At 42.9% G+C, this 288,358-nt stretch overlaps 6 protein-coding genes and 1 non-coding gene across 15 annotated transcripts; 2 read left to right on the forward strand and 5 right to left on the reverse strand.

Moving 5' to 3' along the window:
* Positions 1-731: 731 nt before the first annotated feature.
* On the forward strand, positions 732-17,498 carry LOC106583636 (cilia- and flagella-associated protein 100). The gene is made up of 15 exons (XM_014168042.2): positions 732-836; positions 1,177-1,203; positions 4,939-5,033; positions 5,376-5,562; positions 6,863-6,930; positions 7,700-7,863; positions 8,039-8,119; positions 9,442-9,656; positions 10,328-10,424; positions 13,561-13,603; positions 15,286-15,440; positions 15,753-15,888; positions 16,132-16,334; positions 16,666-16,759; positions 17,025-17,498. Exons 2-15 carry the CDS (start codon positions 1,179-1,181, stop codon positions 17,136-17,138), a joined length of 1,677 nt encoding a protein of 558 aa, XP_014023517.1. The 5' UTR covers positions 732-836; positions 1,177-1,178; the 3' UTR covers positions 17,139-17,498.
* On the forward strand, positions 13,251-13,326 carry trnat-ugu (transfer RNA threonine (anticodon UGU)). The gene has a single exon. It is a non-coding gene; the product is annotated as a tRNA-Thr (tRNA).
* A 1,017-nt stretch (positions 17,499-18,515) lies between the features above and the next one.
* On the reverse strand, positions 18,516-34,423 carry LOC106583635 (zinc finger protein ZXDC-like). Its single transcript, XM_014168041.2, is given in 11 exon segments — positions 18,516-19,249; positions 19,662-19,763; positions 20,014-20,186; positions 20,577-20,658; positions 21,153-21,381; positions 21,383-21,872; positions 21,962-22,129; positions 22,223-22,353; positions 26,181-26,259; positions 27,902-28,054; positions 32,359-34,423. Coding segments are annotated over 11 exon segments (3,726 nt in total). The 5' UTR covers positions 34,391-34,423; the 3' UTR covers positions 18,516-19,162.
* A 9,905-nt stretch (positions 34,424-44,328) lies between these two features.
* Positions 44,329-176,370, reverse strand: LOC106583634 (copine-9). 4 transcript variants are annotated; one of them, XM_014168037.2, is made up of 21 exons: positions 176,109-176,370; positions 175,855-176,031; positions 163,390-163,430; positions 153,260-153,306; positions 133,337-133,440; positions 119,130-119,169; positions 118,826-118,828; positions 112,991-113,067; positions 80,022-80,085; positions 72,196-72,299; positions 71,669-71,773; positions 70,699-70,740; positions 69,316-69,427; positions 68,166-68,219; positions 67,891-67,952; positions 66,109-66,155; positions 62,919-63,100; positions 58,388-58,515; positions 51,924-52,026; positions 51,782-51,839; positions 44,329-44,756 (listed from the first exon to the last, which is right to left on the reverse strand). In XM_014168037.2, exons 2-21 carry the CDS (start codon positions 175,929-175,931, stop codon positions 44,488-44,490), a joined length of 1,719 nt encoding a protein of 572 aa, XP_014023512.2. In that variant the 5' UTR covers positions 175,932-176,031; positions 176,109-176,370; the 3' UTR covers positions 44,329-44,487. The 4 variants fall into 4 exon arrangements, with proteins under 4 accessions (XP_014023512.2, XP_014023513.2, XP_014023511.2 ...); XM_014168038.2 differs by having other exon boundaries at positions 69,316-69,391; positions 175,855-176,370; XM_014168036.2 differs by having other exon boundaries at positions 175,855-176,370.
* Positions 176,371-177,060: 690 nt separating this feature from the next.
* Positions 177,061-212,255, reverse strand: LOC106583633 (myotubularin-related protein 14). 2 transcript variants are annotated; one of them, XM_014168034.2, is made up of 19 exons: positions 211,385-212,255; positions 210,464-210,612; positions 204,502-204,610; positions 202,412-202,487; positions 201,755-201,818; positions 200,847-200,969; positions 197,018-197,091; positions 196,545-196,615; positions 195,987-196,061; positions 195,083-195,149; positions 194,141-194,226; positions 190,832-190,908; positions 189,761-189,797; positions 189,318-189,388; positions 188,789-188,856; positions 186,066-186,201; positions 185,604-185,783; positions 182,594-182,770; positions 177,061-181,294 (listed from the first exon to the last, which is right to left on the reverse strand). In XM_014168034.2, the coding sequence occupies exons 1-19, from the start codon at positions 211,523-211,525 to the stop codon at positions 181,114-181,116; spliced, it is 1,962 nt and encodes a 653-aa protein (XP_014023509.2). In that variant the 5' UTR covers positions 211,526-212,255; the 3' UTR covers positions 177,061-181,113. The 2 variants fall into 2 exon arrangements, with proteins under 2 accessions (XP_014023509.2, XP_014023510.2); XM_014168035.2 differs by lacking the exon at positions 182,594-182,770 and having other exon boundaries at positions 211,385-212,254.
* Positions 212,256-234,747: 22,492 nt separating this feature from the next.
* On the reverse strand, positions 234,748-235,840 carry LOC106583620 (LHFPL tetraspan subfamily member 4 protein-like). The gene has a single exon (XM_045705797.1). It carries the CDS (start codon positions 235,287-235,289, stop codon positions 234,861-234,863), a length of 429 nt encoding a protein of 142 aa, XP_045561753.1. The 5' UTR covers positions 235,290-235,840; the 3' UTR covers positions 234,748-234,860.
* Positions 235,841-260,866: 25,026 nt separating this feature from the next.
* Positions 260,867-283,168, reverse strand: LOC106583631 (histone-lysine N-methyltransferase SETD5). Of its 5 annotated transcripts, none has more exons than XM_014168030.2 (23): positions 283,043-283,168; positions 281,169-281,271; positions 279,829-280,067; positions 279,580-279,638; positions 276,785-276,972; positions 275,957-275,995; positions 272,500-272,924; positions 272,213-272,330; positions 271,718-271,827; positions 271,254-271,557; positions 270,971-271,045; positions 270,698-270,847; positions 270,240-270,590; positions 269,783-270,028; positions 269,420-269,543; positions 268,601-268,872; positions 268,287-268,343; positions 267,652-268,140; positions 266,942-267,034; positions 264,449-264,732; positions 264,071-264,198; positions 263,730-263,818; positions 260,867-263,430 (listed from the first exon to the last, which is right to left on the reverse strand). In XM_014168030.2, exons 1-23 carry the CDS (start codon positions 283,111-283,113, stop codon positions 262,798-262,800), a joined length of 4,647 nt encoding a protein of 1,548 aa, XP_014023505.1. In that variant the 5' UTR covers positions 283,114-283,168; the 3' UTR covers positions 260,867-262,797. The 5 variants fall into 5 exon arrangements, with proteins under 5 accessions (XP_014023505.1, XP_014023507.1, XP_014023504.1 ...); XM_014168032.2 differs by having other exon boundaries at positions 270,734-270,847; positions 279,829-280,097; XM_014168029.2 differs by having other exon boundaries at positions 260,867-263,424; positions 279,829-280,097.
* Positions 283,169-288,358: the final 5,190 nt, after the last annotated feature.

Here is a 288,358-nt window from a genome sequence, read left to right on the forward strand (position 1 = left end):
ACGTCGACCCAGAGCGTCCCAAACATGCTACATTTTGTTAACTTTTTATTTTATTTTTAAATGTAACCTTATTTGTCACTCAATGGGTGACATGTCTGGTGAGTATGCAGGCCATGGAAGAACTGGGACATTTTCATCTTCAAGGAATTGTGTACAGATCCTTGCGACATGGGGCCGTGCATTATCATGCTGAAACATGAGGTGATGGTGGCGGATGAATGGCACAGCAATGGGCCTTAAGATCTCGTTATCGTATCTCTGTGCATTCAAATTGCCTGAATGCCATCGATAAAATGCAATTTTGTTCGTTGTCCGTAGCTTATGCCTGCTTATACCATAACCCCACTGTCACCATGGGGCACTCTGTTCACAACGTTGACATCAGCAAACCACTCGCCCACACAACGCCATACACACTGTCTGCCATCTGCGCAGCTATGCAAAAAAGGGTGCAAATATAGCATTTGGTGGTCTGACTCATATTCAAAATGGTCAGCTGTGCTTTAATAACCTATCAAATAGTTTTCTGTGCCCAAAGTAAACAAATGAGACCTCCAGGCCAATTTGATGCTTAACAATCTAACTCCCAAAATCCCTGACAGTCTTTTTGAATGAAGTCCTATTAAAAACGCGTTTGAGACTGAGGAGAATGTTGGGAAACAGCGTCATCTAGTGGTAAGAAAATAGACCCTTCTGAAGAATGACGTTACCACGGCAACAGAACGCAAACTCGGAACAATCGAGTTCCAATTCCAAAGTACGGCAGAACTCTCTCAAGATGCTAATATGACAAAGTGTCAGCAGAAGACATTGGCAAGTGTTAAATCAAATTGAAGGTAAGGAAAGGTGTTAAAACAAAACCGTATTTTATTTACCCTGACAATAATTCGCTTAAATTGGTTGGGGAAATATTTGGCATGTCACAAGCCAATTTGGCTACGTTGTTGTTCGATTTTTTGAAACATTGTAACATTCTCTAGATAAAGAAAACAACTAGGCATATTCACCATTGGTAACATTCTATGCTACATTGAACACCCTGGGCCTATACAGTGTTGGGATATTTATTAGATTAAGTAATAATTGGCATGCAATGTATGAAGAAAAAAAACGGTCCCTTTTTTACAAGTATTCGCGCCCCTAATTGTGGTAACTTGCATTCACTTTCTACTCTAGGGATGTTGTCACCAGCATCAAGGCACTGTAAGTAGACACGACGGATCTTAATTTGAGACAGTTTGCTACAGCAGGAAAATAATCCTGCAGCAACAGGAAATGTGAATTATGTGGATTATAATTAATGGCCAGTTTTGCATGGGTTGATATGTTTTTCATAAAGGAAAATCAAGTCTGAAATTTCAAAGTGGAAATTAAAAACTTAAGAAGCCTTTTTAAACCTCAAATACACTACACGTTTTACATTTCCTGCATTGCATCAAAGTTCTCCAGCAACAGGGTGATCAAATTAAGATTCAACATCTGAATTGTTTTATAAATCTTAATTTTGACAAACTGATGCTCTACTGATAATGTCTTCATCTTAACACTGATACTGTACTAACAATGTCTTCATCTTAACACTGATGCTGTACTGATGTCTTCATCTTAACACTGATGCTGTACTGACAATGTCTTCATCTTAACACTGATACTGTACTAACAATGTCTTCATCTTAACACTGATGCTGTACGAACAATGTCTTCATCTTAACACTGATACTGTACTAACAATGTCTTCATCTTAACACTGATGCTGTACTAACAATGTCTTCATCTTAACACTGATGCTGTACTAACAATGGCTTCATCTTAACACTGATGCTGTACTAACAATGTCTTCATCTTAACACTGATGCTGTACAAACAATGTCTTCATCTTAACACTGATACTGTACTAGCAATGTCTTCATCTTAACACTGATGCTGTACTAACAATGTCTTCATCTTAACACTGATGCTGTACTAACAATGTCTTCATCTTAACACTGATGCTGTACTAACAATGTCTTCATCTTAACACTGATACTGTACTAACAATGTCTTCATCTTAACACTGATGCTGTACTAACAATGTCTTCATCTTAACACTGATACTGTACTAACAATGTCTTCATCTTAACACTGATACTGTACTAACAATGTCTTCATCTTAACACTGATACTGTACTAACAATGTCTTCATCTTAACACTGATGCTGTACTAACAATGTCTTCATCTTAACACTGATGCTGTACTAACAATGTCTTCATCTTAACACTGATGCTGTACTAACAATGTCTTCATCTTAACACTGATACTGCACTAACAATGTCTTCATCTTAACACTGATACTGTACGAACAATGTCTTCATCTTAACACTGATACTGTACTAACAATGTCTTCATCTTAACACTGATGCTGTACTAACAATGTCTTCATCTTAACACTGATGCTGTACTAACAATGTCTTCATCTTAACACTGATGCTGTACTAACAATGTCTTCATCTTAACACTGATACTGTACTAACAATGTCTTCATCTTAACACTGATACTGTACGAACAATGTCTTCATCTTAACACTGATGCTGTACTAACAATGTCTTCATCTTACCACTGATACTGTACTAACAATGTCTTCATCTTAACACTGATGCTGTACTAACAATGTCTTCATCTTAACACACTGATACTGTACGAACAATGTCTTCATCTTAACACTGATGCTGTACTAACAATGTCTTCATCTTAACACTGATACTGTACTAACAATGTCTTCATCTTAACACTGATACTGTACGAACAATGTCTTCATCTTAACACTGATACTGTACTAACAATGTCTTCATCTTAACACTGATGCTGTACTAACAATGTCTTCATCTTAACACTGATGCTGTACTAACAATGTCTTCATCTTAACACTGATGCTGTGCGAACAATGTCTTCATCTTAACACTGATACTGTACTAACAATGTCTTCATCTTAACACTGATGCTGTACTGATGTCTTCATCTTGACACACTGATACTGTACTAACAATGTCTTCATCTTAACACTGATGCTGTACTAACAATGTCTTCATCTTAACACTGATGCTGTACTTATAATGTCTTCATCTTAACACTGATGCTGTACTAACAATGTCTTCATCTTAACACTGATACTGTACTAACAATGTCTTCATCTTAACACTGATGCTGTACTGATAATGTCTTCATCTTGATGCACTGATGCTGTACGAACAATGTCTTCATCTTAACACTGATACTGTACTAACAATGTCTTCATCTTAACACTGATGCTGTACTGATAATGTCTTCATCTTGATGCACTGATGCTGTACGAACAATGTCTTCATCTTAACACTGATACTGTACTAACAATGTCTTCATCTTAACACTGATACTGTACTAACAATGTCTTCATCTTAACACTGATGCTGTACTAACAATGTCTTCATCTTACCACTGATGCTGTACTGATGTCTTCATCTTAACACTGATACTGTACTAACAATGTCTTCATCTTAACACTGATGCTGTACTGATGTCTTCATCTTAACACTGATGCTGTACTGATGTCTTCATCTTAACACTGATGCTGTACTAACAATGTCTTCATCTTAACACTGATGCTATACTGATAATGTCTTCATCTTGATGCACTGATGCTGTACTAACAATGTCTTCATCTTAACACTGATGCTGTACTAACAATGTCTTCATCTTACCACTGATGCTGTACTAACAATGTCTTCATCTTAACACTGATGCTGTACTGATAATGTCTTCATCTTGATGCACTGATGCTGTACGAACAATGTCTTCATCATAACACTGATACTGTACTAACAATGTCTTCATCTTAACACTGATGCTGTACTAACAATGTCTTCATCTTAACACTGATACTGTACGAACAATGTCTTCATCTTAACACTGATACTGTACTAGCAATGTCTTCATCTTAACACTGATGCTGTGCGAACAATGTCTTCATCTTAACACTGATACTGTACTAACAATGTCTTCATCTTAACACTGATGCTGTACTAACAATGTCTTCATCTTAACACTGATACTGTACTAGCAATGTCTTCATCTTAACACTGATACTGTACTAACAATGTCTTCATCTTAACACTGATACTGTACTAACAATGTCTTCATCTTAACACTGATGCTGTACGAACAATGGCTGTGAATGAGACAGGATTTGGAGGGCTGGCAACGCAAGACTAGGCTACTAAACACATAATAGCCTGGTATTTCTACTGGGGTGAATTCTAGTTTAGATTTTCTATATGATCCTATTTGACAGGTGGACCAACCATGCTGACAGGTCTTCTGATAGTTGCCCAGTCGGCGAGTGCCACCAAGTCATTGACCCCCCAGATTTTGGTTTTTACCGTAACACTACACAGCTGATTCAAATAATCAACTCATCATCAAGCTTTGATTCTTTGAATCAGCTGTGTAGTGCTAGGGGCCCCAGAACTGAGTTTGGGAAACCCTGATCTGACTAACTGGTTAGCATTACTTGTAATATTGATAATGAGTCAGTCTGAGGTAACCCGAGAATGATTCTGTCATAAAAGAGAGTAGGAAGTAGTCGTGGGAACCACCTGATCCAATTCCATTCATTTCCATTCACTGCGTGTTCCATTTGACATCACTCTAGTCCCACTAAATCCCAGTCTAGGGTTAACCCCATTTATAAACTACTGTAGATAAAAACAAATTGTATGGAAAATGTAATCAACAGTTGGGGTTCGGAAATGTATGACACCATCCTAAAAAAGACAGTGACATAGTAGTACCAGTTAATTCTTGGTAGTGTGTTGTTACAACATGCATGCTGTTTTGGAGAGATTATTGTACTGGTACTGGTTTAAATACAAGGGCTACTCTTCTCCGTTGACATTTGTCCCTGTTTTTATTGCAACGTGTGAAGATGTTGGTAAACTGAAGCCTAGGGCAAACCCTTTCGAAGTGCTCAATGACAACATTTTCCCGATCAGGAAGAAGGAAAAGGAGAGCAGGAAACTGGTGTGTATATGCGTTGTTATTATCCATTCAATCCAATTGTTGACAAAGCGGCCTGGGCAGGGTTTCAATCCGATCGCGGGGTATAGGCATTGCGGATGTTAAAGGCAATTTCTGAATGAGAGAACATATACAGCATTTACCAGGAATGGGATCTTCCCGAACTCAGGAGCATTGCCTTTAAAAGCAGCAATGCCTATAGCCCATAATCAGATTGAATCCCGGCCAAAATATATATTTTTCAATGCATTACACACATGGTTACTGTTCAGTTACCTCTGTCCAACTGGTATCTGGCCAACATCAGGTTAAAACATGCACCTATCTTCTTTCCCTGAGCTGCAGAGCCAGTTGGGCTTGCAGGTCCATGAGAAGGTGACGTATGCAGGCCGTATGAAGGCCAAGCAGGCTGACCTCCGCAGGAAGCTGAGAGAGGAGCTGGAGGAAGAGGACACAGCCCAGCAAGGAGGGGAGGAGAGCAGGCTGGCCGAGCTACAAAACACCCCTGCCTGGAGGGCGGCCATGATCAAAGGTGGTGACAGACAGAAAGACAGACACACGTGCACGGACACAAACACACACACACACAAACACCATGTTGCTACACCATAATTGATATACACTGAGTGTACAAAACATTAGGAACACCTGCTCTTTCCATTAAGTAGACTGACCAGGTGAAAACTGTGATCCCTTATTGATGTCACTTGTTAAATTCACTTCATCAGTGTAGATGAAGGGGAGGAAACAGGTTAAAGAAGGATTTTTAAGCCTTGAGACAATTGAGACATGGATTGTGTATGTGTGCGATTCAGAGGGTGAATAGGCAAGACAAAATTTGAAGTGCCTTTGAACGGGTTTGTGTGTGTCAAGAACTGCAGTGCTGCTGGGTTTTTCACGCTCAACAGTTTCAAATCACATTTTATTTGTCACATACACATGGTTAGCAGATGTTAATGCGAGTGTAGCGAAATGCTTGTGCTTCTTGTTCTGACAGTGCAGTGATATCTAACAAGTAATCTAACAATTCCCCAACCACTACCTAATACACACAAATCTAATGTACATGTAAGTATATGAACGAGCGATAGCCGAGCGGCATAGGCAAGGTGCATAGGCAAGGATGGTGCAAAATACAGTATATACATGTGATTTGAGTAATGTAAGATACGTAAACATTATTAAAGTGGCATTATTTAGAATGGAATTGTTCAAAGTGACTAGTGATCCATTTTATTAAAGTGTCCAGTGATTGGGTCTCAATGTGGGCAGCAGCCTCTCTGAGTTAGTGATGGCTGTTTAACAGTCTGATGGCCTTGAGATAGAAGCTGTTCTTCAGTCTCTCGGGTCCCAGCTTTGATGCACCTGTACTGAACTCGCCTTCTGGATGGTAGCGGTGTGAACAATCAGTGGCTCGGGTGGTCTAGAATAGTTCACTCCTCAAAGGACATCCAGCCATCTTGACACAACTGTGGGAAGCACTGGAGTCAACATGAGCCAGCATCCCTGTGGAACACTTTCGACACCTTGTAGAGTCCATGCCCTGACGGTTCTGAAGGCAAAAGGGGATGCAACTCAATATTAGCAAGGTTTTTCTTATGTTTTGTACACTCAGTGTACATGTTAACACACACACTTTAGGTCTACACACACATACAGTGTAGGTCTAAACACAAAGGCCTTAGGCTTGCACTGAAGTCATTGATACGACTGAAATCATTCTTATGGAAAATCAAAAGCCTTTGTCATTGGCTCTTTGCCTCTATACTCAACCTCAGTCCCATCGTTTAACAATGTCATGCTGTGTAACCAACCCTACCGTTTCTCCTCAGATTGTAATATAGACAAAGAGAGCATAAATGACTTTATCAACCAGAAAAAGGAGATGTTTCTGTTGGAGGTAAGAAGGGAACAACAGTCCATATAAACTGACCTGGTAATCATGTTATGATCTTGATCGACGACAACTGGAATGTGTCTGCAGATATTCGGTCTTTACATAATTGATAATGTAATTGTTATGTTTTCATTGGTTTTCACTAGTGAAGGGTAGCCCATGTGTAGGTACAGTCAATACAAGCTTTCTCCACCTCCCACATGTTTCTGGGATTCTCCACCTACTGATATCTATCTATCTATCTATCTATCTATCTATCTATCTATCTATCTATCTATCTATCTATCTATCTATCTATCTATCTATCTATCTATCTATCTATCTATCTATCTATCTATCTATCTATCTATCTATCTATCTATCTATCTATCTATCTATCTATCTATCTATCTATCTATCTATCTATCTATCTATCTATCTATCTATCTATCTATCTATCTATCTATCTATCTATCTATCTATCTATCTATCTATCTATCTATCTATCTATCTATCTATCTATCTATCTATCTATCTATCTATCTATCTGGTTGGTGGCAACTTAATTGGGGAGGACGGGCTCGTGGTAATGGCTGGAGTGGAGTAGGTGGAATGGCATCAAATACATGAAACACATGGTTTGATGCCATTCCATTGGCTCCATTCCAGACTTTATTATGAGCTGTTCTCCCCTCAGCAGCCTCCACTGCTATCCATCCATCCTTCCCGGTATGTTCCTCCTCATCCATATCTCCCCCATCTCTCTCTCTCGCCCCAACACTCCCTCTCTCAGTACTCCCTGGCGGTGAAGCGTGGAGAGATAGAGCAGCTGGAGAAAGTGGCAGCGGCAGAGGAGAGGAAGCTGACGCACGCCGAGCAGTTCCTAGAGGACGACGCCATCATCTTTGACCAATTCCTTAAAGAGAACGACAAGAACTCTGTGGAGGCCATCAAAGTGTAAGTAACCGACAAATAACATTCTCACAACGTAACACTAACCCATACCCCAACACGTAGAGATCTATAGAAAAGTCAGTGGAGGACATCAAAGTGTAACTAACAATGTGTTAGATGTACAGTATGTCCAAAGTATTGTCTTCTTAAAGTCACATGGTGTCTCCATTTTGCACAGTGCTGAGTTGGAGACCAAAGTGAAAATGGAGAAGATGTCTGAGATCAAGAGGATCACAACCAGGATGGTGACCATTAAGAGGTGGGTAACACACAGAGCATTACAGTTAAGATGGTGACCATTAAGAGGTGGGTAACACACAGAGCATTACAGTTAAGATGGTGACCATTAAGAGGTGGGTAACACACAGAGCATTACAGTTAAGATGGTGACCATTAAGAGGTGGGTAACACACAGAGCATTACAGTTAAGATGGTGACCATTAAGAGGTGGGTAAGACACAGAGCATTACAGTTAAGATGGTGACCATTAAGAGGTGGGTAACACACAGAGCATTACAGTTAAGATGGTGACCGTTAAGAGGTGGGTAACACACAGAGCATTACAGTTAAGATGGTGACCATTAAGAGGTGGGTAACACACAGAGCATTACAGTTAAGATGGTGACCATTAAGAGGTGGGTAACACACAGAGCATTACAGTTAAGATGGTGACCATTAAGAGGTGGGTAACACACAGAGCATTACAGTTAAGATGGTGACCATTAAGAGGTGGGTAACACACAGAGCATTACAGTTAAGATGGTGACCATTAAGAGGTGGGTAACACACAGAGCATTACAGTTAAGATGGTGACCATTAAGAGGTGGGTAACACACAGAGCATTACAGTTAAGATGGTGACCATTAAGAGGTGGGTAACACACAGAGCATTACAGTTAAGATGGTGACCATTAAGAGGTGGGTAACACACAGAGCATTACAGTTAAGATGGTGACCATTAAGAGGTGGGTAACACACAGAGCATTACAGTTAAGATGGTGACCATTAAGAGGTGGGTAACACACAGAGCATTACAGTTAAGATGGTGACCATTAAGAGGTGGGTAACACACAGAGCATTACAGTTAAGATGGTGACCATTAAGAGGTGGGTAACACACAGAGCATTACAGTTAAGATGGTGACCATTAAGAGGTGGGTAACACACAGAGCATTACAGTTAAGATGGTGACCATTAAGAGGTGGGTAACACACAGAGCATTACAGTTAAGATGGTGACCATTAAGAGGTGGGTAACACACAGAGCATTACAGTTAAGATGGTGACCATTAAGAGGTGGGTAACACACAGAGCATTACAGTTAAGATGGTGACCATTAAGAGGTGGGTAACACACAGAGCATTACAGTTAAGATGGTGACCATTAAGAGGTGGGTAACACACAGAGCATTACAGTTAAGATGGGCATGGCCTCCTACCTCAGTATAATATTGGAACTGTAGCTGTAAATCAACTATAACATCAATGCATAATGTACGTGTATATCATGTATATCTCAAGGATGTGTGTGTGCACATGTTCATGCCTTCGTTCGTTTGTGTGCGTGTGTGCTCTCCCCCTGCAGTGACATCTCTAAGTTTGAGGACATCATGAAGGAGTTCAAAATGCACAAGGAGTTCCTCTTCAAGCTGTCCCCTCTAGAGTGGCAAGAGGCACATAGGGCGAAGGCCAAGACCCTTAAACTCAAGTCTGCCACCAGGTCTGCCACCAAGTCTGCCACCAAGGACAAGCCCAAAGAGAAAGACAAAGATGAGAGGGCTACTCCGAAAAGACGTACTAGTATGTGTTCTTTCTTAGTGTTTGTTATAAAACATACAGGATGTGATGCTCTATTGTGTTTACACTAAAGTTCCCTTTTTATAAGTCTCTCTCTCTGTCTCTCTCTCCCCCTCTGTATTGCTATCTCTGTCTTGCTATCTCTGTCTTGCTATCTGTCTTGCTTTCTCTGTCTTGCTATCTCTATCTCTCTAACTCTGTCTCTAAGTCTATCTCTCTGTCCATCTCTCTATCTCTCTCTCTCTATCTATCTATCTATCTATCTATCTATCTGTCTATCTGTCTATCTGTCTCTGTCTATCTGTCTGTCTGTCTGTCTGTCTGTCTGTCTGTCTGTCTGTCTGTCTGTCTGTCTGTCTGTCTGTCTGTCTGTCTGTCTGTCTGTCTGTCTGTCTGTCTGTCTCTCTGTCTGTCTGTCTCTCTGTCTCTCTGTCTCTCTGTCTCTTTGTCGATCTCTGTCTCTCTCTTTCTGTATCTTTGTCGATCTCTCTCTCTCTTTCTGTCTCTCTCTGTCTCTCTCTTTCTGTATCTTTGTCGATCTCTCTCTCTCTTTCTGTCTCTCTCTGTCTCTCTCTTTCTGTATCTTTGTCGATCTCTCTCTCTCTTTCTGTCTCTCTCTTTCTTGCTCTCTCTCTCTCGCTCTCTCTCTTACACATATACACACGCACACACAGCTACGGACAGTAAGGAGTCCTTTGCGGGCCGAGAGTTGCCACCTATCCGGGATGCTAGGACCCCCTCTAGACAGTCGACAGGTCGGAGTGACAAATTGTGAGTGTTTGTGTGTGTGTGTGTGTGTGTGTGTGTGTGTGTGTGTGTGTGTGTGTGTGTGTGTGTGTGTGTGTGTGTGTGTAAGTCATTGTAAATAAGTGGAAGACATCGGCGGAAAAGATGGCTGACATTTTATAGGCTCCTAACCGATTGTGTTTTTATGTTTGTAACTTATTTTTTTTTACTTATTTTGTACATAATGTTGCTGCTACCATCTCTTATGACCGAAAATAACTTCTGGACATCAGAACAGTGATTACTCACCACAAACTGGCAGAAGCTTTTTTTTCCTTTAACGAGTCCGACGTGAAGGACATACTGCTTTCCCAGCAACAGGCCCAAATCCCTGTCATTTGCGTGAAGAGACGACGGAGAAAAAGAGGACAAAGGTCGAGCTGCCTTCTGAGAATTCGTAGGCGATCGAATAAACCCCCCCTGCCTTCAGTTCTACTAGCTAACATGCAATCATTGTAAAATAAAATCGACGACCTACGAGGAAGATTAAACGACCAACGGGACATTAAAAACAGTAATATCTCATGCTTCACGGAGTCGTGGCAGAACGGTGACATTATCAACATACAGCTGGCTGGTTATACGCTGTATTTGCAGAATAGAACAGCGGCGTCTGATAAGACGAGGGGTGGCAGACTATGCATATATGTAAACAACAGCTGATGCACGATATCTAAGGAAGTCTCAAGGTTTTGCTCGCCTGAGTTAGAGTATCTCATGATAAGCTGTAGACCACACTATCTACCTAGAGAGTTTTCCTCTGTATTTTTCGTAGCTGTCTACATACCACCACAGACCGATGCTGACACTAAGACTGCACTCAATGAGCTGTATTCCGCCATAAGCAAATAGGAAAACGCTCATCCAGAGGCGACACTCCTGGTGGCCGGGGACGTTAATGCAGGGAAACTTAAATCTGTTTTACCAAATTTCTATCATTATGTTAAATGTGCAACCAGAGGGAAAAAAACTCTAGACAACCTTTACTCCACACACAGAGACGCGTACAAAGCTCTCACTCACCCTCCATTTGTCAAATCTGACCATAATTCTATCCTCCTGATTCCTGTTTTTCGAGCTAAAATTAAAGCAGGAAGCACCAGTTCCTCGGTCAATAAAAAGTGGTCAGATGAAGCAGATGCTAAACTACAGGACTGTTTTGCTAGCACAGACTGGAATATGTTCCGGGATTCTTCCTATGGCATTGAGGAGTACACCACATCAGTCATTGGCTTCATCAATAAGTGCATCGATGATGTCGTCCCCACAGTGACTGTACGTACATACCCCAACCAGAAGCTATGGATTACAGGCAACATCCGCACTGAGCTAAAAGCTAGAGCTGCAGCTTTCAAGGAGCGGGACCCTAACCAGGAAGCTTTTAAGAAATCCCGCTATGCCCTCCAACAAACCATCTAACAGGCAAAGTGTCAATACAGGACTAAGATCGAATTGGACTACACCAGCTAACACTGAAACATGCATGAGAGCACCAGCTGCTCCGGACGACTGTGTGATCACGCTCTCCGCAGCCGATGTGAGTAAGACCTTTGAACAGGTCAACATTCACAAGGCCGCGGATTACCAGGACGTGTACTGCGAACATGCGCTGACCAACTGGCAAGTGTCTTCACTGACATTTTAAACCTCTCCCTGTCCAAGTCTGTAATACCCTCTGTGCCCAAGTACACTAAGGTAACCTGCCTAAATGACTACCGACCCGTAGCACTCACATCTGTAGCCATGAAGTGCTTTGAAAGGCTGGTCATGGCCCACATCAACACCATTATCTCAGAAACCCTAGACCCACTCCAATTTGCATACCGCCCTAACAGATCCACAGATGATGCAATCTCTGTTGCACTCCACACTGCCCTTTCCCACCTGGACAAAAGGGAAACCTATGTGAGAATGCTATTCATTGACTACACCTCAGAGTTAAACACCATAGTGCCCTCAAAGCTCATCAATAAGCTAAGGACCCTGGGACTAAACACCTCCCTCTGCAACTGGATCCTGGACTTCCTGACGGGCTGCCCCCGGGTGGTAAGGGTAGGTAACAACACATCCGCCACGCTGATCCTCAACACAAGGACCCCTCAGGGGTGCGTGCTCCGTCCCCTCCTGTACTCCCTGTTCACTCATGACTGCACGGACTCCAACACCATCATTAAGTTTGCCGATGACACAACAGTGGTAGGCCTGATCACCGACAACGATGAGACAGCCTATAGGGAGGTGGTCAGAGAACTGGCCGTGTGGTGCCAGGACAACAACCTCTCCCGCAACGTGATCAAGACAAAGGAGATGATTGTGGACTATAGGAAAAGGAAGACCAAGCACGCCCTCATTCTCATCAACAGGGCTGTAGTGGAGCAGGTTGAGAGCTTCAAGTTTCTTGGTGTCCACATCACCAACAAACTAACATGGTCCAAGCACACCAAGATGGTCATGAAGAGGGCACGACAAAACCTATTCCCTCTCAGGAGACTGAAAAGATTTGGCATGGGTCCTCAGATCCTCAAAAGGTTCTACAGCTGCACCATCGAGAGCATCCTGACTGGTTGCATCACTGCCTGGTATGGCAACTACTCGGCCTCCGACCGCAAGGTACTACAGAGGGTAGTGCGTACGACCCAGTACATCACTGGGGCCAAGCTCCCTGCCATCCAGGACCTCTATACCAGGAGGTGTCAGAGGAAGCCCCTAAAAATTGTCAAAGACTCCAGCCACCCTGGTCATAGACTGTTCTCTCTGCTACCTCACGGCAAACGGTACCGGAGCGCCAAGTGTAGGTCCAAAAGGCTTCTAGGTCACGTGTGGCTCAGTTGGTAGAGCATGGTGTTTGTAACGCCAGGGTTGTGGGTTCGATTCCCACGGGGGACCAGTACGGAGACAAAAATGTATGAAATGTATGCATTCACTGCTTTAAGTCGCTCTGGATAAGAGCGTCTGCTAAATGACTAAAACGTAAATGTAAAAATGTTCTAAACAGCTTCTACCCCCAAGCCATAAGACTCCTGAACATCTAACCAAATGGCTACCCAGACTATTTGCATTGCGTGATGACCATGTTATATGCTCTAATTGTTGCTATAGTGCTGAATTCCTGTCTTTTCAGGAACCATGTGGCAGAGCTGAAGACTGACAGCTCTGAATATGAGGTTAGTTTCAACTTTAGAAGATCAGAATTACGCTGGAAGACAACTGCTTTCTGGCAAATTTCAGCCATCGATAAGCTGACACCAGAATTTTATGAATGAGACGGTTTGAATAAAATGTGAATTCAGCCTGAATATGACAGAACATGTAATGGTCTGGTTTTCTGGACACAGATTAAGCCCCAGGCCTAAAAAGCAAGCTCAATGGAGAGTTTAAATCTGAGTTTAAATACTATTTAACATATCTCAATTACTTTCACATACATTCAGAGTAAGTATTCAGATATCTTTTATTTGATAAAAGTAGTTGAATATTTTACTGTATTTGGAAATACACTTGGAAAGTATTTGAAAACACTAATACACTGACTCAAATACACTCCCATGCATTTAACCCAGGTATTTGAAAATAGTATTTGAAAACACTCTCAAATATAATTTGGTAGACTATTTGGTTTTTAACACATAACCATTCAAATAATCAAATAAAAGTAGTTTTGGGCTGTGTATTTCAAAATACTAAAATTTAATTATAGATACTCGAATACACATGTATTTGAACCCAGGTCTGCTTAAAATATCTTTACTCCACACTGAAAAAGGTGAAGGTTCTTAAATGGTTCTTCACAGCTCTTAATATTCCATGGAGAACATTTGCCCGATAAAGAACCTTTGAGTTAAGTGTCGGTTTCTTGGCGTGGCATCTACGGTTTTTCAGAATTCTTGAAATGTATGGAAGCCTGCGGATGTCTCCCTTTCCTAGCGCACAGCAAATTGGCCACTGATAACTACTGTTGCTTTTTCAGTGTAATATTTCTAGTGTTGATTCAGGAGTTTAATTAATACTGTAAAGAGTTCAATTGACTCTCAGAGGTGTAAAAGAACCCGTGTTGATGTTAATAACCAGAGTTGGACCAAAACCACGCCCATCATTATCATATTTCCCAGCATGCTTTATTGCAGGTAGATTTTTAGAATTGCTTGTTTCAATATCGTTTTTTGCATGTACATTGATTTATTAATTCATTTTACACTACTCAAATATAAATAACAGATTTTCCTAAACTAATCCAATCTGTTACTTGGATTTATTGCACCCATTACTGAAATGATTGTTCTAGTTTAAATCCTTTAGGTAGTGTTGTATTTTCTCATATTCACTTAGTTAAGACCACAGTAATGAAAATGAATTAATGCAACAACATTGTCTCTGTCTCTAGCAAACACAGTCATGGGTGGTACTTGTAACTCTAAAATTCACTTGAAAGGCACCCTGGGAAATATGCATATAAGGCTCAAGACCCTACAGCAGGACTATTCAATTCCGGTCCTAGAGGGCCGAAACATTTCTGGTTTTTGTTTCTACCCGGAGATTTGTATGGTTCTTCACATAACCATCTAATTTAAGTTTCTTCAGAGAACCTAAAATGGTTCCCCATATGGCATCGCTCTTAGAAACCTTATTTGGTTCCAACTTTAACCTTTATTTTTAAGAGAGCAGGACTAGGATTACCAGCCCCAAATCTGACAATGCCGAACTCAAACCCCACTACTCGCATCTAGGCCAGCTAGCTTCCTGTTAAAGGACATCTTTCCCTTAAATGTTTGATAAACTTTACCCTTAGTTTTCCACTTACCCCAAAAGAAGTCTGTCATCTGTATGTGGTGTTTGTTGCCCCTTGCAGGAGGACCCGGAGCTGTACTTCAGGGACCCCAGGCAGCTGCTGGAGCTGCTGACAGAGCTGGAAGAGCAGAACCTCTCTCTGATCCAGAACTCCAGGGAGACCGAAGATGCCCAGGAGGAGTTCCGACAGGTCATGGACTACAACCGCAAGAAGATGTAAGAAAGGTCTGCAGGGGATAGAGGTCAGAGGTAGATAGAGAGGGAAGTGAGGGCCAAGTTGAAAGTGAATGTAGAATACCATAAAGTTATTGTAGATAGGCTAGAACTCAATGGTATAGCAGAGTTGATCTCTACGTAATGTGGGTGCTCGTACAGTCGGACTTCACTTATAAAAAGGAGGACGAGAAATGATGTTGACTGACATTGACAAGAGCAAGGTTTTAGGTCAACTCTACCCTCTATAGTTCCTTCTCTCTTTCCTCACTTGCATTTGTTTCTATTTGTGTGCACACATCCCCCTCTCTGAAGGGAGGTGGAGACCAACCAGCTGACCCAGCAGATAGACATCATGACCCACACCATCCACAGGGAGAGGGAACGGGCTGCCGAGCTGGAGCTGAGGGCCCGCCTCTTCAACTTTGGGAAGTACAAGTCGGACGACAAGGTAGGAAAAAAAGTTGCTGATCTAAGGTCAGTTTAGAGTACATGGTTGATGTTAGGATTTTGGGAAAGTAAGCCGATCCTAGATCTGTGACTACGGACAACTTTTACCATAGAATAAGACGGACATGCTGAGAATAAGAGGACATGCTAATACCAGTGGTGTGCCAGTCATTGGCCTTAGATCACATAGATATTTCACTCTCTTGTTCTTTCTCCTCCTCCCTCTCCCTCCTCTACTCTGAAGGAGGGTATGTTTGACTCCCTGGGCGCTAAGGTAGAGGAGGTGTACCGGGTCTGCGTGGGCGACAGCGAGGCCAACCTGAGCACGCTGCAAATGCTGAAGGCCATCGAGAGCCGCCTGGACGAGCTGCTGGAGAACGTGGAGATCGTCCCCAAGGAGCGGCTGGTGCTGGCCGAGAGGGCCAAGGAAAAGGAGAGGAGGTTCAGGTACGTAAGAACTGGAACGCAGCCTCGTAGGACCGTGAAATAGGCTAGTCACTTTGGCCCTATTCCATTTAAATCTCTAGGTCCTTAGGCTTTAAGCGTTGCCTAGTTGCCTTTGGTTAGTTCATGAACGTGGTTAGTTGATGCAGAGGAAGAAACTCAGGTCTGTGCAATTGGACTTGGGCCCTATTATATTTCATGTTCCATGTGATAGCTGAGTACCAGAGCAGATGATTGATTTTTTAGTTTGAAACGTATCTAGCTGTTTAGATTAAATGAATCTACCCTTCTCTTTCCCCCCTATAATCACTTCCTAACCCTAACCCTTCCCCAGGCTGCGTGATGAGAAGATGCATCAGGACAAGCAGCACCAGGAAGAGAGGCTGAAGAGGGCCCTGAAGAGAGCCCAGGCTGACGTCAAGAAAACAGTCAGTCACACAATCTGCCTCAATACTACACCATTACAATCCTATAGTCCGAAAATCAGTGTGTAACATTACGTTATCATTAGATGCCTATAGGCTAAAATGAGATATTGCATAACTAAGCCATTGGTTTAATTACCAAGTGGGCTGTTCTAGTACAATACAATTTGATAAATGTCATGAGTTAATTTCATATAATTTTACTAAAGAAACCATACCATTGTGTTCTCTTTATTTGCTGATGCTAACATAACGCCTTTTTCTCCAGACTGGCAAGAAACTGATGGCTAGATCACAGCGCCCTGCCCGCAAGCTGAAGACCAGCCAGGTGTATGACATCTCAGACAAGGAGAAAGAGGAGCAGCTCTACTTCTTCACGTAAAGGGCCAAGTCACAACACAGCCCCATACGCCACAACTGACCGGAACTCCTTTCATCTCTGTTTTGGCCTATTGTGGGGCTGTGACTGAGTCACTGTAAATACTGACTTTTTTAATAATTGGGTATGACGGGTATAAGTATGGCTTTTACAATGACCCTATTGGGCGCTGGTAATGTCACATGATGGGATAGGTCCTACTTCTTTGGGACTGGGTGGAGGTTTTTTTGAGGCGGTGGGGAACACGTGGACTTCGTTTTGGTGGAGAGCTTTATGAGGCAGATGGACAGTGCTCTCCCCACACATTTTATAGAATGATTATTTTATTAACATAGCAGATTTAAATTACAATATTTTGCCATACCATATTATTCTTATGTTTTATTCTTACACATCTTCATCTATTGTGCTTCTTATTTACCTTATATGTGAATAGCAGTTATATGGACTGACTACTCTAGCCTCTTTGGGGAATTCAATTGGAACCTAAAATCTATATAAACAGTGAAAACAGGAGAGCCAGATATAAAATCAAATTTATTTATAAAGCCCTTACATCAGCTGATGTCACAAAGTGCTGTACAGAAACCCAGCCTAAAATCCCAAACAGCAAAAAACTACCGAGAGGAACCAGGCTATGAGGGGTGGCCAGTCCTCTTCTGGCTGTGCCGGGTGGCGATTATAACAGAACATGGCCAAGATGTTCAAATGTTCATAGATGACCAGCAGGGTCAAATAATAATCATCACAGTGGTTATAGAGGGTGCAACAGGTCAGCACCTCAGGAGTAAATGTCAGTTGGCTTTTCATAGTCGATCATTCAGAGTATCTCTACCGCAACTGATGTCTCTAGAAAGTTGAAAACAGCAGGTCTGGGACAAGGTAGCACGTTCGGTGAACAGGTCAGGGTTGCATAGCCGCAGGCAGAACAGTTAAAACTGGAGCAGCAGCACGACCAGGTGGACTGGGGACAGCAAGGAGTCATCAGACCAGGTAGTCCTGAGGCATGGTCCTAGGGCTCAGGTCCTCCAAGAGAAAGAGAATTGCCCACGGACACAAACTATTGCAGCATAAATACCGGAGGCTGAGACAGGAGGGGTTGGGAGACACTGTGGCCCCGTCCGACGATACCCCCGAACAGGGCCAAAGAGGCAGGATATAACCCCACCCACTTTGCCAAAGCACAGCCCCCACACCACCAGAGGGATATCTTCAACCACCAACTTACTATCCTGAGACAAGGCTGAGTATAGCCCACGAAGATCTCCCCCACGGCACGAACCTGTGCTCATGAATCCACGCTCATAAATCTGTATGAAGTCCATGTTTAGCCAAGTCCATAACACAAAACTAGGCTTATTGTACAAAATAAATGTAGAATTGTGCTTCAATCTTTTATTTAATCTCCTGGCGATTGGAGTCAGCCATTTTGTAAAACAAGGCTAATAAATAACTAGATGGAAGTCGTCACATATAGATAAGCATTACAGATATTATAAACAAGTGGACCGGCAACATTTTGAACATGGAACGCATACGTCTCATTCCTACGTAGCTCATATGACACAGCTGTAGAAAAATATATCTGACCCTACCCACCACCAAAAAGTTAAAACGACATAAAAGTCTAACAAACACAAAGCGTCTGCTAAATGGATGAGTATAGTACATCATGTCTGTAAGGCATTATTAGACAGAAGCTCTGACAACAGCACAGTGTATGAGTGTCCAGAACATGGCAATGTAGCTGAGACTGACAAGACGTCACAGTTTGACAAGACACGAGGGAACTACTGGATGTGCAAAACGACAGTCTCTCTTTAAAAAGACAGACAGCGTGTCTTTCTCGCAATCATGATTGTGGTACAAACAAGATTTCAGAAATACAGTAAAAAGTCAGAAGAAAAAAAGTCCCAAAATGTAAATGTTCATTTCATTTATCATTCAATTCTTCCCAAGGTGCATTTGGTTCTGGGTTCCACTTCATCCACACCCGATGTACACAACTTTCTCATACCCCCTCCCTCTCACTCCAGGTCCTGCAGGTTGATGGTGCTTCCTGTAAACTGGGAGTTGTCCGAGCCATTGTCTTCCTCCGTCATAGCAGGAGGTTCCTGAGGAAAGGTAGACAGAAATGACTCATTTAGTTCTACTTCAATTACAGTACAGGCAAATACACCCCAATTATAGTACAGGCAAACACACCTCAATTGCTTACATTCAAATACAGACCTAACTAAAAAGCTTAGCCTAAATCCCCTCCATCTTTATCTTTAAAACATCTCCATTTCAGGATTGCATTGGTTTTCAATTAATTGAACTGGCAGCTCACTACATATCTGACTACCTATGGAGGACACATTGTTTTGTCCAGTTAAAAAGAGACTCTCCACCACTTTAAAACCTCACATTAATGATGTCCAGCACCATACCAGTGTCTAGATAGGTTCAAATGTTGATTTTCTACATCTGTATAACAAACGGTGCTAAGAAATAACCCTTTATGATTTCATGGGGAGTACTCACCTGTAGGATGTTGACTGGCAGGTCCACGGTCAGCTGGGAATGGGAGCTGGAAGGCCGGGAGCTCAGCTGGAAGGCTAGGTCCCCTTCACTGGCCGGGTCATCCTGACACAGACAAATACTTCATATGAATCCATAAATCACATTACATTCAAAAGGTCAGATGCATGGATACTAAAGAACCTTCTCCATATAGCCAGGTGGCCCCTGCCAGCGGACACACACGCACAAACTTATTTTGGCCTGTAATAATGCCTTCACCTTGGCATTCTGCTCTGTGCTTTATAGAAAGAAATGCTGAAAAAGTTGTTTTTTTAACAGCATTCTAAATGTTGTTGTTAGAGAACCTTCTCACCTGCAGGAGATGCATTTGAACATACTGGGCCCCTGTGACAGGGTCACGGATAGTCAGTCCCCCATTGGCTGCTGCAGAACCTTCAACAAAATGGGTGCTTGTGGGAACCATTGGCACTGAGGCGCTGCTGGCCTTCCCGCCTTTACTCGTCCTCTGGCACAATCCTGAGCTTGCTGTGAAGACAATGACAACAAAAAACAGCTTTTGAATGCAGATTCAGTTTCCACAAGCACTGCTACAAAACAAATGCTAGCTTGGATGTTTTTATTAATTTATTTATCTAGGCAAGTCAGTTTAGAACAAATTCTTATTTACAATGACGGCCTACCCCGTCCAAACCCGGACGATGCTGGGCCAATTGTGCGCCGCCCCATGGGACTCCCAATCATGGCCGAATGTGATACAGCCTGGATTCGAACCAGGGACTGTAGTGACGCCGCTTGCGCTGAGATGCAGTACTATAAACCGCTGCACCACTCGGGAGCCCAATATGCAACCAACAAAGACATTGTTCCTGTTCTACACTAGACCCATGACGGAGTTGAGTGTGTGTTATAATGTACCTGAGCAGGTGGGGCCGCTCTGTTTCCTCTTCTTGGCCAGCTGGATGGCTCTGTAGTCGGTCCGCGCTGAACCACTACTCTCCTACAAGACAGACGCATAAAAAAATGCAGTGACTCACAAAACAACAACATCGCGTCTCAAAGGACGTCAGACCTCAAACGGATGTCAAATGGGTTTGGGGTAGGGAGATCTGACCCTAGATCTGTGGTTATAAAGAAAAACTTCAAATAAGGGTACACTACTGAGTCTGCATATTCCAAAAACAGATCACTACAGATGAAATATGATACTGTTTTATTTAATTCTGTGAATAGACCTCTCACCAGAGCGTTCGTTTAGTAAGCCACTCACCAGAGCGTTCGTTTAGTAAGCCACTCACCAGAGCGTTCGTTTAGTAAGCCACTCACCAGAGCGTTCGTTTAGTAAGCCACTCACCAGAGCGTTCGTTTAGTAAGCCACTCACCAGAGCGTTCGTTTAGTAAGCCACTCACCAGAGCGTTCATTTAGTAAGCCACTCACCAGAGCATTCGTTTAATAAGCCACTCACCAGAGCGTTCGTTTAGTAAGCCACTCACCAGGAAGGAGTAGGCTGAGATGTGGCTGAGCACGGAGTCCTTCTGTGGGCTGAACGTGCTGCCGCCGCCATGGCCCTTAAACTGGGTCAGCACCTTGTCCCCCTCGTGCTGTCCCAGCACCTCCACACAGTCCAGCCTCGGCCTGCTGCCACCCTTGCTCCCTCCAGCCTCAGCCACCTTAGAAGGGGACGAGTGGAGCTCGGGCCCGGGGGGCACGGCCAGGGTTGAGGGGGAGGGGGGACAGTGCACTGGAGGAGCTGAGGATGTGGTGGTCCGCGGAGGAGCTAGCAGCCTGCATGGTGAGGACTGTGAGGGAGCCTAGGGCCTCGGGGGTGACCGTCTGCAAGTCGTCCAGGTGGAGGGTGCCCCGAGAAGGGAGGACTCCCCCGACCATGTCTTCCCCGGCCGCAAGGATGAGCGGTTCCAAGGAAGCTTTGGCCACGGTGGCGCAAGGCCCGGACGTGCACAGGGCTGAGCTAACCGAGGCAGGGTCAATGGCGAGGATTCCCGAGCTGACCAGTGACAGGTCCATGGCGAAGGCGCCCACAGGCCCTGTGCTGCCTATAGGCACGGGACCCCTGGGCACAGCAGAGAACAGGGAGCTGAGGTCCAGGTGGGCCAGCTGGTCGCCCCCAGAGCCGGTTCCTGTGGTGGTGGAGTTGCTGACAAGCTCGCTGCTGGGGGTCAGGGTGGGAGTGACCTCCAGCTGGCTCAGCATGTCTGATTGGAGGAGACAGAGTCATTACACAGGAAGTGGGGGTATTTGAGCATGTGTTTCTTGAGGAAGTGTGCACGTGTGTGTTCCGTACCGGGGTTGAGGTGGTGGTGTTTGAGCATGTGGCTCTTCAGGCTACTGCGGGAGAAGTGCTTGCTGCAGTTGGCCACAGGGCAACTGGTCCTCAGGCTGCCCGCATCCTGCCTGTGTTTCTTTGAGTGGATATACAGACTGCTCCGCGCTGAGAACTTGGCACTGCAGCCTACAACACAGTAAAAAGGTCTCCATTAACCCTACATGTGTAAAATGACCAGACACAAAAAAAGTGACAGTGGCACAAAGGAGTGATGCCTACCATCTACATGGCACTCAAAGGGCTTGGTGCCCAGGTGGGTGATGCTGTGGCCCTTGAGGTGCTCTGCCCGGGTGAAGGACTTTCCACAGCCCTCTTCTGGGCAGGTGAAGCGCCTGTCGTCGTCGTGCTTCCTGGAAACAACAGTCGGGGGGGGCAATGTAATTCAAGGTTTAATTTATTTGTAATACATACTGTACCAGACAAAAGTTTAGACACAACTACTCATTCCATATTTTTACTATTTTCTACATTGTAGAATAATAATGAAGACATCAAAACAATGAAATAACACATCATGTAGAGTCATGTAGAATCATGCAACCAAAAAAAGTGTTAATCAAAATATATTTTTTATTTGAGATTCTATAAAGTTTGCCTTGACAGCTTTGCACACTGATGAAATTGCTATACAATATTATCTTGTTTCAATCTAATGCACATTCAAATTTTACAAATCAACACTGTAGAGCTCTCCCTGTCCTCTGCCGTGCCCTGACTGTATTACTGCTGGTTATATCTGGTAATGTGCATGTATACCCTGGCCCATCTACTGTTGCTAGCCCCAACTCTGATTTGTGCTCTGATATCTGCTTCAATGATTTCTGCCCTCGTAAAAGCCTGCGGTTTCTGCACATTAACACTAGAAGCTTATTACCTAAAATGGATCAAATGAAAGTGTGGGTTCACAGCTCCAGCCCAGATGTGTTGGTCATTACTGAGATGTGGTTAAGGAAGAGTGTTTTGAACACTGATGTTAACCTTTCTGGTTATAACCTTTTTCGGCAAGACAGATTTTCCAAAAGGTGGTGGAGTGGCAATCTTTACCATGGATCACCTTCAGTGCTTGGTTGTCTGAACCAAGTCTGTTCCCAAACAATATGACTGGATGGTTTTACGCATTAAAAACTTTCAAATAAGTCTTTGTTGACTGTTGCTGGATGTTATCGGCCACCATCATCACCTCCCTGTACCCCAAATGGCCTAAGCTCTCTCCTGGCCCCTTACACTAAGTCTCAATTTGTCCTACTAGGTGACCTAAAGTGGGACATGCTTAAACCACCTGACCAAGTCCTAAAGCAATGGGACTCCCTAAATCGGTCTCAGATTATTACCAATCCCACAAGGTATGACTCCAAACACCCAGAAAAGGCTACTCTCCTTGATGTCATTGTTACAAATAATCCTGATAGGTATCAGTCTGGTGTTTTCTGTAATGACCTTGGTGATCACCGTTTTCAGCCTGTGTTCGTAATGGCTGCTCAGTGAAACGATCTGTCCTGATTTGTCATAGACGCTTGCTAAAAAACTTTAATGAGCAAGCCATCCTTCCTGACCTGGCCTCTAAATTGGCATAGACTCAGCTTGATCTCCTCTGTCCAAGATGCTTGGATCTTTTTTTTTGATTTTCAGTGGTATCGTTAACAAAGACAATGAGAATTAAACAGGTTCAGCCACTGGTTTGACCGTGATCTGGCAGAGTAACTCCACCTCAAGAATTACATTTGGCAAATCACTCGGCACACGAATACTCAGGCTGACTGGCTCTCGTTCAGGCAAACTAGAAATAAGTGCACTCAGGCTATCCGGAAGGGCAAAGTTACTTTAATAAGCACTTCTCTCTCTGTGGGTCTAACCCCAAGGAGTTCTAGAAAACAGTTAAAGACCTGTAGAATAAACCCTCCTCCTCACAGCTGCCCATGTCCATTAATGTTGATGATGTGGTTGTTATTGATAAGGAGCACATGGCTGACCTCTAATCACCACTTTATTAAGTCAGGATTCTTATTTGACTCAGCCATGCCTCCTTGCCTGTCCAACATTTCCCCATCTCCCACCCCCTTCTAATGCGACTATCCCTAATGCTCCTCCCTCTTTTTCCCCTGCCCCGCTACAACGTTTCTCCCTGCAGGCAGTCATTGAGTCAGAGGTGCTAAAGGATCTCCTAAAACATCTGGTTCAGACCTTTTCTTCTTTAAGGTTGCTGCCTCTTATCGCCATGACCATCTCTGACCTTTTTAACCAGTCTCTCCTCTCTGGGGAGGTTCCCATGGCTTGGAAGGCAGCCACATTTCTATTTTCCCCTGTTTATCAAAAATTTTGGAAAAATTTGTCAATAAATCAACTGACTGGCTTTCTTGATGTCTATAGTATGCAATCTGGTTTCCGCTCAGGTTATGGACGTGTCACTGCAACCTTAAAGGTCATCAATGATGTCACCATTGCCAATCCATGATTCTAAGCAATGTTGTGTTGCTATTTTTAGTGACTTGGCCAAAGCTTTTGATACGGTAGACTATTCCCCTCATGGGCCAGCTAAGGAATATTGGTGTCTCTGAGGGGTCTTTGGCCTGGTTTGCTAACTACCTCTCTCAAAGAGTGCAGTGTATAAAGTCAGAACATCTGCTGTCTCAGCCACTGCCTGTCACCAAGGGAGTACAAAGGCTCGATCCTAGGCCCCACGCACTTCTTTATTTCCTTCAACAACATAGCTTAAGTAGTAGGAGGCTCTCTCATCCATTTATATGCAGATGATACTGCCCCTCCCCGGATTTTGTGTTAAATACTATACAATAAAGCTTTCTTAGTGTCCAGCAAGCTTTCTCTGACCTTAACCTTGTTCTGAACACTCCAAAACAACCCATGCTATATTACGGAGACATCAATTATAGATCGACAGGTAAGGGTGCGATCGAGCGGCTAGATGTCCTTTACCATTCGGCCATAAGATTTGCCACCAATGCTCCTTATAGGACACATCACTGCACTCTATACTACTCCGTTTACCCCTCGCTTATTTCTAAAACTCTCTTAGGCCTCACTCCCCCCTATCTGAGATATCTACTGCAGCCCTCATCCTCCACAAAACAACACAAGTTCTGCCAGTCACATTCTGTTAAAGGTCCCCAAAGCACAAACATCCCTGGGTCCCTCGTCTTTTCAGTTCGCTGCAGCTAGAGACTGGAACAAGCTGCAACAAACACTCAAACTGGAGTATTCATTCAAAGAATCAATCATGGACACTCTTACTGACAGTTGTGGCTGCTTCGTGTGATGTATTGTTGTCTCTACATTCTTGCCGTTTGTGCTGTTGTCTGTGCCCAATAATGTTTGTACCATGTTTTGTGCTGCTGCCATGTTGTGTTGCGCTGCTGCCATGTTGTGTTGCTACCATGCTGTTGTGATCATGATGGGTTGCTACCATGCTGTGTTGTCATCTTAGGCCTCTTTTTATGTAGTGTTGTGTCGCGTTGTGTGTTTTGTCCTATATTTGTATTTTATTTTGTATTTTTAATCCCAGCCCCAATCCCCACAGGAGCCCTCTTGGTAGGCCGTCATTGTAAATAAGAATTTGTTCTTAACTGACTTGCCTAGTTAAATAAAGGTTAAATAAAAAGGTGCACCTTGTACTGGGGACAATAAAAGGCCACTTAAAAATGTGCAATTGTGTCACAACACAATTCCACAGCTGTCTCAAGTTTTGATGGAGTGAGCAATTGGCACACTGACTGCATGAATGTCTACCTGAGCTGTTGCCTGAAAATGTCATGTTCATTTTTCTCCCGTAAAATATTTCTGTCTGTAATAAAGCCCTTTTGTGGGGAAAAACTAATTCTGGTTGGCTGGGCCTGACTCCCCTATGGATGCACCCCTGCCCAGTCATGTGAAATACATAGATTAGTGCCTAATGAATTTATTTCAATTGATTGATTTCCTTATATAAACTGTAACTCAGTAAACTCTGAAACTGTTGCACGTTGCATTTATTTTTGTTCAGTGTATATTATCAATTAGACAAGAGTCTTGACTTAACTATAAATCCAACACTTTCACACAGGATTAATTATTGGGAGGACAGTTGAGAGAGGCCATAAACTAAAAACACAGGACCCACACTGTCACAATACACAATGCCTAAACAGAGGGATGGACAGTTGAGTGAGGGAAAGCTTCAAGTTACCTTTTGTGCCTCAGTAACTTGGACATGCTGGTGAAGGACCAGCCACAGGCCTCTGAGTCGCAGACGAACGGCCTCTCGCCTGAAACCAAAAGCGAGACTTAGCCAAGAGAAACTACTGCTGGTGAAACAAACAAACATAATAATATGAATGTATGTCTCTGTTTTGATCATATCTATCTGTGGCAGTTTTCGTTCAGCTTGTATAGTGTTCAGCCAACAAACAATAAAAAATAAAAGAACGGTCTATTATATATAACATTAAAAAAAAAAAAAACATGGAAATATCACATTTACATAAGTATTAAGACCCTTTACTCAGTACTTTTTTGAAGGGAGTTTCTCCCATTCTTCTCTGCAAATCCTCTCAAGCTCTGTCAGGTTGGATGGGGAGCGTCGCTGCACAGCTATTTTCAGGTCTCTCTAGAGATGTTCCATCGGGTTCAAGTCTGGGCCACTCAAGGACATTCAGAGACTTGTCCCGAAGCCACTCCTGCGTTGTCTTGGCTGTGTGCTTAGGGTCACTGTCCTGTCGGAAGGTGAACCTTCGCCCCAGTCTGATGTTCTGAGCGCTCTGCAGCAGGTTTTCATCAAGGATCTCTGTACTTTGCTCCGCTCATCTTTCCCTCGATCCTGACTAGTCTCCCAGTCCCTGCAGCTGAAAAATATCCCCACAGCATGATGCTGCCACCATATTTCACCGTAGAGACGGTACCAGGTTTCCTCCAGATGAGACACTTGGCATTCAGGCCAAAGAGTTCAATCTTGGTTTCATCAGACCAAACTTGTTTCTCATGGTCAGAGTCCTTTAGGTGCCTTTTGGCAATCTCCAATAGGCCGGTCATGTGCCTTTTACTGAGGAGTGGCTTCTGTCTGGCCACTCCACCCTAAAGGCCTGATTGGTGGAGTGCTGCAGAGATGGTTGACTTTCTGGAAGGTTCTCCTATCTCCACAGAGGAACTCTGTCAGAGTGACCATTGGGTTCTTGGTCACCTCCCTGACCAAGCCCCTTCTTCCCCGATTGCTCAGTTTGGCCGTGCAGCCAGGTCAAGGAAGAGACTTGGTGGTGTCAAACTTCTTCCATTTAATGATGGAGGCTACTGTGTTCTTGGGGACCTTTAATGCTGCAGAAATGTTTTGGTACCCTTCCCCAGAGCTGTGCCTCGCCACAATTCTGTTTCGGAGCTCTACAGACAATTCCTTCGACCTCATGGCTTGGTTTTTGCACTGACATGCACTGTCAACTGTGGGACCTTATATAGACGGGTGCGAGCCTTTCCAAATCATGTCCAATTAATTGAATTTACCACAGGCGGACACCAATCAAGTTGTAGAAACATCAAGGATAATCAACGGAAACAGGATGCACTTCAGCTCAATTGAGTCTTTTAGCAAACGGTCTGAATACTTATGTAAATAAGGTATGTTTTTTATTTGTAATAAATTTGCAAAATAAATGTTTTTGCTTTGTCATAATGGGGTAACGTGTGGAGATTGATGAGGATTTTTTATTTTATTTGATCCATTTTAGAATAAAGCTGTAACTATAACAAAATGTGGAATCAAGGGGTCTGAATACTTTCCGAATGCACTGCATATGTAGTATGGGAACATTTCAGGTGGATGCGACACACAACGCAAGTTCCCTTCTTAACTCCAGACAATGTAAATGGCCCGGAGACCTCTTGAAATTCTAGATGAACAAATCCATCCTTATAAAGTACCTGTGTGGCTGCGCATGTGGATCTTGATGCGACAGGCCTTGTCATAGCGCTTGTCGCAGCCCGGGTAGGAGCAGATGAACTGGCCCGTCTCACGAAAGTGTGTGCGGTTGTGGGAGAACAGGGCACTGTAGGTGAGGAAGTTCTTCTCACAGCCTGAGGTAAGAGACACACACAGGAAAAACACAAATGAACACCAAATCTTTGTGACAATGAAAGGCAATGACAATACGTATAAATAGTGAATACACACATGCATATAAACAGTTAATTCTGAACAACTATTTACTCTGATAGAATTAAGCATGGAAACATGGTCAATGACTTAAAGTAAAAATCCACTAAAAAAAATGTATACAAACAAACACACACAGAGGTCGGAAGTTTACATACACCTTAGCCAAATACATTTAAACTCAGTTTTACACAATTCCTAGTAAAGATTCCCTGTCTTAGGTCAGTTAGGCTCACCACTTTATTTTAAGAATGTGAAATGTCAGAATAATAGTGGAGAGAATGATTTATTTCTTTCATCAGATTCCCAGAAGGTCAGAAGTTTACATACACTCAATTAGCATTTGGTAGCATTGCCTTTAAATTGTTTAACTTGGGTCAAACGTTTCGGGTAGCTTTCCACAAGCTTCCCACAATAAGTTGGGTGAATTTTGGCCCATTCCTCCTGACAGAGCTTGTGTAACTGAGTCAGGTTTGTAGGCCTCCTTGCTCGCACACGCCTTTTCAGTTCTGCCCACACATTTTCTATAGGATTGAGGTCAGGGCTTTGTGATGGCCACTCCAATACCTTGACTTTGTTGCCATTTGGCCACAACTTTGGAAGTATGGTTGGGGTCATTGTCCATTTGGAAGACCCATTTGCGACCAAGCTTTAACTTCATGCCTGATGTCTTGAGATGTTGCTTCATATATATATCTCCATATAAACTTCCTTTCTCACAATGCCAATCTATTTTGTGAAGTGCACCAGTCCCTCCTGCAGCAAATCACGCCCACAACATGATGCTGCCACCCCCGTGCTTCACGGTTGGGATGGTGTTCTTCAGCTTGCAAGGCTCCTCCTTTTTCCTCCAAACATAACAATGGACATTATGGCCAAACAGTTCTATTTTTGTTTTATCAGACCATAGGACATTTCTACAAAAAGTACGACCTTTGTCCCCATGTGCAGTTGCAAACCGTAGTCTGGCTTTTTTATGGCAGTTTTGGAGAAGTGGCTTCTTCCTTGCTGAGCGGCCTTTCAGGTTATGTCAATATAGGACTCGTTTTACTATGGATATAGATACTTTTGTACCTTTTCCTCCAGCATCTTCACAAGGTCCTTTGCTGTTGTTCTGGGATTGATTTGCACTTTTCGCACCAAAGTACGTTCATCTCTAGGAGACAGAACACGTCTCCTTCCTGAGCGGTATGACGCCTACGTGGTCCCATGGTGTTTATACTTGCGTACTATCGTTCGTACAGATGAACGTGGTACTTTCAGGCATTCAGAAATTGCTTCCAAGGAGGAACCAGACTTGTGGAAGTCTACAATAAGTTTTCTGAGGTCTTGGCTGATTTCTTTTGATTTTCCCATGATGTCAAGCAAAGTGGCACTGAGTTTGAAGTTAGGCCTTGAAATACATCCACAGGTACACCTCCAATTGACTCAAATGATGTCAATTAGCCTATCAGAAGCTTCTAAAGCCATGACATAATTTTCTATAATTTTCCAAGATGTTTAAAGGCACAGTCAACTTAGTGTATGTAAACTTCTGACCCACTGGAATTGTGATACAGTGAATTAAAAGTTAAATAATCTGTCTGTAAATAATTGTTGGAAAAATTACTTGTGTCATGCACAAAGTAGTTGTCCTAACTGACTTGCCAAAACCGTAGTTTGTTAACAATAAATCTGTGGAGTGGCTGAAAAACAAGTTAATGACTAATGAAGTGTATGTAAACTTACGACTTCAACTGTACACATACATACATACATACATACATATACACATACATACACACACTTATATTTTTTGCTAAGTCCACTTAATACAGTCCCAAAAGGTTTTACAGTACCAGTCAAAGGTTTGGACACCCCTACTCATTAAAGGCTTTTTCCTTTATTTGTACTACTTTCTACATTATAGAATAATAGTGAAGACATTAAAACAATGAAATAACACACATGGAGCCATCTAGTAACCAAAAATGTTTTCAACAAATCAAAATATATTTTATGTTCTTCAAAGTAGCCACCCTTTGCACACTTTTGGCATTCCCTCAACCAGCTTCACCTGGAATGCTTTTCCCACAGTCTTGAAGGAGTTCCCACATGTGCTGAGCACTTGTTGGCTGCTTTTCCTTCACTCCGCGGTCCAACTCATCCCAAACCATCTCAATTGGGTCGAGGTTGGGTGATTGTGGAGGCCAGGTCACTCTCTCGAACAAATAGCCCCTACACAGCCTGAAGGTGTGTTGGGTCATTGTCCTGTGGAAAAACAAATGAAAGTGGGACTAAGTGCAAACCAGATGGGATGGCGTAACACTGCAGAATGCTGTGGTAGCCATGCTGGTTAAGTGTGCCTTGAATAGCAAATATATTACTGACAGTGTCACCAGCAAGGCACCCCCACAACACCTCCATGATTCACGGTGGGAACCACACATTCTTAGATCATCCGTTCACCAACTCTGCTTCACAAAGACATGACGGATTGAACCAACAAAAATCTCAAATTTTGACTCATCAGACCAAAGGACAGACGTCCAACAGCTTAATGTCCATTGCTTGTGTTTCATGGCCCAAGCAAGCATCTTCTTCTTATTGGTACCCTTTAGTAGTAGTTTCTTTGCAGCAATTCGACCATGAAGGCCTGATTCACAGTCTCCTCTGAACAGTTGATGTTGAGATGTGTCTGTTACTTCAACTTTGTGAAGCATTTATATGGGCTGCAATCTGAGGTAATGTTAATAACTCGAATGAACTAATCCTCTGCAACAAAGGTAACTCTGGCTCTTCCTTTCCTGTGTTGGTCCTAATGAGAGCCAGTTTCATCATAGCACTTGATGTTTTTTGCGACTGCACTTGAAGAAACTTTCAAAGTTCTTGAAATTGTCCACATTGAATGACCTTCATGTCTTAAAGTAAAGTAATGATGGACTGTCGTTTCTCTTTGCTTATTTGACCTGTTCTTGCCGTAATAGGGACTTGGACTTTTACCAAATAGGGCTATCTTTTGTATTCCACCCCTACCTTGTCACACCACAATTGATTGGCTCAAACGCATTGAGGATTTTTTTTTTAACAAGGAGCACCTGTAAATTGAAATGCATTCCTGGTGACTACCTCATGAAGCTGGTTGAGAGAATGCCAAGAGTGTGCAAAGCCGTCAAGGCAAAGGGTGGCAACTTCGAAGAATCTCAAATATAACATTTTCATTTGTTTAACACTTTTGGTTACTACATGATTCCATATGTGTTATTTCATAGTTTTGATGTCTTCACTATTACTCTACAATGTAGAAAATAGTAAAAATAAAGAAAAACCCTTGAATGAGTAGGTGTGTCCAAACTTTTGACTGGTACTGTAAGTAGTTGGGATAATGGATTTTCAAGCAAATAGTGCTTTCAAGACAACTGGGTACTCAGGGGGAGAAAGAAAAAGAGTAAAATCATGACTTCAGTGATCTTCAGGTCAGAGCTCTAGAAAGATGTGTTTCCGACTTGGATGACCGTTCAAAACTATTTTTCCCCCAGTCGGAGCTAGTGTAACAGTGTAGGTTCCGTCCCCCTCTTCGCCCCAACCCGGGCTCGAACCAGGGACCCTTGCACACATCAACAACTGACACCCCACGAAGCATCGTTACCCATCGCGCCACAAAAGCCGCGGCCCTTGCAGTGCAAGGGGAAACCCTACTTCAAGTCTCAGAGCGAGTGACGTCACCGATTGAAATGCTACTAGCGCGCACCACCGCTAACTAACTAGCCATTTCACATTGGTTACACTAGTCGTCGTCCCCCCCCCCCAAGTTCTCATTTGTCTTTAACACACTGAAGTCAAACATTTCCAGGTTGTTTTGAACAGAGCAATAGTGTCACTTAACACATCATGATAATACAAAACACATCATCATGATGATGTGGCAAGTGACACTCTTGGTTTTCTTCTTGAAAGCACCAAGGTAAAATCACAATGTCAGTGATCAGGTCAGAAAGGCGGAGCTCTAGAAAGATGCCCACCTTCCCAACATGGAATTCCGAGTTGGATGACCATTTTTCCCCAGTCTGGGCTCACCCCCCCGATCCTATATCTTGAAAACTTGACCGCTGACATGCAAAACATTTTAGGACTGTATCAACAGTGAGTGGACTAATGAAACAAACACCAAAATAGTTTGAGTGGTATTTTCCTTTAACACAAACATGAGTCAAATTCAACCACACTAAAAAGTAATTTGCCTCACCTGGAAACTCGCACTTGTGCGGCCTCTCAGGTTCAAAATGGGCCCGCTGGTGATTGGTCAGCCGGGTAGCGCTGCGGAAGCGCTCGCTGCAGATCTCGCACACAAAGGCGTTCTCCTGGTCGTGCTGCTTCACGTGCGCCTTCAGGTTGTAGACCGTGGTGAAACAGCGGCCGCATCCCTCCCACTCGCACTTGTGAGGCCGCACCTTGTCGTGGGACTGCAGGTGGCGTTTGAGCTTGTAAGAGGTGGTGAAGGCCCAGCCACAGCCCTCAAAAGTGCACTTAAAGGGCCTCTGGTCCTCAGTGTGGTTAAGAAGGTGCATCTTGAGCTTTTGTCGCGTGTCGAAGGTGCTGGGGCAGCCGCGCTGGGGACAGCAGTACATCGTGACCAAGGCACCTTTCTTGGAGAGTCCCAAAGCGCCGATGATGCCGACAGGCTGGAAGCCGTCATTGTCGTCACAGTCGACCGAAGAACCCTCTGGGTGCTGGGAAACCAAATCACCTTTGCTTATGGCAAACAGATTCCGGCTCTCCTGCTTGATGACTGGGCACGTTTCCAGGGAGACACCCAACTCTGACAGTGAACAGTTGTCAGCCATAGCCAGTTCCGAGCCACTCACAGACAAACCCAGCTGAGACTGTTCGTGGAGACCTGCCCGAATACCCTCCATGTTGCTTATTTTCCCAATGGATTTGGTCCCGCTATCATAGTTGAGAAGAACTATGTCCTCGTGGTCTTTCATTCCAAGGTGTTCCTTCAAGCCAAACATGCCGTCATCTTTGTGGGTGTAACCATCTGGAGGTGCAGCTAGAGTCAGTATCCCGTTTTCTATGGTTACCATGATGCTTTGGTTGTTTATCATGATGGTTCCAGAGAAGGACTCGTTGGCATCTGCATTGGCTGACAGGCTCCTACCAGTGTCGTAAATTAAGTCTATAGCGTCGCTCATTTCCACAATATCGGTGTTTTCTGAAATCACAGCACTGCTATCTTGAGCTTCGATCTGAGATGACAATTGGTCAGACGTGTTGCTGTCAATGTTTTCAATGCAAACTTGGTGGCAACATAGGTTCTCGACATATTCGTTTGTCAAAGCAGTGTTTTCATTTCCCGTTTCATAACACACAGCCGGTTTCTCATTCGTTACAGTTGCCTCACCATTTGAACTTGAATTTAACAAACTACACAAATGAACAGTTCGTTTCAAGGCCTCTGCTGCTAAATTGTTCAAGTTGTCATCGGATTCAATAAGAACACTGGTTTGAAACTCCACCGAATTACAAGGGTTGATCTTGGAATGTTCAAGCTTCATATTACCGTTTATCGTATCCCCATCTTTAGATGGATTTCCCAGTCTGTCTTTATCTGCCCCATTACCATCATCTTGGACAATGTTGAAAACCACGTAATATTCCTCTGTGTTTTTATTAGCGTTAGCGGTGCTCTCGCTCGCCAATGACTGCAACAGGGAAGCGCCGTCTTCATGTTGCTGCCGTAAAACCGGAGGTTGCAGCTGCTGATATTGTTCCTCTTCTCCTGCAAAGAAAGGCAACGCCATTTGCAATAACTTATCCTCACTTTCAATTTCGTATTTGTAACCAGTCCTAAAAAAATCGTGTGGAGGTAGTTTTGCGTTCAGTTCCCACGCTTTCAAATTATTCATGTTACGGAGCAGTTCCCTCGCTTTCAAAGTATTCATGTTACGAAGTCCCACATTCGCTGTTTGGGTTTGAAGTGGGCTATTGTTTTTACCCTTTTGCTTGCAGACGGGCAGGCAAAGAACGCTGCCATTTTCTGCCAGTAGGCGAAATGTAGATGTTCTTGTCCTATTGTTGTTGTCACTTTGAAGTTCATGCGATTCCGAATCCTCCTGTGCTTCATTTTCGCTCGAAATGGAGAGAGAACGTGCCCCTGTGGTTGTCCTAAGGGGAGAAGAACCTGTTCTTTGTGGGGCGCCATGTTGACAGTAAATGTTTTGGGCATGAGAAAGCCCCTGTATTTCCATCTTTGTATCCCTGTAGCAGGACTGCATAAAAGGCCCGCCCTTCACACAAATATGGAAGGAGACCCGGAAACCACTCCACAGTTTATCGTGAACCGTGGCCGAATTTCCCAAGAGGAGTAAACTGTGGAATGGATCCGGCAAAACCATATTCAAAAGCCCCTAAGAGCCTTAATTTATACTCGTTACATTCATGTTATTATCATTGTCATGCGTATTTTCTGAAAGCAAAATTAAGTACAGTATTTTTAAATGTTTTTATTAATTACCGGGGATTGTGTTATTGAGGACCACTAGGTGCCACTATAAGCTCATTTCTGGCCAAATAATTCTACAGAAAGTTGAAAGAAAATTCGAATTTTTAAAAGGAGAAACAAGACATCCAAAGTACTAATCTATTCAAAGCTTTAAAATAAACAAACATTTAGTGGTCTACTATGTTTGAACAGTAACTTATATTACTCAGCCCTTCGCATTCATTACTACGAGGCCAACTGTGCACGCAACTCTTGATAGTCTACCTTTTTTATATATACAAAGAAAGGTAGACTATCAAGAGTTGCGTGCACAGTTGGCCTCGTAGTAATGAATGCGAAGGAAGTTACCATTCAAACACACACATATATATATATATATATATATATATATATATATATATATTATGTATATATATGTATGTGTGTGTGTGTATACATTATATATATATACGTTTGAATATATATATATATATCCCTGAGCTGACAAGGTAAAAATCTGTCGTTCTGCCCCTGAACAAGGCACACTGGGTTCCTAGGCTGCCTTTGTAAATAAGAATTTGTTCTTAACTGACTTGCCTAGTTAAATAAAGGTAAAATAAATAATTAATATATACATTACTGTTCAAAGGTGTGGGGTCACTTAGAAATGTTCTTGTTTTTGAATGAAAAGCAAAATTTTTTGGCCCATTAAAATGGCATTCATATTCCCAGACCTCTTTCCATGGTTAAATGCGATGTCTAAACACCTTCTTTGCCCGCTTTGAGGATAACACAGTGCCACTGTCGCGGCCCTCTCCTTCTCCGTTGTTAACCCTCGCAAGGCTGCTGGCCCAGACGGCATCCCTAGCCGCGTCCTCAGAGTGCGCAGACCAGCTGGCTGGTGTGTTTACGGACATATTCAATCGCTTTTTATCCCAGTCTGTTTCCCCACATGCTTCAAGAGGGCTACCATTATTCCTGAACCCAAGAAGGCAAAGAAAACTGAACTAAATGACTATCGCCCCTTAGCACTCACTTCTGTCATCATGAAGTGCTTTGAGAGACTAGTCAAGGAACATATCACCTCCACCTTACCGGCCACCCTAGACCCACTTCAGTTTGCATACCGCCCCAACAGGTAAGAAGAAGACGCAATCACCATCACACTGCACACTGCCCTATCCCATCTGGACAAAAGGAATACCTATGTAAGAATGCTGTTCATTGACTACAGCTCAGCATTCAACACCATAGTACCCTCCAAGCTCATCAGCAAGCTCTCAACCTTGCCCTGTGCAATTGGGTCCTGGACTTTCTGACGGGCCACCCCAAGGTGGGGAAGGTAGGAAACAACATCTCCACTTCGCTGACCATCAACACTGGGTCCCCACAAGGGCGTGCTCAGCCCTCTACTGTACTCCCTGTTCACCCATGACTGCGTGGCCATGCATGCCTCCAACTCAATCTTCAAGTTTGCAGACGACACAACAGTAGTGGGCTTGATTACTAACAACGACAAGACAGCCTACAGGGAGGAGGTTAGGGCGGTGTCAGGAGGGAGGAGGAGGGAGGAGGTTAGGGCGGTTAGTGTGGTGTCAGGAAAACAACCTCTCACTCAATGTCAACAAAACAAAGGAGATGATCATGGACTTCAGGAAACAGCAGTTGGAGTACCCCCCCATCCACATTGAAGGGACAGCAGTGGAGAAGGTGGAAAGTTTTAAAGTTCCTTGTGTAACAGTGTAGGTTCCGTCCCTCTCTTCGCCCCAACCCGGGCTCAAACCAGGGACCCTTGCACACATCAACAACTGACACCCACCGAAGCATCGTTACCCATCGCGCCACAAAAGCCGCGGCCCTTGCAACGCAAGGGGAAACCCTACTTCAAGTCTCAGAGCGAGTGACGTCACTGATTGAGACGCTGTTAGCGCGCACCACCGCTAACTAACTAGCCATTTCACATCGGTTACATCGTACACATCACAGACAAGAGCGAGTGACGTCACTGATTGAGACGCTATTAGCGCACACCACCGCTAACTAACTAGCCATTTCACATCAGTTACATCGTACACATCACAGACAAACTGAAATGGTCCACCCACACAGACAGTGTGGTGAAAAAGGCAAAACAGTGCCTCTTCAACCGAAGGAGGCTGAAGAAATTTGGCTTGTCAACTAAAACCCTGACAAACTTTTACAGATGCACAATCGAGAGCATCCTGTCAGGCTGTATCACAGCCTGGTACGGCAACTGCACAGCGCTCAACCGCAAGGCTCTCCAGTGAGTGGTGTGGTCTGCACAATGCATCACTGGGGGCAAACTACCTACCCTTCTTGACACCTACAACACCCGATGTCACAGGAAGGCCAAAAAGATCACCAAGGACATCAACCACCCGAGCCACTGCCTGTTCACACCGCTATCATCCAGAAGGCGAGGTCAGTACAGGTGCATCAAAGCTGGGACCGAGAGACTGAAAAACAGCTTCTATTTCAAGGCCATCAGACTGCTAAACAGCAATCAGTTACTCAGAGAGGCTGCTGCCTACATTGAGACCCAATCACTGGAAACTTTAATAAAATTGATCACTAGTCACTTCATACAATGCCACTCTAAATAATGCCACCTTAATAATGTTTACATATCTTACATTACTCATATCACATGTATATACTGTATTTTATACCATCTATTGCACCTTGCCTATGCCACTCGGCCATCGCTCGTCCATATACTTACATGTACATATTCTCATTCACCCTTTTAGATTTTTGTGTATTAGGTTGTTGTTGGGGAATTGTTAGACTACTTGTTAGATATTACTGCACTGTCGGAACTAGAAGCACAAGCATTTCGCTACACTCGCATTAACATCTGCTAACCATGTGCATGTGACAAATAAAATGTGATTTGATTCGATTGTCATGCAAGTCATCCGCCACTATCACCTCATGTTTCAGCATCATAATGCGCGGCCCCATGTCTCAGGATCTGTACACAATTCCTGGAAGCTGAAAATGTACAACAGCATGATCCAGTTTCAGCCAAAATCCAGCAACTTCACACAGCCATTGAAGAGGAGTGGGACAACATTCCACAGGCCACAATCAACAGCCTGATCAAATCTATGCGTAGGACATGTGCCACGCTGCATGAGGCAAATGGTGGTCACACCAGGGACTGACTGGTCAACAGATGCATATCTGTATTCCCAGTCATGTGACATCCATAGATTAGGGCCTAATACATTTATTTCACTTGACAGATTTCCTTATATGAACTGTAACTCAGTCAAATATTTGAAATTGTTGTATGTAGTGTTTATATTTTTGTTCAGTGTATTTAGGTATTTAGACAAATACATTTAAAGTCAGTTTTTCACAATTCCTGACATTTAATCTTAGTAAAGATTCGCTGTCTCAGGTCAGTTAGGATCACCACTTTATTTTAAGAATGTGAAATGTCAGAATAATAGTAGAGAAGGATTCATTTCAGCTTTTATTTCTTTCATCACATTCCCAGAAGGTCAGAAGTTTACATACACTCAATTAGTATTTGGTAGCATAGCCTTTAAATTGTTTAACTTGGGTCAAACGTTTCGGGTAGCTTTCCACAAGCTTCCCACAATAAGTTGGGTGAATTTTGGCCCATTCCTCCTGACAGAGCTTGTGTAACTGAGTCAGGTTTGTAGGCCTCCTTGCTCGCACACGCCTTTTCAGTTCTGCCCACACATTTTCTATAGGATTGAGGTCAGGGCTTTGTGATGGCCACTCCAATACCTTGACTTTGTTGTCCTTAAGCCATTTGGCAACAACTTTGGAAGTATGGTTGGGGTCATTGTCCATTTGGAAGACCCATTTGCGACCAAGCTTTAACTTCATACCTGATGTCTTGAGATGTTTCTTCAATATATCCACATAATTGTCCTGCCTCATGATGCCATCTATTTTGTGAAGTGCACCAGTCCCCCCTGCAGCAAAGCACCACCACAACATGATGCTTCCACCCCCGTGCTTCACGGTTGGGATGGTGTTCTTCGGCTTGCAAGCCTCCCCCTTTTTCCTCCAAACATAACGATGGTCATTATGGCCAAACAGTTCTATTTTTGTTTCATCAGACCAGTGGACATTTCTCCAAAAAGTATGTTCTTTGTCCCCATGTACAGTTGCAAACCGTAGTCTGGCTTTTTTATGGTGGTTTTGGAGCATTGGCTTCTTCTTTGTTGAGCGGCCTTTCAGGTTTTGTCGATACAGGACTCGTTTTACTGTGGATATAGATACTTTTGTACCTGTTTCCTCCAGCATCTTCACAAGGTCCTTTGCTGTTGTCCTGGGATTGATTTTCACTTTTCGCACCAAAGTACGTTCATCTCTAGGAGACAGAACGCGTCTCCTTCCTGAGCGGTATGACGGCTGCGTGGTCCCATGGTGTTTATACTTGCGTACTATTGTGACTCCAACCTAAGTGTATGTAAACTTCTGACTTCAACTGTAGTTATTAGTTTAATCCGTGGGGGGCGACAGTGTCTAGGAGATGGATCCATTTAGCCTCTATTTGTAACAAGAAATGGTCAAAATCACCCCTCTCTCATTCCTTTCCATTTTCTCTATAGCCCAGAACTTTAGTTCATTGACGGTGTGTTGGTGCTGAATAAAGTGGGCTGCTAGAGAGTAGTTCTTGTCCTTGCATCAAATAGAGCTTTTGTGTTCTGTGATGCATGTTCTCAGTGCGTGTGTGGTCATCCCGATGTATAATATGGAGCCCGGGCACTGGATAGCATAGATTACTCTTCAGGGTGATGGGCTATTGGTTTTTGGATGGGGAAATTGATTCAGTTTTTGTGATTGTGTGCATCAGGAACAGTGTGCGCATGGGTAATGGCCTATAGGGAGTGGGAGGCAGTGGCAACCTGTCAAACAGGGCTTGCCTGTTTTACATGTTATTTTGGCATTAATACGTGACGCAAATCTGTTTGCAAACAATGTAAAAAATATATATCATTTAGTTAATAAAGCCACATACAAACATGGTCTCTTTTTTGTTTTCTTGAGTAAGCCAATTCCAAAATGCAGATGTTTCAGCATAGCGCAGTGCTTTCTGTGGTGGTGGGGCAAGCCAGAAGAAAATACAGAGCGTTGCACCGTGATTGTCTCAGTGTTCTGTCACTCATGGGGACAATAGGTAACCGCCAAGTCTAAGGGTAGAGCTATAAAATTCTAGCCCTTTGGGTGCTGCCATAGAGTTACATTAGAAGTGCCCATGTGCAACGTCTGCAATGTGCAACGTCTGCTTCCAACTCACACTCTCAAACACATAGATCCCCTGAACGCAGCTCACTCTCCAGATCCCAATCACCTGAATTCTGATCACCTGTTCACACACCTGTATGTCATTATCACACACTATTTAGTTCAGTTCTTTGCACCCCATCACTGTGAGGTATTGTTTGTTTTGTGACACACGTCTTTCGGAACGCTTGGTTTCCCGTGATTTACTCCTCCCGTGTATGATAGTTTTTGCCTGCCTCACTAATGATGCCTTTTGCCTATTCCCTGCCTGTACTTTAGCCTATCGGATTTCCTGTTATCTACCTATTGCCTGATCTCCCGGACGACGTTACTAGCCTTTTCCCTGCCTGTACTGTTGCCCTTTTGGACCCCCTGTGTATTACCTTCTGCCTGCCCCTGGACCCAGCTACCTGCCTCCTCCTGTGGTCCTTTGCAATAAACACCTGCTGTGCACTGCACTTGAAACCAGCTCTCTGTCTCCCATCGTACTCATTACACAATGCTGCTGGGTTTTTCACGCTCAACAGTTTCCTGTGAGTATCAAGAATGGTCCACCACCCAAAGGACATCCAGCCAACTTAACACAACTGTGGGAAGCATTGGAGTCAACATGAGCCAGCATCCCTGTGGAACAGTTTCGACACCTTGTAGAATCCATGCCCTGACGAATTGAGGCTGTTCTGAGGGCAAAAGGGGGTGCAACTCAATATTAAGGTCTTCCTAATGTTTTGTCCACTCAGTGTACAGTCTATGATCAGCATGCACACTAATATACAAAAAACATTTTAAATGCTTGAAAGTGTTGGTCAACGTATGACCAGTAATGTCATTAATATGTAACGCCTATAAATGTGTTAATGTAACTAGATATGGTGTATTTTCGTCCATATTAAAGTCTCAGTATTACTAATTCACTGAGGCAGAGAGCTTTCTCTAAATTTCACAGATTACCATGTAGGCCAATTGGGCATAGAAGTAATAGTTGCAGACATCCACCCTGCACAATAATAATGAATATGATGATTTCTTTGGGGAAGTGAGATGCACTATCGAGGTCACTGACTTTACTTAAAAAAGGATTTTGTTAATTCATAGAACAAACATAATCTACCAACTTTTATACTGAGATGAGTCTTAATAATATATCTTTATTTGATTTCTAAGCAAAAGATATATAAAACAAATGTACAAACTTACAAATAGGTTTTGACCAACACAAATGGACATGGAATGACATTGATATACATTTAGAGTCATTTAAGAAAGAAAATCCGGAGGAAGACTGATCACATAATATTCTGTACAAGAACTCCGATATATTTACATTAGTTATACTTATAAGCAAAAGCTACACTGAACATAAAGCCAGACAGTCATGCTTTATGATAAAATGTTCAACAGGTGATGTGAATTGAGGTTTACTTTTTGACTTTATAATACTGTTACACACATGCACTAAAAACGTTGTCTATTAGAAATCCATCTATTTCAATGTTCTATTATATTTTGGGGTTATTATATTGGCAGTTCCTGTATACTATACAGTGTACAACAAAGAACATTGACAAAATTCAATACACAATCCAGTCTCGTACAAAACCAACCAAGCACAGAACACTCGCCAAATAGGAATGTTTTAGTCAATTTCAAATGTGAAGAACAGTTATTTTTGACGAGCACAACCATCAGCAGTGTGTCAACTAATCAGGTTAGCATGCAAAATAATGCAATTAGGACTTCATTGAATCATATAAAAATAGAATCCTCCCTACACACACACGTGGGATTATGACAGAATTAAGGCCACATATCCATATCTCTTCCTAAGTCCTAAGACAAGCCTTCATTCTACTGTCCATCTTATTCTATAGCCAGTGCTTGACTTGGACTAAAATAGGTTCCGGGACTGAGCTCCACAATCCTTTTTAGCTAATGTTTTATAAGAGTAACAGGAGCTCAAGCAGTAGAACATTTGAGGTGCCGATACTCAGCTCCAGTGAGCTGCTGTCCAAGTCCAGCACTGGTATTATCTCTAGTTGACTTGCTGTCACAATGCCCCAAATGCTTGATCGTTTCCCTAAAGTTTGGTCTCAAAAGATTCCACAATGGTTTCTCTCTTCCCAGGGTCACCCCACAATCTTTCCAATATATGGTTAGGTCCAAGCACTCTCCTTAAGTGCTATGTGAAAATGGAATGGTGACATTTGGTACCGACATCAACAAACTATTGTTATGCAATTTACTAACAGAGAAATACATTTTTTGGAAGAGAAGCCATGTCCATTGTTGGCACGTTCAAAAATGTTATGGCTATCTTTTTAGTAGTAGTAAACTACCACTATGTAGGAGAGAGTGAATGAATGGAGAGATGGGAAGAAATGTGTGTGTGTGCAGTGTATGAGAGAGAGAGAGAGAGAGAGAGAGAGAGAGAGAGAGAGAGAGAGAGAGAAATCAAACAAATCACAATAGAGGCTTGAATGCAAAACAAAAACTTTGTTTGAATGATCCCTTCTAGCCAGGCATTTCTCAAAGAACGAAGGCATAATAAAAAGACTAGTACAAAAAATAATGCGTTACATGCATTGTAAACAAACTAGTGTAGAGCCTATGAGCCCAGCCAAAACAACAATGAAAATATAGACACATATCTCAGAAACCAGAGCTGTGGCAGAAAGAAATCATGCATACATTTGCTATGTAAAGCAGCCATTTCCAACTCCCTCAAAACAGGCTGTGGCGAGGGACCACACTTTTGAAAAGAACTTATGCTGAGGCCCCTTCTCTTTCTCTCCTCTTTCCAGAAAAAATGGATGGACATGGTGACCGTGAAGCGTTGATGCGTTCTTTGCTACATCTAAGCACTTTTGTTCAGCGAGCGCATGCCGAGTCTTTCTCAATCTTAACAGGAGCCCGCTCCACAGATTTTGAAAGATGGAGCAGGATTTGCCACCACTGACCGACCACTTCATAAATGATTCATTTTTTAATCACCGGGCAAAAGCTAGGAAAAGTTTCAATTTGGAAGGAGGAAATCAAGGACAAGTTTTAAAATAGCTGACTCGGTACTGTACTAATATAATAATAATAATTTGGTGGGTGCTTATTATTGTCCTATTTTATGCATGTGACTTAGACGCATGTGTGAATTGGAAATGTGCTTTTTGCATATCCCAACTCCCCCTGAGACACCCTCAGAGAGTGGGGTCACAGCCAGGTATATTCAGACTGACGTTTGGGCCAGAAATAACCTGTGCAGGGACATCAGACAACCAGTTGTACGGTGGTTGAAAAGAAACGGAGGTGGGAGTATTTCAAGCTATGCTCCATCTCAAGCCAATTTCAATTTACGACCCTTCATTTTGAAGATGAAGGCTTTTCTCTGAACAGAAGTACGCAATTGCCAGCTAGTAGGCCCTTATGGCCAAAGTTATTTCAGTATTTACACATTCTGTCTCTAAATTTATTTTCTGATCTGAAATATAGGGCTTTTCATAGGCCATCCTAATTAACATATACATTTCAACACGTGGAATATATAAGGAATATATTTTTTCAAGAAGTAACATTCAACTACCTATATACATATAGTGTGAACTGGCATAGCACAATATATTCACTATTCAATCAACCCCTGGACAAGACAAACCAGTCCTTGCAAAAAGAATGTTGTAAAGATATACAAACACAATGACTCCAATTGCTGAGGCTGAGACCACAACTGTCCAGATGCCATATTGTTTCTGTCTCCCTCGTTTTGAGAAACTCAACCAAAAGCCTCCAGAAATGCCCTGAGTAGACACCAAACATGAACATACTTTGTGTCTTTCACTTGTTTTGGATATTAATTGACTTTCTGCAATGTTTATAGTGTCATTATACACATGGAAAATATACATTAGCCAGAGAGGGGTCAAAGTAGAATACTACCATGGCAACCCAAGCGGCCAGTTTGTTGCTGTTTCTGTTTCGGACCACAAGAAGACGCAGGGATGAAACACTCATTGCATGCAGAACTAGTGAGGCATAGAAATAAAGGTGAACATCGATCTCTCTTTATGTCCGTCGAAAAGTCCACAAACTCTTGCTTTTTCTGACGTTTAACTGCGACCAATCCCTGAACCCTTAAATAAGAAATAAGCTAAGGGTTAGGTAAGGGGCTGGTGACCGCGGAGGCAGTTCCAACAGTTCTCGCTCCAAAGGTCACGCTGCATTTGACCCCCGTTGAGCTGTAGAGTCGTTACATCACAGCAGGGGGGCTGTGTCCGCCAGGCAGGACATCGCTACGGCAGTGAGATAAAAGAAGAATCAGGAAAATAGCTGACTTCAACATTGAAGGAGCGGTAGTGAAAAAGCTTTCAGTGCTGTTGCAGTCTACCCCTCTGACTAGGACAGCAACTGTGTGTGTGTGTGTGTGTGTGTGTGTGTGTGTGTGTGTGTGTGTGTGTGTGTGTGTGTGTGTGTGTGTGTGTGTGTGTGTTCACGTGCACACCAACTGATTTAGTGTGTCTCTACAGGTATTTGCTGCAACTGGCATGTGGCCCTATGGCCCTAGATCTAAGACCCCCCAACCTCTGGCCCCACCCCACCCAAACCCCGCTTTCAGATGCACAGGTTGTTGAGTCCTAGAGGGGCGGTGGTGGAGGAGGTGGGCAGGGCAGGCTGGGGCTCGATGTCTCTTGTTTTCATGAAACCCAGCAGCTGCTCGGGGATCTCTGCCAACACGTCCTTGGCCAGCCGTGCCATGCTCAGCACCTGGTTGCCCTGGCGGTCGATGTAGTCCCGGAACGGCACAAACTGGACTATATCTCTCTCAGCAATGCGCCCCTTAGAGGACACTCTGACCTCATCACCGTCCAGTTCCTCCATCGCTACAGAGCAGAGAGAGAGACAGAGAGCGTCAGAAACAGAGAGTGTATCAGAGAGAGTCAGTGTCAGACAGAGAGAGAGAGAGAGAGAGAGAGAGAGAGAGAGAGAGATCAGAGAGAAGCAGAGGTAGAGACAGATAGTCAGAGTCAGAGAGAGACAGAAACAGAGCGAGAGAGACAGAGAGGGTGTGAGAGAAAGACAGACAGTCAGAGAGAGGCAGAGGAAAAAAATATATCCTCAAACTTCAAACTAACATTATTTTAAAGCCCCAATGTATACTTTTTAATTACATGTTTTTAAAATCATCACTGCATGTCTAATAAATCACTGTGTGTGTTAATTTAATGAAAATCACTCCAAAATATATTTTGGATAATTTATTTCCCTGAGCCTCCTTTTGCCCTTGAAATGCTCAGTCTGACCGTGTGGGAATTATGAAACAAGTTTGAAGATATACAACCCTGATTGGCTGATAGGATGGTCTAGTGCCCACCCCCTTACCCAGAATAACTGTCATTGGTTTATTACAATCAGATCAGATTGTGACATCATGATCTGGGCAAAAACTCCATCCCACCTGAACAGGCTCCATCCCAATTTCATAGTATTATGGGAATATATGTATATATTTTTTTACAGTGTTATGGAAATATATTTATTTCATACTTTAAACAAGACAATCACGTTTTTAACTGCACTACCCCATTAATAATAATCTACGGCATCTATATTAGGAAGTCTTGTCTGAGAACGTACAACTTCCTAATATGGATGCCGTAAATGTTCTAATAGTCTAAAGCCCTATAACACCACCGCCACCTTACTGGCCACCCTAGACCCACCCCAGTTTGCATACCAACCCAACAGATCCACAGATGACGCTATCGCCATCACATTTTAACATCTTGACCATGTTCTGTTATAATATCCACCCGGCACAGCCAGCTGAGGACTGGCCACCCCTCATAGCCTGGTTCCTCTCTAGGTTTCTTCCTAGGTTTTTGGCCTTTCTAGGGAGTTTTTCCTAGGGAGTTTTTCCTAGCCACCGTGCTTCTTTCACATGCATTGCTTGCTGTTTGGGGTTTTAGGCTGGGTTTCTGTACAGCACTTTGAGATATCAGCGATGTACGAAGGGCTATATAAATAAATTTGATTTGATTTGACTGCACACTGCCCTATCCCATCTGGACAAAAAAATACCTATGAAAGAATCCTGTTCATTAACTACAGCTCAGCATTCAACACCATTGTACCCTCCAAGCTCATCATCAAGCTGGAGGCCCTGGGTCTCAACCCTGCCCTGTGCAACTGGGTCCTGGACTTCCTGACGGGCCGCCCCATGGTGGTGAAGGTAGGAAACAACATCTCCACTTCGCTGACCGTCAACACTGGGTCCCCACAAGGGTGCGTTCTCAGCCCTCTCCTGTACTCCCTGTTCACCTACGACCGCGTGGCCATGCACGCCTCCAACTCAATCATCAAGTTTGCAGACGACACAACAGTAGTGAGCTTGATTACCAACAAGGACAAGACAGCCTACAGGGAGGAGGTGAGGGCCCTCGGAGTGTGGTGTCAGGAAAACAACCTCTCACTCAACGTCAACAAGAAAAAGGAGATGATCGTGGACTTCAGAGGGAGCACCCCCCTATCCACATCGAAGGAACAGCAGTGGAGAAGGTGGAAAGTTTTAAAGTTCCTTGGCGTACACATCACAGACAAACTGAAATGGTCCACCCACACAGACAGTGTGGTGAAGAAGGCGAAACAGCACCTCTTCAACCTAAGGAGGCTGAAGAAATTTGGCTTGTCAACTAAAACCCTGACAAAGTTTTACAGATGCACAATCGAGAGCATCCTGTCGGGCTGCAACACAGCCTGGTACAGCAACTGCACTGCCCCCAACCGCAAGGCTCTCCAGAGGGTGATCATCAAGGACAACAACCACCCGAGCCACTGCCTGTTCACACCGCAATCATCCAGAAGGCGAGGTCAGTACAGGTGCATCAAAGCTGGGACCGAGGGACTGAAAAACAGCTTCTATCTCAAGGCCATCAGACTGTTAAACAGCAATCACTAACTCAGAGAGGCTGCTGCCCACATTGAGACCCAATCACTGGACACTTTAATAAATGGATCACTAGTCACTTTAAATAATGGCACTTTAAAAATGTTTACATATCTTACATTACTCATATCACATGTATATACTGTATTTTACACCATCTACTGCACCTTGCCTATGCCGCTCGGCCATTCATATACTCATATGTACATATTCTCCTTCACCCCTTGTGTGTTTTAGGTAGTTGTTGGGGAATTGTTAGATATTACTACACTGACGGAACTAGAAGCACAAGCATTTCGCTACACTCGCATTAACATCTGCATGTGACCAATAAAATTTGATTTGAACTCAACTCTGGACCTCAAAGCCAATTCCACTGCATTTTTTCATTGTTCCCCTCTAATAAGGGACTGATTTAGACCTGGGACACGAGGTGTGTGCAATTAATTATCAGGTAGAACACAAAATCAGCAGGCTCCGGACCTTGTAGGGTAAGAGTTGAATAACCTTGGACTACACCATGGATACTGAAATCTGTTTTGGTATTGAGGAATGGGAATGGGCTGGAGACCTATCCAGTGCTTTAACCCATCAGTGGTCATGAAGGAAAGGGAGCCAGTTATACCTATTGGGATGAGATCATCCGGCATGTTTGGAGAGGACTGACTGGGGATATTATAAATGGCACTACAGAGATGACAGATGGCTGTAGGCAGGGTATAGCAGTGCAGAGGAAGAGAGAGGGGGTGAAGGGACAGCAGGAGGGCAGGGAAGGGGGCCAGGCGCCTTGGGTAAACCCGGGCATGTGGGGGGCATCCCCTGAGTCACAGGGACTTATACAGAGCCTCCTGCTCCCTTGAATGTCACACACACAGACAGACAGACAGACAGACAGACAGACAGACAGACAGACAGACAGACAGACATGCACTCTCACACACACTCCGCCTTCTGTTCCCTATGAATGTCACACACATGACACACACACAAACACACATGCATGCACACACTCTCACATACTCGGACACACCGTCTGTTTTCCACGAATTTCCTACCCATGCATGTGTGTGTGTATGTACACCTACAGGCACAGGGGTGCTTAGTACACACTGATGATGCACACACGTTCACCGCACGCACATACACACAAACACCCTCAGACACAGACACATACAGACACACACACAAACACCCACAGAAAAACGGCTTCATCAAAACATGTGGGGGATTTGGAGAGAGGAATGGCGTGATGGAAAGATTTACAGAGAAAGAGAGAGTAAGAGAGGGGAGGATGGTAATAGCAGAAGAGAGAGGAGAGAAGATGGTGCTTAAAGGTCCAATGCAGCCGTTTTTATCTCAAAATACAATAATTTCTGTGTAACAATTAATTTCCTTTCTGTTTTCATTTAAAATAGACAAAAATAAATAGCTTTGTAGCAAAGAGCACTTTCTCAAGCAAGAATTTAGCTAGGACTGTCTGGGAATGTTCTGAGTTGGGAGGGGAAAACGGAAAACTTGCTGTTATTGGCAGCTAGGTTTGGAACTCTCTTTCTTATTGGTCAATTAGCTAATTTACCGTCTTGTGATGTCACCAGTCAGGCCAAAACTCCATCTCACCAAAACAGGCTGAAATTTCAGGCAGTCTTTTCAAACAGCTCTTATACTAAAAGGACATTATCATCATATTCACAATTTCACGGTATTATTCCAACGTTATAGGATGTAAATATATATAAAAGACAGGAAATCATGTTTTTGACTGCACTGGGCCTTTAAGGGTCGCATTCAAGTGTGTGTGTGTGTGTGTGTGTGTGTGTGTGTGTGACAGTCTGTTTGCACAGGTTCCCTGTGGAGAGAGAGTTCCCCAGCTTCCTTCTGACTGAGCTAAAGGTGGATATGAAAGCATAGATGAATCAAATACCCCTCTTCCTATAGAACATTTAAAGTTCAAGTTATGAAGATTCTCCAACCACCACACACTCTGAAGCAAGCAGTCAACCCACCACACACTCTGGAGCAAGCAGTCAACCCACCACACACTCTGGAGCAAGCAGTCAACCCACCACACACTCTGGAGCAAGCAGTCAACCCACTACACACTCTGGAGCAAGCAGTCAACCCACCGCACACTCTGGAGCAAGCAGTCAACCCACCGCACACTCTGGAGCAAGCAGTCAACCCACCGCACACTCTGGAGCAGGCAGTCAACCCACCGCACACTCTGAAGCAAGCAGTCAACCCACCGCACACTCTGGAGCAAGCAGTCAACCCACCGCACACTCTGGAGCAAGCAGTCAACCCACCACACACCCTGGAGCAAGCAGTCAACCCACCACACACTCTGGAGCAAGCAGTCAACCCACCACACACTCTGGAGCAAGCAGTCAACCCACCACACACCCTGGAGCAAGCAGTCAACCCACCGCACACTCTGGAGCAAGCAGTCAACCCACCGCACACTCTGGAGCAAGCAGTCAACCCACCGCACACTCTGGAGCAAGCAGTCAACCCACCGCACACTCTGGAGCAAGCAGTCAACCCACCGCACACCCTGGAGCAAGCAGTCAACCCACCGCACACCCTGGAGCAAGCAGTCAAACCACCGCACACCCTGGAGCAAGCAGTCAACCCACCGCACACCCTGGAGCAAGCTGTCAACCCACCGCACACCCTGGAGCAAGCAGTCAACCCACCGCACACCCTGGAGCAAGCAGTCAACCCACCGCACACTCTGGAGCAAGCAGTCAACCCACCGCACACTCTGGAGCAAGCAGTCAACCCACCGCACACTCTGGAGCAAGCAGTCAACCCACCGCACACTCTGGAGCAAGCAGTCAACCCACCGCACACTCTGGAGCAAGCAGTCAACCCACCGCACACTCTGGAGCAAGCAGTCAACCCACCGCACACTCTGGAGCAAGCAGTCAACCCACCGCACACTCTGGAGCAAGCAGTCAACCCACCGCACACTCTGGAGCAAGCAGTCAACCCACCGCACACTCTGGAGCAAGCAGTCAACCCACCGCACACTCTGGAGCAAGCAGTCAACCCACCGCACACTCTGGAGCAAGCAGTCAACCCACCGCACACTCTGGAGCAGGCAGTCAACCCACCGCACACTCTGGAGCAGGCAGTCAACCCACCGCACACTCTGGAGCAGGCAGTCAACCCACCGCACACTCTGGAGCAGGCAGTCAACCCACCGCACACTCTGGAGCAGGCAGTCAACCCACCGCACACTCTGGAGCAGGCAGTCAACCCACCACACACTCTGGAGCAAGCAGTCAACCCACCACACACTCTGGAGCAAGCAGTCAACCCACCACACACTCTGGAGCAAGCAGTCAACCCACCACACACTCTGGAGCAAGCAGTCAACCAACCACACACTCTGGAGCAAGCAGTCAACCAACCACACACTCTGGAGCAAGCAGTCAACCCACCACACACTCTGGAGCAAGCAGTCAACCCACCACACACTCTGGAGCAAGCAGTCAACCCACCGCACACTCTGGAGCAAGCAGTCAACCCACCGCACACTCTGGAGCAAGCAGTCAACCCACCACACATTAAACTCTAGCGGTTTAATTTATATGCTTTTAAATACACATTCCCCAACTCTCTCTCTCTCCCTTCTGTTACACACGCACACATCACTACGGCAGCCACCCTGATCCCTCGTACAGCCCTTTGTAGTGTCTAATAGGTCCCTCAGAGATCTATCTCCCTTGTCGTTAGGCATGACTCATTTCCCCTCTCCTTTTCCCTTTCCCAACTACCGCCAGTAGTTTTTTTTACAATTAAAATCCCTTAGCCAATTAGCTCTTGGAATATTTGGCATATTTACTTTGCGAGAGTCTCCGCTTTGTGTTGCTTCTCTCTCAACACAACTCTTTTTCACTTTGTGAGGAAGACACAGGCTTAATTTCAAATTGCACCCTATTCCCTATTTAGTCCACTACTTTTGACCATAGGCAAAAGGGAGGCATCCACAATCCCGTTCCTTGGAGTGACATTTCAGGATTTCCCTTGGCCAGGCCGTTGTGCACTGCTGCATTGTCATCATTACCCAGGGATATAAATGAACGTGGTAGGTAGAGAAGGATATCACTCCAACAGAATTATCTCCTACTGCATATTACTGTTAGCAAAACAAAATGGTACCACGAGTAAACAATGTGAGTGAATGGATTGTTTACATTGTAATATTATTCTGCTCTGCCATTAGCCTTCTGAGCTAAAGCCAGGTGACCCAGGTAACAGAGCCAAAGTCTGACCCATCGGGCATGTGTTCATTAGGCACCATACGGAAGAAATGGATTGAAACAGGGAGGGACGACATGGACATTTCGTGTTCGATTGCAGGACATTTTAAAACGTTTTCCATGGCCTGCCCTACTGAATACGATCCAGGAGTCACTCACTCTGAGTTCCCCTCCACTGAGAGACATGACCAAGGAGTCACGACCTGTCACCAATGAGGCTAATGCAATGCTAATGATTCTTATGGGGAGAAGGATTGAACACTCCCCTCTTCCTGGACAGCTACTAATAACGTTAGTTTTACTCCGCCCAGTGCACCTTGGGCGTGCAGGCTTTTGTTCCAACCCTACTATAAGACTCATGCTGCTCGTCAGGATCAAATCAGGTGTGTTAGAAGAGTATAACAGGTCCAGAGCAAAAGCCCAGCTCTGCAGGAGGAGGGATGGGCATCCTCGCTGTAGCTCCAAGGCAGGGCGAAAGCGAGGAGGGGATTCACCAGTTCCTAAAACCTTTAGGAAGGAGATTGCAGTAAGTGTTGTTTTGTCACCTACCCTGCTGATCTTTAGTGCACTTCACAGGCTGTGAAGCCTCTGATCAGAGGCTTGAATGGCTTTTTTGACAGTGGAGCTAGCTAGCTACTTTGGGCGTGCGCACACACACATGCCGGATGCACATGCGCACACATACACACACACTTACCGTCAAACTCAGCAGGGCCTACTCCCACTATGATGATAGACATGGGCAGAGCAGCAGCCTGTGAGAAAGGGGATAACACACAAAGGTGATGTGAGAGGTATATGTGCTCCCCCCCCCACACACACACACGATAAGCACTCACATTGACCACAGCCTCCTTGGTCTGCACCATGTCTGAGATGACTCCGTCTGTGATCATCAACAGCACAAAGTACTGGGATCCATCAGTCACATCCTCAGCACACCTGCATAGAGCAACACACCACAATTGAAACCTCAGCTTCTGTGTCTACTGTAGGTGTATGTGAGTAGGTGTAGGTGTATGTGCGTGTGTGTGCGTGCGTGCGTGCGTGTGCGTATGTGTGTGTGTGCGTGCGTATGTATGTATGTATGTATGTATGTATGTATGTATGTGTGTGTGTGTGTGTGTGTGTGTGTGTGTGTGTGTGTGTGTGTGTGTGTGTATGAGTGTGTAAGACAGAGACTTTCTTCTGTCTTCTGGTTTTCTGTAGTAATATAGCATTACATAACTATTTGAGTACCGTTACACTAAACTGAGCTCCATTGTCAGACATTATGTTGTCTAGACCTACCCGTTCTCACATCAGAATTAGATGTTCATCCATGTTTCTAAAAAGTCCGAATTCGAAGTTGTTCCAAACGTCCAATTTCAAAGTGTTTAAGGTTACGTTTAGGCATAAACTCCGAATTTTTAAGGTTGGTTTTAAGTTTAGGCATTAAATCTTGCATTAAATCTGAATTCTGAAGGTAAGGGCATTAACTCTGAATGGTTAAGGTAAGGTAAATTTCAAAAACAACTTTCTAAGTGACATAGAAATGTTGTGTTGTCTAGACTGTTGATATAGAAGTGTTGTGTTTTGTCGAGAATGTTCACATGCTGTCTGTCCCTTTTAATAGCCGGGCATCAGCACAGATTTCAGCAAATAAACTTATATTTCAAATAAACGGCAGGTCGAAATAAATTGTTTAAGAGTGATCAGTGAGCACCATAAAGAAGATAACGAAGAGCAACATCATTATATGAGACAGCAGTCTGGTTTGACATGGTCAAACATTGAATACTGAAGTCTATGTGCTGTGATATCGATGCAACTACAAGGATACAATGCGCAATAGAGTATCACAGTATGATTCATAATACCCATAAAACCAAGCTGTCAAACAGGGAAATGGTTCCAATCGTTTTTCCACCATTCATTTTTCCAGTTGCGGATTTTACACTTTACACTTAAAATAAGGGCTGTGTTTCGTGTAAGCCTACCCTGGCATGACGTTTTGATAACCGTGTAAATCTCTCTAGGACAAGGTGACTTTTATGAATATATTAGCCTGTATTTACCCCCTAAAATGAATTGCTAATTAGCTGCTAATGTGGCTATCATAAAGAACTACAAATGCCATGATGATCTGGATGAGATAAGAAGGTAAGAATCTCTGGATTAACTATCTAATGTTAGCTTAATGTAGTAATGAATAAATTGGCTACAATTCTTTACATTTACAATTGTGTTAACTATCTTGTGCAAGTTTAAAATTGACACCATACCTGTTAGCAAAGGTGTCAGCTAGAAATGAGTTTGCAGGGATTTGTAGTTTTGCATGTCTACTTTGATGCTAAGTAGCATTTTTGAATCAGAGTAAATAGAGACAAATTTATAGACAAAAGTCGCCTTGTCCAGGCCTCCCGAGTGGCGCAGCGGTCTAAGGCACTGCATCGCAGTGTTACTACAGCCTCTTGGCTCATCACGCTCTAGCGACTCCTTGTGGTGGGCCGGGCGCCTGCAGGCTGACCCCGGTCGTCAGTTAAACAGTGTTTCCTCCAACACATTGGTGCGTCTGGCTTCCGGGTTAAGTGAGAGGGTGTTAAGAAGTGCGGTTTGACGGGTCATGTTCCAGAGGACCCATGACTCGACCTTTGCCTCTACCGAGCCCGTTGGTGAGTTGCATTGATGAGACAAGATAGTAATCACAAAATTGGGGAGAAAAGGGGGGTAAAACTGACAAAAAATAAATAAGTCACCTTGTCCGAGAGAGTTGCATGGTTATCAAAATGTCACGCCAGGGTAAGCCCACACAAGACACAGCCCTTAATTTTAAGTGTTTCTAAAATCCCCTATGGAAAAAATAATTAATGGAAAAACGATTGGAACCATTTCCTTGTTTGATCGCTAGATGTTATGGCTATTATGATACCTCCACCATGGGGCTCAATGAGTGGGAGAATGGTGCTGAAGTGCAAAATCAATGGGTGCATGTTCACAAGCCTACTGTAGTCTTTACAAGTCTGATCTGTGATGGATTTGTTATTATGTTTATACTGGTCACAATAAACAGTGTGGTAGTCTTTTCAACAATTGATTAAGCAAAAGCTGTGTGCATTAAGGAAACAGACGCGTGGCTCAAACAGAAGGCTGTCTCTAATAAGCGCTGGTTATGTTCAGTGATTGAAGCAAATAAAGGCCCGGGCTATTAATTGATGTTTTACAGTAGAAGTGTTGCATTGTCCAGACTGTTGTTATAGAAGTGTTGCATTGTCAAGAATGTTGTTATTGAAGTGTTGTCAAGACTGTTATTACAGAAGTGTTGCATTGTCGAGACTGTTCACATAAACTTGTCAGTTTTTGCTGAGAGTTTTTGTGTAGGTGTTTGTCAGGCAGGTAATGGTAAGAGTCAGCGGGGCGGACAAAGACCCACTGGCTGCCTGTCTGATTGGACGAAGACCCCCTGGCTCACTGTCTGATTGGTTCACTCTCACCGTCTGGCCGGAGGGGCGTAGGAAAAGAGTGCAGAGTAAATGGAGTTGAGTACTATCACATCCTCTCTATGTCTCTGTGTCTACTTCTCTCACACTAGTGTGTGAAAGTCTCTCTCCCTCTCCAGGAACCAGTGGATAGGAGAGGTGGGTGGTGTTCGAGAACCAAAATAATTCCCTGCAGCTCTTGTTTTCAACTCCACTTGAGGAGGAATGTGGTAGTAATTACTATAGTCTCTGCTTCTGTGCTGGAATGTGGTAGTGATTACTATAATGTGGTAGTGATTACTATAATGTGGTAGTGATTACTATAATGTGGTAGTGATTACTATAATGTGGTAGTGATTACTATAATGTGGTAGTGATTACTATAATGTGGTAGTTATTACTATAATGTGGTAGTGATTACTATAATGTGGTAGTGATTACTAATATGTGGTAGTGATTACTAATATGTGGTAGTGATTACTATAATGTGGTAGTGATTACTATAATGTGGTAGTGATTACGATAATGTGGTAGTGATTACTATAATGTGGTAGTGATTACTATATTGTGGTAGTGATTAATATAATGTGGTAGTTATTACTATAATGTGGTAGTGATTACTATAATGTGGTAGTGATTACTATAATGTGGTAGTGATTACTATAATGTGGTAGTGATTACTATAATGTGGTAGTTATTACTAATCTGTGGTAGTGATTACTATAATGTGGTAGTGATTACTATAATGTGGTAGTTATTACTATAATGTGGTAGTGATTACTATAATGTGGTAGTGATTACTATAATGTGGTAGTGATTACTAATCTGTGGTAGTGATTACTATAATGTGGTAGTGATTACTATAATGTGGTAGTGATTACTATAATGTGGTAGTGATTACTAATCTGTGGTTGTGATTACTGTAATGTGGTAGCGATTACTATAATGTGGTAGTGATTACTATAATGTGGTAGTGATTACTATAATGTGGTAGTTATTACTATAATGTGGTAGTGATTACCAATCTGTGGTAGTGATTACTAATCTGTGGTAGTGATTACTCATCTGTGGTTGTGATTACTGTAATGTGGTAATGATTACTATAATGTGGTAGTAATTACTAATCTGTGGTAGTTATTACTAATCTGTGGTAGTTATTACTCATCTGTGGTAGTTATTACTATAATGTGGTAGTTATTACTATAATGTGGTAGTTATTATTATAGTATCTGGTGCTGTGCTGGGTTATAGGAGGTGACGGAGCCTAGGAGTGGATTGATTCACCCCCACACCTCACATATTGACAAATCCACATGACTGGATGGCCTCAGCTTTACCGCCCACCTTCCTCCTCATCATCACCATCTCTGTCCCACAAGCACCCACAGTCGCACGAGCCGACTGTCTCAGAGCCGGAACAAGGGAAGAGAAGGAGGAGATGAGGATGACGAAGCATAACAAATGGAATGGAGAAAGATTGAGAGAGAGAGGGAGGTGGAGAGAAGGGCGAGAGAGAAAGAGTGGGAAAGGAGAAGATGAGAGCTAAAGGTAAAACAGGAGAGATAATAGCAGACAATAGAAAAAGGTATGACGAGAAAGACGAGAAAGTAAACATTTGCAAGAAAAAGGAGAGAGAGAGAGACAAAAGAGAGATGAAAAAGATAATATTATTCCTCTCATTCTCCCGTGGTGGTGCTAATCATCAGCTGCATCATCATCATGGTAATATAGCACCTCATTGAATGAGAGCTCATTAAGTCCTTGAGGCCACAGTCGAGCCACAGCATCCCACTCTATTTAGTTATGCAACCGAGCTGCCACATTCGCTGGAAAGGATATTGCCATACTTATATATTATGAGACAGCTAAAAATAAAGAGAAGGTATATTTCATGAAATACATCAAAAAAAGGTTTTGCCTCATAAAATATTTGATTAAGTTTGGGAAAGAGTGTAGTCTTACTTCACAGCTGGGAGACTACCAATAACACAAGATGTTCTATTATTCATATTTGAGGCTCTACTCATTTCTATGGAAAGTATGCCGGGACACAATATAACACCTCTGTGGACCGCCTTAGAATAAAATAAGGAGATGGATAACATTAAAACACATTCAGACGAAAGGACATCTACTATTCCTTTCTTGTGCTACAACAACGAAACAATATAATGAATTATATTTCAAGGAACTAAACGGCCCTCTCTAGAACTACAGTGTCCTATACATTCAGACAACATTCAGCAACACGACTCCTGACAAGCTGTAATGGTCCCAAGGCCCAATCCTATCCCAGCTCATTAAGAATGCATGAGCACACCGAGAGAAGGGGAGACCAGTTAAGCTAGGCTGTCTGTCAGAGAGAGGCGAGAGGAGAGAGAGAGAGAGAGAGAGAGAGAGAGAGAAACGATACATAGAGAGAGAGAGAGAGAGAGAGAGAGAGACAGAGAGAGAGCGCTCAGGGGAGAACATCAAATTAACTCTTGGGGCCTAGGGCAACGTAAGGGTGGAGAATTGCAGGGGAGAGGAGTGTGTGTGTGGTTTTGTGTGTGTGTGTGTTTTGTGGGGGGAGGGTGAGGGAGTTTGTGTGTTTGCATAATGTACAGTGCATTCGGGAAGTATTCAGACTCCTTCAATTTTTTCAAATGTTGTTATGTTACAGCCTTATTCTAAAATTGATAAAACGCTACCTGCCCGAATGCATAGTGCCAACTGTTAAGTTTGGTGGAGGAGGAATAATGGTCTGCGGCTGTTTTTCATGTTTCGGGCAAGGCCCCTTAGTTCTTAACCTGTTGGGGTGTAGGGGGCAGTATTTTCACGGCCGGATAAAAAACGTACCCAAATTAAATTGGTTACTACTCTGGCCCAGAAACTAGAATATGCATATTATTAGTAGATTTGGATAGAAAACACTCTGAAGGTTCTAAAACTGTTTGAATGGTGTCTGTGAGTATAACAGAACTCATATGGCAGGCAAAACCTGAGAAGAATCCAACCAGGAAGTGGAAAGTCTGAGAATTGTAGTTCTTCTTTTGATTCTCTATCGAAACTACAGTTTCTGTGGGGTCACGTTGCACTTCCTAAGGCTTCCATTGGCTGTCAACAGCCTTCAGAAAGTTCTTTCAGCATTCTCCTGTCACTGGGCAGATAATAGGAGCTCAGTCAATCAGTGGACTGCCTGTGGACAAAGGGATTGGATATGCGCAGCCCCGCGAGCGCGCCGTTCCTTCTTTTTCTTCTTGAATGAATATGCTATTGTCCGGTTGGAATATTATCGCAATTTTACATAAAAATACCATAAAAATTGATTTTAAACAGTGTTTGACATGCTGAGATGTTTGACGAGCAGGTGTCCACATACTTGTGGTCAAGTACTGCATCTGCGTGTATGTGACTTGTATTGTGTCAAGCAAGTCAAAGCACGTACTGTATATACAGGTAACCACCCTAATAAGGAAACGCTTTAGTAAATGAAGGATACAAAGTATATTGAAAGAGTGTGGTTCCTGAGTTAATTAAGAAATGAAGATCCCATCATGCTTAGGGTCATGTATAAAAATGCCCAGTTGCCCATTATTTTGGCTACCATGGCTATATGAAGAGATCTCAGTGACTCAGTGAAAGAGAGGTCTCAAAGGAGCATAGGGGGTTTAAAGTGTGTGTGTGTGTGTGTGTGTGTGTGTCAGTTCTCTTTCTGTATGTGTTTGTGGGTGTGTGTGTGTGCGTGCGCGTGTTTATGTGTGTGTGTGTGTTTGCGTGCATGCATATATGTGTACATGCATGTGTGTGTCATGGGTGTGTGAGTTTGTGTGTGTTCGTGTGTTCATTTCCTGTCATTCTCTCACCGTGCCACCTGGTTGATGACAGGAGCGAAGTTGGTGGGTCCGTAGAGCTGAACGGTGCGGAGACTCTGGAAGTACGCCTCCAACACTCCCTCGATCCCCACACAGTTAGGGTTCTCACTGTTGGAGTTCTGTAGGAACCATGGACATTATTTAAGCTAGCCTCTCTACACCAGTTGTTAGAACATGAAATCCCCTTTTTCCTTCGAATCCATGAACAAGAAAAATATTGATGAAGGCTGTAGATTGAAACAATTGATGAGGACTATACATTGAAACATTTGATGAAGCCTATACATTGAAACATTTGATGAGGCCTATACATTGAAACATTTGAGACTTTTGATAATAATAAAGAAGTCTTTATGAAGTCAACGTCCATTGTGACGATGTATGCTTCTGACGATGCACGTTCATTACACAATGATGTTATGTATGAAATATATGAGTGTCTGTGTTCTTTTGCCTCATGTCAGGACTGATCGGTAATGGGAGAACTCATGTCAGTAGGCACACACAAGGCTGATCGGTAATGGGAGAATTTAAGTTGGCTGAATATTTTCTTTAGACAATGTGAAAAAGACAAAACGCCATCGCCTGGGTAAATCAATCAAGACATAAGAACAAAAATCATCCAGCAAACAATATGTCTGTTCCCAAAAATGTATTTATCGTCACATAATACAAACAAGTTAAATAGCCAAAAGTCATTCAGCCAACATAAAAGACAATCTGAGTCTGCTTTAAGCCCTGTCCAGCCAGGAGAAAAGAGTGTTCTTCAGCCTATATCCTTCATTAAAGTTCATCTGTGAAAAACAAGAGAACAGCCATCTGATCTTTCTCATTCTCTTTGAAGAGAAAACTAATTAAAAGGAAGAAATAAACACGTTAAAAGAAATGAAAATGAATGCCTGCAGAAGAAAACACACTTTTTGGTGTCCGCAACTGTAGCTGGTAAAACAGGTTGTATAACTAGCCACGAGGGACACTGGCACATTGTTATGACACGACTATTATTGACCTTATGGGACAGACTCCATAGGACAGAAAGTATTGTAGTAGTATAGTTATGATTCTACATTTTACAGACGTCCAGCTCGAACTTAGTTTATTCAGACCCCTTCCCTTTTTCCACATTTTGTTACATTACAGCCTTATTCTAAAATTGATTAAATAAAAACAATTAATGTTGTGACATGACTATTATTGACCTTATGGGACAGACTCCATGGGACAGAAAGTATTGTAGTAGTATAGTTATGATTCTACATTTTACAGATGTCCAGCTCAAACTTCATTTTTTTGCACAATGAGAATTGGGTGAGACAAACGACTTGTATCACACATCTGCATCAACCATTACTGCAGCAACCATTGCTTGTACAGGCTTCATAACATTGTCATAGCACTTCATTACCCTCTAAACCAGACATACCGCAACATACACAAGTGCTGAACTAAAAGTTATAAGCCTGTCATCAAGATCAAACGGCAAAGTACTTTGAAAACATTGCTACCTATCGAGGGCAATTTAAAAGGAGAAGAAGAAGTACTTTATTGTCCATTTTCCTTACAGTCCACTGTATTATTTTGCTTCGACCTTTGTATAATTTCCTTCACGTTAAGGAGACTTTTTTAAGGCGAATTCCTCCAGCTTTGGGGGAAAACAATTGCTGAAAATAAGACTGCTTTTGTTTTTTTTTTACTCTTCTTTGTTCAACAATTCCTCCGCTTTTTCTTTTTCCTCTGTCCAGGGAGACAATAGACGTCTAGAATCTGAGGAGGAGTCGTTTTTTTGTGCTTAGTGTTTACTCTTTGTTGTTCTTTCTTCATCGGTTCATGATGCTAAGCTAAGCGCTACGTCCTCCAAAGTCTATTCCAGTCTCCACGTCTGTCTGGTCCCTCGTTTGGTTCGCACTTTTCTGCAACAAACAGATGGATTTTCTTTTTTCTTTCCGAGCCACTTTCTGACTCACAGTGTTTTCTTCCTCCACCCTTGTTCAAACACTTCACAGAACTACTTGAAGCCGACGCTAGCGCATGGGCTTACATAACGGTGCGGCAATTTGTATTTTGTGTCGACATATTTAGAGGCTTTCGTGTTCTTCATGACTTTATTACCCCATGTACAGGTAATGTGTTCACGGTGTCATTCATTTGGGCTGTACGGGTGGATAGAGTCAATGTCAGACTTCACAGAAAATCCCAAGAAACCAAGGAAACTCAGTACTGAATCAAGCCAATACTGACCTTTTGCCTTCTGACAATGTATGTTAATTATACAATGATGTTATGTAGTATAGAAGTATGAGTGCCTCATGTCAGTAGGCATAACACAGGTAGGTATTTCACAGGTAACTGTATTTTCATTGCTAAGAAATGTAATAGATTTGGCTTGGAGCTTCAGTTAGCCAGCCTTGATTACAAATTGATATAGAGGATGTACAGAAAGATGGCCTTCACTACTCAAAAATAGGCTATTCAAGGTCTCGCATCTGAGCCCGACAGATGGATACATACAGAGCATTCGGAAAGTATTCAGACCCCATCACTTTTCCCACATTTTATTACGTTACAGGCTTTTTGTCCAATCTACACACCATTTATATTTTATTTTATTTAACCTTTATTTAACTAGGCAAGTCAGTTAAGAACAAATTCTTATTTACAATGACGGCCTACCAAAAGGCAAAAGGCCTCCTGTGGGGACAAGGGCTGGGATTAAAAATACAAATAAATTAAAGAAAAATATAGGACAAAACACAAGAGAGACAACACAACACTACATAAAGTGAGACCTTATTGTTGAAATATCACATTAACATAAGTATTCAGACCTTTTACTCAGTAGTTTGTTAAAGCACCTATGTCAGCGATTACAGCCTCAACTCTTCTTGGGTATGACACTACAAGCTTGGCTCACCTGTATTTGGGAAGTTTCTCCGATTCTTATCTGCAGATCCTCTCAAGCTCTGTCAGGTTGGATGGGGAGCGTTGCTGCACAGCTATTTTCAGTTCTCTCCAGAGATGTTCGATCGGGGTTCAAGACCGGGCTCTGGCTGGGCCACTCAAGGACATTCAGAGACTTATCCCAAAGCCACTCCTGCGTTGTCTTGGCTGTGTGCTTAGGGTCACTGTCCTGTTGGAAGGTGAACCTTTGCCCCCAGTCTGAGGTCCTGAGTGCTTTGGAGCAGGTTTTCATCAAGGATCTCTCTGTACTTTGCTCCATTCATCTTTCCCTCAATCCTGGCTAGTCTCCCAGTCCCTGCCACTGAAAAATGATGCTCCACCACCATGCTTCACCATAGGGATGGTGCCAGGTTTCCTCCTGATGTGACACTTGGCATTCCCAGTCAAAGAGATCAATCTTGGTTTCATCAGACGAGAGAATCTTGTTTTTCATGGTCTGAGAATCCTTTAGGTGCCTTTTGGAAAACTCCAAGCGGGCTGTCATGTGCCTTTGACTGAGGAGTTGATTCCGTTTGGCCACTCTGCCATAGAGGCCTGATTGGCAGAGTGTTGCAGAGATGGTTATCCTTCTGGAAGGTTCTCCCATCTCCACAGAGGAACTCTGGAGCTCTGTCAGAGTGACCATTGGGTTCTTGGTCACCTCCCTGACCAAGGCCCTTCTCTCTCAATTGCTCAGTTTGGCCGGGTGGATAGCTCTAGGAAGAGTCTTGGTGGTTACAAACCTCTTCCATTTAAGAATGATGGAGGCCACTGTGTTCTTGGGTACCTTCAATGCTGCAGACATCTTTGGTACCCTTTCCCATAATTGTGCCTCGACACAATCCTGTCTCTGAGCTCTACGGACAATTCCTTCGTCTTCATGGCTTGGTTTTTGCTCTGACGTGCACTGTCAACTGTGGGACTTTATATAGACAGGTGTGTGCCTTTCCAAATCATGTCCAATCAATTAAATTTACGACAAGTGGACTCCAATCAAGTTGTAGAAACATCTCAAGGATGATCAATGGAAACAGGATGCACCTGAGCTCAATTTCGAGGTCTCATAGCAAAGGGTCTGAAAAGTTATGTAAATATGTTTTTTAATTTGAATACATTTGCAAAAATGTCTAAAAACCTGTATGGGGTATTGTGGGTAGATTGATGAGAATTGTTTTATTTAATCACATTTAGAATAAGGCTGTAATGTAACAAAATGTGGAAAAAGGGAAGGGGTCTGAATACTTTCCGAATGCACTGTATACTGTTCACTATTTTAGTTTCTGGCTCTTGTTTGATATGAACTCTTATTCGTAAATGGAAGTGTATGAATGAAGAAAGCAATGTGGAAGGCAACGTCACATCAGTAATAGATAATAATGGAAAGCGTGAGAGCAAAAAACATATTACAGAAGGGACGTTGTTGTCAAAAAAGATTTATATAGCTCCAAGGACTCTTCTGTGGATCAGTAAACCTGTAGGAAGAACTACCAGCACCTCTTTGCAATAAATGAAACAGTTCCTGATCATTCCCCATCACTGGTAGAGAAGTAGTACCATTCTCTCTCCCCCTCCCTCTTTCTCTCACCAGTGGGAAGGCATGGGAGATCTTGCCGTCCGGTGGCAGCTTGGCTCCAAAGCCATAGGCGGGGAACATCTTGTCACTGTCGTAGTCCTGGATGATCTCCCCCACAGCCTTCAGGGCCATGGCGTAGGCATTCATCTGGTAGGGACTCATGTAATGCAGAGAGGTGGGCTGGGATGGGTTACCTGGAACACAGCAACAGAGCATACATTATTGATTTATTTCATTTAACCTTTATTTAGACAGGAAAATCATATTGAGACCCAGAGTTTTCAAATGAGTCCTACACAACATAAAAAGTACAAAACCCACCTATCAAATACAAGAAAAGCATGGGCCAAATAGGGTCCGTTCCACACTACCATACTACTTGTCTTATGAGGCGTTTTGAATACATTGATCTAGCTAAGTGGTATGCTAGGGTGAATGCTGACCTACAGCCACATGGTTAGAGTTCAAATCCACCTACTTTCGCTGACTAGGAGTGGCAGCATTGCAGTATCTCATGTTCATTTGATAGGAAAATATTGTCAACGACATTTGCCCCTGCTTTAGACCAGTCTTCAACCTTTTCTTGCCCTGGGACCCCAATCATATGTTAGCCAACATTTTGGGGGGCGCATGTCTTGTCTTATCATCAGTTGAATGGCAAGGAGAAGTAAACAACATTTTAAAATTAATAGATTTGGTAGATAGTTTTGAATTATTTTGACCTCCCCACATTATACAGTACCAGTCAAAAGTTTGGACACACCAACTCATTCATGGGTTTTTCTTTATTTTTACTATTTTCTACATTGTAGAATAATAGTGAAGATATCAAAACTATGAAAGAACACATATGGAATCATGTAGTAACCCAAAAAGTGTGAAACAAATCAAAATATTTTTTATATTTGAGATTCTTCAGAGTAGCCACCCTTTGCCTTGATGACAGCTTTGTACACTCTTGGCATTCTCTCAACCAGCTTCACCTGGAATGCTTTTCCAACACTCTTGAAGGAGTTCCCACATATGCTGAGCATTTGTTGGCTGCTCTTCCATCACTCTGCGGTCCAACATCCAAAACCATCTCAATTGGGTTGAGGTCGGGTGATTGTGGATGCCAGGTCATCTGATGCAGCACTCCGTCACTCTCCTTCTTGGTCAAATAGCCTTTACACAGCCTGGAGGTGTGCTGTGGGTCAATGTCCTGTTGAAAAACAAATAGTTGTCCCACTAATGACAAAACAGATGGGACGGCGTATCGCTGCAGAATGCTGTGGTAGCCATGCTGGTTAAGTGTGCCTTAAATTCTAAATAAATCACAGACAGTATCACCAGCAAAGCACCCCCACACCATCACACCTCCTCCTCCATGCTTCATGGTGGGAACCACACATGCAGAGATCATCCGTTCACCTACTCTGTGTCTCACAAAGACATGGCGGTTGGAACCAAAAATCTCACATTTTGACTCATCAGACCAAAGGACAGATTTCCACCAGTCTAATGTCCATTGCTCGTGTTTCTTGGCCCAAGCAAGTCTCTTCTTCTCATTGGTGTCCTTTAGTAGTGGTTTCTTTGCAGCAATTCAACCATGAAGGCCTGATTCACAGTCTCCTCTGAACAGTTTATGTTGAGATGTGTCTGTTACTTGAACTCTGTGAATCATTTATTTTGGCTGCAATCTGAGGTGCAGTTAACTCTAATGAAATTATCCTCTGCAGCAGAGGTAACTCTGGGTCTTCCTTTCCTGTGGCGGTCCTCATGAGAGCCAGTTTCATCATAGCGCTTGATGGTTTTTCCGACTATCCTTGAAGAAACTTTCAAAGTTCTTAACGTTTTCCGGATTGACTGACCTTCATGTCTTAAAGTAATAGACTGTCATTTCTCTTTGCTTATTTGAGCTGTTCTTGCCATAATATCGACTTGGTCTTTTACCAAATAGGGCTATCTTCTGTATACCAGTCCTACCTTGTCACAACACAACTGATTGGCTCAAATGCATTAAGGAAAGAAATTCCACAAAATAACTTCTAACAAGGCACACCTAATAGTTGAAATGCATTCCAGGTGACTACCTCATGAAGCTGGTTGAGAGAATGCTAAGAGTGTGCAATGCTGTCAAGGCAAAGGGTGGCTACTTTGAAGAATCTGAAATATATTTGTAATGAACACTCAGGGAGAAAAAGGTGTCGATTCAGGTGTTTATTTCACCTTCGCAGAAGGCAGGAATCGTGGTCACTGGCAGGCAAGGGTCATACACAGGTAGGCAAACAGGTAGGTGAATCAAAACTAGGACTGAAGGCTATAACTGGTTCTCACAAACAAGCTAGGAAAAGGCATAGTAGAGTCAAAACGAACAATACCTCAAAAAGGCACAAACAGAATGAACTGAGCTAAATAAGGAGCTGATGAGACCAGGTGAGAAACGAACACAGGTGAAATCAATGAACAAAAATTAAAGACAGGGCTACGTTCAAGAACACAAAGAAACAGGGCTACGTTCAAGAACACTGTGAAACAGAACACAAGGTTGACTAATAAATGCGAAACCTTACAATATTATGATTTGTTTTAAAAAAAATTGGTTACTACATGATTCCATATGTGTTATTTCATAGTTTTGATGTCTTTACTATTATTCTACAATGTAGACAATTGTAAAAATAAAGAAAAACCCTTGAATGAGTAGGTGTGTCCAAATTTTTGACTGGTACTGTAATTGGAAAAGGAAGTGTAACTCTAACATAGCCTATTAGCTAGAAAAGTAACTCCAAACCCATTTTCACTAATAGCAGCTGGTTGGCTAATTAGAGAAAGGTTAGCCATGTGTTGGCAAAAATATGTCCAAGACAAGAAAGCTTACCAGCAGCACTGGTACTCATGGGGGCTATGTCAGATACTCCAGGGAGTGTAATTAGCTCAATATTAGGAGTTGAGAAGTAATAATTAATAGAAATAATTATTATTAGAAAGAAAATATTCTCCTCTTATATTGTAGATATGTAATTCAAAATGGGTTTATCCTGTTGTTTCTAGCGATATTCATGAATATACCATGCAGTATACCATGTTAAATAACCTTGCTTTAGACGACAGGTTAGCATAATATTATTTTATACGGATTTTAGGGAAACGTTAGTCCTTCAGTAGCCTGAAAGAGACGCTAATAAACAACAAACTGTATCAGTAATTTAGCTACACTTACCATTAGACGCTGTGAAATCGATGGCCACTGTGAAGTTGAGTTGCGTCCTGGTGAGACAATGATTAATTACGATAAATAACTTAAACTTTACCAAGCAAAAACATAATAAAGTCTGGAAAGGATATTGTCTGTTTAAACCACGCAAAACAATTTCAGACATGCACGCTAGGCTGAGCAAGCCATCAACAGTGGCCTCTAATGTTTATGCAAAGTTATTAAGAGTGGCCTCTAACATTAATGCAAAGTTATTAAGAGTGGCCTCTAACATTAATGCAAAGTTATTAAGAGTGGTCTCTAACATTAATGCAAAGTTATTAAGAGTGGCCTATAACATTAGTGCAAAGTTATTAAGAGTGGTCTCTAACATTAATGCAAAGTTATTAAGAGTGGCCTCTAACATTAATGCAAAGTTATTAAGAGTGGCCTCTAACATTAATGCAAAGTTATTAAGAGTGGCCTCTAACATTAATGCAAAGTTATTAAGAGTGGAGTCTAACATTAATGCAAAGTTATTAAGAGTGGCTTCTAACATTAATGCAAAGTTATTAAGAGTGGAGTCTAACATTAATGCAAAGTTATTAAGAGTGGCCTCTAACATTAATGCAAAGTTATTAAGAGTGGCCTCTAAAATTAATGCAAAGTAATTAAGAGTGAACTCTAGCATTAATGCAAAGTTATTAAGAGTGGCCTCTAACATTCATGCAAAGTTATTAAGAGTGGCCTATAACATTAGTGCAAAGTTATTAAGAGTGGTCTCTAACATTAATGCAAAGTTATTAAGAGTGGCCTCTAACATTCATGCAAAGTTATTAAGAGTGGCCTCTAACATTAATGCAAAGTTATTAAGTGTGGCCTCTAAAATTAATGCAAAGTAATTAAGAGTGAACTCTAGCATTAATGCAAAGTTATTAAGAGTGGCCTCTAACATTCATGCAAAGTTATTAAGAGTGGCCTATAACATTAGTGCAAAGTTATTAAGAGTGGCTTCTAACATTAATGCAAAGTTATTAAGAGTGGTCTCTAACATTAATGCAAAGTTATTAAGAGTGGCCTCTAACATTAATGCAAAGTTATTAAGAGTGGAGTCTAACATTAATGCAAAGTTATTAAGAGTGGCCTCTAACATTCATGCAAAGTTATTAAGAGTGGCCTATAACATTAGTGCAAAGTTATTAAGAGTGGCCTCTAACATTAATGCAAAGTTATTAAGAGTGGAGTCTAACATTAATGCAAAGTTATTAAGAGTGGGTTATAACATTAGTGCAAAGTTATTAAGAGTGGCTTCTAACATTAATGCAAAGTTATTAAGAGTGGCCTCTAACATTAATGCAAAGTTATTAAGAGTGGCCAATAACATTAGTGCAAAGTTATTAAGAGTGGCCTCTAACATTAATGCAAAGTTATTAAGAGTGGAGTCTAACATTAATGCAAAGTTATTAAGAGTGGCCTCTAACATTAATGCAAAGTTATTAAGAGTGGCCTCTAACATTAATGCAAAGTTATTAAGAGTGGCCTATAACATTAATGCAAAGTTATTAAGAGTGGCCTATAACATTAGTGCAAAGTTATTAAGAGTGGCTTCTAACATTAATGCAAAGTTATTAAGAGTGGCCTCTAACATTAATGCAAAGTTATTAAGAGTGGCCTCTAACATTAATGCAAAGTTATTAAGAGTGGCCTCTAAAATTAATGCAAAGTTATTAAGGGTGGGCTATAACATTAATGCAAAGTTATTAAGAGTGGAGTCTAACATTAATGCAAAGTTATTAAGAGTGGGCTCACCCTCCCCGGATGAAGTCCACAAACGTGTATTCCGACTCCACTTTGAAGGACAGCAGTGTCACCTTCAGAGGATAGAGAGATGGGGTGAGGGGAGAGAGAGAGCGAAAGAGAGAGAGGGAGAGAAAGAGAGGGAGGGGGAAGAAAAATAGATGGGCAAAGCAAAACGTTTACTGTGTATGCCATATCACATTGGCAATGAATCCTATCTATAAAACAATGAATCCTATCTATAAAACACCGACAGGTGGAGATGGGAAATCTCAACCGATACTCACTGTCCCTGAATTGACGTATTTCTTCTTCTTGCCTTTCTTTTTATGGTTTAGAACCTGGACAAAAACATGTAGGGTAGGGAAAATTATACAGATTGATACAGATGTCTTACAAAAGAGGACTGGGTTTGATTTCACCATATCGTTCAGAGTATGTAGGTGTGGTATGGAAAGAAATTAGACCGAATCTAACATTTTATATTATAAGAGATGGAAGACGGATGAAAAATAACTATTTTCATAGCGGGGATATGTGAGTATAGTCGTAACATTTGGAAATTGGGAAACTTGAATGGGAAAATCGCAAAAATGCTTCACTGCTCATCTCATTATTAAAGATACAATATGACAAACAGTTGTTTAAGTATTTCAGTTAGAGCTGTAATATAGGAAGCTGAGGATGTGTCCTTAAAGCTGCAATATGTAACTTTTTGGGCGACCCGACCAAATTCACATAGAAATGTGAGTTATAGATGTGAGTTATTGGGGTGGCAGGTAGCCTAGTGGTTAGAGCATTGGACTAGTAATCAAAAGGTTGCAAGATCGAATCCCTGATCTGACAAGATAAAAATCTGTTGTTTGGCCCCTGAACAAGACAGTTAACCCAGTGCTCCTAGGCCGTCATTGAAAATATTTTTTTCCTTATGACTTGCCTAGTTAAAACTAAGGTAGAATAAAAAAATAGATATGTCATTCTCATTGAAAGCAGGTCTAAGAAGCAGTAAAGCTGTACTATGTGCACTATTTCTATGCTTCCCATTCTTAAGTTATGTTTTTGCATATTTTACTTTTGGTTTTATGCACAAGCTTCAAACAGCTGAAAATCTAACATTTTTGGTTATGGAAAATATATTAGATGGTACAATGACTCTCTAAAATATACTTGTTTGTTTTGTCACAAACTGAAATTAGGCAAACTATTATAATTTTTTGCAACCAGGAAATGGCGGAGCAATTTCTGCATAGTGCACCTTTAAACAGTACAGACAGTTGAAAATGTCCTACATAGAGAGACATAATATAAACCTTTTTATAAAGGTTTAAAAAAATATATATATATTTTTCAATTGAAAATATTTTTCAACGTCTTGTGCTCACTAGGATACATGCTTAAGTGTTGCAGGCTGTAAGTGTTCCCTGTTCTTTTTTTTACCTCATAGACGTTGAACTGGCTCTGGCCTCTGGAGAATTCTCTGTAGCTGGTGGTGAACTCGCCAATGAAGTCATGACTGTGGGAATAGTTGCGAGAGTAACACCTGCAGCATCTGAAAGAGTACCATACTGAAGGAAACACCAACCCCAGCCCCTCTTCTTCATCTAAATATCATCACCTAAAGCCAAATACGACATGCCTGCTTTCAATCGACATGTCCTATTTAGAGAGGAAGCCCCATCAGTAGCCACCAACAGTGAAGAAGGAAGGGAAAGAGGACAGAGAGATGGAGGGAGGGGGCAGTCTACACTCCCATTCCCTTAATAAAAAAGAGGACAGAGATGGAGGGAGGGAGGCAGTCTACACTCCCATTCCCTTAATAAAAAAGAGGACAGAGATAGAGGGAGGGAGAGAGGGAGAGAGGGAGGGAGGGAGATATGGAGGGAGATATGGAGGGAGAGAGGGAGGGAGAGAGGAAGGGAGAGAGGAAGGGAGATATGAAGGGAGATATGGAGGGAGATATGGAGGGAGATATGGAGGGAGATATGGAGGGAGAGAGGGAGGGAGATGTGGAGGGAGATGTGGAGGGAGAGAGGAAGGTAGAGAGGAAGGTAGAGAGGAAGGGAGATATGGAGGGAGAGAGGAAGGGAGATATGGAGGGAGAGAGGAAGGGAGAGAGGGATGGAGGGAGAGAGGAAGGGAGAGAGGGATGGAGGGAGAGAGGAAGGGAGATATGGAGTGAGAGAGGAAGGGAGAGAGGGATGGAGGGAGATATGTAGGGAGGGAGGAGGTCAACACTCATATTCCCTTTCATGAAGAAGGGAACAGAGATATGGAGTGAGGGGGAGAGAGGGAGGGAGAGGTGTGGAGGGAGATGAAGGAAGAGATGGATGGAGATAAAGGTAGGGAGAGATGGAGGGAGGTCAACACTCACATTTCCCCCATAAAGAATGAACAGAGAAATGGAGGGAGGGAGGGAGGTCAACACTCATATTCCCTTTCATAAAGAAGGGGACAGAGAGATGGAGGGAGGAGGGAGAGAGGAAAAGAGATGGAGGGAGGGAGAGAGAGTGATATGAACACTCTCCATTCTGATATCACATCTGACTTTTAAAGTTCCAGTCAGTGATTTGTGGTTGTGTGTGCTAACCCTAAACCGGAAACTTATGAGATAGAGTCCCCCTTTTTGAGATTCCCCTCCAGAGAAAGAACGAGGGATGACATTTGAGGGAGATTTGGAGCGTCTGAGGCTCTCTGGAGATGGTAAATGAAATGGATGAAGGATGAAACGAGGGGGGGGTGGAAGAGAGAATAGAGATAGAGAGAGATGTAGGGAGGGAGAGAGATAGAATAGAGAGAGAGAGAGTAGACAGAGAAAATTACCTTCCATTCCGGTCCCAATCATACACATCCACCTTGACCGTCCTGGAGAAAGGGAAGATAAGAGAGAAAGATGAGAATCACAGAGAGGTGTGTGTGTGTGCGTGTGTGTGCATGTGTGTGTGTGTGTGTGTGTGTGTGTGTGTGTGTGTGTGTGTGTGTGTGTGTGTGTGTGTGTGTGTGTGTGTGTGTGTGTGTTCCAAGTCAGTGATATATGAGGCATACAGTAGATCACCCACCAACTATGAAGAATTGTTCAAACATTATTCTCAAATGGTCACACAGATGCATTTTCACTCTCCTTAAAGGATTTACCCAGTCAAACGTATTATGTAAATAGAAAACAATATACTGTTCATTTAATTAATTAACAATATAATATGATTCATTTGTATGAATCACAATTCACAAGGATATCAAAAGCTGTATCCACTAGCAATACATTCCAAAGTAATAGTGTGTGTGTGTGTTTGATAACCCGAGATAAACGAAACATCGTGGAACCTCCATGTTGGTCCCAATAACACCAGTGCTGGCCTCTGAGACAATATGGCCGACTGCTGGCATTATTCTGACCACCACAGAGCACTGTAGTACATCATGCTACAGCAACATTCCATAGTCCTCAGTATTGAGGGCAGACAGGACTTAGTCCCACAGTCTTGCCAATGGCTCAGCTAGCAAGGTGCTGGCAACATCAGAGTTTGATTCTGGCATGGACCATACTGGAGAATATACTGCTGTAGCTTATTCTCATTTTTACATTGCTTGTTTTTTGTATTCTTTACCAGCGCTTTGAGATTCTCTCTGTAATGGAAAGCACAATGAAATAAATAAATATTTATAATTTATTAGGTTGCTTTGGATGAAAGCTTCTGCTGAAATTCCCCAAAATAGCTAATGTGGTCATCTCTTTGCCCTGGGGGCTAAGTGACTTTTGACCTATGCTGTTGGCTGTCTGTGTGTCACTCACCTATCATAGTCTCCATTACAGAGGGCTCGTACGGGGATGGTGAAGGGCTGCCAAACAGGGTTCAGTGTATTCTTTATCACCTCTGTCTTATGGCAGATGGTGAACCTACAGTACACAGCAAACACAAGGAGCTCTGACTACAGACACTTTACAGGGATGGAAAGGTATTAACCAGAAATACCAAAGAATATGGTGAACCAACAGAAATAGAATGACTTATAAGGGTACAGTCGAATGCCCATGGTCTGAGGGGCTTTCCCCCCCTTCTAGTAATTATATTTGTATGGACCCGAAGAAATTCCTGATGCCAGTGATGGCAAACGAGACGCTAATTTTGAACGTCTATGAAGTGGGTACACAGCACACAAAGCATAGAGGTATCAACCACAAACACCAAGAAAATGAAAGCGTTGTTCTCTCCAAAATCAACATTTTGACAGATGTGATACATAACAGACGATGTGGGCAGTTAACTCATCTTGATACACACGCATACCCACCACACACACATAAACACACACACTCACGTTCCGTCTTCATTGCTGCGGTAGAATACCAGGAAGGGGTCTGACTTGCCGAAGAAGTCTTTTTTGTCCAGCTTGTTGGCACACAACTGCATAGTGGCAATGTCCTGAAAGAAAAGACAAGCCTCAGACAAGTCTAAACATTAAACCAAGGTGGTATTAATCGCCGCCAAAGGTGCTTCTACAAAGTTTTAACTCACGGTGTGAATACTTACAGAGCATTCAAAGTATTCAGACCCCTTGATTTTTCCACATTTTGTTACGTTACAGCCTTATTCTAAAAATTGATTATATTTTTACCGGCCTCAATCTACACACAATACCCCATAATGACAAAGCAAAAACGGGTTTCTAGATTTTTTAGCAAATTATTTTTTTATATATAAAATTCTGAAATATTTTTTTTTACATAAGTATTCAGACCCTTTACTCAGTACTTTGTTGAAGAACCTTAGTCAGTAATTACGGCCTCGAGTCTTCTTGGGTATGACGCTTCAAGCGATTCTCCCATTCTTCTCAGTAGATCATCTAAAGCTCTGTCAGGTTGGATGAGGAGCTTCGCTGCACAGCTATTTTCAGGTCTCTCCAGAGATGTTAGATCGGGTTCAAGTCTGGGCTCTGGCTGGGCCACTCAAGGACATTCAGAGACTTGTCCCGAAGCCATTCCTGTGTGGTCTTGGCTGTGTGCTTAGGGTTGTTGTCCTGTTGGAAGGTGAACCTTCGCCCCAGTTTGATGTCCTGAGCGCTCTGGAGCAGGTTTCATCAAGGATCTCTCTGTACTTTGCTCCATTCATCTTTCCCTCAATCCTGGCTAGTCTCCCAGTCCCTGCCGCTGAAAAACATCCCCACAGCATGATACTGCCATCGCCATGCTTCACCGTAGGGATGGTGCCAGGTTTCCTCCTGATGTGACGCTTGAAATTCAGGCCAAAGAGTTCAATCTTGGTTTCATCAACTAGAGAATCTTGTTTCTCATGGTCTGAGAGTCCTTTAGGTGACTTTTGGCAAACTCCAAGCGGGCTGTCACGTGCCTTTAACTGAGGAGTGGATTCCATCTGGCCACTCTACCATAAAGGCCTGATTGGTGGAGTGCTGCAAAGATGGTTATCCTTCTGGAAAGTTCTCCCATCTCCACAGAGGAACTCTGGTGCTCTGTCAGAGTGACCATCGGGTTCTTGGTCACCTCTCTGACCATGGCCCTTCTCCCCCGATTTATCAGTTTGGCCAGGTAGCCAGTTCTAGGAAGTCTTGGTGGTTCCAAACTTCTCCCATTTAAGAATGATGGAGGGCACTGTGTCATCGGGGACCTTCAATGCTGCAGAAATGTTTTGGTACCCTTCCCCAGATCTGTGCCTCGACACAATCCTGTCTCTGACATGCACTGTCAACTGAAGGGAACTCATATAGACAGGTGTGTGCCTTTCCAAATCATATCCAATCAATTGAATTTACCACAAGTGGACTCCAATCAAGTTGTAGAAACATCTCAAGGATGATCAATGGAAACAGGATGCACCTGAGCTCAATTTCGAGTCTCATAGCAAAGGGTCTGAATACTTATAAATAAGGTTTTTCTGTTTTTAATTGTAATAAATTAGCAAAAATTTCCAAAAACCTATTTTAACATATTCAAATATAAAGATTTTGCTTTTAACTATTTTTCTAACCAAGTGTTTATGATAAAGGTTGATTCTTGTTTGGAAATGGTTTAGGGGTTGACAGGTTGGATTCAGCAACAAGTCAACGCACTTCTATCACAGTACTAAAGTAGTAGCCCTTTTCTGCAGTCAAATCACCAAATCGCCCTCTAGTGGCCTCAAGGGTGGAATATTATTCATATTTTTCTTAATTTGATAATAACAAACATTATTTTAAAAAACCTGCAGAAAATCCAGTGTTTCTATGTCAAAGGGTTTTGTTATATTTCAGTCTTCTGTGATGTATATAAAGTGTAATATTGGGATACAAACTCAAATGTAATACATTTCAACTCTATATCTGACATGGTACAGGTGTTCTTTTTTTAAGCCCATTAGTAACCATGTAATAAGATAAAGAGTACCAATAAATGTAATGGTAAAAGTCACTGCAAATTGTAAGCTAAAGCTGCATTAACCTGTTGTGGACAGACGTTCCGCCTGCAGAACCCCTAGCCAACAGCCAATGGAATCGCATGGCGCGAAATACAAAAACAACTAAAATACCACAATTCAATTTTCTCAAACAATAAACTATTTTACACCATTTTAAAGATAAGACTCTCGTTAATCTAACCACATTGTCCGATTTCAAAAAGGCTTTACAGCGAAAGCAAAACATTAGATTATGTTAGGAGAGTACATAGACCCAAATAACCACATAGCCATTTTCCAAGCAAGCATATATGTCAATAAAACCCAAAACACAGCTAAATGAAGCACTAACCTTTGATGATCTTCATCAGATGACACTCCTAGAACATTATGTTATACAATACATGTATGTTTTGTTCAATCAAGTTCATATTTATATCCAAAAACAGCTTTTTACATTGGTGCGTGATGTTCAGAAAATGTATTCCCACCGAAAACTTCCGGTGAATTTACAAAAATACTCATCATAAAAGTTGACAAAATACATAACAATTATTTTAAGAATTATAGATACAGAACTCCTTTATGCAATCGCTGTGTTAGATTTTAAAATAGCTTTGCGGCGAAAGCACATTTTTCAATATTCTGAGTACATAGCTCGCCATCACAGCGAGCTATTCAGTTCGTGGCAACATAAACTCTGAATTAGTATTAGAAATATTGATTTACCTTTGCTGATCTTTGTCAGAATGCACTCCCAGGACTGCTACTTCCACAATAAATGTTTTTGTTCCAAATAATCCATATTTATGTCCAAATACCACCGTTTTGTTCGTGCGTTCAGGTCACTATCCAAAGGGTAACGTGCGAGCGCATTTCGAGACACAAAAAGTCAAAATGTTCCATTACCGTACTTAGAAGCATGTCAAACGCTGTTTAAAATAAATTTTTATGGTATTTTTATCGTAAAATTGCGATAATATTCCAACCGGACAATAGTGTATTCATTCAAGGAGAAAAAGAAAAAACAGCGTGCTCGCGGGAACGCGCATATCCAATCCCTTTGTCCTCAGGCAGACCACTCAGTAACTGAGCTCCTATACTCTGCCCAGAGACAGGAGAAGGCTCAATCCACTTTCTGAAGGCTTTAGACAGCCAATGGAAGCCTTAGAAAGTGCAATGTAACCCCACAGATACTGTAGTTTCGATAGAGAATCAAAAGAAGAACTACAATTCTCAGACTTTCCACTTCCTGCTTGGAATTTTCTCAGGTTTTTGCCTGCCATATGAGTTCTGTTATACTCACAGACACCATTCAAACAGTTTTAGAACCGTCAGAGTGTTTTCTATCCAAATATACTAATAATACGCATATTCTCGTTTCTGGGCAAGAGTAGTAACCAAATCAGCCGTGAAAATACTGCCCCCGATCCTAAACAGGTTTTAAGTAACCTTTTGGGCGACCCGACCAAAGCATATAGAAGTGTGAGTTATAAATCTGTCATTCTCATTGAAAGCAAGTCTAAGTAGCGGAAGATATGTTCTATGTGCTATTTCTATGCTTTTCACTCTTACGTTTTGTTTTTGCATCTTTTACTTTCAGTTTTGTACACCGGTGTTCAATTAAGCTGAAAATTATATCGTTTTGGTTATTGAAAAGATATTTCACAACGGTTTAGACGGTACAATAAATTCTCTACACTGCTTGTTTTGTCACTAACTGAAATTAGGCAAACTATTAGAATTTTAGCAATCAGGAAATGTCAGAGCGATTTCTGCATATTGCACCTTTAACAAGTATGCTGTTAACATACATATCATATTTCACAGGGAAACCTCTGAGAAAGCCAAAACAAAAGACTCTACCGAGGAGGAGCAGCTCAACCATATAAATAGAATAGATAGAACATCACAGAACATTGACTTGAATGGGTATTACCATTTTAGTAACAACATTTTTATGAGCCTGACATCCTGTGGAAATCACACCTTTCAGAGATCTGGGTGAGGTAGCAGAGTAAACACAACATTTCATCTAGCACGCAGCATGCCCATTCCTTTCTCTCCGAAATGAACAATACACTTTACTATATTCTCTATGTTTGATGATACAGAACTTAACTATGCATTCACAAGTTTTCAGAGCCCAATCTCAATACCCCCAATAGAGATGGAATGAGAATAATACTTCATCTCAATGGGTATTCATCTGTTTTCTCCTCATTCATTAGACAAATCATTCCCAGGAAGTCAATCTCTCTGTGTGTGTGTCTGTGTGTGTCTGTGTGTGTGTGTGTCTCTGTGTGTGTGTGTGTGTGTGTGTGTGTGTGTGTGAGTGAGTGAGTGAGTGAGTGAGTGAGTGAGTGAGTGAGTGAGTGAGTGAGTGAGTGAGTGAGTGAGTGAGTGAGTGAGTGAGTGAGTGAGTCATAATAACGGAACATGACCTGTCTCTAATTATTCACCCACCAAGAAAAAGAGGAAAACATTTGAGATAGAGAGATAAATAATTCAGAAATGAGTGGAATCGTCACTGTTGTTGTTCACTGTCTGGATGTATATTTATTCCAATATTGTCTGCATTACCTGATAATCTTTCACTGTTTGTGTCCCAAATGGCACCCTATTCCTTACATAGTGGGGCCCAAAGGGTTCTGGTCACAAGTAGTTTGCTATGTAGTTAATTCGATCCTTTTGGGACATTACCACGATTTTATATTCTGTCATGATGCTGAATGCATCTAGCCTAAAGTACAGATATGACCTAGTATAGATATGAACTAGTAGAGATATGTCCTAGTATAGATATGACCTAGTATAGATATGATCTAGTAGAGATATGACCTAGTATAGATATGAACTAGTAGAGATATGAACTAGTAGAGATATGACCTTGTAGAGATATGACCTTGTAGAGATATGATCTAGTAGAGATATGATCTAGTAGAGATATGATCTAGTAGAGATATGATCTAGTAGAGATATGATCTAGTAGAGATATGATCAAGTAGAGATATGACCTCATATAGATATGATCTAGTATAGATATGATCAGGCAGAGACATGACCTAGCATAGATATGATCTAGTAGAGATATGACCTAGTAGAGATATGATCTAGTAGAGATATGAACTAGTAGAGATATGATCTAGTAGAGATATGATCTAGTAGAGATATGATCTAGTAGAGATATGTCTTAGTATAGATATGATGTAGTAGAGATAAGTCTTAGTATAGATATGATCGAGTAAAGATATGACCTAGTATAGATATGACCTAGTATAGATATGACCTAGTATAGATATGACCTAGTATAGATATGATCTAGTAGAGATATGATCTAGTAGAGATATGACCTAGTATAGATATGATCAAGTAGAGATATGCCCTAGTATAGATATGATCTAGTATATATATATGACCTAGTATAGATATGATCTAGTATATATATGATCTAGTAGAGATATGATCTAGTAGAGATATGATCTAGTAGAGATATGATCTAGTAGAGATATGATCTAGTACAGATATGTCTTAGTATAGATATGACCCAGGTGAGATATGATCTAGTAGAGATATGACCTAGCCTAAAGTACAGATATGATATAGTAGAGATATGACCGAGTAGAGATATGAGCTAGCCTAACCTGTTAGGGTTAGGGGGCAGTATTGACATGGCTGGATAAAAAACGTACCCGATTTAATCTGGTTACTACTCCTGCCCAGTAACTAGAATATGCATATAATTATTGGCTTTGGATAGAAAACACCCTAAAGTTTCTAAAACTGTTTGAATGGTGTCTGTGAGTATAACAGAACTCATATGGCAGGCAAAAACCTGAGAAGATTTCATGCAGGAAGTGGCCTGTCTGACAAGGTGTCGTTCTTCTTGTCTCTGTTTATTGAAGAGTGAGGATCTTAGCTGTCCCGTGACACTTCCTACGGCTGCCATAGGTTCTCAGAAGGCGGCAAAACGCTGAATCGTGGGTTTGCAGGCTCTGGCTGAAACAAAGTAGCGCGTTTGGGTAGTGGCTGGTTACAGTACTGTGAGACTCAGGCTCGTGCCCGCGTCAACCGAAAACTTTATTTTCTTTCCTCTGTTTAGCTAAATGGACATTCCCGGTCGGAATATTATCGCTTTTTTATGAGAAAAATGGCATAAAAATGGATTTTAAACAGCGGTTGACATGCTTCGAAGTACGGTAATGGAATATTTAGATTTTTTTTGTCACGAATTGCGCCATGCGCCAGACCCTGATTTACCATTTCGGATAGTGTCTGGGACGCACGAACAAAACGCCGCTATTCAGATATAACGATGGATTATTTTGGACCAAACCAACATTTGTTATTGAGGTAGCAGTCCTGGGAGTGCATTCTGACGAAGACAACAAAAGGTAATCAAACTTTTATAATAGTAAATCTGATATTGGTGAGTGCTAAACTTGCCGGGTGTCTAAATAGCTAGCCCGTGATTTTACATTTACATTTTAGTCATTTAGCAGACGCTCTTATCCAGAGCGACTTACAGTAGTGAATGCATACATTTCATAGAATTTCATACATTTTTTTTTCTGTGCTGGCCCCCCGTGGGAATCGAACCCACAACCCTGGTGTTGCAAACACCATGCTCTACCAACTGAGCTACAGGGAAGGCTATGGCTGGGCTATGTACTTAGAATATTGCAAAATGTGCTTTCACCGAAAAAGTTATTTTAAAATCGGACATATCGAGTGCATAGAGGAGTTCTGTATCTATAATTCTTAAAATAATTGTTATGCTTTTTGTGAACGTTTATCGTGAGTAATTTAGTAAATTGTTAGTGAATTCACCGGAAGTTTGCGGGGGTATGCTAGTTCTGAACGTCACATGCTAATGTAAAAAGCTGGTTTTTGATATAAATATGAACTTGATTGAACAAAACATGCATGTATTGTATAACATAATGTCCTAGGTGTGTCATCTGATGAAGATCATCAAAGGTTAGTGCTGCATTTAGCTGTCTTCTGGGTTTTTGTGACATTATATGCTAGCTTAAAAAATGGGTGTCTGATTATTTCTGGCTGGGTACTCTGCTGACATAATCTAATGTTTTGCTTTCGTTGTAAAGCCTTTTTGAAATCGGACAGTGTGGTTAGATTAACGAGAGTCTTGTCTTTAAAATGGTGTAAAATAGTCATATGTTTGAGAAATTGAAGTAATAGCATTTCTAAGGTATTTGAATAACGTGCCACGGGATTCCACTGGCTGTTACGTAGGTGGGACGAAATCGTCCCACTGGCCCTAGAGAAGTTAAGTATCAAAAGTAAAAGTACAATTATAAATCGTTTCATATTCCTTACATTAAGCAACTCCAACACTCAGACATCACTTACAAACAAAGCATGTGTGTTTAGTGAGTGTGCCAGATCAGAGGCAGTAGGATGACCAGGGATGTTCTCTTGATAAGTGAGTGAGAATTGGACCATTTTCCTGTCCTGCTAAGCATTCAAAATGTAACGATTTCTTTTGGATGTCAAGGAAAATGTATGGAGTAAAAAGTACATTATTTTCTTTAGGAATGTAGTGAAGTAAAAGTAAAAGTATCAAAAATATAAATGGTAAAGTAAAATACAGATACCCTAAAAAACGACTTAAGTAGTATTTTAAAGTATTTTTACTTAAGTACTTCTTAAGTACTTTACACCACTGAGAACAAAATGTGTGTGTGTGTGTATGTGATAACCAGAGATAAACTAAACAACGTGTGTTTTACTGACCCTGCAGTTACTCAGTTCCTCAGCGGTGAATATGATGTTCCCACACTTCTTTCCTGGGATCCCACTGGAGAGACAGACAGTTCAGGGAGAGGAAAGAAAGAAATACAAAAAATGATAAGTACTGGTTTCGGGTCCTGTGTGGGTGATTTGTGTACATAATTAGCTATTGTAATGCATGTGGAATGGATCTATTAGTGTGCCTCTCTGTACGCAATCATGTGTACATGGTATGGAAGGTCGAGACCATAGCTCACCTCATGTTAACAGTTGTGGTCTAAATAGTCAATCCTGATAACTTTACTACCACACCTTCAGACTCCAAATCAACAGGTCAGAAAACAGCCCATCACTCCACATTAGCACACCACATAATACACCCGGTGGAATAGGCCTGACCTCAGATCAGATTTTGGGATGATTCAATTATCTTTCATATAAACAGACGGGGGCAGTCCAGGGAGATTCTTCTCCTCCTCCACACATGTTCTGAATCCCAAATGGCACCTTATTCCCTATATAGTGCACTACTTTTTACCAGAGCCCATAGAGCCCATAAATAGGGAATATGGTGCAATATGGGACATTACCATTCAATCCAAGCAGACCAATTATATTTAGGGCCTATTGGAGTTTCTATCAAATGATGTATGAGGTGATCAGGGTAATTATAATGACATTAGATTGAAAAATAGAGGCTGGATGGGCTAGTGTTAACCTCTTGACGGTCGCCTAGGATAGGGGGAGCCACAGCGCATTTTGAAAAAAAATTGTGCCCATTTTAAATGGCCTACTACTCAAACTCAGAAGCTAGGATATGCATATAATTAATACTTGTGGATAGAAAACACCCTAAAGTTTCTAAAACTGTTTGAATGGTGTCTGTGAGTATAACAGGACTCATATGGCAGTCAAAACCCCGAGACAGATCGAAACAGGAAGTGGAATTCTGAATTGCGAACTCAACTTCATCACGTTGCCTATTAATCACACCGTGAGCTATGGTTCATTGAGCACTTCCTATTGCTTCCACTAGATGTCCCCAGTCTTTACAAAGTGATTTGAGTCTCCTACTGTGAAAACTGACAAAATTACACGCTGTGGAACGTGATCACACGGAGAGGGTCATCACCATTATGACGCCGGCGCCCCTGGTTACCCTCCCGTTTCGAAACGTTTTGAAACACAATGCAATCGTCCCCCTCGAATCATATTGGAGCTCTCGTTGAAAAAGGCCCTACAGATTTATGTTATACAACGTTTGACATGTTTGAAAGAACCTAAATAAGAAAAAAATGCATTTTGTTGAAAGAGTAGCCCTGCGCACGTCGGAACTTTTGGTGAAGCCTTCAGAACGCGCTAACAAGAACAAGCTATTGGGACGTAAAGGATTAACTTTTTCGAACAAAAATACATTTGTTGTGGACCTGGGATTCCTGGAAGTGCCTAAGGATGAAGATAATCAAAGGTAAGGGATTATTGACAGTAGTATACAAGACTAGATGTGATATGTGATTGTTCCAAGATGGCTAGCCTATTGCTATTGCTAGCCTATTGTTCTGAGTATCGCATCCCCTTTTATATCAAAGTGTGATTACCCAGTAAAGTTATTTTTAAATCTGGCATTACAGGTGCTTTCAAGAGATATTCATCTATAAATCTTAGAATGACAATATTACATTTTAAAAATGTTTTCGAATAGTAATTTAGTAAATTGTACCACTGTTTCACCGGATGCATTTGAGGGAAAATAGTTAGTCAACGTTACGCGCCGATGTAAAATTCTGTTTTTATATATAAATATGAACTTTATCGAACAAAAGAACGCATGTATTGTGTAACATGATGTCCTAGGAGTGTCATCTGATTAAGTTTGTAAAAGGTTAGTGCTGCATTTAGCTGTTTTTTGGTTATTTGTGATGCATGTGGTTGGTCGGAAAATGGCTATGTGGCTACTTTTACGATATACTCCTCTAACATAATCTAATGTTTTGCTTTTGCTGTAAAACCTTTTTGAAATCGGACAACGTGGTTCGATTCAGGAGAGGTGTATCTATAAAACGATATAATTTGAAAAAAAAAAATGAAAAAAAAAATTATTACATTTTGTTATGCTAATGGTGATATGATTTTTCGCTGGATGTAGGCCGCACAGGGATTGAGGGGAATCCCTATTTAACAAGGGGACAGCTTTTACATTTCTGGTACCGCTATTGATCAATTTGTTGTGAGCCATGGTTTGGGAACAGTTTCATTAGACGTGTGTCAACGACAGAGAGAGGATAGAAGCATCAGGTTTCTCTTCCCAAGAAGATCATTTATATAGAAAAACAATTCACAATGCTTGACCTTTTAATGGCATCAGACCAAGGCTCTGCAAGATTTCAGTTCGTTTCTGTGGATGGTTTGTCCTCTGACAAATCAATTGTACGTTTCGGTGTTCCTCAAGGTTCTGTTTTAGGACCATTGTTGTTTTCACTATATATTCTACCTCTTGGTGATGTCATCCGGAAACACAATGTCAACTTTCACTGCTATGCGGACGGCACACAGCTGTACATTTCGATGAAACATGGTGAAGCCCCAAAATTGCCTACCCTGGAAGCCTGTGTTTCAGACATAAGGAAGTGGATGGCGGCAAATGTTTAACTTTTAAACTCAGACAGACAGATGCTAGTTCTAAGTCCCAAGAAACAAAGAGATCTGCTGTTGGATATGATAATTAATCCTGAAGGTTGTTCAGTCGTCTCAAATAAAACTGTGAAGAACCTCTGCTTTACTCTGGACCCTGATCTCTCTTTTGACGAATATATCAAGAATATTTCAAGTATTGCAAATATCAGAAACATTTTGTCTAAAAACGATGCAAGAAAAACTAATTCATACTTTTGTCACTCCTAGATTAGACTACTGCAATGCTCTACTCTCCGGCTACCCGGATAAAGCACTAAATACACTTCAGTTAGTGCTAAACACGGCTGCTAGAATCTTGACTTGAACCAAACAATTTTATCATATTACTCCAGTGCTAGCCTCTGGCTTCCTGTTAAGGCTAGGGCTGATTTTAAGGTTTTACCGCTAACCTACAAAGCATTACATGGGCTTGCTCCTACCTATCGCTCTGATTTGATCCTGCCGTACATACCTACACGTACAGTACGGTCACAAGACGCAGCCCTCCTTATAGTCCCTAGAATTTCAAAGCAAACTGAAGGCTCATCTCTTCAGTAGGTCCTATGACTGAGTGTAGTCGGGCCCAGGTGAATGGCAAGGCACTGGAGCGACGAACCGCCCTTGCTGTCTCTGCCTGGCCAGCTCCCCTCTCTCCATTGGGATTCTCTGCCTCTGACAGTATTGCGGGGGCTGAGTCACTGGCTTACTAGTGCTCTTCCATGCCGTCCCTAGGAGGTGTGTCACTTGAGTGTGTTGAGTCACTGACGTGATCTTCCTGTCCGGTTCTGCGCCCCCTCCGGCTCGTGCGGTGGAGGAGATCTTTGTGGGCTATACTCAGCCTTGTCTTAGGGTAGTAAGTTGGTTGATATCCCTCGTCGGACGGGGCCACAGTGTCCCCTGACCCCCCCGTCTCAGCCTCCAGTATCTATGCAGCAATAGTCTATGTGTCGGGGGTCAGTCTGTTATATCTCGTGTAATTCTCCTGTCTTATCTGGTGTCGTGAGTGAATTTAAATATGATCCCTCTAATTCTCTCTCTCTCCCTCCCCTCCCAGAGGACCTGAGCCCTAGGTCCATGTCTCAGGACTACCTGACCTGATGACTGACGACCTGATGGCTGTCCCCAGTCCACCTGGTCGTGCTGCTGCTCCAGTCTTCTGCCTGTGGCTATGGAATCCTGACCTGCTTACCGGACGTACTACCTTGTCCCGGACCTGCTGTTTTCAATTCTCTCTCTCTCTACCGCACCTGCTGTCTCGACCCTTGAATGCTTGGCTATGAAAAGCCAACTGAGATTTACTCCTGAGGTACTGACCTGTGGCACACTCTACAACACTGTGATTATTATTTGACCCTGCTGGTCATCTATGAACGTTTGAACATCTTGAAGAACAATCTGGCCTTAATGGCCATGTACTCTTATAATCTCCACTCGGCACAGCCACCCCTCAGAACCTGGTTCCTCTGTAGGTTTCTTTCTAGGTTCCCGCCTTTCTAGGGAGTTTTTCCTAGCCACCGTGCTTCTACATCTGCATTGCTTGCTGTTTGGGGTTTTAGACTGGGTTTCTGTATAGCACTTTGTGACATCAGCTGATGTAAAAAAGGCTTTATAAATATATTTGATTGATTGATATTTATTTTGGCATGAATCTGCTTCCATGAGATTGTTGAGTAACAATGGTTGACACAACATTCAGAATCAGAACAAGTTGACAGACGGTCAAATCCATCATGTAATCAAATGATTTTCTCCATCCACTTGGCATTCCATTATACATATTCTAAGAGGGGCTATAGGATGATTAACACGCTTGCTGTGAGATCTAAGGGTGTTGTCGTAAATACCTTTGCCACACACACACCTGTCGGGTTGACAGCCTCTTTACAAGGCTGTCCACAATGCTTACAAAGCCCTCACAACTTCTCTACCCAGGATTCCAGGTCTTCTGTATTCTCTGCTAAGCCACTGTGACAGCCTGATTACTTCACAAGGGCACACTCAGATTTGGTTGCTGTCAGAAAATACACCTTAACACCCTTGGTTCTGTTAAACACACATATAAGTACAAACCCGCACATACACACACACGCGCACACACACAAACAAACACACACACACACACCCTCTACCTCCTCCACCTCTTTGTAAGTACAGTCACGCCGGCATTGTGATGAGAGGCAGGTAAAAACTCAGACAGCAGCCATCCAAACCATAATTCATTCACGTGATATTATTTCTTTTAAATCATATTATTTCTTTTAAATCATTTTTGCCTCCTTCCACCCTTCCTCGTTAACAAGAAGCCCTAATGTTGATGATATATGAGCTGCCTCGCGTCTCGACTTCTAATGACTTCCACATGTAGCATGTTAACATGAGACCTTCATTTGACATTCAACACGTCCCAATTCTCCACCCCTCTCCCGAAGCGTGCACTTGAATATTCACTCCCTGTCATGGATTTAAGTATTGGCTAGTGGGATTTTTCCACCATTGCAAGTGCACACTTCTGGAAAAATGAGGAGAATCAAGACATAGCCAGTCTCTCGCCACCAGGCCCAATTCAAACACTACCTGGAAGGCTGGATGTCTCTATTGATGCCTTGTGAAAATGGTTTCATCCAGGGGTGCAACTTTGGATAAAAAAAAGTGGTGGACATAACTTTTAAACTTTTTTTAATTTTAAATCCAGTCGGATAAACACTCCAAACAGCCTACCTCACCGCTCAGAGGCATCCGCATGGTCCTAAATCACAGAGTTGCCTTGTTTTGTATCACATTCCAATGATAAAACTGGGGGGGACAAAAATTGCGCCCCTGGTTTCATCTCAGGGATATATTGTAGAACTGCAGCACAGCAGGTAATAGAGATGGTCAATATGACTGAAGTCAATACGTCAATGTCATTTTAGCAAGCCATGTCACCAACCATCTCAGATTGTTCTGAAATCATATCTGTAGATAGAAACTGATAAGATTAGCATTCTTGAAACATAATTTTGTTGAGATATAATTTGATTGCACCCAAATTGGCCATTTTGATAGGATTCATATTATCTTCCATAAATACATTACCAAACATCCAATTCGGACTATAATTCTTCCTAATAATGAGTAAGACATGAGGAATCCCCCCCCAAAATATCAGTTCTGTATGTCTGATAAGTAGTATGGAGCTGCAGCTTGGAGTATTGTTTCTTCAACCTTTGTAATGTATTCCCTGGGAATCTGGTGATAGTTTCCTTCTAACTTTTATTTGCAACTTTGGGTAGAAAACCAATTGCTTTTGCTAATGATTAAAATAAATTGTGTGATCATTCTCACAATTAAAGCCCTCCATGAAAGCAATTCAGTTTGTCCACCTCTTAGACAAACCATTAGGCTACAGCAGTTCTAATGGTTTCAATGTTATGGTCTCTAATGGTCTTTAACGGTAAAAGTCCCACCATTTTTTGACTATTCAAGGAATTGAAGCATTAGGTTGCTAGGAGAAGGACAAACTGAATTGCTTTCATGGAGGACTGGCTTGACTACACAATTGACCACACTATTTATTTTCATCATGAGGAAAAGCTATTTGTTTTCTACCCAAAGTTGTAAAGAAAACGTTGTGTTCCATTTAATTAACACAAGAGACCAGCAAAATGGATAAAGGGTGTGGTGGCAGTAGCAGGAACAGCGGCATCTAGTGGTTAAAACCTGGTACTTTCACACCTATTTATGGTCAAGAATGCAAGGGACTTTAACCTGTTGGGGCTAGGGGGCAGTATTCTCATGGCCGGATAAAAAACGTACCCGATTTAACCCTTTAACGCGTGAGTTCCAAATATCTCTAACGGTCGCCCCAGCGTGAGTTTTTTTATGCACGTGATGTTCCAACGTTCTCTCCATTCCAGGATGTGATTGTTACATAAACAACAACACTGAATGGCTCAGAGTGGGAGTGAGAGGTTACCGTGATTGACTACCTAAACGTGCAACTTGTATCAATAAATCACTATCAGAAAATGTTTTGTGTGGTATTATTGATATATTTACTATTTTATTTACGTTTTTCAATTACCCGTGATAAATCATGCGTTCCGATTTTTGCATAAATTGTAAAGGGCGCATAGTATGTGTGTAAAATAATGTTTTGAAGGTTGTACTGATTATGATGAGCTAAGCTAATTCCAGCTTTGTGTATGGAGCCATGTTTGTTGACATACAATACATTCTGGGTTTCACTTGATCGTCTGTCACACCAAAGATGCTATAACAAAATGAGGTGAGTAAGGGTTCACTCATTTTTTGAGAACTTCAGGAAGTGAATGTGGGATGTGAATGATGGTAGACCACACCCCTTCAACAATTCATCTCGTCTTCTCTTATTATCTTCGGTTTCTGTGAGGTAAAAAAGCATGGCTGCGCGCTGAAACTAATCGTCGGATTTCTTTCGATTTCTAGAAAGTGTTTTACTCAATTATTTTGATCAACGGTGAGCTCACCCGTGATGTGATTAATTGTACATAGTAATTGCTATTAGCTAATTCATAGTGTAGTTTATGTCAGCCGAGAGTTAGAAAATATGACCGCTTGTGCTGCGTCAATCTTTCCTCAGCGCTAGGACAAATGTAGCCTACATTCTTCCGGTTAGGATGATTGTGTTATGCTATAGATACTTCTGTGAATATCTGAACATTGCATCCAAAAATAAACTGCTCACATTCTGGACATAACTTTGTAAGGACTGTGTTTGTGTAAATAGTTTCTGAAAAAAGTGTGGCCAGCTCAAATGTTGATTGTTGCGTCATTCGAAACTGGCCGTTCTAAATGAGCGTTCTAAATGAGTGTTCTAATCACACGGGGTGTGATCGTACACTTCAGGGACCACTGTAGAACGATCACACCCCGTGTGATGGTACGTGTGAAAGGGTTAAACTGGTTACTACTCTTGCCCAGAAACGAGAATATGCATATAATTAGTAGATTTGGATAGAAAACACTCTGACGGTTCTAAAACTGTTTGAATGGTGTCTGTGAGTATAACAGAACTCATATGGCAGGCCAAAACCTGAGAAGATTCCATACAGGAAGTGCCCTGTCTGACAATTTGTTGTCCTTCTGTTGCATCTCTATCGAAAATACAGCATATGTGCTGTAACGTGACACTTTCTAAAGCTCCCATTGGCTCTCTAAAGCCGCCAGAAAGTGGAATGGGGTGTCTGTTGTCTCTGGGCAAAGAACAGCAACAGAGTTTGTAAGTGGTCATCCTGGGGACAGTGAGACTGAGATGCGCGTTCACGAGACTTCTCAATTTTTTTTCTTTCAGCCTTTGAATGAATACAACGTTGCCCGGTTGGAATATTATCGCTATTTTATGAGAAAAATAGCATATAAATTGATTTTAAACAGCGTTTGACATGCTTCTAAGTACGGTAGTGGAATATTTCGCATTTTTTTGTCACGAAATGCGCTCGCGCGTTACCCTTCGGATAGTGACCTGAACGCACAAACAAAACGGAGCTATTTGAATATAACTATGGATTATTTGGAACCAAAACAACATTTGTTGTTGAAGTAGAAGTCCTGGGAGTGCATTCTGATGAAGAACAGCAAAGGTAATCCAATTTTTCTAATAGTAATTCTGAGTTTAGTGAGCCCCAAACTTGGTGGGTGTCAAAATAGCTAGCCGTGATGGCCGAGCTATGTACTCAGAATATTGCAAAATGTGCTTTCGCCGAAAAGCTATTTTAAAATCTGACACCGCGATTGCTTAAAGGAGTTCTGTATCTATAATTCTTAAAATAATTGTTATGTATTTTGTGAACGTTTATCATGAGTAATTTAGTAAATTCACCGGAAGTTTTCGGTGGGTATGCTAGTTCTGAACATCACATGCTAATGTAAAAAGCTGATTTTTGATATAAATATGAACTTGATTGAACAAAACATGCATGTACTGTATAACATAATGTCCTAGGAGTGTCATCTGATGAAGATCATCAAAGGTTAGTGCTGCATTTAGCTGTGGTTTTGGTTTTTGTGACACATATGCTTGCTTTGAAAATGGCTGTGTGATTATTTTTTGCATAATCTAATGTTTTGCTTTCGCTGTAAAGCCTTTTTGAAATCGGACAATGTGGTTAGATTAACGAGAGTCTTGTCTTTAAAATGGTGTAAAATAGTCATATGTTTGAGAAATTGAAGTTAAAGCATTTTTTAGGTATTTGTATTTCGGCCACGCGATTCCATTGGCTGTTGACTAGGGTGGGACGCAAACGTCCCACCTAGCCCATAGAAGTTAATGGCTTATTTCTCTGAACAGGGGAAGAAAACCATCACCAGATTCCCAGGGAATACATTACAAACGATGAAGAAACAATACTCCAAGCAGCAGCTCCATACTACTTGTCAGACATACATAACTGATACTGTATACTGGTTGTTCTTTTAAAATAATTTTGTATAATTTTATTGGATCATCATGTCTTACTCATTGTTAGGAAGAACTATGATCCAAATCGGATGTTATGTACTATATTTATTGAAGATTATATGAATCATATTAACTAAAATGGCCAGTTTGGCAGCAATCAATTAGCTTAATTTCTCAGAGATCAAAATAATATTTCAACAAAATAATGTTTCAGGAATTCTAATCTCACCTGTTTCTAACTACAGAAATGATTTCCAAACAATCTGAGATGGTGAGTGTCTTGTACCTTTTCAGGTGGAATGACTCAGGAATGTCATAGTGTGTGAAGTGCATTTCTAGTTGCCAGTGTGTGTGTGTGAAAGTGTGTGTTTCCAGCAGTCTCCACGCACACACACCGTTGTCCTCCCACTGCCTGCTGAGGTTCCCCTCTCTCTCACACACACACACACACACACACACACACACACACACACACACACACACACACACACACACACACACACACACACACACACACACACACACACACAGGCTCCATACTGAGTCACATTGCTAAAACTGCTGTGTAGATGAATGTTATGTATTTTATTCATCCTCCACAGCTTTACAGTGGGGTTCCCCCACCCTGTCAGCAGGTACTTAGTTAAAATAGCTGGGCTACAGCACGTTGGCGGGACCCCTGACTGTCACTGTTGTATAATACCAGTTAATTTACCCTATTCCCTGTCCTTACATGACAGAACTATTGCAACCATTATAATCCAGAACTTGATTGTAGACTAGATCTCCAACACAATCAATACAGGCCCATTAACTAATACACGAAACAGATTGTAAGGTTTGATTCTTGTCTGACCATCCATCAATCATCTAAACAGGGGGAGAATACAAAGTTAGAGGCTATACATAACCTTTGCCTCTGGGGCTTCTGTTGAGCCAAAAGGGGTGCCTATCTGTACATGGACAGAATATTGTCCAGAAATGTGTATGAACCATACAGGCATCACTCAAGCCGACGTTTGAGGTCAACAATTAGCAACTCAACTTTTGTAACAAAACAAAACTTATTTCAGAAGTGAGAATCCAAAGACGATATATGTCTTTGTCTGGGTTTTGCTTTTGATTCTCAGTTTATGGGGGCATGTCCCTCCTTCCTCTATGAAAAGACTAGAGTCAGTGGGAGTTGAAGAAGAGAAATCCTTCATTACAAATAGGCATCCAATATTCATGACCATTGACTAAACACATTTGAAATAGTTACCAATAGAATATCTCAATTTTAAAGTAGCTAACAGGATTCATCAAAAATAATTTACAAAACTAGACTTTGATCTGATACATACTATACAGTGCCTTCAGAAATTATTCACACCCCTTGACTTATTACACGTTTTGTTGTGTTACAAGATGGGATTAAAATGGATTTAATTGCCATTTTTTGTCAATGATCTACACAAAATACTCTGTCATGTCAAAGGGACGAATAATTCTAACATTATTTTTTTATCATAAAAAATGTTACTTTATTATACCTTGCTTCCATGAGTATTCAACCATTTGAGTAAATACATGTTTAAAATCACCTTTAGCAGCGATTACAGCTGTGAGTCTTTCTGGGTAAGTCTCTAAGAGCTTTGTACACCTGGATTGTACAATATTTGCAAATTATTCTTTAAAAAATTCTTCAGGCTATGTCAAGTTGGTTGTTAATCATTGCTAGACAGACATTTTCAACTCTTGCCATAGATTAAGTAAAAACTGTAACTAGGCTATTCAGGAACATTTAATGTCATCTTGGAAAGTAAATCCAGTGTATATTTGACCTATTTGGCTGAAAGGTGAATTTGTCTCTCAGTGTCTATTGGAAAGCTGACAACCAGGTTTTCATCTTGGATTTCGCTTGTGCTTAGCTCAATTCTATTTATTTTATCCTAAAAAACTCCCTAGTCCTTGCCGATGACAAGCAGCCACCACCATGCTTGAAAATATGAAGAGTGGTACTCAGTGATGTGTTGCGTTGGATTTGCCCCAAACATAACACTTTGTATTCAGGACATGAAGTTGATTTCTTTGCCAGATTATTTGCACTTTTACTTTAGTGCCTTTTTGCAAACAGGATGCATGTTTTGGAATATTTGTATTCTGTACAGGCTTCCTTCTTTTCACTCTGTCATCTAGGTTAGTATTGTGGAGTAGCTACAATGTTGTTGATCCATCCTCAGTTTTCTCCTATCACAGCCATTAAACTCTGTAACTGTTTTAAAGTCACCATTGGCCTCATGGTGAAATCCCTGAGCGGTTTCCTTCCTCTCCGGCAACTGGGTTAGTAAGGACGCCTGTATCTACCAATACTGTAGGTGGCCTTCTTTGCGAGACATCGGTAAACCTCCCTGGTCTTTGTAGTTGAATCTGTGTTTGAAATTCACTGCTCGACTGAGGGACCTTAAAGATAATTGTATGTGTGAGGTACAGAGACGAGGTTGTCATTCCAAAATAATGTTAAACACTATTATTGCACACAGAGTGAGTCCATACAAATTATTATGTGACTTGTTAATAAGCACATTTTAAGTCCTGAACTTATTTAGGCTTGCCATAACAAAGTGGTTGAATACTTATTGACTCAAGACATTTCAGCTTTTCATTTTTAATTCATTTGTAAACATTTCTAAAAACATAATTCCACTTTGACATTATGGGGTATTGTGTGTAGATCAGTGACACAAAATCTCAATTGAATCCATTTTAAATTCAGGCTGTAGCACAACAAAGTTTGGAAAAAGGCAATAGTTTCTAAAGGCACTGTACATCTCAGGAGAGTAAAACAGTTATTGAAAGCACTTTCTTTATTGTGTAATGATATTTTTCAATATTTTATTTGCCTTTTTGAAAATACAGTGCATACTCTTCATTTCATCAATATATCTTCATCTATTTAAATTAGTTTCCCCAGATAAAAGTCATTATTTGGGGGAACGTTGGGGTTTTGTTAGCAAACTTGTCATGGTTTTTCACACCGAGACTGATGTGAACAGGTCTGAATACAACAAGTAAAGCATTTTAATTTTGGTTTGAGTGTGTTTAGTTTGACCTGTAGATTAAAAACCACCTATGCACTAAAGCAATAATATTCAAGACCGGACACTCAGAAGATCAATGCCAGCATATTGTGATCTGGCCTGGTTTTCAAAGACACGGCAGGTTACTAGCTACACTGTCTATGATATATACAACATTTGATCTATTCAGGCCAGTCCTCCCTCTTCACATCCCAAGAGTAGCGGGCCTTTCCTGGGTAGTGCCTAGTGACAGGTAGTCTGAGGAAGTGTTGCCACGTCCATGACCCCTCACTCCTGTGGATAAGTTGTTGCCATGGCGACATGTCATTGGTAATAATAGCCAGATCCGGAAAGGACCATCGAGACCAAGCTTCCTTCAGGTTTGTGCTTGGGATATACTGTTTATAGAATGGCTATAATGTGAGCTCATCACAACTCACATGCATCACCTCACCTCTAGGAGTCTGGGTTACTGTTAAGGTATGGCTAGTCAAGATGAGTGTAGGGCTTGGTTTAGGGTGTATTAAGGTAGGGGATAGACGTTTCAATTGTAAGCTGCTATTTGCTTTTATTGCGTAATTAATCACTGTGTGAGTTAGCTGCATGTCTATGTCAAGAACACATTTATCAAAAACGTCAGCTATACATCACTCGAAGGTGTCACAATATAGGTCTCTTTTGACAAAATCTTTTAATAAAATAATGAGGTGCACACTACATACACACTAATGTCACATGAACATGACTGACAACTGAAGGAGTTCCTTATATGGATTCTGTAGCCAGTATCTTTTTCAAACTACTGTCGGGCACTATCTTTGTCAACCTGCCGTGTAATGAATAAACAGTTACATACTTCTGCACTGTAGAACTTTCTGTACAATAACCTTCAGTACGTCACCCACAGCACTGAGTAAAAGCGATAAAGGCATTCATTTCTTTGATCTCGATAACTCAGACACTGCTTCCCCAATCACCTGACCTTGTCTAGAAAAGGGCTCCACTCAAAGTAGTCCCGGAACGTTGGAAATCAGACGAATTAAAAAAAAAAAATACATAATTTGTGGTCTTTCTCAGGGACATAGGTATAACACAGGAGAGGAGCTCTTTGCAATTTAACTGTGCCACAGGTCTACTCAGCTGCCTACTCTCCACAACAGAGAGATCGGTCATGGGCATGATGGAAAGAGAAGGTGGGGAGCGAAGTGGAGGAATGGAAGGGATGGAGGAGCGAGAAAGGCGATAGCCCCGAAATAGGGTCTCCCATGGGGCCACTGCACAGGGAGGCGAATGTTCATTTTGATTACAGGGAGGGGGATGCTGGTGGTGTGACAAGCTTGGCCCCTGCTCTACACCCCAGCCCCTCACCACACCACCCCCGTCCCTCGCCCACCCGTCACCCGCTGATGGGAATGACAGGGCGACAGGGTGAGTGACAGCAGGAGCAGCTCATTCAATTACCCGGCCTTCTGATGAAAAACATGTTCACCAGAGAGAGGGAGGGGGGATAGATGGGGGGGAGAGAGATAGAAAGAGGAGAAAGAGGGAGGAATACAGAGAGGAGAGATAGAACAGGGAAGAGTGAGACAGAGAGGGGAGGGAGATAGATAGAAAGAGGAAGAGTGAGAGAGAGGGGAGGGAGATAGAAAGAGGAAGAGTGAGAGAGAGAGAGAGAGAGAGAGAGGGGAGGGAGATAGAAAGAGGAAGAGTGAGAGAGAGAGAGGGGAGGGAGATAGAAAGAGGAAGAGTGAGACAGAGAGGGGAGGGAGATGGATAAAAGAGGAAGAGTGAGACAAAGAGGGGAGGGAGATAGAAAGAGGAAGAGTGAGAGAGAGGGGAGGGAGATAGAAAGAGGAAGAGTGAGAGCGAGAGAGGAATACAGAGAGGAGAGATAGAACAGGGAAGAGTGAGACAGAGAGGGGAGGGAAATAGATAGAAAGAGGAAGAGTGAGAGAGAGGGGAGGGAGATAGAAAGAGGAAGAGTGAGAGAGAGAAAAAAAGGAGGGAGATAGAAAGAGGAAGAGTGAGAGAGAGAGAGGGGAGGGAGATAGAAAGAGGAAGAGTGAGACAGAGAGGGGAGGGAGATGGATAAAAGAGGAAGAGTGAGACAAAGAGGGGAGGGAGATAGAAAGAGGAAGAGTGAGAGAGAGGGGAGGGAGATAGAAAGAGGAAGAGTGAGAGCGAGAGAGGGGAGGGAGATAGAAAGGGGAAGTGAGACAAAGAGGGGAGGGAGATAGAAAGAGGAAGAGTGAGAGAGAGGGGAGGGAGATAGAAAGAGGAAGAGAGAGAGAGAGGGGAGGGAGATGGATAAAAGAGGAAGAGTGAGACAAAGAGGGGAGGGAGATACTTGTGGCGCTGACAAAGATGGCTGCTTCGCTTCGCGTTCCTAGGAAACTATGCAGTATTTTGCTTTTTTATGTGTTATTTCTTACATTGTTACCCCAGGTAATCTTAGGTTTTACTACATACAGTCGGGAGGAACTATTGGATATAAGAGCAACGTCAACTCACCAACATTACGACCAGGAATACGACTTTCCCGAAGCGGATCCTCTGTTTGGCCCATCACCCAGGACAATGGATCGGATCCCAGCAGGCGACCAAAAACAACGACGCCGTAGAAGAAGGGGCAGATGGAGCGGTCTTCTGGTCAGGCTCCGTAGACGGGCACATCGTGCACCGCTCCCGAGCATACTACTCGCCAATGTCAAGTCTCTTAACAACAAGGTAGACGAAATCTGAGCAAGAGTAGCATTCCAGAGAGACATCTGAGACTGTAACGTTCTTTGTTTCACGGAAACATGGCTCACTTGAGACACGCTATCTGAGTCGGTACAGCCACCTGGTTTCTTCACGCATCGCGCCGACAGAAACAAGCATCTCTCTGGTAAGAAGAAGGGCGGGGGTGTATGCCTTATGATTAACGAGACGTGGTGTGATCAGAACAACATACAGGAACTCAAGTCATTTTGTTCACCTGACTTAGAATTCCTCACAATCAAATGCCAACCGCATTATCTACCAAGAGAATTCTCTTCAATTATAATCACAGTCATGTATAACGCCCCTTTTGGTGACTTTAATATTCACATGGAAAAGTCCACAGATCCACTCCAAAAGGCTTTCGGAGCCATCATCGACTCAGTGGGTTTTGTCCAACATGTCTCTGGACCTCCTCACTGCCACAGTCATACTCTGGACCTAGTTCTGTCCCGTGGAATAAATGTTGTGGATCTTAACAAGTTGGGGCTAGGGTGCAGTATTTGCACGGCCGGATAAAAAACGTACCCGATTTAAACTGGTTACTACTCTTGCCCAGAAATGAGAATATGCATATAATTAGTAGATTTGGATAGAAAACACTCTAAAGTTTCTAAAACTGTTTGAATGGTGTCTGTGAGTATAACAGAACTCATATGGCAGGCCAAAACCGGAGAAGATTCCATACAGGAAGTGCCCTGTCTGACAATTTGTTGTCCTTCTGTTGCATCTCTATCGAAAATACAGCATGTGTGCTGTAACGTGACACTTTCTAAGGCTCCCATTGGCTCTCAAGCCACCAGAAAGTGGAATGGGATGTCTGCTGTCTCTGGGCAAAGAACAGCAGCAGAGTTTGTAAGTGGTCAGCCTGGGGACAGTGAGACTGAGATGCACGTTCACGAGACTACTCCATTTTTTTCTTTCAGCCTTTGAATGAATACAACGTTGCCCGGTTGGAATATTATCGCTATCGCGTTTGACATGCTTCTAAGTACGGTAATGGAATATTTTCAATTTTTTTGTCACGAAATGCGCTCGCGCATCACCCTTCGGGTAGTGACCTGAACACACGAACAAAACGGAGCTATTTGAATATAACTATGGATTATTTGGAACCAAAACAACATTTGTTGTTGAAGTAGATGACCTGGGAGTGCATTCTGACGAAGAACAGCAAAGGTAATCCAATTTTTCTAATAGTAATTCTGAGTTTAGTGAGCCCCAAACTTGGTGGGTGTCAAAATAGCTAGCCGTGATGGCCGAGCTATGTACTCAGAATATTGCAAAATGTGCTTTCGCCGAAAAGCTATTTTAAAATCTGACACCGCGATTGCATAAAGGAGTTCTGTATCTATAATTCTTAAAATAATTGTTATGTATTTTGTGAACGTTTATCATGAGTAATTTAGTAAATTCACCGGAAGTTTTCGGTGGGTATGCTAGTTCTGAACATCACATGCTAATGTAAAAAGCTGGTTTTTGATATAAATATGAACTTGATTGAACAAAACATGCATGTATTGTATAACATAATGTCCTAGGAGTGTCATCTGATGAAGATCATCAAAGGTTAGTGCTGCATTTAGCTGTGGTTTTGGTTTTTGTGACCTATATGCTTGCTTTGAAAATGGCTGTGTGATTATTTTTGGCAGGGTACTCTCCTGACATAATCTAATGTTTTGCTTTCGCTGTAAAGCCTTTTTGAAATCGGACAATGTGGTTAGATTAACGAGAGTCTTGTCTTTAAAATGGTGTAAAATAGTCATATGTTTGAGAAATTGAAGTTATAGCATTTTTGAGGTATTTGTATTTCGCGCCACACGATTCCACTGGCTGTTGACTAGGGTGGGATGCTTGCTGAACTATCGGACCACCATTTTATTTCGTTTGCAATCGCAACAAATAATCTGCTCAGACCCCAACCAAGGAGCATTAAAAGTCGTGCTATTAATTCTCAGACAACCCAAAGATTCCTTGATGCCCTTCCAGAATCCCTCTGCCTACCCAAGGACATCAAAGGACAAAAATCAGTTAACCACCTAACTGAGGAACTCAATGTAACTTTGCGCAATACCCTAGATGCAGTTGCACCCCTAAAAACATTTGTCATAAGAAACTAGCTCCCTGGTATACAGAAAAAAACACGAGCTCTGAAGCAAGCTTCCAGAAAATTGGAACGGAAATGGCGCCACACCAAATTGGAAGTCTTCCGACTAGCTTGGAAAGACAGTACCGTGCAGTATCGAAGAGCCCTCACTGCTGCTCGATCAACCTATATTTCCAACTTAATTGAGGAAAATAAGAACAATCCGAAATTTATTTTTGATACTGTCGCAAAGCTAACTAAAAAGCAGCATTCCCCAAGAGAGGATGGCTTTCACTTCAGCAGTAATAAATTCATGAACTTCTTTGAGGAAATGATCATGATCATTAGAAAGCAAATTACGGACTCCTCTTTAAATCTGCGTATTCCTCCAAAGCTCCGTTGTCCTGAGTCTGCACAATTCTGCCAGGACCTAGGATCAAGGGAGATACTAAAGTGTTTTAGTACTATATCTCTTGACACAATGATGAAAATAATCATGGCCTCTAAACCCTCAAGCTGCATACTAGACCCTTTTCCAACTAAACTACTGAAAGAGCTGCCTTCTGTGCTTGGCCCTCATATGTTGAACATAATAAACGGCTCTCTATCCACCGGATGTGTACCAAACTCACTAAAAGTGTTAGTAATAAAGCCTCTCTTCAAAAAGCCAAATCTTGACCCAGAAAATATAAAAAACTATCGGCCTATATCGAATCTTCCATTCCTCTCAAACATTTTAGAAAAAGCTGTTGCGCAGCAACTCACTGCCTTCCTGAAGACAAACAATGTATACGAAACGCTTCAGTCTGGTTTTAAACCCCATCATAGCACTGAGACTGCACTTGTGAAGGTGACCTTTTAATGATGTCAGACCGAGGCTCTGCATCTGTCCTCGTGCTCCTAGATCTTAGTGCTGCTTTTGATATCATCGATCACCACATTCTTTCTGAGAGATTGGAAACCCAAATTGGTCTACACTGGACAAGTTCTGGCCTGGTTTAGATCTTATCTGTCGGAAAGATATCAGTGCTAGCCTCCCTACACTGGCTTCCTGTTAAGGCAAGGGCTCATTTCAAGGTTTTACTGCTAACCTACAAAGCATTACATGGGCTTGCTCCTACCTATCTTTCCGATTTGGTCCTGCCGTACATACCTACACGTATGCTACCGTCACAAGACGCAGGCCTCCTAATTGTCCCTAGAATTTCGAAGCAAACAGCTGGAGGCAGGGCTTTCTCCTATAGAGCTCCAATTTTATGGAATGGTCTGCCTACCCATGTGAGAGACGCAGACTCGGTCTCAACCTTCAAGTCTTTATTGAAGACTCATCTCTTCAGTAGGTCCTATGATTGAGTGTAGTCTGGCCCAGGAGTGTGAAGGTGAACGGAAAGGCTCTGGAGCAACGAACCGTCCTTGCCGTCTCTGCCTGGCCGGTTCCCCTCTCTCCACTGGGATTCTCTGCCTCTAACCCTATTACAGGGGCTGAGTCACTGGCTTATTGGTGTTCTTCCATGCCGTCCCTAGGAGGGGTGCGTCACTTGACTGGGTTGAGTCACTGACGTGGTCTTCCTGTCTGGGTTGGCGCCCCCCGTTGGGTTGTGCCGTGGCGGAGATCTTTGTGGGCTATACTCGGCCTTGTCTCAGGATGGTAAGTTGGTGGGTGAAGATATCCCTCTAGTGGTGTGGGGGCTGTGCTTTGGCAAAGTGGGTGGGGTTATATCCTTCCTGTTTGGCCCTGTCCGGGGGTATCATCGGATGGGGCCACAGTGTCTCCTGACCCCTCCTGTCTCAGCCTCCAGTATTTATGCTGCAGTAGTTTATGTGTCGGGGGGCTAGGGTCAGTCTGTCATATCTGGAGTATTTCTCCTGTCTTATCCGGTGTCCTGTGTGAATTTAAGTATGCTCTCTCTAATTCTCTCTTTCTCTCTTTCTTTTTCTTTCTTTCTTTCTTTCTTTCTTTCTTTCTTTCTTTCTTTCTTTCTTTCTCTCTTTCTTTCTTTCTCTCTCGGAGGACCTGAGCCCTAGGACCATGCCTCAGGACTACCTAACATGATGACTCCTTGCTGTCCCCAGTCCACCTGGCCGTGCTGCTGCTCCAGTTTCAATTGTTCTGCCTGCGGCTATGGAACCCTGACCTGTTCACCGGACGTGCTACCTGTCCCAGACCTGCTGTTTTCAACTCTCTAGAGACAGCAGGAGCGGTAGAGATACTCTCAATGATCGGCTATGAAAAGCCAACTGACATTTACTCTTGAGGTGCTGACTTGTTGCACCCTCGACAACTGTGATTATTATTATTTGACCATGCTGGTCATTTATGAACATTTGAACATCTTGGCCATGTTCTGTTATAATCTCCACCCGGCACAGCCAGAAGAGGACTGCCCACCCCTCATAGCCTGGTTCCTCTCTAGGTTTCTTCCTAGGTTTTGGCCTTTCTAGGGAGTTTTTCCTAGCCACCGTGCTTCTACACCTGCATTACTTGCTGTTTGGGGTTTTAGGCTGGGTTTCTGTACAGCACTTTGAGATATCAGCTGATGTAAGAAGGGCTATATAAATACATTTGATTTGATTTGATGGCAGCATTCGCGCAAAACTGAACTGGCGAACCACTGCTTTTAATCAGGGCAAAGTGACTGGAAACATGACTGAATACAAACAGTGTAGATATTCCCTCCGCAAGGCAATCAAACAAGCTAAGCGTCAGTACAGAGACAAAGTGGAGTCGCAATTCAACGGCTCAGACACGAGAGGTATGTGGCAGGGTCTACAGTCAATCACGGACTATGAAAGAAAAACCAACCCCATCGCGGACCAGGATGTCTTGCTCCCAGACAGACTAAACAACTTTTTTACACGCTTTGAGGATAATACAGTGCCACTAACACGGCCCGCTACCAAAACCTGCGGGCTCTCCTTCACTGCAGCCAACGTGAGTAAAACATTTAAACGTGTTAACTCTCGCAAGGCTGCAGGCCCAGACGGCATCCCCGGCCACGTCCTCAGAGCATGCGCAGACCAGCTGGCTGGTGTGTTTACAGACATATTCAATCAATCCTTATCCCAGTCTGTTGTCCCCACATGCTTCAAGAGGGCCACCATTCCATTGTTCCTGTTCCCAAGAAAGCTAAGGCAACTGAGCTAAATGACTACCGCCCTGTAGCACTCACTTCCGTCACCATGAAGTTCTGTGAGAGACTAGTCAAGGATCATATCTCCTCCACCCTACCTGACACCCTAGACCCACTCCAATTTGCTTACCGACCCAATAGGTCCACAGACGACGCAATCGCCATCACACTGCACACTGCCCTAACCCATCTGCACAAGAGGAATAACTATGTAAGAATGCTGTTCATCGATTACAGCTCAGTATTTAACACCATAGTACCCTCCAAACTCGTCATTAAGCTCGAGACCCTGGGTCTCGACCCCGCCCTGTGCAACTGGGTATGGACTTCCTGACGGGCCGCCCCCAAGTGGTGAGGGTAGGTAACAACATCTCCACCCCGCTGATCCTCAACACTGGGTCCCCACAAGGGTGCGTTCTCAGCCCTCTCCTGTACTCCCTGTTCACCCACGACTGCGTGGCCATGCACGCATCCAACTCAATCATCAAGTTTGCAGACGACACTACAGTGGTAGGCTTGATTACCAACAACGACGAGACGGCCTACAGGGAGGAGGTGAGGGCCCTCGGAGTGTGGTGTCAGGAAAATAACCTCGCACTCAATGTCAACAAAACAAAAGAGATGATCGTGGACTTCAGGAAACAGCAGAGGGAGCAGCCCCCTATCTACATTGACTGGACAGTAGTGGAGAGGGTGGAGAGTTTTAAGTTCCTCGACGTACACATCACGGACAAACTGAAATGGTCCACCCACGCAAACAGCGTTGTGAAGAAGGCGCAGCAGCGCCTCTTCAACCTCAGGAGGCTGAAGAAATTCGGCTTGTCACCAAAACATTCACAAACTTTTACAGATGCGCAATCGAGAGCATCCTGTCAGGCTCTATCACCGCCCGGTACGGCAGCTGCTCCGCCCATAACCGGAAGGCTCTCCAGAGGGTAGTGAGGTCTGCACAACGCATCACCGGGGGCAAACTACCTGCTCTCCAGGACGCCTACACCACCCGATGTCACAGGAAGGCCAAAAAGATCATCAAGGACAGCAACCACCCGAACCACTGCCTGTTCACCCCACTATCATCCAGAAGGCGAGGTCAGTACAGGTGCATCAAAGCTGGAACCGAGAGACTGAAAAACAGCTTCTATCTCAAGGCCATCAGACTGTTAAACAGCCATCACTAACTTTGAGTGGCTGCTGCCAACATACTGACTCAACTCAAGCCACTTTAATAATGGGAAAATTGATGGAATCAATTTATCACTTGCCACTTTATATTATTTATATTAGATAATGTTTACATAACCTACATTATTCATCTCATATGTATATACTGTACACTTTACCATCTACTGCATCTTGATGTATTAGATGTATCACTAGCCACTTTATATAATGTTTTCATAACCTACATTACTCATCTCATATGTATATACTGCACTCCATACCATCTATTACATCTTGCCTATGCCGTTCGGCCATCACTCATTTATATATTTTTATGTACATATTCGTATTCATTCCTTTACACTTGTGTGTACAAGGTAGTTGTTGTGGAATTGGTAGATCACTTGTTAGATATTACTGCATGGTCGGAACTAGAAGCACAAGCATTTTGCTACACTTGCATTAACACCTGCTAACCATGTGTATGTGACGAATAAATTTGATTTGATAGAAAGAGGAAGAGTGAGAGACAGAGAGGGAAGGGAGATAGAAAGAGGACGAGTGAGACAGAGAGGGGAGGGAGATAGGAAGAGTGAGAGACAGAGAGGGGAGGGAGATAGAAAGAGGAAGTGAGACAGAGAGGGGAGGGAGATAGAAAGAGGAAGAGTGAGACAGAGAGGGGAGGGAGATAGAAAGAGGAAGTGAGACAGAGAGGGAGGGAGATAGAAAGAGGAAGAGTGAGACAGAAAGGGGAGAGGGAGATAGAAAGAGGAAGAGTGAGAGAGAGAGGGGAGAGGGATAGAAAGAGGAAGAGTGAGAGACAAAGAGGGGAGAGAGATCATAAAGGGGGTGAAGGGGAAGATCAATTACAGAACAGGAGGGCGAGAGAAAAATGGAAGACACGAAAGACAATTACCTAGAAAAAATATGAAATAAAAAGTATTGTCTGTGCCTCCTCTGTGTTTTGTCCCTTAATTCACTCCAATTACCTGGAATAAACATCTCTCCTCTTTTCTCCCCTCTTTCTCTCCCCCAACAGCAATCTGGTAAAGAGCAGCCCACCACTGTGAAACTCTCCCAGATACAATGGGGGCGATTATTATTGGCAACCTTGATAAAGATGAGAAGAGAAGACTTTATAAAATAAATAATACAAATACTGGGCTATATTGTATGCAAAAAATAAAGTGGGAAATGACATGACTTTATACTAACACATTTGCTCAGCGACAGATATTTGCCAAAGCTCCTGCCAAAATATAAAGCTACAGTGAAACAGCATCATATGTCTGCGCTATCTGTGGAACTGCACACTGTAATCAACAGCTTCCACTTGGCAACATGTCTACTTTGTCTTTCTACTTGGCAACATGTGTACTTTGTCTTTCTACTTGGCAACATGTGTACTTTGTCTTTCTACTTGGCAACATGTCTACTTTGTCTTTCCACTTGGCAACATGTGTACTTTGTCTTTCCACTTGGCAACATGTGTACTTTGTCTTTCTACTTGGCAACATGTGTACTTTGTCTTTCCACTTGGCAACATGTGTACTTTGTCTTTCCACTTGGCAACATGTGTACTTTGTCTTTCCACTTGGCAACATGTGTACTTTGTCTTTCTACTTGGCAACATGTGTACTTTGTCTTTCCACTTGGCAACATGTGTACTTTGTCTTTCTACTTGGCAACATGTGTACTTTGTCTTTCCACTTGGCAACATGTGTACTTTGTCTTTCTACTTGGCAACATGTGTACTTTGTCTTTCCACTTGGCAACATGTGTACTTTGTCTTTCCACTTGGCAACATGTGTACTTTGTCTTTCTACTTGGCAACATGTGTACTTTGTCTTTCCACTTGGCAACATGTCTACTTTGTCTTGAGGTGGGGGAGAATGAGAGCCTGAGGGTACGAGAGGGAGAAATGCGATAAAAGAGGCAAGTCACTTAGCATAAAAAGGCTCAAAACTCCAACAGCATTTTTATTTTTCAGTTTAGTCTTTTCCGTCTGACCTTTTTCTAGTCCCTCCTCGCTCTCTTTTTCGCTCTCTCTCTCTTTTTCTGTCCTCTTTTTCTCTGATTATACCTCACTCACCTTGTCTTTGAGACAGGCCCCCACTTGGGATGTGCTCTTGTCAGAATATACACTCAGAGCCCTCATTCCACCGGAACGACTGAAATAAAAGACTCCCCCCTCCCCCCATTTCTTATCTTCCCCATCCTGAGCACTAGGAATGGTCAGGCGGGGAGTCTCCTAGCATCCCACCACCCACATAGCAGTTATAGCGTTGGGCTAGTAATTGAAAGGTCGCTGGTTCGAATACCCAAGACGACAAGGTGAAAAATCAGTCGATGTGCCCTTGAGCAAGGCGCTTAACCCTACATTGCTCCAGAGGCGCCGTACTACTGTGGCTGACCCTGTAAAACAACACCTTTCACTGCACCTACTGTATTTGGTGTATGTGACACATAAAACATCTTTATATGTCTTTTCTTTAGCAACACAAACACAGACGTGTAAAAAGCCATAGTGAATCTTTGGGTCAAGGGAAGAGAAGTCGTTTTCCATAATGACAAAACAATGCTCAAATGACATCCGAACTACCAGAAAGTGGTTAAACTATGTTATGATGTCAATTTGACATAATTTCAAACATTTTTTATCTCCTGGGTAAAATGTTTCATTCTTAGCTTATGCATGCTCTACTAAATTCAAGTCTGTCTAAATTCAAGTCTGTCTAAATTCAAAATACTCAGTGTGTCTCTGTCTTTCCCTTGAATCCAACACAAACAGCGACGTGCTGCTCTAAAGCATCCTAGCAGGTATACAGTGGTGCGCACTACAGCTTGTATCGTTGCCACTAACATTTGAAGCACTACTTTTGCACCCCATTTGCATGATAAGCCACTTGTAGATGGAGTATTTGGAGCTGTAACATCTACCTCAGCTGCATTATCCACCGTACAGACATTCTCATGGCATTATCATATCTAAAAAGCCATAGTGAATCTTTGAGTCAAGGGAAGAGAAGCACCATACATTGTCTGTCTTGGGAAGACAACAGCAATAACATCAAATTGAGCAGGGGTACTCAAGTACTATTTGAAAAGGTCCGGTCACACAAATTTCCTATATGGAAAAGGTCCTAATGGATATTGTCATTTATCGGAGCAGTCACAAACCCCACCTCGCAACCCATGTGACCCCAAGCTGTTCAACCTGTTCACATCCCTCTTGTAGGCCGAGAGAACATTTTGCTGTTTAAAACTCATTTCCTGCAATTCTAGCCATTTTGCCATGGGCGAAGAGAAAATTTTGCAGTTTTAATATTTTTTTTAAATATTTAATATTATGTGTTCAGATCATACCAAGGGTCATAGCGTGACTGAGTTCCTAAATTGTTTGTATTTGTTTTGTCGGGACCAACTATTGGCCCCGTTCTGGGTCCGGACCGCAGTCCACCTGTTGAGTATGGCTGACAGAGAGTCTAGACAAAGTATCTCCACCCTGCCGTCTTAGTCCCAGCCAGTCAGACAATAAATAAATTATGCTGATATCCTGAGGGTGGATATGGGGCTATAAATAGCTTATAGCCGATAACATGCTCACAAAACTAACCCCAGGACCTCTCGTCACTGATGCCAGTACACAGGGAGCGTGCCTGGCAGAATTGGTTTCCACGTTTCTCAGCGTCTCCTCTTGGTAAGAGGGTGACAAGGAGACTGTGGGTGGCATGCTAAAGGCGTTTCAAGCTAATTATCTATTTGGACAAAGATCAAACACCCCACAGTGGAAATTATGTTCAATGTTTATGCAGAGCCCGGGCCTCTGAAATGCTACAAAGTCTCCTTGCAGGGGGCATGAGAGGAAATAAAAGTGAAAAAAATACAGAATTGAAAAAATATAAAAAGGTGGTTGAAGGGTTTTGTGTCCTGAGATTGTTGCTTGAGGGTTTAGACATCATTTAAAAACATATTTACTTCCTGGGTTACATTTTCCTTTCTTAACTTATGCATGTTCTACTAAATTCTAAATATTCAGTGTGTCTGTCTTTCCCTTGAATCCATTGGGCATTCTTTCAGCTGCATCAATTTCAACAAATTTCATCTAGAAAACTGCCTGGTTTCTTCTTCCGAGAGAGAAAACAACAAATTCATCTATGTACAGTACAGTGGTTACTGTGTCTGTTGTGGCCTGGTATGAGTGGCAGCCTTGAGAGTTGGATTGAAAGAGGTAATATTAAACCAGTGAAAAAATATTTTTAGATATGGAGATACGCCTGAGAGAATGAGATTGAGGGCGGGAAGTGGGAGGACATAGAAGCAGCCCGATGTTTTTCATCTGAATCTTAATCTTATCAGGGCAAGAGGTGCTGGAGGAGCAGAACGTAATTACAGGGTAATTTTAGAGCGGTGTGTGTGTGTGTAAGTGTGTGCCGCAAATTTACAGGGATGAAGGAAGGGTTGAGGGGACAAGGACAGAGTAACATCCATCGAGTGTAGCTGACAAATGAGAAATATGCCAATTATCACTGTATAATATTACATTTTTGAGATCTTTTATGCCACGTCGGTATACCAAGTGCTTATAAGCGATGTTCATTTCATCTGTGTTTTTGTTTAGGTGAAGGGCAGACAACTGAGAGACACGCAGTTTAACATTCAATCCAGAAATCTTTATGTCAAGTTGTTACAAGTGCGGTTAACTTGACCAGTGTTTTCAACCTAGGGGAGCTGGGGGGGGGGGTCCAGACACTTGGGACACGATGGATCATGTGGAAGGAATGAATATGGTTGGCAAATTAATCGCTGTCACGTTTCTCTTAATTTAACTAGCTGCCCACAGCTCATACATCTCAATAAACAATGTTGGTAAGTTGTTCCTCTTTTAAATTGGCATTTGCTACGATTTAATTTATTTGGGGAAAAGGAAACAATCCTCTTGGCCATGGGATATTTCATTACATGGAGAATAATAAATAGTGGGAAGGGAGGCACGGTGCCATCCTGACCTGTGCATAGACTCCCATTAAAATAAATAAATGGGAAAATAAGTGTGTGTGTGTGCGTGTGTGTGTGTGTGTGTGTGTGTGTGTGTGTGTGTGTAAGTGAGAACGAGAGAGAGTGAGACAAGAGATGGAAGGGTTTGGTCTATTATTTGGTCTTCTAAAATGTCATTAAGTACTGTTATGGTATAAATATGTAATAATTGTGGCAAACAATACCTACCACCTCCCATATCTCTAAACTGCCAACGAACAGAATAGTAGTACAGTTTCCCAGCTATCTCAGCAGATGTATAGAAGGTTTGCATTTCAAGGTTTAAAAAGACAGTTCATATTCCTACTAAAAGCATACGCAACTAAATGGAGGAAGACATGAGAGGGAAAAAAACTGGATAGAATTTTTCAAGGGAGAGAAAGGCATCAAGCAGATGAGGAGGTAGACCTCTGCATAAAAAGGTCATCATGAGGTTCAAGTGTCAGGTCAAGAACTTTAAAAGTGCAGTCTCAAAAACCATCAAGTGCTGTGATGAAACTGGCTCTCATGAGGACCGCCACAGGAAACGAAGACTCAGAGTTACCTCTGCTGCAGAGGATAAGTTCATTAGACTTACCAGCCTCAGAAATTACATCCCAAATAAATGCTTCACAGAGTTACAGTAACAGATACATCTCAACATCAACTGTTCAGAGGAGACTGTGTGAGTCAGGCCTTTATGGTCAAATTGCTGCAAAGAAACCACTACTAAAGGACACCAATAAGAAGAGGAGACTTGCTTGGGCCGAGAAACACGAGCAATGGACATTAGACCGGTGGAAATCTGTCCTTTGGGCTGATGAGTCCAAATGTGAGATTTTTGGTTCCAACCGCCATGTCTTTGTGAGACGCAGAGAAGGTGAACGGATGATCTCTGCATGTGTGGTTCCCACCGTGAAGCATGGAGGAGGAGGTGTGATGGCGCTTTGCTGGTGACACTGTCTGTGATATATTTAGAATTCAAGCCACACTTATCCAGCATGGCTAACACAGCATTCTGCAGCGATACGCCATCCCATCTGGTTTGCGCTTAGTGGGACTACCATTTGTTTTTCAACAGGACAATGACCCAAAGCACACCTTCAGGCTGTGTAAGGGCTATTTGACCAAGAAGGAGAGTGATTGAGTACTGCTTCAGATGACCTGGCCTCCACAATCACCCAATCTCAACCCAATTGAGATGGTTTGGGATGAGTTTGACCGCAGAGTGAAGGAAAAGCAGCCAACAAGTGCTCAACATAAGTGGGAACTCCTTCAAGACTGTTGGAAAAGTATTCCAGGTAAAGCTTGTTGAGAGAATGCCAAGAGTGTTCAAAGCTGTCATCAAGGCAAACGGTGGTTACTTTGAAGAATATAAAATATAAAATATATTTTGATTTGTTTAACACTTTTTGGGTTACTACATGATTCCATATGTGTTCTTTCATAGTTTTGATGTCTTCACTATTATTCTACAATGTAGAAAATAGTAAAAATAAAGAAAAACCCTTGAATGAGTAGGTGTGTCCAAACTTTTGACTGGTGCTGCATTATTTGAAATCTTTGAAAATATTTTAGTAGTTCTTGATTGAGCTTGACAGGCACAATGCAACCATTGGAATAGTCAGAAAACTTGTCAACCCTGCCTATCTGGCACCACGAGCAGACTTGTGCTGATGCTGAAAGATCTTTGAAAGATGTCAGGTACTATTTGAACCCAGGTCTGCCTGCCACACACAGCAAACAGCCCACAGGTTTTAAAGCAGCACCAGCTCCAACTCATGTACTTCACCACCCAAAGTCTCCCACACAGGAACAAAAGTCTCCTCTCCATGGCAACCCACCAGCGCAGTGTATGCACCGTTCCAGCAGAAATACACTGGGGGAAAAAACAGACCTGGGTTCAAATACAATTTGAAATAATTTTCAAATACTTTAGCTGGGCTTGATTGAGTGTGAGCCACACCCACCTGGCACTCCAGGCACGCTAAAGCAAGCACTCAAAGTATTTGAGAAATTTCAAATAGTATTTGAACCCAGGTCTGGAGATAAATACAAACTCAGAGTATCAGCATATAGCCTACAGACAGACGTTGCAGAGACGCTGCCTGTCAGATCAAAACCCCCCAACCTGTCGCAATGCCAAAAAACTCACCCGATACATCAAAGGCTCACATTTCATGCTTTGAAATTTCATTTTTTTTGTATTTAGATTAGAATCAAGACTCACACAAACTGAAATTAGTTTATCAGAATCCCGTTGAAACAAAGAGTTGATGTTGAACGTGGGGAGGGTGGGCCATCATAAGCCATAGACTTACAATAAGGGGCCATGGAGCGAGCGAGCAGAGAGAGAGAGACCAAACGTGGGGTCTGTTAACTGGTGGGTTGGTGAGTATTGGATTGATCAAAGCTCTGAGACCATGCCAGTTTTCTGTACTGTACTGAGTGGAACGAAAGCTGGGTGGGAGTCCACAGAGGGACATTGAGCGGCGCTCTGCATATGGCTTTTAAATATTTCATCAGATGGACTGCCAATAGAAGAGATGTACATCTGAGGCAAGGCCCTTTATTGCTAATTAAGCACAAAGTTAATAAAGGGTGTGTGTGTGTGTGTGTGTATATATATATATATATATATATATATATATATATATATATATATATATATATATAATATATAATAAATACAGCAAGAGTCGCAGCACAGAATGAAGAAATAAAACAGCACTAAAATGTGTATTGGTTATATATATATATATATATAAATAAAAGAGAGAGAGAGAGAGAGGGAGGGGGAGAGAGAGAGAGAGAGAGAGAGAGAGAGAGAGAGAGAGAGAGAGAGAGAGAGAGAGAGAGAGAGAGAGAGAGAGAGAGAGAGAGAGAGAGAGAGAGAGAGAGAGAGAGAGTGTGTGTGTGTGTGTTTGGGATATTTCTTCAAATTAACTTTCATTTTAAATGAAGTTCAGATGCGACTGTGAAGGTTTTGATAATGGACTTTGGTGCCGGGGGGAGCTGGCAAGGCCCTGGCATAAGCTTGTGTTTGACAGTCGTGGTTTTATGGAGCGTGCAGCCTTGCCTTTTGTTGTCAGTTAATAGAACACCCCAATGTTACCCCAGATTCCCAATGGGAAGTAAATGACTGTACAGTGGAGGGGCTTGAAAATTCCTTCTTCCCTGAGTCTTTACATCAAATCTGGGAGAGGAGGAGGCAACTTCAGACGGACTCCAGTGTACAGAGCAACTACAAATACAACCTTGATGCCTTTTATAATATTCAAACCTATTTAAATGTCTAATGTGGAAGGCAGAGTGGGAAGATGTAGCGAGAGGTAAGCCTTTCTTCTATAGGCTGTCATTAAAAACCAGAATAGGTGGAAATAGATTAAGGATGGAAAAAAATTTGATTCAATTTCCAGCCATCTGCTTTTATGTAGGTCAGAGGCAGCTATCTGCTAAATAATGAAAATGGACACCGGAAGATGGTTTGCTTGTGTGTGTGTGTGTGTGTGTGTGTGTGTGTGTGTTTACTATCCTTGTGAGAATGTGAAACAAGGAAAATTCAGACAAGTGGGGACATTTCGCTAGTCCTCACAAGGAAAAAAGCTATTTTAGGCTTTGGGGTTAGGTTTAGGGTTAGAACTAGGGTTATGGGTTAAGTTTAGGGTTAAGGGTTAAGGTTAAGGTTAAGGTTAAGGGTTAGGGAAAACGGGATTTTGAATGGGAATGAATTGTTTGGTCCTCACAAGGACAGTAAAACAAACGTGTGTGTGTGTCTGTGTGCATACAAGGCAGAGTAGGGAGGTGTAGCGAGAGGGAAGCCTCTCTTCAATAGGGTGTCATGTCATTAAAAACCAGAATGAGTTGAAATAAATTGATTCCATTTCCAGCCGTCTGCTTTTATGTAGGTCAGAGGCCTGTTAAATAATTTAAATAGAGACTGGAAGATGGTGTGTGTGTGTGTTTACTATCCTTGTGGAGACCAGAAGTCCGCACAAGGATAGTAAAACAAGGACAATTCTGACAAGTGGGGAGATTTCTCAGGTCCCCACAAGGAAAAAGGCTATTTTAGGCTTAGGGGTTAGGTTTAAGGTTATGGTTGGAATGAGGGTTAGAATTAGGATTAGGGGTTAGTGGTTAGGTTTAGTAGCTAGGGTTAGGGGTTTGAGTTTAAGGTTAGGGAAAATAGGATTACAGGCTACAGCTATAAACAACACGTTTCAAATGTTCTGCCTGCGGCTATGGAACCCTGACCTGTTCACCGGACGTGCTACCTGTCCCAGACCTGCTGGAACCCTGACCTGTTCACCGGACGTGCTACCTGTCCCAGACCTGCTGGAACCCTGACCTGTTTACCGGACGTGCTACCTGTCCCAGACCTGCTTGGACGGCAGGAGCGGTAGAGATACTCTGAATGATCGGCTATGAAAAGCCAACTGACATTTACTCCTGAGGTGCTGACCTGTTGCACCCTCTACAACCACTGTGATTTGTATTATTTGACCCTGCTGGTCATCTATGAACATTTGAACATCTTGGCCATGTTCTGTTATACTCTCCACCCAGCACAGCCAGAAGAGTACTGGCCACCCCTCATAGCCTGGTTCCTCTCTAGGTTTCTTTCTAGGTTCTGGACTTTCTAGGGAGTTTTTCCTAGCCACCGTGCTTCAACACCTGCATTACTTGCTGTTTGGGGTTTTAGGCTGGGTTTCTGTACAGCACTTTATAAATACATTTGATTGATTGATTGATTGATAGCCCAAGAGACTTGCAGCTGTAATTGCTGCAGCTGTAATTTTCCATCTTCAAAGTGGTAGGCATGTTGTGTAAATCAAATGATACAAACCCCACAAAAAGTACTTTTAATTCCAGGTTGTAAGGCAACAAAATAGGAAAAATGCCAAGGGGGGTGAATACTTTCGCAAACCACTGTATATGGCAGTGGTGGTGGGATCCCCTATAGTCCCCAGCCTTTGAATGCCACTGGGCTCTTTTTGTCCCTTTACCTGAGATCTGAAAGCAGATCATCTCTAATGTCATTTTAGAGAACAGAATGTAGAAGATGAAACAGTTCATCCCCATTGAAATTTTGGTGATAGAAACAGACAGAGAAATTGTGCTCTCTCAGTTGCCATAGAAACATGCCCATCAAGTCACACAACACACACACACAACACTCACACAAAGCACTCTTTCAGTCAGCACCGTGCAGTCAAAAGGGTATTTACATTTACGTAGTTTAGCAGAAGCTCTAATCCAGAGCGACATCAACAGATTTTTCACATGGTTGGCTCGGGGATTCAAAGTAGCGACCACTCGGTTACTGGCCAACGCTCTTAACCGCTAGGCTACCTGCCTATTTACTATTTCCCTCTAAACATGGTGACATAGAACACTGTCATCCAAGAGCAGCGAAGCCTTATTGACAAGTATCCTGCATTGGGAAATTCCCCACCAGGCTCACATGAAGATAAATGACATGGCCAAGATAGAAGAGCCAAGTGGGACAGACAGTGATAGGATAGAAATATGATTTATCTAGGTCTGATAATGAACTACATGGTTCACAACACTGTTAGGAGAGTTTCCCTTCTCTCAGAGTGTGTGCTTTATGGCATTGTTGTGTTGTCTGTTACTCACACCAACCAAGAGAGACAGAGAGAGAGAGAGAGAGAGAGAGAGAGAGAGAAAGAGAGAGACAGAGGAAGAGCGAGAGAGAGCGAAAGTGAGAGCGCGAGAGAGAGCGAGAGAGAGAGCGAGAGAGAGAGAACGAAAGAGAACAAAAGAGAGAACGAGAGAGATGAAGAGAGAACGAAAGAGAGAACAAAAGAGAGTAAGAGAGAGAAAGAGAGGAAGAGAGGAAGAGAGGAAGAGAGAAAGAGAGAATAAGAGGAAGAGAGAATGAGAGGAAGAGCGAATGAGAGGAAGAGAGAATGAGAGGAAGAGAGAGAGCAGGAGAGAGCGAAAGTGAGAGCGCGAGAGAGAGAGGGAGAAAGAGAGGAAGAGAGAAAGAGAGAGAGCGTGAGAGAGCGAAAGTGAGAGCGCGAGAGAGAGAGAGAGGGAGGGACAAAGTTCTCAGTGTGTTGGTTATCAACTTTAATTGAAAAGGGCCCAATTCCATGCTGAGTCATCCACAGGGCCAGTGTCGTGTCACTGACCTGGGTTCAAATACCATTGTAAATCATTTGAAATACCCCCGCTATGCCTGTTGCAAGGCACCAATAAAAAAGTGCCACAGTGCAAACCCATCCCAACTGACACTCCCGACTGACACTCCCGACAGTCTTAAGAAAGCGCTCAAAGCATTTGAAAATTTTTAATTAGTATTTGAACCCAGGTCTGGTTGTTTGGCTTTCACAAGGGATGCCTAACTATGTCTATAGCATGTGTTACTGCCTCACGCTCTCGTAGAATACAATCCTTCTCAGTCCAAGTTTGACGCTAGATTCATCTCTAGTTACATGCTTGCCGTACAGTGGGAGCCTCTGGGCTCAGACACACCAATAATTGTCTTCTTGTTTTTCCCAATCTAAGAGGCAATGAGAATATTGTGAGATTGTGGAGGCCTGTCAAATGCAGAGGCGTACAGTGACAGATCGTGTTGTGATGCATGCTTGTACACAGCAGATACACAGTAGATACTTGATAGAAGTCATTGGTAGACTTACGACAGGGTTCTCTCCAGCCGACTGCCTGTGGACCCAATGATCTCCCCCAGAGTGCAGAACATCTGGCCCAGGAAGTCCTGTAACGGGAGGAGAACAACTAGCTCATATTATCCATGGAGTACCAGTTTTTAACACCAAGCTCATATTATCCATGGAGTACCAGTTTTTAGCACCAAGCTCATATTACCCATGGAGTACCAGTTTTAACACCTAGCTCATATTACCCATGGAGTACCAGTTTTTAGCACCAAGCTCATATTATCCATGGAGTACCAGATTTAACACCTAGCTCATATTACCCATGGAGTACCAGTTTTTAACACCAAGCTCATATTATCCATGGAGTACCAGATTTAACACCTAGCTCATATTATCCATGGAGTACCAGTTTTTAACACCAAGCTCATATTACCCATGGAGTACCAGATTTAAATCCTTGCTCATATTACCCATGGAGTACCAGATTTAACACCTAGCTCATATTACCCATGGAGTACCAGATTTAAATCCTTGCTCATATTACCCATGGAGTAGCAGTTTTAACACCTAGCTCATATTATCCATGGGGTACCAGATTTAACACCTAGCTCATATTACCCATGGAGTAACAGTTTTTAACACCAAGCTCATATTATCCATGGAGTACCAGTTTTTAATACCAAGCTCATATTATCCATGGAGTACCAGATTTAACACCTAGCTCATATTACCCATGGAGTACCAGTTTTTAATACCAAGCTCATATTACCCATGAAGTACCAGTTTTTAACACCTAGCTCATATTACCCATGGAGTACCAGATTTAACACCTAGCTCATATTATCCATGGAGTACTAGATTTAACACCTAGCTCATATTATCCATGGAGTACCAGATTTAACACCAAGCTCATATTACCCATGAAGTACCAGTTTTAACACCTAGCTCATATTACCCATGGAGTACCAGATTTAACACTAAGCTCATATTATCCATGGAGTACTAGATTTAACACCTAGCTCATATTATCAATGGAGTACCAGATTTAACACCAAGCTCATATTACCCATGAAGTACCAGATTTAACACCAAGCTCATATTATCCATGGAGTACGAGATTTAACACCTAGCTCATATTATCCATGGAGTACCAGATTTAACACCTAGCTCATATTATCCATGGAGTACCAGATTTAACACATAGCTCATATTACCCATGGAGTACCAGATTTAACACCTAGCTCATATTATCCATGGAGTACCAGATTTAACACCTAGCTCATATTACCCATGGAGTACCAGTTTTTAACACCAAGCTCATATTACCCATGGAGTACCAGATTTAACACCTAGCTCATATTATCCATGGAGTACCAGTTTTAACACCTAGCTCATATTACCCATGGAGTACCAGTTTTAACAGCTAGCTCATATTACCCATGGAGTACCAGATTTAACACCTAGCTCATATTACCCATGGAGTACCAGATTTAACACCTAGCTCATATTACCCATGGAGTACCAGATTTAACACCTAGCTCATATTACCCATGGAGTACCAGATTTAACACCTAGCTCATATTATCCATGGAGTACCAGATTTAACACCAAGCTCATATTACCCATGGAGTACCAGATTTAAATCCTTGCTCATATTACCCATGGAGTACCAGTTTTTAACACCAAGCTCATATTACCCATGGAGTACCAGTTTTAAATACCTTGCTCATATTACCCATGGAGTACCAGTTTTTAATACCAAGCTCATATTACCCATGGAGTACCAGTTTTTAATACCAAGCTCATATTACCCATGGACTTAATACCAAGCTCATATTACCCATGGAGTACCAGTTTTTAATACCTAGCTCATATTACCCATGGAGTACCAGATTTAAATCCTTGCTCATATTACCCATGGAGTACCAGTTTTTAACACCAAGCTCATATTACCCATGGAGTACCAGTTTTTAATACCAAGCTCATATTACCCATGGAGTACCAGTTTTTAATACCAAGCTCATATTACCCATGGAGTACCAGATTTAACACCCAGCTCATATTACCCATGGAGTACCAGATTTAACACATAGCTCATATTATCCATGGAGTACCAGATTTAACACATAGCTCATATTATCCATGGAGTACCAGATTTAACACATAGCTCATATTATCCATGGAGTACTAGATTTAACACATAGCTCATATTACCCATGGAGTACCAGATTTAACACCTAGCTCATATTACCCATGGAGTACCAGATTTAACACCTAGCTCATATTATCCATGGAGTACCAGATTTAACACCAAGCTCATATTACCCATGGAGTACCAGATTTAACACCAAGCTCATATTACCCATGGAGTACCAGATTTAAATCCTTGCTCATATTACCCATGGAGTACCAGTTTTTAACACCAAGCTCATATTACCCATGGAGTACCAGTTTTTAACACCAAGCTCATATTACCCATGGAGTACCAGTTTTTAATACCAAGCTCATATTACCCATGGAGTACCAGTTTTTAATACCTAGCTCATATTACCCATGGAGTACCAGTTTTTAATACCAAGCTCCAATTACCCATGGAGTACCAGTTTTTAATACCTAGCTCATGTTACCCATGGAGTACCAGTTTTTAATACCAAGCTCATATTACCCATGGAGTACCAGTTTTTAATACCAAGCTCATATTACCCATGGAGTACCAGTTTTTAACACCAAGCTCATATTACCCATGGAGTACCAGTTTTTAATACCAAGCTCATATTACCCATGGACTACCAGTTTTTATACCAAGCTCATATTACCCATGGAGTACCAGATTTAACACATAGCTCATATTATCCATGGAGTACCAGATTTAACACATAGCTCATATTATCCATGGAGTACTAGATTTAACACATAGCTCATATTATCCATGGAGTACTAGATTTAACACATAGCTCATATTACCCATGGAGTACCAGATTTAACACCTAGCTCATATTACCCATGGAGTACCAGATTTAACACCTAGCTCATATTACCCATGGAGTACCAGATTTACACAACACCTGCGCTGAGAGCGAATGCACTGTAAATGTAGTTATAATCTACATCGTGGCTTATCTTTTAACTTTTCTTTAGGAACTTTAATTTAACCTGAAATATAGTTAAGGCCCGATATTCACACGCCAAACGTAATGCAATCGCCATGTGCAGTATTGGTGATCTCTGGTCCTATTGTTACGTTTTTACAGATATATAGTGCCTTCAGAAAGTATTCACACCCCCTGACTTTTTCCTCATTTTGTTGTGTTACAGCCTGAATTTAAAATTGATCAATTTTGGTCACTGGCCTACACGCAATACCTAGCGGTTAAGAGTGTTGGGCCAGTAGCCAAAAGGTTGCAGGTTTGAATTCCCGAGCTGACTAGGTGAACAATCTGCCGATGTCCCTTTGAGCAAGGCACTTAACCCTAATAGTAAATATAATGTATTGCTGCATTTTTTGAGAAAAAAAATCTGAAAGGTCTTGAGTCAATAAGTATTCAACCCCTTTGTTATGACAAGCCTAAATAAGTTCAGGAGTAAAAATGTGTTTAACAAGTCACATAATAAGTTGCATGGACTCACTCTGTGTGCAATAATAGTGTTAAACATGATTTTTGAATGACTACCTCATCTCTGTACCCCACACATACAATTATCTGTAAGGTCCCTCAGTTGAGCAGAGAATTTCAAACACAGATTCAACCACAAAAACCAGGGAGGTTTACCGATGCCTCGCAAAGAAGGGCACCTATTCGTAGATGGGGAAAAAAGAATTAAAAAAATACATTGAATATCCCTTTAAGCATGGTGAAGTCATTAATTACACTTTGGATGGTGTATCAATACACCCAGTCACTACAAAGACACAGACCTCTTAACTCAGTTGCTGGAGAGGAAGGAAACCACTCAGGTATTTCACCATGAGGCCAATGGTGACTTTAAAACAGTTACAGAATTTAATTGCTGTGATAGAAAACTGAGGATGGATCAACAACATTGCAGTTACTCCATAATACTAACCTAATTGACAAAGTGAAAAGATGAAAATCCAACGCAACACATCACAGAGTAGCATTTTCAAGCATGGTGGTGGCTTCATCATGTTATGGGTATGCTGGTCATCGGCATGGACTAGCGAGTTTTTTATGATAAAAATAAATGGAATAGAGGTAAGCACAGGCAAAATCCAAGAGGAATACCTGGTTCAGTCTGCTTTCCAACTGACACTGGGAGACAAATTCACCTTTCAGCAGACAAAAACACAAGGACGAATATACACCGGAGTTACTTACCAAGACGACATTGAACATTCCTGAATGGCATAGTTACAGTTTTGACTTAAATCGGCTTGAAAATCTATGGCAAGACTAGAAAACGGCTGTCTAATAATGATCAACAACTAACTTGACAGAGCTTGAAGAATTATTTAAGAATAATGTGAAAATATTGTACAATACAGGTGTGCAAAGCTCTTAGAGACGCACCCAGAGAAAAAAATCACAGCTTTTAACCGCTGCTAAAGGTGATTCTAACATGTATTGACTCAGGGAATTGAATACATATCTAATCAAATATATATTTTTGGACAAATGTTAGCATTTTCTTACACTTTGACATTAGAGTATTTTGTGTGGATCATTGACAAAAAAATACATTTCAATCCCACTTTGTAACAACAAAATATGAAGAATTTAAAAGGGGTGTGAATACTTTATGAAGGCACTGCAATTCCAATGCAAGAACCCAAATGACGCCCCCGGGTATAGCTACATATCGTTATGCTTCAAAGAAATAGATACATTATGTTCTGGTTTTGCTGGTAGCCTATTTGTTTTCCTGGTTGTGAATGGAACTGTATGTATTGGAAAGTGTATTTTGTCATATCACAACATGTTGCTGAACTCATGAGCAGCATGATTTTCCATGAATGAAGCGGGCCTATAGGCCTATTCATATGGCAAGATAGCATGGCTGCATCTCACTGTAGTAGGCTGTAGGCTAAGTTTTGGATCTTCATTTACCTTTTGTTTATTGCATTTGTTTACTGTTAATGTAACTAGCCTAAGTATAGATTGTGTCATGACTATCATCTTTAGATTTTGTTTACTTTGTATCGCTGTTTTGTTCTGTTTGCATTCATTCGTTCGTATTGGCAGTTGTGTCAGTATTCTAAGCCAAACTGCTATTCAGTACCAAAACGGCTAGCAAAGAACATTACAAATCATGTTAAACACTATTAGTGCACACAGAGTGAGTCCATGCAACTTATTGTGACTTGTTAAGCACATTTTTACTCCTGAACTTATTTAGGCTCGTCATAACAAAGGGGTTAAATACTTATTGACTCAAGACATTTTAGCTTAGAATTCTTTATTAATTTGGAAACATTTCTAAAACTATCATTCCACTTTGACATTATGGGGTATTGTGTGTAGTTGGCCAGTGACCAAAAAAATCTAAATGTAATCCATTTTAAATTCAGGCTGTAACAACAAAATGTGGAATAAGTCAAGAATACTTTCTGAAGGCACTGCATATTGAATTCTGCTTATATCACGCTATCCCAAAAGAAACATAAAAGTTCAAATTCAAGAAGTGACAGGTTGGCAAAAAATCTCTGCTGCTCTCTATCAGCACCACGGACAGCACCCTACAACCTAAAGCAAGATTTTCATAAAAACCAACCAGCTAGATTGTTTCTTACCTTTTCAGAAGATCCACATTTGTGTCCTTAAAAGCCTATAACTAATTACAAAAACACTATTCCTTGTGATTCGACAAACCGTGTTTACAGAAACGTTGTTGACTAACCTTCTACTCATCCACAATTGTTTGCAATAGAGAGAGAAAAACAGATCTGTTAGTTGGAAATCTGCAGAGACAAAAAAACAAACAGAATTCTTTTTAAAATAAAAATAATTGAAATTCATTATTCCGACATTCCCTCCTTGAAGAAAAATACTACTTAGTAATCAAATCAAAGTAACCAAATGTAACAGCTTTAGTAGGGAAGTATTTTCCCTTGACAGTTCATTAAGCAAACATAACTAAGTGACATGAAAATATGCAAGATATTCGGCTTATATTAATAGCATGATATCACCAGTGTACTTACATGTTTTGAAATGTTTGAACTTCTGGTGTCCACATTGTACCTGTCAGAAAAAGGAACAATACATCAGCACCTGGTGATGGGTTGAATCTACAAAAAAAAATCCAAGTTACTTTAAAAAGGGTCAATCTGCAGTTTCTACAGCAATGTTATGACTTAAATGAATAGTATGTAAGCATTTATTCTTGAAGAATATAACTTAGAAATGCCTCAGTTCTTATTTATAGTTAGCTCAACTGTTGTACCCCATCAGAACACAAAATATAAGGTTGTTTTACTCCAATGTTTGTAATAAAAATGTATACACTCAAACACTCTATTGCCTCAAAACTATTATTTTGATATCATGGATGGTCAGTCCTTGCATCCATATCTCTGTCTATGAATTTGAGAGTGATTCCATTTCTCCAGCCCCATTTTACCAAAATAGTTGTGGGGAAAATGCTTTATTGTTCCAACTGCTGATTGCCCCTTTAAAGCTCTTGCCTATCTGAACAAGTGTTGTTTCTGTGGGTTTTTTTTAAAGATCCTATTTTGGATTTCTATTTCATACATTTGATATTGAACTCTGCATTGTTGAGGAAGAGCTTGAATGTAAGCATTTAGCAGGATGGTTATACCTTTTGTATTCTGTGCATGTGACAAATAACATTTGATTTGAGATCATTTGATATGTTCCTTAGGGAACGCATGTGCCATGATACGGTGTCTATATTAGGACAGTGATAAACTACCCTGAAACAAAGACTACATTCACTGTCTCTCTGAATCCATCTGTTGTCTCTCTCCCTTCTTTCAAAGTCCCAAGGATTTGGCGTCACTGTCCCTCAGCCTTATCAGGAGCTAATGTCAGTGTCAATAAGAGTTACTTTCAGTCTCATCAGGAATTATGTTTTGTCTAAGTGACACTGACACCAACTCCTTCTGACTCTGAGACTGTCCTTATATGGACACTGTAATAGTAGCCTAAATTGTTATTCATTTCATTTAAATAAATCAGAAACAAACACCCTTGCTTTTCATGAACTAACCCTCACACGTGTCTTTTCTTACTAGCATTGACCTTGCTGATTGTTTCTCATTAAAGTAGCTATATACTGACTTTGACCGTGTGGTTGTCTCACCTATTGTTGCCATCTTAAAATGAATGAACTAACTGTAAGTCATTTTGTATTAGAGTGTGTGCAAATGACAAAAATCTAAATGTAAAGTTTAACACAAATGGCATTCACCTGGTTTTTACTAGAAAACAACGTGCTATCAGTTGTTAGGTTGACACAAAAATTATTATCGTCACGACAATAGCTACCGTAATTTCCGGACTATTAAGCGCACCTGAATATAAGCCGCACCCACTGAATCTTTTATTTTTTTATTGTTTTGAACATAAATAAGCTGCACATGTCTATAAGCCGCAGGTGCCTACCGGTACATTGAAACAAATGAACTTTACACAGGCTTTAACGAAACACGACTTGTGACAAAAATAAATAGGCTTTAACGAAACACGGCTTGTAACAAAAATAAATAGGCTTTAACGAAACACGGCTTGTAACAAAAAATAAATAGGCTTTAACGAAACACGGCTTGTAACAAAAATAAATAGGCTGTAACGAAACACGGCTTGTAACAAAAATAAATAGGCTTTAACGAAACACGGCTTCTAACAAAAATAAAAAATTAGCAGTAAGCTTTAGTTGTCTTTTTGCACTGAGTCAATTCCTCACGCTGCTGTTTCCAACGTCTTATCATCGACTCATTAAGACCAAGCTCCCATACAGCAGCTCTATTTCCTTTTCCAACAGCCAGATCAATCGCCTTCAACTTGAAAGCTGCATCATATGCATTTCTCCGTGTCTTTGCCATGATGAGGTTGACAAAATGACTACCGTAATCAGAATGATGGGAAGTTTGAGAGCGCTCGATTTAATCTAAACAGTAAACAAAAAAGTTGTTTGACCTTAACCCGTTCGGCAATTTCATTGGTCTAATGAAAGCTTCATGCTGCCAAAATACTGAGCACGTCACAGAATGTGTTTTTTTGGAGAAAAAGCGGGAAAAATCCATATATTAGCCGCGTCATTGTTTAAGCCACGGGGTTCAAAGCGTGGGAAAAAAGTTGCGGCTTATAGTCCGGAATTTATGGTACTTGTTTCAGTACATCTGGAATTAACCCAAAACTATTTATCAAGCATTGATAAAGTAATAACTAGTTACCATATATAATATGTACCTTTATAACTTTATGCCCCTCTCCCCACAGGTGTGATTACTACCTCTGAGGGTTTAGAGCTTGAGGTAGTCACCTCTGCAGGCTAAAGTTAAATCTAGACTTGGTTTCCTCTATCGTAATTGCTCCTCTTTCAACCCACCTGATTCAGATGACCATCCTACCTATGCTAGATTACGGAGACGTAATTTATAGAACGGCAGGTAAGGGTGCTCTCGAGCTGCTAGATGTTCTTTACCATTCGGCCATCAGATTTGCCACCAATGCTCCTTATAGGACACATCACTGCACTCTATACTCCTCTGTAAACTGGTCATCTCTGTATACCCGTCACAAGACCCACTGGTTAATGCTTATTTATAAAACCCTCTTAGGCCTCACTCCCCCCATCTGAGATATCTACTGCAGCCCTCAACCTCCACATACAACACCCGTTCTGCCAGTCACATTCTGTTAAAGGTCCCCAAAGCACACACATCCCTGGGTCGCTCCTCTTTTCAGTTCGCTGCAGCTAGAGACTGGAACGAGCTGCAACAAACACTCAAATTGGACAGTTTTATCTCAATCTCTTCATTCAAAGACTCAATCATGGACACTCTTACTGACAGTTGTGGCTGGTTTGCATGATGTATTGTCGTCTCTACCTTCTTGCCCTTTGTGCTGTTGTCTATGCCCAATAATGTTCGTACCATATTGTGTTGCTACCATCTTGTGCTGCTGCCATGTTGTGTTGTGGTGTCTCTTGTCGTGATGTGTGTTTTGTCCTATATTTTGTATTTTATTTTGTATTTTTAATCCCAGTCCCCACAGGAGGCCTTTTGTATTTTTGGTAGGCCGTCATTGTAAATAAGAATTTGTTCTTAACTGACCTGCCTAGTTAAATAAAGGTTAAATAAAAATACATCTAAAATTAAAGTAAACACCTGGTAAAATCATGACTGTACGTTAAACCATAAACATACATTCATGTACTTCCTCATATAGTACAGGCAGCCTAAACTCAATTGTAATCAAATCCTGACTTTACAGCTGTGCGTGAAGATGAAACAATACATTACCCACAGAGGACAGGTAAACATCATGTTTAATAAATAAATAAGTAGCGTGTAGGTAGATACGAAGGAAGAGTCAAGAATGACAAAGACAAATGGATGTCGGATCGAATGGTAATGAATTCCAAAATAGGACCGACTGTATGAATTGAAGACCCTATCACCCCCCTCCCACCCACCAGGGGGGAAAAACGTGGCACTTTTTTCCTCAAGGCTACCTCGTCATCCTCACGGTGCTCTCTTAAGTGCCAACATAATGAGTTTTTATAAAAAGCCTTTTGTTTGACAAAGGAAATCCACTTGCTGCTAAAGTGATTTACACAAATTACTGCACATTACACAAGAATATAATGCCTTTGTCTTCTCTGTCTGGAATCTCTCTTCCTCTCTCTCTCCCTTTGCACCCACTCGTTTCTGTCAGTGTTTCTGAAGTCAAACAGTGGAGGACGATGCACTGCCTCGTGCTAAAGAGAAACAGCAACCTTGCCATCATCTGGGTCCTTTGAATAGATTATGAAGGAGATTTTCAACAGGGCCGAGGGGTGAAATGGTTGACTTGACTAATTAACAAGATGAGCTCCTCCAGGACTCCACGGTATAGTCAAAAGAAAATACTATAGACATTTTAAAGATAGTTAAGTTGGATAGTTGACAGGCAGTTGGATAGTTGACTTTATTGAAGATGTACACAGCGTTGGTAAGTAGCCCGTTACCTGCACGTTCCAAGACATACATCCGTATTGAATTTGTTTCCCAGGAGAAATACAGTTGCAAGAAAAAGTATGTGAACCCTTTTTAAATTACCTGGATTTCTGCATACATTTTTATCTGATCTTCGTCTAAGTCACAATAATAGATAAATACAGTGTGTTTAAACTAATAACACACAAATTATTGTTTTTTTCTTGTCTATATTGAATACATCATTTAAACATTCACAGTGTAGGTTGGAAAAAGTATGTGAACCCCTAGGCTAATGACTTCACTAAAAAGCTAATTGGAGTCAGTGAGGTTAAGAAGAATCCTAGAGTGTCAGCTAAAGACTTACAGAAATCTCTGGAAGATGCTAACATCTCTGTTGACGAGTCTACAATACGTAAAGCCACTGCTGTCCAAAAAAACCATTGCTGCACATCTAAATTTTGCAAAAGAGCACCTGGATGTTCCACAGCGCTACTGGCAAAATATTCTGTGGACAGATGAAACTAAAGTTGTGTTGTTTGGAAGGAACACACAACACTATGTGTGGAGAAAAAAAAGGCACAGCACACCAACATCAGAACCTCATCCCAACTGTAAAGTATGGTGGAGGGAGCGTCATGGTTAGGGGCTGCTTGTTACATCTGCTCCTGCCACACCCTCTACCATGCCTCAGGACTACCTGGTATGATGACTCCTTGCTGTCCCCAGTCCACCTGGTCGTGCTGCTGCTCCAGTTTCAACTGTTCTGCCTGCGGCTATGGAACCCTGACCTGTTCACCGGACGTGCTTGTTGCACCCTCGACAACTACTATGATTATTATTATTTGACCATGCTGGTCATTTATGAACATTTTAACATTTTAACATCTTGACTATGTTCTGTTATAATATCCACCCTGCACAGCCAGAAGAGGACTGGCCACCCCTCATAGCCTGGTTCCTCTCTAGGTTTCTTCCTAGGTTTTTGGCCTTTCTAGGGAGTTTTTCCTAGGGAGTTTTTCCTAGCCACCGTGCTTCTTTCACATGCTTTGCTTGCTGTTTGGGGTTTTAGGCTGGGTTTCTGTACAGCACTTTGAGAATATCAGCTGATGTACGAAGGGCTATATAAAAATAAATTTGATTTGATTTGATTTGATTTTGATTTACTTCTCATCCTGTGTCTCCCTAACCTGCCGCCACTCCCCCAATGCTCGCTCCCTCTTCCTCTCTCTCTGTGTGTGTGTGTGTGTGTGTGTGTGTGTGTGTGTGTGTGTGTGTGTGTGTGTGTGTGTGTGTGTGGAGACAGGTGTGCTGGAGGCAGAGCAGATCTCCACCAGCTGCAACCTGTTCCATAATCAAGACCTCGACAAATACTCAGCCCTGCCACTTCCACGCTGCCAGATCGTAACCTCTGCTCAGTCAGTCTGCGTTTTTTTGCCGTTTGTTCCTGCTTAGATCCTGTTTTCGTGTTATGCCTGTTTTCTCTTGCCTGACGCCGTTTTCCTCTCCGCTACGGTTCTGCCCACTCTGAATCTGGTCCCTGTCTCCAGTCCCATGTCTCGTCATCCTGCTACTCTGTCCTGGACCCCCCACTCCACTGCATCTTTGGAATCCTCTCCGGTCCTGCTTACCCTGTCCCAACTCCCCTCGCTCCAGTCTCAGCCTCCACACCTAGCTTCCTGCAACCCGCCCGAGCTTCCCCTGGCCTGCACCCCATCTTCCCCCTGTGTTTCAATAAACACCTTGGTTACCTCATCCCAGTCTCCTCGTCTGAGTCTACTCTTGGGTTCACCTGTTCCGCTCCATGTGACATTGCTTTGCTGCCTCAGGGCCTGGATAGCTTGCTGTCATCGACGGAAACATGAATTCCCAAGTTTATCAAGACATTTTGCAGGAGAATGTAAGGCTATCTGTCCGCCAATTGAAGCTCAACAGAAGTTAGGGGATTCAACAGGACAACAACCCAAAAGACAGAAGTAAATCAATAACAGAATGGCTTCAACAGAAGAAAATAGGCCTTCTGGAGTGGTCCAGTCAGTCCTAACCTCAACCCAATTGAGATGCTGTGGCATGACCTCGAGAGTGGTTCACACCAGATATCCCAAGAATATTGTGGAACTGAAACAGTTTTGTAAAGAGGAATGGTCCAAAATTCCTCTTGACCGTTGTGTAGGTCTGATCCGCAACTACAGAAAACATTTGGTTGAGGTTATTGCTGCCAAAGGAGGGTCAATCTGTTATGAAATCCAAGGGTTCACATACTTTTCCAACCTGCACTATGAATGTTTACACGGTGTGTTCAATAGATATGAAAAATGATAATTGTTTAATTGTTGGTGTATTATTAGTTTAAGCAGACTGTGTTTGTCTATTGTTGTGACTTAGATGAAGATCAGATAAAATGTTATGACCAATTTATGCAGAAATCCAGGTAATTCTAAAGGGTTCACATACTTTTTCTTCCCACTGTAGCTGCTGTGTAGAACCTGAGTGACTGACAAGGCCCTTGCATGGGATTCAGGTACAGAGAGCCAATTGTAGTGCTAGTACGGTATTGCAAAGCCATACGGACTCGCTAGATCCAGGGAGAATATCAGAACTTCGCTACACATGCAATAACATCTGCTAAACACGTGTATGTGACAAATACAATTAGATTTTGATTTGATATAGGTAATGTAAGATGGTGAGAAAGATTGAGCTGTCAAAATGAGTCTTTCGAAATGACATTGTCAAATGCAAACTGAGAAAGATGTATTAAGGCTACAATGAATGCCTTCACTCTTAAAAAAAAATATAAGGGTTCTTCTGCTGTCCCTGTAGGAGAAACCTTTTGGTTCTAGGTAGTTTTAAGAGTCTGGCTTGGCCCTACGAGAATGTAAGATATCTTCTAAAAGTAATTTATCACACTTTATGAACCTTCCATTTATAACATCTTCAAAGAAAAATGTTCCAAGTTCTTCTTACCTAATGTTTGTATTTTGAATATATTGAAACTATTCCTCCAACTCTTGTCTTTTCCTCTCTTTTCTTTCTACTTATCCTCTGTTATTATTTCTCCTCTCCTTTCCAGCTCTGTGATGGACAGGTGAGGGTTCTGCATGGCCAGGAGAGAGGCCGCAGCACTAGAGCACCATGACAGAACTGACAAAGGTGTGACAGACAGACAGACAGCCTATCTCACTGCTCCAGCATCTGGAAAACTCTGATTTGGAAATCTAGGACAAAACTAAGAAATGCAATAAACACTTAGGAAAGAGCTTTAAAAAAAGCTGCTCAGTTGTTCAAGCTTCACATGCAGACCAGTTCATTTGTAAATGAGGATCGAACATAGGCACAGGCCTTCATTTCCACCAATTCATCACAAATGAAGTGGTCTTTTCAGAAGAAGCTGTGCCTTCAGTTCTTTCATTAACAGCCTCTCTTTGTTTTGGCATAAATCTGCTTCCATATGTTGTCACCGTGTTTCAGAGCAGCAGAGGAAAATAAGAGTTTTTAGTGATAAAACTGAAAGCTAGGGGCTAATGTGTATCGTGATGAAAAGTAGAGAGGCTCTCCTGAAGCCTGAGAAAGCTATAGCAACCACGTTATCAGAATCTAGCGAAGTGGCAGAAAGCAGAACTCCCCGCTCTCAAACACTAAGCCTCCTAAAGTATCTCTAAACTCCAGAACCTTTCTTACTTCTATTAGGCTACCTGCCTCCCTACTCTCCCTCTACAATGAGTCTTCCATCTCTGTTTTTCCTCAATCCCTCACTTTCAATTGGAATTCCCCCTCACTCACTCAGTACAAATCCCATCTCTGGCGATGTAAAATTGAGTGCTGAGCCAGGCCTGGGTGGTATCAAATGAAATTACAGCACAGTAGGATAAGCCTGGAAGCGCTGAGCGAAATTAGATTTAGCAGTGCGAGGAGTGATAAACCCGCCCCAAAAATCGGATAGCCTCATTTACATGGCAGGCGACAGAGGACCTCAGGGCAGCTCTTTGTAATCGAGACAAAGGACCGGCATTAAACACATTGTGATATCCTGGAAGGTGGGGCGTGAATTAACACAAATTACCACGTTGATACAAATCGAATCCTAACGAGAAGGAAACATTATTGTAGAATTTCGAAAAACCTTAATTACAGTCAAGGATCAACACACAGGCTTACCTGGGCTGATAGGGAATCCATAAATAATTGATAGTGGCCAGGGGCCCGTGGTAGGGTTTGCTCCGTGCCTGCTTAATTACATTACAGGTAGCCTAGCGGTTAGGGAGGCGAGCCGGAGGGTTACCAGTTCCAATCCCGGGTCTGATGGGAAAAATCTGTGGGGAAGTGAGCTGGCGAACCAGAGATGCTATTGCCTGCCGTTGTGCCCCATTAGCAAGGCACTTAACCCCCCACAACAACGGCTCCATGGGAGCCCAGTGTGGCAGGCCCCCATCTCCAACCTGTATGTGTGTCTTTCAGAGGGGTTGGGATATAGCGGAAGACACATTTCGGTTTGGCCTTTATAAGCTACTGTATCTACTATAACAGCACAAAAACTACAGGTTCAAAAACAAACTATAACACCCTTCCAAGGACAGTGTTACTTCCAACTCTCTCTCAGCAAGGTGTAAAAAAATCACACCAACATCACTCTGACTTGACCTTCTTAAAAACTCCAGCAGAACCCAAGTTCTTTAGTGTTCTGTCTTGTTTTCCATCCTCTGCTGCTTGTTCTTCAGACAGTCATGTTAGCCTATTCCTTATTATCTAAATGGAAGAAAATGTGAACTCTCCTTCACATTTGACAATTCATTAGATCTAGGAGAAACGAATGACGTGCATTTACTTCTTTGTGCTCACGACTTGACGAGTAGTCAAGTTCTCTTTTTAAAAGAACTCAGCTACTTCTCAGAAGGCAAGCTATTTGACCTGAGGGTAGGATCCTCATAATTGAGGAAAAGTATGGCAAATAAAGACCATTACCCAATGCCTACCTTTAAATATCTACAGGATACAACTGAGCATCATGCACAGTGTTTTATATCTCTTGTATATCTATCCCCTCTCTATCCCTATATTTAAGCCCTATCTCCATCCCTATCTCTAAGCCCTATCTTTAAGCCCCATCCCTATCCTCATCTTTCAGCCCTATCTTTATCCCCAATCTCCATCCCCATCTTTAAGCCCCATCTCTATCCCCATCCCTATCGTGAAGCCCCATCTCTATGCCTATCGTGAAGCCCCATCTCTATGCCTATCGTGAAGCCCCATCTCTATGCCTATCGTGAAGCCCCATCTCTATGCCTATCGTGAAGCCCCATCTCTATGCCTATCGTGAAGCCCCATCTCTATGCCTATCGTGAAGCCCCATCTCTATGCCTATCGTGAAGCCCCATCTCTATGCCTATCGTGCCCTATCTCTATGCCTATCTCTATCCCCATATTTAAACCCCATCTCTATCCCTATCTCTATCCCTATCTTTAAGCCCTATCTCTAAGCACTATTTCTATCTCCAAGCCCTATCTCTAGCCCTATCTCTAAGCCCTATCCTTCGACACTATCTTTATCCCTATCCCTTCCTCTATCCCTATTTCTAAGACCTTACAGTGCCTCCATGGCACTTCCTACCTTCCCTATCTATTGTGATTCAGGATGCTAAAAATAATCTCTAGAGGGAAGGGGGTGGTTAAATTATTCATCCAGTCATAACAGGGGCTCTCCCTTTTATTGGAGCCACCTCTCGGGACCTCAAATCAGGGAGACGACAGCGGCAGCACTCCCCTGGGGCCTTGAAGATCCATATCTGGACAATCCTGGAAATGCAATAGGCACCCAGTTTATTTCCATATACCTCCTATGACCTCACTTACTTATGTCACAAGGATGACAGGTGTGATTCCGACAAACAAAAAGTGGATATCGATCAACGTTTCGTTACACAGGGTTGAGAATGGCTGTCAATAGCCTGTATAGCCTGTATAATCTGTATAATATGTATAGCCTGCATAATCTGTATAATCTGTATAGCCTGTTTAATCTGTATAGTCTGTATAGCCTTTATAATCTGTATAGTCTGTATAGCATGTATAATCTGTATAGTCTGTATAGCCTGTATAACCTGTATAGCCTGTATAGTCTGTTTTAATCTGTATAGCCTGTATAGTCTGTTTTAATCTGTATAGCCTGTATAGTCTGTTTTAATCTGTATAGTCTGTATAGCCTGTATAACCTGTTTAATCTGTATAACCTGTTTAATCTGTATAATATGTTTAATCTGTATAGTCTGTATAGCCTGTATAACCTGTATAGCCTGTATAAGCCTGTATAACCTGTATAATCTGTATAGTCTGTTTTAATCTGTATAACCTGTATAACCTGTATAGCCTGTTTAGTCTATAGCCTGTATAACCTGTTTTAATCTGTATAGTCTGTATAGCCTGTATAGCCTGTATAACCTGTATAATCTGTATAGCCTGTATAACCTGTATAGTCTGTATAGCCTGTTTAATCTGTATAGTCTGTATAGCCTGTTTAATCTGTATAGTCTGTATAGCCTGTATAACCTGTATAGTCTGTATAGCCTGTATAACCTGTATAGTCTGTTTTAATCTGTAAAGTCTGTTTTAATCTGTATAGCCTGTATAACCTGTATAGTCTGTATAGCCTGTATAACCTGTATAGTCTGTTTTAATCTGTATAGTCTGTTTTAATCTGTATAGTCTGTTTTAATCTGTATAGTCTGTTTTAATCTGTATAGTCTGTTTAATCTGTATAGCCTGTTTTAATCTGTATAGTCTGTTTTAATCTGTATAGCCTGTATAACCTGTTTTAATCTGTATAGTCTGTTTTAATCTGTATAGTCTGTTTTAATCTGTATAGCCTGTATAACCTGTTTTAATCTGTATAGTCTGTTTTAATCTGTACACAGTCCAGGGTCTGCAATTATTAATCTTGCAGCATTTTGGGTCAAGTACCTTGCTCAAGGGCACCATGACAGATTTTTCACCTTGTCGGCTCAGGATTCGAAAGAACGACCTTTTGGTTACTGGCCCAATGCTGTAACAGCTATCATCATGCTATTCATCATCATGCTATTGATTGAGGAGCGCCATAAGGTCACGAACTGCGGCGCGATAATTGAGATTCTCCGCCGTGTCACCGAACATGCCGAGTCATTAGTCTCTGAGGTGCCATTTCCGCACGTCGATGACATTCCTCTACTGCATTGCCATAAACATCGTTATAAATGCCGAATTTCCACCTAAGACTTACCCCACACCAGTGTATTGCCATGTTTCAAGTATGTATGGGATACACATGGTATACACCGTCCAATGAAATGCTTACTTGCAGGTTCCTTCTGGATAACGCAACAACAATAAGAAATAATACAAGATAATGGCTCAGTAGAATAGAATAAACATTTAACCATCAGTATAATACAGGAAGGAACAACGTTTATGTTAATGTTGGCACCAAGTCAGAGCCAGTCCGTCGAGGCCATGGCCCAGTGAGACACCGTCGCCGGTCCATGGAGTTGGAAACAAGTAAAGTCTGAGCCATTTGGGTAAAACACCACCGTAAGCCTTAGGTGGAAACTCAGCATAACATTTTCTCTGGTGGTTAACTACCGTAATGAACCGATTCCCGCTTCACCGGGCAGTGAATGTGCACAGTAGAAGTAATGTGGTGACACATTTTCATAGCTTATGTAAGGCATTTAGCAGGCATTTATGTACTAGCCGTTAATGAGCCATCAATCCATCACATATTAGCAGACCACGTTAGTATACATTAGCTGATTAGGGGGGCACACTTAATGTGAGTAACAAGAATTTAAGCTTTCTGCCCATATAAGGCATGTCTATGTCCTGGAAAGTTGACTGTTACTTACGTCATTCTAGTCACATTAGCAACAACCGTCCCGGGTGAAACATCACTCCTGTTCTTACAGAAGAACAACAACAACCGTACCGGGTGAAACATCACTCCTGTTCTTACAGAAGAACAACAACAACCGTCCCGGGTTTAAACATCACTCCTGTTCTTACAGAAGAACAACAACAACCGTCCCGGGTGAAACATCACTCCTGTTCTTACAGAAGAACAACAACAACCGTCCCGGGTGAAACATCACTCCTGTTCTTACAGAAGAACAACAACAACCGTCCCGGGTGAAACATCACTCCTGTTCTTACAGAAGAACAACAACAACCGTCCCGGGTGAAACATCACTCCTGTTCTTACAGAAGAACAACAACAACCGTCCCGGGTGAAACATCACTCCTGTTCTTACAGAAGAACAACAACAACCGTCCCGGGTGAAACATCACTCCTGTTCTTACAGAAGCTACAATAACACTTTCAGTGTCACTTTTGAGAATTTCAGCTGACAAAAATTAAATGGCACTTTAAAGTGGGATGTATTAAGTGTAGAAGTTTGTAGATGTATTAAGTGTCGCAGTTTGTAGATGTATTAAAAGTTTGTAGATGTATTAAAAGTTTGTAGATGTATTAAGCGTAGAAGTTTAAAGACGTTTTAAGTGTGTAGAGTGAGGATCTTTTAAGTGTGAAGGACATCAGAGATGATCCAAGACGCAGTCAATAAAGAAAACGTGACAGCCAACAGTGTGTGTGTGCACACGATTGTGGACTGTTACTGAATAATTCCCCTCTAATGATTCAGCATGGCTGTCCCAGGGGAGGGGTATGGTGTGTGTGTTTGTGTGTGTGTACCTGTCTGTGCGTGTGCATTTTTTTACACAATTCACAGTTTCCCTTGCATATTACTTTCTCACTGTTCCCACCCTGTTAGGTAACAAACCAAATTCTCCCAATCCCCGACCAAAGATTAGCAACACTGCACACATGGATTTACACAACCCATAGGGAGTCATTTGCTAGAGATTATGACTAACAAATCATGTGGCGAGCCCAATTGGACAGGAAATCCTAAAACTATGCGCATAATATAGAGTTTGTCATGTGTAATAATATATTATTATAACTGTATGTGGTGTATATAGCATAGTGATGTGTGTGTATATATGAGTGTTTGCGTCAATCTATTCCTGCACAGCTGGCTATACCGGTAGGGTTTAAATCAGAACAGGAACACAGGGTGTACGACTTGTTGCCATTCAGATTCATGTTCTGTCATTTATTTTTAGCTGTTTTTCTGGGTTGACAGTTTCCAACTCTATTTAAAAGTTTGATCCCGTTCTGTTACGACTGTCTCCAACTAGTATCTGCCAAGATTTTACAAACATCTCTCCAACGCTATTCCTAAAAGCACATATTTTGTCAGCTCCTCATCTTACAACAAAGAGAGTTTTTGCTTAAAATCATGTTTGACTTTCCTCCTCCTTCTTGACAAGAAGAATGAAATACAACAACAACCGTTGACAAACGCCTTCCGACTACACTAGTATCCACCTACTGTTACATCTTTGCTTCTGCTTGTTTGACTAATGCTTCCTGTCTGCGTGGCAGATCTGGCTGTGGCGGTCGGTTGGTGTTTTGGCGGTGGTATTGATCGTGGTGTGTATGTGTGTAGCCTAATCAATGTGACAGATCTGAGGGGGTGGTTCGGCCCGAGCTACCGCCACCTGCCACATGCTGGGGCCTCTGCTCTTCCTCTCCTCCTCTGGCCCCCTGCTGGGGCCTCTGCTCTTGCTCTCCTCTCCTCCTCTGGCCCCCTGCAGAGGGCATCGATCCCCCCTTCTCTGGGGGAGGAGGGAAGTTGGAACAGTAACATCCCCCCAACAGCCTGCAACTCCCTCCACCCCTGGTTTCGACTGAGCTGCCATCGCAGCGGAAAGGAAGCTGGCTGTGGATTTGAAGCAAAGGGGAGTTCTAATGTTGTTGGGCTTAAGTGTTTTTTGACTATCGGTCAAAGTAGTTTTTTTTTAAGTCAAAAATGTAATTATCCTGCAAAATGTTGTTAATCTAAATGTTTGTGATGCTTATGATAATATAAAATGATGTTTACGATCATGTAAAATTATGTTTATGATCATGTAAAATTATGTTTGTGATAAATGATGTAAATGACTATTCAAATAAAGTGTGTTTTGCTACGGTGTGCCCAACTGAACATGACCCTGGTTTGATTGAATTGGGCCCTTAGTATTAATAAGTCAAGTGATTATTAAGTGAACCTTGCTAATGAAACCTGTTGAATCATTCTCTGGTGGACAGGAGGACAAAAGAGAAGAAGGGAGGATAGTACAACAGACGGGAAGAGAGAGACAAGGTCTCCACTTACACATCAAAGCGAAGATTCTGCTTCTCCTCGAAGAAGAAATCCAGGACAAACTTCCGAACAAAGTCCGGGTTCAGGGTGTTATTGATCACTTCTGTTCGGCCAAACTGCTCCGGAACGGGCCAAGGAGGAAGGAGAAGGAGAAGGAGTGAGAAGGAGAGAGAAAGTGAGAAATTAGTCAATATTACAGGAGATGATATCATCAGTCACTTGATGACTTGAAAACTGTTTTGATCTTCAAAATGACTACATAATAGTGCCTGAGGCTGGTCTAGCGGGTAAAGCCACCGCCTGCAGCACATATGCAACACCCTCAGCAGTGTTATTAATAGGGAGTGTATTCCACTCCCGTTTTAAATGACTGAATAGTTCTAGGCAGCCTTTACTCTGTTTTCTTGCGACTACCGACCTGCTCAAACCATAGCAATCAATCATTGCTTTGTCCCAATGTCCCATCGTGCTCTCTGTCAGCGGTGATGCGCTATTGATCCGTGTTCTGCCACAACACCTGTCAAACAACCCCGACCAACCTGTCCCCCCAACACTCACAGTCGCAAATGTTCAAAGTCAATAGCAGTCCATAGAATGCACTTATATCTGATGGACTGAAGAGCACCAGATTCTATCAAACATGAATCTTTTGTGTGTGGTTTCAGTCTTGCTTTGCGTGAGCCCATGGTTTCTCCTATAAGCTGTGGTAACAGTGTGATGGAGGAGGGAGATATTAGGGAAGGTACTTTGGAGATGTTTGAGGTTTGTGGTCGCAATTGCCAATAAATGTCATATCCTATTGTCATCGAGAACAGTCTGACAGCATTGTACATTGTCAGTGTTTACGTAGGACGAGGGTCTTGAACTTGCAGATCTCGAGCCACATATGGCCCTTTAACCAAAAATTCCCATATCTTCCAGAAATGGCGGTTGACGCAGCAGTTGTAGAGTAGAATGTACAGTGGAGAAACAGAAGTGGTAAACAACATCCTGTGGCTGTATCTGGTATAATATATGATTTATACATTTGGCCAGTGGTGACCCGTCACCATCATGCAGAGCCCCACCTCTTTTGAGCCCCACTTGTTTAGCTTAAAAAAATATATATATAAAAAAATATATATATAATTGGCCTGTTTTGCATGTTATTTTGCCATTAATTCGTGTTACATTTTGCAAGCAATGTAAAAAAAATAATCCTTGAGTTAATAAAGCCGCATATAAACATGGTCTCTTTCTTGAGTAAGGCAGCTCCAAAATGCAGGTGTGTTACGAACCCCTTTGGCCCTGCAGTCTAGGGGGGATGGAAACGAGACCCGTAACATATCTCATGCAAATCATAATAGTGAAAAGTAACAGTGAGAACTAAAAGAAATCCACAGACAACTTAAACCTACCGTCAAACACTTCTGGTTTATTTTAAACACACGGTAATGGGGTGTGGGAAAAAGGGGCTGAGCTGGACCCAAGGAAAGAAATAATAAATATCCAAACAAACCCCTAAGCTAGTCTAGCCTGCTTTAAGAACAGCTAGCTAACTAACCAAAAATACAGTGGGTGGTCCACCCAGTTCTAACTAGGGTATTTAGACACTGTTTTCATGCGGGTAATGTAGGCCCATGGGCGACTTGGCTGGTTATCCCCTTTTCCCACCAAGGGAAAAGGAGCAGGTGTGTCTTCTGATTAGCGACTGATTGGCGACTGATTAGGGAATGATAATTGCCACCTGTGAGTAGGGGAGAAGGAGTGAAAAGAAATACACACAGGATACCTGTATCCGTAACAAGGTGATTCAGCTTAGCTCAGTGATTTCTGTGATGGAGGGGCAGCCAGCGAAAATACAGAGCTTAGGCGTTAGTAATCTTCTCTAGTTGCTCTGTGATTGGCTCAGTGTTCTGTCACTCATGGGGACACTACGTCACCTCAGAATCTACAAGGAAAGCTAGGCAGTTCAAGCCCCTTGGGTGCTGCCGTAGATTTACATTAGAAGTGCTCGTCGAAGAAGGCATTGGCCACAGATAAAATTACGTCAAATCACGTTATATCTACCATAGCTTTGATTGGACTGATCGTGTCAACATCATACTTTCACAATCTTAGCTAGAAAGCTAGCTAGCTAGACAAGCAGTCATCATGAATAATGGCAAATAATTTTCAATGCTTGTCAAATGAAGAGAAATTGTAAATAAAACGTATCGGTGCTCATCGGCCATCGAACATTACATAAAAACTTGGAAATCACAAATTCACTATTTTGCTTCCCCTGTCTGTAATTCGGTGGAGAGGGTGTGTGGTCTAAGTCTGGGTTTAAGGATTTAAAATATCTGTCTGAAAAGGTCTCTTTTCCAAGCTTAAAAAGATAAACATTCACATGCAACACAATGGTTGAATACATGGCCATGCTGTCAATCCAGCATGACTTCTGCCGTGTTCAAAACAACTGGTAACTCGGAATTGGGAAATTTCGGACTTCCGACTTTAGTGCGTTCAAGACAACTGGGAACTCAGAGGAAAAACGAGCTCCGACTGGGAAAATCAGCTTTGAACGCTCATCCAACTCGGAAATCCAAGTCGGGAATTCAGGCCTCTTTCTAGACCTTCGACTTTCCGACCTGAAGATCACTGACATCATGATTTAACCTCGCTTTTTCCAGAGTTCCCAGTTGTCTTGAAAGCACCATAAATCCAGAGAATGCCGGACTTTGATGAAAGTTTGATGACAAAGTTTGCCCATAAGGACTGCCGTGCCACCTTCCTGTTCAAGTGAGCACAGCAAAACAACAGTGAGTCCAAAAATATGTCTTGTACGCTGCTGCATAAATAATATGCCAAGGATATGTGTACTATAGCTAAGAAAGTAATACTAAGTGTCTGTTATGTTGTAAGCTGTTAGTAGCCCATGTGTCTCACCCTAAGAATTTGGTCCCTCTCCACCTCAGAACTTAGCCTAAAGTGCAGAACAAATATCAAATACATATTTTTTAGCTCGCTCATTAATTTCTTAATCGAAATTACGGTTTGCCTCTTATCCTCTCATCGTTCCCTTAGGCCATAGTTTGTAGCCTACATCTCAATTGTTATATTGCTTATATAGGTCTATCTCATTAGTATCTTATTAATAATTTTAGGCAATGTTGGAATGATGCAATTCATTGTTTTTCTTTGTGTATTATAATTAGTGCATATGCTTTTCTCCACTATGAGGGGATATTACAGTATGTAATGTTTTTGGGTCTGTAACCACGTTTGCCAGTGACAGTCTCTTCCCATTCAAATGTTTTTTCAACAAAAAGTTTAGTAATAGAACCATGTAATTCCAGTTGATGTTGCAAGGGTTGTTTTGTTTGGGCAATACGCTGTCTGAGCTTCGTTATATTGTCTATAAAAGTGGATCCTCGTGATTGTATTTTCCTTCCTTTTTAGACCACAAAGGCCTAATAAAATACTTCAAAATGGTAGGCTAACAGTGTCTCGCTCTCTCTCCATGTGATGACTTAAAGAGTAAAGTTAAATTCAGCAATATGTTGAGTTATCTGAACTAACATCTATCTGAATTTCTGTCGTGTCCATTTTGAAAGTGCTGAATGAAGGCCTACCTCATCACAGCTCGTTTGCTTGCACTTGCTTATACTTACATGCTGACCACAAAGCTAGCGAGCGTTGCTAAATAAATGTACACATACGTTATTCAATCATTGCATCCAAACTGCTCGCAAGCGTCTGCATAGCCAGGCGCTAAAATATAACTTGTTTCTATTTGTGACGCTTGGTGCACTGCACATCCCGCCTCTCCCATCTCCTGATTGGTTTTTAGGAGCATATACCCACGTGGGTGATTGAAAGATGAACTGAGGTCACACTCCAGTCCAGTTGGTGGTGGTAGTGCACCTTAAGATTGGTTGCCAAATGCCATATAAAATCCAAAGATGAAGAAGCCTGAAGAAGGAGATATTACTAGAAACTAACTCGGTTTACCCTTTTATCTGTGGATTAATTGTCGGAGTAGGAGATCTTGTGCATTTCAGGTAAAAGAACAACCCAATATTTACATCCCAGGACAAATTAACTAGCATCAGCAAGCTAGATAGATAAATTGCCATGAATGTTTCATGCTTTTCGACCTGTCCCCAAATGAATGTAGTTGGTTCAGAGTTTGTTTTGATATTTCAATCTGCGTGTCTTTATCGTGTCTGGTGTGGGGGTACAAAATCAGCATGCACGCGATGGCACACAAGGACATGTGTGCATGATATAAGAACAAACATTATGAATTTACTGAACATGAAAGTAATAATGTTTGTGTATGGTTCAAAGGTCAAAACTCATGTCGGCATTCGTTATTATTGAAAGAGAATGCAGTTCATATCGAGTTGAAACCATATTTATTTAAGCATGTCCGCCATGCCAGCTATGGTTTTTAAAAAGGCAGTAAATGAGGCTAAATGAACTGTTTCGCTGCCAGAGTAGGCACCGCTGATAGCCAGGTGTAGTGGTGGTAAGGATTCACACACGGTGCTGAAAGGAAAGCGCCGCTGTCGGGGACAGCTTTATGTAGGCCCAAACAGTTTGTGGGGACCATTTGTCATCGTTATAGTGCAATTAATGTATTGTTTAGTGTTGTGTTGTAGCTTTGCTGGCATGCATTTTTAAAAAGTGTTCTTTGTACCACCAAGATTTACAAGCTAAAAATCGCCATTGCATTTAGCTAGCCTCATTTTCCCTTCTCTCTCCAAATAATGACTCCCAAGTCTCCCAACAGATGTTTGGGACCGCTGGCTATCCCATTCTGAAACAACACAGCTGCTTTAAGAAGTGCAGCAGCAGGTATCTGGCATTGATGGAAACTTGGAAGATTCAAGCCTTGGAGCGCTCAAACTATGATGACAGGTGTCAAAATACAATGTACTCAAAAGTGTCATCCATAAAAGACAGATCTACAGATTCATTCATTTCATATCTTGGAGGAATGAAAGAACAGCAAAGTCCATAGATGTATTAGACGACTCTTCCTGTCACCCTGTTCTGTGCTTGTGTGTGTGTGTCGAGCGTAGTGGATGACTTGACAGGTGCTGAGGGATGGGTTGGCGGGATGAGCGTCGGGAGGTGTCGAGGGGGTTGGGGACGGAGGGTGGTGGTGGTGAAGAGGAGGCAGGGGAGGCAGATGTGTCAGAGAGGGGGGCTCTTGACTTGCAGTTGCATCACTCTCGTTTGATCCCTCGCTGCTTATTAAGGCAGCTGATACTCATAAGGCCCTGCAGTGTGTGTGTGTGTGTGTGTGTGTGTGTGTGTGTGTGTGTGTGTGTGTTATAAATTAACAACTGCCTGGGTCCTTTGGTTCGAGCTTAGAGAAGGGTTTCTATGTCTCCATGCAGACAGATAGCAGAGATAACATGGAGTCAGATCAGCCTAAGGCAGGCCTGGGAAACTCCAGTCCTCAGGGGCCTGAATGGTGTCCCACTTTTGCCCCAGCTAACACACCTGACTCCAATAATCAACTAATCATGATCGTCAGTTAAAAATGCAATTAGTTTAAATCACGAGTGTTTGCTAGGGATGGGGGAAACGTGTGATAGGACTCTAATTGCTTAGGCCTGGCCTAAGGACTAGTAGTGTTCTTTAAGGCAGGGGTTCCCAAACTCCTGCCCTGCATGCCACCTCTATTTCTATGGATACAAGCATATTCATGACACACACTGTTCATACCCCTCTGGTTGGTGGAGACAACATTTTGCATGTTTAAAGCGTATTTGCTGTAATTCTACACATTTTGTCATGGGGTGCAGAGAAAATGTTGCTGTTTTAATGCTAATTTAATTGCAATTATATACATTTTCCCATGTCTGTGTATTCATGTGATATTTGAGTGACTCAAGCTTCCTGTGTGTCAAACTCAAAGCTAGGCTAAAAACCTAGCTAAAAATCATTAGCTGACATGGGCTAGTTGATCTGGACATTTCATACAAGTTATAAATGACTTTTTAAGGTCTGCAATGACTGACATGACAAAAGGAAAACTGATGATGCACTACCCAATTTCAAAATTGCACCTTCTGTATTCTACTATGACAACTTTCAAGAGTAAGTTGAAAGCCAGACTAAGTTCTTTATTACAAATAAAAAAAATAAAAAGTTCTAAAATAGAGAAAGAGAGGGAGAAAGAGAAGCTCATCCAGACAGCGAATCCCTCAAGGATCCAAAATGTATTCCAAAATAAGACATGTGGCCGCCGAATGTCGCGCCGTGAGTCGGGAATCGAGAGCCATCATTGTTATTCTGTAAGAACTCGGTAGAAAGTAGGTTAGCATCGTTAGCGTCACTGTGACTTCCCACAGAGTGTGGCTCTGCATGCAGTCAGGTGCTTTGGAGTCAGCCTAATGAATCCTCTTTAGCTTTAGCTCAAAGAGAGACGAGAGAGAGGAGGAAAGGCAGCCTGCCGCACACACACTTCAATGAGGAATAAGTAGCAATGTCGTTCTGGTCCAAAAACTTGTTCCTGCGTTTTTTTTGATTGTTTTGGACTGTTTCATTATTTGAGAACTGAATCCGTTATAAAATGTATGCACGCATGACTATGTCGCTTTGGATAAAATCATCTGCTAAAAGGCATATTATTATTATATCATTAAAGAAAACTTCATTTTGTCTCGGTTTCTCACTTGCTTTGGATTCTAGTCAACTTGGCTCTGCAGAGCTGCTGGTGAAACTAATACTAATCATCTTGTTTCATATCGTTAGACAAACAAAACATCTCTGCTACTAACCTAACTGCATCAAAACAAGCTCTGAGCCAAGTTCCACAATTCTATCTATACTACCGTACCAGGGTTGTGTTCATTTGGCATTAAACAGAAGAAAACAGACTAAAACAAGGAAGGACTAACCTAGACTTGTCCAATAAGAAATGCTCATCTTAGTTTTGTGTTGCATAGTGCTGAGCAATTAGTGCTTTTTGAGGTAGGTTTGATTTTGGTTTAGATGGGGGTTTTTTACATTAAATGCACTATTACAACATTTTGCCCCAATGTGGCACTAATGCAAAACAAACAACGTGCGTAGCAACAGATTGACAAAAAATATAATAGCACATTATTGGATGTCTCATGGAAGCCTTTAGCCTAGCATATTTTCTTCACACAAAGTCACCATAAATTCAAAGCACACGCATAATTGATCCTGCCAGACTGCACATGAGACCCGAATGCAGTTTAGAGTTCTCATCAGAACTGAAAATTTGATCCCGGTCCGACCCAAACCCGGTGACCTGAAGACTGAGCCCAGACCTGGTCCGACATCACAGAAATGAAATGAGCCCGAACCGGAAAAAAAGCCAGATTTCAAGAAAACAGTTAGCTATATTGATTTAATCTAGTGAGGAGAACAACAAGGTGGAGGCGAGCAGCAGCGGGGTAAGGAGACGAGGAAACAGCCATTGGTCCTAGAAAAAGCGCAGGGTAAACTCACCTTAGTTATGAGCAACTGAATGATGAAAATATTGAAATAAAGTAGGCTAAGGCAATTGAAGGCATGTATCAAATTCTTGCTTATACTGAAAATCCCAAAGTCATGTCCAACCGTAATACTAATTTTGGGCTCCCGAGTGGCGCAGTGGTCTAAGGCACTGCTTCTCAGTGCTAGAGGCGTCACTACAGAACCTGGTTCGATTCCAGGCTGTATCACAACCGGCCATGATTGAGAGTCCCATAGGGTGGCGCACAATTGTCCCAGCGTTGTCCGAGTTGGCCGGGGTAGACCGTCATTGTAAATAAGAATTTGTTCTTAGTAAAATAAATAAATAGCACCTTTTTGATTGGGAGAGTGGCATCACGCTGCTTTGAGAAGCGTGGGGGATTTGTCTAGATAAATCAATCAATGTCAGGTTTTTGTGTTCATTGACTCTCCTTTTGGATATTTGGTAACAATTAGGCTGGGGGAAATGTTAGCTAAGATGAGGTGAGTGCCAATGATCACCTTTATTCATATATTAGCTGATCAGAACATTTGCTAGCATGTTATACAATGCCTGTCCTACTCCTGCCCAAAATGCTGTGGATTATCTAATAATCAATCAATGTGATTTTGTTTCACTGAATCTGTCTGTACATTTAGTTAGTTGATCTCTGGCTGGACAACAGGAAGTTGTAGCTCACCTATCACTGATCAGAAACATAAATCAAGTGGATTATTTATCTATTGACTCACAAAGTAGTCTTATATAGAGCCGAGGCTATTTTCCTATCGTTCCAATCTCTCCGAAACCAAATTCGAGCTCCTCACATGAAAATTCCTAACTTTATTCTGTAACCCACAGGTTGCATTATCAAAGGATGTCTCGCTTATGCATGTCAAAATACCGCTATAACATGTCCCCCGCTTCGATTGAGAGCTTCGGTAGAGAATGTGTGATAAATAAACAGCATGAGAGTATATGTTTTTTTTTTAAACAGTTGGTCCCTGTTAAGATGACTTGATATTTAATAACATTTCTCTCTTCATGTCTCCGTTATTCATGAGCTGATCTGTTATAATCATCCATTTGATTTAGCCAAATAGGAGATATTCTGTCATTCTTTGGAGTTTATCTAGCAAGGTTAGCAACTTTGGTAATTTGACTCTTGGAATTAGTGGAATTCAAATAATTTTGTGGAATTAAAATAATTTAACCGACATCCAGTCAATTAGGCGTTTAAAAAAAGAAAAATAACCGGCATTAGGGTTAATCCTCAGTACTAGTGTTGCAAAACTTTTTTTTAAAGTTGCCTGCTCATGAGCACGACCCAGGGTGGTGAGCCCTATATTTCTTACTGGTGAGAGAGCCTGCCAAACAGCATCCGTAGCGGAGGCCAAAGAATGCATCTTTTACACAGTGATTAAACTGCACCGCAGCCCGGCCTGAGGGAGGTTGGGCAGCAGACTGGGAAATGGAAGCATATGGGCAAGTCCAGGCTCGGCTCCAACCTGGCAACGGAAGCAGAAACGAGCTGCTCTTCTCTTCATCCAGATTTATTATAAAAGAGTGCCGGAAAATAGACTGAGAGCAAAACTGAGGAGCTCATCGTGGCAGAGCGCGACTTTCATGGGAAATGAAAGGGGGGAAACTCGTTGAGAAGTTCACAGAGATGTAACTTTTTTTGCTGGCCGTTTATTATATAAAGTGAAGAGAAAATATGGTTCTGAAGAGTAAATACCAAACTTTTATTGTTCAGACAGTGATGGCTGGTGACTTAAAAAGCTGAGGAGGATAATGGATGTAATATATTTTTGGAGAAAAAAGCTAATGGGCTGACCATTTTTCATGTTCTAAGTTACCCTTTACAAAATATTCTGAACACCAGCACAAGTCGTTTAATTAGCCTATGGCAAAACATTGTAAGTACTTGAATCCATGCACAACATACAAAATAGCCTACAATGTTGAGAGTCTGAAACTAAGCGCAGACCAGTCTATGCTGCATTTATTGAAAAAAAGGGAAGAAACTAAAAAGTTCACAGGGTAACTTTATTAAGATGGCACTGGATTTACCAAAGTGTAAAGGAAAAAAAGTTCAGAAAAGTAAATACCAAACGTTTATCACTTTTATCTTTCAAAAGATTTGAAGGGAGCATTAAATGATAGTCAGGAAAGATTGGTATGAAACGTCCTGGCTTAGTTTGTAAGCAAGGGAGTTTCTCCCAACAAGATTGCTGTATTCTCCATTTGATACATCGCACAGCAATCTAGCATTTTCTTAAACTATCACTGTAAAGGTATCCTGAACAGCACATCCATTCAGTTGACTGGTGTTTTACCTTTATTTAACTAGGCAATTCAGTTAAGAACAAATTCTTATTTTCAATGATGGCCAAGGAACAGTGGCCTTGTTCAGGGGCAGAACGACAGATTTTTACCTTGTCAGCTCGGGGATTCGATCTTGCAACCTTTTGGTTACTAGTCCAATGCTCTAACCACTGGGCTACCTGCCGCCCCATTGGCTCCTCACTAAAGCAACTATAGGTCAATGTTCCCCCAGTTTTTGGTGAAAAAAAACATTTACTATATGGCTATTGAGGCATACGCCTTTATCCAAAGTGACTTACTCGTATTACAGACAGTGTGTGTGTCTGTGGATGTAGGTATTTCACTACCCAAGATACTGATTAAGGCTTGCTGGGCAGTGTCTACCTGTGTGGTTTCCTGTGGAAGGTAACCGCTGAGCACCTTTGATATTGCAACACAGAACTTAGACCAAGTTTCAAGTTTTGTCACGTGCACAAGTACAGTGAAATTCCTTTCCCAACAATGCAGTAATCAATATCAGTAGTACCAAACAATTAAGTAAAATAGAACCAAAACGCACAAAAAAGAAGAACAAGAAGAACAGGAGAAAGTAAGTAAGCTATATACAGGGTCAGTTCCAGGGTCAGTGCCAATACTATTTCCAATATACAGGGATACTGGAGTGGTAGGGTTAGCAATGTATAGGGGTAAGGCGACTAGGCAACAGTGGTGGAAAAAGTACCCAATTGTCATACTTGAGTAAAAGTAAAGATACCTTCATAGAAAATGACTCAAGTAAAAGTGAAAAAGTCACCCAGTAAAATACTACTTGAGTAAAAGTCTAAAAGTATTGGTCTTAAATATACTTAAGTAAATATATATGCTACAATATACTTAAGTATCAAAAGTAAAAGCATAAATTATTTCAAATGACTTATATTAAGCTAACTTATCTAGATGGGTGAGGGCAGTGTAAAGTAGAATTGAGATTGTGTTGTCTATGGATCTGTTGGATTGGTATGCAAATTAGAGTGGGTCTAGGGTATCTGGGATGATGGAGTTAATGTGTGCCATAACCAGCCTCTCAAAGCACTTCAGGATTACGGATGTGAGTGCTACAGGGCGGTAGTCATTGTGGCAGGTAGCCTTAGAGTCCTCGGGAACAGGAATGATTGTGGTCAGCTTGAGACATGTGAGGATTAGTGTTGTCATGATACAAGAATTTTGACTTTGATACCGATACCCGGTTTAGTATCACTATACTCGATACCATCACGATACTCGATACCAAAACAAAACTACAACAAAATTGGCATATTAGCCAAAGTCACAGAATGACACTTGATCCAGACAGATAAACTCAGCTACCGCTCTGTTCAATCCTTGGGCCTCTTGAGTTCAATTTCATTTGAACATTTTAATGTAAACATGTTTTAGACAACAATGTAGGCTATGCATTAATGAATAAATTATACAATCAATTTGACTTTGTTTTTACCAATCTAACTAAAAAACAATATAATGGTGAATCTCTATTGATAAACTGGGTAAATCAAGATGTAGCCTAGGTCTATTCACAACACAGGTGAATGGATATTATTCAGTAGGAGTGTGTGCATGCACTTGGTTATTGAGCTTGATTTAGCTGATATCATGGAGCTACAGATGATAAACAATTACTTCCATTAAGGACTTATTTTTATCGGCAACTGCTATGAGAACAGATTATTTTATTATACTGATTAACAACATTTGCATAGAAGAAGTGATCTCTTCTTTCATAAAAGTGTGCTCCATTTCTTTAAAAAATGACGTCATTCGCCGAGGCAGAACGTGACTGTGGAATCTGACTTTGTGACTATGGAACCAGACAGAAGGCGAGGGAGGCAAAAAAGTGAATGAGTTTTTGGTGGCAAGGGAGACGAAGTGAATTCATTAATTTGATTGGGGAAGCAGCGAACCTTCACTGTGGGGACAAACTTCGGTGATGCATTTTCTAATGAAGCCAGTGATAGAGGTGGTTAGCTCGTTGATGCTATTGACAGAGTCCCGGAACATATTCCAGTCAGCGCGAACAAAGCAGTCTTGTAGCATAGCCTCCGATTCGGAGTACCAGTTCTCTATGGAGCGCATCATGGATACTTCCTCTTTGAGCTTCTGCATGTAGACAGGAAGCAGGAGTATAGAATCATGATCTGATTTGCTGAAGGGGAACAAGGGAGGGACTTGTATGCTTCCTTGTTCTCACGCCTGCTCCCGCTCTCCCTCTCTGGCGCTCGAGGGCACCAGGCTGCCCTTTATTACACACACCTGTCACCATCATTACACACAGCTGCGCAATATGACTTCCCTATTTCTGTCTGCTCCTCACTTTGTTCCCTGTGTCAGCTTTCATGTCGTTATTTTTCCCCTGCCCAGACGCTGTTCCTGTTCTGTTTCATGTCCGTTGTTCATTAAATGTTCTCCCTGTACCTGCTTCCCATCTACCAGCGTCGATCCTACAGAATGCTGACACCGCTAAAAGAAGCATCAGGGAGTTTTGTTTTTTGATTTGGTTGGGGACGTCGGGTCCGGGTGCTGTCGCCGAGGGAACCGGGGGTGCTCAGTTAGCTCGTCGGGCTTCCACTCCTTATCTGGCTCAAGAAGTCTTCTTGCCTCGTCCGGATCGCCGGGCTCCCACGCCTCGGCCGGATCGCAGGACTATGAACCTTCAGCCGGTTCGTCGGTCTCCAACGCCCCAGCCGGCTTGTCTGGCGCCCATGCCTCGGCCGGCCCGTCAAGCTCGCCCAGGTGGGACGCCGGGTGGCACCCCTAGAGGGGGCGGTACTGTCACACCTGTTCCCTCTCTCCCTCTCTGGCGCTCGAGGGCGCCAGGCTGCCCTTTAACACGCACACCTGTTACCATCATTACGCGCAGCTGCGCAATATGGGACTCACCTGGACTCCTTGACTTTGTTGATTGACTTCCCTATTTCTGTCTGCTCCTGACTTTGTCAGCATTGATGTCGTTATTTTTCTCCTGTTCTGTTTCATGTCTGTTGTTCATTAAATGTTCTCCCTGTACCTGCTTCTCGTCTACCAGCGTTGATCCAAAAGCTTTAATTTGGAAATTCTAAATTCCAACAAAACAAAGTGTATAAATCAATATCAAATATTTCAATGCCCTTGGACACGGGAAAAATGGGTCACCTTTTTCTAACACAAATGCTACCTGATTCAAAGTATGGAATGACCCTGTGTATTGGTTGTTTAAGAGACGATAATAATACATTTAGCTAAAATGTGTGTAGAATAGCAGTGGTCTAGGACTTTATTGCCCCTAGTGGTGAAGGAGACGTGTTGATGGAAGTTGGGCATCACGTGTCTTAATGACCAGTAGTTCATTTAAGCCGGATCCTGCCGGAACAGGATCTAGCACCTCTCCATTTTGGACTGTTTCCTTCCTGAACCGATTTGGCCCGATTCGGTAACTCTTACTATATGAAACATAATTTTCACTGTTTGCAATGTAAAAATGTGCATTAAAGTGAAAGTTCAATGCCTCGTCTTAATTCTCCTGCCCACTAAAAAAACGCAACATGAAAAAGTCAATTTTCAGCCCGGGCCTGATATTCTAAGAGTTGATTCGGGTTGGGCCGGCCCGAGCTTATGGTTTGCACAACATTGTAACCTATGTTTGAAACCAACGCGCAGCCGTGGCTGTGTGAGAATGGTGTCTGTATCTCTCACAGAACTAGAATGAGATTCACTTTCTATTATCGCTCTGCTCTGATTGACATGAGCCTGCAACTCTCATCTCTCCAGTGCTGCGCTTCATCATTTATTTCCTTATAAAATCATGGCCGCACGAAGGGTTCTGGAGGAGCTGTAGCACACCTGATGAATTGAAATACATTTGCCAAAGTTACAGAATTACTGCTGCCTGTTCAGAAAGAAATGGAATAATTCAGAATAGCCTACTATACCATGAGAAGGCCTATAATTTAGCCACAGAGGATCAATAATAATAAATATATATATAGGGTGGGGGAAAAAAGTATTTGATCCCCTGCTGATTTTGTACGTTTGACCACTGACAAAGAAAGGATCAGTCTATAATTTTAATGGTAGGTTTATTTGAACAGTGAGAGACAGAATAACAACAAAAATATCCAGAAAAACGCATGTCAGAAATGTTATAAATTGATTTGCATTTTAATGAGGGAAATAAGTATTTGACCCCCTCTCAATCAGAAAGACTTCTGGCTCCCAGGTGTCTTTTATACAGGTAACGAGCTCTGAGATTAGGAGCACACTCATAAAGGGAGTGCACCTAATCTCGGCTTGTTACCTGTATAAAAGACACCTGTCCACAGAAGCAATCAATCAATCAGATTCCAAACTCTCCACCATGGCCAAGACCAAAGAGCTCTCCAAGGATGTCAGGGACAAGATTGTAGACCTACACAAGGCTGGAATGGGCTACAAGACCATCGCCAAGCAGCTTGGTGAGAAGGTGACAACAGTTGGTGCGATTGTTCGCAAATGGAAGAAACACAAAAGAACTGTCAATATCCCTCGGCCTGGGGCTCCATGCAAGATCTCACCTCGTGGAGTTGCAATGATCATGAGAACGGTGAGGAATCAACCCAGAACTACACGGGAGGATCTTGTCAATGATCTCAAGGCAGTTGGGACCATAGTCACCAAGAAAACAAATTGGTAACACACTACGCCGTGAAGGACTGAAATCCTGCAGCGCACGCAAGGTCCCCCTGCTCAAGAATACATATACATGCCCGTCTAAAGTTCGCCAATGAACATCTGAATGACTCAGGTGACAACTGGTGAAAGTGTTGTGGTCAGATGAGACCAAAATGGAGCTCTTTGACATCAACTCAACTCGCCGTGTTTGGAGGAGGAGGAATGCTGCCTATGACCCCAAGAACACCATCTCCACCGTCAAACATGGAGGTGGAAACATTATGCTTTGGGGGTGTTTTTCTGCTAAGGGGACAGGACAACTTCACTGCATCAAAAGGACGATGGACGGGGCCATGTACCGTCAAATCTTGGGTGAGAACCTCCTTCCCTCAGCCAGGGCATTGAAAATGGGTCGTGGATGGGTATTCCAGCATGACAATGACCCAAAACACACAGACAAGGCAACAAAGGAGTGGCTCAAGAAGAAGCACATTAAGGTCCTGGAGTGGCCTAGCCAGTCTCCAAACCTTAATCCCATAGAAAATCTGTGGAGGGAGCTGAAGGTTCGAGTTGCCAAACGTCAGCCTCGAAACCTTAATGACGTGGAGAAGATCTGCAAAGAGGAGTGGGACAAAATCCCCCCTGAGATGTGCGCAAACCTGGTGGCCAACTACAAGAAACGTCTGACCTCTGTGATTGCCAACAAGGGTTTTGCCACCAAGTACTAAGTCATGTTTTGCAGAGGGGTCAAATACTTATTTCCCTCATTAAAATGCAAATCATTTTATAACATTTTTGACATGCGTTTTTCTGGATTTTCTTTGTTGTTATTCTGTCTCTTACTGTTCAAATAAACCTACCATTAAAATTATAGACTGATCATTTCTTTGTAAGTGGGCAAACGTACAAAATCAGCAGGGGATCAAATACTTTTTTCCCCCACTGTGTGTGTGTGTGTGTATGTGTATGTGTATGTGTATGTATGTATGTATGTATGTATGTATATATATATATATATATTAGCCTAGCGCCAATAACAAGGCATAGCCTACAGTCGGGAATGTGTGGCAAATCTGTTAGTGAACAGTATGCAGAAAAACAGGCCTTTCACAATATACAATCGCGGGAAAAACACTGACTGGTTGGAAATCAAATGCTTCCTACTGAAAAGAGTAGACTGTAATCTGTCTGCTGTAGACTACAAAAATATCTGATCAACTTCAAAATATTGTTTCACAAATTAAAACAAGAGAGATAGGCTTTTGGCACGAGCGCATCGGCCATCACCAGCTGCGCATCATTGGGTGAGTCAGTGAAACTGGAAAGCATTTTTAGGACAATCATATCCTTCAATGTGTGTTACCACACAACTAGGCCTAAGCGATTGATCGATTCAAGACAAGATCGTTTTTATTGATCTCAAATTCTCAGTTTGTCAGTGTCAAAGTAACCTGTCATTTCGATAATATGTGCGGTATTAAAAAAGATTCTGCCAAAGTCTCCAGTCATGTGAAATGACATAGAATTGCATGAAATGCAAGTAGACCCTAAGCTACTCAAAATGTTCCCCATGTGTGCAACTTCTGTAAGCGCCTCTAGTCTACTGCTCTATGCTACTACGCAAATGCTATGATAGGCATGCAATACTTTATTATAAATGTGTTTTTTTTCCTGCTATCCGGTACCTCAGAGCTCCCCAGGTCAACCCCATTTCATGCTCACTTTTTGTTCCGGCACCTAATTGATTTACGAACTGTTAATGAAGCAGAATTAAAATCACTGGCAGCCAGAAAAGCAGCCTCCAGGTGCTTGGTTTCCTGCTTGTTTATAGTGTTGTACAATTCATTAAGTGCCAGTTTGTTGTTTATCTTGTCCTGAGGTGGAATATATACAGCAGTCACGATAACAGCTGAAAACTCTCTTGGGGAGGTAGAAGGGTCGGCATTTGACCATTAGTTATTCCAAGACGGGTGAACAATGGATCGAAACTTCCACTGCGCTAGAGTCAGTACACCAATTGTTGTTGATGCATACCCCTCCTCCCTCAGAGAGTGTGAGAGAGAGTGCGCATCACAATACTCCTCATTCACATATCCAAGGCTTTTGCCCCTTTGGGTTCCAATAGCTTCTCAATTCATTTTTTGGGTGACCAAATGTTTTGATTACTCATTCCAAAAAACAATTCTTATCTTGAATGACTTTTGCCAATTAAAGTATACTTCTCTATTAAAGGCTTTTTCCCCAATGTGACTTTCAGAGATTATTTTACCTTTTGGGGCTAGGGGGCAGTATTTGCACGGCCGGATAAAAAAATGTACCCGATTTAATCTGGTTACTACTCCTGCCCAGTAACTAGAATATGCATATAATTATTGGCTTTGGATAGAAAACACCCTAAAGTTTCTAAAACTGTTTGAATGGTGTCTGTGAGTATAACAGAACTCATATGGCAGGCAAAAACCTGAGAAGATTCCTTACAGGAAGTGGCCTGTCTGACAAGTTCTTGTTCTTCTTGGCTCTGTTTATTGAAGACTGAGGATCTTTGCTGTAACGTGACACTTCCTACGGCTCCCATAGGCTCTCAGAACCCGGGAAAAAGCTGAATGATATCGAGGCAGCCCCTGGCTGAAAAACATTCGCGCGTTTGGATAGTGGCCGGTCAGAGGACCATCAGACTGGGGCTCGTGCACGAGGGCACGAGATGTTTTTATTTTCTCTCCCTTTGAACGTAAACACGCTTTCCCGGTCGGAATATTTTTTTACGAGAAAAATGGCATAAAAATGGATTTTAAACAGCGGTTGTTGACATGCTTCGAAGTATATTTAGAATTTTTTGTCACGAAACGCTTCGGGTGCGTGACCCTTATTTACCCTTCAGATAGTGTCTTGAACGCACGAACAAAACGCCGCTATTTGGATATAACTATGGATTATTTGGGACCAAACCAACATTTGTTATTGAAGTAGAAGTCCTGGGAGTGCATTCTGACGAAGAACACCAAAGGTAATCAAACTTTTCTAATAGTAAATCGGAGTTTGGTGAGTGCCAAACTTGGTTGGTGTCAAAATAGCTAGCCTGTGATGGCTGGGCTATCTACTTAGAATATTGCAAAATGTGCTTTCACCGAAAAGCTATTTTAAAATCGGACATAGCGAGTGCATAGAGGAGTTCTGTATCTATAATTCTTAAAATAATTGTTATGTTTTTTTGTGAACGTTTATCGTGAGTAATTTAGTAAATTCACCGGAAGTGTTCGGTGGGAATGCTAGTCACATGCTAGTCACATTCTAATGTAAAAAGCTGGTTTTTGATATAAATATGAACTTGATTGAACAAAACATGCATGTATTGTTTAACATAATGTCCTAGGGGTGTCATCTGATGAAGATCATCAAAGGTTAGTGCTGCATTTAGCTGTGGTTTGCGTTTATGTGACATTATATGCTAGCTTGAAAAATGGGTGTCTGATTATTTCTGGCTGGGTACTCTGCTGACATAATCTAATGTTTTGCTTTCGTTGTAAAGCCTTTTTGAAATCGGACAGTGTGGTTAGATTAACGAGAGTCTTGTCTTTAAAATGGTGTAAAATAGTCATATGTTTGAGAAATTGAAGTAATAGCATTTCTAAGGTATTTGAATATCGCGCCACGGGATTACACTGGCTGTTGAGTAGGTGGGACGCAAGCATCCGACCTAGCCCATAGAGGTTAACCCACACATTAATGGGTAAGCCTTCCCTCTGGCTGACAAGAAATGTGATTTATTTTGTTGTCTCAAGACCAGAGGTTGTGAGAGAATCCGAATTGGAACTGGTAAGAACCTGTTCAGACCATTTAGGCCCAGTTAGGGTCGGTTCCACCCTTTTAGGCCCTATTAGGCGTTGATTCTGCCCTAGTATTAGCAACGATTTCAATTGGAAATGTAACTGTTCCTTAAAGAGAGGAATGCTCTTCCTCATTGTTCCAACATCCCTGGTTCACCATCAATTCTTACGTTCCTGTAATTATTATACATTCGATCACTGATGAAGTTCGCAACCGATTCCCACTAAGACACAAAAGGTAGACCACTTCTGCTAGGATGAGCCAAACCATGCATCTTTGTCTTCCATTCTATGAAATCCCTGAGATACTGTAATATTCAGTTGAAGTCAGAAGTTTACATACACTTAGGTTGGAGTCATTAAAACTCGTTTTTCAACTACTCCACAAATTTCTTGTTAACAAACTATAGTTTTGGCAAGTCGGTTAGGACATCTACTTTGTGCATGACAAGAAATGTTTCCAACAATTGTTCACAGACAGATTATTTCACTTATAATTCACTGTATCACAATTCCAGTGGGTCAGAAGTGTACATACACTAAGTTGACTGTGCCTTTAAACAGCTTGGAAAATTCCAGAAAATTATGTCATTGCTTTCGAAGCTTCTGATAGGCTAACTGACACTATTTAAGTCAATTGGCGGTGTACCTGTGGATGTACATCACAGCCTACATTCAACCTCAGTGTCTCTGCTTGACATCATGGGGAAATCAAAAGAAATCAGTCAAGACCTCAGAAAAAAAGTTGTAGACCTCCACAAGTCTGATTCATCCTTGGGAGCAATTTCCAAATGCCTGAAGGTACCAACATTCATCTGTACAAACAATAGTATGCAAGTATAAACACCATGGGACCACGCAGCCGTCATACCGCTCAGGAAGGAGACGTGTTCTGTCTCCTAGAGATGAACATACTTTGGTGCGAAAAGTGCAAATCAATCCCAGAACAGCAAAGGACCTTGTGAAAATGCTGGAGGAAACAGGTACAAAAGTATGTGTATCCACAGTAAAACAAGCAACATCTCAAGACATCAGTCAGGAAATTAAAGCTTGGTCGCAAATGGGTCTTCCAAATGGACAATGACCCCAAGCATACTTCCAAAGTTGTGGCCAAATGGCTTAAGGACAACAAAGTCAAGGTATTGGAGTGACCATCACAAAGCCCTGACCTCAATCCTATAGAACATTTGTGGGCAGAACTGAAAAAGCGTGTGCGAGCAAAGAAGCCTACAAACCTGACTCAGTTACACCAGCTCTGTCAGGAGGAATGGGTCAAAATTCACCCAAATTATTGTGGGAAGCTTGTGGAAGGCTACCCGAAATGTTTGACCCAAGTTAAACAATTTAAAGGCAATGCTACCAAATACTAATTGAGTGTATGTAAACTTCTGACCCTCTGGGAATCTGATGAAAGATATAAAAGCTTAAATAAATCACTCGTTCTGCTATTATTCTGACATTTTACATTCTTAAAATAAAGTGGTGATCCTAACTGACCTAAGACAGGGCATTTTTACAAGGATTAAATGTCAGGAATTGTGAAAAACTGAGTTTAAATGTATTTGGCTAAGGTGTATGTAAACGTCCAACTTCAGCTGTATAATAGCAAAGAATGGCTTATCCTTCCAAGGCCATATACATAAGATCTGTAATAAAAAAAGTAATTTCACTCACCTCTCTCCACTCCTTTGTCCCGATGCCTTGAATGTACAAAACCACAACTGCGAAGAGAAAAAGAGAGCGAGTGAGAGGGAGGAAATGAGGTAAAATTTAAATTAATGAAGCCTTATTATTAATAATGAATACCAAGTAACAGAATACTTAATTCAAATTCCTGCACTAGATGTCTTAGCAAATTCACCTGTTATATATTCATTTATTTGAATAGAGACAGATATAATTAAAACGTTGATGCATTGAATTGCTTTGCACCATAAGCTTGTGAGAATTTCCAGCATCATATTATGCTCAGGTCCTGTAGAGAGCTAAGAGGCCATATTTTCATGGCCATGCTTCAATACCCACTCAAGGTATGCATAGCTTTCAGACTGTCAGACACATTCATACTTATGCTATTAGTACAGATGTAGTATCTTAATTTGATCACCCTGTTGCAGGATAACTTTCCTGCAATGAAGGAAATTTAAAACTTGTAATATATGAGGTTTAAAAAGGCTTCTGAAGTTTGTAATTTCCACCTTGAGATTTCAGACTTGATTTTCCCTTACGAGAAAAGTATCAACCTTAACAAAAATGGCCATTAATTATAAATCAAATAATAATTCACATTTCCTCTTGCTACAGGATTCATTTCCTGCTGTAGCAAACTGGCTCAAATTACAATCCTATATCTGTACACACAGCATTGACTACAAGCATAGGTTACTGTCAAAGTGTGACATACGGCATGTTCCTTATTTAACAGTGGCGAGTATTTATGAGAAAGCATCCGAGTGAGCGAAACAGTGCCCCTCTGTCTCTGTATGTGTAGCCCATCTATCTGATTCTGTCTGGTCAAAAAGAGTATGACATTGTTGCCGCCCGTAGCATTGAATGCAAGGGAATCCAGCGAGCATTTGGCCTCCCTTGATATAAAAAGTTGAAAATAATAGCCAATCAGTGTTGAGCTAAACTGAGTGAGCTCAACTGTGACTGGACCTGGCACACCCAAAAAAAAAAGTGTCAAGGCAAACCAGTTTGGATTTGACTACTCACCAATCACGTCACATCAAAAGCTAAACATCATTGACAGAAAAAACTTGAATTGTTGCTTCTCTTTATGTCGTTGTCCTCCGGTGGCTAGTTAGCTACAATTGGCCTTTCCTGAATTAGCAATGAATGGAGATAGGGATTTGGACTTGTGGTTTGACTTAATTCTCCATACTAGCCAATGACTATAATGGCGATTCTGAACCAACCATAAATTCTTACATTGTGGCCCTGGCCTGAGAGGATGGAAGTAGCTAGATGTACACAGAAAAAATATATAAAACGCAAGATTTGGCACCCCAATGGTGGAACAAGCTCCCTCACGACGCCAGGACAGCGGAGTCAATCACCACCTTCCGGAGACACCTAGGATAGACACTTCACATCCTCTAGAGCCGGGTTCCCCTAGGATAGACACTTCACATCCCCTAGAGCCGGGTTCCCCTAGGATACACACTTCACATCCTCTATAGCCGGGTTCCCCTAGAATAGACACTACACATCCCCTATAGCCGGGTTCCCCTAGGATAGACACTACACATCCCCTAGAGCCGGGTTCCCCTAGGATAGACACTTCACATCCTCTATAGCCGGGTTCCCCTAGGATAACTACATCCTCTGAGGGGTTCCCCTAGGATAGACACTACACATCCCCTAGAGCCGGGTTCCCCTAGGATAGACACTTCACATCCTCTATAGCCGGGTTCCCCTAGGATAGACACTACACATCCCCTAGAGCCGGGTTCCCCTAGGATAGACACTACACATCCTCTAGAGCCGGGTTCCCCTAGGATAGACACTACACATCCCCTAGAGCCGGGTTCCCCTACGATAGACACTACACATCCTCTATAGCCGGGTTCCCCTACGATAGACACTACACATCCCCTAGAGCCGGGTTCCCCTACGATAGACACTACACATCCCCTAGAGCCAGGTTCCCCTGTCTAATCCCCTAGAGCCGGGTTCCCCTACGATAGACACTACACATCCCCTAGAGCCAGGTTCCCCTAGGATTTACACTTCACATCCCCTATAGCAAGGTTCCCCTAGGAAAGACCCTTTTATCCCCTTCACTATAGGGGGCAGTATTTTCACGTCCGGATGAAAAACGTACCCAAATGAAACGGCCTACTACTCGGGCCCAGGAACTAGAATATGCATATTATTAGTAGATTTGGATAGAAAACACTGAAGTTTCTAAAACTGTTTGAATGATGTCTGTGAGTATAACCGAACTCATATGGCAGGCAAAAACCTGAGAAAATTCCGAACAGGAAGTTTGACCTCAGATGGCTGTAGTCATTTCAAATGAAGTTCTATCTAAACTACAGTGTCTGTGATGTCATATTGCACTTCCTAAGGCTTCCACTAGATGTCAACAGTCATTAGAATATTACATTACATTTACATTTAAGTCATTTAGCAGACGCTCTTATCCAGAGCGACTTACAAAATGGTGCATTCACCTTATGATATCCAGTGGAACAACCACTTTACAATAGTGCATCTAAATCTTTTAAGGGGGGGGTTAGAAGGATTACTTTATCCTATCCTAGGTATTCCTTAAAGAGGTGGGGTTTCAGGTGTCTCCGGAAGGTGGTGATTGACTCCGCTGTCCTGGCGTCGTGAGGGAGCTTGTTCCACCATTGGGGTGCCAGAGCAGCAAACAGTTTTGACTGGGCTGAGCGGGAACTGTGCTTCCTCAGAGGTAGGGGGCCAGCAGGCCAGTGGTGGATGAACACAGTGCCCTTGTTTGGGTGTAGGGCCTGATCAGAGCCTGAAGGTATGGAGGTGCCGTTCCCTTCACAGCTCCGTAGGCAATCACCATGGTCTTGTAGCGGATGCGAGCTTCAACTGGAAGCCAGTGGAGAGAGCGGAGGAGCGGGGTGACGTGAGAGAACTTGGGAAGGTTGAACACCAGACGGGCTGCGGCGTTCTGGATGAGTTGTAGGGGTTTAATGGCACAGGCAGGGAGCCCAGCCAACAGCGAGTTGCAGTAATCCAGACGGGAGATGACAAGTGCCTGGATTAGGACCTGCGCCGCTTCCTGTGTGAGGCAGGGTCGTACTCTGCGAATGTTGTAGAGCATGAACCTACAGGATCGGGTCACCGCCTTGATGTTAGTGGAGAACGACAGGGTGTTGTCCAGGATCACGCCAAGGTTCTTAGCACTCTGGGAGGAGGACACAAGGGAGTTGTCAACCGTGATGGCGAGATCATGGAAGGGGCAGTCCTTCCCCGGGAGGAAGAGCAGCTCCGTCTTGCCGAGGTTCAGCTTGAGCTGGTGATCCGTCATCCACACTGATATGTCTGACAGAACCTCGTCTGAGGCTTCTAGAATACAATTTGATTGAATAATACCCGGAACAGTATGTGGTCGGGCTGGGGTCATTGCCTTACCTCGCCCGCGCTCACGAAGGATTAGCCATTTTTCTTTTTCTTTTGTAATGAATCTATTGTCCGGTTGGAATATTATCGCAATTCTACGATTATAACACCCTAAAGATTGATTGTGAACATGGTTTGACATGTTACTACAAACGCTGAGGGAACTTTATAACTTTTCGTCGACGGTGGAAAGATGCATTTTGGAATGGGGATCTGGACACGCCATCAAAACGGATTTATTTCGACATAAATGATGGACTTTATCGAACAAATGAACATTTCTTGTGGAAGTGGGAGACCTTCCGAGTGCATTCAGCCGAAGATCATCAAAGGTAAGATAATATTTTTAACATATTTCAGCGTTTTGGGGATGCCGTGGCTGGACGGCTAACTGAATAGCATGGTGCTCAGTACTCAGAATATTGAACAATGTGCTTTCTACGTAAAGTTATTTTGAAATCTGACACAGCGGGTGCATAAAAGAGTACTGTATCTATAATTCTTAAAATAATTGTTATGTATTTTGTCAACGTTTATGATGAGTATTTTTGTAAATTCACCGGAAATTTTGGGGTGAATAAATTTTCTGAACGTCACGCGCCAATGTAAAATGGGTTTTTTGGATATAAATATGAACTTGATGGAACAAAAAATGCATGTATTGTCTAACATAATGTCCTAGGAGTGTCATCTGATGAAGATTGTCAAAGGTTAGTGCATAATTTTAACTGGTTTTGTGCTTTTGGACAGCTAACCTTGCTTTGAAAATGGCTGTCCTTGCTAAGAAAATGGCTGTGTTGTTTTTTGCTGTGGTTGTATCCTAACATAATCTAATGTTTAGCTTTCGCTGTAAAGCTTTTTTGAAATCGGACAACGTGGTTGGATTCAGGAGAGGTTTATCTTTCAAATGGTGTAAAATAGTCGTATGTTTGAGAAAATTGAATTGTGGTATTTTAGTTGTTTTTGTATTTCGCGCCATGCGATCCCATTGGCTGTTGGTTAGGGGTTCCGCTGGCGGAACGCCTATATTTTAAGGGAAGGAGGGAATCAAGACCCTAATATAAGCACTTCTGAGGGGATGAAGGAACACTCAACCATCAAGACATCCCTTAAGTACTCATGAGGAGATGAGGGAACACTCAACCATCAAGACATCCCTTAAGTACTCATGAGGGGATGAGGGAACACTCAACCATCAAGACATCCCTTAAGTACTCATGAGGGGATGAGGGAACACTCAACCATCAAGACATCCCTTAAGTACTCATGAGGGGATGAGGGAACACTCAACCATCAAGACATCCCTTAAGTACTCATGAGGAGATGAGGGCGTTGACGACCATTTTGATGGAGCGATGAGTGGTGAAAGAAATAATGGGTTGAACTCTCAAAGACTGATCCTCAAATCCCTGAATGAAAACACAGATCTGCCGTAAAGTTACACGACTTGATCTCACAAGAAACAGAAAGTATTCACACCCCTTGACCTTTTCCACATTATATTGTTGTGTTACAGCCGGAATTCAAAATGGATTTTTTTTTTAAATGAATAAAAAAATCTCACCCATCTACACACACAACCCAATAATGACAAAGTGAAAAGATGTTTTTTGAAATTTGAGTATTTAAAAAAAATATATACAGTACCAGTCAAAAGTTTGGACACCTACTCATTCAAGGGTTTTTCTTTACTTTGACTATTTTATACATTGTACAATAATAGTGAAGACATCAAAACTATGAAATGATTCCATATGTGTCATGTAGTAACCAAAAAAGAACTGTTAAACATACTGTAAACATACTGTTAAACATACTGTTAAACTGTTAAACACACTGTTAACCAAGCGTCCCACCTAGCCCATAGAGGTTAAACACACTGTTAAACTGTTAAACACACTGTTAAACTGTTAAACACACTGTTAAACTGTTAAACACACTGTTAAACCCACTGTTAAACATCCTGTTAAACTGTTAAACTGTTAAACACACTGTTAAACATCCTGTTAAACTGTTAAACACACTGTTAAACTGTTAAACACACTGTTAAACACACTGTTAAACTGTTAAACACACTGTTAAACAGTTAAACATACTGTTAAACACACTGTTAAACTGTTAAACACACTGTTAAACACACTGTTAAACTTGTTAAACACACTGTTAAACTGTTAAACACACTGTTAAACACACTGTTAAACACACTGTTAAACACACTGTTAAACTGTTAAACACACTGTTAAACTGTTAAACATACTGTTAAACATACTGTTAAACACACTGTTAAACACACTGTTAAACTGTTAAACACACTGTTATACATACTGTTAAACACACTGTTAAACACACTGTTAAACACACTGTTAAACACACTGTTAAACACACTGTTAAACACACTGTTAAACATATTTGATATTCTTCAAAGTAGCCACCCCTTGCCTTGATGACAGATCTGTCTGTTACAAGACTGTGCAAAGCTGTAATCAAGGCAAAGGGTGACTACTTTGAAGAATCTAAAATCTAGAATATATTTTGATTTGTTTAGCAGTTTGGTTACTACATGATTCCATATGTGTTATTTCATAGTTTTGATGTCTTCAGTATTATTCTACAAAGTAGAAAATAATAAAAGTAAAGAAAAACCGTTGAATGAGTAGATGTGTCCAAACTTTTGACTGGTACTGTATACATATATACCTCATTTATATAAGTATCCACACCCCTGAGTCAAAACATGTTAGAATCACATTTAGCTGCGATTAGAGCTGTGATTATTTATGGGTAAGTCTCTAAGAGCTGTGCACACCTGGATTGTACATTATTTGCACATTATTTTATTTTTTTCATTCTTCAAGCTCTGTAAAGTTGGTCGTCGATTATTGCTAGACAGCCATTTTCAAGTCTTGCCATAGATTTGCAAGCCGATTTAAGTAAAAACTGTAACTAGGCACTCAGGAACATTCAATGTTGTCTTGGTAAGCCACTCCAGTGTAGATTTGGCCTTGTGTTTCAGGTTATTGTCCTGCTGAAAGGTGAATGTCTCCCAGTGTCTGGTGGAAAGCAGACTGAACCAGGTTTCCCTCTAGGATTTTGCCTGTGCTTAGCTCAATTCCATTTCTTTCTATCATAAAAAAAAACTCTATACTTCTTGCCGATGATTTGCCCCAAACATAAACCTTCGTATTCAGGACATAAACAACATTTCTTTGCCACATTTTTTGCAGTTTTTCTTACTTTAGTGCCTTATTGCAATCAGGATGCATGTTTTAGAATATTTGTATTTTGTACAGGCTTCCTTGTTTCCACTCTGTCATTTAGGATAATATTGTGGAGTAACTACAATGTTGATCCATCCTCAGTTTTCTCCCATTAAACTCTAACTGTTTTAAAGTCACCATTGGCCTCATGGTGAAATCCTTGAGCGGTTTCCTTCCTCTCCGGCATCTGAGTTAAGAAGGAAGCCTGTATCTTCGTAGTGACTGGGTGTATTGATACACCATCAAAAGTTTAAATAACTGCATGGTATGTGGGGTTTTTCCCGCCCATCTACCAATAGGTGCCCTTTTTCATTGGAAAACCTCCCTGGTCTTTGTGGTTGAATCTGTGTTTCAAATTCACTGCTCAACTGAGGGACCTTACAGATAAATGTATGTATGTGTGGGGTACAGCAATTAGGTAGTCACTCAAAGATCATGTTAAACACTATTATTGCACACAGAGTGAGTCCATGCAACTTATTATGTGACTTATTAATAAGCACATTTTTACTCCTTAGCTCTTTTTTTGTTATTTATTTAACTAGACAAGTCAGTTAAGAACAAATTCTTATTTACAACCCGGACGACGCTGGGCCAATTGTGCACCGCCCAATGGGACTCCCAATCACGGCCAGTTGTGATACAGCCTGGATTCGAACCAGGGTCAGTAGTGATGCCTCAAGCACAGAGAAACAGTGCCTTAGACCCGAGTGGCGCATAACAAAGGCTTGCCATAACAAAGTGGTTGAATAGTTATTGACTCAAGACATTTCAGCTTTTCATTTGTTTATTAATTTGTAAAAAATTCTAAAAACATAACTCCACTTTGATATTATGGGATATTGTGTGTAGATCAGCGACACAACATCAAATGGAATCCATTTTAAATTCAAGCTGTAACAAAACGTGGAAAAAATGTGAATACTTTCTGAAGGCACTTGTATATACTGAGTAGTAAGCTTCAACGTAACAAAAACATAGGGCCAATCCGAGTCAGCTAGTGTTGAAAGAGTACAAGGCTGGCGCTACACTTCCCTTTAGGGTGTGTCTCACAGTGCTACGTGATAGCCATCGACTGCACTCTGGCCTCAATTGAACTATGGTTCAATGGTCACACTGAAGGTTCCAAAGGGGACATGAAAGGCCCGGCTAATCCAGGACCACTGAGCTTCCACCTTTACAGTGTCCCGGCCTGGGTTTGAAGTCCAGGACCCCTCCGTATCTCATCATTATATCTTCTCTCCAACACACGCACACACACCATCAATAAAGTGTGTGTGTGTGTGTGTGTGTGTGTGTGTGTGTGTGTGTGTGTGTGTGTGTGTGTGTGTGTGTGTGTGTGTGTGTAACCATGACAAGAGAGATATAGTTTCAGGATGAAATTAACTGATGGAAGCCTATTAATGACGTAACATTAATTGAGAATAAATCTAAAATATATGTAGAAGGATTGATTCAGAATACATTACCATTCCAGACATACAACCCAACATAAATGACTTGCTGTGACAGTATATTGAATAAAGAATATACATCAAATCCGTTTAGACATTGGTTGCCCCAAATAGCATCCTATTCTCTATAGTGCAAAGTAGTGCACTACATAGGGAATAGTGTGCCATTTGGGATGCAACCATTTCCTTTGGAATCAGATATACAGTACATGTATCCGGGATTCAGTTTTGAGTTGTGCAGACAGGTGACCTTTTCACAATCACTATTGAAATGTAACACATAACTCAAGTACCTGTCTGTGATGAAAAGGCACTTCACAGAGTCAAAATTAAACAAAGAAATCAATCGAGGGCTTTGTTTACTAAGCTCCCTATATCAGGAACACAGTCTCTATTGAAGATTTAATTAGTCCTTTACCATTGGTGAGAATGAGTTGAGGGACACACACACACACACACACACACGTCTGTGTGTAGTGGATAGCGAAGTGCATCACTACTGCATCGCTACTGTACACAGAAGTACCATTGGCTCTTCTGTGTCAGTGGTATTCACAGCGTTTCTTGAGTACGGTGTGTTGAAATGCAGAGGGTTGTGAGTTAGGGGTTGTGAATTTCCACTTCATGTTCAATTGAGTGTGGATTTCTCTCCCCTGAAAATACAGAGATATCCTGAGCGATGCAGTCTTTAATGGACAGACACGCGTATCATAGATGGTAGCAGCGTCTGTCCACACACCAACAATACACTTTGTTCCGGAACTCAGACGTTTCATCACGATTTCGCATCTTTGGAATTTCGGAAGGGGAGGAAGCATTCGGCCCATATACTTGCCCAAAACTTGTTTGTATATTTTCCAACAGTTCACCCCACAGAACTTAAATCGAGCATCTGACGCAATTACGCAATATTTTAGTTCTGGGTGTCCAAGATTATGATAGATGCATTGATGACAAATGCTCAGATTTTCCTAAACAATATCTGTTTTGGAAGGCAGATGGGATCTGAACAGGAACTCCTCCAAGTGGAGGGCTGTGTGGTCCAGTGGTCAGTGTAGCTGAATCTGGAACATGCATGGACCAAAGTCAGCATGGGTTTGAATCCAGCCCACTGAAACTTCACCTTCCAACTTTCCTCTATTGTGCCATCTGTTCAATAAAACAAGCAAAAATACTAATCCAATGCACACATTGCCAAATTAAATTTGTGCTGCTGCAACATGTAAAGGGAAATTTTAAAAATGTTCAACTTCATATTGATCATCTCGAGCAACATGTTTGTATTTCTATGTTTTGTAGTAAAAAAGATAGAGGAAGATAAGTGTTTTCAACAACATCGGTGATTGGAAACAATTATCTTACTCAAAACAATAGAACATTGAATTTTCACATATGTTGATATTGAGGTGGTGCTGGAAATGATGAAAATGAAGTTGAACAGCGGAATGTCCATTTAAAATATATAAGGCTCCTCAATTGCTTGGAGGAGCATATACGCTGAAACCTGTACACCTAACACTACTACTCCACATGCCTCAGTCGTGTGAGTGTGTGTGTGTGTGTGTGTGTGTGAGTGAGAGAGAGTGAGAGCATGTGCGTGCGTCATTTGGAGTGGAGAGCAAAGGAGTTGTCAAGTCAATCAGTCAAAGTCATGTAATTAAGAGATGAGTTGAGTTGGGAGTTGAACCTTAAGCCTTAAGGCAACACTTGCCATATCACGCTGTGTACTTGACTACCCTGGTGGCTAGACTGACAGTAATTACCCAGAGGGTCTTGGTCACTGAAGATAAGATACATTGTGTGTAGTTCCATGGTGGTATCTGGAACCCCTTCAACAGTTCTATTTTAAGAACACTTGGAACAGTAGAATGTCATGTGTATGTTATACAGGTCATGCAGATGATGTCATTACATCATGTTATAAGCTTTTCATATTAACTTTTAAGTGCTTAGAAGAAAGGCTTTGCAACCCTTGTAAAGAAGCATCACATACCAGGGTCTGATTTGGAGAAGGTGTCCATATCCAGCAGGTTCCTGTTTGAATGAAAGAGAGATAAACAAGATTAAAAAAACTGAGAATAACACTAGCCTGAGTGCCAGATCTGTTCGTGCTGTCTTGCCAGCTCCATTGCTGTGTGATAATGACAGTATGGAGTGGGCAACTCCAACTCAGGCTATCACCATACATGGACAACGCAATGAATATCAGAAGTATAAGTTACTTCAACTAAGTTATTTGTTAAATTTAAAAAACACAATTGAATCTGCCACTCCTGTTTGAGACGTGTAACAGCCGGTACAGAGAGTGCTGCCATATTAAAGGGAAGACCAGGATAAGAGGGAAGGAAATGGGGGATATAAAACCTCTCTAGGGGTGGGATCCTCTTGTGGCTTTACACTGAGATGTAGGTGTGTGTGTCAGGCTGGTAAGGTGTAGCTTGTAGCTGCTGGCAGATGAAGAAACAGGTCTTGGGGTATTTGCTCACATGCTTCGTTTCAGACACCAGATTAGCTGGTCATGGGGTACTGGCTGGACACACCAGTCTAGCTGGACACGGGGTACTGGCTGGACACGGGGTACTGGCTGGACACACCAGTCTAGCTGGACACGGGGTACTGGCTGGACACACCAGACTGGCTGGACACGGGGTACTGGCTGGACACACCAGTCTAGCTGGACACGGGGTACTGGCTGGACACACCAGACTGGCTGGACACGGGGTACTGGCTGGACACACCAGTCTAGCTGGACACGGGGTACTGGCTGGACACACCAGTCTGGCTGGACACGGGGTACTGGCTGGACACACCAGTCTAGCTGGACACGGGGTACTGGCTGGACACACCAGTCTAGCTGGACACGGGGTACTGGCTGGACACACCAGACTAGCTGGTCAAGGGGTACTGGCTGGACACACCAGACAAGCTGGTCAAGGGGTACTGGCTGGACACAGGGTACTGGCTGGACACAGCAGACTAGCTGGTCAAGGGGTACTGGCTGGACACAGGGTACTGGCTGGACACACCAGTCTAGCTGGACACGGGGTACTGGCTGGACACACCAGACTAGCTGGTCAAGGGGTACAGGCTAGACACACCAGACTAGCTGGTCAAGGGGTACTGGCTGGACACACCAGACTAGCTGGTCAAGGGGTACTGGCTGGACACACCAGACTAGCTGGACACGGGGTACTGGCTGGGCACACCAGACTAGCTGGACACGGGGTACTGGCTGGGCACACCAGACTGGCTGGACACGGGGTACTGGCTAGACACACCAGACTAGCTGGTCAAGGGGTACTGGCTGGACACAGGGTACTGGCTGGACACAGCAGACTAGCTGGTCAAGGGGTACTGGCTGGACACACCAGACTGGCTGGTCAAGGGGTACTGGCTGGACACACCAGACTAGCTGGTCAAGGGGTACTGGCTGGACACGGGGTACTGGCTGGACACACCAGACTAGCTGGTCAAGGGGTACAGGCTAGACACACCAGACTAGCTGGTCAAGGGGTACTGGCTAGACACACCAGACTAGCTGGTCAAGGGGTACTGGCTAGACACACCAGACTAGCTGGTCAAGGGGTACTGGCTAGACAGTGGACTTGCAAGTCCTTTCCTTTCCTGACTTCAGTTTGGTATAGCCTCTGGTCATCTGGTTTCAGTTTTTCTCCATGTAATGGGGTCAAAACTGAGAAGAGAAACGCTACATGTTATGGCCGTGATTGATGTTTTGTTGTGTGCATGACATCAATAGTACAAGACTAGAACATAATAATAGGATTTCACCTAATATAAAACATCATTTATTTTACATAGTACCTAATCCTTGTTCGATATAAAAATATGGCATACAGGCATTCAGTTACTGTTCCATTGAATGTTAGGTCACTTGTTTTAAACATTCTAAGCAAGTGTGGTATGATCGTCAGTGCCAGGCAAGCAGGTTCCAGTATCTCAGAAACGGCCGGCCTCCTGGGCTTTTCACACACAACAGTGTCTAGAGTTTACAGAGAAAGGTGCGACAAACAAAAACATCCAGTCAGTGGCAGTCCTGTGGGCAAAGGAGAATGGCAAGAATCGTGCAAACTAACAGGCGGGCTACAATCGGCGCTGTACAACAGTGGTGTGCAGAACGGCATCTCAGAACGCATAACTCGTCTGTCCTTGTCAGGGATGGGCTATTGCAGCAGACGACCACACCGGGTTCCACTCCAATCAGCTGAAAACAAGAAGAAGCGGCTCCAATGGGCACGCGGTCACCAACACTGGACAATTGAGGACTCCGACGAATCCCGGTTCCTGTGGCGTCATGCTTATGGCAGAGTCAGGATTTGGAGTAAGAAGCATGAGTCCATGGCTCCATCCTACCTGGTGTCAACGATACAAGCTGGTGGCAGTGGTATGGGGAATGTTTTCCTGGCACAGGTTTTGTCCCTTGATACCAATTGAGGAACGTTTCCATGCCCGGAAGAATTCAGTCTGTTCTGGAGGCAAAGAAGGGGTTAAACCCATAACTAGATGGGTGTACCTAATAAACTGGCAACGGAGTGCGTGTATGTATCTCATATCTGTTGCTTTGGGGTAATGATGTTAGGGACAGTATAGGATGAATCAATAATTGTTTTCTTACCAAGGAGTAAAATGTAATCTTTGTATGCATTCTTTATATGTAACAATCCCTTGTTGGAAGTGCCTACATTATTATTTTTATTATTTGTTAATTGAATAAATTATGCAAGAATTTAAAAAAATCTATATAGTACCAGTCAAAAGTTTGTACACACCCATTCATTCAAATGGTTTTTCTTTACTTTTACTATTTTCTACATTGTAGAATAATAGTGAAGACATCCAAGTCATGTAATAACATATGGAATCATGTAGTAATCAAAAAAGTGTTGAAAAACCAAAAAATAGCCACCCTTTGCCTTGATGACAGTTTTGCACACTCTGGGCATTCTCTCAACCAGCTTCATGAAGTAGTCACCTGGAATGCATTTCAATTAGCAGGTGTGTCATTTTTTTCCTTCTTAATGCATTTGAGCCAATTAGTTGTGTTGTGACAAAGTAGGGCTGGTATACAAAAGATAGCCCTATTTGGTAAAAGACCAAGTCCATATTATTGCAAGAACAGCTCAAATAAGCAAAGAGAAACGACAGTCCATTATTATTTAAGACATGAAGGTCAGTCAACACGGAAAATTTCAAGAACTTTGAACATTTCTTAAAAAGTGCATTCGCAAAAACCATCAAGCGCTGTGATGAAACTGGCTCTCATGAGGACCGCCACAGGAAAGGAAGACCCAGAGTTACCTCTGCTGCAGAGGATAAGTTCGTTAGAGTTACCAGCCTCAGATTGCAACCCAAGTAAATGCTACACAGAGTTCAAGTAACAGACAAAGCTCAACATCAACTGTTCAGAGGAGACTGCGTGAATCAGGCCTTCATGTTCTAATTGCTGCAAAGAAACCACTACTAAAGGACACCAACAGGTGGAAATCTGTCCATTGGTCTGATGAGTCCAAATTTGAGATTTTTGGTTCCAACAGCCGTGTCTTTGTGAGACGCAGAGTAGGTGAACGGATGGTCTCCGCATGTGTGGTTCCCACCGTGAAGCATAGAGGAGGTGTGATGGTGTGGGGGTGCTTTGCTGGTGACACTGTCAGTGATTTATTTAGAATTCAAGGCACACTTAACCAGCATGGCTACCACAGCATTCTGCAGCAATACGCCATCCCATCTGGTTTGAGCTTAGTGGGACTATCATTTGTTTTTTAACAGGACAATGACCCAACACACCTCCAAGCTGTGTAAGGGCTATTTGATCAAGAATGAGAGTGATGGAGTGCTGCATCAAATGACCTGGCCTCCACAATCACCCGACCTCACCCCAATTGAGATGGGGAGGCAGCGGGGCGGCAGCATAGGCCAGTGGTTAGAGCATTGGACTAGTAACCGAAAGGTTGCAAATATGCAAATATACTTCTCCCATGGGCAAAGAAAGTCAAAAGGGGTGATGATATTAAAGGTAGATGGATTATTTTAAATATTTTATTGGACCATAAACAGATTTGGTTCCTTAATCTGTAAAGTCCAAATAATGATAATCCACGCTTCTTTGAAAATATCTAATAATCATTTATCAAGCCTACAGGCAATTCAAGACTCTATTATTAGGGTGTGAGATTATAATACGTTTTTATATACCTCAATGGACAATAAAGGAAATAACCCTACAAACTATCCCCCTTGTACACTTAAGGAAAACACGAATATCATGGATATATTAGAACTAGTGGATATATGGAGGCTTAAATATCCTGACCAAGTGAGATAAACATGGCAGAGGCTCAATTAAGCTAACCATCTTGACTACTTTCTTAGGTCATTCTCTCTGGCACCAAAAGTGTTGATAGGGAACAGAATACGGTCAGATCGTTAAATAATTGGCATATACATTACTCTTACAGAATTTCCACGTGGGCGAGGTTTTTGGAAATGTAATCAATGCCTATTGGATGGCAAGAAGGGGTCTCCCAACCCCTCCTGTCTCAGCCTCCAGTATTTATGCTGCAATAGTTTGTGTTGGGGGACTAGGGTCAGTCTGTTATATCTGGAGTATTTCTCCTGTCTTATCTGTGTCTTGTGTGAATTTAAGTATGCTGTCTCTAATTCTCTTTCTCTCAGAGGACCTGAGCCCTAGGACCATGCCTCAGGACTACCTGGCCTGATGACTCCTTGCTGTCCCCAGTCCACCTGGTCATGCTGCTGCTCCAGTTTCAACTGTCCTGCCTGCGGCTATGGAACCCTGACCTGTTCACCGGACGTGCTACCTTGTCCCAGACCTGCTGTTTTCAACTCTCTAGAGACAGCAGGAGCGGTAGGGATACTCTGAACTGACATTTACTCCTGAGGTGCTGACCTGTTGCACCCTCTACAACCACTGTGATTATTATTATTATTTGACTCTGCTGGTCATCTATGAACATTTGAACATCTTGGCCATGTTCTGTTATAATCTCCACCCGGCACAGTCACATTAGGACTGGCCATCTCTCATAGCCTGGTTCCTCTCGGTTTCTTCCAAGGTTCTGGCCTTTCTAGGGAGATTTTCCTAGCCACCGTGCTTCTACACCTGCCTTGCTTGCTGTTTAGGGTTTTAGGCTGGGTTTCTGTACAGCACGTTGTGACATCAGCTGATGTAAGAAGAGCTTTTTAAATACATTTGATTGATTGATGATTGATTTTAACCAAGACAGAAGAATTTATAAACAGACTTATTCCGATATAAGCACAGCAGATTCCCTTATTGTATGGGACACTTTTAAAATGTCCCTTTAGAGGCCATGCAATTCAATACTCTTCTTTAAAACCGAAGTACTTTAGGTCAAAATACTTCCTATTAACAAAGGGAAATAGAGGGACTAACAGTATAGATAGAAAGCAAAAAAAACTATACCAGAAAGGCACCAAATAAGTTAGAAAAAAAATAACTTCATTTAAGAAAGATCAAGTGTAATATGTTATTAAAAATAAAGCAAACTGGATGGAATATGAAAATGCACCAAATTATATATTTTAATCTTCAACATAGAAATGCTACCAAAAATAATTTACTGAAACTTGTTACAAATGGAGTCATCCATGATTCACCAAACAATATTTTGAAAGAGGAAACAAAGTACTTTAAGCATATGTTTTAGTTTCAGTCTCCATCTCCACTAACCGAAGTTAATTGTATGGATTTTATTCCTATTAATAATGTCAAATTAACAGCTGTACAGAAAGACTCATGTGGAGGACAAATTACAGAGGAGGAATTTATTGATGCAATTAAAGCCTTTAAGTCCAGGAAAACTTCAGGGCTGGATGGCATACCAGTTGAGGTATATCAAATATTTGTTAATGTACGCAGAGGACCGTTATTAGCATGTTTTAACCAGTCCTAAACAATTGCAGACTATCTAATACTCGATTTCACTATTACTGAAACAGGAACCAAGTGGTCAATTTAAAATATCTAGTCCATTTTAAAAATTGGGGGCCCCTTTCAGTGTTGTGCATATAATTAAAAAAGGTATTGTTGGATATTAGTAATTAGACAGGTTTTTTATATGGGCGATACATTAAAGATAATATAAGACAAGTACTGGAAGAAAATGGAACACTATGAAAATATGGGAAACCAGGCCTGGTATTCAGAGCTGACTTTGAAAAGACTTTTGATACAACTGGAAGTTATACATAAATGCCTGGAATATTTCCATTTTGGAGAATCTCTTATATAATGGCTTACAGTTATGTATAGTAACCCTAGGTGTATAGTAAATAATGGCCACTTCTCAGAAAGTATTAAACTGTCAAGAGGAGTAAAACAAGGTTGTCCACTATCGGCATATCTATTCATTATGTCCATTGAAATGTTAGCTGTTAAAATCAGATCCAACAATAATATCAAGCGGCTAGAAATCCAGGGCTTAAAAACAAAGGTGTCATTGTACGCTGATGATTCATGCTTTCTTTTTAATCCATAATTTGGATCCCTCCATAGCCTCATAGAGGATCTAGAAAATGTTCCTAACCTCTCTGGATTACAACCGAAATATGATAAGTGTATTATATTATGTAGGTATTGGATCACAAACAAATACAACTTTTACATTACTCTGTAGTTTACCAATAAAATGGTCCGACAGTGAAGTAGACATACTAGGTATTCATATCCCGAAAGAAAGAAATTCTCTCTACAATACATTTTTATAGAAAGTTAGCAAAAATAGATAAGATCTTGCTACCATGGATAGGAAAAGACCTGTCTATTTGTGGAAAAATCACCTAATTAACTCTATAGTCATATCCCAGTTGACCCATTTGCTTATGGCCCTGCCTATTTATACAATGAATATGAATTTGGAGGGCAGAATTTATTAAATATTACAGCATTGGACCTCTCACTAACGGCTGCATTCATACAAAAGCTATACTTAAATCCAAACTGGTGTTCTAGAAGATTAGTAAGAATGTGTCACCCCGTGTTCAAAAATAGTCTTTTTTCCTTTATTCAGATTACAACCTCTTACTTTTGGTTATTTGAACATTTTATAATCTCCAAAATATAGCCATTTTTAAAACAAGCCATAGAAAGTTGGTTGAAATTTCAGTTTAATCCACCAGAAAAGACAGAAAAAAATATTACAACAAATATGGTTCAACTCAAATACTAAATTGTTAAAAAATATATATATTTTGGGAAACAATTATTTAAAAACGGTATAATCTTGGTAAATTATATCATAAAAATGACTGGTGAAGTTGTCACACATGGAAATGTTTGCTCTATCCAAAATTACAACCAACTAATTGCAGCATTTCTGCTAAAAGGGAAGACTGGAAGGGGGCGAAGAGAAGGGAACTGGTCTGTTGCCCCGCATTAAAGACAGAAACTGGCTAAAGAAAATTGTGATACATAAAAAAAAGTATACCACTTTCATTTAAGGACCAAAAAAGTGACAGCTGTGCCATAAAGGTTGCAAAATAGTTGGGAATAGATTTTTTATGTACCTATTCCATGGCACATGGTTTATGAACTGTTACACAAAATGACGCTGAATTCAAAACTTAAGAGTTTTTCAATTTAAATGATTATACAAAATGCTTGCAACCCTTCAAATTATTGGATTCGGTTATTTCAGCCACACCCATGTATTAAATTGAGCACACAACCATGCAATCTTTCAATGTGGCACTGTCATAGGATGCCACCTTTCCAACAAGTCAGTTCATCAAATTTCTGCCCTGCTAGAGCCGGCCCAGTCAACTGTAAGTGCTGTCATTGTGAAGTGGAAACGTCTAGGAGCAACAACGGTTCAGTCGCGAAGTGGTAGGCCACACAAGCTCACAGAACGGTACCGCCGAGTGCTGAAGCGCGTAAAAATAGTTGGTCCTCAATTGCAACAATCACTACCGAGTTCCAAACTGCCTGTGGAAGCAACGTCAGCACAATAACTGTTCATCAGGAGCTTCATGACATGGCTGAGCAGCCGCACACAAGCCTAAGAACATCATGTGCAATGCCTAGCGTCACCTGGAGTGGTGTAAATCTCGCCGCCACTCTGGAGCAGTGGAAACGTGTTCTCTGGAGTGATGAATCATGCTTCACCATCTGGCAGTCCGACAGACTAATCTGGGTTTGGCGGAATCCAGGAGAATGCTACCTGCCCCAATGCATAGTGGCAACTGTAAAGTTTGGTGGAATAATTGTCTGGAGCTGTTTTTCATGTTTTGGGCTAGACCACTTCCAGTGAAGGGAAATCTTAATGCTACAGCATTCTAGATGATTCTGTGCATCCAACTTTGTGGCAAAAGTTTGGGGAAGGCCCTTTCCTGTTTCAGCATGACAATGCCCCCGTGAACAAAGCGAGGTCCATACAGAAACGGTTTGTCGAGATCGGTGTAGAAAAACTTGACTGGCCTGCACAGAGCCCTGACCTCAACCCCATCCAACACCTTTGAGTTGAATTGGAACTGCGAGCCAGGCCTAATCGCCATCAGTGCCCGACCTCACTAATGCTCGTTGCTGACTGGAAGCAAGTCCCCACAGCAATGTTCATACATCTAGTGGAAAGCCTTCCAAGAAGAGTGGAGGCTGCTATAGCAGCAAAAGGGGGGACAAACTCAACCTTAATGCCCATGATTTTGGAATGAGGTTTTCAATGAGCAGGTGTCCACATACTTTTGTTCATGTAGTGTATATGGGGGATACAACCATCCTAGCTCTGCAGATTTTGCTACGAAGAGACGGAATAATTAAATCACTTGTTTTGATACTGCTCATATGTAGCTTGTTTTTGGTTGCAGGTTCAGGAATGGCTGAATAATTACAACATTTACCTGGAGGTAACTATGCAAAATTTGAAAAAATAAATAAAAGATAACTAATGTAAAATATACTGTGTCTGTAAAATGTTTATAGTATGTATAAACTGGAAGTAGAAGCGTAAGTATTGTAGTCAATTCGTTTACTCCAATTAGGGGAGGGATGGTAGGGTTAGGGGGGAAAAATAAAGAAGGAAAATATATACACACAAAATATATATTTACCCCAAAAATATATGGGGGATTGGAAATGATGCGGATAATTAAATGGATAGAACCCACAATCTATCTGCAATATTAAAGCTGATCTACCCCCTAAAAAATATTGAATTAACTGGCCAGACTATGGCCTGTTTCTTTTGATTATTCATATATTTTTCTGAGTTTGGCTGTCAAGACCCTGTGGTTCACTATGCGCCAAGTACTCTCTCATATTCACAGCTGATGCCCAGTTGCCATGGAGTGTGTTTCAGGGGGGAATTCACCCAACCCCATTCTGTCAGTGTCAGGCAGCAAAGACAATCCCCCCTTGCCACCCCCCATCACCCTCTAGAGCAGCTATGTCTGTTTCATGGGCTGAGGTAGGCTGAAAATGCTAAACTCGACAAGTTATTTACATTTGTCACCCAAACAAGTTTGTTTAAAGGATGTTACTTTTGTAGGCTATTTCATTTCAATCTACACTTGCTGCCAAATATGTAGCCTACTCTAATCTACATTTAAAAAAAAAAAACTGTTTTCAACTGGGGGTGGCAGGTAGCCTGGCGGGTAGGAGCATTGGGCCAGTAACCGAAAGGTTGCTGGATCCAATCCCCGAGCTGACAAGGTAAAAATCTGTCATCTGCCGCTCTGTTCCCCGGGCGTCGATTACGTGGATGTCAATTAAGACAGCCTCCCGCACCTCTCTGAATCAGAGAGGTTGGGTTAAATGTTGGAGACAGATTTCAATTGAATGCATTCAGCTGTACAACTGACTAGGTACAATTGAAGTTGGAAGTTTACATACACCTTAGCCAAATACATTTAAACTCAGTTTTTCACAATTCCTGACATTTCCCACATCCTAGTAAAAATGCCCCGTCTTAGGCCAGTTAGGATCACCACCTTAAGAATGTGAAATGTCAGAATAATAGTAGAGAGAATGATTTATTTCAACTTTTATTTCTTTCATCACATTCCCAGTGGGTCAGACATTTACATACACTCAATTAGTATTTGGTATCATTGCCTTTAAATTGTTTAACTTGGGTCAAACGTTTTGGGTAGCCTTCCACAAGCTTCCCACAATAAGTTGGGTGAATTTTGGCCCATTCCTGCTGACAGAGCTGGTGTAACTGAGTCAGGTTTGTAGGCCTCCTTGCTCGCACACGCTTTTTCAGTTCTGCCAACTATTTTTCTATAGGATTGAGATCAGGGCTTTGTGAAGGCCTCTCCAATACCTTGACTTTTAAGCCATTTTGCCACAACTTTGGAAGTATGCTTGGGGTCATTGTCCATTTGGAAGACCCATTTGCGACCAAGATTTAACTTCCTGACTAATGTATTGAGATGTTGCTTCAATATATCCACATAATGTTCCTACTCATGATGCCATCTATTTTGTGAAGCGCACCAGTCCCTCCTGCAGCAAAGCACCCCCACAACATGATGCTGCCACCCCCGTGCTTCACGGTTGAGATGGTGTTCTTCGGCTTGCAAGCCTCCCCCTTTTTCCTCCAAACATAACAATGGTCATTATGGCCAAACAGTTGTTTTTTTGTTTCATCAGACCAGAGGACATTTCTCCAAAAGTTACGATCTTTGTCCCCATGTGCAGTTGCAAACCGTAGTCTGGCTTTTTTTATGGCGGTTTTGGAGTATTGGCTTCTTCCTTGCTGAGCGGCCTTTCAGGTTATGTCAATATAGGACTCGTTTTACAGTGGATATAGATACTTTTGTACCCGTTTCCTCCAGCATCTTCACAAGGTCCTTTGCTGTTGTTCTGGGATTGATTTGCACTTTTCGCACCAAAGTACGTTCATCTCTAGGAGACAGAACACGTCTCCTTCCTGAGCGGTATGACGGCTGCGTGATCCCATGGTTTTTATACTTGCGTGCTATTGTTTGTACAGATGAACGTGGTACCTTCAGGCGTTTGGAAATTGCTCCCAAGGATGAACCAGACTTGTGGAGGTCTACATTTTTTTCTGAGGTCTTGGCTGATTTCTTTTGATTTCCCCATGATGTCAAGCAAAGAGGCACTGAGTTTGAAGGTAGGCCTTGAAATACATCCACAGGTACACCTCCAATTGACTCAAATTATGTCAATTAGCCTATCAGAAGCTTCTAAGACATAACATCATTTTCTGGAATTTTCCAAGCTGTTTAAAAGGCACAGTCAACTTAGTGTATGTAAACTTCTGACCCACTGGAATTGTGATACAGTGAATTATAAGTGAAATAATCTGTCTGTAAACAATTGTTGGAAAAATGACTTGTGTCATGCACAAAGTAGATGTCCTAACCGACTTGCCAAAACTATAGTTTGTTAACAAGAAATTTGTGGAGTGGTTGAAAAACTATTTTTAATGACTCTAACCTAAGTGTATGTAAACTTCCGACTTCAACTGTATTTCCCTTTCAGTGTTTGAAGAGACGTCATGAATTAATGGGATTGTATTGAAAATCAACGTTTAGCCTGTGATTTAAAATCTAACTGGAAAAATATAGCTGTAAATAATGGAAGCAATGCTATATATATATATATATTAGTTATCATTATTTACTGCTCTATTTTTCCAGTTAGACGTTGGTTAAATCACAATCATAGGCTAAACATTCATTTTAAATACAATCCCATTTGTCTTGTTTATTTTTTATAAGTAGGCCTAAGTAACAACTAAATAAGGACTAAGGTGCACCAAGCTCAGTGCTCCAACAGGCTTTAAGACAACTAGGCTGTATAGGGCCTACTTGTGTTTACCAGGTCAAACACTATGAATCAAGGCATTGGTTAGGACTCAATCTCGATTCCGGTGGTCTTCTTGGACATGCAAAGTTTCACTGTGAAAATAAGTGAAGAAGTGCGCACGGCACTCCTGACCTGAATAAAATGTGACCACCCACTCCTTCCTCTCACACACCCCGTCTAACGGATTTGAATGTGACAGGAACATGGACGGTGGCGTATTAATATCCATAACCTATCCATGTGATATGTGAGTTCGCCCGTTGGAGCTCTCTCGAAGCCACTCGGAATAAATCCCGTTATGCTGTTCTACCCCCACGCAGCTCTACACCCACTGTTAATGCAAATTCCTTGCAAGCGTCCGAGTTTTGCACAGAGATACAAAGACACTTATAGAGCTAAAATGTTTTGAAATTACGACTATTAGCCAACAGATGTTTGAGAATAGTTGAAGTACTAATTACCTGCAAAAGATAGATTCACAAACATCTCCATGCCAAATAAGATATAGGCTGCAGCACTGCACTCATTCCCATCGATAGTCTATCATCCTTCAACATTATCAACAGCGTATATATAATAGGTTTTATTCAATAATGACTATTGGATACGTTGTGATTATACTGGTCTTACCTGCACGAGACTGTAATTTCGATTTTCGTCGCAGGTACTGTGGAGTTGAGCGGGTCGAAATCCCCAATTGTGGCCATGGTCAGGCTTTAGATCAGTTCCTCTTCAATGTGAACTTCTCAGCGATGTTCAGCCACTACTCTTGGCCGATATTTTTGTTTGAAAAGATCTTCCCTTCACCTGGAAAAAAGAGACAAAGCCACCAAATAGCTGCGTTTGTTGACAAACGTCTTCAGAGTTGAGCGCGAGGTGCATACCTGTAGGTGAGGCAGGTTGGGCAGCGCTCGAGACATTCCATGCATGGTGTGGTGGTGGAGGAGCGCCACAGAACGGAGTGCGCGTCACAGGAAAGCGCTCGGGACATTCCATGCATGGTGTGGTGGTGGAGGAGCGCCACAGAACGGAGTGCGCGTCACAGGAAAGCGCTCGGGACATTCCATGCATGGTGTGGTGGTGGAGGAGCGCCACAGAACGGAGTGCGCGTCACAGGAAAGCGCTCGGGACATTCCATGCATGGTGTGGTGGTGGAGACCAAAAGGGACGTCAGAAAGCGCTCGGGACATTCCATGCATGGTGTGGTGGTGGAGGAGCGCCACAGAACGGAGTGCGCGTCACTGGAAAGCGCTGACGGGTCCTTCGCTCCATATTTCTGTTTATCCATCGGCAGGTGGAGGCAGAGACTTTCAGAAGTTGTTGGCAGCAGAATGTTGGATTTCAAGTTAATGCGGCATTAAAGTGTGTGCTCTATGAAGCTCAACTGTGCATTTGTTTTCTTTTTAAAGAAGATAGTAAATAGGGGTGTGTGTGGATAGGAAGTGATAAGTAAATGTATTTTACTTCACTATAGGTCACCAGTGGAGCTTCCCAGTTCAGAACAGTTAGGACAGAAATGGAGGGGGGGGAGTGGACCACCATAGAAAATGTTTAAATAATAAAACATTGAAAAAGTGTTGGCTTGCCACAGGCTGATGTCACCAAATGATCAGAACCATATAATTAGATATAATTCATTATATCATTCCTTATAGACTAATCATAATGAATTATATGATCTCTGTGATTAAAACACTGAGTTTGCAGAGAATGTGAAAATCAGAACAGGCAGCAGAGCCAATCTATAGCCAGTGGCCTGTTTCTCTGCACATCTTTTAAAGTCTAAAACATAGGACCAATGATTCAGGGTAGAAATGATTGTACATACAAACAAACCTTTGTTTCTTCTTTATTCATAATTACCACCTGCAGATCAATTCACCTTTCTCAATGTAGCCTCACTGGCGACAATTAAAGAGCAATTTAAAAACTAACAAACATGATAAAAGAAAAACATGTCAATCTATTGAAAAAGACATAACTCAAATGAGTGTGCAATGAAGCATTTCAGTAAAATCAAGAGGGGTACAAAAAAATAAATCATACTAAAAGTACTATATTCAACTAGTTTTAATTAGTTGGGGAAATGACATGCAAAAACATGGATGAGTTGAACAATGCTTGAGGTGCTTGTGTAATTCTAAAAGTGCCCAGTGTGAAGTGAGTGGTATGTATCAACTGTAAATGATCTAGGGGCTCTAGGGCTGGCGGGCTGCCTATAACCACCAACAGGGACCTATAGGAATAGAACCAAGTGCCACCAATGTATCCTACCATGGACATACTCAATATCTCTGGTATGATAAATCATATCAGAGTTGAGGATGTGATGGTAGTAAAATAATTAAATTCATAAAAAATAAACAGTAAACATCTCTCAAATTCAGGTGGGAGGAAGGACCAATGGCACAATGGTTTCCTTTGATTTTAAAGGATTGGACAAGTGAAAGCAACCAGGTAAGCTTCCAATGAAGTCCGGGTTTGGACGGTGTAGGCCGTCAATGTAAATACGAATTTGTTCTTAACTGACTTTCCTAGTTAAATAAAGGTTCAATAAAAAATTTAAAAAAACTACTGTTGGAAGATTGAATGAGACAGAGAATGGACAATTGAAGTATACCCAGAAGTACAATATTGCATCAGTCCGCACACTGGTTGACAAGTGAGAGTACTCTAGAAAAGGTAACATCTGCACCAATATCCTGAAATCTTAACACTACCCCCTTAACAGCTCTATGTCATACCGATTGACAGAAAGATCTCATCCCAACAGACTTTACAGAATACTCTTCATTATGATAAATTGCCATTGACAAATGTGATTGAACAAAGACTGAACAAATATTAATCATTTTGCATTCAAGTGATTGATAGAGGGGAAAAGCCACTAGATTGCAGTTTGCGGTTCCACTGACCGAAACTACTTATGCGCTTTAAATCATAGTAGCTAGCGGGTATTTGTTTCGTTGTGGATTCTGAAAAAGTATTTTTTTAAACAACTCAAGCCGTATAAGAATCTCTTCCAGTGCTCCAGGTGAAAAGGCACAACAAAAGGTCCTGAGGTACAGTACTGTACAGCAGCCGTCAAAACCATTTGGCATCGCAATCAAGCTAAACAAATCCCAGTAAATGCTGCCTAATGCCGCACTCACGTCTTGTCGGAAACTCGGTACCTTCGAGTAAAAATGACTGTAAATAATTTGCGTAGAGCTTCATACTGGTTAATTCTGATACTTCAAGTGGAAAACCCAAGTATCATCTTTCTACAACGAATCAGCAAGTTGTACATTTCAGAGTCTACGACATGACGTGAACGAGGCATTAAACTATTCTATCTGAACGCAATGACGCCACAACACTGCCATTGGACCACATAATCGCTACCGGCCTAATGGTCGCTTTCCAGGCCGAATACATTGCAGTAATGCTGCAACTCATAGTTGCGTGCCACGTCATCGATTTAGCAGTCGGGCATCAGATTTTCTTAATCATATGACGTGGTTAGATATATTAAACACATATCCAGTCGTGATGTGAACTGGCAGGCAACAGCAACGTAGTCGGCCTGTAACGGGCCAAAGTCTCATCTTCCTGATCTGAAAGGCGTGTTTCGGGTCTCAAAGAGGAACTGAGAACATGGAGAGGATAGACAGGGAGAGATCACTGTTCAGTGGCAGCGAACTGATCCAGTCCACTGGCTCATGCAGCAATAAGAGAGCTTTTACTAAGCCATTAATAAAGCGTTCAAGTGCTATAAGTTATCGGAATCTTCTAGTTCCGAGTTGGACATTTCAATTGAAAGACCCTCCAAGTCGCAATTACAAGTGGGAAACTGAGTTGAGACGTTTCACCACGGACTAAGCTTTTACCTTTTCAACCAAAAGATAGCAACAAATCAATTTTTTGACTATTACAACCTTGTCAATATGGTTAATGTAGCTAGTCTGACAATATTGTCAATGTTAAGCAAGCTAGCTGACTTTATTATTAACAATGTTAGGGCCTCTTTATACTACACTACTTTGAGGACAAACTAGGTCCAGAAGAGATACTTGTGTAGTGTAACGAGACAGATCTAGATTCAAAACTTTTAAAGAGATGTCTCCCACACTACCTCCGGGGGCTTAAGTCACAGAGAGGTCATGTTCCAGGCTGACTACATTGCAGTCATGCTGCTCGCATTGACCAGTGGTTCTGTGCCATGTCTTCGACTGCACAGTCAGGTTTCAGATCGCTAGATCTGATGCAGTAAGTTGATATGTTTAACACCTATCCAGGTTTTGCGAGCCGACTGCAATGTAGTCGGTCTGGAACGCAGCCACAAAGTACATAAAACGATAAAGGCTGATAGCAGGGTGGCTCGGAGCCATCATGTCGCACAACTGTGAGAAATAAAGTTGAGAGATGAAGTGACTGAGCATAGGAATAGCTGTCAGAAGTGGCCTCAAATCTAAACCTTGTGAAGGACTTTTAAAGAACTTTCAACGCAGCCAACTAATAGGTCTGGCTTCTGGTATGTGGTCTGAAGCCCAGGTAATGATGGTGTAACCTGGATCTGTCCATGCCACAAGCGTAGGAGTCAGCATGACAGCACAAACAGGTCTGGGACCAGTCTAATGATGGTGTGTATGTGCACATAGACATACTGAAGACCGTGTGAAAATGTTTTGTATGGCGACAACGCAACATTTCTTTGTTTAAATGTCTGCACATAAGTGACTTAACAGACCTAAAAAGTCAAATGATTAAAAACGAGTAACCAATTCAAAAATAGGCTGATAGGATTCAACATATTAAATTCTACAGAATTAAGCTACATCCAGCTTGATATGACTTTTCTATGCCAAATTTGGTTCTAAAAAGAAACAGCATGTTTCTATTGCCCTGACACACTTAGCTAGTGCTGTTTGTATGACAACCACAGTACTCACTACAATTATATATTTAACGCTTCCTTCTGATTCAACACTGAATAGCAGCTTCTGATTCAACACTGAATAGCAGATTTTTTGAGTGTTCGGCCACTAAAGAGAAGTCTGGCGTCCTCGATTTAGGACGGATCGGCACGTTAAATCCAAAATAATTACTTTAAAATCATAAAAGATAACTCCACATAATATGCTTTGAATCCTCTGCATGTAACAAGTCAATGTTACTCTGACCACACTCATAGCACCGAATCCCTAAGAAAAATGCTCCATATGTTAAAGTACAATTGTCATCTCTCTTATTGATAGTGTGACTGACATTGTCATCCCCCGAGACACTCCCTGAATCGACAAAAAATGTGTGGCAAACAAAAAAGGAATAACTCCAGAGAGAAAGTTGGAAATGCATGAATAAAAAAAAATATATTTTTAAAAGAGAAATTAAAGAACAAAATAAACCCAGGGTATGTAACGTTCGATATGTGTATATATATAAAAAAAATGAACTAAAAACATGTTTAATCCAACAAATATAAAAGGACGCTTCAACCCCTGAATAGAGTAGAGAAGTTTGGCACTTTTTATTTTTATTACAGTCCATACGAGATGTATCTTCCCCCGATGGAGATGAATGCGGATTGTGGACCGCAATTCAATAGGACGGGATTTAGTGGGAGGGGGGGGGGGTCAGGGCCCATATTCACAAAGAGCCTCACGGTAGGAGCACCGGAAAACAAATTAAAATGTATGCATTCACTACTGTAAGTTGCTCTGGATAAGAGCGTCTGCTAAATGACTCAATGTAAATGTAGGAGTGCTGATCTAGAGTCAGGCCTTCCTGTCCATATGATCTAACAGGAAAAACTGATCCTAGTTCAGCATTCCTACTCTGAGACACTTTATGAATACAATGATTATGGGCGCAGAGTTCACATTTGGGGTGGGGAGACCTGACCCTAGATCAGACGATGCTGTTGGTGCCCCGGAGGCCCACGCCACGGGCAAACTGCTCCAGGAGGCCTGAGATGGCGCCGGAGGGGCTGGGCACGCTGGACTTGAGGCCCACGGTGGAGCTGTAGGCAGCCAGGAACACCTCCCTCACCGTCTCCAGACGAGCCTGACGCTCCGAGGGCGACGGGCAACTGGGAGAGCGAGACAGGGAGGATAGAGAGGGAGAGAAGAGAGGGGCAGGGGGGTAGAGAGAGAAGGGACAGGCGTGAGAGAGAAGGGGGAGAGAGGGAGAGAGAAGGGGGGGTGGAGAGGAGAGTGAATTTAAGGAAGAGGAGATGAGGAGAGAGAAAAATAGCAGGAAATGGGCGAGAGAGGGGCACAAGAAGACAGGAATAAGAAGAGAAGCGAGAACCCATCTTTTAGTTCTGAAAGAGGGACACAGTGTACATGGAAATTCACAATCAGAGAGCGCATGCTGTCTGGCTGGCTGTCTCTCCTCGTCCCTCTCTCTCTCCCCTCGTTCTCCCTTCAAATCAAGATGGATAGATGTTATTTGTCTATGCCGCCTGCGAGCGTTGTTCGGGACACTCAATTTATCAGCCAGATCAAGTTGAAATGGAAATGTGTCCCCCCTTTGGAAAGAGAAGGAGTCTGGAAAACGAAGAGACAGACGGAAAATAAACTCCCTCCCTCTTCCCTTCCAGTTGTACTTATTCCTCCGGGACGAAGAATGATGAGGAAAAAAACGTTCAGTTCCCTTGTCTGAAAAGTACACGAGCACACTGCTCAGACTATCAGTGTGCACAGTGTTTATGGAGACTGTCTAAACAGTCTGCTGAACACTGTTGTGCATGTGTACACACACACACTCTCTGCCCAACACGCTCTTTTTGTGCTTTGTCACTTAAACACACACCAACACACCCTATCCAACCCTGCAGGTGTGTGCCACAGACACAAACACCCCTCACTGAGCCCTGTACCTCTGCCTCCTCTCTCACATAGGAACGGAACAGGTACAGGAGGAGGTGAATAAATAAGGAAGAAAGGGAGGGACGAGAAGAGGTAGAGAGAGAGAGAGAGAGAGAGAGAGAGAGAGAGAGAGAGAGAGAGAAGAGTGCTATTCAGGAGAGTTCGAGGTGTGCATGGCTGCATTCCAATTCTCTAGCATTCTGCTGAAGTGTACACTCCCCCTCGTGGATTTAAAAGGAATGGACTGGTGTGAGGAATATGGTGGAAACTCCCTTCAGCTATGCACCAATCCAATGCTTTTAAACATACCGGGGGAAGTGAGCGACTGCACACACTGTCGGGAGAAGGGGTGAGAATCGGAACGTGATCTGAGGGTGCGTCCCAAAGGGCACCCTATTCCCTATAAAGTGCACTACTTTAGACCCTATTCCCTATATAGTGCACTACTTTAGACCTGAGCCCTAACCCTGGCAATATAGGGGATCGGTGCCATTTGGGGACGCAGCCCGTAGACTCACATGCGTCCACTGGGCCCCTCGTCCTGGAAGATAAAGGGGAGGGGAAAGTCGTTGGTGGCGGTGGGGATTGGCAGGAACTGTCCGCGGTCGTGGATGGAGCCGCAGCCCGACACAATCTGCCAGCTGCCGTAGTCCGCGGAGAGGGAGGAGCCTGAGCGGGCGTACTCTGCCGCCAGCCTGGCCACAGTAGAAAGAGGAGAGGTGGGGAGAGAAGGGAGAAGGAGGGAGGGGAGAGAGAGGGGGGGGAGAGTAGAGAGTGGGGGGGCATGAGGAGAGAGTAGAGACAGGAGGATGGGGAGAGAGGGAGTGGTGAGAGGGAGAAGAAGAAGGAGGGGGAGGAGAAACAAAGAGAGTGGAAGTAAAAGGCAACGTGAAAGAGAGAGGGAGGGAAAAATAAGGAAATGAAATGGGAAGAGAGGAGAGAGTGTCCAGGGGTCATGGGCAAGTTGCGAGGGTCTCAGTTAAAGGGCAATGAGCTGTGGAGGTCAGTGGTGGGTGTCATGGCTCAGGGTTGTGACCTCCGTGGCAAAGGTTAATGGTCAAATGCAACTCTAGCTTTGCTTTAAAGAACAACACTCAATTAAATTCAACCCAATAGAATGTTATTTATCCCCTCAAGGATTAACAAGGCAAGTCAACATGCATAGAAAAACGTCGCATGGACATTACACATACTGAATACACTAATGTTAGTGGAATAATTGGAGATTGAGTCAAATACCAAAACACACACCTTCCATTTTCATGCAAATTGAACATGACCAAGGAGCTTGAGTAAGAGGAGCTGCACTAATACACCGGTGAGACACACGTAAGTATCCAGATCTCCTCTTTACAAAGCAGGGTATTATTCAGCAGCACTGAGAGATCAACTGCCACACATGCACTACTGAAGAGCTAGAATACAGGTCTGCTCTGTCTCTCCATTAGAAAACACTGCCTCACCACAATGTCTCATGGACATGTGTGCCTCGACCCTGAGCGTCTGGCCTGGGACAACCCCCCTTTTCCCTCTGCAGATCGTCATACACTTGACTTAGATTTTAAAATGTAACATGCAGTTATTCATTCACATTTCATGCAGTTGCAGTCAATCCATTTACAAAGACAGGCAGACAGCCAGCCAGACAGGTAGCTAAAACATGGCATCCCTCTCATCATTGTGGTTGGAGCCCATAAACTGACGGACTGTGCTTGGTCTAGCAATTAACGCTGTCTGAAGCACATACAGTTGAAGTCGGAAGTTTACATACACTTAGGTTGGAGTCATTAAAAATAGTTTTTCAACCACTCCACAAATTTCTTGTTAACAAACTAGAGTTTTGGCAAGTCGGTTAGGACATCTACTTTGTGCATGACAAGTAATTTTTCCAACAATTGTTTACAGACAGATTATTTAACTTTTAATTCACTGTATCACAATTCCAGTGGGTCAGAAGTTTACATACACTAAGTTGACTGTGCCTTTAAACAGCTTGGAAAATTCCAGAAAATGATGTCATGGCTTTAGAAGCTTCTGATAAGCTAATTGACCTCAATTGCGTCAATTGGAGGTGTACCTGTGGATGTATTTCAAGGCCTACCTTCAAACTCAGTGCCTCTTTGCTTGACATCATGGGAAAATCAATAGAAATCAGCCAAGACCTCAGAAAAAATATTGTAGACCTCCACAAGTCTGGTTCATCCTTGGGAGCAATTTCCAAACGCCTGAAGGTACCATGTTCATCTGTACAAACAATAGTATGCAAGTATAAACACCATGGGACCACGCAGCCGTCATACCACTCAGGAAGGAGATGCGTTCTGTCTCCTAGAGATGAACGTACTTTGGTGAGAAGAGTGCAAATCAATCCCAGAACATCAGCAAAGGACCTTGTGAAGAGGCTGGAGGAAGCAGGTACAAAAGTATCTACATCCACAGTAAAACGAGTCCTATATCGACACAACCTGAAAGGCCGCCCAGCAAGGAAGAAGCCACTGCTCCAAAACCGCCATAAAAAAAAGCTAGACTACGATTTGCAACTGCACATGGGGACAAAGATCGTACCTTTTGGAGAAATGTCCTCTGGTCTGATGAAACAGAAATAGAACTGTTTGGTCATAATGACCATCGTTATGTTTGGAGGAAAAAGGGGGAGGCTTGCAAGCCGAAGAACACCATCCCAACCGTGAAGCACGGGTGTGGCAGCATCATGTCGTGGGGGTGCTTTGGTTCAGGAGGGACTGGTGCAATTCACAAAATAGATGGCATCATGAGGAAAGAAAATTAAGTGGACATATTTAAGCAACATCTCAAGACATCAGTCAGGAAGTTAAAGCCTGGTCGCAAATGGGTTTTCCAAATGGACAATGACCCCAACCATACTTCCAAAGTTGTGGCAAAATGGCTTAAGGGCAACAAAGTCAAGGTATTGGAGTGGCCATCACAAAGCCCTGACCTTAATCCCATAGAACTTAAAAAGTGTGCGCGAGCAAGGAGGCCTACAAACCTGACTCAGTTACACCAGCTCTGTCAGGAGGAATGGGCCAAAACTCACCCAACTTATTGTGGGAAGCTTGTGGAAAGCTACCCAAAACGTTTGACCCAAGTTAAACAATTTAAATGCAATGCTACCAAATACACTCAAATAGTATGCAAACGTCTGACCCACTGGGAATGTGATGAAAGAAATAAAAGCGGAAATAAATCACTTCTATTATTCTGACATTTCACATTCTTAAAATAAAGTGGTGATCCTAACTGACATAAGACAGGGAATTTTTACTAGGATTAAAATGTCAGGAATTGTGAAAAACTGAGTTTAAATGTATTTGGCTAAGGTGTATGTAAACTTCAGACTCCAACTGTATAAAACAGAATCCCGGCCCCATGCTGCACCTCTATTTCTGTTTCCACACTCATTTCATACCATCACCTTCTGAATAGACTGAAAATAAATCTTAAAAAAAAAAAAATAATAATAATAATAATAATAATAATAATACGACTGACTTCTAAGTGAAGGCTTACCTTCTCCCGGGCACAGACATAGGACTGCTGCCGGCGCGCGTGAAACCCGGCTCTGATTGGTTGGAGGAGGAAGAGCTGGAGGACTTGGCTTCTTGACTGAGGGGGTGGGCCAGCCGCTCCTGCAGGGGGTTGGGCCGGTTCCACAGCACCGTCTGTGGGGACGAGTTCTGTCCCTTCCTCCTGGGAGGCCATAAAAAAGGAGCGTTAGGTTTGACGTTATCTTACCCTTCATTTGGTATTACTTTTAGGCAAGTTGGCTGAGAACACATTCTCTCCATAGAAGTTACAACCATACTGGACTTGGATGAATTCGATGGAAGGAAGACTTGTCAACATGACACGTCATGTTGGAAGGCAGACACAAAGCGTCTGCTAACTAAATGATTTTATTAAGATAATTATTTTTATACTAACGTTTCGGGTCACACCAATAGACAGACGGAGAGGGGGAGGAGAACTCACCAGCTGGAGGCTGCCAGGGGCTGGCCGGAAAACAGGTCCACGGCATCGTTGGTGAGGTAGGTGGCTCCGCCTACGTCCTCCGTGATCAGTGAGAAGTCACTGCTCAGACTGGTCACGCTGCCCCGGTCCCTGGACTCTGCACCAATCACACGGGAGACACGGGTTTAGCGGATAGGCCATCAGACCAATCACAGAGGAGAGACTAGTTGTTGGGGAGGTACTAATTAAAAACACACTGGAAGTTGCCAATTGTGCCATTTTGGCAGGAATGTTGTCTGTATGTTGGTTCATGTATACGTTTGATATTGAATAATTTTGTGTCTCATGAAACCACAAGAATTCTTAGTCAAACAATACATGCCTTTTGCCAGAGATATGGACAATAGTTCTGTCGTTTTAGGGGATCCAATTTGGCTCAGGGAATCACAACATGACATCTAATGGTCAGAGACGTCATAGTAGGTGACAGCTTGTAGTCAAACCCAGCCTCAATAGTTTACATGGAGGCAAACAGGTCTGTGAACGCAAGAGTCGATATCAACAAACATAATCATTATGAAATGAGGTGGGTGGAAGCTGCGTTCACAAACTGGACATCTGGTGAATTGTTGCCAGTAGCTGTAAATGCAGCTCCGTTCAAAACTCTGTGTATCATCTCGAGGGGACAAGACATAAAAGCTCATCATGTTAAATCAGAACTGTAGCACAGTGGGAATTCATACCATGGCTTTTCTAAAGTTTCTTCACAATAGCACCACTGTACAAACCTCTATCCTCATGTAACATATAATAATGAACTATCTAAAGTTCTCATTATTATGGCATACCATCCTCATTAGCAGCGATACTAATTATCCTACCACACGTCTTGTGCTCCTTATAGGACACATCACTGCACTCTATACTGCTCTGTAAACTGGTAATCTCTGTATACCCGTCGCAAGACCCATTGGTTGAAGCTTATTTATTCCCTACATTTTTAGGCCTCACTTCCCCCTATCTGAGATATCTACTGCAGCCCTCATCCTCCACATACAACACCCGTTCTGCCAGTCACATTCTGTTAAAGGTCCGCAAAGCACACACATCCCTGGGTCGCTCCTCTTTTCAGTTCGCTGCAGCTAGAGACTGGAACGAGCTGCAACACTCAAACTGGACAGTTTGGCTGCTTTGCGTGATGTATTGTTGTCTCTACCTTCTTTCCCTTTGCGCCATGTTTTATGCTGCAACCATGTTGTGTTGCTGCCACGCTGTGGTGTCATGTGTTGCTGCCTTGCTATGTTGTTGTCTTAGGTCTCTTTTTATGTAGTGTTCTCTCTTGTTGTGGTGTGTTTTGTCCTATATATTTTATTTTTTAAATCCCAGCCACTGTCCCCGCAGGAGGCCTTTTGCCTTTTGGTAGGCCATCATTGTAAATAAGAATTTGCCTAGTTAAATAAAATAAAAAGTAAAAAAGAAAACATGTTTAATGAGCCACAGACTACCAAGTACATGTAGGTACTGTGATGTCATAAAATATTCTGTAAGGGATAATCAACGAGGGGCTATAAGTTCTATGGAACATAATGCCTGACGTGGAAGGAGTGTGCTACGACGCAATAGCGGAGAGCGTGAATTATCTCCCTATAATGCACAGCAATATTCAATGGCTATGAATATCATTTTTACATGTTCTATATTTGAGCTGCTTTTGAAAGCAAAAGATGATTTTAAAATATTATTGCCATTGTTTAATTAGATTTTCATCGCATGCTAAGAGGACTGATGGTTTGGATAGCTAAGCTAGGAAGTCAGTCAGTTTGGTTACCAAGGCAACTACTGTAGCTATCTAGTAAACTTGCTAGCTACTTCAGTGCATTTCTAGTGACAAATGTGTTTAAATTAGAGTCATTGCATAAGCGGGATAATCAACTTGGGGCTCTATGTGTTCTCTGGAAAATACTGCAACTCTGTGGAAGGTTAGTCGTGGCACACACCTTTCACATCATGTATTATTTTCCATAGAATACATAGGTCCTTGTTGATTATCCCTTTCATATAACAGGGATTTTCTGCCATTGAAATCCTTGCGCGGGTCGCCTAACCGTTTTTTCAGGTCTCCTAAGTCCAAACTGTAAAACTAAATTATAATATGGTATGGAAAAATGTTTTCGGTGTCAAATGTAATGATTAAAACCAGATATAAAATACATAGAAAAGATAATGGACCTATATATTTATAGTATATTTTTTATAGTATAATCTTTGAGAACTAACAATCACCAAAATAAAAGTTAGACACTCAGGGAGAATTGAAAATTCCCCAAAACAATTAATTTAGCAGTATATATTTTGTTATTATGTTTGAGCAAAATAACACAGGATTAGCCATGGCAAATGCATAAAATTGCATGAAATAAGCTTTAAAAATGCTAAACAATGGGCCCAACACCTAAGCCCCCTTTTGATCCAGAAAATAAACTGTTGCAAATCGAGAGCTTGGGACTACAAGGTTCAATCTGCAAAAATATGATTGAGATAACTGGCTTTTAAGTTCCGAACCCTCATTGGTTTGAATGGTGTCAGCAATTTTTTTTCTAACAACATAAATTGTGGTATTTAGAGTACTACATGGCTAGAGAACATTGAACAGAACAAGGCTATGTCAATAACTAAATTTTGGCAAAAACGCTGATAGAACCTTAGTCCAAAGCTCTCGAAATGTCTCCAGGGAAACAACTTACTCAACTGGCAGAGGTCGTCCACTGTGAAATCAGTGTCTTTGAAATGAGAGTTTTTCCTTCTGTGGAAACTGGAGAGAAAAAGGCATGCTGAAACAATACACACACACAGAGACAGAGAGAGAGGAGAGAAAAAGTGAAAGAGAGAGCGAGCGAGCGATCAAAGAACACAGAGAGGAGGGGGAAAAAAACTAAAACAAAAAATCTGTTTTGTCACAGTGGGAATCCGACCATGAAATAATAGCATTATTGCCCTGAGTGGCTGTACACTTACAACTCTCCTGCTGAAACATTTAAAAGAGTGGCTTCAGGCATTGTACACTGAGTGTACAGACTGAATGACAATGTATGCGTCCCCGAAATGGCACCCTATTCCCTATATAGTGCACCACTTTTGACCAGGGCCAATAGTGCTTTGGTAATGGTAGTGCACTATATAATGACTAGGGTTTCCATTTCAGGGACGGACAATGTTTTATAAAAGTGCATTTACATTTCAAACATCTCTGTTGTTCCGTGACATTTCACTCACCTCGGTTTCTTCATGGCAGAGAACTTCTCTGAGACAATGTGCTTCAAAAAATTGAAGCAAAAAAAGAAAATCTGCCAGGAGGAATAGAAGGAGTTTAGTGTTGGAGATTAATTAAATACGTGACAAAATACTGCCCCCTAGTTTTGAAAAACATCCCCAAACACATCACTTTAGTTGAAAATTGGAACATACTTAGTGAATAGTTACAGTCGTCTGGTATATCAGTTTCATAAAATGTATCAGACAAAGCTGTACTCTTATCTTTACCAGCCATTCAATCTACTTTGGTGCACTAAATTCCTAAAAACTAACTCAAGAGGTTGGCAACAGTGTTTGAACTTGGGGGCAAGAACCATATTAACTAAATAGAAAAATGTATAATCAATGTTTTAATATTCCACACACACGCCATTGCATTGATATTGTGTTAGAGTATCACTGACCTCCTCTCCTTTGCTGAGGCGATCAGGTAGCATATGACTGTAGGAAACACAGACCAGCTCGGTGACAATGATCGCCGAATCCATCAAAATAATCGAGCTAAGAACCCTTTACTACATATGATTATGAGCCACCATCCCCAACCAACCTATTTAACTCCTTCATACTTTTTCAATTCCTTTTCCTTTCTATTCAGTGTACAGTTTTCTCCATGCTCCTGGTAACAATGTAGGTGTGCCAGTTATACTTTTACAATTGATATACTTATTTGATCAAACAGTATAAATCTTAAGATCAAAGTGAAAATGGAGACTGCAAAGCAAAAAGAAGAGGATACAGTTTAGAACTCATTGTTTACAAAAGTATACCAATAACCAATTGACCCATCATCCCTCCGATCATCTCTGATCTCCGGCTTTGAACCCGAGTCAGTCAAGTTACCTTTCACATTTAAAGGTGAAACGAACCAACTCTCAACGGGAGTTTAAAGTTAGACTCAGCGAGATGACGTTGCCACAAGCATCACGGCAGATATTGCGATGGGTAGTATGCAAGACTTCGCTCTCACACAGTCACACTAAGTCTTGCGCATGTGCACGGGTTCGCTTCACGCTGCAGAAAGGTTTAGCCTTGCGCTTCAACACTCTTAGTTGTTGCGGAAAATGACCCACTATGCCGTTTACTTCTTGCATCTAAATCATATCGCTGAGTCTACCTTTAAGTGATGGAGAGATTACACAAATCAATACAGATCACCACATCATAAACCCGACAGTAGAAAAAAATGCCCAATGATGATGGATCGTAGGAAGGAAGAATGGAAGATGTGAGTGTGTACTATTCTTGGTCAGTCCCATCCCTCCTCCTTGAAAGCAGTCCCAGGAGTTTGGACAAGAATAATTACTCTATTGGGCTAACTGGAGGGCGGCCGTTTTGTTTTTGACTCCATTTGATGAGTTAAACATTGGAGAGATGCACAGCGGTAATTATGAAGGAAAGCCTCGAGGGAGGGAGGGAGAGGCAGGGAAAGAGAGAGACGAGCGGTCCATTGTGAGCTCAATGTGAATCCTTACCCAAAGAGGAACCAGTCGTAGGCGATGGTCAGATAGAGGATTTCAGCCGGCTCCAGACTGGCGTGGACGGCACCGTCCTAGAAAAAAATACATTCAAGAATGCAAATTAGCCTCAACGGGCACCACATGGTGGCATTGGCATGGTCGTTGGATTACGAGCTAGCCGCTATCCTGTCTATTTTTAATTCCGTTTGTAAGATATACCATGCATGACAGATGTAGTGAAAAGTGTCAGGTACAAATTCCTGGGTTCAAATACAATTTTGAAATCATTTCAAATACTTTAAGAGGCAATCAGCAATTGCTACATTGATTTTTGGGACATCCATTAAATGATATGTACCCATTGAAGAATATAACTTATAAATGCCTCATGAGCTTAGTTTAACTGTCGTACCCCATCAGAGGCCAAAATATAAGCTGGTTTTACTCCAATATTTCTAAACAAAGTAAAATGTATACAAAACAATGCATAGCCTGAAAACAAGGTGAAAACAACAATAATGATATCATGGATGGTCAGTCCTTACATCAGTCCTGTCATTGAATTTGAGAGTGATTACATTTCTCTAGCCCTATCCTTCAGCTTTTTACAGAGACAGTGGCAGAGAAAAGCTTTGTTATTGTTTCAACCACTGATTGGCCCTTTAAGCTGGGCTTGATTGAGGTTCCCTGGTTTAATGGAACAGCTCCCAATCTGCCCCGCCCACCTGACACTTTGGGCAAGCTAAAGCAAACGCAAATAGTATTTGAAATATGATGCATATTTATTTATATGGCTGTAATGGAAATTATATGATTAAAGGTTTGACTAAATGATTTCACTTAGAAACCCTATAACCTGTTGAAATGTATTCGAAATAAGGCTATAATAATGGGTTAAAAACTTTTTTCCAATACTGTGTGTGAGTAAGACACTGTAACCACTTCAAAAAATGAGCAGGGCAGAGTTGATAAGACGACCTTGGGAAAGGAACAGGAGAAGAGGTCTCCTTAAGTTAGGGAGAGAAACAACGGCCTGGGAACAGCTAGGCTGGCAAAAGATAAGGAGACAGGTGGTCTGGGTACTGTGGAAAAATACAGCCGCCTAAAGCTGGGTGGAGTTCTCTACTGGTGTGTGTGTGTAATATAAAAGTCTTTGTACATTGTAAGGATTTGAGCTCTCATAAATAAATGTTTTGACCATTGTGGGCTGGTTCTCCGTCTGCGTCATTCAACCAGAATCTTACACACTCTGGGGGGGCAGACTGAGTAGTTTAATTGAAGTTCGGTTTAAGAACATTGATAACTTAATTCACGTAACAATGGCCAAACCTAATATTACATTTGAAATAAATGCAGACACTGTATATTAAATCTGGTGATTAAGCGCTGAGTCTTGAATCTGAATTCCATTTGCGTGTAAATATAGAAAATTGGAGGGGCATGGGGGTCAAAGCTGATGAATTCATTGTGGGATTACAGAACATTCATTTTGAAGAAGTGCCTTTGGAATTGAATTACAAAATGGATACCTGGTTGGCGGAGGTAGAGAGGTAGAGAGAGAGAGATGTATATCGTATTTACCGTATACCGGGTTATTTGGAAATAGCCACGGGATGGTTTTTCAATACCGTTGAAACTATTTATTGTACGTTTTTTTAATACATTTGGATATTTTTTGCTACTTTTTATGCAAATACCTGCCGTCAACTTGTGCAATATGTTAGGAGATAAAGCAGATCACGTTCTTCATTTCACCTGTCATGTTATTTTACATTATGAAGAGTACAGGTAGTAACCAGTGACCTGGTGTTAGTTTACAAGCACACACACAATGTGCTAAATGCTCTGCAGTTGTGCATTTGGTTAGCTAATTTAGTAGCAAAAGTATGTGAACATTTTATTCCAAAATCAGGGGCATTAATATGGAGTTGGTCCCTGCTTTGCTGCTATAACAGCCTCCACTCTTCTGGGAAGGCTTTCCACTAGATGTTGGAACATTGCTGTGTGGACTTCCATTCAGCCACAAGAGCATTAGGCCTGGCTCGCAGTCGGTGTTCCAATTCATACCAAAGGTGTTCAATGGGGTTGAGGTCAGGGCTCTGTGCAGGCCAGTCAAGTTGTTCCCCACTGATATCGACAAAGCATTGTTGAAGGACCTCGCTTTGTGCACGGGGGCATTGTCATGCTGAAACAGAAAAGGGCCTTCCACAAACTGTTGCCACATAGTTAGAAGCACAGAATCATCTACAATGTCATTGGACGCTGTAGTGTTAAGATTTACACAAGCATTTTGCGACACTCGCAATAACATCTGCTAACCATGTGTATGTGACCAAAATGTGATTTCCCTTCACTGGAACTTAGGGGCCAAGCCCGAACCATAAAAAACTGCCACAGACCATTATTCCTCCTCCACCAAACTTTACAGTTGGCACTATGCATTGGGGCAGGCAGCGTACTCCTGGCATCTGCCAAACCTAGATTTGTTGGCATTGCACATGGTAATCTTAGGCTTGTGTGCGGCTGCTCTGCCATGGAAACCATTTCATGAAGCTCTCGATGAACAGTTCTTGTGCTGACATTGCTTCCAGAGGCAGTTTGGAACTTGGCTTGAGTGTTGCAGCCGAGGACAGATGATTTTTACGCGCTTCAGCAGTCGGCAGTGCCGTTCTGTGAGCTTGTGGCCGAGCCGTTGTTGCTCCAGCACTTACAGGTGACTTGTTGGAAAGGTGGCATCCTACGACAGTCCCACGTTGAAAGTCACTGAGCTCTTCAGTAAGGCCATTCTACTGCCAATGTTTGTCTATGGAGATTGATTGGCTGTGTGTTCGATTTTATACACCTGTCAGCAACGGGTGTGGCTGAAATAGCGGAATCCAAGTGGTTAGCTTCTTTCAAAATCAAGCTTTGCATGCCGGAAAGCAGAGAATCTCCTCCTGGATCATGAGCCTTACTGTGTAATATTTGTTTTGAGGGTACAGAAAACTGTGAGTAGCATTTTGTTGGTTACTTGTATACTTTTATGAGCTGGGATGACTGTCCTGAAAATAGTTTAAGTCAGAGACTATAAAATGTTCACACTGCGATCGTTAGCATTTAATTAGCATTCCCTATGGGATTGTACATGTACTTGTTAGCATTGCTAACCTTCGGATTACACAGGCTCAGTGGGTTTTGAAACTAGCGCCCCTTGTGATCAATGCCGGTATTACCAAATACCCTGGCACAAGGTCGGTATGAAGGCCGCCCAAGCCTAGGAGAGAAAAATAGAGAGAGAAACAGATGGACAGGAATAAAAGAGAGAGATATGAGGAGAACACTTACTGCCCACAGCGAGAGACGCAGGAGGGACACAAAGAGAGGTGTCCGGTCCCAACCAGATATGCAGTGCACGAGGAGACCGCTCTCGTCTACAGGAAGCAAACCCAATCACAACCAAATCAGAACCACTTAAGAAATTAAGGATTGACACAAGGTTTTATAAAGATTAGGAAGTGATGAGGAATAAAGCCCATGAACAAGACAAGTAGTTCAACATCTCAGAGACCCTCACTGGACCCTTTGAGATATGAGATGGGACTTGACCAGTCTTTTCTAGGTCAATTTACTCCCTGAAAGAAATAAATTGGTTACAGCCCCCAAGGAGCCAGACACCCCCCCCACACCAGACCCAAAGAGCTGTAACCAACACACGCACGCAAGACACACCCACACACGCCAGACACACACACGACCGCCCCCCCCCACATACACCAGACCCCATCACACACCAGACCCACCAGACCCAGCCCCACAACAGACCCCCCCCCACACCCACCAGACCCCCCCAACACACACACCAGACCCCCCCCCCCACACGCACATCAGACCCCCCCACACACACCAGACCCCCAAACACACAAACACCAGACACTCAAAGACCCCCCTAACCCACACATACACCAGACCCACAACACACACAACTATACCCACCCACACACAAACACCAGACACTCAAATAAGACCCCCCTAACCCACCAGACCCACACATACACCAGACCCACAACACACACAACCATACCCACCCACACACACACCAGACCCCCACCCACACACACCAGAAACCGCACACAGCCACCAGACCCACCCCCACACCAGACCCCCACACAGCAGAACCACCAGACCCCCCCCCCACACACCCACCAGACCCCCCCACACACCCACCAGACCCACTCACACACCCACCAGACCCACTCACACACCCACCAGACCCACTCACACACTGACCATCGCTGTTGATGATGTGAAGCAACAGCTTCAGGTAGTTCTGGGTCTGCTGGACCAGGTCCCAAGACTGAAACAGAAGAACAAAGAGTTTCAACATGTTCTCACCTGGGGTGCACTAACGTTCAGGCAGACATGTGGTATAAGGAATCACGTCAGCGCTATTCATGACATGTCTATCTGCAACGTTCCACAACATTTGCCTAGTGAAGGTGGCCCTGGTGTGGGGACTACATCGCTTAGAACCTAAACATATGCATTTAAACTAGGGCTGTCAAATGATTAAAAAAAATATACTTATTTCAGAATTGCTCTAATTGAGCTGTAATTTAAGATTTGTTTTTATACAAAAATCATTACAAGAATATTAATGTCTTGATTTTGTCCAAAGTAACAGCTAGCCAAATCAGGTATACTGATAAAGCACAGTTTCTGTAACCTGTGTCAACTTGTTTTAACATCACATTGTTGTTCTTAGCTGTATAGATGATGTATAAATGCTGTATTTGGGATGTTTTCAGACAACGCTTTCAATGTAATTAACCACAGTAATACATTTTTTTAAAGTATGATAAAATTACAAAACGTTGACTTGAGTTACCAGATTAGGTCTAACAGACCGAATTTAAACCGTTTTTAGATTATATTTCACTTTCCTAAAAAAATAAAAATCTACTAATCAGCAAAATCTGAAAACAATGGAACAATGGACATATACAAAACAACATGAGAAATGATTAGCCAGAAAACAGATGCAGCTTCATAACAAACCTACAGAGGTCACTGTGAGACCTCTAATATCAGGAAAGACTCAATCACAATTCGCTAAAGTATTGAATACAGTACAATTATGGTCATATAGGGAAAATAGTAGATGCACCTGATATTCAGGTATTAGTAGACATACCTGATATCTACTCCAGTCTATATTCAAGTTCTTGGTAAAGCACACAGGGATTGTCAAAGGAGCATCCACAAAATCCTGTTGATGAAGGTTAACAATAAAACAGTATGTTTTGAGATCTGAGCTCGTATTCAAAAAGCGTGAAAGACTGCTGATCTAGGATCAGTTTTGTCTTTCAGATCACAATGAATAAGATAAATGGACAGGGGGGCCCGGATCCTACATCAGTAGTCCTACAGTGAGGGAAAAAAGTATTTGATCCCCTGCTGATTTTGTACGTTTGCCCACTGACAAAGAAATGATCAGTCTATAATTTTAATGGTAGGTTTATTTGAACAGTGAGAGACAGAATAACAACAAAGAAAATCCAGAAAAACGCATGACAAAAATGTTATAAATTGATTTGCATTTTAATGAGGGAAATAAGTATTTGACCCCCCTGCAAAACAAGACGCATTCTCACTTCAAGACGCATTGTCAATACAAGCCCTGAGAATAGGTCATCTGGATGGATAGATATGATGAATCTCAGAGATTGTGTGTGTGCGTCAAACACAATACCTGATTCCAGTTGAATACTAGTCCCTCAGCGGTGTAGTCTCTATCTTTGTAGTCCTTAAAGAACTCACACCCTGGAGACACAGAGAGGGGTCGTGTTCATTAGACAGCGAACAGAACAGACAAACAGGGAGGATCCAATAAGAAGCGCTTGTTTCCGGTTTCAGTTGAAAACCGTGTACGCTAACGAATACAGCCCTGGTAAAAAAATGGTATGCATAGAGAAGAGTACAGCTATCTCTCTGGGGAAGAGTGTAGCTATAACAATAAGGATGTTGAAATGCATTGTAAGGCTTACCAACTGCCTTGCTGTTGTCTATGTAACTACTGTACATAAACTGTGTGGAAACCTGCTTTTCCTAATAAAACCGACATTATAAAAAGTAGATAAAAAGTTAATAAATAAATGTATTTTAAAATGTAGGTTGGGTTTTAGAGATATTTGGGTTTTACCTGGGTACGGGTTAGGGTTTTACCTGGGTAAGGCACAGAGAGCAGGGTGAAGTCTGCATATCGTTGGGCCTTATCCACCTTCTCAGACGAGGTGACACTGTACGACAGATGAAATAAAAGAGTAAAGAGAGAAAATATTCCCACGGTGATGAAGCAGATACAACATACCTGAAGCACTAAGCCCATACTGTACATTCTTCTCTAACGGTGATGATTCCTGAATTAACTGTCACACATAGCATGCAGATACGTCAACATTACATAATCATTTGGGGGGTGCTTATATTTGTCCTGTTACACACTTGTACAAGTGTGAACTGGAAATGTGTTTCTTGCATATTCCAACTCCCCCGAGACACCAGGAGGGAGTGGGTCACGGCCAGGGTCACCATTGTCCAGCGCCCCTGGAGAAATTGGGTTTAAGTGCTTTGCTCAGGGCACAGCGACAGATTTTTTCCCCCCACCTAATCGGCTCCGGGATTTGAACCAGCGACCTTTCAGTTACTGGCCCAACGCTCTAACCTTGAGGCTACCTGCCGCACACAATTACATCAAACAAGTACACAGGCACCTAGGTAAATACACACACACACACACACACACACACACACACACACACACACAACCTCTTGACAAAAACACCACCACACATGTAAAGGTCAACATCCAAACAAGGGTAGACTTTAGGAGTCAGGTTTATTACATAACATAATGCTACCAAAAGACCAACCTGTGAGTGGGTGGGTGTGTTGAATACATTAAGAATCCTGGCTGGCTGGCTGGGTGTGTGTTGAATACATTAAGAATCCTGGCTGGCTGGCTGGGTGTGTGTTGAATACATTAAGAATCCTGGCTGGCTGGCTGGGTGTGTGTGTTGAATACATTAAGAATCCTGGCTGGCTGGCTGGGTGTGTGTGTTGAATACATTAAGAATCCTGGCTGGCTGGCTGGGTGTGTGTGTTGAATACATTAAGAATCCTGGCTGGCTGGCTGGGTGTGTGTTGAATACATTAAGAATCCTGGCTGGCTGGCTGGGTGTGTGTTGAATACATTAAGAATCCTGGCTGGCTGGCTGGGTGTGTGTTGAATACATTAAGAATCCTGGCTGGCTGGCTGGGTGTGTGTTGAATACATTAAGAATCCTGGCTGGCTGGCTGGGTGTGTGTTGAATACATTAAGAATCCTGGCTGGCTGGCTGGGTGTGTGTTGAATACATTAAGAATCCTGGCTGGCTGGCTGGGTGTGTGTTGAATACATTAAGAATCCTGGCTGGCTGGGTGTGTGTGTTGAATACATTAAGAATCCTGGCTGGCTGGCTGGGTGGGTGTGTTGAATACATTAAGAATCCTGGCTGGCTGGGTGGGTGTGTGTTGAATACATTAAGAATCCTGGCTGGCTGGCTGGGTGTGTGTTGAATACATTAAGAATCCTGGCTGGCTGGCTGGGTGTGTGTTGAATACATTAAGAATCCTGGCTGGCTGGCTGGGTGTGTGTGTTGAATACATTAAGAATCCTGGCTGGCTGGCTGGGTGTGTGTGTTGAATACATTAAGAATCCTGGCTGGCTGGCTGGCTGGGTGTGTTGAATACATTAAGAATCCTGGCTGGCTGGCTGGCTGGGTGTGTTGAATACATTAAGAATCCTGGCTGGCTGGCTGGCTGTGTGTTGAATACATTAAGAATCCTGGCTGGCTGGCTGGGTGTGTGTTGAATACATTAAGAATCCTGGCTGGCTGGCTGGGTGTGTGTTGAATACATTAAGAATCCTGGCTGGCTGGCTGGGTGTGTGTTGAATACATTAAGAATCCTGGCTGGCTGGCTGGGTGTGTGTGTTGAATACATTAAGAATCCTGGCTGGCTGGCTGGGTGTGTGTGTTGAATACATTAAGAATCCTGGCTGGCTGGGTGTGTGTGTGTGTGTGTGTGTGTGTGTGTGTGTGTGTGTGTGTGTGTGTGTGTTGAATACATTAAGAATCCTGGCTGGCTGTGTGTGTGTGTGTGTGTGTGTGTGTGTGTGTGTGTGTGTGTGTGTGTGTGTGTGTTTGAATACATTAAGAATCCTGGCTGGCTGGCTGGGTGTGTGTGTTGAATACATTAAGAATCCTGGCTGGCTGGCTGGGTGTGTGTGTTGAATACATTAAGAATCCTGGCTGGCTGGGTGTGTGTGTGTGTTGAATACATTAAGAATCCTGGCTGGCTGGGTGTGTGTGTGTGTGTGTGTTGAATACATTAAGAATCCTGGCTGGCTGTGTGTGTGTGTGTGTGTGTGTGTGTGTGTGTGTGTGTGTGTGTGTGTGTGTGTGTGTGTGTGTGTGTGTGTGTTGAATACATTAAGAATCCTGGCTGGCTGGCTGGGTGTGTGTGTGTGTTGAACACATGAATAATCCTGGCTGGATGTGTGTGTGTGTTGAACACATGAAGAATCCTGGCTGGGTGAGGGTGTGTTGAATACATGAAGAATCCTGGCTGGGTGAGGGTGTGTTGAATACATTAAGAATCCTGGCTGGCTGGGTGTGTGCATTGAATACATTAAGAATCCTGGCTGGCTGGCTGGGTGTGTGTGTGTGTGTGTGTCTTGAATACATTAAGAATCCTGGCTGGCTGGCTGGCTGGGTGTGTGTGTGTGTGTGTGTGTGTGTGTGTGTGTGTGTGTGTGTGTGTGTGTGTGTGTGTGTGTGTGTAACACATGAAGAACCCTGGCTGGGTGAGGGTGTGTTGAATACATTAAGAATCCTGGCTGGCTGGGTGTGTGTGTGTTGAATACATTAAGAATCCTGGCTGGCTGGGTGTGTGTGTGTGTGTTGAATACATTAAGAATCCTGGCTGGCTGGCTGGCTGGCTGGGTGTGTGTGTGTGTGTGTGTGTGTTGAATACATTAAGAATCCTGGCTGGCTGGCTGGGTGTGTGTGTGTGTTGAACACATGAATAATCCTGGCTGGGTGTGTGTGTGTGTTGAACACATGAATAATCCTGGCTGGGTGAGGGTGTGTTGAATACATTAAGAATCCTGGCTGGCTGGGTGTGTGCATTGAATACATTAAGAATCCTGGCTGGCTGGGTGTGTGTGTGTGTGTGTGTGTGTGTGTGTGTGTGTGTGTCTTGAATACATTAAGAATCCTGGCTGGCTGGCTGGGTGTGTGTGTGTGTGTGTGTGTGTGTGTGTGTGTGTGTGTGTGTGTGTGTGTGTGTGTGTGTGTGACACATGAAGAACCCTGGCTGGGTGAGGGTGTGTTGAATACATTAAGAATCCTGGCTGGCTGGGTGAGGGTGTGTTGAATACATTAAGAATCCTGGCTGGCTGGGTGAGGGTGTGTTGAATACATTAAGAATCCTGGCTGGCTGGGTGAGGGTGTGTTGAATACATTAAGAATCCTGGCTGGCTGGGTGAGGGTTGTGTTGAATACATTAAGAATCCTGGCTGGCTGGGTGAGGGTGTGTTGAATACATTAAGAATCCTGGCTGGGTGAGGTTGTGTTGAATACATTAAGAATCCTGGCTGGGTGAGGTTGTGTTGAATGCATTAAGAATCCTGGCTGGGTGAGGTTGTGTTGAATACATTAAGAATCCTGGCTGGGTGAGGTTGTGTTGAATACATTAAGAATCCTGGCTGGGTGAGGGTGTGTTGAATACATTAAGAATCCTGGCTGGGTGAGGGTGTGTTGAATGCATTAAGAATCCTGGCTGGGTGAGGGTGTGTTGAATGCATTAAGAATCCTGGCTGGGTGAGGTTGTGTTGAATGCATTAAGAATCCTGGCTGGGTGAGGTTGTGTTGAATGCATTAAGAATCCTGGCTGGGTGAGGTTGTGTTGAATGCATTAAGAATCCTGGCTGGGTGAGGGTGTGTTGACTTACTTTAGGCCAAACTTGACCTTCTTGTTCTCCACCATGAGGTCACAGATGTAGCGCACAGAGAGGTAGCGCAGCAGCTTGATGTCCAGACCCCGCACCTTGTCAAAGAGCTGAGAGTCCCCGTTGCTGAAGAGAGACAGAGAAAGTGAGACAGAGAGAAAGAACGAGACAGAGTGAGAGAGAGATGATTGAGCAGAGAAGTACACAGAACCACTAACATGTATTTAGTATTTTGAGCATTCAATCAAGCAAGGAAAAGAAAGTGATAGGAGGGAGAGAAAGACATTGAGAAGGGGTACACAGAGAGAGTGATAGGAGGGAGAGAAAGACATTGAGAAGGGGTACACAGAGAGAGTGATATGAGGGAGAGAAAGACATTGAGAAGGGGTACACAGAGAGAGCGATAGGAGGGAGAGAAAGACATTGAGAAGGGGTACACAGAGAGAGTGATAGGAGGGAGAGAAAGACATTGAGAAGGGGTACACAGAGAGAGCGATAGGAGGGAGAGAAAGACATTGAGAAGGGGTACACAGAGAGAGTGATAGGAGGGAGAGAAAGACATTGAGAAGGGGTACACAGAGAGAGTGATAGGAGGGAGAGAAAGACATTGAGAAGGGGTACACAGAGAGAGTGATAGGAGGGAGAGAAAGACATTGAGAAGGGGTACACAGAGAGAGTGATAGGAGGGAGAGAAAGACATTGAGAAGGGGTACACAGAGAGAGTGATAGGAGGGAGAGAAAGACATTGAGAAGGGGTACACAGAGAGAGTGATAGGAAGGAGAGAAATAGTACAAAGAAATGACCACAAGGTTTTAGACGTCATCACATAACCACTCAAATGTCTGTGGCATTTTGAGCATTGAATCAAGCAAAGAAACCAAACCAATCCCTCATGTGAAAAGACACCAACCTGGCACTGTCGTCCTCTGGAACCTCTGGCTCAGACTCTGCCCCCCATGTGTCATCAATCCCCCCTAGGGAGAGGAAGACAGAGACACAGCTGCATCACAACAACATTCTAAACTGGATACATTTATCCGCAATAAAGGGACATTATCTAATACAGACACTTTCTTCAGAAAGGGATACATATTCAAAAACTAGCTTGGGGAATGGACTACAGCCAAACAAGTGGAAATACAGCAGCAACATTTGATCTTATTAAAAATACATTAAAAAAATAAATTTAAAAAAGTTACAAATAATTGAAGAGCAGCAGTAAAAAGTGTGAGACGCTTGGTGATAAAGCAGTCGCTCTGACAAAGGTGAGTAGATCCAAATGTTAGCATTTTAGACACAAAAGTGAAACTGGGTGGAAGCAGTGCATGAAAAGTTATCCTTTTGTAAATTGGTCCAGATTAAAGTAGATCTGGGCCTGTATTCATAAAGCTTCTCAGAGTAGGAGTGCTGATCTAGGATCCAGTTCCCCTTGTCCATGTAATATTATTAACTATGATCAAAAGGGGAAAACTGATCCTAGACCAACCCTGAGACGCTTTGTGAATAAGGCCCTGAACTACATTAAGAGTTTTCCTTGCTGACAAAACGTATGTTGTTTCAGTCTCACCTGAGAAGATGTAGTTGTAGCCTGTGCGCCCATATAGCTCCCCCCAGCCTGCCAGAGTGGATGATCGACAGATATGCTGCAATGGAAGACAACAAAGGATTAGCACACACGCTGGTTAGCATACAACTCATCTCAATAGTCTAGAAACCTGTCAATCAAGCCTCCCTCTCATTGTTGTTTTTGACACAATCACTTCCTTGTTCAAAGGTGAGGAGTAAAATAAAAGCAACATATCCATAAAAAAAAATTATGTTAACACATTTACATACACAGTACGCGTCAAAAGTTTGGACACACCTACTCATTCAAGTTTTTTACTATTTTCTACATTGTAGATTAATAGTGAAGACATCAAAATCATGCAATAACACATTTGGAATCAAAAGAGTGTTCAAAAAAATCAAAATATTTTATATTTGAGATTATTTAAAGTAACCACCCTTTGCCTTGACAGCTTTGCACACTTTTGACATTTTCTCAACCAGCTTCATGAGGAATGCTTTTCTAACAGTCTTGAAGGAGTTCCCACATATGCTGAGCACTTGTTGGCTGCTTCTCCGTCACTCTGTGGTCCAACTCATCCCAAACCATCTCAATTGGGTTGAGGTTGGGTGATTGTGGAGGCCAGGTCATCTGATGCAGCACTCCATCACTCTCCTTCTTGGTCAAATAGCCATTACACAGCCTGAAGGTGTGTTTTGGGTCATTGTCCTGTTGAAAAACAGTCCCACTAAGCGCAAACCAGATGGGATGGCATATTGCTACAGAATGCTGTGGAAGCCATGCTGGTTAAGTGTGCCTTGAATTCTAAATAAATCACTGACAGTGTCACCAGCAAAGCACCATCACACCTCCTCCTCCAGCTTCATGTTGGGAACCACACACGCGGAGATCATCTATCTGTTCACCTACTCTGTGTCTCACAAAGACACGGCGGTCAGAACTAAAAAACTCAAATTTGTACTCATCAGACCAAAGGACAGATTTCCACCGGTCTAATTGCTCGTGTTTCTTGGACCAAGCAAGTATCTTCTTCTTATTGGTGCCCTTTAGTAGTAGTTTCTTTGCAGCAATTCGACCATGAAGGCCTGATTCACAGTCTCCTCTGAACAGTTGATGTTGAGATGTGTCTGTTACTTCAACTCTGTGAAGCATTTATATGGGCTGCAATCTGAGGTGCAGTTAACTCTAATTAACTTACCTTCTGCAGCATTGGTAACTCTGGGTCTTCCTTTCCTGTGTTGGTCCTAATGAGAGCCAGTTTCATCATAGCGCTTGATAGTTTTTGAGACTGCACTTGAAGAAACTTTCAAAGTTCTTGACATTTTCCGGACTGACTGACCTTCATGTCTTAAAGTAATGATGGACTGTCATTTATCTTTGCTTATTTGAGCTGTTCTTGCCATAATATCGACTTGGTCTTTTACCAAATAGGGCAATCTTCTGTATACCACCTCTACCTTGTCACAACAACTAATTGGCTCAAACTCATTAAGGAAAGAAATTAAAAAGGCACACCTTTTAAATGAAATGCATTCCAGGTGACTACCTTATGGAGCAGGAGTGGCACAAGGCATTGTATCTCAGTTCTAGAAGCGTCACTACAGACCCTGGTTCGATCCCAGGCTGTATCATAACCGGCCGTGATCGGGAGTCCCATAAGGCAGCGCACAATTGGCCCAGCGTCAGGGGTTTGGCCTGGGTAGGCAGTCATTGTAAAATAAGAATCTGTTCTTAACTGGCTTGCAGAGTTAAATAAAAGTTAAATAAATAAATAAAAAGCTGGTTGAGAGAATGCCAAGAGTGCGCAAGGCAAAGGCTGGCTACTGTGAGGAATCTCAAATATGTTTACCCTTTTTTGGTTACTACATGATTGCATATGAGTTATTTCATAGTTTTTAATGTCTTCACTATTATTCTACAATGAAGAAAATAGTAAAAATAAAGAAAAACCCTAGAATGAGTAGGTGTGTCAAAACTTTTTAATGGTACTGTATATACATAATATATTTACATATACATATGTAAATAGATTTTTAAAAAGCTATCTCTCTCTCTCTATAATATATATATATATATACAAATCATACTTTGCCGTTGTAGAGGATGACGGGGCAGACAAACCTCCCTCTGCAGCGGGCCATCTTACTGCGGTTCACCAGATCCTGCAGCTTGGTGATCTGGACTGTGCTCTCAAACCTAAGGAGACAGCAGCAATATATCAAGCAACATACTCCTTACTATAGCAATAGATTTTCATTGATCTATTCTAACAAAGCAATATATGGATCCTCAATATATGTTCATTACAATGGAGAAATAAATGATAAAAATCAGCAATACATGGATCATCAATACACCAAATGGCAATATATCTTCATTGATATGTTAAAACAAAGCAATACCTACAGGAATCATAGTCCTCAATATAGCAATATTATATAATGTATAGAGGTCGACCGATTATGATTTTTCAACGCCGATACCGATTATTGGAGGCCCAGAAAAACCCGGTGCCGATTAAATCGGCCGATTTTTTAAAATTGATTTGTAATAATGACAATTACAACAATACTGAATGAACACTTATTTTAACTTAATATAATACATCAATAAAATCAATTTAGCCTCAAATAAATAATGAAACATGTTCAATTTGGTTTAAATAATGCAAAAACAAAGTGTTGGAGAAGAAAGTAAAAGTGCATTTATGTGCCATGTAAGAAAGCTAACGTTTAAGTTCCTTGCTCAGAACATGAGAACATATGAAAGCTGGTGGTTCCTTTTAACATGAGTCTTCAATATTCCCAGGTAAGAAGTTTTAGGTTGTAGTTATTATAGGAATTATAGGACTATTTCTCTCTATAAGATTTGTATTTCATATACCTTTGACTATTGGATGTTCTTATAGGCACTTTAGTATTGCCAGTGTAACAGTATAGCTTCCGTCCCTCTCCTCCCTCCTACCTGGGCTCAAACCAGGGACACATCGACAACAGCCACCCTCGAAGCAGCGTTACCCATGCAGAGCAAGGGAAACAACTACTCCAAGTCTCAGAGCGAGTGACGTTTGAAAGGCTATTAGCGCGCACCCGCTAACTAGCTAGCCATTTCACATCAGTTACACCAGCCTAATCTTGGGAGTTGACAGGCTTGAAGTCAAACAGCGCAATGCATTGCGAAGAGCTGCTGGCAAAACGCATGAAAGTGCTGTTTTGAATGAATGCTTACGAGCCTGCTGGTGCCTACCATCGCTCAGTCAGACTGCTTTATCAAATCATAGACTTAATTACAACATAATAACACACAGAAACACGAGCCTTAGGTCATTAATATGGTCGAATCCGGAAACTATCACGTTTATTCTTTCAGTGAAATACGGAACCGTTCTGTATTTTATCTAACGGGTGGCATCCATAAGTCTAAATATTCCTGTAACATTGCACAACCTTCAATGTTATGTCATAATTACGTTAAATTCTGGCAAATTAGTTCGCAATGAGCCAGGCGGCCCAAACTGTTGCATATACCCTGACTGCGTGCAATGAACGCAAAATGACTCACTTTCACCTGGTTAATTTTGCCTGCTAACCTGGATTTCTTTTAGCTAAATATGCAGGTTTAAAAATATATACTTCTGTGTATTAATTTTAAGAAAGGCATTGATGTTTATGGTTAGGTACAGTTGTGCAACGATTGTGCTTTTTTCGCAAATGCGCTTTTGTTAAATCATCCCCCGATTGGCGAAGTTGGCTGTCTTTGTTAGGAAGAAATAGTCTTCACACAGTTCGCAACGAGCCAGGTGGCCCAAACTGCTGCATATACCCTGACTCTGTTGCAGAGGTGACACATTTTCCCTAGTTAAAAGAAATTCATGTTAGCAGGCAATATTAAAACCTCTTACAGCTCCTTAAGGATAGGGGGCAGTATTGACAATTTCGGGAAAAATATGTGCCCATACTAAACTGCCTCCTACTCAAACTCAGAAGCTAGGATATGCATATTATTAGAAGATTTGGATAGAAAACACTCTGAAGTTTCTAAAACCGTTTGAATGGTGCCTGAGAGTATAACATAACTCATATGGCAAGCAAAAACCTGAGAGAAATCCTACCAGGAAGTGGAAATCTGGATGCATGGGCTCTCTTCAAGTCGTTTCCACTAGATGTCAACAGTCTTTACAAAGTTGTTTGAAGCGTCTACGATGAACAGAGACCGAATGAGAAGGAGGGGAAGTTGTTGAGGCAGGGGGTGACATCAATTCTTGGCGCGCGTTCATAAGGATGGATCCTCCAGTTCCAAAACCTTTTTCCAAGACACAGGAACCGTCCGGTTGAAATATTACTGAATCTTCACGTTCTGAAGGCCCTAAAGATTGATGTTTTACAACATTTGACATGTTTGAACGAACATAAATAAACTTTTTTTAACTTTTTGTCGCGACATCGTCCGCGCACTTTCTACACTTGGAGTAGCTTACTGGACGCACGAACAACAAGGAGTTATTTGGACATAAATTATGGACTTTATCGGAGAAAACAACATTTGTTGTGGACCTGGGATTCCTGGAAGTGCCTTCTGATGAAGATCAAAGGTAAGGGAATATTTCTAATGCAATGTATGATTTTAGATGGCTATACAGATAGCCACCATCTTGGAGTCTAGTGTATTTTTCTGAGCTCAGTACTCAGATTATTGCAAAGAGTGCTTTCCTCGTGAAGCTTTTTTGAAATCTTTCATAGCGTTTGCATAAAGGAGATGTTCATCTATAATTCTTTGAATGACAGTTTAATTTTGTATCAATGTTTATGACAAGTATTTTTGTAAATTGTGGCGCTGATCCACCGGCAGTATTTGAGGGAAAATATTTTCTTTACGTCACGCGCCGATGTAAAATGCTGTTTTTATATATAAATATGAACTTTATCGAACAGAAAATGCATGTATTTTGTAACATGATGTCCTAGGAGTGTCATCTGATGAAGATCGTCAAAGTTTAGTGCTGCATTTAGCTGTGTTTTGGGTATTTGTGATGCATGCTAGTTGCTTGGAAAATGGCTGTGTGGTTGTTTTTGTCGATGAACTCTAACATAATCTAATGTTTTGCTTTTGCTGTAAAGCCTTTTTGAAATCGGACAACGTGGTTCGATTCAGGAGAAGCGCATCTATAAAATGGTGTAGAATAGTCCTATGTTTGAGAAATAGAAATTATTAGATTTGGTTTTGAATATGGCGCTCTGATTTTTTCACTGGCTGTTGATCCCGCTAACGGGATGCGAGCGGCAAGAGGATAAATTATTAACTAAATATGCAGGTTTAAAAATATATACTTGTGTATTGATTTTAAGAAAGAGATTGATGTTTATGGTTAGGTACAAGTTGGAGCAACGACAGTCCTTTTTCGCGAATGCGCACCGCATCAATTATATGCAACGCAGGAGGCTAGATAAACTAGTAATATCATCAACCATGTGTAGTTAACTAGTGATTATGATTGATTGTTTTTATAAGATAAGTTTAACGCTAGCTAGCAACTTACCTTGGCTTCTTACTGCATTCGCGTAACAGGCAGGCTCCTCGTGGAGTGCAATGTAAAGCAGGTGGTTAGAGCGTTGGACTAGTTAATCGTAAGGTTGCAAGATTGAATCACCGAGCTGACAAGGTAAAAATCTGTCCTTCTGCCCCTGAACAAGGCAGTTAACCCAACTGACTTGCCTAGTTGTGTGTGTGTGTGTGTGTGTGTGTGTGTGTGTGTGTGTGTGTGTTATTAAAAATACTAAAAAAAAAATACTAAAAATTAAAATACTAAAATATAAAAAATGTAGGCAAATCGGTGGCCAAAAATACTGATTACCGATTGTTAGGAAAACTTGAAATCGGCCCTAATTAATCAGCCATTCCGATTAATCGGTCGACCTCTAATAATGTAGCAAGTGAAAATTTAAATCAAATTTTATTTGTCACATACACATGGTTAGCAGATGTTAATGCAAGTGTAGCGAAATAACACATCCAAACTGCCCCAATAGCCAGAGACGATGGCTCACATACAGTCCAGTAAGATTGGCTAGACGCCAGAGGTACAGGTTCAACCACAGTACAGCCAAAGCCCCTGGAGCAGTTTAGGGGTGAATGGAGGAGGAGGATGTCCCAAATGGCCTCCTATTCCATATTTAGTACGCTACTTTTGACCAGGGACCATAGGGCTGCACCAGAAGTCCACTATAAAAAGGAAATAGGATGCCGTTTGGGACACAGTCATAGTCTACACTATACACAAATCACTACACCGCATCCGCCACGTAAACGCGCAACACCACATCAGCCACGTAAACGCCCAACACCACATCATCCTCGTAAACGCCCAACATGATAGCCTAACATGCTGACCACACCAAACGCATGCGTGAGCATTACAACAACAACAAAAATTACACACACGTTATTCAATCATTGAACGCAACAGCGAGCTTCTGCGTGGCCAGGCGCTAAAATAGAACTTGGTTCTATTTGTGACGATCAATGCGCTGCAAGTCTTGCATCTCAAATCTCTTCATTGTTTTTTAGGAGCATATACCCACGTGGGTTATTGAAAGATGAACTAACGTCCACACTCCAGTCAGTTGTAGTAATGCACTGTAAAGTTGGTTGCCAACCGCCATTTAAAGTCCAAAGAAGAAAAAGAAGCATGAGGAAGGAGGAGAGATGACGAGAAACTAATATGGTTTACCATTTTATCTGTGGATTAACTGTCGGCGTAGAGGACCTTGTGCCTTTCAGGTAAAATAACAACCCAGTGTTTATATGCCAGGACAAATTAGATAGCAAAAGCAAGCTAGCTATCTAATTTTCAATAAATGTTTAATGCTTTTCGACCTGTCCCTAAATTAATTTAATTGGTTCAGAGTTTGTTTTGATATTTCAACCTGCGTGTCCTGATCATGTCTGGTGTGGGGGTACAAAATCAACATGCACGCGAGCGGTTTGGTCAGCATGTAACTCTACCCCATTTAGTATTCAGCGTTTTCATTTTAACATCCAAACTAATGTGTATTCTTGAGTGAGCTCATAGCCTAAAGCCCCTATTCAGTGTCAATCAACAACACAAACAATGACACATAAAATCCATCTCACTCGTGTGTTTGTTAGCTCTCGATAACCTGGATGGGCGAAAATGTTATGGGTGTTTACATGAATTATTGAGTGGCTGTTTCCCCCGACTTATGAATTCACGTAGAGGGCAACTATGGGGCAGGTCACAGACATACAGAAACATAACGCATGAAGGGAGGACATTCTCCCCATGAACATGTAATCCAGTCTGACAAGAGCACTTTTTGAAACCTCGAGACATCGTCCTCACTGTGTGGATCTTAGAAGCGTTGCGCTCCTCTACTCATAGGTCAAAAAGTACATATTCTATTTCCGAACACATTCCAAAATAGAACGCTCCCATAACGTTTCCCATTTATTCACACATATAATTTGTGAACCTCAGACATTTCCAACCCCCTCAGTGTCATGAATCATGACTCATGAAGATATGGCCCGGACTATATTTAACCCCGTTTTGTTCTGTCCAATAACAGGTCACGGCCTGTTTTCTTAATCCAGCTCAGATTAGAAAAGCTGGTCTCGGATCAGTTTTGCTTTTTAGATCATAATGAATAAGACTATAGGGACCAGGTGACCTGAGCCTAGATCAGCACTCCTACTCCAAGTTCACATTCATATCTGAATATGGGCTGTGGACTATGGTACACACAAATAAACAACAGTGTAATTGGTGACTAAGTGGACTGGACTTTGTTTCCGGCTGTGACTGAAAATGTTACTGGCTGTCAAATCCTTGCTTGTTTCTTCAACTCCTCTCAAAGCACATTGGTGGAGAGGATCCAAGGTCCCTCCCTTGGTCCTCCTCCTCCAATGTGCTTTGAGAGGAGTTGAGGAAACAAGGACTGGGGAAACAAGGACTGGACATCTAGTAGGTCTAATATTTGCAGACACAGCCTCAGTGATGACGTGTTAAGGTAACGTAGGTAGGTACGGTACCCGTCTTTACGGAGCTCTGCACATTCATACTCCAGGAAGACCATCTGTCGGGGGTAGTGGCCACACACCTCCCCGTTGGCGTTGTGGATGACACTGTACTTGTAGTCTCGGCCAAAGAGCTCCAAGCAACGCTTCTCTATCGTCTCGACCTGTAAGAGACAAGTATACCAAAGTGGTGATTGATAAGACTTTCGTGAAACGCATAGTCCCCTCCACACAAAGAAGAAAAAACAGGATGTGTAGCTACGTTAAGTTGCCACACCCTGGGAAGAGCCAATGGTACAGTTGTCCCATGTCCCAAAATGTAGGCCTATTTTCAACCACCGTGGTTTCTGTCAACATTGAGGTGATGCTCATGAGAAACTGCAGACATACACATTAAAAGGTGCCTTGTGAAAGATTTCCTGCTACGTGTTTGGTCACTTCTAAATCACATATGAAATATAACCACTAGATTTTTGAAGAATATGAACCGATATGCTTACCATCTCATCATTACCCCCAAAATAAGGACACCTTCCTTCATTGTATAGCCTTTGACCATGTCATTCTTTGACCACTATCATAAATGACTTAGCTAAGTGCTACTCACATGGCATGCGTCTTACTGAGAATATCGTTCCATGCATGTTTGTTTTTGTTGGCGGGTTTGAAGTCGTATGAAAAAGGTTTGACTAAGTCTGAGTATCTGGACAGTTAAAGAAATAGACTACTTCCGAAGGAAGGAGATTCTAACGTCTGGAGCGGGTCAGCAGTCTGATTGCTGGCACTAGGCACTGCAGGCTGTTGTTTATTTGAAGCGCGCTTAAAGGTAAGGGACGTTTGGCGTACCATCTCGGAGTAAACACATAGCAACAACTGGCTATAATGACATGAAGAAATCACAGTTACAAACATGTATGCTGAGGACCTCGAACTTACCCGTGGCGTGACTTCTTTCGCTCTGTACTGTGTCTTCGAAAACAAATCTATCAAATCCGCTATTTCCTCAGTCTTTCTGCCTGATATCATTAGCCCGGAGGCCGTGAGACTCCCAGACACGGAAGGGAACGCAGCCATCATCGTGCCGCGACCGACCGTGGGTTCTATCCGAACTCTTCCGCCCTCAAACACCGCAGCACCTTGGGAACGGGAAGACCCACCAGGCCATCCCTTCCCAGCCAGTTTCTTCCTGACTGCCCGCTTCAAAGGGCCGGAACCGGGTATTCTCCCCGAATTCAGGGCACCGCTATGTTGGTACCCTCTAGAAACAAGGATGTATTAACCAGCCAGCAGGCTAGCTAACCCTTCCGAGTAAAACTTGCCAGGCAAGCAGAATGTATAGTAATTTGTTTACGTGGCTAAGCTAGTGGTGGTGGATTTGGTTGGCTAGTTAAAGTAGCTATCGTTAGTTAAATAATGTTAGGAAGTATCCACACTTAAAGTTAAATCCAACACATTACTAAACGTTTTGCCTAGAAAAATGAATGCTGACTGGTTTTTAGTCCTTGCCCTCATCACTCGTATCTTTGGTATTGAGCCGTTTGTTGACAGAGGAATACTCCGGGCGCCTGACTCAGGAAATCACGAGGACTCCTGGCCTAGTCACGTTTCCTCTGTAATTTATTCATTTCCTCTCCTCTTCCCCAGTAATGACCAAAAAATATTAACCGTTCCAAAACGATTAAATCCGTAGCAGCAGCGATTTAAAAGCGTATGTATTAGTCTTGATCAAAAATCACACGAGTGTCGCAATCCGTGAACTGTCTCAAGGAACAAGTGGTAAACAGGAAGTTGAAACCAGCACGTGACCAACATCGCCCCTGAACTATATACTGCTCAAAAAAATAAAGGGAACACTTAAACAACACATCCTAGATCTGAATGAAATAAATAATCTTATTAAATACTTTTTTCTTTACATAGTTGAATGTGCTGACAACAAAATCACACAAAAATAATCAATGGAAATCCAATTTATCAACCCATGGAAGTCTGGATTTGGAGTCACACTCAAAATTAAAGTGGAAAACCACACTACAGGCTGATCCAACTTTGATGTAATGTCCTTAAAACAAGTCAAAATGAGTCTCAGTAGTGTGTGTGGCCTCCACGTGCCTGTATGAACTCCCTACAACACCTGGGCATGCTCCTGATGAGGTGGCGGATGGTCTCCTGAGGGATCTCCTCCCAGACCTGGACTAAAGCATCCGCCAACTCCTGGACAGTCTGTGGTGCAACGTGGCATTGGTGGATGGAGCGAGACATGATGTCCCAGATGTGCTCAATTGGATTCAGGTCTGGGGAACGGGCGGGCCAGTCTATAGCATCAATGCCTTCCTCTTGCAGGAACTGCTGACACACTCCAACCACATGAGGTCTAAGATTGTCTTGCATTAGGAGGAACCCAGGGCCAACCGCACCAGCATATGGTCTCACAAGGGGTCTGAGGATCTCATCTCGGTACCTAATGGCAGTCAGGCTACCTCTGGCGAGCACATGGAGGGCTGTGCTGCCCCCCAAAGAAATGCCACAACACATCATGACTGACCCACCGCCAAACCGGTCATGCTGGAGGATGTTGAAGGCAGCAGAACGTTCTCCACGGTGTCTCCAGACTCTGTCACGTCTGTCACGTGCTCAGTGTGAACCTGCTTTCATCTGTGAAGAGCACAGGGCGCCAGTGGCAAATTTACAAATCTTGGTGTTCTCTGGCAAATGCCAAACGTCCTGCACGGTGTTGGGCTGTAAGCACAACCCCCACCTGTGGACGTCGGGCCCTCATACCACCCTCATGGTGTCTGTTTCTGACCGTTTGAGCAGACACATGCACATTTGTGGCCTGCTGGAGGTCATTTTGCAGGGCTCTGGCAGTGCTTCTCCTGCTCCTCCTTGCACAAAGGCGGAGGTAGCGGTCCTGCTGCTGGGTTGTTGCCCTCCTACGGCCTCCTCCACGTCTCCTGATGTACTGGCCTGTCTCCTGGTAGCGCCTCCATGCTCTGGACACTACGCTGACAGACACAGTAAACCTTTTTGCCACAGCTCGCATTGATGTGCCATCCTGGATGAGCTGCACTACCTGAGCCACTTGTGTGGGTTGTAGACTCCGTCTCATGCTACCACTAGAGTGAAAGCACCGCCAGCATTCAAAAGTGACCAAAACATCAGCCAGGAAGCATAGGAACTGAGAAGTGATCTGTGGTCCCCACCTGCAGAACCACTCCTTTATTGGGGGTGTCTTGCTAATTGCCTATAATTTCCACCTGTTGTCTATTCCATTTGCACAACAGCATGTGACATTTATTGTCAATCAGTGTTGCTTCCTAAGTGGACAGTTTGATTTCACAGAAGTGTGATTGACTTGGAGTTACATTGTGTTGTTTAAGTGTTCCCTTTATTTTTTTGAGCAGTGTATATATATATATATATATATATATATATTTCAACAAATCAATACAAAAAGTACATGGGGAACACAAGTGTATGTATAAAGAATATACAAAGTACATTTGGGCTAGGGGATACAATATCACATTACCTTAAGGGACATACACACATTTATAATTCTAACAGCTTTTTTGTTGGCAGAGTAAAATATACTTCAATTTATTTTTGTGAGGTAATAAAATGTGGTGTTTTGTTTGTAAATTTACATTTGTGAATATGAGATGTGACTACAAGAATAATGAAATGAATTACATCAAATTGTTTCAACTTATTTCTATCATAAGTAAAGAATCCAAGCAGCACCTCTCTCCATAATAGTGTAAAATCTTCATAAATATGTTCAATTATAAATCTACTGATGTCTTGCCACAGTTTTCTTACATGAATACAATGACAAAAAAAGATGCAACACTGTTTCTGGGTGGTCATTACAAAAGGTACAATCAGATATTTTTAATTTTTTAGTTCTTCATATAGTGGTTGGCAGGATAATATTTATGAATAATTTCAAAACAAACTTCCTTCATTTTGTTAATAAGTAGGTATGCGTGTGGCAACATCCAAACTTTTTTCCAACAGACATTATCAATAAAACCATTCCAATAATGCATGACATAAGGTATAGATACAACATCCCTTTGAAACAAGGCTCGTATAGACCTATTGTTGTTGAATGGACTAAAAGAAAAACAGATCTTTCCTACTGATGAGTCAACAGGGTCAATGGAAGGTAGGCTCTGAGGGTCAGGTCTTGACATGTTCCTGAATAATAAAGCAACACCTGAGGGAATGGCATCTAAAACAATTGCAAAATCTTTAGGTGTTACAGGGATCTTGTAAAGTGATAAGAATTCCTTATAATGAAGTAAAAGACCCTCTGCATTTACAAGTTGGCTCACCAATAGGATATTATTTTGGAACCAATATTCTAAAAACAAAGAAGTATTTTTATACAATATGTCTTGATTATTCCATATATAATATCTGTGTGGAGAATAATTATATTTATAAATTAAGGATGACAAGAATACCTGGCGATGAAAAGCATAGAGTTTCATTGGAACATTGTCAATATTATAATTGCAAACCAACATGAAGTTAAGGCCACCAAAAGTAGAGAAGACATGATGAGGAATACAATTCCACATAGAAGTGGGTCTTCTTAGGAGTTGATCTTAAAAGTATATCCAATTGATCTTTATCCAATTGATCTTAAAAGTATTATTTAAGGTAGAAAAGTCCAGAAAATTCAGCCCACCATACTCATAAGTGTTCATTACAACAGTTTTCCTAATGTAATGGGTACAGTTTCTCCACAGGAAGTTGAAAAGCATCTGGTCTAACTCTTTGCTTATTTTACCATCAAGATATAAAGATAGAGCGGCATATGTTAGTCTAGAGATACCTTCAGCCTTGGTTATTGGGACTCTTCCTTTTAAAGATTAGTCCCTCTGTAACCATTGATTTAGCTTCTTCTGGGTTTTTGTAATATGAGGGTTAAAATTTAGTAAGCCTCTAGACTTCTGATCCTTTGTAATGGTTATGCCTAAATATGTAAGTTCTTCTTTCACTGGAATACCATAATATGAAGGTGTCACAATCTTTGACAGCCATGAGTTCACATTTATTAATGTTAAGATGTAGACCAGATGCTTTGGAAAAGGATTCTATCACATTGATCGATATGGGACTTTGACTGGCGTCTTTCAGAAAAAGTGTAGTATCGTCAGCCAGCTGGCTTATAATAATTTATTTTACCATCTATGGAAATACCTTGTACAGGACTATTATTTAAAGAATTTGTAAGAAGTTTGGTGATTAATAAAAATAGATATGGTGAGATAGGACAACCTTGCCTAATTCCTCTCTTTAATAACCTCTATGGGATCGATGTCCCCCCCGCGGGACAGTTGAGCTAATGTAGGCTAATGTGATTAGCATGAGGTTGTAAGTAACAAAAACAAATCCCAGGACATAGACATATCTGATATGGGCAGAAAGCTTAAATTCTTGTTAATCTAACTGCACTGTCCAATTTACAGTAGCTATTACAGTGAAATAATACCATGCTATTGTTTGAGGAGAGTGCACAATTATGATCTTGAAAATGTATTAATAAACCAATTAGGCACATTTGGGCAGTCTTGATCCAACATTTTGAACAGATATGCAATGGTTCATTCGATCAGTCTAAAACTTTGCACATACACTGCTGCCATCTAGTGGCCAAAATATAAATTGTGCCTGAGCTGGAATAATACGTTATGGTCTTTCTCTTGCATTTCAAAGATAATGGTATACATTTTTTTTAAACGCATGTTTTTTTCTTTGTATTATCTTTTACTACATCTAATGTGTTATATTCTCCTACATTAATTTCACATTTCCACAAACTTCAAAGTGTTTCCTTTCAAATGGTATCAAGAATATGCATATCCTTGCTTCAGGTCCTGAGCTACAGGCAGTTAGATTTGAGTATGCCATTTTAGGTGAGAATTTAAGAAAAAGGGTTAGATCCTTATTACCTCAAATCTAGGTGAGGTGACATGTTTCAGTTTGATAGAGCTGTTACCATTCGTATAGAGAGTCTTAATAGCCTTACAGAAACAATCCCCAAAGCCAAATTTCTCAAGGGAGTGAAAGAGGAACTGATGCTTTATAAAAATAAAAAAAAGAATATTAAGCTATCCTCGGTTATTAGGTCTGAGTAGTCAAGTATGTCTAATACTAGTCTGATATTGTTAGAAATATATCTGTTCCACATAAAGGCAGACTGTGTTTCATCAATGATTGCATCCAGGACTTCTTTAATTCTTTTTCAAGTAGTAAGGCTAATAATTGGACACCACTTATCGATGAGCAGCACTTTTTTTTAGGCTTAGCTGTCAGTGTTATTAACCCCTGAGTCATTGTAAGAGGGAGAATATTGTTTTTAAAGTCTTTTTAGAGACTCCATTCCATTAATGCCTGGGGATTTATTGTTCTTTAGATGTTTGATAGGCTCAATAATCTCTTCAACTATGATGGGTTCATCACACTGTTTAGATTCTATATCACTGATAGAGTGAACATTATTCTGTGAGTGTAAAAACATATCTATGGATCCCTGACAGTACGTACACTGCTGCCAATTAGCTGTAAAAATTAGTTAGACATTAATTTTTGGTCATCTGTAATAACACCATCTATGTTTAAATTATGGATAGTGTTATTTGTAGAGTGACATTTCTCAAGTCTAAAGAAATAGGATGAATTCTGTTCTCCCTCCTCAATCCATTTTTTCCTAGATCTAATAAAGGCTCCTTCTGCTTTTAATCTCTATATATTATCCAGTTGATTTAATCTATATATGTTATCCAGTTGATTTAATCTATATATATTATCCAGTTGATTTAATCTATATACAGTGCCTTGCGAAAGTATTCGGCCCCCTTGAACTTTTCGACCTTTTGCCACATTTCAGGCTTCAAACATAAAGATATAAAACTGTATTTTTTTGTGAAGAATCAACAACAAGTGGGACACAATCATGAAGTGGAACGAAATTTATTGGATATTTCAAACTTTTTTAACAAATAAAAAACTGAAAAATTGGGCGTGCAAAATTTTTCAGCCCCCTTAAGTTAATACTTTGTAGCGCCACCTTTTGCTGCGATTACAGCTGTAAGTCGCTTGGGGTATGTCTCTATCAGTTTTGCACATCGAGAGACTGAAATTTTTGCCCATTCCTCCTTGCAAAACAGCTCGAGCTCAGTGAGGTTGGATGGAGAGCGTTTGTGAACAGCAGTTTTCAGTTCTTTCCACAGATTCTCGATTGGATTCAGGTCTGGACTTTGACTTGGCCATTCTAACACCTGGATATGTTTATTTGTGAACCATTCCATTGTAGATTTTGCTTTATGTTTTGGATCATTGTCTTGTTGGAAGACAAATCTCCATCCCAGTCTCAGGACTTTTGCAGACTCCATCAGGTTTTCTTCCAGAATGGTCCTGTATTTGGCTCCATCCATCTTCCCATCAATTTTAACCATCTTCCCTGCCCCTGCTGAAGAAAAGCAGGCCCAAACCATGATGCTGCCACCACCATGTTTGACAGTGGGGATGGTGTGTTCAGGGTGATGAGCTGTGTTGCTTTTACGCCAAACATAACGTTTTGCATTGTTGCCAAAAAGTTCGATTTTGGTTTCGTCTGACCAGAGCACCTTCTTCCACATGTTTGGTGTGTCTCCCAGGTGGCTAGTGGCAAACTTTAAATGACACTTTTTATGGATATCTTTAAGAAATGGCTTTCTTCTTGCCACTCTTCCATAAAGGCCAGATTTGTGCAGTATACGACTGATTGTTGTCCTATGGACAGAGTCTCCCACCTCAGCTGTAGATCTCTGCAGTTCATCCAGAGTGATCATGGGCCTCTTGGCTCCATCTCTGATCAGTCTTCTCCTTGTATGAGCTGAAAGTTTAGAGGGACGGCCGGGTCTTCGTAGATTTGCAGTGGTCTGATACTCCTTCCATTTCTATATTATCGCTTGCACAGTGCTCCTTGGGATGTTTAAAGCTTGGGAAATCTTTTTGTATCCAAATCCGGCTTTAAACTTCTCCACAACAGTATCTCGGACCTGCCTGGTGTGTTCCTTGTTCTTCATGATGCTCTCTGCGCTTTAAACGGACCTCTGAGACTATCACAGAGCAGGTGCATTTATACAGAGACTTGATTACACACAGGTGGATTCTATTTATCATCATTAGTCATTTAGGTCAACATTGGATCATTCAGAGATCCTCACTGAACTTCTGGAGAGAGTTTGCTGCACTGAAAGTAAAGGGGCTGAATAATTTTGCACGCCCAATTTTTCAGTTTTTTATTTGTTAAAAAAGTTTGAAATATCCAATAAATTTCGTTCCACTTCATAATTGTGTCCCACTTGTTGTTGATTCTTCACAAAAAATTACAGTTTTATATCTTTATGTTTGAAGCCTGAAATGTGGCAAAAGGTCGAAAAGTTCAAGGGGGCCCGAATACTTTCGCAAGGCACTGTAGCTGTCATAATGCCTGCCCCCAGGGGGGCTTGCTTGTCCCAGCACCACCCGCCCGTCAGCCCCTATCCTCCAGAGGGGACTCCACCACAGACCGTTAGCTAGCTGTCATAATGCCTGCCCCCAGGGGGGCTTGCTTGTTCCAGCACCAATGACCCCTGTAAAAGATTGTGGAAGGAAATGTGAAGGCAAGGTTGGGTCAGTTGTTATATCATAATGAATTAGACTATAATAACTTTGGTGCTAGAGTCTGGTCCAGTGGTAGGACTGCTGAGTGTGGACTTAACATTGCCCTCCGGGTAGAGCTGTTGAGGAGATGTTTCATCACCACACCAGCAGTCATGAGTCATGACCGCAGTAAAATTCCACGTGACTGTTGAGTCATGGTAATCTCCCCTTATGCACTTTGGACATGCATTGGTAGTACCCAACTTGCTAACGACCATCAGGTCCTAATGGCCTGGTACTCAGGGCTCTATTGTCCCTCCATCAGGTCCTAATGGCCTGGTACTCAGGGCTCTATTGTCCCTCCATCAGGTCCTAATGGTCTGGTACTCAGGGCTCTATTGTCCCTCCATCAGGTCCTAATGGCCTGGTACTCAGGGCTCTATTGTCCCTCCATCAGGTCCTAATGGCCTGGTACTCAGGGCTCTATTGTCCCTCCATCAGGTCCTAATGGCCTGGTACTCAGGGCTCTATTGTCCCTCCATCAGGTCCTAATGGCCTGGTACTCAGGGCTCTATTGTCCCTCCATCAGGTCCTAATGGCCTTGTACTCAGGACTCTATTGTCCCTTCATCAGGTCCTAATGGCCTGGTACTCAGGGCTCTATTGTCCCTCCATCAGGTCCTAATGGCCTGGTACTCAGGGCTCTATTGTCCCTCTAACCATTAGAACCTTAAATGCAATAGAAAATCACATCAAACACTTATCATCAAAACAGTATTGTGCTTTTAAAACTCACCTCACTGTGATTGATCAATTTGAAGAAAAGGTTCAACAACAGGTTCACACGGAGTGTAAAACATGGTTGTTGTGGATGTTGTTTCAAAGCCAAACACAATGAAATGGACAGCGCTTTCTAAGGTGATGATTAATTCAAAACACCAATATGCATATTAGAGCTCATGCATATGCCTATATAAGAGCCCAAGGCCAAAGAAATCCCTGAATTAAAATAATGATTTAGTCATCATACAATACATAGCCTACCACATATTACGCATTGCAGAGAAACATTTACTTTTTTTTATTTAGGATGTCTTTGGTACATAATTGGTCTAGCCTATAATCCAAAATTAAACATATTTGAGTAATTGCCTTTGAGTGTGGACTGTATTATTATGCATACTGGATGGACTGGTTACCTTATGCTACGCTCCAAACTTTCTATCCTTGAGCTCTCAGTATACTGATGCAGGTCTTTAGATGTTGTACACATGAAATTGTCATTCCGAACGTTATCCACAACGTTATATTCCCTTTTGTGCGACTAGAGCCGTTTCCCCTATCCAGCTGTTCCATTCTCTGTAGCCTCTGCAGAGTCCCTAACAACCAGATGTTCCAGTTTTCAGGGGAAATGGAAAGAGACTGTGACATGACTTCCGCTTTTGGACGAAAGAAAGGTCATGGCTAGAAGGGTCCAGCTTTTGTCAAATTATCGTCAGATTTTAGTTTTTGTAGCAGGTTAGGAGAATTTACGCAGCAGGTTAGAATAATTCACTTAGCAGGTTAGGATAATTAGGTTAAGGTTAGGAAAAGGGTTAGGGTTAGCTAAAATGACAAAAAAAATCAGCTTTTGACATTAATTTGCCACAAGCTGTCTTCCTTTTTTATTTATTATTATTATTATTTTTTTATTGGAGAAAAATCTGTATACATACAAGAAGTATACAAACAGACAATGATAACATATGCTAGTGGGTACAACAAATTACACATTATACAAAGACCTTAAAAGATGCACACATATTGATTGTTTTAACAGCTTTCTTATTAGAAGAATGTAGAATGGTCTTAATGTACTGCTCGAATTCCTTCTAGAAAACACAGAAGAGTGTTTTTTTATTAGTGAATTTACATTTATGAATATGACATTTTGCCATTAGCACAATTACATTTATAAAGTAAAATTGTTTATCTTTATTATGGTTAAGGAAACCGAGCAGCACATTCTCCCATAAAAAACAAAAGTCATCAAGAATATTAACAATGATAAAACTGTGAATATCTTTCCATAAATATTTTATATGTAGACAATGCCAAAATAAATGCTAAACTGTTTCTGGATGTTCAACACAAAAAGTACAATCAATGTTAATGTCTTTTTCAGCTGTCTTCCTTCCAGCCATGACCTGTTATCACGGTGACACACCAAGAAACTCCTCCTCCACATTTACTGGATTGGTCGAACAATACAGAAGAGAACCTACCCCAACAGTTTTTTAAAATTCTCTTCAAGACCGGTATGTAGGCACAGATTATCCATTATATTGACCAGATACTCCATTGGCCGCTCTAACAATGAAAATAAATGTCTTCAAAAATGGAAGGCAGTCAGGAGGAGGCGAGTTCAGGTGGGACCATTCTAGCCAATGAGAGGGCAGATAGGAGTGTGATAACAGGCACAACTCCAATATAACGTTTTTTCTTTTTTTCTCTCCAAATGAAATAAAATCTAATTTATTTATATAGCCCTTCTTACGTCAGCTGATATCACAAAGTGCTGTACAGAAACCCAGCCTAAAACCCCAAACATCAAGTAATGCAGGTGTAGAAGCACGGTGGCTAGGAAAAACTCCCTAGAAAGGCCAAAACCTAGGAAGAAACCTAGAGAGGAACCAGGCTATGAGGGGTGGCCAGTCCACTTCTGGCTCTGCCGGGTGGAGATTATAACAGAACATGGCCAAGATGTTCAAATGTTCATAATTGACCAGCATGGTCAAATAATAATAATCACAGTAGTTGTCGAGGGTGCAACAAGTCAGCACCTCAAGAGTAAATGTCAGTTGGCTTTTCATTGTCGATCATTGAGAGTATCTCTACCGCTCCTGCTGTCTCTAGAGAGTTGAAAACAGCAAGTCTGGGACAGGTAGCACGTCCAGTGAACAGGTTGAAACTTGAGTCGCAGGCAGAACAGTTGAAACTTGAGCAGCAGCATGGCCAGGTGGACTGGTGACAGTAAGGAGTCATCATGTCAGGTAGTCCTGAGGCATGGTCCTAGGGCTCAGTCCTCCGAGAGAGAGAAAGAAAGAAAGAGAGAAAGAAAGAGAGAATTAGAGAGAGCATACTTAAATTCACACAGGACACCGGATAAGACAGAAGAAATACTCCAGATATAACAGACTGACCCTAGCCCCCCGACACATAAACTACTGCAGCATAAATACTGGAGGCTGAGACAGGAGGGGTCAGGAGACACTGTAGCCCCATCCAATGAAACCCCCGGACAGGGCCAAACAGGTAGGATATAACCCCACCCACTTTGCCAAAGCACAGCCCCCACACCACTGGAGGGATATCTCCAACTACCAACTTACTATCCTGAGACAAGGCCGAGTATAGCCCACAAAGATCTCCGCTACGGCACAACCAAAGGGGGGGGGGGGCGCCAACCCAGACAGGAAGACCACGTCAGTGACTCAACCCACTCAAGTGACGCACCCCTCCCAGGGATGGCATGGAAGAACACCAGTAAGCCAGTGACTCAGCCCCTGTAATAGGGGTAGAGGCAGAGAATCCCAGTGGAGAGAGGGGAAACCGGCCTGGCAGAGACAGCAAGGGCAGTTCGTTGCTCCAGTGCCTTTCTGTTCACCTTCACACCCCTGGGCCAGACTACACTTAATCATAGGACCTACTGAAGAGATATGTCTTCAGTAAAGACTTAAAGGTTGAGACTGAGTCTGCGTCTCTCACATGGGTAGTGTCACGGCTCCTCCTCTGGTTCCCCCTGCAGACAGAGGAGGGTCGTTAGTGATTGCCGCTGGTGTGATTGGAGCCACCTGGGCTCAGGGTATTTAACAAACTGCTCCACTAACCTCTCTGTCTTCTCGCTTGGCTCGCTCTCTCTCTCTCTCTCTCTCTCTCTCTCTCTCTCTCTCTCTCTCTCTCTCTCTCTCTCTCCCTCTCTCTCTCCCTCTCTCTCTCCCTCTCTCTCTCCCTCTCTCTCTCCCTCTCTCCTCCTCCAGGTATGATCCGGTTTTGTTTGTTCCTTTGTTGGTTTATTTAGTTTCCACTCAGTCATGTTCACACACACATATTCACGCATACATGCACCTTACATACACCTTACTTTATGACAATTCGAAACCTCATTCCTTTTTTCTTTGTTTAGAATTTATAGTTTTGTTTGATAATAAATAACTTTTTGAATTGGCCTATACCGGTTGTTGATGTCCTCTCATTTTTGCCACAGGCTATGAGCCGGCCTGTGACAGTAGGCAGACTATTCCATAAAAATGGAGCTCTATAGGAGAAAGCCCTGCCTCCAGCTGTTTGCTTAGAAATTCTAGGAACAATTAGGAGGCCCGCGTCTTATGACCGTAGCGTACGTGTAGGTATGTACGGCAGGACCAAATCGGAAAGATAGGTAGGAGCAAGCCCATGTAATGCTTTGTAGGTTAGCAGTAAAACCTTGAAATCAGCCCTTGCCTTAACAGGAAGCCAGTGTAGGGAGGCTAGCACTGGAGTAATATGATCAAATGTTTTGGTTCTAGTCAGGATTCTAGCAGCCGTATTTAGCACTAACTGAAGTTTATTTAGTGCTTTATCCGTGTAGCCGGAAAGTAGAGCATTGCAGTAGTCCAACCTAGAAGTAACAAAGGCATGGATTAATTTTTCTGCGTCATTTTTGGACAGAAAGTTTCTGATTTTTGCAATGTTACGTAGATGGGGAAAAAAGCTGTCCTTGAAACAGTCTTGATATGTTCTTTAAAAGAGAGATCAGGGCCCAGAGTAACGCCGAGGTCCTTCACAGTTTTATTTGAGGCAACTGTACAACCATCCAGATTAATTGTCAGATTCAACAGAAGATCTCTTAGTTTCTTGGGACCTAGAACAAGCATCTCTGTTTTTTCCGAGTTTAAAAGTAGAAAGTTTGCAGCCATCCACTTCCTTATGTCTGAAACAGGCTTCTAGCGAGGGCAATTTTGGGGCTTCACCATGTTTCATTGAAATGTACAGCTGTGTGTCATCCGCATAGCAGTGAAATTTAACATTATGTTTTCGAATGACATCCCCAAGAGGTAAACTATATAGTGAAAACAATAGTGGTCCTAAAACGGAACCTTGAGGAACACCGAAATTTACAGTTGATTTGTCAGAGGACAAACCATTCACAGAGAAAAACTGATATCTTTCCGACAGATAAGATCTAAACCAGGCCAGAACTTGTCCATGTAGACCAATTTGGGTTTCCAATCTCTCCAAAAGAATGTGGTGATCGATGGTATCAAAAGCAGCACTAAGATCTAGGAGCACGAGGACAGATGCAGAGCCTCGGTCTGACGTCATTAAAAGGTCATTTACCACCTTCACAAGTGCAGTCTCAGTGCTATGATGGGGTCTAAAACCAGACTGAAGCGTTTCGTATACATTGTTTGTCTTCAGGAAGGCAGTGAGTTGCTGCGCAACAGCTTTTTAAATTTTTTTGGAGAGGAATGGAAGATTCGATATAGTCTGATATTTTTTTTAATAATTTCTGGGTCAAGATTTGGCTTTTTCAAGAGGGGCTTTATTACTGCCACTTTTAGTGAGTTTGGTACACATCCGGTGGATATAGAGCCGTTTATTATGTTCAACATAGGAGGGCCAAGCACAGAAGGCAGCTCTTTCAGTAGTTTAGTTGGAATAGGGTCCAGTATGCCGCTTGAAGGTTTAGAGGCCATGATTATTTTCATCATTGTGTCAAGAGATATAGTACTAAAACACTTTAGTGTCTCCCTTGATCCTAGGTCCTGGCAGAGTTGTGCAGACTCAGGACAACAGAGATTTGGAGGAATACGCAGATTTAAAGAGGAGTCCGTAATTTGCTTTCTAATGATCATGATCTTTTCCTCAAAGAAGTTCATGAATTTATCACTGCTGAAGTGAAAGCCATCCTCTCGTGGGGAATGCTGCTTTTTAGTTAGCTTTGCGACAGTATCAAAAAGAAATTTCGGATTGTTCTTATTTTCCTCAATTAAGTTGGAAAAATAGGATGATCGATACTGCATGGTACTGTCTTTCCAAGCTAGTCGGAAGACTTCCAGTTTGGTGTGGCGCCATTTCTGTTCCAATTTTCTGGAAGCTTGCTTCAGAGCTCGTGTATTTTCTGTATACCAGGGAGCTAGTTTCTTATGACAAATGTTTTTAGTTTTTAGGGGTGCAACTGCATCTAGGGTATTGCGCAAGGTTAAATTGAGTTCCTCAGTTAGGTGGTTAACTGATTTTTGTCCTCTGACGTCCTTGGGCAGGCAGAGGGAGTCTGGAAGGACATCAAGGAATCTTTGGGTTGTCTGAGAATTTATAGCACAACTTTTAATGCTCCTTGGTTGGGGTCTGAGCAGATTATTTGTTGCGATTGCAAACGTAATAAAATGGTGGTCCGATAGTCCAGGATTATGAGGAAAAACATTAAGATCCACAACATTTATTCCATGGGACAAAACTAGGTCCAGAGTATGACTGTGGCAGTGAGGAGGTCCAGAGACATGTTGGACAAAACCCACTGAGTCGATGATGGCTCCGAAAGCCTTTTGGAGTGGGTCTGTGGACTTTTCCGTGTGAATATTAAAGTCACCAAAAATTTGAATATTATCTGCGATGACTACAAGGTCCGATAGGAATTCAGGGAACTCAGTGAGGAACGCTGCATATGGCCCAGGAGGCCTGTAAACAGTAGCTATAAAAAGTGATTGAGTAGGCTGCATAGATTTCATGACAAGTATCTAAATATACGAAAACGTCTTTTTTTTTGTAAATTGAAATTTGCTATCGTAAATGTTAGCAACATCTCCACCTTTGCGGGATGCACAGGGGATATGGTCACTAGTGTAACCAGGGGGTGAGGCCTCATTTAACACAGTAAATTCATTAGGCTTAAGCCATGTTTCAGTCAGGCCAATCACATCAAGATTATGATCAGTGATTAGTTCATTGACTATAATTGCCTTTGAAGTGAGGGATCTAACATTAAGTAGTCCTATTTTGAGATGTGAGGTATCACAATCTCTTTCAATAATGGCAGGGATGGAGGAGGTCTTTATACTAGTGAGATTGCTAAGGCGAACACCGCCATCTTTAATTTTGCCCAACCTAGGTCGAGGCACAGACACGGTCTCAATGGGGATAGCTGAGCTGACTACACAGACTGTGCTAGTGGCAGACTCCACTAAGCTGGCAGGCTGGTGGACTGCATTTTTCCATTGCCAAGATAATCCATCCCCCTGACAGGTGTGGCATATCAAGAAGCTGATTAAACATCATGATCATTACACAGGTGCATCTTGTGCTGGGGACAATTAAAGGCCACTAACATGTGTAGTTTTGTCACACAACACAATGCCACAAATGTCTAAAGTTTTGAGGGAGTTCCTGACTGCTGGAATGTCCACCAGAGCTGTTGCCAGAGAATTTAATGTTAATTTCTCTACCATAAGCCGCCTCCAACATCGTTTTAGGGAATTTGGCAATACGTCCAACCGGCCTCACAACCGGAGCCCACACCTAACCGCGCCAGCCCAGGACCTCCACATTCGGCTTCTTCACCTGCTAGATCGTCTGAGGGGGAGGGATCGGGGCGCTGAGGAGTATTTTGGGCTGTAATAAAGCCCTTTTGTGGGGAAAAACTAATTCTGATTGGCTAGGCCTGGCTCCCCAGTGGGTGGGCCTATGCCCTCCCAGGCTCAACAATGGCTGTGCCCCTACCCAGTCATATGAAATCCATAGGTTAGGGCCTAATGAATTTATTTAAATTGACTGATTTCCTTATATGAACTGTAACTCTTTAACATTTTTGAAATTGTTGCATGTTGCATTTATATGCAGTCAATGACCAAATCGCTCTCTAATGTCCTCATGGATGGAATGTTATCAACATTTTTCATAATTTCATAATTAATAAATAATATTTGAAAAAAACTGTTGAAAATCTGGTGTTTCTATGTAAAACGGTTTTGTTATAGTCTTCTGGGATGTATATGCAAACTGAAAATGTAATACATTTCAACTCTATCTGACATGGTACATGTGTCTTCTTTTTTTAAAGTCAATAATCATGTGTGTGAGGTTGTAACGGTCGTCATTTGTAGTTGAAGAAGAAGTGGACCAAAACGCAGCGTGGTAAGTGTTCATAATATTTATTACCAAGAAACACTCAAACAAGAAATAACAAAAAAACAACAAAACGAAAACGAACAGTTCCGTCAGGCACAGAATGCTAAACAGAAAATAACTACCCACAAAACACAGGTGGGAAAAGGCTGCCTAAGTATGATTCCCAGTAAGAGACAACGATAGACAGCTGCCTCTGATTGGGAACCCTACTCGGTCACAACAAAGAAATATACAACATAGAATGCCCACCCCATATCACACCCTGACCTAACAAATAGAGGAATAAAACGTCTCTCTAAGGTCAGGGCGTGACAGAGGTGTATAATTTTGTTTCAAAGTAGATTTGTTTGACTACCATGAAACACTGTGTGACCCTGATTTAGCCCACTGCTTCAAACCAGAATAAAAAGCGAGTGTCTCCAGACAGAAGTTCTGTTCATCCGTAGTATACAACAGGAGGGGACAGAAAAGTAAACGCAAACGATTGTTTTCTGTCAGTGTCAAAACCCAACGAGCGCCGATCTACGAGCGCCAATCTACGAGCGTCTATCTACGAGCGCCTATCTACGAGCGCCTATCTACGAGCGCCTATCTACGAGCGCCTATCTACGAGCGCCTATCTACGAGCGCCTATCTACGAGCGCCTATCCACGAGCGTCTATCCACGAGCGTCTATCCACGAGCGTCTATCCACGAGCGCCTATCCACGAGCGCCTATCTACGAGCGCCTATCTACGAGCGCCTATCTACGAGCGCCTATCTACCAGCGCCTATCTACCAGCGCCTATCTACCCTGTGTAGGTAGAAGGTCCTTTGATCCACTGCTGTCACACACACGCACACATACACACACACACCGACCGAGGAGGAGAAGAGGCAGAGCGCTTTTTTCATTATTGATAATGAAGAAGAGGGAGAGAAAAAGAGGGTGGGAGGGATGGAGGGAGGAAGGGAAGGTGGGAGTGATGGAGGGAGGGTAGGTGGGAGGGATGGAGAGAGAGAAGGTGGGAGGGAGGGAGGGAAGGTGGGGGAATGGAGGGAGGGAAAGAAGGAGGGAGGGAGGGAGGGAAAGTGGAGGAATAGAGGGATGATGGGAGGGCGGGATGGAGGGAGAATGCCAGAGTGAAAGAAAGCCTCAAAGGAGTAGGAAAGAAAGGGAGGATGAAAAAATTATTGTCATAGAAAGGAGACAGTCAGAAAGGAGAGAGAAAATGTGGAGAAGCACCCCAAAAAAGAGAGGGGAATGAGATGGAACAATTGTGAGAAAAACAAGATAGAAGGACATTTAGGGAGTCTGATATGAAGGACGTGATAATGATTCAGATTCATCGTTACTATGACCCCCCCCTCCTTCCCTCTCTCCACAACCTCATATACCTCCCTGAAATTGATTCATAACACTGTGTCCTAAGGGCATCTGTCCTCTTTGTCTGGAGCAGGATTTACAACTGTTCTTCCGTCACATAACAAGGACAACTGGCCCTCGTCCACCGCTGCTTTCATTTAGCCACACACACAGATATGCATGCACGCACGCACGCACACACACAAACATGCACAACAGACACATGCAAACATAAGTGTACTGTAGAAACACATACACACAAAATCTAAGAATTTAACACTAGATACAGAAAAGCAAACACCTTTATTTTTTCTGGTCTGATTAGCATTTTAATGACTGAGTTTCAATTAAAACCACCGTCGTAACGGGTTGCTTTCTCACGCACTATTCATCATGCCCTGGGGAGCCACTTCATCTCTCTCTCTCTCTCTCTCTCTCTCTCTCTCTCTCTCGCTCTCTCTCTCTCTCTCTCTCTCTCTCAATCACAATGTATTCCACTTTGGTGAACACAAATGAAAGGTTATTTCAGTGTCGACTAATAGTAAACTAATAACAGATAATATCCTCTAGATTCAGGCATAACCTTTTAGAAGTTATATTACTTCATTAGATCACGCTGGAATGGAGTACTATTAACGTTATATTACTTCATTAGATCACGCTGGAATGGAGTACTATTAACGTTATATTACTTCATTAGATCACGCTGGAATGGAGTACTATTAACGTTATATTACTTCATTAGATCACGCTGGAATGGAGTACTATTAACGTTATATTACTTCATTAGATCACGCTGGAATGGAGTACTATTAACGTTATATTACTTCATTAGATCACGCTGGAATGGAGTACTATTAACGTTATATTACTTCATTAGATCACGCTGGAATGGAGTACTATTAACATTATATATTACTACATTAGATCACGCTGGAATTAAGTACTATTAACGTTATATTACTTCATTAGATTGCGCTGGAAGGTTGCCAACACAGACCATGGAGAAAAGATTTACACATATTATACCTACAGTAACCACAACCAAAACATATTCCATATTCCATACTTATACAAACCCTAATGCTCGCAATGTAGCAATTTTATTGTCTAAACGATGCTGCTCTCTCCTTGCCCTACATGTACAACCTTTGCGTGTGTGTGAGTGTGTGTGTGAAGCGGGCAGCTTGGGAGTTCTCCCTCTCGGCCTGAACAGTCCCTGTGTGGCCTACAGCAGTGTTTCCCAACTTCGGTCCTCAAGTATCCCCAACAGTACATCTTTTTGTTGTGGCCCCGGACAAGCACACCTGATTCTACTTGTCAACTAATCACGAGGCCCTTGACATGTTGAATCAGGTGTGTTTGTCTTGGGCTACAACAAAAATGTGTCCTGTTGGGGGTAGTGGAGGGCCGGAGTTGGGAAACACTGGTTTACAGGCCAGATGCGAACCAAGACCTCACACTACAGATGGGTCCCCAAAACGTGTTATTTTATTGGGCCGTTCCTCCTGATTAACTCCCTCCTTCTGATTGAATCTGACGGAAGGCGAACCCTTTGCATGATGGAATTCTGGGCCCGTACTCATAAAGCGTCTCAGGGTAGGAGTGCTTATCTAGGATCAGGTCTTCCCTGTCCATACACGTTAATCAAATCAAATCAAAGTTTATTTGTCATGTGTGCCAAATACAACAGGTGTAGACCTTACAGTGAAATGCTTACTTACAAGCCCTAACCAACAGTGCAATTTTTAAGTAAAAAATAGGTATTAGGTACACAATAGATAAGTAAAGAAATACAAAATAATAAGAAAAGAGTAAAATGACAGTGAAAATAACAGTAGCGAGGCTATATACTGGTGGTACCGGTACAGAGTCAGTGTGCGGGGGCACCGGTTAGTCGAGCTAATTGAGGTAATATGTACACGTAGGTATAGTTAAAGTGACTATGCATAGATGATAAACAGAGTAGCAGCAGCGTAAAAGAGGGGGTTGGCGGGTGGGGGAGGGGTTGGGGTGGAGTGGCGGGACACAATGTATAGTCCGGGTAGCCATTTGATTACCTGTTCAGGAGTCTTATGGCTTGGGGGTAAAACTGTTGAGAAGCCTTTTTGTCCTAGACTTGGTGCTCCGGTACCGCATGCCATGTGGTAGCAGAGAGAGCAGTCTATGACTGGGGTGGCAGGGTTCTTGGACTATTTTTAGGGCCTTCCTCTGACACCGCCTGGTATAGAGGTCCTGGATGGCAGGCAGCTTAGCCCCAGTGATGTACTGGGCCGTGCGCACTACCGTCTGTAGTGTCTTGCGGTCGTAGGCCGAGCAGTTGCCATACCAGGTAGTGATGCAACCAGTCAGGATGCTCTCGATGTTGTAGCTGTAGATCCTTTTGAGGGTCTTAAGACCTATGTCAAATCTTTTCAGTCTCTTGACTGTCTTGGTGTGTTTGGACCATTCTAGTTTGTTGTTAATGTGGACACCAAGGAACTTGAAACTCTCAACCTGCTCCAATATAACCCCGTCGATGAGAATGGGGGCGTGCTCGGTCCTCCTTTTCCTGTAGTCCACCATCATCTCCTATGTCTTGATAACGTTGAGGGATAGGTTGTTATTCTGACACCACCCAGCCAGGTCTCTGAGGGGGCACAAGGGCTGTTTGGTGGGGCGAGAAGGGAGCCCCAGGCCAGCTCCCCGTACCCTGTTTAGGCTGAAACAGACTGGACAGGTCCCGTGCTTTGGGGTTGGGGCTGTGGTGAGGCCTGGGATTTTCAGGCCGGTAGGCACATTACCAGCGCCCCGCATGTGCCAGGGCGAAGTAAGCATCGAGCCTGAAGGGGTGATGCCAACCCTGCGCTCAAGACCGCCAGTACGCCTCTACGGTCCGGTGTTTCCCGCTATACGCACTAGCATGGAGGTGCGTGTCTCCAGGCTGGCACGTCCAGTACATCATCAGGCGTATAGTGCGTCAGCCCAGCCTCGCCAGTCAAAAGTCGCCAGAGCCGCCCGCCAGTCATGAGTCGCCAGAGCCACCCGCCAGTCATGAGTCACCAGAGCCGCCCGCCAGTCATGAGTCGCCAGAGCCGCCCGCCAGTCATGAGTCGCCAGAGCCGCCCGCCAGTCAGGAGCCGCCGGAGCGGCCCGACTGCCCGGAGCCGCCGGGGCGGCCCGACTGCCCGGAGCCGCCGGAGCGGCCCGACTGCCCGGAGCCGCCGGAGCGGCCCGACTGCCCGGAGCCGCCGGAGCGGCCCGACTGCCCGGAGCCGCCGGAGCGGCCCGACTGCCCGGAGCCGCCGGAGCGGCCCGACTGCCCTCCGGTCCAGCCCGAGCCGGAGCCAGAGCCGCCCGCCAGTCAGGAGTCGCCAGAGCCGCCCGCCAGTCAGGAGCCGCCAGAGCCGCCCGCCAGTCAGGAGCCGCCGGAGCCGCCCGCCAGTCAGGAGCCGCCGGAGCGGCCCACCAGTCAGGAGCCGCCGGAGCGGCCCGACTGCCCGGAGCCGCCGGAGCGGCCCGACTGCCCGGAGCCACCGGAGCGGCCCGACTGCCCTCCGGTCCAGCCCGAGCCGGAGCCAGAGCCGCCCGCCAGTCAGGAGTCGCCAGAGCCGCCCGCCAGTCAGGAGCCGCCAGAGCCGCCCGCCAGTCAGGAGCCGCCGGAGCGGCCCGCCAGTCAGGAGCCGCCGGAGCGGCCCGACTGCCCGGAGCCGCCAGAGCGGCCCGACTGCCCGGATCTGCCAGAGCGGCCCGCCTGCCCTCCGGCCCAGCCCGAGTGGCCCGCCTGCCCTCCGGCCCAGCCCGAGTGGCCCGCCTGTCCTCCGGCCCAGCCCGAGTGGCCCGCCTGCCCTCCGGCCCAGCCCGAGTGGCCCGCCTGCCCTCCGGCCCAGCCCGAGTGGCCCGCCTGTCCTCCGGCCCAGACCGAGTGGCCCGCCTGTCCTCCGGCCCAGCCCGAGCCGGAGCCCGAGCCGCCCGCCAGTCAGGAGTCTCCAGAGCCGCCCGCCAGTCAGGAGTCGCCAGAGCCGCCCGCCAGTCAGGAGCCGCCGGAGCCGCCCGCCAGTCAGGAGCCGCCGGAGCGGCCCGCCAGTCAGGAGCCGCCGGAGCGGCCCGACTGCCCGGAGCCGCCGGAGCGGCCCGACTGCCCGGGAGCCGCCGGAGCGGCCCGACTGCCCGGAGCCGCCAGAGCGGTCCGACTGCCCGGAGCCGCCAGAGCGGCCGACTGCCCTCCGGCCCAGCCCGAGTGGCCCGCCTGCCCTCCGGCCCAGCCCGAGTGGCCCGCCTGCCCTCCGGCCCAGCCCGAGTGGCCCGCCTGCCCTCCGGCCCAGCCCGAGTGGCCCGCCTGCCCTCCGGCCCAGCCCGAGTGGCCCGCCTGCCCTCCGGCCCAGCCCGAGTGGCCCGCCTGCCCTCCGGCCCAGCCCGAGTGGCCCGCCTGTCCTCCGGCCCAGCCCGAGTGGCCCGCCTGCCGTCCGGCCCAGCCCGAGTGGCCCGCCTGCCCTCCGGCCCAGCCCGAGTGGCCCGCCTGTCCTCCGGCCCAGACCGAGTGGCCCGCCTGTCCTCCGGCCCAGCCCGAGTGGCCCGCCTGTCCTCCGGCCCAGCCCGAGTGGCCCGCCTGTCCTCCGGCCCAGCCCGAGTGGCCCGCCTGTCCTCCGGCCCAGCCCGAGTGGCCCGTCTGCCAGGGTCAGCTCGAGTGGCCCGTCTGCCTGGCGCAGCTATCGGCGCCACCGAAGTGGGCGACGCCGAAGGTGGAGCGAGGTCCACGTCCCGCACCTGAGCCACCTCCAGGATAGGTGGGTTGGGGAGGGAGGGTGTAGCACAGTGCCGTCGTTGACGGCAGCCACCCTCCCTTCCCTCCCTTATTGTTTAGGGGTTATTGTTTATTGGTTTTGTTGGGGTATTGGGGATTTTTTTGTGTTTTCTTTTTTAAGGTGCATTCCGGAGTCTGCACCTTGAGGGGGGGTACTGTCACGTCCTGACCAGCAGAGGGAGCAATTGTATTAGTTTTGGTCAGGACGTGGCAGGTGTGTGTTAAGTGTTGTGTTGGTGATTGGACTCCCAATTGAAGGCAGGTGTGTTGAGTTGCCTTTGATTGGGAGTCCTATATAGTAGTGTGTGTTTTTCTTTGGGGTTGTGGGTAGTTGTTTTTGCACTGCGTTTGTTAGCCTACAAAACTGTTCCTAGATGTATATAATTACCCAGAAATGGCGGCATTCAGCCTTTAAATACAACCCTATAAACCAAGGCCAGAGATCCCAAACAAACAAAACTGCTGTAACTGTAATTCCTGTTTTTGGCAGAATTCTCTCAGTAAAAGAAACAACAACAAATAGAGCTATAAGGGCACAAGGCAAGACCCAATGCAGACACAGGAGGCAGATGGTTGAGCTCCGATATTTTTTATAATAAAAGGGGTAGGCAAAAGACAGTTCGGGGCCAGGCGAGAGTTCATAAACCAGGTCAGAGTCCAAACAGTACCAGGGGATAGGCAGGCTCGAGGACAGGCAGCGTGGTCAGGCAGGCAGAGTCGGCATCAGGACAGGCAAGGGTCAAAACCAGGAGGGCTAGGAAAAGACTAGGAGCTAGGCAAACCGCTGGTTGACTTAGCAAAACAAGACAAACTGGCACAGAGAGACAGGAAACACAGGGATAAATACACTGGGGACTAATGGGGAAAATAGGAGGCACTTGGAGGTGGGTGGAGACAATCACAAAGACAGGTGAAACAGATCAGGGCGTGACATGAGCTCATACGGCATCATTGATGCCAGGCAAATCACTGTTTTATTTTTCACGTCCTTCACTGGGTTCCATTCAAAACTAGTCAAAAAATAAAATAATATTTTCTCTTTCAATTGTCTGATTCATTGTCACCATATAGGCCTACACTAGTGTCATTGGCATTACACACGTAATTATAAAATGATAAGAACCAAATGAATTTGAACAATATAATGTGAAAAATATCAGGTATTAAATCATGCATGATGTAGGATATGGCTAAATGGACACTTGCCACATAAATACAAACTGTGATTGCAGATGTTATACTAGCATATTTTCACAATTAGCATCATTTCATACATCTATACTATAACAATGTGTTCCATCCCGGATGTGACATGCCCCCCCCTCTCTCTCTCTCTCTCGCTTTCACACACACACACACACACACACACACACACACACACACACACAGTGTAGGCTACAACAGCACACTCACGCGCCAACGAACAGAGTGGAAAGTAATGGACCCCTCAATGTTCGTGAGCAGAATGCATGAATTTGCGCCCATCCGTGGAGGTGGCTACCCAAACGCCAATCTCTTACCGCATAGCAGCTGCATCCAGGCGCACGTCTTGTAGACAGTGGCAGTGTTGCAGAATAAGAAAAGGATGAAGCAGGCAATACAACCCAAGATGAGCACCATGGACAGCAACACGAAGAAGGAGGCTGCTTTGAACGCGCTCGAGGGAATGCCGCTGAATTCGGTGAAGGTTCCTTGGCAAGTGAGCTCCCGGTTGGAGTTCCCAGTGCCCACGCAGTAGTGGAACAAGCCGAAATAGCCTGCGTGTGGGGTGTTCACACTGTCCCCAATCCAGTAGGGCAGAATGAACACCACTACGTTAATAATGGCCAAACACATGGTGAATATAGCCCACAGAACCCCAATCGCCCGCGAGTTCCGCATGTAGTTGTCATGGTAAATCTTGGAAGCTTCTTGCGAAGGCAGCATGTTCCCCCACCACTGCCGTTATCTCGTATTCCCCTCGTCTCTATCTCCCCCTATCTTCTTCAATGATTCCTCAGCAACTATTTTGATAAGAACACTCCGTGGTCTCTGAAAGATGGAGACCAAATGAAAATCGGACACGAAAGAGTCTACACAAAGGTCAGCATTGTCTCCCCTGCTAGTCAATCAAAAGGTCCAGGTTTCTGGATGTTATATAGTCCAAATGGATTCCAAATGAATCAATTCAAGACCGAAGCGTGACTAAACAGCGATGGGGAAAATCACAGCAGACTCGAACAAGCTCACATTGCAAAAATCAATCAATGGTCAAGAAAAAAAGGGATCAGATGCGTTATTCGCAATTCACCACCACCGTCGAAGTGTGAAGAATGAAGCTATATCGACTCCCATTAGACCCAATGCTTCAAATGAGAGACAAGCACCGCTGTCGAGCCCCACTGATGAATCTTCAGCGAACTATTTAAGTTAGGTCAACTGGAGCATTCTTTACATCCGGAATAAGAGACCGATGCGTGACATTTGAAGAATGAAGACGAGAAGAGATGGGCATTGGTCGTATCACTGTAAATACCAAGACCCCATGCTGGTGGTTTTTTTATGCTGTTTTCTGACTCTCGCGCTCCCTTTTCCCCCACGTCTCTCCTCCGCGCGCACCAAACAAACTGCTATAGCCTGCACAGAAAACAGTTGGAAAAACCTGGGTTAGGTGCATGGAAGCAGTGGTGTAAAGTACTTAAGTAAAAATACTTTAAAGTACTACTTAAGTTGTTTTTTTTTTTGGGGGGGGGGTATTTGTACCCTACTTTAATTTACTATTTATATTTTTGACTACTTTTACTTTTACTTCACTACATTCCTTAAGAAAATATTGCACTTTTTACTCCATACATTTTCCTTGACGCCCAAAAGTACTCGTTGCATTTTGACTGCTTAGCAGGACAGGAAAATAGTCAAATTCACGCATTTATCAACCGAACAGCCCTGGTCATTCCTACTCCCTCGTATCTGGCGACTCACTAAACACACATGCTTCGTTTGTAAATGATGTCTGAATGTTGGAGTGTGCCCCTGGCTTTCCATAAATTAAAAAAACAAGAATAAGGTGCCATCTGGTTTGCTTGGTATAAGGAATTTGAAATTATTTATACTTTTACTTTTGATACTTAAGTATATTTTAAACCAAATACTTGTATACTTTTACTCAAGTAGAATTTTACTGGTTGACTTTTACTTTTAGTTGAGTTTTCCTGTCCTGTTAAGCATTAAAAATGTAACGAGTACTTTTGAGTTTCAGGGAAAATGTGTGGAGTAAAAAGTACATTATTTTCTTTAGGAATGTAGTGAAGTAAAAGTAAAAGTTGTCAAAATATAAATATTAAAGTAAAGTACAGATACCCTGAAAAACTACTTAAGTAGTGCTTTAAAGTATTTTTACCCAAGTACTTTTCACCACTGTTGAAAGGCAACCTCATGTTGATCAATTTCCTAATCACATTGCATCTTGAAACTTATAGCCTACAACTCATTCATTTTGTGTAACAAGAGTCTTCACACCAACTCTTGGTTTTCGCAGTATTGCAATAGACAATACCATTTGGATTTAAAACGATCTACCAACATGAAAAGAATTGCCCCCTAATTTAAGAATTTGCTAAACAGGAGTTGTTTTCTAGATAATCATTTATTGCAAGTGCAATATTTTTTCTTTTTCAATATGAGTAGAATTAGTACTGCATGAATTAAATCAAGGTGATGGAATTTTATGTTGCAAATCATGACACATCTCAAGCAAAATATGTGAGTGTGTTTCTTAGGCTAGGTTATAGCCTATATACACGCATCTACAGTACCTGCCAATTCATATATTATTCAGGAGTTGTACTACTGAATGGGTGCATACAATTTCACAAAGCACAAATGGTGGATACTGTGCTGTAGTATGGTTTGCCTATAAATTACCCCGCTGGCGGTGAAAACATAAGAGCACCATTTGAATAGAACAAGCAATATAAATCTAATTGAAACAATATCAGAATCAGAATCACCTTTATTCTCCAAGTACATTTACATTTACCAGGAATTTGACCTGGTGGAATGGCGCTGACGACAATAAACAAAATATATAGACAGAATATAGACAAAGGAACTTACACATAATGGTCATACAGTATATACAATGAGTTTTGTGTAGGCTCAATAAGCAATGACAGTAGCTCCAACATAGGCCTACACCAATGTAGCTTAATGTCTTAGCCTATTGCCCTACTCTGATAAAAAACAAAACATAACAAAAAAACTAACTGCCTTTTAACATTACAATTATAAAGTATTGTACATTTTTGACACAGTTTGTTAACCATTAAATGAAGTAAATACATGTATACAGGCTGTTGTTCATGAGTTATTACATCCTAAATTAAACGGTTCATACACGCCCACTTGTGTTTTATAATGTTGATAAACAAGAAAGAAAGATGACATCCTTTACAAACAGTTTATTAATGGTTAACAAACCATTTATTAGGCCAAATGGAAAAATGACAACTAGCCTAAAACTATTTTCCATTATAGTCTATGTGAAATGTGGCTATGAGGGGAACTATAGGACCATAGGGCTATTTACATTGATGTAAACATATTTACCCATGATATTAACCTTGGTAGAGCATCCTAATGTAAGCTAAATAGCTTCTTATTAAATAATGATATAGTTAAGTTTGAGGTTAAAGGTCTGCTCTCACACTTTTGGGAAACTGTCAGGCCCGCTCCCGTTCTCTGGCTCTTGAGGGCGCCAGCAGGCCCATCATTACGTACACCTGTCACCATCGTTACGCACATCAGCGCTTCATGGGACTCACCTGGACTCTTTTAACTTATTGATTGCCTCCCCTATATCTGTCACTTCCTCGGTTTCTTCCCCGTTTGCATTAATGTTGCTTTGTTCCCCCTGTCCAGACGCTGTCCTTGTTTAGTTTCATGTCCGTCATTTATTAAATATTCACTCCCTGTAATTGCTTCTCGTCTCCCAGGGTCTGTCCACCACAGAATGCAGACACCAATATTGGAAGCATCAGGGAGTTTTTAGTTTATTGTAGGGGTTGGTGACGTTGGGTGCGGGTGCCGCTGCCGAAGGAACCAGGGGTGCCTGAGCTGGCTCGTCGGGCTTCCATGCCTTAGCTGGCTCGAGAGGTTTTCTTGCCTCAATTGGCTCGGCAGGCTCCCATCCCACATCATGCCTCAGTCGGCTCGTCGGGCTCCCGCTCCTAGGCCGGCCCGTCAGGCTTGCCGGTGCTGTCACGCCTGCTCCCGCTCCACCTCTCTGGTGCTCAAGGGCGCCAGGCGGCCCATCATTACGCACACTTGTCATCAACGTTACACACATCAGCACTTCGTGGGACTCACCTTGCAAAAGTATTCATCCCCCTTGGTGTTTTTCCAAATTTGTTGCATTACAACCTGTAATTTACATTTATTTTTATTTGGATTTCATGTAATGGACATACACAAAGTGAAGTGAAATAAAAAAATACTTGTTTCAAAAAATAAAAAATACGGAAAAGTGGTGCGTGCATATGTATTCACCCCCTTTGCTATGAAGCCCCTAAATAAGATCTGGTGCAACAAATTACCTTCAGAAGTCACATAATTAGTTAAATAAAGTCCACCTGTGTGCAATATAAGTGCCACATGATCCGTCACATGATCTCAGTATATATACACCTGCATTATATACACCTCAGTAGTATATATACACCTGTGTCTGCGTTAATGTCGTTTTGTTCCCCCTGTCCAGACGCTGTCCTTGCTTTTGTTTCATGTCCGTCATTTATTAAATATTCACTCCATGTACTTGCTTCTCGTTTCCCAGCGTCCATCCTCACAAGAAACAGCTTGTGAAGAAAAATGTTATTTCAAGAACTGGGAGCTCTTTAAATTTGAAGTGGCCAAATACCTTCGACAATCTGGTAGTAATCTGGCTAAAACCAGAAGAGCTGAGGAGGGAAAGGTGATGGTTAGGATAACTTCCCTTTCTCGGAGGTACCCAGCCAGCCTCTTGGGGGAAGAGAACATGGAACTGATTGAGTTACAAAATAAACTGGATAATATATATAGATGAAATAAACTGGATGATATATATTGATGAAATAAACTGGATAATATATATAGATGAAATAAACTGGATAATATATATTGATGAAATCAACTGGATAATATATATAGATTAAATAAACTGGATAATATCTATAGATTAAATCAACTGGATAATATCTATAGATTAAATAAACTAGATAATATATATAGATTAAATAAACTAGATAATATATATAGATTAAATCAACTGGATAATATATATAGATTAAATCAACTGGATAACATATATAGATTAAATCAACTGGATAATATATATAGATTAAATCAACTGAATAATATTTATAGATTAAATAAACTGGATAATATATATAGATTAAATAAACTGGATAATATATATAGATTAAATAAACTAGATAATATATATAGATTAAAGCAACTGGATAATATATATAGATTCAATCAACTGGATAACATATATAGATTAAATCAACTGGATAATATATATAGATTAAATCAACTGGATAATATATATAGATTAAATCAACTGGATAATATATATAGATTAAATCAACTGGATAATATCTATAGATTAAATCAACTGGATAACATATATAGATTAAATCAACTGGATAACATATATAGATTAAATCAACTGGATAATATATATAGATTAAAGCAACTGGATAATATATATAGATTAAATCAACTGGATAATATATATAGATTAAATCAACTGGATAATATCTATAGATTAAATCAACTGGATAATATCTATAGATTAAATCAACTGGATTATATATATAGATTAAATCAACTGGATAATATATATAGATTCAATCAACTGGATAATATATATAGATTAAATCAACTGGATAATATTTATAGATTAAATAAACTGGATAATATATATAGATTAAATAAACTGGATAATATATATAGATTAAATCAACTGGATAATATACACTGCTCAAAAAAATAAAGGGAACACTTAAACAACACAATGTAACTCCAAGTCAATCACACTTCTGTGAAATCAAACTGTCCACTTAGGAAGCAACACTGATTGACAATAAATTTCACATGCTGTTGAGCAAATGGAATAGACAACAGGTGGAAATTATAGGCAACTAGCAAGACACCCCAAATAAAGGATTGGTTCTGCAGGTGGGGACCACAGACCACATCTCAGTTCCTATGCTTCCTGGCTGATGTTTTGGTCACTTTTGAATGCTGGCAGTGCTTTCACTCTAGTGGTAGCATGAGACGGAGTCTACAACCCACACAAGTGGCTCAGGTAGTGCAGCTCAACCAGGATGGCACATCAATGCGAGCTGTGGTAAGAAGGTTTGCTGTGTCTGTCAGCGTAGTGTCCAGAGCATGGAGGCGCTACCAGTAGACAGGCCAGTACATCAGGAGACGTGGAGGAGGCCGTAGGAGGGCAACAACCCAGCAGCAGGACTGCTACCTCCGCCTTTGCGCAAGGAGGAGCAGGAGAAGCACTGCCAGAGCCCTGCAAAATGACCTCCAGCAGGCCACAAATGTGCATGTGTCTGCTCAAACGGTCAGAAACAGACTCCATGAGGGTGGTATGAGGGCCCGACGTCCACAGGTGGGGGTTGTGCTTACAGCCCAACACCGTGCAGGACGTTTGGCATTTGCCAGAGAACACCAAGATTGGCAAATTCGCCACTGGCGCCCTGTGCTCTTCACAGATGAAAGCAGGTTCACACTGAGCACGTGACAGACGTGACAGAGTCTGGAGACGCCGTGGAGAACGTTCTGCTGCTTGCAACATCCTCCAGAATGACCGGTTTGGCGGTGGGTCAGTCATGGTGTGGGGTGGCATTTCTTTGGGGGGCCGCACAGCCCTCCATGTGCTCGCCAGAGGTAGCCTGACTGCCATTAGGTACCGAGATGAGATCCTCAGACCCTTGTGAGACCATATGCTGGTGCGGTTGGCCCTGGGTTCCTCCTAATGCAAGACAATGCTAGACCTCATGTGGCTGGAGTGTGTCAGCAGTTCCTGCAAGAGGAAGGCATTGATGCTATGGACTGGCCCGCCCGTTCCCCAGACCTGAATCCAATTGAGCACATCTGGGACATCATGTCTCGCTCCATCCACCAACGCCACGTTGCACCACAGACTGTCCAGGAGTTGGCGGATGCTTTAGTCCAGGTCTGGGAGGAGATCCCTCAGGAGACCATCCGCCACCTCATCAGGAGCATGCCCAGGCATTGTAGGGATGTCATACAGGCACGTGGAGGCCACACACACTACTGAGCCTCATTTTGACTTACATCAAAGTTGGATCAGCCTGTAGTGTGGTTTTCCACTTTAATTTTGAGTGCGACGCCAAATCCAGACCTCCATGGGTTGATAAATTGGATTTCCATTGATTATTTTTATGTGATTTTGTTGTCAACACATTCAACTATGTAAAGAAAAAAGTATTTAATAAGATTATTTATTTCATTCAGATCTAGGATGTGTTGTTTAAGTGTTCCCTTTATTTTTTTGAGCAGTATATATAGATTAAATCAACTGGATAATATATACAGATTAAATCAACTGGATAATATATATAGATTAAATCAACTGGATAACATATATAGATTAAATCAACTGGATAACATATATAGATTAAATCAACTGGATAATATACAGTGCCTTGCGAAAGTATTCGGCCCCCTTGAACTTTTCGATCTTTTGCCACATTTCAGGCTTCAAACATAAAGATATAAAACTGTAATTTTTTGTGAAGAATCAACAACAAGTGGGACACAATAATGAGGTGGAACGAAATTTATTGGATATTTCAAACTTTTTTAACAAATAAAAAACTGAAAAATTGGCCGTGCAAAATTATTCAGCCCCTTTACTTTCAGTGCAGCAAACTCTCTCCAGAAGTTCAGTGAGGATCTCTGAATGATCCAATGTTGACCTAAATGACTAATGATGATAAATAGAATCCACCTGTGTGTAATAAATTCTCCGTATAAATGCACCTGCTCTGTGATAGTCTCAGAGGTCCGTTTAAAGCGCAGAGAGCATCATGGAGAACAAGGAACACACCAGGCAGGTCCGAGATACTGTTGTGGAGAAGTTTAAAGCCGGATTTGGATACAAAAAGATTTCCCAAGCTTTAAACATCCCAAGGAGCACTGTGCAAGCGATAATATTGAAATGGAAGGAGTATCAGACCACTGCAAATCTACGAAGACCTGTCCGTCCCTCTAAACTTTCAGCTCATACAAGGAGAAGACTGATCAGAGATGGAGCCAAGAGGCCCATGATCACTCTGGATGAACTGCAGAGATCTACAGCTGAGGTGGGAGACTCTGTCCATAGGACAACAATCAGTCGTATACTGCACAAATCTGGCCTTATGGAAGAGTGGCAAGAAGAAAGCCATTTCTTAAAGATATCCATAAAAAGTGTCGTTTAAAGTTTGCCACTAGCCACTTGGGAGACACACCAAACATGTGGAAGAAGGTGCTCTGGTCAGATGAAACCAAAATCGAACTTTTTGGCAACAATGCAAAACGTTATGTTTGGCGTAAAAGCAACACAGCTCATCACCCTGAACACACCATCCCCACTGTCAAACATGGTGGTGGCAGCATCATGGTTTGGGCCTGCTTTTCTTCAGCAGGGGCAGGGAAGATGGTTAAAATTGATGGGAAGATGGATGGAGCCAAATACAGGACCATTCTGGAAGAAAACCTGATGGAGTCTGCAAAAGTCCTGAGACTGGGACGGAGATTTGTCTTCCAACAAGACAATGATCCAAAACATAAAGCAAAATCTACAATGGAATGGTTCACAAATAAACATATCCAGGTGTTAGAATGGCCAAGTCAAAGTCCAGACCTGAATCCAATCGAGAATCTGTGGAAAGAACTGAAAACTGCTGTTCACAAACGCTCTCCATCCAACCTCACTGAGCTCGAGCTGTTTTGCAAGGAGGAATGGGCAAAAATGTCAGTCTCTCGATGTGCAAAACTGATAGAGACATACCCCAAGCGACTTACAGCTGTAATCGCAGCAAAAGGTGGCACTACAAAGTATTAACTTAAGGGGGCAGAAAAATTTTGCACGCCCAATTTTTCCGTTTTTTATTTGTTAAAAAAGTTTGAAATATCCAATAAATTTCGTTCCACTTCATGATTGTGTCCCACTTGTTGTTGATTCTTCACAAAAAATTACAGTTTTATATCTTTATGTTTGAAGCCTGAAATGTGGCAAAAGGTCGAAAAGTTCAAGGGGGCCGAATACTTTCGCAAGGCACAGTATCTAACGGTCTGTGGTGGAGTCCCCTCTGGAGGATAGGGGCTGACGGGCGGGTGGTGCTGGGCCCCGAGTGCCATCCTCTGGTCTCATCTGAAGCGGCGGGGTTTGACAGAGTGCCAGTGGACTGTAACTGATCAACAATATCAGTTATGACCAAGCTGTGTCCCCAGGGCTCCCTGCATTACTGCGGGGGAGGGGGGCTCATATAGCTAGGACCCTGTTAACCCTGCTGGGAGGATAATACCACAGAGGTTTGACTATTGTGCATTTGAAGTCATTGTTCCCGCTAGGACACTTGCACTGAGTGAGGTAGGCGACTGAGGGGTAAAATAGTTGAACAATGAATATCACTGGCTGCTGATCTGTCTTTTCAGGACTTCTCTTCCCAACAGCTAAAGGTCCCAAAGCTTCTGCACATGTGCAGGATTCTCTAATTTACGCACCTTCATAGAGAACCTCCCGTCAAATTTCTCACTGTCAATCGTCAAATTTCTCACTGTCAATCGTGAATGACAATTCTTCAACTTTTACCAGTGAAACGTCCATGAGGCATCTAAACTCAGCAAAAAAAGAAACGTCCTCTCCCTGTCAACTGCGTTTATTTTCAGCAAACTTAACATGTGTAAATATTTTTATGAACATAACAAGATTCAACAACTGAGACATACCGTAATTTCCGGACTATTAAGCGCACCCGAATATAACCCGCACCCACTGAATTTAAAAAATATATATATTTTGAACATAAATAAGCCGTACATGTCTACCGGTACATTGAAACAAATGAACTTTACACAGGCTTTAACGAAACACGGCTTGTAACAAAAATAAATAGGCTTTAACGAAACACAGCTTGTAACAAAACATAACAAATTTGCAGTAAACAGTACCCTACCAAGAAAGTCATTGGTCACTATCTTCCTCCTCCTGTGCACTGAAACCACTGAAGTCATCTCCTTTCAAAAAAAATTGAAAGCGGGAAAAATCCATATATTAGCTGCGTCATTGTTTAAGCCTCGACGTTCAAAGCGTGGGAAAAAAAGTTGCGGCTTATAGTCCGGAAATTACGGTAAACTGAACAAGTCCCACAGACATGTGACTAACAGAAATGGAATAATGTGTCCCTGAACTAACAGAAATGTAATAATGTGTCCCTGAACAAAGGGGGGTCAAAATCAAAAGTAACAGTCAGTATCTGGTGGGGCCACTAGCTGCATTAACTTCTAGTGGGCTAGATGTCCTGCTGGGGGGACAAATTCCAGTGAAACTGGAGGGCGCGCAATTCAAATAAATAATCATACAAATTATGGATATTTAACAGTTAGGTACATAAAAGTGTCTTACATCGGTTGAAAGCTTACATTTTTGTTAATCTAACTGCACTGTCCGATTTACAGAAGCTATTACAGCGAAAGCATGCCATGCGATTGTTTGATATCTTTGAAAGACAGGGTCCTGAAAAAGGGACATTTCTTTTTTTGCTGAGTTTACATACCAACCATTTGTTCTCAATCAGCTTCATGGGGATAAGCATTTAGATCTTATTGAGTTATACAGTGTTGTTTAGAAGTAGCCTACAGTGTTGTTTTGAATGATGTACAGTGAGCAGATTAGAGCAGATGGTGTTAACAAACTGTAGCAAAGCTTACCAGTGTTTAGTTTCAATCAAAGCACATATTTTAGGGAGAGTTGGGAGGTGCAAAAAACACATTTCCAATTCACACATGCATATTAATACAGTTGTACATCTGTGAAATAGGACAAATATAAGCGCCCACCAAATGATTATTAGAAAGAAGAGAGAGGGCCTCCCTAGTGGTGCAGCGGTCTAAGGCACTGCATTGCAGTGCTAGAGGCATCACTACAGTTCCTGGTTTGATCCCGGTCTGTGTCGCAGCCAGCCGCGACTGGGACCCATGAGACGGCGCACAATTGGCCCAGCGTCGTCCAGGTTAGGGGAGGGTTTGGCCAGCTGGGATGTTTTTGTCCCATCAAGCTCTAGTGACTCCTTGTGGCGGCCGGGCGCATGCACGCTGTCTTCGGTTGCCAGCTGTACGGCGTTTCCTCCGACACATTGGTGCGGCTGGCTTCCGGGTTAAGCGAGCAGTGTGTCAAGAAGCAGTGGGGCTTGGCAGGGTCGTGTTTCGGAGGACGCATGGCTCTCGACCTTCGCCTCTCCCGAGGCCGTATGGGAGTTGCAGTGATGAGACAAGACTATAACTACCAATTGGATACCACAAAATTGGGCAGAAAAAGGGGTAAAATAAATTAGACAAAAATAAAGAGGAGAGAGACAACTTTAGAGGGAATGAGAGAGATTCAGTTGAATTTGACATAGTAACGTGCAAAATGTTGTCCTATTTTGGAAGCATCGACAGTACCTGTCAAGAGTGTTCTAAATGCTATTTTGTTTTACAGCGACCAAAAACATGTTTACAGTGCATACATACTGCAATGCTGCATTGATTGAATTGTGCCCTCAGTCTTTGTAGAGGTTGTACTATACTGTATGATCTGACTGAAACAGAACTAAGTCTTAACCTATAGGTCAGAGGTCACATATACTCTCAAAGCTAAAGCTCACAGCAAAGAACATGAGGCACAAGATGCCATGCGACTCTCATGCACATGAGACAAACAATCTCCATTTCAGAGGCGAATGCTTTTGTCGGAACAGTATGTTTTCCACCCAGGGAGGGAGTGGATACAGAATCAACCAGCAAAGAGAGGAGTAGGTCTGTACTCTGGACATTCTGCAAAACGCATGAACATTAAAACCCAACCTTGTGGAAACATCTCCTGGTACACCACACAAATCACTCCACCCCACTGAATCGGTTAGGGAGCGCTAGCCCCAGCTATTTTTAGACCTTGGCAGAGCGTCTAAAAGATGGCTGGGGGGAGTGTGCAGCACGTTATGTCAGATGAGATTGGTGTTTTTTTTGTACAGCAGGGCTGCCCAGACTGTCAGGATGATAACACTGGTATCCTCTCTCTCTCTCTCTCGCTCTCTCTGTATTCTTGGATTTAAGTGCTACATTCGACACTGTTGACCAGGATGTCCTTCTAGACAGACTGGAGAGGTAGGTTGGGCCTCTCCGGTCCAGTTCTAAATTGGTTTAGCCGGTCAAGAGTTTTTTGTCACCCTTGGTGAATATAACTCAGAGAATATACATATCACCTGTGGTGTTCCACATGGTTCCATTTTGGGTCCATATGTTACCTCTTGGCAGCATGATCAGAAAGCACGGCATTGATTTTCACTGCTACGCAGATGATACATAACTTTACATTTCTGTGTCACCAGAGGATTTTAGCTTTTAGATTTAAAAACTTGTATGGCTCACAATTTCCTCCAGCTAAATCAAGACAAGACTGAGGTACTTATTGTTGATAGAGACAGAGATAGACATTTTAATTCACGGGCAATAAAGATAAAACACCAGGTAAAAAACCTAGTTGTTATTTTAGATTCTGAACTCAATTTCGAATCACACATTAGGAATGTGACCAAAATAGCTTTTTACCACCTGAGGAACATTGCCAAGGTGCGGACGTTTTTCTCTCAGGCTGATAGAGACTCATCCATGCTTTTATTACAAGCAGGCTTGACTACTGTAATGCTCTCCTGTCTGGTCTACCCAAGAAAGCCATTGGTCAACTGCAAAACATACAGAATGCTGCAGCACGGGTACTGACCAAGACCAGATGGAGAGCTCACATTACACCGGTTTTAAGGTCTCTGTACTGGCTGCCTGTGAGTTTTAGAATTCATTTTCAGATTCTTCTATTGGTTTTTAAATCAGTCCATGATTGTGCACCCCAATACATGTCAGACATGCTTTTAAGTTATGTACCCAGTAGGTCCCTCAGGTCCTCTGGCACTGGCCTTTTAACTATCCCAAAGCCTAGGACAAGAGGCATGGAGAGGCAACCGTTAGTTATTATGCCCTCAGCCTCTGGAATAGCCTGTCAGAGAACCTGAGGTTGGCCGAAACTGTGGACATAGTTAAAAGAGATCTTAAAACTAATATTTTTTATCTTTGCTTTTCCATTGGGTGCTTTTTATCCGTTCAGTTGTCATTCTTTCGTTTTTTATCTTATGTTTGTTGTGTAATAAATATTTCAGCTTTTCTATTTGTTTTCTATTTGTTTTTTCTGTATAGCACATTGCGTTGCGTTCCGTGTCTGAAATGTGCTGTATGAATAAAGCTTGATTTGAATTGACCCACAGAGTCGCCTCTCCCTATGGGGTGTGTGCCCAAAGTGTTCAGGGGGTCAACTGGGTTGAGGACAGGGATGATGACACTACATGAGGTCAGGAGCGGTAGAAAAAAGGGACAACAAAAAAAAGGACGACTGAAGCTGGAGGTGTAACCCTGGGTCTTTCACTTCCTGTCTGACAGACCAAACTTCCTGTCTTCATGTCCGTACTGCCAAATGTCATTTATCTGTACACACATGTATCTGTTTACAGTAGAAGACCCAGTTAGTGACTCAGGTTATCGTTATCATTTTAAACATAAAAGGTGACTGATGCCCTCAAACTAATACAACAGACTCAAGACCCTGTATGATCACAACAATGGACACCGCAGTGAACTATCAATTAAAAAGATCTCCACACAACTGTTTACTCTATGACTGAAGTTCGAAAATGCTGGAATGACACAGTTAAACATCACATGATAGAGCTATGGCTAGAAAGAGGCATGAAGATAAATAGAAAGATACAGAGAGAAAGGGAGAAAGAGCGCAGAAAATGAATGCAAAACTGGGCAAATTGAAAAAAAAGAAAGATGGGAAGAGAGAGAGAGAAAAAGAGAGGAGAAGACCCAGATGGTCAGCCTGGCACTTGGCTGCAGCGGGCCGTCTTCTGTATGCGGGCTGGGCTAATGGGACGGCAGGATTGAGGGGGCTCCCCACAAGCTAGGCCAATGAGATGGCAAGATGGAGGGGGCACAGGCCTGGGCAGTGCCAACAGGCTGTGAGAGGGGCCAACAGGCTGTGAGAGGAGCCAGCTGCCACAGAGAACCCCTGTGGAGGGCCCTTTCACTTTGATTACGGGGCACTGCCAGAGGATGGCACTGCCAGCACCAGCGCTAGCGCCAGCAGAACCAGCGCCAAGGTGTCCTGCTACACCCAGTATCATTCCCCACTTGCTGCGTGGTGGACAGGGCCTTTTGGCTAGTCAAGAGATTGAGCTGTTCGAATCCCACCAAGGCAAAGTTTTTGAATACTCTTTCAAATGCGTCCTCCCTTTCAAATCAAATGTTATTTGTCACATGTGCAGACCTTACCGTGAAATGTTTACTTAACCATTTTTTTCTTTCAATTTAAGAACAAATTCTTACAAATTCTTTACAATGACAGCCTACCAGGGAACAGTTGGTTAACTGCCTTGTTCGGGGGCAGAACGACAGATTTTTACCTTGTCAGCTCGAGGATTCAATCCAGCAACCTTTTGGTTACTGGCCCAACGCTCTAACCACTAGGCTACCTGCCGCCCCTGACAACCAACAATGCAGTTTTAAGAAAACATTTAATAAATAAACTAAAAGTAAAGTAAGAAATTAACAATAACGAGGCTATATACAGGGGGTACCGGTACCGAGTCAATGTGCAGGGGTACAAGTTAGTCAAGGTATTTGAGGTAATATGTAATATGTACTTGGAGCTCCGGTACCGCTTGCCGTAGCAGAGAGAACAGTCTATGACTAGGGTGGCTGGAGTCTTTGACAATTTTCAGGGCCTTCCTCTGACACCGCCTGGTATAGAATCCTGGATGGCAGGAAGCTTGGCCCCAGTGATGTACTGGGCCGTACGCACTGCCCTCTGTAGCGCCTTACAGTTGGATACCGAGCAGTTGCCACACCAGGCGGTGATGCAACCAGTCAGGATGCTCTCGATGGTGCAGCTGTAGAACTTTTTGAGGATCTGGGGACCCATGGCAAATATTTTAAGTCTCCTGAAGGGGAATAGGCGTTGTCGTGCCCTCATCACAACTGTCTTGGTGTGTTTGGACCATGATAGTTTGTTGGTGATGTGGATACCAAGGAACTTGAAGCTCTTGACCCGCTCCACTGAAGCCCAGTTGATGTGAATGGGGGCATGCTCTGCCCTTTTTTTCCTGTATTCCATGATCAGATTCGTTGTCTTGCTCACTTTGAGGGAGAGGTTGTTGTCCTGGCACCACATAATGATGGTGTTGTAGTTGTGCTTGGCCACGCAATCGTGGGTGAACAGAGAGTACAGGAGGGGACTAAGCATGCACCTCTGAGGGGTCCATGTTGAGGATCAGCATGGCAGATGTGTTGTTGCCTACCCTTACCACTTGGGGGCAACCCGTCAGGAAGTCCAGGACCTAGTTGCAGAGGGAGGTGTTTAGTCCCAGGGTCCTTAGCTTAGTGATGAGCTTCACTGGACTTTATGCAAACTGGAAACCATAAATTCTGTGGCTGCCTTTATTGTAGCTGGGGATTTTAACAAAGCTAATTTGAGAACAAGGCTACCTAAAGTCTATCAGCATATCGATTGCTGTACACGAGCGAGTAACACGCTCGACCATTGCTATTATAACTTCCGCAATGCATACAAGGCCCTCCCCTGCCCTCCTTTTGGCAAATCTGACCACGACTCCATCTTGTTGCTCCCCTCCTATAGGCAGAAACTAAAACAGGAAGCTCCCATGCTTAGGTCTATCCAACGCTGGTCTGACCAATGGATCCACGCTTCAAGATTGCTTCGATCACGTGGACTGGGAAATGTTCCGGGTTGCCTCAGATAATAACATTGACGTATACGCTGACTCGGTGGGTGAGTTTATAAGGAAGTGTATGGGAGATGTTGTACCCAGTGTGACTATTTAAACCATCCCTAACCAGAAACCGTGGATTGATGGCAGCATTCGCACAAAGCTGAAAGCACGTACCACTGCATTTAATCATGGCAAGGCGACTGGAAATATGACCAAATACTAACAGTGAAGTTATTCCCTCCGTAAGGCAATCAATCAAGCAAAGTGTCAGTATAAAGACAAAGTGGAGTCGCAATTCAACGGCTCAAACTCGAGACGTACGTTGCACGGTCTACAGACAATCACAAATTACAAAAAGAAAACCAGCCCCGTCGCGGACATCGACGTCTTCCTTCCAGACAAATTAAAAAACGTCTTTGCACGCTTTGAGGACAATACAGTGCCATCGACGCGGCCCTTTACCAAAGACTGTGTGCTCTCCTTCTCCGTGGCTGACCTGAGTAAAACATTTAAACGTGTTAACCCTCACAAGGCTGCCAGCCCAGACAGCATCCCTAGCCGCGTAATCAGAGCATGCGCATACTAGCTGGTTGTTGTGTTTATGGACATATTCAATCCATCCCTATCCCAGTCTGCCGTCCCCACATGCTTCAAGATGGCCACCATTGTTCCTGTTCCCAAGAAAGCTAAGGTAACTGAACTAAATGACTATCGCCCCGTAGCATCTGCCATCATGAAGTGCTTTGAGAGGTTACTCAAGGATCATATCACCTCCACCCTACCTGTCACCCTAGACCCACTTCAATTTGCTTACTGCCCCAATAGGTCCACAGACGATGCAATCACCATCAAACTGCACACTGCCCTATCCCATCTGGTCAAGAGGAATACCTATGTAAGAATGCTGTTCATTGACTACAGCTCAGCATTCAACATCATAGTCCCTCCAAACTCATCATTAAGCTTGAGACCCTGGGTCTCGACCTTGCCCTGTGCAACTGGGTCCTGGAATTTCTGACGGGCCTCCCCCAGATGGTGAAGGTAGGAAACAACATCTCCACTCCGCTGATCCTCAACACTGGGGCCCCACAAGGGTGCGTTTTCAGCCCCCTCCTATACTCCCTGTTCACCCACGACTGCGTGGCCGTGCACGCCTCAAACTCAATCGTCAAATTTGCAGACAACACAACAGTGATAGGCTTGATTACCAACAACAACGAGACAGCCTACAGGGAGGAGGTGAGGGCCCTCGGTGAGTGGTGTCAGGAAAATAACCTCTCATTCAATGTCAGCAAAACAAAAGAGATGACCGTGGACTTCAGCAAACAGCAAAGGGAGTACCCCCCTATCCACATCGACGGGACAGCAGTGGAGAAGGTGGAAAGTATTAAGTTCCTCGGTGTTCATATCACTGACAAACTGAAATGATCCACGCACACAGACAGTGTGGTGAAGAAGGCAAACTACCTGCCCTCCAGGACACCTACAGCACCCGATGTCACAGGAAGGCCAAAAAGATCATCAAGGACAATAACCACTCGAGCCACTGCCTGTTCACCCCCCTTCCATCCAGAAGGCGAGGTCAGTACAGATGCATCAAAGCTGGGACCGAGAGACTGAAAAACAGCTTCTATCTCAAGGCCATCAGACTGTTAAACAGCCACCACTAGCACAGAGAGGCTGCTGCCTACATACAGACTTAAAATCATTGGCCACTTTAATAAATGGAACACTAATGTCTTTAATAATGCCACTTTAAGAATGTTTACATATTTCGCATTACTCATCTCATATGTATATAATGTATACTGTATCCTTCACTATGTATTCTTTACTATCTATTTCATCTTCGCCGCTCTGTTACTGCTCATCCATATAGTTTATACTTATATATTCTTATCCTATTCCTTTACTAGATTGTATATATTAGGTTGTTGTGCAATTGTTAGATATTACCTGTTAGATACTGCTACACTGTCAGATCTAGAAGCAGAAGCATTTCGCTACACTCGCAATAACATCTGTTAACCATGTGTATGTGACCAATAACATTTTATTTGATTTGAGCTTTGAGGGCACTATGGTGTCGAAAGCTGAGCTGTAGTCAATGAACAGTATTCTCACACGTTCCTTTTGTCCAGGTGGGAAAGGGCAGTGTGGAGTGCAATTGGGATTGCGTCATCTGTGGATCTGTTGGGGCGGCATGTGAATTGGAGTGGGTCTAGTGTTTCCGGGATGATGGTGCTGATTTAAGCCATAACCAGCCTTTCAAAGCACTTCATGGCTACAGACGTGAGTGCTACGGGGCAGTAGTCATTTAAGCAGGTTACCTTGGTGTCTTGGGTGCAGGGACTATGGTGGTCTGCTTGAAACATTCCAGTTTGGGAATAGCCAATCTAGAGGCACATTTTTTTCATTTGTATTTTTTGCAAATATTTTCTTTCTTAAAAAACAACTACGTTGTTGGTTAAGGGCTTGTCAGTAAGCATTTCACAGTTAGGTCTACTACACCTGTTGTATTCGGTGCATGTGATTTGATTTATATGCATCTACTGGTTCTCCTTCTGGAGACTGGTTGGATGACACAACAAGATAAAATGAGACAGCGGGTTTCATCAGCTGGTATAATTAACCAGGTATGTAAAGGGTCTGCTGACACAGTGACTGCATGGAGGAGGTTCTCCTCGTTTAAAACTGACACATCTAACATCATCACTGGCGATGCACATACAGTACATAGCCAAGTACCCTCCTGGCTTGGATCATTTCCAAAGATCTTGAGGTCGGGCCAGAAGGTAGGATTGCTGCTAATTATTGGTTAGGATGTTGGGTGGGAAATGGGAATAAACACTACTTAATGTGGCCAAAAAAACAGGTCAGGAGTCACCCATGTCCCAGACTTGAATGGAGGGATTGAAAAAGCGGTTGAGTCATGGTGACTGGGTTAGTTTACGGAGGGGCTGTTGTTCCCGTTCCGTCTGTTAGCTCTCCAGAGTTTCCCGTCTGAGTGATTGTTATTCAGAGAGTGGCAGTGACGACAGATAGAGGTACAAGACAGCCTGTTCCCACGTAAGACCCCAGCTGTGGTTGGCTGAGTGTGTGTGTGTGTGTGTTTCCGTGTTTTTCATGTGAAGAAGGCACCCAGCGTGTTACAGTACTATACACTCCACCGGCACAGACACCCAGAGGAAATTCCTGAAACTAAGCGGTCCATATTCCACACTTAGCGTTACGATTCCAGAAGCTGTGCTTTGCTCATATAAACCCAATGAGTCAGAAGAAATATCAAAATATTTAGTGGAACTTTTCCCTTTGCCCAGAGCAAGAGCAAGATGGAGCAAGATGGAGCAAGATGGACCAATACCCCAGTCGACCCGGAGCCAGAGTGCTCCAGAATGGAGATGAGCGAGCCAGACAATGAGGGATGGGGGCATAGTAGCCGGAAGTAGGGGTGCAGAGGGTGCTGCAGCACCCCCTGATTAAAAAATAAATGTGTGCACTAGGCCTTTATTACTCCTGTTTGAGTGGAGAAAAATACTCCTCAGCACCCCCACAACATCTTCGGGGGTGTGGTGTGCTCCCTGGCACAGACAGGAGTGGAATGGAACAGACAGGAGTGGAATGGAACAGACAGGAGTGGAATGGAACAGACAGGAGTGGAATGGAACAGACAGGAGTGGAATGGAACAGACAGGAGTGGAATGGCAGACAGGAGTGGAATGGAACAGACAGGAGTGGAATGGCAGACAGGAGTGGAATGGAACGGACAGGAGTGGAATGGAACAGACAGGAGTGGAATAGAACAGACAGGAGTGGAATGGAACACACAGGAGTGGAATGGAACAGACAGGAGTGGAATGGCAGACAGGAGTGGAATGGAACAGACAGGAGTGGAATGGAACAGACAGGAGTGGAATGGCAGACAGGAGTGGAATGGAACAGACAGGAGGGGAATGGAACAGACAGGAGTGGAATGGAACAGACAGGAGTGGAATGGAACAGACAGGAGTGGAATGGCAGACAGGAGTGGAATGGAACAGACAGGAGTGGAATGGAACAGACAGGAGTGGAATGGCAGACAGGAGTGGAATGGAACAGACAGGAGTGGAGTGGAATGGCAGACAGGAGTGGAATGGAACAGACAGGAGTGGAATGGAACAGACAGGAGTGGAATGGAACAGACAGGAGTGGAATGGCAGACAGGAGTGGAATGGAACAGACAGGACTGGAATGGAACAGACAGGAGTGGAATGGAACAGACAGGAGTGGAATGGCAGACAGGAGTGGAATGGAACAGACAGGAGTGGAATGGAACAGACAGGAGTGGAATGGAACAGACAGGAGTGGAATGGAACAGACAGGAGTGGAATGGAACAGACAGGAGTGGAATGGAGCGGAATGGAACAGACAGGAGTGGAAAATGAGAGAGGGAGGAAAGAAACAAGCACTGAAATGTCTGTTTAGTCCCGCCCTCTCCCCCGTTCTCGCTCTCCCTCTCATTTTTCGCTGTGCGGTACCTTGGCTGTCAGAGCAGGTGTTGGACAGGGTATAAAGGCCATCTGGAGTGAGGGATCGCTGAGCAGTGAGAATTAAGACCTCCACACTCAGACGAACCATCTGGTCCCCTCCTCGCTTCCTCTTGAGGATACCCTAGGATAGGGGGCGCCACAGCGCATTTTGAAAAAAAATCGTTCCCATTTTCAACGGCCTACTAATCAAACTCAGAAGCTAGGGCATGCATATACTTATTATATATGGATAGAAAACACCCTAAAGTTTCTAAAACTGTTTGAATGGTGTCTGTGAGTATAACAGAACTCAAATGGCAGTCAAAACCCCGAGACCGATTGAAACAGGAAGTGGAATTCAGAATTGTGGACTCGACTTCTCATCTTTCCCTATAAATCACACCGTTAACCATGGTTCAGTGAGCACTTCCTATTGTTTCCACTAGATGTCGCCAGTCTTTTCACAGTGGTTTGAGCCTTATACAGTCGAAACTCAGTGAATGAGACGCGTTGGAAATTGGTCACAGGGGATGGGCCATCACCATTATGACGCCGGCGGCCATGTCTACCCCCACCTTTGGAAACGGTTTTAAAGGCAATGAAATCATCCCCCTCGAATCTTATTGGCTCTCTTGGTGTTACAGGCCCTGAAGATTAATGTTTTACAACGTTTGACATGTTTGAACGAACCTACAGGCGGGAGAATCTCATTTTATCCGGAACTTCAACCCTGCGCTTGGAGAGAGCCCTAGGACGCGCTACCAACAGCAGGCTAATGGAACGTGAAGTATGGACTTTTTCGACCGAAAATACATCTGTTGTGGACCTGGGATGCTTTCTGATGAAGACAACTAAAAGGTAGGCGATTATTGACAATATTATACAAGATGAGATGTGACATGCTATTGTTTCCAAGATGGCGCCGAGCTCTGTATATTAGCTCCTTTTCTGAGTATCGCATTTCCTTTTATCGCAAAGTGTGATTACCCAGTAAAGTTAATTTAAAATCTGGTATGACAGGTGTTCTCAAGCGATATTCATCTATAAATGTTAGATTGACAATATAAATTTAAAAAATCGTTATCGGATAGTAATTTAGGGAATTGTAGCATTGTTTACCGGGACTCATTTGAGGGGAAATTATTTAGTCAACGTCAGACGCCGATGTAAAATGCTGTTTTTATATATAAATATGACCTTTATTGAACAAAAGAATGCATGCATTGTATAACATGATGTCCTAGGGGTGCCATCTGATGAAGTTTGTAAAAGGTTAGTGCTGCATTTAGCTGTTTTTTGATTATATGTGATGCAAGTGGTTGGTCGGAAAATGGCTATGAAGCTGCTTTTTACGATGGACTCATCTAACATAATCTAATGATTTGCTTTTCCTGTAAAACCTTTTTGAAATCGGACGACGTGGGTCGATTCAGGAGAGGTGTATCTATAAAAAAATATATATATATATAAAAAAATATAAAAAATAATTATGATTTTTTTTTTAATGCTAATTGGCGATATGATTTTTCGCTGGATTTTGATCCCGCTGACGGGATGAGACGCTGGAGAGGTTAAAAAACCTGTTCCCAGCTTCTTCACACACCGACCTCCGGTGCTCATGCTCTCTCACTAAAACATACATGTTCACTCACCCCCCTCGATTAGCATCTGCTGTCGGGAGGTTAGTGGAGTGTAAAGACCTGCTTCTTCCTCAGAGAGATTTCTTTGTTCCTTTTTCTTGTGACTTTTTGGAGTGGAGTCGGGCCGGCATGGCGTGGATGAGACGTGCATTTGGACCCAGCATGTCAGTCTGTCTCATCTGGACTTATCAAGTGACCCAGGCAGCCATCTACACACTCGCAGGTGAAGTACAACCTTGATTAAATACTCTCTTAGAAAAAAGGGTTAATGGAAGGTTCTTCAGGTGTCGCTGCGGGAGAACCCTTTTTGGTTCCAACTAGAAACATTTTACCCAACAAACAACCCTTTTTAAGAATCCTTTCATAAAAACGTTCTACTTGGAACTAAAAAAAAGGGTTCTGAATCTGTTATGGTTCTAGGTAGCATATTGGTTTGCTACCAGAGAAGGCTAACATGCTTCTGGTAACTTACCATTCATCCTTTGGTGCACAGCTAAGAGTTGTCTGTTTTTAAGAATCTGAGCAATTGGATGATGCAGTCCGAGATATTAAGCACAACAAATTCGTAACATATTGTACAAATTAGATTCGTAACATATAAAAATGTGCAGGACGTAACATAAACTAAATGGATGACGATGTACACAATTTAATGACGTAGTAGACAAAAAACAGGGACCCGATTTGGCTCATGAGTACCACTTTCAAAACTACTGGTTGAAATTATACAAAAGTTCTGAAGAGTCACTTTAACACAGTAAGATGTTTAGTAATTTCTCCCCCGAAGACAATAAATTCCTTATTTTAAGTGGCTTCCGTTCTATGTTCTGTTCTACCTTGGTGTGAAAGAAAGTAGAAAACCCTATAAATTTAACCTGTCTTGGGTCAAACATTATAACCCTATAAATAATCTCATTTGGCTTTTGTCAATAGAAACATTCTAACCCTATTTTCTACATTGTAGAATAATAGTGAAGACATCAACACTATGAAATAACACATATGGAATCATGTAATAAGCAAAAAAAGTGTTAAACAAATCTAAATATATTTTATATTTGAGATTCTTCAAAGTAGCCACAATCACCCGACCTCAACCCAATTGAGATGTTTTGATGACAATGCCAAGAGTGTGCAAAGCTCTCTCAACCAGCTTCACTTGGAATGCTTTTCCAACAGTCTTGAAGGAGTTCTCACATTCTGAGCACTTGTTGGCTGCTTTTCCTTCACTCTGCGGTCCAACTACTCCCAAACCATCTCAATTGGGTTGAGGTCGGGTGATTGTGGAGGCCAGGTCATCTGATGCAGCACTCCATCACTCTCCTTCTTGGTCAAATAGCTCTTACACAGACTGGAGGTGTGTTGGGTCATTGTCCTGTTGAAAAACAGATGATAGTCCCACTAAGCGCAAACCAGATGGGATGGCGTACCGCTGCAGAATGCTTCACGGTTGGAACCACACATGTGGAGATCATTCGTTCACCTACTCTGCGCCTCACAAAGACACGGCGGTTGGAACCAAAAATCGCAAATTTGGACTCATCAGATCAAAGGACAGATGTCCACCATTCTAATGTCCATTGCTCATGTTTCTTGGCCCAAGCAAGTCTCTTCTTATTATTGGTGTCCTTTAGTAGTGGTTTCTTTGCAGTAATTCGACCATGAAGGCCTGATTCACGCAGCCTCCTCTGAACAGTTGATGTTGAGATGTGTCTGTTACTTGAACTCTGTGAAGCATTTATTTGGACTGCAACTTCTGAGGCTGGTAACTCAAATTAACTTACCTTCTGCAGCAGAGGTAACTCTGGGTCTTCCTTTCCTGTGGCGGTCCTCATGAGAGCCAGTTTCATCATAGCGCTTGATGGTTTTTACGACTGCACTTGAAACTTTAAAGGTTCTTGAAATGTTCTGGATTGACTGACCTTCATGTCTTAAAGTAATGACGGACTCTAATTTCTCTTTGCTTATTTGAGCTGTTTTTGCCATAATATGGACTTGGTCTTTTACCAAATAGGGCTATTTTCTGTATACCACCCTACCTTGTCACAACACAACCGATTGTCTCAAATGCATTAAATTCCACAAATTCACTTTTAGCAAGGCACACCTGTTAATTGAAATGCATTCCAGCTGACTACTTCATGAAGTAGGTTGAGAGAATGCCAAGAGTGTGCAAAGCTGTCATCAAGGCAAAGGGTGGCTACTTTGAAGAATCTCAAATATATTTTAACACTTATTTGGTTACTACATGATTCCATGTGTTATTTCATAGTTTTCAGTGTTATTCTAAAATGTAGAAAATAGTCAAAAGACAGAAAATCATTGAATGAGTAGGTGTGTCAACTTTTGACTGGTACTGTATATTGAATGAATCTATTTCTCAAGTTTGGGTCACTTCTTTGGTGTGGAAGGCTTTACCGTTCAGCAGTTCAGTATAACATCTCCCTCTACTGGCCAGCTGAAGTAATGCTGGCCAGTATAGTTTGGGATCACGCAGATCTCTCGTGAGTGTATTTGCAAATCCTTGCATTTATGCATGCCATAGCCAGATTACAGTTGAAAGTACAATGTAACAACCTGTACCGTTATCAATTGTTCTCTGAATTCATTGACTGCAGGTCCGTGTATCTACAAAGAGGTTTCGTTTGAGCCTGGACAGACCTTCTACAGGGGTTGTAACAAGTGCTACTGCCACGAAAATGGCTACTTCTGTCTCTCGTGAGTAAACAGACCAAATTAGTGACAGTAAGTCAAATATATAAACCAAACATGAATTCCGTTTTAACCAATATCACGTCTTTTTTCGTTCATATCCCCAGACTGATGAAACGTGGTGTGAAGCCTACAGCTGGATCTGGTGAAGGCAGACACACACACCTATGCCCCCCTACAGTCAAAATACACAATTGCAAGACTCTGGCTGTGGACAACCTCTTGAATAAAGTAGTTACCATGCAGAGAACAGACCACATCCAACCTTCAATTTGTCAACTTGTTCAATCAAAGAAGGAACCAATTCCCAAATTGAACGACCCAACTCCAAAAGTTTCATCCTTCGTTTCAATAAATGTGTGTAGGAGGTCAGTGTGTGTGTTAATGTTATTAAAAAGTGGGACCGAAGGATTCCAAATGGGCATAGATTCCAATTCTAATAGATTCTGAAACACAAGTACCATACAAAGTAGCAACATACTGACTGTACAGTAGTATCCCATCATCCCAATATGATTGCTCAGCTTCCTGCCCTCCTCCCCTTACTTTAGTGACCACTGATCTTGATCACACCGACAGCGTCATTGTTTTTTGGTACACAAAAAGTACATTCATTTCCAATGGAAATCTGTGATTGCCCTGCAGCATTGCAGAGGCAGTTGCAGTGCTTTCTGTATAAATTTGATTTGTCGAACGTATCCACCAAATCGTATGCGTAGACGGCTTTGACGCATACGTTCAATTAATTTAATTAATGCATCACACAACACACTAACTGCCTCTGCAAAGCAAACTCAGCGTTCCATTGAACATTAATGTACTTCTGGTGTACAAAAATGCAATGACCATCGGTGTGATCGAGGTGTATGCGACAAACTGAGTAGTTTGATGAGGACTCGGACCATGTCAATATTGTATCACCTGTTGTTTACGAAGCATGTGACAAATAAGTTTGATTTGACCTCGTGATAAGCCACAAGACAAACGGCGTGGTGCTAGATGTTGACGCTATTACCCGGCACTGCCCGAGGGTGTCCCTCAAATCTCCACCAGATACCCTTCATTACCATGCAGTGTTACAAAGGTCTATAGTTATATCACTGATATTTTCCTATCGGTTCCTTTGTAGGTGTTCAGTCTTCTGTATGTCATAGACCGCTATGTTTTCAATGTGAGGAAGCGAGAGCGCCATCGGTCAACTTCACAAACCTAGGCTGGGCTTACACTCTACTATGCACGCTCCACACAGGCTCCGCAAACGCTTCACCCGCACTGAGATTTGAGCTGTGCATGTCAGTGATGAATTGCTCAGCAGAAAGCTTGACTGTGGAGTTTACTCAGCCTTACAGGGTGACTCCCTAGCCTCATCCGTTGACTGTTTGTCAGGCTAAGGAGATATTTCACTGTGTGTACAGTATATGTATATAATCAATCATTTCAAATAAAACATGGCAGTGTTATATATTGTGTAAAGAAATGTTCACTATTTCTTCAACAGGTTTTTGGGAACGGGTACCATACCATAGTGCATTAAATATCAACATGGCAATTTTTCTAAATACATTATCATCAGTATTTTATTATGAAAATGCATTACATCTCTTCTGCTTTTTTATCTTTTGGATGGGGGAGTCCACATAGTCACCACTATGTTGTGTAAAAAATAAAACAAAAACGAGTTAAACGTCATTCCCCCCAAAGAATGCAGTGTCCAATTTCTCTGGGAGTCAAAAGTGAAGAGCAAAAACAAAGACTTCGTCAACAGACGTAATCATCCCAATCTGACCATCTGTCAGTCCCAGAAAAGAAATATCATGCGTCAAATTTAGTGTACTATATTTCTCTTTTTACAGTTTAACACATTTTATACAAGTACACATGATCATACATTGTCGTTTTTGTTTCATTTTAGGGGTTATTTCTTAACTTAAGGTGCTGGTAATTTTGGGTGACATTTCTCGGAAGTCTTCTGTTAAACATTCATGTAACAAGTGAGTACCTTACGTCTGTGGATGAAGCAATAAGAAGAAAGGTCAAGTGTCCGGTCAAGCTGGCCAGTCCCTCTGTCCGAAGCCCCAAGTGTGGTTCCTGGGGCCCCAAAGACATTTACTCTCAACCAAATTAGAACGTCCAGTCTGAACGATTTCCATCTTCCTATCACTAGGGTACTACAACTCCCAGCGTGCATCAGCAATGTCATTTAACGTTGATTAAAAGTCCCAATGCAGTGGTCATGGCACATGACTAATTTTGCGTTGTGATTTTCATCTTTTTGTTTAGTATTCAGTTGGTGAGGACCCTAATAAAATGGGGTACAGCATTCTGTGGAAAGTGAGACTTTTTGAAGCAGCAACAAATAAGGAGAACACAGCAGCTTTTTTTTATACCGTTCAAACCATCCTTTTTTCTTAGGTGGCATACGGAATGCAAGGAATGGTCAGAAGGAGAGAAAAAATATATTCTCAATACGTTTTGATAAAAATAATCCGACAGGATTCAAAAGAGACGACAAACCCAACAACGGAGTAAAAAAAAAAATATATATATATATATTCTTACTTCTCACTCTGTCCCTGCATTCCAGCACAAAAAGGTTTTAACGATTACTAGGATGCATTTCTGGCAAAAGTTTGATTCCAAATTACAGATGGCGAGTTGAATCAACCGATTTGTGGGAAACATAACTGGATTTAACTGTAAATAACTTAAAACAACTGCAGCACCATGAATTACAAGATCTGTTTGACTCAAGTACAATATAGCAAATCTACTGTGAAGTAGCAATAAAGCAAATCAAAACAGTCAAGTGTGGAAGGAAAACAAAGAGCAGAAGAAAATCAAAGAACAGTGAAATACAGATCAAGAGTTTTCAGAAAAACATTTTACACAAAAAGTTGGAAATCATATGGAATGATTTTTAGGGCGCTCATGACTGCCACCCTCTCTGCATCTTTATAACGGATGATACACACACGCTCTTGCTGGTATGGTTTACCCTTTCCAAACAAAACACATGTATACTGCAGGACTGACCCTGCTGCTGGCCAAATAACAAAAAGTTACCTCAACAAAATCTCTGCTGCCATCTCAGCATTATCAAACCAAGTACCAAAACAACAGGTACATTTCTTCAAAAACACTTTGTCCAGATACTCATGGTTGAGTTTCACCATCTCCTCTGCCTGTTTTACAGTCTGTTCATGTCAGGGTCATTTCAAATGATTTCTCTTTTTTGTTGAACATGTATTTTCTTCCTCTTTTTCCATTGATTCCTTGAGGATGTTGAAGTTCCTCGATTAGCTAGACGCAGAACACAGTCAATTGTTTTCCACAAAAAGAAAGACAGAAAATAAGGAGAAATACAAGAAGCAGAGTCGTGGCTCCTCTGAGGTCTGTACATTTCCCCAAGCCTAGTTTCTCCAGAGGGTTTAGGAGAGGAGGTACGCCATTTCACTCACTCTCACGCAAAAACACACACAAACACAACATCCTAAAAGCTTCCTGACTGTGTCCTTACACCCGGCCCCTGTATGGGGGGGTGCTGGAACGGACTGAGTGGTGCCCCGCGTTGCGGGTAGTGTTGGCCGGCGGTGGCCACCAGGAGCCTGGAGCCGGCCTGCAGCACCGCCTGCCCGGGGCTGCCTGGTTTCAGGCTCCGGGACGCCAGCTGCTGGCTCAGTCTGGAGGTGTGGTTCCCCGCCACACTGGCGCCCAAGTCTGTTTTAGGGTTGCCGTGAGCCCTGGAGCCAGGGGTAGGAGACCCTGACAACCCGCTGTTCAAGAGGCTGGCTTTTAGCTGGCTCCCGGCGCTGTACGCGTGGGACCCGTCCATACTGCTGCTGCCGCTCGACTGGTGCAGAGCGCCTCCTGGTGGTCTGGAAGCCCCACATAGGGCTGAGTCTGCAGAGGAGGTGGTCTGGTTGGGGAAGGAGGACGGGGAGTTGAGGGGCTGTTGTGGATGATGCTGCGAGTGGTCTTGAGACAGGCGAGGGTAGAAGCCCTGAACTGAGGGAAGGGGGGCCGAGGGGCTGTAGGAGCCATGTAATGGAGAGGACGCCCTCTGCTGAAGGAAGGCCGGACTGTCCACTGTCTGCTGGTGGCTCTCCGATAAGGGGGGCTGCACCTTACAATGACAACACATATAAATGACTTAGAATTAACCTGACACCCAGTACACACCTCAAACAAATTAACACCCCCCCCCCCAAAAAAAAACCCCAGGTGTAATCAAAACAATTTATTTTTTGAATTCTAGCGTTTCTATTGGACAGATTCAGGTAGGTCTCTCCCGGTTTGCTGAGCCTGTCCAACAGAAAGGCTAGTTTTCGTTGCAAAACTTTTAAGAAATGATTACACCGCCAGACAAAACAAGAACCAGCCCAGACAAAACACTAAATTCTCACAAATGACGTAGGACAATACCTGGTAAGTGTAGACAGACGGGCTGTATCTCTGTGGGCTCTTCATAGGAGAGGCCAGGGGAACTGTCTGGATCTCATACCGGTCTGTATCTGGGATAACACACAACAGGACACAAGCTTAACAGGAGAACAGATGGTACATGCATGAACATTCCCTGAAACCTCAACCTCTGAATTCAGCAACTGTCTGTGTTTCAAACTAGGCTAGATATCTACATTTCAGACAAGACAAACCTGGACTTTAGCCTAAACACACCGAGAAGTCTATATTTCAGACAATAACGTGGACATCTGGTCTGAATTTTCTACTACGCCACATTCATGTGAAAACGAGTACAGTACCAGGGTCCTTGTCAGCAGCCGAGCCATCCGTCCTCTTCAGCACGCGGTCCATCTTGAGGGAGCCCCTCAGTACCCGCTCTAAGACGCCCTGGCCCTCCCTCAGCCGCTCTACCGTCGTGGGCACCATCCTGGATCAAAGCACAACACCAACACCGTCATGTACAGTACGTTCAATCACACTAGGGGTTTATGTTCAGATGAGCTGGCTATGTCTGGAGACACCGCACGGGGCTCAGGCTGCTAATGGTCCCACCTTACCAAGCAAATAGTCTCAAACACCAGTCAACCTCACAACATAAAAAAGGTTGTACAGCAAAGGTGGATATGTCTGAAAACAGTGACAGGGAACAAAGTACTGTGAGAGATATCTAGTCTTACCAGTGGCTGGTGCCCTCCTGATCCCTGGGCTGCTGTTGCTGTGGTGGTCCCAGGGCGTGGGAGGTGGTGCTGTGGTTATCTGGGGGGCTCACCTCCTCCATCTGGGGGGGGGAGGAGAAGGAGCTGTGGGGGGAGGACGAGGGCTGCAAGTGGAGGGAATGGGGGCCTCTGGGGGACTCGGCGCTGGGACAGACGGAGCCGAGGCGGGTGCCCAGGGAGCTGCCACCGTTGTCGGGGTCCCTGCTGCTCCCCTGCTTCCTCTTACGGTACTCCAGCAGAGACACCTGAGGAGTTGAGGGAAAAGAACCACTCAGCCATATGTACAGGCTTAGTGCCATGAGGTTACACACGTCATGGTGTCAAACAATACCACTGGTTGCATTGTGACACCGTTATCAATCACCAGAGCAGTATGGACAGACAACGTCATGCATCATATCAACTATTAAGATGACTCTATCTTGAATGTACATTCGCTTACATGTTACCAACTGATTGTCCAAAAGACCAAACATCCTAAATGTTCCCAAACCCTAAAGGTTTCTCCACAGTGATGTCAGAGCTACCGCGCTCCATCTGAGTGGCGTTCCGAAAATTCAGCAGCACAAAAGTACGTAGAACTACGTAACGTAGAGCAACGCAAACTAATCTCTGTCGGATCCATTGCGAAGACTGTGTAGAGTCTGGTCAACGATTTAATACTTCTACCATCCTGGAAGTTCTATTTTGTTCTATGACTGGTCAACCTCATCCTCTGTTGGCGTGGTTATCTGAAGTTGATAGGTGCAACAAGAAAACAACCTATACCTTGGGAGGGATGACCATTGGAACGAGTCATATGACAAAAGACAAAGAAACTATCCAGTATAGCTTCAGCACTCTGACCTTACAGTGCTGGGACAACCCACCTGCTGAACGGTAAACAAAATACATGTTTGTACCAGAGTATTGGTATCAGTTCCATTACCAGGATCGGGAAGCAATCGTGTTCACGTACCAACCTTCTGTTTGCTTTTGAAGCCTTTCTGTGCTTTATGGACAGTTAGTAACGGTCAAAACCTAACATCAGCACAGGCAACTGGTCGTTGTCATCATTATCATTATCATCGTCACATGAAACATCACACAAAGCAACTACTGTGAGGTCAGACACGAAACAACTACGGTACCCATACCCACACCCACTACGGTACCCGTACCCACACCCACTACGGTACCCGTACCCACACTCACTACGGTACCCGTACCCACACCCACTACGGTACACACACCCACTACGGTACACACACCCACACCCACTACGGTACACACACCCACTACGGTACCCGTACCCACACTCACTACGGTACCCGTACCCACTACGGTACACACACCCACTACGGTACACACACCCACACCCACTACGGTACACATACCCACTACGGTACCCATACCCACACCCACTACGGTACCCATACCCACACCCACTACGGTACCCATACCCACTACGGTACCCACACCCACTACGGTACCCATACCCACTACGGTACCCATACCCACACCCACTACGGTACACCCACCCACTACGGTACCCATACCCACACCCACTACGGTACCCACACCCACTACAGTACACATACACATACCCACAACGGTACCCACACCCACTACGGTACACACACCCACTACGGTACACACACCCACTACGGTACACACACCCACAATGAGAGAGAGAACAGTCCTGTACATTCAGCCACACTCAGAGACAATGAGCGAGAACAGTCCGGCGGAATGTTGTCATGGCAAAGGCAGGGTCCGGGGGATGGGGGGTGAGAGATATGGAGCAGGCTGGCTGAATAGACAGTCCGATATCAGGGCTATCGGGGTGCGATGAGCTGAACCAAAAGAGGGCTGAGAGAAGGGTAGGGAGAGGCACTCAGGGGGCCCCACCTAGACCCTTAGGGTTGCCATCAGGGCCTTAGGACTTGAAGAATGGCCACGCACTAGGATCTGAGGACCACTGTATTTGTTAGGGCCTTTTGATCCCAATTGGGCCCTTAGAACAGCTTCAGGCTCCAAAGGCTTATTTTATGGGCCTTCTGATTGTCCTTGGACCCTTAGGTATGCTTCTTAGATGGGAATTGGCCATACTGCTGGTATGATCTGACTTGGGCGTGGTCAAGGCTGGTGAAAGAGGATGCAGGTAGAGGAGGACAGAACTATGGATGAGGTGGACCGTAGACGAACGGCCAGTGAAGCCAGCAAGGCCTGGCCCAACCTCGACAGGCTGATGATGATATCATGAACCATCAGCCTCGTATGGCACTCCGAGCCGATGGGGTGACCATGTTTCAGATATAGAGATGTTTAGATAAATGGATGTTTAGATAAATGGATGATACTCATGGTACGTTTTTGGAGAGGGGGGGGGTTGGCGGACGGGGGTGGGGTTTGTATGCAAATGCAAACAATATTTACATGCACACTTCTAAATGGTCGTATGGAAATATTCACCATATTTTGTACTGTCTTGTATTCACGTCTTACTGCTATAGCCTGGTAACCTGGCTGTCCTGTCAGCAGACTAACGGATTGCAGGATGGCCCTCTGCCTTGGAAAAAACAGTGGAAGAAAGACTTGGCAAAGGTTTCAGGAGGAGCATAGGGGGAGTGACAGGGTGGACAACACAACCTGTTGGGCTAGCTGCAGTAGGAGACAGTAAACATACAGAATGAGAAATGTGGAAATCATTCTAGAAGTCCCGTATTATTCCTTTCTAAAGACAGCTGAAAGTCCATGCAGCCAACTGACAGACAATAGAAAAGATAAATGTAACAATTTGTCAAAATAAAACAAACCGATGTAGGTTTTTTGGAAAATAATTACCCCAGGTCTATTTTGATTTAATTATGTTGATGTGGAGTCACTGAGACCAATTCATCTATTTGACACATAGTGAATAGAAAACACAAAGCAAGTAAAGACGACACAATGAATGAGTATCCTTTCAATTTTCATACCACAGTCTCAATATCACTCTCCACTCAAATTCAGACTTTATACCAATAAGCATGTAGGCACTACTTCCACACTACAGACATGACCTACCTATCGTACCCCCATTTGGAAATGTATTTCGAACAGAAATATCTTCATTAACAGTTACATTTCTGAGGGGGAAAAAAACTAAAGCAGGAAGAAGTTGAGCGAGTTGGAGGACTTGCCTTCTTCTTCTGTGGTGGGTTGCTGGTGTGGTGGGGTGGCGTGCCGCCATCCGGGTAGCTGCCGCCATAGTGCGGCTCGCCGTAGGGCGACAGCGAGTCAGACCCCGCCTCTGCCAGGATCCCCTGGCCACTCACGGTGCTGTAGAATGACTCGGCCGGGGAATAGCTGCCCTCTGATTGGCTGATGCGCCTGTTGGTGGGGGCAGCGGGGGCGGGGTTTCCCAGGTTGGCGTTGAGCGGGGAGCAGGTGTAGATGAGGTTGAACTCCGTCCTGAAGCTCTGCTCTCTGGCCTGCTGGGGCGACTCGGACGGGGTACCCGGTGCCAAGGGGGTGAGCGGTCCCTGTGTGTCGGGAGGAGGCCCCGTTGCCGAGAGGAGAGTGAAGTCATCCGACATGGCGGGCACGGGGCTCTCCAGGCCCGAGGACAGGGAGAGGTCTGGAAACTGCAGGGCGCAGCACTGGGCGTCAAAGTCTGGCCGCAGGCACGGCTATAGGTGGAGCAGAGGAGGACAGAGTTACAAGATGAACACTGGCCTCATCGGCCCGTGTTCCCTGTCCCGTGAGACTAAAGTGAATGTCATGTAGCCCTGGCTTCAGTGCTCTGACAGCTGCTCTGGCTCTGTGGGGTACCTACCTCTGGAGAGATGGACTCCGGCCTGTGCACAGGAGAGGCCTCTGGAGACGATATGTTCTGGATGGGTAGGAAAGAAGGAGACACATTAAATACCACTACAAACAGATAGGTAGCACAGTGAAAACAACCATGTATATGCACTGTAGTTCAATGCTGAATTTTCCTGTTCGGGTGGCCCATCGTTTTGTATGTGTGTGTATTTCAGTATGTCATATGTGTGTGTATTTCAGTATGTCATATGTGTGTGTATTTCAATATGTCGTGTGTGTGTGTGTGTGTGTGTGTTCTAGGGGCGTTCTCTGTGTCCCCAGTACCTCAAACTGCAGTGGCGTGTTGCAGCGGCTGGTGGGCAGCGAGGGCAGCGGTGAGTAGCCATTGGACAGCCGGTGCTCCTCGTCGCCGTAACGACCCAGCAGGGCGGGGGCGGTGTAGGAGGCGGGGCTGAGTAGGGGGTGGTCTGAGGGCAACGGGGGCGTGATGGGTGACAAGGGCCTCAGTAGCAGACTGTGTTCTTCTGAGCCGGGAAGTGGTGGAGCCGCCTCCGCCTCGTAAATGGACCGCCGCTTCTTGGGGGGCGCCGCCAGTTCTTTTTAGCGGCGAGCGGAAAGAAAGCAATAGCCTCAGATTATCTCTGTGACAGGTGTCAGCGTATGCCGATGATTAAAAGGATCTTCATTTGGTGTTAAGTTAATTTCAAATTAAATGACGTGCATGGTTGACTAATTAGGACAAAGTAGCTAAAACAATTGGTTATTAATCTATGTTGAATCAACATTTATTTTGAGATCAATTTCACATAACCTCCAACTGCAAGAACACTACACCAGACGTGGCTTCAAAAAACGATTAAAAATCCTTTCAAATATTCTATCTGTGCTTCATTGAGTTTGCCTGTTGCAGTGGAACCAATAGAAAAGTAGAAAAGTTCAAACCCAACCTAAAACGAATTGTCAACGTATTTTAAATCAGATCTGTCCTAGATTAAATCAGATCTGTCCTAGATTAAATCAGATCTGTCCTAGATTAAATCAGATCTGTCCTAGATTAAATCAGATCTGTCCTAGATTAAATCAGATCTGTCCTAGATTACAAACCCTGCTAGACTTGTTAGGAGACCAAAAAGCGGCAGATACCTGCTTTGAAAGGGTTAGGGGTGGAGCTGCTGCTGTTACTTTGGTGAGAGGAGGTGGACTCGGTGCCGTCCTCCAGGCCTCCAGAACACGGCCCACTCTCGCACTGGGCCTGTTGGATCCATCTCTGAACACAGATACAAATAGATATCAGCCTGAGACAATATACTGAAACTCTTTCACATTTATGAAGGGAAGTGAACAAGTGCACACTTTAGGGGAAAGGAGAGATTATTGGGATGCATCCACTTCCAACAGCCCCCTCCTTCTGGAGCACCTGCTACACTACATTTCCCCATCTACCCTATTCTCCATTCAACCCATAACCGACTTTATGACAACTCCCACAACTGTCTCCCCGGGTACCTTCTTGAAGGATCCGTAGGCTGCGTCCACGCTGACGGGCCGGCGCCGGCGCTCGGGGTTGAAGGGCGAGCCGAAGCGCACGTAGTGCTTGGGCGCTGTGCAGATGAGCGGCGAGGCCGTCAGGCCCGGCAGCATGTTGAGGGTGGTGGCCAGCACCGTGGGGTCGGTGGTAATGCGCAGCTGCCGCTCCACCGTGGGCACCTCCTGCTGGGCTACCTTGTCGTTCAGCCACTCTGTCACCAGATACTGGAGGGTGGGGGGAGACTTTTTAGGGACAAATTGTCAAGTTTGTGTGTGATATTTGTATTGTGTTGATATTAGCCTATAAATCTGTAATTCAGCAAGGAAAAATAGGTTCTTAACCTCAAAAGAGTTCTCCTGGTTTAATAAAGGGTCAATTAATAATAATGATTAAATCCCCAAAAAGGTGGTTGGAAGCCAGGCCCATCCCTCTCACCTTCTTGGTCTTGGGCAGGTTGCCCTTGTTCAGAGCACTCAGGCCTTCTCCGTCTAAGACCTGCCCGACTCCCAGTGCTCCGTCCACCAGGCCCAGCTCTGAACCAGGGGCCCCCAGGGGGCTCTCCTGCATCTCAGCCGCCGCCCCCTGCTCCAGGGCCGCCTGCTGCTGGGCCAGGGCCTGCCGCTGGCGCCGGGCGCGCTGCGACGAGCTGGAGCGGTAGCGCGAGATACGGCTCTTAGGCCGGGGTTTGGAGGAGCGGGCCGGGGGAGGCTTGGGGGGAGCAAGGGGGGCCGGGAGGGGAGCGGCAGATGTCTGGGTCTTGTCTGCGTCGGCTGCTAAGGAGGGTTCCTGGAGACCGAGAGGGAGATTCTGTTAAGGGATAAATTAAATTGGATAATTGGACACAAAGTTCAAAAAGAGAATGTGGCGCTAAGGGGGAGGGAAGTCCGACTCACAGTGGCGTAAGTTGCACGACGGGTGCTTATCCCCACCCCTGCTTGGTGGGGTGTGGGGTTACTCCCCGTGGGGTTCCCTCTGCTCCACTCCTCGCACTCCAGGCCCTCCTGTTTGGGCTCATCTATGCCCCCTGTGGTAGACGTCTTCTTCTACAGAGAGAGAGAGAGGGTAGATTACGAACTGAAGACTAATACTACGATTCCATATTATGACAGTGGGTTGGTCAGTGTAACAGGAATTGATGTCAAAGCGGTGATGTAGGCAGCATATACCTGTCTACTGGAGATGAGGACTCCGTTCTGGTCCAGCTCGCCCTCCTCTCCTTCCTCCTGCTTGAGGAGGCCCTCCTGTAACACACATACACATTACATTGTGAATGATAAATGTGGGACATTTTCACTGCACAGTGGATACACCCCAATGTGTCTTAGTGGGACAGCACCACATTCCATTACAAACTGCCACACCACACACCTCACCATTAACTGCCTGTATGCGCACACACACACACACACACACACACACACACACCGTTGCACCAAGATTCACACATACCTCAACATCGCTGTTGCCCAGGCTGCCGTTGCCCTGCAGCGTCTCCCGGACCTCACCACTCTCCTCGGGCGGCTGGTTACTGTCATCCGACATCCCGCCCGGTCCTGGGCCGCCGCCTGACCCTTCTATCTCTCTCCGCCGGGCCTTCCGCCGCCGCGTCTCTGCCCCCGTGTGCCCTGGGAGCTGGGAGGGTAGTGACCCCGTGCCGGGGCAGCCTAGGGACTCGCGCGGGTTCTGGTTATGCTTCTGCACAGGGCAGTTCTGCTGGTTGTCCTTGTGGCAGGCACAGTCCACCTTATAGTTACTGTAATAATGATAATACATAGGATTTTGATCACACTTTTCTGAACCCCAAAGATACTGGACACTTTGGAGTCAAGAGACAGACAAGAGAAACAGTCTTTTGTGTGATTTGTGACAACTGCTGATGTAAAACGGCTTTCATAGATATAATTGACACTGACCAGCTATTGAAGTCATAGTCAAAGCCGATGGTGACCTCTGCGTCTCTGGGGATCTGCGTGACAGCGTAGACACAGAGGTGGATCATGCCCTCGGCGATCATATGGCGAACCTGGAGAGGAGACAGAAGGCGTGTCTTCTATCTAGGAGATCATAACTGTATCCATTTCCCTCTAGAAGGGTACGTCTCAATAGTCCTGAGTGGCCTGCTCTCCTAATCTCCTTTCCTTCATCTACGATGACATCAGAGATCTGGATAGGTGAGACCTACATCTGCATTGCTTGCTGTTTGGGGTTTTAGGCTGGGTTTCTGTATAGCACTTTGTGACATCTGCTGATGTAAAAAGGGCTTCATAAATACATTTGATTGATTGACTGACCTCAATTCACCTGAGATGAGTGAACTGAACTAACGACCAGAGATGAGAGGGAGAGACGATTGAGATGCACCCAATGCCTTTCTTGAAGAAAACAAACACAAAACCAAGATGGCTGACCTCTGCGTTGGGCGTGCAGGACCTCCGGATGAAGCGTGCATCATTCCCAAACGTCCGCGCGTCCACGCACATCTCCACCTCGTTGAATTTGGAGTAGAACAGCACAAAGGGGTAGGGCCTAAAAAAAAGTCAAAATAATGTCAAAATGTGCATTTTTGCATAATATTTTACAGTGCTAATGTTTATCCTGAATACAGCATACATTTCCTCCATAAAACATTTTTAAAACACTGGCGCAGTTTAACACAATTCTTCCACAGCGTATGAATATTTCAGAGAACGCATACTTTTTGAAGAAGTGTCCGTTGACCTCAAACTGCTGTTTCAGCATGACCTTGCCCCGGTACTCGATGATCAGGGTGTCTGGCTCTAGATCCCTTGCCGCCCGCAGGATCTTCCTGTGGTTCTGCACACGCGTCACCCGCCCCAGCTGTAACTGCATCTGAGAGCCCAGCACCGTATTGTTGCACGCCAGCTCTGTACGGTTAATTGTGTCCATGGCGTCCGCCGAGGCGTTGACCTGGGCCGGTGAGGTAGTCTCACTCGCCACGCCCTCGGCGGTAACGGCACGGTGCAGCTGGAGCAGCATCTGGACATCGGCGCTGTACTGGTTGGCTGTAGCCTCCTCGTACTGGTCCGTCCACTGGCGGATGCGGCTCTCCCAGCCCTCCACTGTAGTCTCGTCCACTGCGCTGGCCTCCGTCGTGGAGTTCTGGAGGAGGGTGGGAGGAGAGTGTTTACTCCAGAGCAGTGTCGTGTTAAAAATAAATACACTTAAAAAATATATATATTCACCTTCATACAGGGAAGACCTTTTTCAAAAATGTCCATTTCAGGTCTACGTGTTTCTTCTTGCTTTGGAGCCATACCAAGTCAAAGTGTTTAGAGACGCATGTGTTATCATGGGTGGGTGCTTGGGTAATGCACTGTGTTCTAGATCACATGCACCGTGTCATAATAAGGTGACGGGTGTCTTTGTGTTATGCTCAATGGAACATAGGTCACTCAATAGATTCCCGGTGCAACACAAAGTGGCACTGATGACAAGATTTAGTCCTTACCCCATATAGTGCCTTGCAAAAGTGTTCATCCCCCTTGGCCTTTTTCCTATTTTGTTGCATTACAACCTGTAATTTAAATGGGTTTTTATTTGGATTTCATGTAATTGGGACACACAAAATAGTCCAAATTGGTGAAGTGAAATGAAAAATAACTTGTTTCAAGAAATTGAAAAAATATTTTCTGCGGAAAAGTGGTGCGTGCATATGTATTCACCCCCTTTGCTATGAAGCCCCTAAATAAGATCTGGTGCAACCAATTACCTTCAGAAGTCACATAATTAGTCCACCTGTGTGCAATCTAAGTGTCACATAATCTCAGAATATACACCCAGCATAAAAAGAAATGTCTCTTTTTCAGGACCCTGTCTTTGAAAGATAATTCGTAAAAATTCAAATAACTTCAGATCTTCACTGTAAATGGTTTAAACACTGTTTCTTATGCTTGTTCAATGAACCATAAACAATTAATGAACATGCACCTGTGGAACGGTCGTTAAGACACTAACAGCTTACAGACAGTAGGCAATTAAGGTCACAGTTATGAAAACGTAGGACACTAAAGAGGCCTTTCTACTGACTCTGAAAAACACCAAAAGATAGATGCTCAGGGTCCCTGCTCATCTGCGTGAACGTGCCTTAGGCATGCTGCAAGGAGGCATGAGGACTGCAGATGTGGCCAGGGCACAAACCCACCGTCGCTGGACCAGACAGGACTGGCAAAAAGTGCTCTTCACTGACGAGTTGCGGTTTTGTCTCACATGGGGTGATGATCGGATTTGCATTTATGGTCGAAGAAATGAGCGTTACACCGAGACCTGTACTCTGGAGCGGAATCGATTTGGAGGTGGAGGGTCCGTCATGGTCTGAGGCGGTGTGTTACAGCATCATCGCACTGAGCTTGTTGTCATTGCAGGCAATCTCAACGCTGTGAGTTACAGGGAAGACATCCTCCTCCCTCATGTGGTACCCTTCCTGCAGGTTCATCTTGACATGACCCTCCAACATGACAATACCACCAGCCATACTGCTCGTTCCGTGCGTGATTTCCTGCAAGACAGGAATGTCAGTGTTCTCACAGCAAGAACGGGCAAATCTGGTGCAGTCCATGAGGAGATGCACTGCAGTACTTAATGCAGCTGGTGGCCACACCAGATACTGACTGTTACTTTTGATTTTGACCCCCCCTTTGTTCAGGGACACATTATTCAATTTCTGTTAGTCACATGTCTGTGGAACTTGTTCAGTTTGTCTCAGATGTTGAATCTTATGTTCATAGAAATATTTACACATGTTAAGTTTGCTGAAAATAAACGCAGTTGACAGTGAGAGGACGTTTCTTTTTTTGCTGAGTTTATACACCTGTTCTGGAAGGCCCCAGAGTCTGCAACACCACTAAGCAAGGGGCATCACTAAGCAAGCGACACCATGAAGACCAAGGAGCTCTCCAAACAGGTCAGGGACAAAGTTGTGGAGAAGTACAGATCAGGGTTGAGTAATAAAAAAATATCAGAAACTTTGAACATCCCACGGAGCACCATTAAATCAATTATTAAAACATTTAAAGAATATGGCACCACAACAAACCTGCCAAGAGAGGACCGCCCACCAAAACTCACAGACCAGGCAAGGAGGGCATTAATCAGAGAGGCACCAGAGAGACCAAAGATAATCCTGAAGGAGCTGCAAAGCTCCACAGCGGAGATTGGAGTATCTGTCCGCAGGACCACTTTAAGCCGTACACTCCACAGAGCTGTGCTTTACGGAAGAGTGGCCAGAAAACAAGCCACTGCTTAAAGAAGAAAATAAGCAAACACATTTGTGGTTCGCCAAAAGGCATGTGGGAGACTCCCCAAACATATGAAAGAAGGTACTCTGGTCAGATGAGACTAAAATGTAGCTTTTTAGCCATCAAGGAAACGCTATGTCTGCCACAAACCCAACACCTCTCATCACACCGAGAACACCATCCCCATGGGAAACTGGTCAGAATTGAAGGAATGATGGCTGGCGCTAAATACAGGGAAATTCTTGAGGGAAACCTGTTTCAGTCTTCCAGAGATTTGAGACTGGGACGGAGGTTCACCTTCCAGCAGAACAATGATCCTAAGCATACTGCTAAAGCAACAAGGAGGGGAAACATCTAAATGTTTTGAAATGGCCTAGTCAAAGCCCAGACCTCAATCCAATTGAGAATCTGTGGTATGATTTAAAGATTGCTGTACACCAGCGGAACCCATCCAACTTGAAGGAGCTGGAGCAGTTTTGCCTTGAAGAATGGGCAAAAATCCCAGTGGCTAGATGTGCCAAGCTTACAGAGACATATCCCAAGAGACTTGCAGCTGTAATTCCTGCAAAAGGTGGCTCTACAAAGTATTGACTTTGGAGGGGTTGAATAGTTATGCACGCTCAAGTTCAGTTTTTTTTGTCTTATTTCTTGTTTGTTTCACAAAGACAAATATTTTGCATCTTCAAAGTGGTAGGCATGTTGTGTAAATCAAATGATACAAATCCCCCAAAAAATATATTTTAATTCCAGGTTGTAAGGCAACAAAATAGGAAAAATGGCAAGGGGAGTGAATACTTTCACAAGCCACTATACAATAACGCTGTGAAGTTCAAATGTGTAGTAGTATACATTGGTATATAACTAAACAGAAGATCCTCAGGAATGAACGAATCTTACCTTCATCCTCATGGACTTTCTAGAACCCTCTCTGAAGGCCTGTAAAGACAGACGCTTGTTTACTCAACGTATTGACCACATTTCAGAGTCCACTCACAACGTTTACACAGTTTCAGAGAGTCTGTATTCAACGTTTAGACATTTGAGTTTAATCTAAAATAACGTACCAAAAATAACTATTTCTGCCACTAGAAAAAGACTGCAACTCCTCTCTTGGCTTCTAGAGGTCGATAATAGGCATACTCAGCTGGGGTGTGCCAAGTAGTCATTTTCCTGATACGATTTTTACTCAGTAATTACCTGTGATCTTAAAAAAAAAGAAAACTTTCATTTTGACAACATCTACTTGGGCATATTAAAACCCTTCAGTTTTTTCCGGTCACGAGTATCATCTGATCAAACTATCAATTACATATACGAGTACGGTGACATCAGCCTTCTCAGCAAGTTAAACAGGAAACTTTGCGATCTTGGTCCTCTTGCTAGCTGCGAGTTATGCATTTGCACACTCAGACCCTTTTCAAACTTTGCTCGTGTGACATTTGTCAACACTTATTGTTGCTACCACTACATTTGCACCACGTGGCGGCTGGCACCTTCCACTAGCACTACATTTAGCCCACGTGGGTCTGGCACCTTCCACTAGCACTACATTTAGCCCACGTGGCGGCTGGCAACTTCCACTAGCACTACATTTAGCTCACGTGGGTCTTGCACCTTCCACTAGCACTACATTTAGCACGTCACTTTTGCCTGGCATGCCTCGCATTTAGCACACAGGTGGGACTCTTTGCAGTGTTAATTGGGCCCTCGCTTCCTAGTACCAACCTTGATCTTCTTTCCCTTGGGCGCTACATGGGCCTTCTCCGTGCTCTTCTTCCTCTTCTTGGACTTGTTCCGCTTGACGCGGTTGACAGTGAGCGTGATGCTGGTGGGCGTGTGCTGTGTCGCCGTGTAGGACACTGTGGCGGGCGACACCTCCTCGTCGCCGCTCTCCGTGGCACTGCTCTCGCCCACTAGAAACAAGAAGAGAGACTTGAGCATGCACAGGTACCTGGCTCGTCAACAGTGATCACTTCGGTTTCTCGGACTAATATTAAGCCTAGTCCAGTACTAAAAAGCTACTTCAATAGAGATCCTCCTTTGATCTTCTTAGTCCAGGCCTATGCTTAATCTGTGTCCAGGAAAACTGGCCCATGGCGTTTACATGAGGTTGAGGCCAAGTGGAAAAATATATGTACAGTTGAAGTTGGAAGTTTACATACACCTTAGCCAAATGCATTTAAATTCAGTTTTGCACAATTCCTGACATTTAATCCTGGTAAAGATTCCCTGTTTTGGGTCAGTTAGGATCACCACTATTTTAAGAATGTGAAATGTCAGAATAATAGTTGAGAGAATTATTTATTTCACCTTTTATTTCTTTCATCACATGCCCAGTGGGTCAGAAGTTTACATACACTCAATTAGTATTTGGTAGCATTGCCTTTAAATTGTTTAACTTGGGTCGAACGTTTCAGGTAGCCTTCCACAAGCTTCCCACAATAAGTTGGGTGAGTTTTGGCCTATTCTTCCTGACAGAGCTGGTGTAACTGAGTGATGTTTGTAGGCCTCCTTGTTCGCACACGCTTTTTCAGTTCTGCCCACACATTTTCTATAGGATTGAGGTCAGGGCTTTGTGATGGTCACTCCAATACCTTGACTTTGTTGTCCTTAAGCCATTTTGCCACAACTTTGGAAGTATGCTTGGAGTCATTGTCCATTTGGGAGACCCATTTGCGACCAAGCTTTAACTTCCTGACTGATGTCTTGAGATGTTGCTTCAATATCTCCACATAATTTCCCCTAGCTCATGATGCCATCTATTTTGTGAAGTGCACCAGTTCCTCCTGCAGCAAAGCACCCCCACAACATGATGCTGCCACCCCCGTGCTTCACGGTTGGGATGGTGTTCTTCGGTTTGCAAGCCTCCCCCTTTTCCCTCCAAACATAACGATGGTCATTACGGCCAAACAGTTCAATTTTCTTTCATCAGACCAAAGAACATTCCTCCAAAAAGTACGATCTTTGTCCCCATGTGCAGTTGCAAACCGTAGTCTGGCTTTTTATGGCGGTTTTGGAGCAGTGGCTTCTTCCTTGATGAGCGGCCTTTCAGGTTATGTCGCTATAGGACTCGTTTTACTGTGGATATAGATACTTTTGTACCCATTTCCTCCAGCATCTTCACAATGTCCTTTGCTGCTGTTCTGGGATTGATTTGCACTTTTCACACCAAAGTACGTTCATCTCTAGGAGACAGAACGCGTCTCCTTGAGCGGTATGACGGCTGCGTGGTCCCATGGTGTTTATACTTGCGTACTATTGTTTGTACAGATGAACGTGGTACCTTCAGGCGTTTGGAAACTGCTCTCAAGGATGAACCAGACTTGTGGATGTCAACAACAAAAGAATTCTGAGGTCTTGGCTGATTTCTTTTGATTTTCCCATGATGTCAAGCAAAGAGGCACTGAGTTTGAAGGTAGGCCTTGAAATACATCCACAGGTACACCTCCAATTGACTCAAATTATGTCAATTAGCCTATCAGAAGCTTCTAAAGCCATTAAATCATTTTCTGGAATTTTCCAAGCTGTTTAAACGGACAGTCAACTAACAGGCTGACTACACCGCCCGCGTCGCGTGTGTGAGCGTTGCAAAAGAAATCTGTGTTATTCAATTATTGCTCCCACACTGCTCGTGCGCGTTGCCAAGGGCTAAAATAGAAGATCGCGCTGAAAGTCCTGCCTCTCCCATCTCCTCATTGGTTTATAGAAGCAGTTACCCACGTGCCATCTCCTCATTGGTTATACTCACGTGGGTGACTGAAAGATGAACGAGGTCAGTGGCGGTAATGCACCTAATTTATGAAAGTTGCCAATCGCAATATAAAGTCAAGAGAAGAAAAAGCCTGGAAGGGAGAGAGATGACTAGAAACATTTCGGTTGACCGTTTTATGTGTGGATTGGCGGAGTAGAGGACCTTGTGCATTTCAGGTAAAATAACAACCTAATGTTTATATCCCAGGACAAATTAGCTAGCAACAGCAAGCTAGCTAAATAGGACAAATTAGCTAGCAAGTGCAAGCTAGCTAGCTAAATTCCCATAAATATTTAATTCTTTTCGACCTGTCCCTAAATTAATGTAATTGGTTCAGAGTTTGTTTTGATATTTTAACCTGCGTGTCGTGATCTTGTTTGGTGTCGGGGGACAAAATAAAATGTATGCACGATGGCGCACGCACGCAGCCGGTTTGGGTTCCGTGTTAGCGTATGTAAACTTCTGACCCACTGGAATTGTGATACAGTGAATTATAAGTGAAATAATCTGTAAACAATTGTTGGAAAAATTACTTGTGTCATGTACAAAGTAGATGTCCAAACCGACTTGCCAAAATTATAGTTTGTTAACATGAAATTTGTGGAGTGGTTGAAAAACGAGTTTTAATGACTAAGTGTATGTAAACTTCTGACTTCAACTGTATGTACTGCCAAAGCATTAATGTTGTGGCTGTATGCGTGTTCCATACTTGGAAGACGGACATTAAGATGAATATAATGCAGTGTGTTTCAAGTACCCTTCACAATACCTGATACATTTTCTGGTTTCCTGCGTTGGCCATACAGTCCTTTCCTCCTGTCCAGCCCCCTGAAATCACAGAACAATATTACAACCAGGAAATTGCAGATCTGCTATATCAATATATGACTTATACTATGTCTGTGTATTCATGTAAGACAAATAGAAGAGGTGACGCACACAAATATAGCAAACATGTATAAAATCACCTGGCACTTCTACACATCAACAGAGTGTATTCAGGAACACGTTCTCTCACCTGCAGCTCTCGCACTTGATGAGGAAGCCGTCCTGCGTCAGGCTGCAGTGGCACCAGCTGGCCACAGCACCGTCCTCCTCTGACGAGCTTTCGCTGTCGGCAGAGTTCTCCTCCTGGCCGCCATTGGTGGCGTTGTCATGGTAGCGGGAGGCGTGGTTGAGCTCCATGCGGGGAATGATGGTTTGGGAGAGCGGGGAGGCGGGTGGGGTGGGGGGAGGGGGCGCGCCATAGTTGTGATCCTGACAACACACAACGGAAGACTGTTGCATCTTCAAACAACAGGTGTTCAGGCACAAAAAAAGGAGGAAGAGGAAACGGAAAATGGAAGACGAATGAAAATGAGGACAAACCAAATGGTACATGACAATACAACCTGTTAGCTGAAAACGCAAGGTGGCGCTATGTGGACGTGTCAAGCAGCTTTACAGAGTTCCAACATTGCGCTGACTTTAATTTGTTTGGTATGTCTAGATACGTGAGACTGCCGTGTTGTGAGGGATAATCCTTCGTCTCTGACCTAAGATTCCACATGCAGCCGTACTGGCTTTACATGCTCGTACACTGACTAATTCATTTAGTTTTCTGCAAAAAGTCCAGAAGTATTCTCTTACAAAAAGGTACTTGACCGAAATATTGATAACTAAGTGTATAACAAAGACTGGCCTATAATTAGAGTGAAGGTAGATATCTAAGTATAGAACAGAGACTATAATTAGAGTGAAGGTAGATATCTAAGTATAGAACAGAGACTATAATTAGAGTGAAGGTAGATATCTAAGTATAGAACAGAGACTATAATTAGAGTGAAGGTAGATATCTAAGTATAGAACAGAGACTATAATTAGAGTGAAGGTAGATATCTAAGTATAGAACAGAGACTATAATTAGAGTGAAAGTAGATATCTAAGTATAGAACAGAGACTATAATTAGAGTGAAGGTAGATATCTAAGTATAGAACAGAGACTATAATTAGAGTGAAGGTAGATATCTAAGTATAGAAGAGAGACTATAATTAGAGTGAAGGTAGATATCTAAGTATAGAACAGAGACTATAATTAGAGTGAAGGTAGATATCTAAGTATAGAACAGAGACTATAATTAGAGTGAAGGTAGATATCTAAGTATAGAACAGAGACTATAATTAGGGTGAAGGTAGATATCTAAGTATAGAACAGAGACTATAATTAGAGTGAAGGTAGATATCTAAGTATAGAACAGAGACTATAATTAGAGTGAAGGTAGATATCTAAGTATAGAACAGAGACTATAATTAGAGTGAAGGTAGATATCTAAGTATAGAACAGAGACTAATAGTGATAGAGCAGAGCCGTGTACTCACAGTATATGGTAGTCCCCGATACCCATGACTGTGTGCACTCCCACAGTTGTGGTTGGGGTAGTTTTTCTCGTTCACAGCAGGACTTGCTTCCACTGACTCAGGGCTGAGAGTGCGAGCGAGAGAGCGAGTGAGAGCAGGAGAAAGTAGAGAAGTTCAAGATAGAAAGACAACCAGATAATGGGACAAGTTAGAAGAAACATTTTATCTAGAAAGACTAAACATTTAGTCTAACTATGGTGAAAGCCATTTTGTCAACCACTTATACAGCAGCTAAGCTTGTAAACAACCAGCAGGTGAAATCTCCCAGGCCTGTTCTGTACACTAGATGGCACCACAGCCCAAAACATCCCCCAAGAACCAAGGAAAGCCTGGGAGAATGATGACCATTCAGGAAATGGAATGTCGGCCGCCATGATGCCTGGCGTGTTATGCACCTCCCCCGTTGCCCTTTAGCAGAGGTCTCGGTGGGAGAGGAGAACAACCTCGTCTTTCACCTAACAACTATAGTCCAGGTGCACAAAGTGCTGCATAACTATCATCTCAAATGTCATAACGCTCCATCTCAAACAAGAACATATTACATCCCAGCAGGAGATTTTTTTGTAAATGTCTTGTCTGCTTATCATTGTTTTGATGTGAAGTGAAATCCCCCTGAGTCAGGTTGGGTGGGGAGAAGAAGGAGGAGAAGACATGTATGGAGAGGGGGAAGGAGGCCTGATCCAGCTACATTCCATAGAAGCTCAGTCATCTGTCTCACCTACAGCAGTGCTGGGTTCAGGTCCATTTCATCTGTCTCACCTACAGCAGTGCTGGGTTCTGGTCCATTTCATCTGTCTCACCTACAGCAGTGCTGGGTTCAGGTCCATTTCATCTGTCTCACCTACAGCAGTGCTGGGTTCAGGTCCATTTCATCTGTCTCACCTACAGCAGCACTGGGTTCAGGTCCATTTCATCCGTCTCACCTACAGCAGCACTGGGTTCAGGTCCATTTCATCTGTCCCACCTACAGTGTAGCAGCAGCGCTGGGTTCAGGTCCATTTCATCTGTCTCACCTACAGTGTAGCAGCAGCGCTGGGTTCAGGTCCATTTCATCTGTCCCACCTACAGTGTAGCAGCAGCGCTGGGTTCAGGTCCATTTCATCTGTCCCACCTACAGTGTAGCAGCAGCGCTGGGTTCAGGTCCATTTCATCTGTCCCACCTACAGTGTAGCAGCAGCGCTGGGTTCAGGTCCATTTCATCTGTCCCACCTACAGTGTAGCAGAAGCGCTGGGTTCAGGTCCATTTCATCTGTCCCACCTACAGTGTAGCAGCAGCGCTGGGTTCAGGTCCATTTCATCTGTCCCACCTACAGTGTAGCAGCAGCGCTGGGTTCAGGTCCATTTCATCTGTCCCACCTAGTGTAGTAGCAGCGCTGGGTTCAGGTCCATTTCATCTGTCCCACCTACAGTGTAGCAGCAGCGCTGGGTTCAGGTCCATTTCATCTGTCCCACCTACAGTGTAGCAGCAGCGCTGGGTTCAGGTCCATTTCATCTGTGGTTTCTATGGACATTTCTTCACAGTGTTCAGCAGAACAGTGGACTGTTGGGCTCCTATTTCAATACTTGTCTGATTTAGCCTTGGCATCATCACTATTCAGTTCCAGTATGTGATGTATGTGGTGGTTGAGTGCATCAGTTCAAGGTTTTTCCACCTTGTTTATTTTTACAATGTAAGAGAAAGGCTTTCACCACAGTTGACAAGTCTATTTCTAGAAGGTGAAGAAGGATGCATTCTCACCCTCACACCTCCTCTCTCCTCCACCCGCACGGTACACCCTCCACCCCGCCTGCCTGCCATCCACTCCACCCCACCCACCCACCCGCGCGGTACTCACTCTGATCCAGCAGCCATATCTGAGTAGGACGTTTCTGGTGTGGTGACTCCCAGCGCGATTACTATGCTCATGACGTCCTGCACAGCGATGAGGAGGGGAACGGGGGGAGGGAGGAGGAGGGGTGGGGAGGGGATGGGGAGGGGGGGGACAGGAGGGGGGGGAAATCACAGGGTCCGAACTGCAGCGACAGACCACTCTAGGGGTGGGGTGCCGCAAAGCCGCAGCCGACGGCTCACGGACATGGGGAGACCTGGGAGAAAGAGAGGTAATTCGTGAGACACAATCACCTACACAGACATAGGGTTGGCACAATTACCATTTAACAGACGGTTATGGATGAAGGCCGTCATGAATATAAACTAAACGTAAACATATATATTTTTATTCTAATAAATGTGTGGAGTGAACAGGTGCCTGGATGAACAGGTGCCTGGATGGACCAGGTGCCTGGATGGACCAGGTGCCTGGATGGACCAGGTGCCTGGATACCAGGTGCCTGGATGGACCAGGTGCCTGGATGGACCAGGTGCCTGGATGACCAGGTGCCTGGATGACCAGGTGCCTGGATGACCAGGTGCCTGGATGGACCAGGTGCCTGGATGGACCAGGTGCCTGGATGGACCAGGTGCCTGGATGGACCAGGTGCCTGGATGGACCAGGTGCCTGGATGAACCAGGTGCCTGGATGGACCAGGTGCCTGGATGAACAGGTGCCTGGATGGACCAGGTGCCTGGATGAACAGGTGCCTGGAGATGGGACACCCAGGCATTTGTGCAGTTAAGTCTGTTTCTGCTGTAACATGGACTAGACTCTCCAACATGATGAAACCGTTGCTCCGTGCTGAAACAAGCAAGGTGTTTTAGCAAACAAGTTCTCCCCCCCCCTGCAGCAGCACATGCAGTCAGGAGCTGAAGAGAGTGTCTATTAATCCAACATTTCCATGACCGTCACAGCCCTAAAACACAGACACCAAAAACACAGACACCAGATCCACACACAGAGTAACAAGTGAAAAGTCAGCAAACACAGTTCTGACCCTGTGAAGCTGAGGGAGTTGGGTAAAGCACCAGCAGGATACAGGCAAAACCTCCATGGTCAAAACACCATTATAGAGACAAGCTGGCAACGAATCATGAAGCTGCATTCCCCGCGGCTGACACCCCACTGGACCATTTCATTTGGATTCTCAATCAACTATCGTGAGTCATCCCAACTCAGAGGTCATACTAAATCTTTGCGAGTCTAAAAAGGACTACAGAGGTAGAAGCAGCATTACTCAGCCTCAAGTAAGAAACAACACTCTCCAAAAAAAATGTAAAAACAGTTGGCAAACCCCTGCTCATGTTCTGTAAGTGTGTGTGAACAATGAATGTGACTTTCTGGACCATGGGTTGGTACCTAGGCCTTCGTCTGAGGCAAGCTGGATCAGAATGGTAGCAGCAATGACACGGTGAAAAAGAACATCTGATACTTCAACAGCTCCATAGCAAAAGAGTGTCCCAAACTCAAATCAGATGAGGAACCAGTCTCTTTGGCATTTGTTCCCGTACACACTCGCATGCAGCACAGCCACACACAATCACAGCCACATGTACATGCACAAACACACAGGGGGAAAGTCAAAGAGCCACCTATAATACTTGACATAGAACAAACAGTATGCTGAGTCATGCAGGCTGCTCCACCTAGATTGGCCTTGTTACAGCAGCAATGACTGCCTGGAGAGGAGTCGGTCTGCATGGCACACTATTCCCTATATAGTGCACTACTTTTGACCAGGACCCGATGGGTTACTGACTGTAAGCTGTGGATAAGAGGTTTTGCTAAATGACCAACATGTCAAAGTGACGCCCAGGCCAGTGGTGCTAAATATCCAGTGTGGAGAAAAACAACAGACAGATTCCCCCAGTCACCACCCCTACAGTAGGAGCTCTAACTGGGCCTGTCTCCTCCTCACCAGGTGCAGTACCAAGGAGAACCAGCGGGCGCAGTGTTTGCCCAGACACACCACAAGGGTGAGTCATCCAGCCGGCTGTCATATGATCCATACACCATGACAACAACTCTGGAACACTGACGAACACTCCTCCGACTCTCTCGCGCTCTGTCTCATCCACCCAGCCACCTCGCAGTCAGGCAGGCAGGCAGGCAGCAGACTGAGGCTGCAGAAAGAAGAACCAGCCCTAGGAGCGTGTGAACCCAGCAGCAGAGAGAGGGAGATGATCTGGCATAGAGCAAGGTCATCTTAAAACTCAGACTCTCACATTCATGAAATTACGTGAACATACTCAAATGTACATACACTGTCGCACACACACACGAGGAAGTGGTTTTAACACGTAACGCTGGTGGTAATGCAGATAATATTGGTTGGCACAATGAAGACGACACGTAGACTTTATGACCCATCCTTGTATAAAGTGCATTGTTCTACTGTGGTGAGTCCAGTAATTGGTAGCCTGGTCAAAGTACTGAGATGCATGGCATTTCTGAACTGGTCCCTTAGCTACGCTAACTTGCATGCATACCCAGTGGCTAGTTACCAGCATCTAGGCAACAACAATGGATTACCTAATAGCCTAGCTCCCTCCACTAACGTCAAGGTCAGTTAACTCTGGGCAGTTTCTAGCCGAACAGTGACGACTGCGGAAAAATATGCACTCTTCCTCAGAGTGGTTGTTGCTCAGAAAACATCAATCCAAATACAATAGTGGAAAGGTGTGGTCCTAGATGTGTGTTGCTCTGCTACAAACAGATTCAAACCTTGTGTTTGGTTTGATAAGAACAATATACAGAGTGTTTACGGTACAGAACATGCCAATTTTACACTTCTGAGTTGAAATCTTTTCAATAAAAGGCTTATCTTGTGCAAATACAGTAGGCTGTAGTAAGAAAAGCCGTATTTTGCTTGGATGTGGACTCAGTCTATGTAGTACGTACAATCGTAAAATTGTACTTTAGGGAAAAGTTACGTAATATGTAAAGTTATGCAAGGTCACACAAAGAGTTAAGAGTAACTGTGACTTTAAGAAGAAAAAGAAAATCCCATAGCATATGGCCAGAGTGCCATAGAGAGAACAAGAGCTTACTAGAAACAACTTGACTGTTAGTAGAGAGAGCTGTACAAGAGATACATTTTTGGGACAGAAATAGCCGGTTCCCTGCAAGGCCTCAAAGGGAGTTCACCATTGGGCCTCGTTCCAAAACGACAATGAACCGAGAGGTATATTCCAGAAGGGCCTCTCTTACCTCTCCCCCTTCCTCCCTCCCTTGTTTGCTCCCCCCAGCCTTGAATAGCAGGCTCAAATTACCAGCGGGCTCAAAGTCTTTTCACTTCACTAGAACAGAGGCCATTTTGGAGGAGTCTGTGAGGGTGATAAAATGAACAGCACAGAGGAATCCTTTACCTCCCTCTTCCTCCTCTTCCTCTCTTCCCTGCCTGTCCTTCACTCCCCTCCTTCTCTTTCACTCTCCAGACACAGTTGAGCTCTGCTAGACGTGCTTGTACCATCTGGTAATAAATTATTTGAATATTTGAATGATTTAGGTGCTCGCGTGTCCCTGGAGGGATATAGTGTACATAAGCCGCCACAAGAAGGGAGAGAGGAAACAGGATGTTTACAGACAAACACTCACACACAAACAGCTGAACACCTAGAAACAGCCTAGCAGGCAGAGTAAGCCATGCACCGCTTGACCAAAACACACAGACAGACAGACCCCCGCCATAACAAACCGAAGTGAAGCAGCCATGCAGCTCACCCCGCACACAGCCAGCCATATTTCAGGAAATAGGCTGACTGGGGATAAAAATAAGTCTGTGTGTACGCTCATTCAATAGGCCCTAGACATAATTAACACGTTTTTTATTTTATTTTTTACAATTGGCAATTCCCTCGGCGCTGTTTTAGGAGTCTAGGTTCAGGAAAAGGGGAATTGACAGGGTGAAAATTCCTTGGGCAATGTGTTCTTCGATTTGTAAATAGTGCCACTCCCTACAACTCTCTGTTGCCATTGAGGAGCATTGGTGCTGGGTTTCGGGTGCTTGCCCAATTGACAATTAGCCTATACAGAGAAGCAAAAAGTACAGAATAAATGATTGTCATGCGTCAACTTTTTGATTTCTGTCACATTAGAGATATCCCCCTTCCATTGCTCAACGGATGTCGCAGCCAGGGTTAAAAATGAAATTTGAGCTTTTTTTCTACTTACAGAGAGGTGTTTGTTGAAAGTATTATTTAGCATAGGGCTTTTCTGTCGCACAGCAATCATTGTGCAAAACACTATCACGGAGTAGTAGACCTACACACATCCATGAGACCCTGTCGGCACCTTGTCAAGTCATGCCCCTGTTCGGGTGCCAAAGATCAGCCTACACCAACCCTCAGTCACCTCAGCTCCCAGCTGTGCCCTGGACACCATATGTGAATTGATTGCCCCCCATCTATCGTCAGAGTTCGTACTGCTAGGTGACCTAAATTGGGATATTTAGGCCGGATACACCTCGGCCGTCCTACAATCTAAGCTAGATGCCCTCAATCTCACACAAATTATCAATGAACCTACCAGGTACAACCCCAAATCCGTAAACATGGGCACCCTCATAGATATCACCCTGACCAACCTGCCCTCTAAATACACCTCTGCTGTTCTCAACCAGGATCTCAGTGATCACTGCCTCATTGCCTGCGTCAGTTACGGGTCCGCGGTCAAACGACCACCCCTCATCACTGTCAAACGCTCCCTAAAACACTTCTGCGAGCAGGCCTTTCTAATCGACCTGGCCCGGGTATCCTGGAAGGATATTGACCTCATCCCGCCAGTAGAGGATGCCTGGTTGTTCTTCAAAAGTTCCATCCTCACCATATTAAATAAGCATGTCCCCTTCAAAAAAAATGTAGAACTAAGAACAGATATAGCCCTTGGTTCACTCCAGACTTGACTGCCCTTGACTGCCCAGCACAAAAACACCCTGTGGTGTACTGCACTAGCATCGAATAGTCCCCGCAATATGAACGTTTTCAGGGAAGTCAGGAACCAATACACACAGTCAGTTAGGAAAGCAAAGGCTAGCTTTTTCAAACAGAAATTTGCATCCTGCAGCACTAATTCCAAATAGTTTTGGGACACTGTAAAGTCCATGGAGAATAAGAGTACCTCCTCCCAGCTGCCCACTGCACTAAGACTAGGAAACACTGTCACCACTGATAAATCCACGATAATCGAGAATTTCAATAAGCATTTCTCTACGGCTGGCCATGCTTTCCACCTGGCTACCCCAACCCCGGTCAAAAGCTCTGCACCCCCCCAGCAACT

Source organism: Salmo salar, chromosome ssa22 (genome assembly GCF_905237065.1).
Source record: "Salmo salar chromosome ssa22, Ssal_v3.1, whole genome shotgun sequence".
Classification (NCBI taxonomy): Eukaryota; Metazoa; Chordata; class Actinopteri; order Salmoniformes; family Salmonidae; genus Salmo; species Salmo salar.

Excerpts from the sequence above, each read along its gene's own strand:
- LOC106583636 (XM_014168042.2), top strand. The coding sequence starts at position 1,179 with ATGTTGTCACCAGCATCAAGGCACT. Across the intron at positions 5,563-6,862 it reads GAGGGCGGCCATGATCAAAG|ATTGTAATATAGACAAAGAG; the intron begins GTGGTGACAGAC and ends GTTTCTCCTCAG. Across the intron at positions 8,120-9,441 it reads AGGATGGTGACCATTAAGAG|TGACATCTCTAAGTTTGAGG; the intron begins GTGGGTAACACA and ends CTCCCCCTGCAG.
- LOC106583634 (XM_014168037.2), bottom strand. The coding sequence starts at position 175,931 with ATGGCCACAATTGGGGATTTCGACCCGCTCAACTCCACAGTACCTGCG. Across the intron at positions 71,774-72,195 it reads CGCAGCAATGAAGACGGAAC|GTTCACCATCTGCCATAAGA; the intron begins GTGAGTGTGTGT and ends TGTGTACTGTAG. Across the intron at positions 66,156-67,890 it reads GTGGACTTCATCCGGGGAGG|GACGCAACTCAACTTCACAG; the intron begins GTGAGCCCACTC and ends TTGTCTCACCAG.
- LOC106583633 (XM_014168034.2), bottom strand. The coding sequence starts at position 211,525 with ATGATGGCTGCGTTCCCTTCCGTGTCTGGGAGTCTCACGGCCTCCGGG. Across the intron at positions 201,819-202,411 it reads CTACAACTACATCTTCTCAG|GGGGGATTGATGACACATGG; the intron begins GTGAGACTGAAA and ends TCCTCTCCCTAG. Across the intron at positions 194,227-195,082 it reads TCACATCATCAACAGCGATG|ACGAGAGCGGTCTCCTCGTG; the intron begins GTCAGTGTGTGA and ends TGCTTCCTGTAG.
- LOC106583620 (XM_045705797.1), bottom strand. The coding sequence starts at position 235,289 with ATGCTGCCTTCGCAAGAAGCTTCCAAGATTTACCATGACAACTACATG.
- LOC106583631 (XM_014168028.2), bottom strand. The coding sequence starts at position 283,113 with ATGAGCATAGTAATCGCGCTGGGAGTCACCACACCAGAAACGTCCTAC. Across the intron at positions 268,141-268,286 it reads CGGAGTCCATCTCTCCAGAG|CCGTGCCTGCGGCCAGACTT; the intron begins GTAGGTACCCCA and ends CTCCACCTATAG. Across the intron at positions 263,819-264,070 it reads GGCTGCTGACAAGGACCCTG|ATACAGACCGGTATGAGATC; the intron begins GTACTGTACTCG and ends GTGTTATCCCAG.